At 41.3% G+C, this 288358-nt stretch overlaps 1 protein-coding gene across 1 annotated transcript; it reads right to left on the bottom strand.

Annotated features, from left to right (window-relative positions):
• Window positions 1–28157: 28157 nt before the first annotated feature.
• On the bottom strand, window positions 28158–225236 carry ctnnbl1 (catenin, beta like 1). The gene is made up of 16 exons (XM_078555389.1): window positions 225094–225236; window positions 206768–206944; window positions 184348–184454; window positions 182216–182355; window positions 181544–181641; window positions 162150–162243; window positions 147089–147180; window positions 143996–144068; window positions 137466–137524; window positions 120957–121105; window positions 115177–115358; window positions 90901–90998; window positions 80255–80335; window positions 77547–77684; window positions 71023–71095; window positions 28158–28863 (listed from the first exon to the last, which is right to left on the bottom strand). Exons 1-16 carry the CDS (start codon window positions 225121–225123, stop codon window positions 28775–28777), a joined length of 1680 nt encoding a protein of 559 aa, XP_078411515.1. The 5' UTR covers window positions 225124–225236; the 3' UTR covers window positions 28158–28774.
• Between the last annotated feature and the right edge of the window lie 63122 nt (window positions 225237–288358).

Raw genomic sequence — 288358 nt, forward strand, 5'->3', positions numbered from 1 at the left:
TCTGGTAGAGCCCTGCAATACAGTCCACAGAGGGTGTCGCGCATCATCATCATCTGCTGTGCCCTTTACAACCTGGCATTCCAACAGGGAGACAATCTGGCTGAGGAGGAGGTGGAGGAGCTGCACGTCTCCTCTGATGAGGAGGACACTGATGGGGATGAGGGTGAGGAGGTCCTCGAAGATGACGATGACTTTGGTGAGGCTCTCGCACTGGCTAGACAAGGCAGGCACACTCGGGAAGCCCTCATTGCTGTTTGATTTGTGGAGGATGACGATGACATGCAGTGAGGTGACCCCATAGATCCTCATATTGCATCTATGAACGTTTGACTTCAGTCTGGCTTATGGCAGCGCACATAGCCTCTGTAAGGATGCTCCTGTCATGGAGATGCAATGGAGGCCCTAATAGTCGCTCAATTGCAGGAGGATGATGACGACATGCAGTGAGGACACTTCATAGGTCTTCACATATCCTCTGAGAATATCTGACTCCTGTCTGGCCGAGGGCAGCTCGCTTGCGCTCTGTGATCAGGGCCATATCATAGTGACACAGCCATTAAACTTTAAAAGCATCTGATCCTTGGTTCACCTTCAGTACCTGACCCCTTCAGGAGCACAGTGTCACTGGTAACAGATGCTGAAGAGATGGGGCCAGCCCCACCTCAAAGGTGCTGAGAGGACACAGAGAGAGTGACGGAACTCTGTGACGCCTGCCCACAACATTCTGGCAGCAATGACAAGCACCATTGAGGTGCAGGCATTAGTAATGTTTCCAGGGAGTGTGAGGCTGGACCATCGCTTTGGTCTGAAGGTTGCACAGAGCACAGGGAAGAGGCCCTGGACTGAGACACCTGCCTTTATCTTGTACAGAAAGGTTTCACATCTGAATGACATGAACACTGCTCATCAGAACAAGGAGCCATAGGCAGGGAGACATTCTTGGCTATTGACAATAGTAAACATTATGTACAAGTGATTAACACCCATACCCAGGCTGTGCAACTATATCTTATTAACTTTACTAACCCTGCCGTTATGTCTTGGTGCTCCCTGGACATCCACAGCGGAGGTGGAGGTAGCCTGCTGACTGCTACGCCCTATGATGTCCTTGGCAAGCGTCCTCTGGAGGGCTCCAGCTGCTTTTGGGGTCCTCCTGTGTGACACTGGCACCCTCCTCGTCCTGTGGAGCTGGAGCTGCTGAGGTCACAGGAAGAGGGGATTTGGATGGGCCAAAGACTCCCAGCGTCACCTGGATATATGGCCCCGGAATGTGCACCTGCTGATCCTCCTCCCTATGGGTACCCGAGGGCCCCAGGCCGAATCCTTGAGGAAAACGGGAAGCTGGAGTGAGATCCAGCTGCCCAGCACCCCTCTTGCGTACACACTGTTGGAGGCCAGCTGTGGCATCAGCGATGGAGTTGAGCCCGCACAGCAGTGCAGGAGTGAGGTCCTGGGCCAAGGTCTCCATGGCTGCCGCCACCCCACCAGTGTTGACCTCAGTGCGTTGGCATGCCAGTGCCATCACCTCAGCCTAAAGGTGGATGGACTCCTCCATCGAGCCTTGCAATCTGAGGAGTGCAGCAGACATCCCTTCCTAATGATCCCGAATTTGCCTTTGCAGCTCCAGCAACTGTGACATAACTGAGTCAAGAAGCTCATCATCTGACTCGGACTCAGCAAATTTCTGGCCTCCAACAGCCCTCTGTGTCGGACACCTGGGAAGTCCCTGCCACCACCTGCTGTGGATCAGACAGTGTGATGTCCTCACCAGAATGTGATCCTGAGGCTACTCTAAAGCTAGGTCCCACCAAGGTGTGTGTCTCTGCGCTGGTGGAGGGTGTGGGTGAGTGCTGTGACAGGGCTTCAAGGAGGGTGCCTCCAGGTTCCTCTTCCGAGGTGTCTTCAGGACTTGATTGGAGGCCCTGGGTTATGGACTCCATTGGCTGTTTCCCAGATGTGTCTGCGGAAGCAAGGGGAGATAATTAATGCATGGCAGTGGCCTGTGAAACAGGACACATCACTCACAGCATGGTTGTCTGATGGATGTTGCACTTCAGGCCCTCAGTTGGTAGAGCAGCGCCGACATCACCGCCAGCATTGGACCCATCCAGATCCTCACCGGCCAGCTGGATGGTTCTGTTTTCAAAGCCCGTGAGGACCTTGATTTCAGTCATTCCACCACCAGTCTGCAGCCTCTCCCTCTTGTTGTGTGCCAGCTTGTCCTGTATGAATAGAAATGGGGAGAGTGTAAGCAGGACGCCTACCTGGCCAGATGATAAGTCTGCCTGGCCTGTGTGGGTGGTGTGTGGTCCCATGGACGGGATGAGAACAATGATGGTGAGTGTGAGAGAGTGAATGGTGATGCCCCTTGAACTGGCAGTGAGTGAGGGCCCTGTGGGTGTGTGATGGGTTTGTGAGTGTGTGAGTTAAGAGTGATGAGAAGAGTGACTTACCCTGGTGGAACAGGAGAGATCGTTCATCCTCTTGGGCACTAAGTGGCTGTCCTCTTCTGAAGGGCGTTGATGCTGACCGCCACTGCCACCGCCTCCCAAACCTGGTTGGTCACGCTGCTGCCCATCCTGCTGCCAGAGTGGGGGTAGAGGACATCCCGGCCAGTCTCCACAGCATCCAAAAGGTGTTCCAGTGACGCGTCACTGAATCTGGGGGCTGCAGTCTTTTTGCCTTTCATGGATATTTTCCCTGCAGCAGTCGTGGGCTGGAAGCACTGAGATATGTGCACGCAGCTGGACTTTAAATATGGCGCCTGGTGTGAGGAGTCAGCGAGGTGATGGCAGGCAGGCGAATGAGAGCCTACCCGCCATGGAAACAGACGTTTTTCTTGGGAATTCGTAAATAATGTGGCGGGTTTGGGACGATATGGCGTGGAAACCCGCTACCGCTGCCAATGATAAAATGTCAGTTTACCTGCCTGCACCCGCACTTAGTGCAAATCTGGGACGAATCCGCCCCATTGACATTGGCGAGACCGGAAAATCCTGCCCAGGGGAGGGGCTGTAAAATTCCGCCATAGAATCATAGAATGAGGCTATTCAGCCCATCAAGCCTGTGCCAGGTAGTGTTCATCTCATTATTTTTGCTTATTTTTGTGGCTGATTTTGAAATCTCTGTGCACATATTTGCCACCTATTTGCTATTAACTTGCATAGGCTTTATGGGGGTGTAGTTCAAGAAATCAAGAAACAAGTAACAGCTTAGAAATCAGTCACGATCTCTATTGTCTGCAGCATTGAAAGTCATTACAATTTAATGTGTGAAACCTTGGTGATTTAAAACAATGTGACAAAAGATCTGATTTTTTTCCCCCCTGATGGTGTAAAGCTATGGGTTGAGTGGAACGAAAGTGGAAGTAGTACAATATTCTGTCTTTCAATGAAACATCTTCCAGAGATGAAAGACAAGTAAATGGAGAATCAAAACAGAAGAATACACATGTTTTGTAAATGCAAATAAATCGGCAAGTTCGACAAATCCTTCATTTATAAGGGAAAATGAATCTGATAAAAATGTACATTGGCTTTCATTGTAGCTGTAGTTTGTATTGTACTGGATGTTTGTATTTGCACATTGATTTTATTTTAAATGTACAAATTTCTGGGGCAGAATTTTTTGCTCGTTGGGCAGCTGTGCGCCCGACCTGAATGAGCATAAAATGACGTGCGATATTTCGGTCAGCGGGAGCGTGTGGCAGTCGGAGCTGCAGCTGCCATTAATTAACAGGCCAGTTAAGGCCCATAAAAACCCAATTGACACAGATTTAAAGTTGCCTGTGCGATTTTGCACTTGTCGCATGGGCAAAACAAGCAAACGGCCAGCCGACAATTTGTAAAACCTCATCCACAGGTGGGATAAAAAGGGTCAGCAACATTGTCAGTGTGAGTAGTGAGGAGTTTAGGAGATAGTTTGTTGCTAGTGGCTTATTGGTACTTGGAAGCTTCGTCTCTGTTCGGGGCTTCATTCTTAGCCTTTCCAGGCTCCATTTCAGAACCCATTGGTGTCTCCAAGGACCCCTGAGGATTCTGCCCATGTGGACCTTTCCAGGTATCAGACAGCCTTCTGTACACCTGGCCATGGGGATTGTGGTCTCCCCTGGAGGCACCTCCTCTGAGGAGGAAGAGAGGGACAGAAGGGAGAGGAGGCTAAGTGTCCCTAGGCAGCTTCCAGGGGAGTGGCCTGTGAGAGGAGAGGTGCTGACACAAGGGGCGCAGGGCCAGCAGGTAATCCCAAGGTGGAAGAGCTGCAGAAGACACCACCATCATGCTGCCAGGGTTTACAGATGGTGATGCAGCTGCCTCAATATGTCCAAGGTGCAATGCTGAAGAAGGCTCCGCCTCTCAAGGGCGAGCGTGACCTCCATCTGTCAGATGATTGGGCCTGAGATCAGTTCCAACTGTGTGGGTGGACACCCCAGTGGCTCTGAAGGTCACAGTGGCCCACAACTTCTTTGCCAGGGACTCTTTCCAGGGGTCAAGGGGGATCCATGTGGAGTGTCCCAATCAGCTGTCCACAGTTGCATCAAACTGGTGACTGATGCTCTGTTCAGGCGGGTATTGACTTTCCTTCATTTCCGTATGGACGGGGCCAGCCAGGTTGAGCAAGCCAGAGGCTTTGCAGCGATTGTTGGGTACCCCCATGCACAGGGTGCCATCGACATGTGGCCATCAAGGTGCCAGCGGATCAGCCGGGTGCCTTCATCAACAGGAAGGGCTTCCACTCCATGAACGTGCAGATAGTGTATGACCACAAAATGCATATTCTGCAAGCCTGTGCACAGCACCCAGGCAGCTCCCATGACGCGTTCATCCTCCGACACTCCCAGGTGCCGAGGCTCTTCAGTGCTCCAGCCCGACTGGATGGATGGCTGCTGGGTGACAAGGGCTAACCCTTAAAAAAGAGGCTTATGACACCTCTCCCCCACCCAAGAACAGAGGCAGAGCAGCGTTATAATAGGAGTCATGCCTCCACAAGAGCGGTGATAGAGATGACCCTAGGTCTTCTCAAGATGCGACTCCGATGCCTGGACCGTTCAGGGGGTGCACTGCAATACCCCCTCAGATCTTGTGTCACTGATCGTGGTTCCATGTTGCACTCTCCACAATCTGGCACTGCCAAGGGGGGACCCACTGGACCCACTGGAGGAAGAGGATCTTGATGCAGCTCCACAGGCCACAGAGGATGAGTCCAGTAGTGAGTCAGAAGAGGAGCACAGGGAGGAGAACGCTGAGGGTGTGGAGCCAGACCTCGGTACCTCCAGGGAGGCAAGGACACCAGGGGTGCCTTGATCCAATGCTCCTTCAGCTAGGCTGCCAAATAAGAACTACCACCTCATGCCAGGGCTGCCGCCACCATCTCAGATGTCTGAAATGACCCTTTCCTTTGCCCTCAAGATATACTCAGTGCCTGTGCAATAAAGTTTCAAGCCATCCACATCCAGCATTACATACTGGCATACCTGCATCAACGAAACAAATGAAGCATACTCAGGCCAATAACACAAAAGCAAATTTAATATAATGTTGGCACTCACAGATTATGAACATAACAATATCAGGTGTTAATGGTCACACCGTTAAAAAAATGACATAACAGAAGATCACCCGTGACCTGTCCCTCTTGTGCTTAAGGTGCTTTAAACTTAAGTTTACAGGTGCTACATTTAGGTGCTCCCCCATCGCTGGCCCTGGCATTGGAGACACCCTGCTCACTCTGGTGTCCTGCTGGCCTTGATGATCTTGGCGGTCGTCCTCTGGCCTGTGGAGCCTGTACTGGTCCTGCCTGGGAGGGAGCGACCAGTGCCATGGCTGGCATTTCCCCATTCATCGCAGCCTCATCAGATGCCATGGACACTGGCAGAGGAGCGGAGGAGCTGCTGCCATCATACAGAGTACCCTGAGAGGAGCCCACAGAGGCGACAAGCAGCTTGTGTGCCAATGTGAGGTCGCTGTGGACCTCCTGTGTTCACCATTGATGGGCGGCCACCTAGCTGGGATACTAAGTGCCTCATCCATCTCACACACGGACGCTGACCACCTGAGTTCATTGCTTGTGTGAGGATTTGCAGACCCAAGCACAACCCCAGGAACCCCTGGAACTGATTCTGTTCCTGGAGCAGCCTCTCCATGAGAGTCACCACTCTCAATGGAGGAGGCAGTGCGCTCGGCCATGAGGGTCGGCGCAGTGCTTATGGTCTGCACGGACTCCTCCATAGCGGAGACCATGGCACACATATCCTCATGAATCTCCGCCAGATCCTCCCGCACATCCCGCTAGACATCCAGCATCTGCCGCCTAATGGACAACTCCAGAGGCTTATCATCTGCCTTTAACTTAGTATCGTTCTGGCCTCCAGCAGTCCTCCGACTGCAGGCGCCATCGGCACTCTCTGCCTCCGCCTGCACTTCAAGTGAGTGCGAAGTGCCCTCACTACTGTGCACGAACATTCTAGCCAAGGATTAATGCTCACCAAGGTGCTGGTATCTGCGCTGGTGCCTGGTTCATTGAGTAGGTGTGTGACACAGGTGCTTCAGGAGCCTAGTGGTCCTCCGGTGTCAGGAGTAGCTCCTCGGGGTCCTGCAATTGGGTGCTTGGTGGCAAATCTAAGGGAGAACAAGGACATGTCATTAATTAAAGTCATCATACTGTTAATGTGCAAGCCAGGCACCCTGGTGAGGCCATGGAGATCTGCATCATGGTGCCATCATCTTTCAATGATCAATGGGGACTCCAGTTTGGAGGCTCCCATCAATGATGAGACTACACAAGATTGTTTGCACCATCCAAAACTCTCAGCTCATTGCACTGCACTCCTACCTTTGTCTGACACCCCAGCCTCTCCGCGGCCGGTTGACCGAGGTGCATGGTGCCTCTCGAGGTCCAAAGCCTCCTGCTCGTACCAGGAAAGGATGAGGAGGTGTGGGGGTCCTCTGCCGGTCCGTGGCCTCTCAATATTTTTATGGGATGTCTTCTCCTTAAAGGACAGAGGAGCATTGATTAGTCCACTCTCTACCTGCAGCACCATTGCAGCCTGGCCAACCCCACTTGAGGAACACCGTGTAGGGCACATCCGAGTCGTGGACCTCGAACCACGAGGCACTCAGTCCAAGTAGCCAGGGCTCACCCCCTTGGCCAGCTCCGGCAGCTTTGACAGTTGGCACTCAGTCTCTAACACCCCTCAGCTCCATGATGGGGACGCTCAGACCTTAACACTTAACACACTGATCCATGCCAACATGGTACTCACCCTTCCCGAGCACAGCAGGTCATTAAACTCTTGCAACACTGGACCCAGGTGCGCCGCACAACGCCATGGCTGCTGACCAGCGCTGCCACCTCCTCCCAAGCTCTTTTTGTAAGATGCGGTGGCTGCCTCCTTCCATCCCTGGAGACAAGGGTATCCTTCCTGGCAGCCACCTCCTCCAGGAGGACGGCAAGGCACCCATGTGAAAACCTGGGGGCTGAGTGCCCAAGCAACCTCACCTCCTGCCTGGCATCTGCATCTGCGTTTGAGGCCATTTCCTTGCAGCAACTCTGTGTCCAAAGCAGGCAGCCTCCCTGGGGTTGCCTGCGGTGTTTTTGAACTGGCCCCCAGGTCGCCATTGGACCCAGCGGCCGACAGGCCCCCATCCCCACCTGCCCCTTCTCAAACATTCAGCAGCCACCATTCACAATAGGCGGGCCTTGATTGGCCGGCCAGCGTGAAACCGCGGTTGCGGCCTGATCGCGGGGGGCGGACTGTTTCACAGCCAGGCCCGCCTGACTACCGGAAAATCCTGGCCCTGGATTATACTGCCAAGAGCAGAGCTCTAATAGGTACAATTAAACCATGTTTGTATCAGTGACTTACTCTGATTAAACAAAGGCCTCCCAGCTGCACTTTAAGGAAGTGTGCCATGGAATGATTTGTAAAAAGAAATGAGAAAGACAGCTACTTTATCCTACTTATCATACGAGTCAGACAACAAACTCATGATTGAATTTCGGTATATCTGGGCTGCCAGAGAAATGGTCTAACAGCCAATTTTTGCTGTAGATAAGAGATAAATAAATTATACAACAGCAGTTGGACACAATAGGATATATATACTGCAATCTGGCAGCTCATGTTGCTGGGAACCTGAAACATATTATTTAAATATCTGTGTGATTTTCATTTTGGAAAACCATACAGACTGGTATCATCCTTCCTTTCTCTCAGTGTTGATCCTCAAAATAAAAAGCACTGAGGAAGGATGCCAAGAAGTGCATTAGATCCTAACGCCTGACTCCAGTGATGGAATTTGGGAAGAGAGGAATACTGGCCTTATCTTCACCTTTCCTCATGCTAACTATTGGGTTGTCATATTTATGGACTGGCATATAAATCTGACTGCAGTACTAAAATCTAATTCTGATACTGGGCTAGCTCACACTACGCTAAAACTTATACCAATCAACTTGTTGAGAGCTCATCACTTCCTGAGGAGGATGCGGGGTGGCGAGGAGGCTGGGGTGATATGGAGCCAAGTGCTAGAATTCTCTATATATCACTATCCTAGAAGCCCATAACAAGTTTCCCACATTTTGACTTTTGATAGAATCATAAAAATATTTATCTATTGACTCAGGACAACTAAGGATGGGTAATAAATATGACCTTGTCAGCATCACCTACATCCAGAGCTAGAAATGAAAAGATGCTATTGTAATTTATTGCTGCATTCAGTAGTTGACTGGCAGATACTAAATACACTTGTATGATGCTGTTCCACTGTATAGATTTTGTTGAAAATAATCAAATAAATCCATAACTTTTCTTGATGAAAGTTTCCAGTTTACTCTAAGTGACATGCCTTGTTGGCAGTACGACAGAATTAGATTTCACAATGCTTATTTTCAAATCGTTCCCAACTGCTCCAGGGTTGATTGACTGAGCAGTTTTACTGACAGCCCTACCTTGGTGGAGTGGGTGATGGGAGAGTGGCTGCTTGAGGGTTTGGAAGAATACAATACTTTGGTTTTCACTGCGGTTTAAAACTTTGTGCTGAACTTTATAACTCAGAGCATTGTCGCTGTTACAGAGGATGTGAAAATATATAACTTACCAGTTCAATTGCTGTTAAAATTTAAAGTGGTTAAAAACCTACATTGTAAGGCCTGGTTTAAACAGGAGTATTGAAGATAAATTAATCAACTGGAGAATTATTTTCTTCAGTTGTTTGTATCATGTCACAGATAAATACTGTAACTGCTGATGTAACTAAGATCCAAATCTTTGCTGGGTCAAATTTTCATGTCCTAAATTAGTGTTTTTCCACTTGTCAGACTGGAATGCTTTTGATAAAATACATTAAAAAAATCCCTAATCTATTTAAATGATTGTTAAACTTAATAAAAAAATATCAACTCAGATCAAAAATACGCACTGACATTGCTCCTGCTGGTCTTAAACCAACTGGCTTTTGTAGGCAGCCAAAACCCCTTTATATTCATTGGCTGGAACTTGAATTGCCCTGTTTGGGAGAGAATTCCATGATCAAGGCAGGGTCAAAACTGCCTGCCAAAAGTTAGAATTTTAAATATTTGGAGAACTGAGTTGACAGAAACTCTGCTTTCTGGAAATTTGTCCATTGCAAACAAAATGTTGACACCACACTGGATTTACACTCCATCAAGTTTCACACTAGAGCAACGTACAATTACATCCTCCTAAGGAATCTCAGTATGCTTCCTTACAGAATTTAGATAGACTCTGACTCTGGATTTACGCAGCTAAGTTTAGCATCAGTACAAATCTAAGTCATTTCACACTGACAGTAAGCAGAGTACATACAACCAAATTTCTCTCATATACTGGAATTTTTCGCAAGGTGTTTTTCACCTTGTAAAATAATCACAATATTATGGAAGAATGAAACCATTTACAACACGTCAGTCATTAGCATCCATCAGGTCAGTGGAAATCTCAATGTTACAACTTAACATAATTTTTAAAAGTGTATAATATTTTCTATTTTGATTCCAGTTTCTGCTCAGTTGATCACTCTCTCCCCTCTGAATGTGAAGGCTAGAGGTTCAAACCAAGTTCAGGATATAATGCTGCAATATAGGTCAACCTTCCAGCGTAGTACTGAGGGACTGCTGTATGTTTGATGTGCCTTTATCCAGATGAGATGTTAACTGAAACCCTGTTTAGATGTTCCTCTGGCCCAAGTCGGCATTGAATGTCCCATTTCATCTTTTAAAGAAGAGGTCTCCTGGGTTTCTGATTCACGGTTCTCCCTCAGCCTAAGACACATTCACTGGTCATTCACCTCAAAACAGTTTGTGGGATTTTGCTCAAATTGAATGCCATATGCTATGTAACAAAAGTAACTGCATTTCAAAATCATTCACTGCCACGCACCATGAGAGAATGTGATAGAGAACAATATAGATATACCTACTTTTATTCTGCCCCGTAGTTGTTTTCAGTGACGTTTATATTCATATTACAGCATCGCTACTGAAGCCTGAGTTGCTGTTGACAGATGTTCTGAAATATAAAGCAGCATTGACCAACAGTATCAAGCACTATGAAGTCTTTTAGCAATAAAAGCCTTGCCACATAAATCAGCAGCTATTCTCAGGAAAAAACCATCGCCTTGAAATCTGAAGATTTTTTTTATTTGTTCACAGGATGTTAGCGTCATTGGAAAAGGCCAATATTTATTGTCCATCTCTAATAGAAGCTGGTGGTGAGCCATATTTTTGAACCACTGCAGTCTATCTGGTGCAGATATACCCACAGTGCTGTTAGGGAGGGAGTTCCAGGATTTTGACCCAGTAACAGTGAAGAAATGGCGATATATTTCCAAGTCAGGAGGATGAGTGACTTGGAGGGTGACTTGAAGGTGGTGGTGTTCCCAAGCATCTGCTGCCCTTGTCCTTCTAGGTGGTAAAGGTCACGGGTTTGGAAGATGCTGTTGAAGAAGCCTTGGTGAGTTGCTCCAGTGCATCGTGTAGACGATACATGCTGCTACCACTGTGCATCAGTGGTGGCAGGAATTAACGTTTAAGGTGGTGGATGGGTACCAGTCAAGTGGGATGCTTTGTCCTGGATGGTATCAAGCTTTTTGAGTGTCGTTGGAGCTGCGCTCATCCAGGCAAGTGGGGAGTATTCCATCATACTCCTGACTTGTGAATTGTAGATGGTGGATAGGCTTTGGTGAATCAGCTGGTAAGTTACTCACCACAGAATTCCTAGCCTCCAACCTGCTCTTGTAGCCACAGTATTTATATGGCTGGTCCAGTTAAATTTCCCATCAATGGTAACCCCCAAGATGTTGATAGTGGGGGATTGATTCAGCAATGGTAATGCCTTTGAATGTCAAGGAGAGATGGTTAGATTTTCTCTTGTTGGAGGTGGTCATTGTCTGGTCCTTGTGCAGCACAAATGTTACTTGCCACTTATCAGTCCAAGCCTGAACATTGTCCTGGTCTTGTTGCATGTGGGCACGAACTTCTTCAGTGCCTAAGGAATTAAGAATAGTACTGAACATTGTGCAATCAGGTGCGGCCAGACTCTTTCTATTCCTCCTACCTTTACTATTATTTCCCCTTCACTCCTATGCATCTTTACCTCTTTGCTTTCCAGTGATTCGCTCCACATTTCACCACCCCCTCATTCAAATCACCTCCCCTACCTCTTCATCTTGGGACTGCTCACGATGCCCTGCATTTTCCCCTTTTTGCCTTCTTATTACACACAGCCATTCATTTCTTACACCCTATTGACTCCTTTTAAGGGTGGAAGAGTGGGGACTGGGCAGTAAAAAGTTGTCCTCCTTGCAGACTTTACCCCACTGCTTATGTATCTAATTCCCCTATTGCTCCCTGTGCCATTCACCCACTGTGCTTTGCTGTCCTGTGTCCTCTATCCCCCTCATTGTCCCTCACCATATGTAGTCTCCATCTACTCCTCATAGAAACCCTCATTTCTGACTTGAATATTGTGAAACCAACAGGGAAAAGGCAGAGGTCAAAGTTAGGAGGGAAGGGAAAATGTGTAGAGGGGGCAGTAGAAGGAGAGGAAAGGAGGAGGGGCAAGTAGAGGATGAAAAATGTAGGAGCAAGGGAATGGGGGAAAGAGGGAAGAAAAAGAGGAGGAGAGAAGGAAAAAGGAGGAAAAAGGGAAAAAGGATCAAAGAGATGGGAAAGGGAAGGTGGGGAGAGAGGAAGTAAGGTAGAAGGATGGAGAAGGAGATGGAAGGGAGATGAACGGGGGTAGGGATTAAAGCTGGACAGAAAATTATTGCAAGGTCAGGAAGAGTCGACCTCCATTTGCCAGGGAGAAGCAATGTGATGGAAATGGAAATGGGGGTGGGGGTAGTAGAGGTGGAGGAAGAGGAGGAGTGGTAACCCTTTGCATCATCAGACATTATAATTACTCCAGTAAGGGTGTGGGGAGAAACTTTGTTTTCCGTCAGCCTCCAGTTTCCTTTCCTTTCTGCCCACACAATGGGTCCAGAATTCCTTTAATGGGAATGGGGGGAGGTTGAGAGATTGTTCTAGAGGCAACATTTTCTGAATGGGGGTGGGATGAGCAAGGGTTTGAACCCTAAAAGAGATATTTGTTTTGGGAGTCTATTTCACTGTAGACTATAATTCAGTTACACATTTAAAATGAGTTTGTGAGGTGAGGAGCTAATGGTCAGGCAGATTATGTGTTACATGCTAAAATTGTTAGAACTTCCCTTTTCAGTTTTTACTACCTAACAACTTTGTTTTAAGGAATGTTGGAGTCACTGATTCAATGGTCAAATCAAAATTTGGGTTCTGGGTGGATAGGTTTGCAGTCAGGGTTGGGTTGCTGGCAATTTGAGAATTAAAAAAGAATGGTATAAATTTACTAAACTTTAACTAGCCTAATAACTCACCTTTATAAGATGGCTGCAGGGGAAACCAGGGCCAGAATTTTTCGCTGGTTAGGTATGCGTTCATCCAACCCGAACGAGCGTAAAATGACGTGCGATGACATCGGGCGATATGCTCGTGCGATATTTCAGTCGGCGGGCCCGCGCATGAGTCAGCAGCCCACCCACCGACAATTAACAGGCCTATCAAGGCCATTAAAGATCTAATTAAATTACATTTTTCACTGCCCGTCCAACCTTACGGTTGGTGGGCAGGCGGAAAGACCAAGCGGCCTTTGGATTTTTTAGGAAATCTCATCCATGGGCGGGATGAGCTTTCCAACAGCAAATGAAAATTAAATACAAATTTTAACACTTCATTCATAACATGTCCCTGCTCATGTGACAGAGTCATATGAGGGAGCGTGTTTTTTAACATTTTAAAATTCTTTATTTTTAATTTTCATAAATCTTCATCCGAGCTTTTCCTTTGCGCACCAGCGCACATGCACGAACTTGCGCACTCGCCCTCCTCCCCACCCCACACACACAGGCAGCACTGAGTGCTGCAGAACATGTTTCACACTGGGAGGGCCTTAATTGACCACCAGTGTGAAATCGCTGTCGCGGCCCAATCGCGGGTGGCAGTCGGCTTCCCAACCGCTCCCACTTGCCCCGCCAACCCCGCCCGACAAGGGCAAAATCCTGGCCGAGGAATAGCAGTGCAGAGCCTGGTCACAGAGCCACCCAGTGCCCACAGCATCTAACTGCAGCATCACAGGCTGTCACATAGGTGGGAAGGTAGATTTTAACACTTGTGGACACCGCATGGAGATACTGTTAACATTGTTTGAAAGGAAACATGATGGGCCATGTGATATTTAGTGTTAGAATCATATTTCTCAAGACTGGATTTTTCTTTTACAAAGTGGAAGGACAGTGCGTTATCTGTACATTTGGATGCTAACCTAGGATTTAAAAAAAAATAAGGGCAGGCCTCTTCCAAGAAATCACCTGACCTTTATGGTATTTGAGGAAGATCTAGTTGTTTGTTTTGAACAGCAATCACTTTAATTGATGGGGAGAAACTGAAAAGCCAAAGGTTGATAATTTGCTAGAAACCACATGGGAAAGAAAAAAAAAACTTAAGTTGTGAACCTGCTGGTTTTGAAGGCAGTCTTGTTGGGGAACAAGCTGAGGAAGAAAGGCTACCCTAACTAACTCTCTCTACCTTGCCTACAATTGTGCGTGGCTATCAACCTGTAGCCAGAGAACCTTCACCTGAGTGGAACTGGTCTGCATTTGGACCTGCAAAGCTGAAACCAGTTGGTGAGGATTTTTCCAGAGTCCACCAGGACCAGCAGCTCACCTTTACATGAGGGAACTCCAGGTCAACATTGTCAAGGCCTTGTGAACTTAATCCTTTATTTTATAACGTTCATCATCTAAAGCCCATATCTGCAGAGAATCTATCTGTTTGTCCTGTGTATGTCTGTGTGTGTGTGTTGGGGGAATTCCTTAGGAAGGAACAGATAGTTATACTTCCCAATTACAATTGTGTGTTAACCAGTTCTTGCAACTTGTTAAAAGAAATTTCGTTTTGTAATAAACAATCATTTTGAGTTTATTGAAAGGAGCCTGGTTGAAGATTATTTTATCCTGGGCACTTATAGGGGAAATAGATGATTGGCTATTTTGGTGAGAAAAATAAACTTTTAAATTAATGGTACAGCCTGCCGTGTAGTGGGACTAGATCATACGTGTACTCCTCCCATCCTGGTTGTAACATTAGCACCATGATGGATAGGTGGAGCTAGTTTCTCTCTGAGGTACATTGAGACAATGGCAAAAACCAATACAAGTTGCAATTTCCTGGGTGACAGGCAAACTGAACACATCATCTGGCTATAGGAATAACAACATGACTTTTCCCAGAACTGGAGAAGGCCCATCATAAGGAACTCCAAGGTTGCAATGTGAACGTTTACGCTAGTGTATGGTGTAAGCCTGAGCCTGTGCATGTGGATTTGTTCAGTTGTTGCCAGTAATGCTTCAAATTCCATCCCGTAAACAGGTCAGATTCGAAAGCACTGGGCACCGACAATATAAAATGGCATTAGTTACAGAAATATAAATGCCAGTCAGATTTTTAAAAATTATTGTTCTATAAAAACAGGGTTTTGTTGGTAATTGAAAGTTACTTGTTTATTTATGCAGAACCTAAGTGTTTCACAGCTTAAAGACAACTGCACACTCACTCTTGGTTTGATATCTGAGGGAAAGGTGGCAGAAAGAATTTCAGAACAGTAATGTATTGGGAGAGATCGAACTCATGGCAATTTAGGTACATATGTTGGATGAGGAATAACAGTGCCAAATAATAATAATGGATTACTTAAGAGCTTAAAAATCAATTGGCTGATGTGTCTCAGTAAATTCAAGAATTCAACTGTTTTAGGTGTAAAGGTGAACATTTACTGAAACTACAGTAAGACAGTCAGGCCAAATTGCCTTTATTTTGCTTAGCTTCTGTTTCTCCGAATCTTTACCCACCCTCTCAGAAGAAACCTTTGTGCAAAGCTAGGTACAAGCATGCAGAGCTTTCTCTGAACAGTTAGAAATGTAAATGTTTAGAGAGTAGATAAGGTAGATAATCCCGTCAGCATTTAAATTGAGGGCAGCTAGACTTGCAACATACCCAGATAGCACTATGCATCTTTTGAACCTGTTGTGGGGTCACACTAGATTTAAAGCCCATGTGGTGTCAAACCAAAGCCGTGTGAGGGTACTATAGCCAAGGTCTCTTGCTACACAGGGCCCTCGAGTCAGGTCAGATCAGGTCCTGATTCTGGATTTACACTGCCAGGTTAGAGGTGTCAAAGAGAAGAATCACTTTACACTAACTCTACACTTAGAGTGTGAATGCATCCTAATAAGTTTAAATCCATAAGAAGATACAAGCTGAAAGAAAACGTACACAAATTCATGGAAAAAAATGATTAATAGTGCCTTAATGCTGTACAAAGTAATTTGCAAGCAGATGATCTTTGAGCGTGCAGTGGTTTCACAAACCAGAGTTAGATTTGAGTCCTTGAGTATTTTATTGATATGTTATCTGTGAGGGTAACTGCAACCAAACAACTGTACGACAGGGAGGAGGGCGGAGTGGTGTGCTGATTATAGTGGCCATAATATCCTCACATCATGAGCCATAGATATCCTTCGGTGAAGCCATACTGAGAAACTGGAGTTACACTGTAGCCTGCAATTTGGAGTTTGGGTTTGAAACCCCTACACTATGAAATGAACTGCTTCCAGGGTTTAATGATGAATACTTGTAGTGATATAGCAGGTGTGAAAAACAATGAGTTATAGGAAATAAATCATTCAAAAGCATATTCTGTGGTTTACTGCCTGAAAATGCAATGTTTCCCAATTTATTATCAGTATTTTATTATCTAATATTATATAACTATCAGTCTTGATGAAGAATATGGCATTTTTGTAGCAATGATTTTTGAACCCCGATTGCTTCCATCTATCATTAGGTGCAGTTCTGTGTGGTAGCAAATATTAGATTCAAAGGCTGCAAAAACGCTCTTAAAAATATGTTGAACTAGGCACATCTTTCACCCCTCCATTGTGTTCTAAACATTTGCAATGTAGCTGCACAACTAATATATTGGGAGCCTGGGGCTAGTGTGAATTTCTGTCTCCTTACAGGAGGCAGGTGAAAGGCATCTGTATTCCAGAATCAAACCCACATTAGTTGAGTGCACTAAACAGAATGAGACATTGACTGTAATTGAGGACTGCTCCATCCAGTTATAGATTTAGTCCTGATTTTGAAAGAATGAGACCCAGACTTCAATAGGTCATTTTTAAGTAAGGCAGAAAAGAGTGAAGTCCTTAATTTCCTGTGAATATTTTCAATGAGTTTTGTGAAATTTGCAGCGGTAACACCTTAAAAAACAAAACTATAAAGATATTTCACTTGAATGCCACATTGCCATGGTAACTTTCAAAATCTGTATGTAGGCTGATATTCTGGAAGTGTTGAATAGAGCAGGAAGGAAACATAATGATTCCAAGTAAAATTTCTATACTCAAGCTACTCTACACAAAATCAGAAACAGGAGACTGGTTAGTTTTTATATTACCATTGATTCTCAGCATTCATAAGATTGTAAAACTAAGCATTCATAAATATAGTAAGGAAACGGAGTAGGCAGTATAGATGTGAGCAGGAAGGTTATGGAAATATGGCTAGCTGATGAGGGATTAAAAATTAACTGAGCAGTCAGTGATGTCCAAGAGATGATGTATTAACAGAGCTAACAAAATGATATATGACCTGGGTATAAAAGGGGATGTTTAATCTTTAGAATGGACACTTTAAAATCAGGTTACAGCAAAATAAGGGCTTTTAACTAAGAAATACTGTAAGACACTAATCTGAAACTATTACTACAGGAAATGGAGTAAAATTATATAAGATACATAGGACAGGGAATCTATCTTATTTGACATATATCTGTTCTAGAAATACATATTTCTTACTGTTCCTACTTAATGGAGAAAACATATAAAACTCTTCCTTTAGAATCCCATATGTGGCCTGTTTTTTGTATAGTTTCCAGAGATATTTAAATACCTTCAGAATGAAAACAATGCTACATGTAAAGCAGCTCTCAACAGCTCTTTTCTAGAGAGCTGTTCCTACTCTAAATGTGCACTGCAATTCCTTGGGGGGTGCATATTTCTTTGCCCGAGTTGGCACATTGTGACTAATGTGAGCTCCAATCTGGAGGATGAGCAAGTGGAGAACTAAAAAGGCAAAGCTTTACTGAAATGCAGAGAATGGAAAACCAATAATAAGCCGTCTTTCTTTCCAAAGCTAATTTACTAAATCCAAACTGCAGCCAGTTCAGTTAAGAAAATGGTTGCTGATTGGCGTCTAAGAAGTGAGTATAAAAAAATCTCCATTCATTCTATTTAACTCATCCATGCAGAGGCTGCTTGGGGAAGTCTTTTATCTTTTTCCTGCCTTGATTCCCAGCCTGTATCTGTCTACCCTCTGCGGATTCAAGGTTCTGTCCGATTGTTTTAGAAACTTCAACTGGGTCTGCACTCACAACAGTAGGTGGCAGTCTGCCCCATAATTTAACATGAAGAGCAATGTAGTTAAAAATCACCTTATACCTTCGGTGCAATTATGTCCACTGATATTTTTTCTCAGGTCATTGTAGGGAGTTTCCACAAATCCACCCCAGTGATGACCTGTATGATTTTAAAACCTTGTATCATGTTTCACATTGCATGACTACCTCACATCACTTTTTCTATTGAGAGATTATTTAAATCAATTCAAGAGTTAAATCTTTTGTTCTCATTCATTGTGACCACTATGCATGGGTGCAAGAGGCAACTTAATGTCAGAAGAGGAGAAATTGGACCATATGTTAAGGAGACGAGGTAAGATGAGTTTCGAACCACTGAGAGAGGAGATGGGCAAACAAAGAAGGAAGGTCTGACCTGTTCCTTAAAATTTTACTTGAAGTTTGCTTTCCAGCTATCTTCCATCTCATTGATATGCAATATGTTGGTGCCATGTCTAATGTTCTTAATGAAACCCTTTCCACTACTTCTTTTCATCCAAACAGTGGTCAAAGCTGCAAACAATGCAGAGTATGTAATCTCAGCTGTCTTTTGTTGAGGACGATTACAGCTTTGTACTAATGTAATCTAACAATCTAATGGTTGCTGAACAGCACCTTCAGTTACATGGTGGCATTTGATTTCTCGGTTAACGTGATATCTTTGCTCTGCTCACAGCTATCCTTACTCCAGAGTTCAATAGTTTATAACTTGTACATTGCTGAAATAAAGCAACAAAGCTAAGAAAATGCTTAGAAATATACATTTATAGAAAATAATTTTTTCAGATGTGCATTATGAAACAAACTAGTAATTATTCATAGATTCCTTAAATATCTTGTGCTGCCCTTGCAAGTGTAAGTCTACAATGTGTTTATTGTGATCAGGAGATAATTTTTTTGATTCTACGATAAGATTGGAACTTGGACTTCATTTAGAAAGCAGTTGATAATTGGGATATGGCACTTGCCAGGATACTGACCCCCCCTCACCCTACCTCCACACACCATGGGCTGATGAGGTTTAATTACAATCTGTCAAGTGGTTCATTCATTGCCCGAATAAATATCAGACACGGACATGGAAGTGGAAAAAGGCATTTGGTAGGAAAGCAAAATGTCTGGACATGGGGTGAATATGAATTTTCAATTTTTAGCAGATAAGGAAATGAACTTAAATAAATAAGTTTTTAAAAATGGTTCAGTTTTCAGCTGGATCATTGATAGGGAAAAGTGCAGGTGGATATTTCTTGTGAGAGTTGCAGAGATACACCCTCCATTTTAATTGAGGGAGCAGCACCAGCACGGTCTTCCGTACTGAGAAGGAATAAATAGTTTTGTTTGTAGCGAGAGGCAAATATTAGTAAATGCAGGATGTCAGGAGGGAAAGAACTGCTTGGTGGCTGAGTAATTAGAGCAACACTTCACAGATTCCTGTGGTAAAGAATTTGAGTCCTAAAATGTATGCCATTAAACCTGGCATTTTTAACTTGTCAGGCTGTAAGTTGCTAGTGGATAGTTTCAGGAGAAGGAGGAAGGGGGAAGGCAAACAGGTCAATGTTAAAAGACATCAAAGTGCCTTTTTTCCTGTTGTAATCAGTTATGATAGGTTTCATGAAATACATGGTACAATTCCACTTTAATTTAAAAAGTCCCTCATAATCAGGCACTGATAACTCGAATATTTTATGTGCACATTTCTCTTGTTCAAATCTCAACCAAATACCCAAATTATCATGCCATAAAGTATAATTGCTCATAGAGAATGCTGCAAACTGAATGCAAAGTAACCTTTCTTATGTAAAGTAGGGGAATGAGGCAATAATGTGGTCCACTGATCCCTTTCCTTCTAACAGACAGGCTACAATCTGATATATAATGTACTCAATTTAGTCTATTTGAGAAATTAATAACAACCAAATTAAAAAATCTCTTAAATTTCTGCTCAACTTCACAAATAATGAAACAAAAATCTCAAGCAGTTAATGGCCCACTTGTATCGTTGTTAGTCAGCTTTGACCAGTTGCATCTCAAATTTGAGAGTTCCCTAGTTCCGACAGTATAGAAGCGGTCATGTTACACAGAGCATTTAATAATTATTTTCTTTACTTAAGAGGTGTTTAGTTCCAGAATTATTCTCCTCACTTCTTTCTGAGCCCTCTTTAATCCTAATTTTTTCAAAGGTAGCGTGCCAAAAATTGCACAAAAAGCACCAAATTTTGCTGCAGTAGGGCATTTAATGGCATTGGCCGTACATTAGATTTGTCATTGCACATTTAAGCTTTAAAAATATTTGTATGGTACACTGTTGAAAGTGCAAGCTGATAACATCACACTGAGAGAAACAGGGTGAACAGGTCAATCATCTGAAGGATTGTGAAATACTAACACAAGGACTGAAAAGGAAGTGCAAGTCCAAATGGGTGAATTCAATGTCAAATCAGGTAAAGAAAGTGAAATAAACAGTGAAAGAAGATTGGATTAAAAGACAGAGTGAAGAGAAAATTTTTTAAAGAGTTTTGATTTAAAATTTTACATTTCTAAAATCTCTAACAACTAAAAATTTGAAGAAATTAGACTCCATTCTTGTAATAGTTAATTTTCAGTGCCAGAGTGGTTGAATGGCAGTGATTAGCACTTATCAAACCTTTAAAAGGGTACTTAGACTTGACTTAACTCACTGTGGTGGGTTTAGTTTGTATCTAGCATGTAAGTACAACAATTTCATGCCATTCAATGTTTTTCAGTGGTGAAAGAGACAACAAGATGCCACATACACACAAAGATGAGATACAGATGAAGAAGAAAACAATACAAATTAATTTCAGTCTCTTTTGTAGCAGACCTGTAGTTTCTAAGTCGAATTGATGCTTCGGTTGGAGTGGGGGTCTTGAAAAGCAGAGGAACCTCAGTAAGCTGCAATGTTTCTTATAGCTGAATTCTCAGGAAGCTAGTTCTCAGGTGAACTTGAAGTCAGAACAAGTTGGGGGAGATTCCTTCTTCCTCTTTCAAGCTATAGCTGTTTTACATTGGCTGCATTTCTTGCAGCTGGTCCAATGATGTTTCTCATTTGAACAGCTCTGCTGTTATTTTTTAAAAGTGCAGGTAACAAATATGTCTTCCTTAAACCATGTGACCAATTATGATTTCAAAGTCCTTCTTCCAAAAAAGGGTAGCGAGTTGTTTGTCTTCACATCCTGTGTGCGCCTTTCACACATTGAGAGCTATTGAGACGGCTAAGGTCATCTTAATTGATTGACCTGTTCAATTCAAATTACTCTTGGAATGCCTTTCACGAATAGGACAATGTATTTCGATGGCTATATTGGCCAGCAGAACGAGTTGGCTGATAATGTTTACAGTTCATCCTTAACATAACGACTTCTGAATTTCACAAGCGTTTCACAAATGTTCACATTTTAGTGAGGTATTTACTTGAGTTTCTGTTCTGTTTGAAGTCAATAATGCCAGTCACATGACATGTTGTCAGCCATCTTAAAAACTGTTGTGTCCATTAAAAAAAAATATAGTTTAAAATTTATAATATCTTTATGCCTGTATTGGGCGTGAAATAGTGTGCACTCACCCACAAGACCACCCTGCTGGCCAGATCCCATCAAATATAATCAGATGGTTTCATTATTATCTTAATTTGACATTTCAAAAACAAAAATCATTTGGTTATTTTGTACATGTAAACCTGAAAAAATGTTTGAGGAAAATGTCTCATCTAGGGTGCAAAATACCGCATGAGACAAAATTATATCTTTTAATTACTCATTTCCAAATCTCTTCATTGGTCAATTGTACATTCTGAAATGTTATTACAGTAGCCCTACAGGGTTTGTTCATTTTTAATGACCATAAGAATGAGATTGGTTTCATGCATGCACCCTGCTTGATTCAGGAAATGCTGTCAAGATATGACAGTGGTCGTCCAAGCAGCAAGGCAGCAATGTGAAGTACAGAAAGCCTATCTGAACTTTTATTGTAAAGCACTATACCCTGTCGGATGACTTTAAGTTTAGTACAAATTTACCATGACCAGTGTTCTGATGTTTCAGACAGTAGTACCTGCCATGGGCTTGTGCAGCTCACTGAGTTTCTATTACAATACAGACTATAACCAATCACCACATGAAGATCAGGCCATAGCCTGCAATCAGACCTGTCTCCATCTATGGGGGAAATATAACTCAAAGTCAAGTAGCTAGAATTCAAAATTAAACCACTTCTCTCTGAACAAGAACATCTTTGAGCAGCCTCAGTTTTGTCTTTGATGAATAGTTTCATTACTTTGAATTGCCAATAATTTGGATCGAAATAACAGTCTGAGAGCAGCGATGACTACTGCAATAGTATGTGTTTTTGTGGTTGTTGTGTAGAAAAAAAGAGATTAATTCTCTATGTAATTTGTGTTATAACCCAATGCCAGGCAAGTGCAAACACAAAATATATAAAAATTTTCATATGCTCTATGTAAAAATGGAAACTGAAACAGCACGTTTTGTTTTAATCTTTTATGGGATATGGGCATTGTTGGCTAAACCAGCATTTATTGTCCATTCTTAATCGCCCTTAAGAAGCTAGGGGTGAGCCGCCTTCTCGAACTACAGTCCATGTGGTGTAGGTACACCTACAGAGCTGTTAGGAAACAGTTCCAGGATTTTGAACCAGAGAGTGTAAGAACAGTATATTTCCAAGTCAGGATAGTGTGTAACTTGGAGGGGAACTTGCAGGTGGTGGTTACCATATGCCTACTGCCTTTGTGCTTCTGGGTGGTAGAGGTTGCAGGTATGTTGTTGAAGAAGCCTTAGCGGTTGCTGCAATGCATCTTCTAGATGGTACTCACTGCTGCCACTGTGTGCTGGTGGTGACAGAGGGTTTAATGTTTAAGTGATGGATGGGATACCAGTTAAGTGGGCTGCTTTGTCTTGGATTGTGTTGAACTTCTTGAATTTTGTTGGAGCTGGACTCATCCAGGCAACTAGGTAGTACTACATCACATCTCTGACTTTACCTTGTAGATGGTGGACAGACTTTGGGGCATTAGGAGGTGATTTACTCACCCAGAATTCCCAGTCTCTGACCTGGTCTCGTAGCCACAGTATTTATATGGCTGGTGCAGTTCAGCTTCTGGTCAATGGTAAGCTCCAGGATGTTGACAGTGGGGATTCAGTGATGGTCATACCATTGAACATCAAGGGGGTTGGTTAGATTCATTGCCTGACATTTGTGTGGTGTGAATGCACTTACCACTTATCGGCTGAATGTTGCAGCATGCAGCATGGACTGAGGAGTTGCGAATGCAGCTAAGCAGCAATTTTACATTAATTAATTTGCATTAATCAGTGAACATCCCCACTCTTGACTTTATGATAATGATGGAGGGAAGCAGCTGAAGATGGTTGAACTTAGGACATTACCCTGAGAAACTCCTGCAATGATGCCCTGGGCTGAGATGATTGACTTTAAACAACCACAACCATCTTCCTTTGTGCTAGGTATGACTCCAACTAGTGGAGATTCTTCTTGATTCCCATTGACTTCAGATTTACTGGGACTTCTTAATGCCACACTCTGTCAAATGTTGCTACTGATGACTGACAGCACCTCATAAATGCTCAGTTTTAAGCTGTTAGCTCTGCTCTAAATCTATCCCATTCAGTATGGTGATAGTGCCACACAATACGATGGACGGTCTCTCCAACGATGGTGCAGTGGTTACTCCTACTAATATAAGACCATAAGACGTGGGAGCAGAAGTAGGCCATTTGGCCCATCAAGTCTGCTCTGCCATTCAATGAGTTCATGGCTGATCTGATAATCCTCAACTCCACTTTCCTGCCTTTTCCCCATAACCCTTACTAATTAAAGATGTCAATCTCAACCTTGAATATATTTAATGACCCAGCTTCTACAGCCCTCTGCAGTAAAGAATTCCACAGGTTAAATATCCGCTGAGGGCAAAATTTCCTCCCCATCTCTGTTTTAAGTGGGCAACCTCTTACTCTGAGATTATGCCCTCTGGTCCTAGACTCTCCCACAAGGGGAAACAACCTCTCAACATCTACCCTGTCAAGCCCCCTAAGAATCTTATATGTTTCAATAAGGTCGCCTCTCATTCTTCTAAACTCCAATGAGTACAGGTCCAACCTACTCAACCTGTATTCATAGGAAAATCCCTCCATACCCAGGATCAATCTAGTGAACCTTCTCTGGACTGCCTCCAATGCCAGTATATCTTTCCTTAGATAAGGGGACAAAAACTGTTCACAGTATTCTAGGTGTGGTCTAACTAGTGCTTTGAGTTTTAGCAAGACTTCCCTATTTTGATACTCCATTCCCTTTGAAATAAAGGTCAACATTACATTTGCCTTCCCCAACATGCTGGCTTTTTGGGATTCATGCGCAAGGACCCCCAAATCCCTCTGTGCTGCAGCTTTCTTCAGTCTTTCTCCATTTAAATAATATTCAGCTTCTCTATTCTTCCTGAAGTGCATAACCTCACATTTTCCCAAATTATATTCCATCTGCCAAGTTTTTGCCCACTCGCTTAACCTGTCTATATCCCTCTGTAAACTCTGTCATTTTCACCACTTGCTTTCAAGGACAGATGCATCTGCGACAGGGACAGGTAAATCAGCAAGAATTAAGTAAGTTATTCTCTTGTGTTGGTTCTCTCAGCAGTTGACACAGGCAAAATCTGAGAGGTATGCCCTTCAGGACTCAGCCAGGTGGGTCAGTAGTGCTGCTATTGAGACACAGTTGGCAATGGACATTGAAATCCCCATCATTGTCCACAGCTGTCCAAAGATCAAGAAGAACATGGGATTTAAAAAAGGAAACTGTGCTTTTCCCTAACAATAGCATCACAGGAAGGTATCTTTGATGTAGTGCTCTTGTTTTTGATCTCTCCTCCCCCTATCATTTACTTGCTCACTTGAAAAAAGAGACTGTCACAATTGCAGCACTGATGAACATCAATTGTCAACTTCCCCACATGTCCAGCAAGATGTTCAAAGTATGAGTGAAGTCATTTTGATGTAGTCATTATTGAAAATAGTCTTGGATGCCTTAAAGATGGCATATTTACTCAAAGTAGACTGTCAAGATGACTCAGGGCTTTAAAAAGTCTTGCAACAATTTGCAGCACAGGCCACACAGACAGAAAAACAGACTGTATGTCATTGGCTCTAGGTATTACAAATATTAAAATTGTAATGTTCCATTAAGGTCAAAATTAAGATACAGGTAGTAGTTTTGATAAATGAATCAGCAAATATACTATTTTATATGGGACTATGACTAGTGTGACAAGAAAAATGTAACAGGGAAGTAAATGTGACAATGCAAAATGTTTAACATTTGTATTGATGGTCTCAACTCTTCTGAAAATATGTAGCAGCAAGGAGACCAAAACAATTAAAAAAAAACATGTTCCCCAAGAGCTCATGGGTGTTGGGGTTGCTATATAAGCATGGAACGAGAATTGGCCAACTAACAGGAAACAGAGAATCAGGATAGTAACTGGTAGAGAGCCACAGGGATCTGTGCTAGACCTCAATTAGTTATGATTTCTATTAATGACTTGGAAGAAGGGATCAACTGCATTGTAGCCAAATTTACAGAAATGGATAGCAAATTAAGTTGTAAGGAACATACAAAGAGTCTGCAGAGCGATATAGATAGGTCAAGTGAATGGGCAAAAAAATTGACAGGGGCAGTATAATGTGGAAAAATAAGAGGTTGAGTTAAGGACACAATCAATTAGCCATGATCTTATTGAATGGTGGAAAAGACTTGAGGGGCCTGTTCCTATTTCTTATGATTTTTTGATTAAACATACAAATAAACGCCTCCAAGTGCACAATGTTGGAGATGCAGCCAAAGGGCAAGTTTAGAGAGTGTGTTATATCTAAATTTTGAATGGAATATGCAAGATTGATCAACAATGGGTCCATAAGTGAAGGAATTGTAATATGAATCAAGTGGTGTTAGATATTTTCCCCCTTTGTCTATACTCTCAGATGTGATTTACCTTTGATGTCCAGGGTTCCTAAAATGCTAAATTAGCTTAAATTTGGACAACCTTGTATGACCTAGACCAAACTGTATTAGCAGTTAGCAAGCTGAAACCAAACACAACCAGAGTGCAGTAAAACGCTAAGAGCAGCATTACTTGCCTGGTATCCTAAATGAAGTTAAGAAATGTGTGAACTAATGTTTTTAAAAATCAACTATAATACAGTGAATAAGATTGAACATGGAGAAATATACCAAGTACCTGGTTTTTAAATGTATCACAATATCTCCATCTTGGCTAGATATTTGGTTAGCGGTAGTAGTATATTGCTTATATTCAATATGCAAGATTGCACTGTGCTGTTGCCAGATTAACTTTTCATGTTGAATGTAATATGGACAAATTCAGCAATCAACTATTTCTCTGAAACGGGAACATAAAACATAAACCTCTTCTTTTCTGTAGGGCTGGCTGCTGTAGGACTACCTTCCTTTGCAATGCTCATCCTCTCCTCTGGAAGTGCCCTTAGGGAGTCACTGTGGTCATTATCCACCTTCTTCAATGGGCTTCTCATCCTAATCAACCTCGCACATATTTTATTTCTCTGCATATTACAGAGTTACATTATTTTAACTAAAAGCTCTGACACACTTTCCAAGTTTTATGTGCGTTCAATTAACCATGAAATTTCTGGGTTTTTTTTGCAGAGCTGTCTTCCTTTTTGACCTTCAGACCTTACAAGACCGCCTCCACTTTCTTGGAATCAATTTCTGCTTTTCTTTATTTCAAAGAGATGGGTGGGGAAGAGTTTTATACCTTTAATTCGAATTAAAATTTTAGTGGTAAATTAAGATGATTAATATTATCACATGGATCCTTTCCAAGATGTCATTCAACTAGACTGGTACATATCAGGAGTTGAACATCAGATGTCAATTAGTTTAATGGAGACCTGATGTTACACTTATTTTTTTCTAATGCTACTTCATGGCAAACACTGAGGTTATGGCCACAAGATTCCTCCTGCTCATTTGTCATTCCATCATAGGATGCAGTACAACTTTGCTAGTTCTTAGTTGCTTGATTCCTAACACTGACACCTTGTCCAGATTCAAGCTCCATCTCAGCAATACTAGGATGTGTAGGTACTTTGCTTTATATATCTATTTGCTGCTTCAACATGGCCAGCATCCCACAACTCAATTTGACAAGGTTATAATTCAAATTTTCCCCAAAACACTGAACAATTTTTCTTTGTAAACTATCTGAACACATTAAAAAACAGAAACCGATGACTGGAGTTTCAAATATTTTTATTTGTAGAAATGCAGGTCCACAAGATTTTGTTTCAAAGTAACTTCAACTGATAATCGTAACTGCAATGAAATGTATTTCTGAATTTATTGCAATTAAAACTCTGTTCCCTCTGAAGATCCATTAAGGTTAACACCTACTCAAACTTACCGCAAGTGATGCATAAAACAGATCAAGGATGGGGGTTTAGTCTGCAGTCAATGTAGAAACCTGCAATAGTTCAGCAAGGAATAGACAGCCCCATCCAATGTAAAACTGAATAATTATGTTTCTTGTTGCAGGCAAGTTTCTCCTGCTTTATCTCCAGCATGTTCAACAGCTGAGGAGCAATGTCAGCTTTCAACCTTTTTTGTTGGTGCCCAGTGATGTTTGTAATGTTAGCAATTCAGTGACTGAACTTTATAGATCACCACAAAAGTCACTGGTGGCAGAGATAGAGAGAAAAGCTGTGAATGACGGAAATTCAAAATAAAAGTGGAAAATGTAGAATTACCACTGGGGTTATTCAGCATCTGGAAAGAGAGAAAAAAAGGTGAATGGTTTGGATGAAGATCCTTCACCATAAAGTTTCTCCTTTCAACTGGTGACAGATCCGTTACATTGTTCCAGGAAATAAAACCAGAAACAAACTGGAAAAATGTAAGATTTCAGGGAAACATTCATGTCAAACCTAAGGTTAGAAAGTATACACACTTCAAAGTTTCTTATGGGGCTGGGGGCAGGGGGGGAGTGGGTGGGGAAAGCAGAAGAAAAATGCAGTCATAAAAAGTACATTTGGTACAAAATACAAAGCAACATTTATATTCACACATTAATATGTACTTCACTGAAGCACAAAGTGGAACTGCAGCTTTCAGAATATGGTTCACCTTTACAAATGTTAGAAGTGTGCAATTTGCAACAAGTAGATTTATATCAGGGCAAATACATTTTTCTTCAGATACAATGCAAGTCAGACACTTCTTTTCAAATAGTACACTGGTTTGTATGCAAAATACCAATTACTTTGTTTCTATAGATTACATTTGTCTTGTTATGCATTATGCAACATTGTGTAAAGCTTGGAGAAAATAAGTTCGGTTCTGACAGACAAATCATTAAAACAGATCATGGCTCATTTTTTTTTTAATTGTAAAGATCTCTGCTGCAGGAGTGGCAATTTTTAGTCAATTGAATGTTATGGTGCTCCATCTGCATTGCAGTTCTTGCTATTAGGGAGGCACATTCCTCAAGTATGTTGCACAATAGGTTAAAATCAACTCCACTGTTAAGTGTTCCCAGCCCACTAAAAATCAGAGAAAAATGTGTCGGATCACATCAAACTGTAAGCTTGCCATTGTATTTCTCAAAACTTCTCTAATATTAACAGACCCTAATAACATTCTGCTTTCTTAGAAATTTTCAAGCAGGGCCAAGATTCTTTTCTGTTCACTTTCTTTAAATTCGTCATTCTTCCCATCACCAATATTTTCAGCGTACTCTGTAAAACAAGATTTCACAGAATAAAGGGGATAGAGACAATCATATTTCAGGTCAAATACCTTAATCATTTCATGACAAACACACTTTCTCTGCAAATCATAGACATTTTAACACGAGGAATACTCAATCTTTAGTCTAACATGCAAAATCACAGTGCTGTAATGAAGAAATGTATTCAGTGCACTATTCAAATAGAGACATATTTTCCTGGATGATTAACTTGCTGATACTAAATTCCTCTGTCTTCTTGAATTCAAGTGTTAAACTCTTGAAAGAAAATAACCAAGTTAATGTGTGTTTAAAAAAGCAGACTCAAGGATTTCCTACAAGCCATTAAATGGTTCTGATAAAACGTTATCGAGCAAAGATATTTACTCGGTTTTTTTCTTCACAGATAGTATCTGACCTGAGTATTTCCAGTATTGTCCATTTTATTTCAGATTTCCAGCATTTGTAGTATTTTGATTTTGTGGCAAACCATTACGTGTTTGTCCAGTTTTGGCACCATGATGTTTCTAATGCTCCCACTTCAGTTTTTTTAAATAATGTTGTTGCTGCATATAGTGCTTCAGGTTTGAATTTTTCCGACACTGCTTAAATGTTAAATGCTCTGGCTATCTTTCCTACCAATATTAAATCTTTTGAAAGCACTGCTAAAACAGGAAGCAACAAATCAGACCTTTGACATAAATGGGCTTTTCAGAATGAAAGCAGCATTTTTACTTTAAACCAAAAGTCTTAATTTTTTTGAACTTCTCTTACGCTGAAAAAAAAAGTCAATTCTTTAAATGTAATTTTATGGTTTTACTTTAACAAATAAAAAAAACTTTACAAATATAATTAGACAAAAATTAAAAGATCCCGTCTTATATTAAAGTCACCCGTGTCAATCTCTTGCTAGAGTAACCAGCACTATAGTTTTAAACATGTGATCTATAGTAAACCTGTACAATTTCTTGTGCTCTGTTGCAATCCAGCCTCCAGCCAGATTATCTTGTGAGATAGATTATCCTGTATCAATGTGTCCATTACCTTTATCTCCCAGTTAATTCAACATGTAGAACTGCTCTACATGCTTTTCAGTCTAGTCTGTGCTTTCTGAACACTTCAAACTCCCTGTATGCTGTCTTTATTTCCATTTCTAGGTTAACCAGCTTTCTGAGATCCATACTCTATCAGTACGTTTCTTTCTATAGACAGCCTTCCATCTCGTGAGACGATAGTTTGTGCCTTGGTGGTTAACTCTGAAACATCATCTGGTGTGGCTCAGGAGCTCAACTCTAGCATGGTCGTCTCTGCCGCATTTGCTACAGATGAAGATAGTGGGCTGAGAAGGTGCACGATTCATTGGCCCATTTTCTCTGCGCCCTCTTCTTTGCCAGCTGTGCTTTCCAGTTCTTCCTGCTTCTTCCTATGCCCTTCCAGTCAGCTTCCAGAGGTCACGGCTGTTGGCGACTATCTTCCAGATGTCTGTGTCAATGTCTGCCATCTTCCTTTGTTGTTTGCAGGTGCCCTTGTAATGGAGCTATGGACTTCCAGGAGGCCATCACTGTGACCATACAGAATATCTTTGAGTATGTGGCTATCATCCATCCGATGAACCTGGCAGAGCCGGTGCAGATGTCGGTGGCTTAGTAATGACTGTGTGCTGCTGGAATGTGCACACTCTAGGATCTCTGAGGTGGTGACCTTGTCCTGCCAAGAGATGTCTGGGGCAGTGAAGGTGGAAACTGTTCAGCTTTATCTCCTGCCTAGCATATGTTGTCCGATTCAACAATGCTTTAGGGGAAAAAACTTTCAAACTTCAATCAAGAACAGAAGGACTGTCCACAGTGCTTGAGATGTCCTTAAGTCCAATATCATCAATGCTTGCAAAGAGACACTTGAATTTTCTGTCAGGAAACATCAGGATTGGTTTGATGGAAATGATCAGGATATTAATTAACTGATTGATCGCAAGTGCAAGACTTTCTGAACCTGGCAGAATAACCCAAACTCAAAGCAAAAGAAAATGGCTTCTCAACAAATAAAGGCCGAGGTACAAAGGTGTGTATATGACATGATGAACAAATGGTAGGCAGATAAGGCAAAGGAAAATCAACATCTCGCTGACTTCATCACTGCCACAAACACTATTTATGGCCAAAGTACCCAATGACCAGCTCCTTTGAGGCCTAAGGATGGGGGAGATCTGATCAAGGAATGGGAAGGGAAGCTGTCAATGACTATTGGAGGGAGCATTTTGAAGAGTTTTTCAATCACGAATCAATTGTTGATGATTTCAGCTCCGTCCCACAACACCCAGTTAGAGAGAAGCTCGTAACCCCTCTAACATCTATGAAGATGAAGAAAGCCATCATACAAATGAAGAACAACAAAGCAGCAGGTGATGGAATCTGCGCTGAAATCTTTAAGCACGGAGGAGAGGGAAAAACATTACAGCTCCGTGCCCTTATCCTACGGATCTGGAATGAAGAGCAAGTCCCAAATGATTTCAAGGACAAGATGATTGTGATAATCTTCAAGAAAGGGGACAAATCCAACTGTGGAAATTACAGAGGCATCTCCCTGCCTTCCAATGCAGGAAAGATCATTGCAAGAACCCGTCTGAACTGACTTCTTACACTTGCTGAAGAGTTACTCCCTGAATCTCAATGTGAGTTCCAGCCATCAAGAGGTATGGCCGACATGATTTTTACAGCTCACCAAGAAAAATGTCACAAACAACATCAACCTCTCTATGTAACTTTCTTTGACTTGACAAAGGCCTTTGACTCTAAATTGTGAGGCGCTCTGGAAGATTTTGCTTAAATATGATGTCCTCCAAAATTCGTTACCACCCTTTGCCTGCTTCATGATGATATGCGAGCGGTAATCCTTAACAACGGATCCATTACAGCCCCTTTGAGGTTAAGACAGGAGTCAAACAAGCTTGTGTTCTCACTCCAACTCTTTTCTTGATCTTCCTTGCTGCCAAGCTCCATCTGACTAGACACAAGCTGCCTGGAATGAAGCCTATTTATCGAATGGATGGTAAACCATTTAATCTGAGATGACTCCAATCAAAAACTAAGACCGCCCTGACCTGTCATTGAGCTCCAATATGCTGATGATGCTGTAGTAAGTGCTGTGTTGGAAACGGATCTCCAGAGAATCGTCAATGTACTTACTGAGGCATACAAGAAGATGGGACTTACACTCAACATTCAGAAGACCAAAGCTCCAAATGCTCATACCCCAGCCCCACTGATTAGGATTCATGATAAGTGCCTAGAATATATGTAGAACAGTTCCAGTACCTTGAAAGTCATCTTCCAAGATAACTCTTGTCAGAAGGCTAACATTGATGGAGAAATCCACCATAGCTTGAATTATGCTGCTGTAGCCTTTGGCCACTTGAGGAAGCAAACGTTTGAAGATCGCAACATCAAAACTAAAACAAAGCTCATGGTCTACCATGAGGTTGTGATCCCTACGTTACTGTACGGAGCTAAAACATGGATAACTTACAGGAGGCACCTTAAGACACTGGAGTCATACCATCAACTCTGCCTGTAGAAGATCACACATTAAATGTGGGGACAGACACACCAACATCAGTGTCCTCTCACAAGCAGGCACCACAAGCACCAAGGCTATGATCGTCCGCTATCAGCTTTGTTGGATTGGTCACAAAGTTTGGATGTCAGATATCAGGCTCCCGAAGCAGCTCTTCTTCTCCCAGCTCATCAGGGCAGACGTACCAGAGGAGGACAGAAGAAGCACTTCAAGGGTGTGCTGAAAGCCAACATGAAGAAATGCACCATTGACATCAACTCCTAGAAGACCACCAACCTGGATCGAAGCAGATGGCAGCAGAATCTGTGGGAAGAATCCCAGCATTTTGAGACCCAACGATGACAAAATGAAGGGGAAAATGAAAGCAGCAAAATGAATATGCCATTGCTAGAACTAATAATACAGGACCAGACATGCTGCTTGACAACAAATGCCTTATGTGCCATAAAGTCTGTAGATCCCGAATCAGCCATCTTCAGACTCATGGAAGGCAATCATCCTCGCTAGTGAGGGCTAGCCAATACTGTAGAGGAGTGCACCAAGGACATAGGTTTAGCAAACTCACAGTTTGGTGTTCTTGGTCAGGTTGCTGTTGTCATACTCTCTTATTCAGTTTTGACATGACATAGCTGCAGCTTTTGCAATGCAAGCATTGATTTTTAGTATCAAGTTATAAGATGGCTGGCGATTGTGGAGCCTAGGAACATGAAGCTATCAATAAAGAGTATCACATTGTGAATGCTAATTGATAGCAGTATGACAACATCCTGGATCATGACATTCATTTTCCTAATGCTGATGGCCAAACCAAACTCTTTACAAGCATGGAAGAGTCTGTCTATTTGCTGCTGAAGGTATTCCTCGGTGTGTAATGCTAGTGTGGCATCATCTGCGTAGAGCAACTTTGAGGACTTGGCACACTTTTGTCTTGGATCTCAGTTGGATAAGCCTGAATGGCATTCCGTCAGTTCTGGTAGATATCCTCTGCAGATAAACTGAAGGCAAATGACAGCAGCAAAGAGAAGAAAGTGCCAGAGAGTGTTGGCGACAGAATGCAACTGTTTGTCCTCACTGCAGATTATAAAAGGTTCCAATGTTGCCCTGTCATAGCTGACCTTAACAATTCACATCGCCATGGAAGAGATCACACTGAGCAGCTCTGATTGGCAACCACTTCTTTAGCAGCTTAAATTGGCTGCTTTTGCTCACATGGTTAAATGCCTTGGTGAGATTGATGAAGGCACTGTATAGTGGTCTCGTTTGTTCATGGCATTTCTCTTGCAGTTTCTGGACTGAGGAGATCATGTCGACTTTGGATCTTTCAGTTCTGAAATTGCATGGAGAATTGGGATAGATGTTTTCAGCCAAATTTCTGCAGTCAAATGCTTCTAGTATTTAACTACATGCATATTGATAGGTTAATCTTACCAGTTACAAAAAAATATATAGTCGCCTTTTTGGTAGCGCAAAACAATCCAGTAATATATTGTTGGAGCATTAGTGAGGACACCATAGGCCCCTAACACGTCGTCACCCTCCACTCTGTGACTTCTGTATCGAATGCAGATGTAATGTACAAACTGAGGGACAGGAATGGTGGGGAGAAATTCCAACATGTGCTCATTCTTCAATCCACTACATTATAAATAAAGAAGCTGTCACAAGGATGTTTGTGAATCAAACTCACAATTTATTAATTCAGCTTTTTGTTGGCAGATGAAATAATGATAAAGGCTAAAAACACTGAACTTAGCTCAACATTTATTCAAAATGCACTGTACGCAATCCATGGGATAGTTTGTGGCTTAACTAGCCACATATATAACGATGCAAACCCATCACAAAGTAGCAGATATTCTTATAAAACATCAACTATCTTATATTCTGCCTAATGAAGCTCTAACTTTTCAACTTATTGCCTTATAATCAACTGCACTGACTAAATACAATGACTAAGTTAGGAAAATAAGGCAATCTACAAAAATAAAGAAAAATGGATATTGAGATAGAGGAAAAAACATTTGTAAGAATGAGCAAAGGCTAATGATCTTTATCTTCATGACAAAGAAATCCATCAGCTCCTCATACATGTTGTCAAAGGTTAGGTTGAATGGGGCAGGGAAAATGGTGCAAGGCAAAACAGGTAGTGCAGGAATGGAGTCAGAAGTCATGTTTATTCCCCAGGATAAACCGAGAGCAGAGGACAAGCTTAGTAGAGGGGGATCCCCAGTACAACTTAATCTGGTCGAGTCAGATCTGGTGAAGCCAGTTATATAGCAGATCTACTCAAGAAATTCGCAAAAAGAATCAGTGACTATGGGAGACACTTTTGCAAATGTCAGTATATTCTTAGGATGTCAAGAAGATATAATAATTCTCATAATGTTACTGGAATTTATTGTAAAATAGAATAATAGTGGGATGTGTGTAGGTGTGTGGGTGTCTGTAGTGGGGGGGGGGGTGTGCACACGAGCGCGCGCAAAAGACTTAACTGGATTAAAGGCAGCTGCTCTGAAGGCGTTAATGTAAATTATGTAAACATGGGGAAGTTTAGAAACATAGGTATCAAGGGAACATTTACATTTTGAAATAAACCAAGCTAGATTATTTTCAAAGGAGGGGTGAAATGTGTCACCTGGGCAGGTGAAGTTTAGGAACAGTGTGTTTATTTTTCCCAAAGATTACTGGTAAAACTTAGTGCTATGAGAGGGTTTTATTATCAGGGAGATAAAGTCCAAAGACATAGTGAAACAATGGGTATTTACATTCAAAGAGGAAGATATGTATAAAGAAGACTGTTTGTAAAGGACGCGTTTTTTTTTTAAGATCTTACAAGTGTGTGAAAAGCCTTCAGCGTCTATACCTCAAGCTGCTGTCTTCAAAAGGACTGAAGTTAAGAAAACTCACTTGGAATTCAACTTGTTTCTTTGCCTGGGTCTTTAAAATCTGCGTGTCTTACTGTTGCCTTAACGAAAGTGTAACTGGGAGTTAGATTGATTAGGGGATTTAGAAGTTATCATAGTAGTAATTTGTAGATCTATGTACGTATTTAAAATCATTTCTCTTATTAACAAAAGTTAATCTAGTTTTATAAAAACCTATAAGGCTTGGTGGTCTTATTACTACTGACAAGGCACACATCTCGAAATTTATACAAATTGAATATTAGTTGAGACAGTTATTTCAAGTTTCCCTCTGGGATTTGAACAGCTCAGCATTTACCATCGGCTGTGTCATAAAACAGGAGTCCTGTATGCCAACGCAGCTCCTCAAAGGAAAGCAGGAATATTGTTGCAGCAAGCAACTATTTATTAGTATACGGCAGTAGTATGTCAAGCACCACAGAAATCTTGGAACAGATGGATAGAAATCTAATGATCTTGCAGACACAATATCCCCACCCAATAAGATCTGGGTTCCTGAATGAGAAATATAACAACCTTTTATATATCACATTTAACTTAGCAAAACACCAAGGTGCTTCACAAGAGCGCTATCATAGTGAAACTGAGTCAAAGAGATATTAAGATGTGATGAAAGCTTGGTCAAAGAGGTTGGAGGGAATTCTAGAGCATAGGGCCCATGCAGCTTAAGGCACAACCACCAATGGTGTAGTGATGGAAATCCGCAATGCTTAAGAGGCCAAAATTGGAAAGGCAGAGACCTTGGAAAGTTGTAGATATGAAGGAGGCTACATAGATAGGGAAAAACAAAGGAAAGAATGGGATCAAATTATAAAAAAGGATATGGGCACTTGAGAAGGTGCAGAAAGGATTTACTAGGGTGATACCAGAGCTGAGAGGTTACACCCGTCAGGAACTATTGAACAGGCTGGGGTTCTTGTCTCCAGAAAAGAGACTGAACTGTGACCTGATCGAGGTCGTCAAGATTATGAAAGAACTTGATAAGGTAGATAATAAGATAGCCAGCTACTAATAAATCAATAAGGAACTCGAACTGCTTCACCAAGAGAGTGCTTAGAATGTAGCACTCGCTACCACATGGAGTAATTGAGGTGAATACCATAGGTGTATTCAAGAGGCAACTAAATAAGCACATGTGGGAGAAAGGAATAGAACAATAAGTTGATTGGGGTTAGATGAAGAGTAGTGAAAGGAGGTTTGTATGGAGCACGGGCCTGCAAATGAATGACCTGTTTCTGTGCTGTAAATGCTTTGTAACAAATTCATATTCAAACTGAAAAAAAGGAAGAAAGAGGAATATGATAGCGTTCGTGGAAGAAATGGTGAAAGAAACCCGTGTGTGTAATTATCATCTAACCTGCTTAATAACTATTTCATTTGAATGACTCTACACTGCTCACATATAATAAGTAGATAAGTCATATACAGTTATATGCTCAGGCAATTTGTGACAACTAAATCTGTTTCGAAACTGTCACTTGTCAGGGTAGTCTATAGTATTCATAGCTGATATATATGCAGAGCTGAGAATGTTTACTCTAACAAATTGCTCCAGGTTTCATATTAAACACTTTAAAATTAAGTCAACTTCCACACAACGAATAATGCTTGGACGAACACGCTATTAAGACTCCCAACAGGAGTTTACTGTAGATGGGATGATCTTAAAAAACTGAAATGTTTCAGTTCACTCAGCAGCACATGAGCGTGGTCCATGATACAGCACACTTTGATCTTTACCCTGGTTTTTATTTAGCAACAAATGAAAAATGAATGAGTGAATGCCATTAATTTCTCTGCTTGTCTTTGTTAGTGTAAATTGAATTAAATAATTTGCGTATCAATTAACTTTGCTTTTGTTAAATTTTCTTCCTTTCCGCCTAGGCACTTTGGCTGTCGTTGCCACAGATCCATGAGTAATGGTAGCCTTATAGCATCAAGTGGCTATTAATCATGTGTGAACCATGTTAGAAAAAAGAGATAATTTAAGTAAGTTATATTGGTATTAGGTGTTAAGAATAAGTTTTTAGCTTTAAAGTTTAAGTTTGATTCGTATTTCTGTGTCTGTGTGTTAGGACAGGTCAAATGGACTTTAGTTTCACTTTGCTTGCATTTCTAATGAGGTTTTTTTTTACGGCTGTTGCAGCTAAGTTAAACAAACAAGGGTAGAAGAATTGAACTGTTGCCTAGCAACAGGGCACAAGAGAAGCAGGTCCCTCCCACAGACACACACACAAGAGAAACAGCAGTTTTGATTTGGAAGTCGTGGAGTTCAGTTGGTTTTTTTGGAAGTTGATGCCAGGTGAGACTGGAGCAAAGGGGATAGATAGCCAGTCCCAAGCTAAGGAAAAACCCAAAAATCCAGGTGAGTGGAAGAAGGGAAAGTCCAAAGAAGATCTTCTAGTCAAAGGAAGGACAGGAGCCTGGAAAAGCTCCTGTTAAGTGAAGCAAAGAGTGAGGGGCAGATTGGAAAGGGTCCAAGCCTCAGACAAAAGCTGCAGAAAGCAGATTTAAAGTGAGAATGGTTTGCAAGAGGCAAGAAAGCCTAAAGAGTTGGCTGAAGGTCTGTAACTCTCTGCAATGGGCATGTGAAACAGTGGTGTACTGTTGGCAGCTGAGTTGGTGAGGGAGAGTGCATGGAAGACAGCTTGAATGTATGTGGTGACCTGGGAAAGAGGAACATTGGAAGGAGAGTTTAAAACCCGGGAGGTGAACCCTTGCGGACGGCATCTGAGAGAAAGCGTTGGTTTGGGGGAAGATTCCAAGGCGAGTTCTTGGAGAGTGGAGATTGGAAACCTTTGTGTGAAGCAGTTCAGTGAGACAGGTTGGCTCATGATGTGACAAGTGTCCTGGGGCAGGGTTGGTGGGTTTGAGGAGAGATCCAAAACATCTGGTTGAAGTGGTATCTATCACTTGGCTTCAAAGTGTGGTGTGTCTGACCAGAGTGCCTATTGGTTTACATGGACTCTGTACTTATTGTGGACATTTGAGTTTAAGATAGCTTTTGTAACTTGTGTTATCCTTACAAATCTGTATATATCTGTAAAGGTATAGGTGTGGGAAAAAGAGTATTATAATATGGTTCATCTTTTCTTGTTGAATAAATGTTTTATTCTTTTGTTAAAAGTTCATCAGCTGACTCCTGTGACTCTGTTCAGTAGCTATTCTCCACGTATTTAAACAAACAAATAAAAGTTAGGCTCTAACAAGCTGGGTTCCACTCTGGGATCAGGCTTGTCCAGGGGTAACCTCAACAGGGATTGTAACAACCATGATGGTGGCTCAGTGGGGCATCACGGGTGAGTTGGATCTTGTCCTCGGTTACTGCCCACACACACACACACACACAAAGAATAAAAGACATAGAAGCAGCAGTAGACCATATGCCCACTCGAGCCTGCTCCACCATTCAACATGATCATGATTAATCTTGGTTTCAACTCTGCTTTCCCGCCCGCTCCCCATATCCCTAAATTCCCAAAAATGTGTCTATTCCAGCCTTAAATATTTTCAACAAAGCAGCATCCACAACCCTTTGAGGTACAGAATTGAAAAAAGTTTACAACCCTCTCAGTGAAAAAAGTTTTCCTCATTGCAGTTGTAAATGATCAACCCCTTTTCCTGAGACAGTGCCAGCAGAAATAAACCAGTCAATAAGACGACTAAAGTCCCTTACAATTATTACAGTGCCATTGTTACACACTTCAATAATTTCTTGTTTAAAGCTCTGTCCAACGGTATAACTACTGTTAGGGAACCTATAAAATACTCCAACCAGACATTTTCTGGTTCTTGCTATTCCTAACCTCCACCCATATGGATTCTACTTCATGATCTTCCGAGTCAAGATCCTTCCTCACTAATATCCTTATGTCATCCTTTGTTATCAGGGTTAGCCCTCTTCCACTGCCACTTTCAAAATATTGTGTACCCTGGAATATTTATTTCCCAACCCTGGTCACCATGTAACCAAGTCCCTGTAATGGTGATTAGATCTAAACCATCAAAAAAAATTGCCTGCCCAACATCAGTGATGGCTCTAACTTCTTGCTATTTCTGCTGCTCTAGGAGACTGAACATTGCTGCAGGTGGTGAGCAGGATTTCCCAGCCATGTCAGAATTCCTACCCACAGCATCTAGTAATGTTCAATCACTAAGAATCAGCAGCAGGTTAAGAGTTACACACCAAGAAGGTAAGTGAGAAGAGCGAAAGCATGAAACTAGAGAGGGGGAACTGGGGACATGGGGAGAAGCATGTCAATGTAAGTTTGGGGGAGGGAGTGGTGAGGGGGGAATGGGGGGGGTGAGAAGAGGAAGAAAAGTAGCAGAGTAAACTGGGGATGAAATAGTATATTTAAATGGGAGAAGGGGGAGATTACTGCCAACATGAACTGGTGAGTGGGAGTGGAAATGAAAAAATACCAACTTTAACCAGAGGGGGAACAAAAAAAGTGCCACCTTGAAGGGAGGGTTTAGAGCTGGAGTCCCTGCGTGAATTGGGCTGAAATGAGAAGTATGCAATCTTGAACTGGGGACAAGTGGAAGAATTCTAGTTTAATCAAAGGAAAGGGGAAGATGGAAGATAAAAGAAAGCAAGAGCTTAGGAGTCATACAGTTCTTTTCAGGACTTCCGAAACTGCTTTACAAACAACAAATTACTTATGAAGTGTAGTCACTGTTATAATTTAGAAAAGTGAAACTTAAATAAGGGACAGGGCAATCTCAGCCTGCATTGGAGGGTAGAGGAATATCAGATTAAACTTTGGAGAGCAGGAGAAAAATGTTTTAGTCTGTTTCACCACAAGGGTGGAAGCAAAGATGAGGGGACGGGGGTGGCTGGTCGGGCTTACCCAGGTCTGCTGCAGTCACCTCCCAAGCTATTAGTTGTGGAAAGGCACAGCACAGGCTTTAGAATCAGCTGCTTTCCCATGTACTGGGCAGGCAGGATCAAAATGGTGGCTGTGATTTCACTGCATGTCCCTGAAAGACAAAGCACAATGTCCTTTGGAACTGCTTCCAAGTTCAATTTGACAAAAATATAAGCAAGGCCAGGTCTTTTTTTTTAAACAATCCAGTGAGAAATTCAACCTGTGCCAAAGCTGTTGACTCATTGGATAAAGTAAAGGATCCAGAAACAGATTGAAACAAGCAGTAAATCCAAATCAAACAATAGGACGGCAATATTTGTGGAAGAGAATGTATGAAACATATCCATTTGCATCAGAACTACAACTAATGGGAAAGTCAAAGCTCTGGGAGCTTTAAATAAAAACTGAGTACAATTTAACTTATAAAATCCATGATTGGTGTTATAGTGTAAAGTAGTTTAATGCAATTAAACCCAGCAAAATATTTGAGGTACAAATACCAATAAATGGCCATTTCAGTGTTTTTTTTTTAAAGTGAGAGGATGTCTTAACTTCAGGATGAGGATGCTATGACCTCACTTTAGCCAGCACCTTCCAAACCCATGACCACTACCATCTAGAGGAACAGGAGCAGCAGACACCTGGGAACACCACAACCTAGAAGCTCCCTTCAAGCCACTCACCATCCTGACTTGGAACTATATCGCTGTCCCTTCATTGTCACTGAGTCAAAATCCTGGAACTCCTGCCCTAACAGCACTGTGGGTGTACCTACATCATATGGATTGTAGCAGTTCAAGGCAGCAGCTCACCACCACCATCTCAAGGGCAATTAGGGATGGACAATAAATGCTGGCCTAGCCAGCAACACCCACATCCCATGAATGAATTAAAAAAAACACTTTAATCTTGACAACTTAATACTGTTATTAAATATTGGGTAAATGATGAACAAAATCTATCAAAACCATAACCCTTTAACATTTAAACAGCAGGAAAAAATTAAGTTGCATAAGAACTACATGAGGATACCATGGTCCTGATATTTACTTGGGACGATGAAGAGCACAGTTGAGGTTGGGAGTGGACAGGTGTTGGTGATAGACAGGATTTCCTGACAGGAGGCTAAGCATAGATTTCCCATAAGTCTTTCAGAAATTAACTGTATAACATCTTTTAAATTCTCTCATTAGGTTTCTCAACCAAAGGTTAGACAGACTTAGGGGCTGGATACCTGGTGGGCAGACAAGCAACCAGAGGCAGATGACAGGTAATCATAAGATCACAGAAGACAGGATGGAGATGGACATCAGGGGTCCGATTGCTGGCTATATAAAAAGAGATCAGATTGTTGGACCTCCAGGAAACCCTCCTCAGACAGGATCAAAAATAATGCTGTAAATGCATTTACCTCATGGATTTGGTCCTTCTTGCCTCCTTACCTGATGGAATTCCCAAGTGTTGGGAAACATGGCCTCCATACAATAAAAATAAAAATGCATTAACAGGACCTGAAGGAGGATTGGCTGCCCTCATTTGCCTCAGTTCAGAATTTAATTTTTCTGCCTCCCACAAACCCCCATTCCACATGTCCTTGGGCGAATAAAAGTGTTCCTCATATGTCCAATTTGGTGGTTCACATTTTGCCTTACATCAGCCAGGATGGCTAAAATTTGGGTTAAGATATTGGTGCCTGTTAAGGTCCACAATGTTACAGAAAGCCAAGCAAACAATACTGACAGAAGTCCTACAAGCAGCCATAAATTTTGGCTATCCATTTCAATCCTTTTAAGTCTTAAATCTTTGTGTGGCACTCACACTTCTCAGAAACATGTAATATATATGCAGCAGCAAAAAGTATTGCTACTGAACAGTTCATTGTCATTCGAGGTAATCATGAATGGTAGGACATGATGTGTATAACAGTGCTACATCTCATTTGCGTTGTATGCAAAGGGTTGTGCTTTATTATCTCGCTAAGTTGGTTTCACAAAAATAATAACCAGATGTTGCAATGTTTTGTAGTCTTTAAACTTGTATTAGATAGAGGTAAGGGCATATGACAATATCCTATAATACCTCCACATAAGGGGAATGGGGAATTCTGACAAATATATTCAACAGTGCTTGCTTAGTTTCCTTTACCAGATTTCCCTAGTCAGTCAGCTACTATTTTTCACAGGGGAAATTTACAAATTTTAACTTTTTTTCAGCTTTAGTGCAGAGCAAATTCTGAATGCTTGATCAGTGACAGGGTGGCTGAAAGATTGACAGGAAAGCAGCACAGAACTGAAACTATGGATTAAGATTCGGTTCAGCAACCTTTCAACATGATTAACTCCAAAAGAAACCAATTTAAAGCTGGGAAGTTGCCTTTATTTTGCTGATTAAGATTGTTTTGAACAGTGGATAAAACAGGTAGACAGGCAGCTTTAAATAAGACACTGTCTCAAGTGTATGAAATGTTTTTGAATTCACTTTTAAGGCACAAATGAACTCATGGGAAAAAAATTAGACAAGTGAAATCAACAAATCTACCACATTCTTCTTGAAACTTGCATGAACATAAACTATTTACTTCTCAGGTCTGGCAGCCTTCATCTGAATGAGCCCAAAAATTCATTAAAAACAAACAAGGTAGAGGGAATCCAAGGAGATCAAACTGACTTCATTAATAATAGGAATTCTCTTAAAATGGCTGAAAGACTGACAGTGTTTCACTGGTGACTTGAGTTACTGCTGTTCCTACAAAAGTATGAAAGATCCATAAAGCCCAGAATACTGAAGGTATAAATAAGTTATGATGGTTTTTACACGAGAGAGAACACCAAAAAACTCCATAATCACCAACAGAGTATTCACTTGACTCTGTAGGTACATTTACATACTTACACAATATTGAGCATTTAAAGAAAAACATACTGCATTGGTACTCATTTTTAATATTTCACAACTGCAAATGATCCAATCATGTAAGGAGTTAAACTGGCAATTTTAATTTGTACATTTGAGTGTTACATTGGGGGCAAAAAGAGCTCATTGGTAAAGTCAATAGAAAAGTGTTGGAATAAATATCACTGTGGGTCAAACAAATAACCACAACATAAGTCCAATTTAGAAAAATACTGGATCGGTTTTAGGAACTTGTACAGGGAAGAAGATACAATGCTACTGTGTTAGCATATGATGGATTACAGAAACAGGGCAAGTTTAAAATACTGAATGCATGATTAAGATTGAGTCATTAAACCAATCATAATACATAAAGCAAAGGTCTCAGTATTTGATGGTATTTTAAAAATAGATAAAATATTTACATATTATCTATTTTTAAAATCACCATAATATATATACATATATTATATGGTATGGTGTTAATCTATAAGATTTACAGAAATAAAATCAGATATCACTGCAATTCAAGTCACTGGTGCAGCAGAACTTCAGTACAGACCATGTGATTCAATTACTGAAACTGGCCATCCATCACTGCCCACGTGTTGCCCAGTGCTGCCAGGAAGAAACAGAATAAAGTCACTTCCCACACCTGCATATACCTGTAGAGAACAGCAGCTGGAATAATTTCAAGGGCATATATTTTGAAGCATCCGCAGCCCTTGATTTATGACTGTCTCACATCATAGATTATTTTTTTATACTTGATTTTCAAAGTATCAGATACTATTAGGGATGTTAATTTAAAGGGAAGACCTATAAACAGCACTTTGGAAGACACAGGAAAAGTGAAAAAATCTAAACCAGCAATTGATCAGATGGCCAGATAAGTTTATTGATAATTCAACATAATGTAGAATTTTTCTGAGTGATGGAAGAGGAGTCAGTGACTCAAAACAGTAAATTAGCTCACATTGTATCCTATAAATTACTGTTTGCAATATTAAGCAATTTAACTTAAACTGTGTTGACTCTTCTGTCAAAATGGTGAAGGACAGTCATACAGCATATTGAGCTTCGGTATTCTAAAGTTGCTAACCAGTAAGGCTCTGCAACTGAAACAAGAGGTAAGGGAGCCAAGACTGCAATTCAACTGAAAACATGGTACTGGAGCACAGCAAATTTAATAGTCTGCAATAATCCTGTATTCATGGGTTACAAAAGACAAAATAAACTATATTTCAGACCAGTATCATTGTTATAAGGTTTAAGCAAAATTCCTCCTAATATAATTCATAACACAATTCATAAATTTGGAAAAAAGAACAGGATTTTTATTGTCCACTTAAAATACAATGGAATACCTTGGTGCCGTTTTGTGTTTTTTTTTTAACAGGTTCATATGCTTTGGCATGCCTCACTAAAAGTATGTGGTAATTTCTCATGTCTAAATTATTTAAGTGCTGCATCAAGTGACATCACATGAACTAGAACTTTGCTCAAGGGGATCAAATGTGTCCAACAAATGTTTGAAAATGAACTGGAATTATTCCTACCACTGCTATCGTTGTGAATATGTCATCCTCTCCAGCTCAAAAGTAGCTGATAAGCGGACAGAAGCATTAGCTCTCAACTGCAATTTAAAAGGACATGTGGGATGTAAAAAGAGAAACCAAGTGGTGCACACACTCCAAGGAGTTCTGCTTCTAAATTTTAATTCAACATCAAAATGAGCTGGGATGTGGGTAGACTGAAGAAGAAAGGAAACATTTTAAAAACTGAACAGTATCAAGTATGCCTGCTCATGATGCCTACTCATCAGTAAAGTGATGGAAGGGGTCATCAACAGTGCTACCAAGCAGCACTTGCTTATCAATAACCTGCTCACAGGTTCTGCCACAGCCACTCAGCTCCTGACCTCATTAGCAGCCTTGGTTCAAGCATGGACAAAAGAGCTGAAACTCCAGAGGCATGGTGAGATTGACTGCCCCTGACATCAAGTATTTGACCAAGTGTGGCCTAGCAAAACTGGAGTCAATGGGAATCAGGTGGAAAACATTCCGCTGGTTGAAGTCATACCTAGCACAAAGGAAGATGGTTGTAGTTGTTGGAGGTCAATCATCTCAGTTCCAGGACATCACTGCAGGAGTTCATCAGTGTAGTGTCCTGGGCTCACCGTCTTCAGCTGCTCCATCATAAGGTCAGGAGTGGGGGTGTTCGATGGGGATGTTCGCTGATGATTGCACAATGTTTAGCGCCATTTGCGACTCCTCAGATATTGAAGCAGTCCATGTCCAAATGCAGCAAGACCTGGACAATATCCAGGCTTGGGCTGACAAGTGGCTAGTAACATTCATGCCACATAAATGCTAGGCAATAATCATCTCCAATTAGAGAGAACCTAATCATTGACATTCAATTGCATTACCATTGCTGAATCCCCATTATCAACATCCTAAGGGTTACAATTGACCAGAAACTGAAGTGGACTAGCCATATAAATGCTGTGGCTACAAGAGCAGATCAGAGGCTAGGAATCTTGTGGCGAGTAGCTTGCCTCCCGCCTCCCCAAAGCTTGTCCGCCACAAGGCACAAGTCAGGAGTGTGATGGAATACTCTCCACTTGCCTGGATGAGCGCAGCTCCAATGACACTCAAGAAGCTTGACACCATCCAGGACAAAGCAGCCCACTTGATTGGTACCACATGCAGAAACATTCCTCCCTCCACCACCGATGCATAGTGGCAGCAGTGTACATCATCTACAAGATGCACTGCAGGAAGTCACCAAGCCTCCACAGACAGCACCTTCCAAACGCACGACCACTACCATCTTGAAGGACAAGGGCAGCAGATACCACCACCTGGAAGTTCCCCCCCAAGCCACTCACCATCCTGACTTGGAAATGTATTGCCGTTCCTTCACTGTCGCTGGGTCAAAATTCCGGAACCCCCCTTCCTAACAGCACTATGGATGCACCTACACCACAGGGACTGCAGTGGTTCAAGAAGGCCGCTCACCAGCGCCTTCTCAAAGGCAATTAGGGATGGGCAATAAATGCTGGCCTAGACAGCGACGCCCACATCCCATGAATGAATTTTAAAGAACTGAACAGCTACACTCTGCGAGTCAGCCTCTTCTTTTTATGGAAATCTTTATTTCTGAAACTACAGTATGTGGCAAGGGCTTTCGTTGATTTAACTCAATTACGATTAGTTTCCTCCATGTTGTTTGTGCAGCTTTAACCATTTAAGATTTCTTTGAAGGCAGGCCTTTGATGATGCTGTGCATGAAAACCTTACAGTAAAGTTCCATTATATGCAAAAGGCTATGTTTGTCAGCCCAGCAAAATTTAAAAGAAAGAATTTATAAGAAATAAGAGGAGTAGCCTGCTCCATCACATGTAGGCCAGACTAGGTAAGGACAGCAGATTTCCTTCCCTAAAGGACATTAGACCATGGCTGACCTTCTGTCTCAGCTCCACTTTTCTGCCCATTCCCCATATCTTTTAATTCTGAGAAAACAAAAATCTGTCTACCCTAGCCTTAAATACACTCAATGCTGGAGCATCCACAATCCACTCAGGTAGGCAATTCCAAAGATTCACAATCCTCCGAGTGAAGACATTTCTCCTCATCTCAGTCCTAATGATTGAACTCTGTGTTCTAGATTCCCCAACCAGGGGAAACAACTTCTTAGCGTCTACCCTATCAAGCCCTTTCAGAACTTTCTATATTTCAATGAGATATAATGAGACCTCTCATTCTTTTAAACTCCAAGGCCCAATTTACTCAGCCTCCCATTATAGGCAACCCTCTCATGCTGAAGAATCCAGGAAATTTTGGAAAAATCATAACCAGCTGCTATCTGTTTTAGAAACTTAGGAAGTAGGCCATCAAGCCCTGGGGGTTTGTTTGCTTTTAGTCCCTTAAGTTTCTCCAATACTTTTTCTCTGCTGATATCTCAAGACCCTCACTCTTTCAGCCTCTTAGTTACTCTCTACTTCTAGTAAATATTTTGTATCTTCTACTGTGAAGACAAACACAAAATATTTGTTTAACATCTTTGCCATTTCCTTGTTCCCAGCTACTTTCCTTTCTATATACATGTAAAAGTTATTAAAAATATATTTTTAGATTCCTGGCTAGTTTTTTTTATTCAATCATGGGATGTGGGTGTCACTGGCTAGGCTAGCATTTATTGCCCATCCCTAATTGCCCTTGTTCAGAGGGCATTTAAGAGTCAACCACATTGCTGTCACATGTAGGGCAGACCAGGTAAGGACCGCAGGTTTCCTTCCCTAAGGGACATTTGTGAACCAGATGGGTTTTTATAACAATAGACAATGGTTTCATGGTAATCATTAGGCTTCTAATTCCAGGTTTAAAATAAAATAAAATTCAAATTCCACCATCTGCAGCGGTGGGGCTCGAAATGGCAGACGGGTCACCAGAGCATTAACCTGGGTCTCTGGATTACTAGTCCAGCAACAATACCACTATGCCATCGCCTCCCCTCTGAGTTTACTCGTATTCTATTATTTCCCTGTTTTAAGTTAGCTTTTTGGTTGCACTGAGTTGGTTTCTAAAACCCTCAGGCTTACTACTATGCTTTGCAACATTATAAGTTTCTTCTTTTAGTCTAATATTATCCTTAACCTCCCTAGATAGTGACAGAGGGATTTTCTAGCTCAGTTATTAGTTTGATAATGTAATATATTTTTGTTGAACGCTTTGCATCATTTCTTTAAATGTTTTCCACTATTTATTTACTGGCCATACATTTTACCAATTTATCCAATCAACCTGAGCCATCTCTCCCCTTTCACCTATCTAATTGAAAATATTTAAATTTAAGATTCATTTTTGGGATAGAATATGTCACTTTCAAGCTTAACCGAGGGTCCTTTATTATATTATTAATTAAACTGCCTCATTGCACAATATTAGATCTAAAATAGCTTTACTGTGTATTGTTCCAGGAAACTAACATGAAAGCATTCAACAAACTCATCTCCAGACTACCTTTGTCAATTTGATATATTCGGTGTATAAGATGATTAAAGCCCGCTACAATTATTACATTACCTTTGTTACAAGCTCTAATTATTTCCTAATTAATGCTCTGTCCAACCTGTTATGGAGCCTGTAAATTACACCCACCAGCCTTTTCTGACCCTGTCATTCCTGACCTCCATCCACACTGATTCAACTTTCTGAATAGAAAGGATCTTTTGAGCCAAGATTCTTTCTCATGTCATCCTTAATTATCAGCTTTACTTCTCCTCCTTTACCATTCTGCCTGTCTTCAGAAATGTTGTGTACTCTGGAATATTTACTTCCCAAATTTGTTCACCTTGTAACCATGCCTCTGTGTTAGGATAAAGGGATAGTTTAACTTACATTTGTATTTGTGGGCGTTAGGAATGAGTTTTAGCTTTGAAGTTTAAGTTTGATTTGTATTTCTGTATCTCTGGGTTAAGAAAGGTCAAATTGAGTTTTAGTTTCTCTTCAAAAGGCTGCTTGCATTTCTAATGAGAAGTTTACGACCCCTATAAAGTAAAAGTAAACACACAAAAGTAGAAAGAATAGTGCTGTTGCCTAGCAACAGGGGGGCCAGATAGGCAGGTTCCTCCCACAGACAGAACTAAAGAAACAGCAGTTCTAAGTTCAGTTGAAGCCAGGACCCCAAAGAAACTGAACACTGGGAGAGGGAACTACAGATTTCCCAAAAGAACAAAAAAGGTCCCAAGCAAAGAAAAACCCAAAAAATCCAGGAGAGTGGAAAAAGGGAAAGTCCAAAGGAGACCTTGCAGTCAAAGGAAGGACAGGAACCTGGGACAAGGTCCTGTTAAGTGAAGTTAAGGGTGAGGGGCAGAAAGAAAGGCTCCAAGCTTCAGATTTAAAGTGAGAACAGCTTGCAAGAAGCAAGGACATTCAAAGAGACAACAGAAGGGTAGTTTTTTTGCTACGAGCATGTGAAGCAGTGGTGTACTGTTAAGGCTAAGTTGATGAGAGTGAGTGCATGGAAGTCAGCTTGAATGCATGTGGTGACCCAGGGAAGAGGACCATCAGAAGAAGAGCTCGAAACCCTGGAGGTGAATTCTTGTGGAAAGTGTCTGTGAGTAAGCGTCAATTTGGGAGAAGATTCCGAAGTGAGGTCTTGGAGAGTGGAGATTGGAAAACCTCGTGTGAAGGTCTGAATTCAGTGAAACTGGTTGGTTCACGGTGTGACAAGCGTCTGGGGGGAGTTGAGGAGAGATCCATAGCATCTGGTTGCGGTGGCGTGTGTCACTTGGGTCCGAGTGTAGTTTATCTGACCACAGGGTGCCATAGAATGGGTACTTACTGTGTACATTAAAGTATAAGGTAGCTTTTGTGACTTGTGTTATCCTTACAAATTTATATATATATTATATATACCTGTAAAGTTATGTTTGTGGGTGAAGGGGTATTGTAATATCGTTAATCTTTTCTTGTTGAATAAATATTTTATTCTTTTGTTAGAAGTTCATCAGCTGTCTCCTGTAACACTGTTCAGTAGATACTCTCCACATATCTAAACAAATAAATAAAAGCTAGGATCTATCAAGCTGGGTCCCACCCTGGGATCAGGTTTGTCCAGGGGTAATCTCAGCTGGGGATCATAATGCTCTGTAAAGATCATTAGATCTAAAGTGTTTGTCTCCATTTATGCTGTGTTCATCTATCTTACTATTAATGCTTTGTGCATTCAGATTAAGAGCCTTTAATTATTTTCAATACTATTCTTTACATGGATCTTTTTCGCTGATGCATTATTTCCACCAACCTCTGTCTCACTCTGCTTGCCTTTACCCAAATCACAATACTCTATTACTTTGACTTCCCTCTTTACATTGCCCTTCATCTGACTCCTCCTCACTCATCTTTTAGTTTAAAGCACTATCCACAATCAGGCTTGTACAATAAGCCCTTCTATCAAGGTTAAACACCTTGCTGGTCCTCTGATTGGCAACAGCTCGAGGGTGGTCCGCCATTCTTAATAGGCCCCAGCAGTGGACACTTGTTTGGCTGCCACTGCAAAATGTAGCCCAGGTCCCACTGCCTACTGTGGTGAGGTTGCCCTTCACCTCCCTCCCTCACCCCAGCTTTTGGCCCCGGTCCACAAAATTCAAGTGATAGTCACTGCTGTAATGTAAGTAAACACAACAGCAAATTTGCGTACAAGGTCCCACAAATGACAGATAAATGCATAATAATTTGTTTTAAGTGGTGTAGTCTGAAGGGTAAAATTCGGCCAGGACACTGGGAGAATTCCCATGTACTTTGAATATTACCAAAGTAACACTTTCCTGTCAGGTTATTTCAATCACACTTATACTTCCCATTTTCCTATAATTATCCAGTTGTCTCAATTATTCTCTCAGGACTCACTCCAGCTCTGATCTCCAAGCTGCTGATGTGTTCTTCTGAACCACAGGTGATGCTGTTCTCAATAGCTCTACCTACCTATAGGCTTGTGAAGATCAGGTTGCTGGCCCAACTCGAATAACTTTTGCTTCTACTTGCCTCAAAAATCAGTGTTATCTCTTTGCTGATGTATCCTTGCTCCAAGACAAATCAGGCTGCCACATTCCGAACTGTGATCAGGCAAATAGTTCTAAGTTCTTTAAAGATCCTACTACATTTTTACTAAGAAAGTAAAAATACATGAGCACTTTAGAGTAAGATAAAGAACCTGCATGTATTTAGCACCTTTCACCAACTTTGGCTGCAGCACTTTTGGACATCCTATGAAGTGCTTTTGAAGTACAGGCCAGAATTTTCCAGGGTCAATGGTGATGGGCTGGGAAGCCAGAAGGCTGGCAAGATGGCATGGGAAGGTTCTGGTCCACTATGACATTTTGCCAGCGGTGGAAGAAGTGGCAGATTGACTGCCTGCCTTGCGTCCATTAACAGCCACTTCCCACCTCCATGGGCATTTTGCCTGCATCGTGAGGATTTGCTCCTGCATGGAGAGACCACCAGATAAACCCTGGCAGCCTCCCAGTGGGCTTCATGGGGCAGGTGACACAACCCCCACCTCCACCCCACTTACCTGTCTTTGAGGATGCATGGCCAAAGATGCACACTCATCCTTCAGCTACAGCCCCAGCAATGACCACGGCTAGCAGTTGCATTGTTAAAACTGTTGAGCTGCCAGTCCTCTGATTGGCCACTGCTCAATGGTGGTCCTCCATCCTTAATAGGCCCTGGCAGTGGACACTTGTTTGGTTGCCACTGCAAAATGTAGCCTGGGTCCTGCTGCCCAGTGGGTGAGGCTGCCCTTCGCCTCCTACCTCACCCCAGCTTTTGGCCCCAGTCCACAAAATTCAAGTCATAGTCATTGCTGTGATGTAAGCCAACACAACAGCAAACTTGTATACAACAAGGTCCCACAAATGACAGAGATAGATGCATAATAATCTGTTTTAAGTGATGCAGGCTGAAGGATAAAATTTGGCCAGGATACTGGGAGAACTCCCATGTGCTTTGAATATTACCAAAGGATCTTTTATGTCCACCTTAAGAGGCTTTTGGGCTTTGTTTTAACATTTCACCTGAATATTTCGACAGTGCAGCACTCACTCAGTACTGCACTGAAGTGCCAGTTAGATTATGCACTCAAATCTCTGGGTTGTAGTTAGACTCAGAGTGCATTGTACCAAGATCAACACCAAGAATTTCAAGCTAGTTCCCAGGTCATAGCCAAGAAATTGACAAGTGAGCTTTTCTGGTAATGTGAACACAATGCCACAAAGCATTCTTGGCCCCAATTTGGGCACGGGTCCTTAATTGTTTAAAAAACATATATGTACTCATATAGTCAGCAAATACAATACAAGCACTCCAGGGATCAAAACTGAGCTTAAAGCTCAGTGCTAGGGAACTATTGCATGAAAGAAATATTATAACCTCCATTGACTTGGAACCCTTTCCCCAAAAACTGCCAAAATCCACACTATCCACTCAATGCTTCCGAACGTCCAAATCCCTTGGACCACCAGTCAATGACTCCAGATGACAGCACCCTGTACATTGCTCCCCAATATCATTGTTTGCTTCTATTTTTCCCCCAGATTTCATGACATCCTCTCATATTTCCAGACAAGTGTCCACTGGCATCCCTCTAAGGTTTCCAGACTTCAAACGCACTGCTCCCAAACCCAAGATTATCCAAGACTCTGCTTCTCCTCACCCACTGGCTCCCAGATCTGGAGCACATGATTAACACTACCAAACCACATGGCACTCCCCTCACTCCTCAATGCTGTTATACATCTCCTAGCAGGGCCTCTTTCTGCACATACTAGGCTGTAAAAATGGCAACATATAAAATAAAGTCCATAACAAAAGAAACAAGCTAGGCCACCTATTTTACAATTTAAACAATAAGAACGTAATCACATTAAAACACAAGAGCTCTGTTCTAATTCCCACAATATTGAGCAATAAAACCACAACTTGATTTATTCAGCCACCCTAATTAAATATCATGCTATATGACATAGAACAGCATATCCTTTGACTCACTGTGAGCAATACCACAGGAGATTAGCCAGCCTATATAAATTACATCCAATCTATTTCAAAGTTTTAATTCAAAACCAGGTTTTTTCTGCAAGTCAACAGTTCCTTGTTGAAGGAACTGCCTGACAGACATTTTACAAGTACCACTGTCACTATATCTGTACATATTTCAGGTATCGCAGTAGATTCAATGCAAATCTCGCATAATCAAATCAGCCAACCAGTCACAGAATCTCACAATGCTCAGAATGAGATGCCGTTATTCATTATTGGCTCAGATGCATCTCAAACGAGGTGTGAAATCTCTCTGGCTTTTGCAGCACTGTGACCACTTTGCTTTGTAAATCTTGCTGAGTTGTGTCCAGGATGAATTGCACTTCTTGCATACCATTATCAAAGACACTCAAATTAAAGCTGCTTTGCAGGTACTGATGTTTTTACAGCATGATATTCAACCAGAATACCCAAATTTTGCTGTCGAATGCACCTTGCTTTGAGCTCAGTGACAACAGAGCCCACTTAAGTGATTACTTCTAATGATATGAGAGATTATACAAGAGGACCCCACTATACTGAAGAGCCAAAAATCACTTTGTAAAGTTCCAGTGAAGTTCTCATGAGCAATTTTAAAATTAGGCCTCACACTAGGCTGGAGTTGCAATTTGTCTGACCTCAAATGACAGAATACAATCTCACTTCAGAGTTACACAAACATGCCACTTTTCAGAAACACAGAACTGGCAGTGTAACTGCAGCAATAGCTATAGTATAAGGGGGTTAATAGCCATTATGCTAATTGTTAGAATGCATCATGAGTGATGTCAGATGATGTAAGATCACATGTAACTGGAACCTGAGGGAAAAAGGTTCTAATGGAGTCCTGCTAAAGTTTGTCTCAGTAAATAGTGTAAACAGTCTATAAATGTTCAGCTCTCTTCTATCCAAGGCACCCTGAGCCTGGTCGTGACATTAATACACGGTGACAGCGGTCTGCAAACCAATTTTTTAAGGAACCCCGTCGATGCTGAGAAAGGCAGGAAAGTGGAAAAGCAGTCAACTCGGCAGAGCACACTTGAGAAACGCCCACAGCAGTAATCGGAGCAACTAATCGCTACCAGAGTCCAACGACAGCCGAAAATTGGTGCACAGATATATAGAAAAAGCCTTACTCCTTCCCGAGCCCCTGGACCACATAGAGGGCATTAACCAGGCCATGCACCAGGTCAAATGACATCACCACTTTCACCACTACCTTATGCCTCTTGATACACAGAGAAATAGATAAGGATCAGGTCAGTGTGGCAACAGGCAGCACAGCTGAAGACATTTTAATATGACAGTGGGTCGGTGAAGAACCCATGGATGTGAAGTCCTTACTGACTTCGACTCCTACTTTAGTTTGAAACGAGATACTGGTACAGACCGGGAAAAGTTCAACAGAGCCACCCAACACTGTGCATCAAGTATTGATTCCTTTCAAAATGATTGCTATCCGCTGTCAGCTCACAGAGGATATGACAGGGCACCCAGGACGCTCACCTACGAGCAGAGTGGGAAGGGACAGGGTATGGTCATAGCCACTGTTAGATGTTTCTTTTGTGGTGGGAACGATCACAGTGCCACCACACCTGTCCAGTCATTAATGCAGAGTGCCACTCCTGCCACCGGAGGGGGCATTTCCATACAGTCAGTTGTGACAAAGCTTTCAGCTCCAGGTCAAAAATTTTAACATGCACAACTCCCATCAGCTTCTAAAATACTAAAAAATTATGGATATCAACCACTTTTTTTTAAAAGCAGAGGTCACAGAGTCCAAAGGACATTTTTTTGACCATGGGAACAATGGTTAATGGCTACAAGACAACTTTTTAATTGGATACAGGAGTGGGAATGTCTATTCTCTCTAATAACACATCCTGGCTGAAACCTGGGTTCCTCTAGCTGTCCGCCACCTGACTCCATGGCCCAGAGGGCATTCTGCTGAAGATACAATGCCAGATGACTGCCACTCTGTTATAAAGGATGAAAAATTACTGAAGGCCTTTACATCATCCACAATCAGGAGTCCTCCCTACTGAGGTGCACAACTTGCACTTACCTTATTTGCAAGATAGATGAGCTGGTCAATCAAGATAGACCTGATAAGTTCAAGAGAAAATTCCCTAAACTGTTCACTGGATGGGGAAGCTACAATAACATACCACATCACCTTGAAACCAACTGAAGCTGATGTGCTTATTTACTCCACAGAAGGTTCCACACCCTCTCTTACAAAAAGGTCAGGAGGATAAATGTTATGCTATACCAGGAGGTGATATCACCTGTCACCCAGCCCATTCCTTGGTGCTCCAACATGGTGCCTGTACTGTACCTAATGGTTCTTTGTGAATTTGTGTCAACCATACGCAATTGAATAAGGCGGTAGAAAGAGAAATTCGTCCCATGGCATCCGTTGCTGAGAGCTTGGTGAAGGTCATAGGGAGCTGAGTCTTAATGAAATTAGATGCCGATCGCGGCTTTTGACAGCTCCCACTAGACGAAAATTCCAAACACTTAACTACATTTATCACTCCCTTTGGAAGATACTGGTTTAATTGCAACAATTGGAAGAAATTTGTACAGCTCAGAAAGCTGATACTGAATGCGTGCAAATTCAGGAGTACTGCATCACTGCTTGGCTTGCAAACATTCTCACTAATTGCATTTTAAAGCAATACTTCGAACAACGCTGTCATTGTAGCTCTATGGATGACCTGCTAGTCCATAATGACTGCAGTGTTATTCCCAGGGTCCTCAGGCTGGACATTCTCCCAACATTTACACCAGGGACACCTAGAAATTACCAAATGTTGGGTATGAGCCTGGTGGCCTAGTTTATCGAAGCCATTGAAGGCATGGGCCGGGGTTTTTGGGGCACGTCATGGCAGGACCCGTCGCGGGAGATTTGGCGGCCCAGCCAAAAGTGCACTGACTTTCAGCGGGACTGGACCATCCTGGCATCGGGCAGCGATATAAAATCCCACCCATGGTCTCCAATTGTGCAATGTGTGTTATTCATAGGCAAGACTACAAGGAACCCTTGATGGCCTCATCTTTCCTACCTCGCCCTTGGAAGCACTTCGGGATGGATCTATTCATCTTCAAAGGTAAAACCTTTCTTACTGTCGTTGATTACTAGTCCCAATGGGTCATGTGACTACATGGCCCCACCTTAACAGTGGTTTTCATTATACTGAAGAGATTCTCACGACACATGGGATCCTGGTTATGGTCATTTTGGATAATGGCCCGACTGCTTCAAACACTTCACTGAATCGAATGGTTTTGTACACATCACCAGCTCACCTACCCACAGGCCAATGCTGAAGCCGAACGGTCAAGGGCCTGTTACAGCAGAACGACGACATCGACCCGGCCTTGCTTAGTTACTGGTCCACACCCTTATACAATGGTCCGGCTCCTCTGGAGCTCCTGATAGGTAGGAGGTCATGCATTTGGCTCCCGAGTCTCTCACATAAACTATCTCTATTTCCTAACAAAGCGTAAGTAAGTTATGTTTATATTTGTGGGTGTTAGGAATGAGTTTTAGCCTTAATGTTTAAGTTTGATTTGTATTTCTGCATGTGTGTGTTAAGAAAAGGTCATGTTGAGTTTTAGTTTCACTTTAAAAGGTGCCTGCACTTCTGATCAGAGTTTACGGCTGTAAGAGAAGTTAAGTAAACACAAGAGTAGAAAAACTGGGCTGTTGCCTAGCAACAGGGGCCCAGAGAGGTAGGTCCCTCCCACAGACATACACAGAAGAAAATAGAAACAGCAGTTTTTGAGTTCAGTTTTGAAGACTGCTGCCAGGCAGAAGCAGCCTAGAAGGTTCAGATAGCCAGTTCCAAGCTAAATTTGGTTTAAAGTAGCTGCCAGGGAGAGACTGGGGCAAAGGGAACAGAAAGCTAGTCCCAAGCTAACGAAGAAAGTCGGTTTGGGGGGAGATTCCGAGGCAGGTTCTCGGAGAGTGGAAGTTGGAAACCCTCGTGTGAAAGACTGAGTTCAGGGAGACCAGTTAGCTCACTGTGTGACAAGCATCTGGGAGGTGGGGGAGTTGAGGAGATCCATTGCATCTGGTTGGGTGGCATCTGTCACTTGGTTTCAGAGTGTGGTGTGTCTGACCACAGGTTGCCTATTGGTTTACATGGACTGTGTACTTACTATGAACATGGAGTATAAGATAGCTTTTGTAACTTGTGTTATCCTTACAAATCTGTAAAAATCTGTAAAAGTACAGTTGTGGGCGAAGGAGTATTGTAATATATCTGTTCTTGTTTAATAAATGTTTTATGATTTTGTTAAAAGTTCATTAGCTGACAAATGTGACTGTTCAATAGCCCCTCTTCACGTCTCTAAACAAACAAATAAAAGTTGGGATCTACCAAGCTAGGTTCCACCCTAGGGTCAGGCTTGTCCAGGGGTAACCTCAGCTGGGGATCATAAAGTGGGGTCTCGTCCAAGGTTTTGAAACACAGACAGCGGGTTATTGGACGCGGAATAATAATTGGTCCAGGATTATCATTATAAAGTGGGATTGGAAATCCTTGAACTTTGGTGGGATCTGTGAATCCTTAAAACATGGAGGTAAAGAGGTATGGGACATAGGAATTGGGGTTGATGTGAGGTATATTACACAGGTTGGAATTCGAAATGGCTTTGGAGGTTGCGAAGGCATTTTTACAGATGGAAAATGTAACCCTGACTGGTTTACAGAAGCTAACCAAGAGTAAGCTAATGGAATTGGTGGATAAACTGAAGTTAGAATTACCTGAAGGGGCAAGGAAAGCAGACATAGTTGAGTTAATAGCGTGGCATTTGAAATTGGAAAGGATGCCTGAAACTAGTAAGTCACAGCTGGAGGTAGTGAGACTTCAGTTACAAATGAAGAAGTTTGAACTTGAACAAGCAAAGGAACTGAAAAAGCTTAAACTAGAGGTGAAAGAAAAGGAAAAAGAGGAAAAAGAAAAGGAAAGAGGAGGAGGGTTTAGGAAGTTGGAACTGGAATTTCCATAAGGGAGAAGGAACGAGAACCGAGATACCAGCTTAGATGGCTGCAAGTTAAAATCTCAGATGCTGAGGAAAGTTCTGATGATGAAAAAACCTTAAACCCAAAACCTAGTGGGGAGAGGTTTAAGTTTGTGCAAGCTCTTCCAAAGTTTGAGGAAAGGGATGTAGAGGCATTCTTTATTTCCTTTGAGAAGGTGGCTAAGGAAATGAAGTGGCCGAAAGAAATCTGGACATTACTTTTACAGATTAGGTTGGTAGGTAGAGCTCGAGGTTAATGCATCGCTGTCAGAAGAGGTATCGATGGATTATGATGCAGTAAAAAAGGCTATTCTGAGTTAGTCCCTGAGGCATACAGGCAGAAACTTCAAAATATAAGGAAACAGCCTGGGCAGATCTATTTTGAGTTTGAGAGGGTAAAGCAAAGTAATTTTGACCTTTGGATAAAGGCAATAAAGGCAGAGATGACATATGAAGCTCTGAGGGAAATAATCCTCTTGAAGAAATTAAAGATTCACTTCCTCCAGTAGTTAGAACCCATGTTGAAGATCAGATGGGTAAAGGAGCTAGACAGGCAGCGGAGATAGAAGACAATTATGAACTGGTCCATAAATCTAAACAATTTTTTCCGCCATCCCCATAAACCCAAGAAGGATAGAAGATGGAGAGGTGAAAGGAAGGTTAGTAGCCAGGGAAGAGAAGGGACAGTTGGGAATTCTCAGGAAATTTCTCCTCAGACCAAAATGGGAGGTACTGAGGGTGGAAGTGACATTTGAAAGTCAAGTGCTTCCATTGAAACAAGGTGTGGCATGTTAGGGCAGATTGCTGGAGATTAAATGGTCGACCTATTGCAGTAGTAGGAACAGCTAAAGAATCCTCAGGAAAGGTAGCATCAGAAAAGGAAATGGTTGTTAAAACTGTAGCAGTAGTACAGGTGAAACATGTTCCTTCAGAACATATGAGAAGGGAGGATATGGTTCAGGATAGTCCAGGGAATTCTTCTTTGATTACTCATGAAGGAAGTCAGACTATTAGAGGTTCTGGATGTTTTGTTTCGAAGGGAGAAGTGTTCCCTTACTCCTCCAACAAAATAAGTAAATAGATTACAATTTTAAGAGATACAGGGGCAGATCAATCATTGATGGTGGCTGATGATACAATCTGTGTTCCAGGTAGTTTCATGAAAGAAAAAGTATTGATAAGAGGTATTAATGGAATTTATGAACCTGTTTCTTTGTGTAAAATTAACTTACAAAGTCACTTTGTAAATGGAATTGTTACGGTGGGAATTATTCCTAAATCACCTATTGAAGGGGTGGACTTTATTCTCAATAATGATTTGGCTAGTGGAGACAGTAAAGTGGCGATGATTGTATTGCAGCAGGAGGTTGATCAACCAACTTCAGAAAACTACTGTGGCCAAAAATGAAACACTTATTGCCGATAACAAGCAATTGAAGGAAAACCTGATTAACACAAAAAACCAATTTTCACGTACGAAAGAGGAGTTTGCTAATGAAAGGAAATTGGTGAAAACAATTAAGAAGCGGTCACAGAAAGCAGAACACTTGACTGAGGACTTAATGTCTGAATGATAAACTTGTAGAAGCAAATTTTCCAAAGGTCTATCTTCAGTTAAAACTTATGTGTCAAGCTGAAGATTGGAAATAAGAGGAAAAAGAAACATAAGGGTTGAGTTATGATAATACTATGATGTACAAATCCTGCTAATCTTATTGCATTGACTGACTTTGTTTTGCTTAAATCTTTGTAATTGTACAATATAACAGGTAGTTGTGATGAAATGGAAAATTTATTTTGTATAGTATGTAATAAGCTATTATTGGATGTTTTTGGTGTTAAGTTTGTGAGAGACAGATGTCAGGTCATTGTAAAGAAACCTTCACTGTTGTGAACTTTTCTTTGCTCCAAAGGAGTGTGTCAGAAAAGAGAGGTAGTTTAAATAAGTTATATCTGTATTTATGTGTGTTAGGAATGTGTTTTAGCTTTAAAGTTTAAGTTTGATTTGTATTTATGTATCTGTGTATTAAGAAAAGGTCAGGTTCTAGTTTCACTTTAAAAGGTGCCTGCATTTCCAATGAAAGTTTATGACTGAAAGAGAAGTTAAGCAAACACAAGTGCAGAAAACCTGGGCTGTTACCTAGCAATAGGGGACCAGAGAGGCAGGTCCCTCCCACCAAACACACACACAAGAAACGAGAAACAGCAATTTTTGAGTTCAGTTTTGAAGATAGCTGCTGGGCAGAAGCAGCCTAGAAGGCTCAGATAGCCAGTTCCAAACTAAAGTTGGCTGAAAGTAGCTACCAGGGAGAGAATGGAGCAAAGGGGACAGATAACCAATCCCAAGTTAAAGAAGAAAGTCCCCAAGAGTCCAGGGGAGTGGAACAGGAGAAAGTCCCAAGCAGACCTTCTCGTCAAAGGAAGGACAGGAACCTGGAAAAGGTCCTGATAAGTGACATTAAGTGTGAGAAGGCTCCAACCTTCAAGCTTAAAGAGACGAAAGCTATCAGAAGCCGAGTTCAAGCAATATAAAGGCTTGTGAGAAGTCAGAAGGTCCAAAGAGACAAGTGAAGGTCTGTAACTCTATGCAATGGGCATGTGATACAGTGGTGTACTGTTGACGGCTGAGTCGGTGAGAGAGAGCTCATGGAAGACAGCTTGAATGCACGTGGTGACCTGGAGAAGGGGAACATCGGAAGGAGAGTCTGAAACCCTGGAGGTAAACCCTTGTGGAAGGCATCTGAGAGAAAGCGTCGGTTTGAGGGAAGATGCCAAGGTGAGATCTTGGAGAGTGGAGATCGGAAACCCTCATGTGAAAGACGGAGTTTGGTGAGACCAGTTGGCTCACGGTGTGACAAGCATCTGGGCGGGGCAGGTGAGGAGAGATCCTTAGCATCTGGTTGAGGTGGCATCTATCACTTGGTTTCAGAGTGTGGTGTGTCTGACCACAGGTTGCCTATTGGTTTACAAGGACTGTATCTACTGTGAGCATTAGAGTATAAGATAGTTTTTTAAACTTGTGTTATCCTTACAAATCTGTATATATCAGTAAAGGTATAGTTGTGGGTGAAGGAGTATTGTAATATAGTTTATCTTTTCTTGTTTAATAAATGTTTTATGCTTTTGTTTGAAGTTCATTAGCTGATTCCGGTGACTCTGTTCAGTAGCTACTCTCCACGTATCTAAACAAACAAATAAAAGTTAGGACAAAAACAGAATTACCTGGAAAAACTCAGCAGGTCTGGCAGCATCGGTGGAGAAGAAAAGAGTTGACGTTTCGTGTCCTCATGACCCTTCGGCAGAACTGAAGTATAGTTAGGAGAGAGGTGAAATATAAGCTGGTCTAAGGTGGGGGGCGGGGGGAGAGAGAAGTTGAGGGTGGGGTGGTTGTGGGGACAAGCAAACAGTGATAGGAGCAGCTAATCAAAAGATGTCACAGACAAAGGGATCAAAGAGGTGTTGAAGGTGGTGATATTATCTAAGAAAAGTGCTAATTAAGAATGGATGGCAGGATACTCAAGGTACAGCTCTAGTGGGGGTGGGGTGGAAAGACTAACAAGGTATTAGTTGTAGATTTAAAAATAATGGAAATAGGTGGGAAAAGAAGAATCTATATAAATTATTGAAAAAAAAAAGGGAGGGGGAAGAAACGGGGTGGGGATGGGGAGTTTAAGATCTAAAGTTGTTGAATTCAATATTCAGCCCGGAAGGTTATAAAGTGCCTAGTCGGAAGATGAGGTGCTGTTCCTCCAGTTTGCGTTGGGCTTCACTGGAACAATGCAGCAAGCCAAGGACAGACATGTGGGCAAGAGAGCAGGGTGGAGTGTTAAAATGGCAAGCGACAGAGAGGTTTGGGTCTTTCTTGCGGACAGACCGCAGGTGTTCTGCAAAGCGGTCGCCCAGTTTGCGTTTGGTCTCTCCAATGTAGAGGAGACCGCATTGGAAGCAACGAATGCAGTAGACTAAGTTAGGGGAAATGCAAGTGAAATGCTGCTTCACTTGAAAGGAGTGTTTGGGCCCTTGGACGGTGAGGAGAGAGGAAGTGAAGGGGCAGGTGTTGCATCTTCTGCGTGGGCATGGGGAGGTGCCATAGGTGGGGGTTGAGGAATAGGGGGTGATGGAGGAATGGACCAGGGTGTCCCGGAGGGAACGATCCCTACGGAATGCCACCAGGGGGGGTGAAGGGAAGATGTGTTTGGTGGTGGCATCATGCTGGAGTTGGCGGAAATGGCGGAGGATGATCCTTTGAATGCGGAGGCTGGTGGGGTGATAAGTGAGGACAAGGGGGACCCTATCATGTTTCTGGGAGGGAGGAGAAGGCGTGAGGGCGGATGCGCGGGATATGGGCCGGACACGGTTGAGGGCCCTGTCAATGACCGTGGGTGGAAAACCTCGGTTAAGGAAGAAGGAGGACATGTCAGAGGAGCTGTTTTTGAAGGTAGCGTCATCAGAACAGATGCGACGGAGGCGAAGGAACTGAGAGAATGGGATGGAGTCCTTGCAGGAAGCGGAGTGTGAGGAGCTGTAGTCGAGGTAGCTGTGGGAGTCGGTAGGCTTGTAATGGATATTGGTTGACAGTCTATCATCAGAAATTGAGACAGAGAGATCAAGGAAGGGAAGAGAAGTATCAGAGATGGACCATGTGAAAATGATGGAGGGGTGGAGATTGGAAGCAAAATTAATAAATTTTTCCAGGTCCCGACGAGAGCATGAAGCAGCACCGAAGTAATCATCGATGTACCGGAGAAAGAGTTGTGGGAGGGGGCCGGAGTAGGACTGGAATAAGGAATGTTCCACATACCCCATAAAGAGACAGGCATAGCTGGGGCCCATGCGGGTACCCATAGCCACACCTTTTATTTGGAGGAAGTGAAAGGAGTTGAAGGAGAAATTGTTCAGTGTGAGAACAAGTTCAGCCAGACGGATGTGAGTAATGGTGGATGGGGATTGTTCGGGCCTCTGTTCAAGGAAGAAGCTAAGGGCCCTCAGATCATCCTGGTGGGGGATGGAGGTGTAGAGGGATTAGACATCCATGGTGAAGAGGAAGCGGTTGGGGCCAGGGAACTGGAAATTGTTGATGTGACGTAAGGTGTCAGAGGAATCACGGATGTAGGTGGGAAGGGACTGGACAAGGGGAGAGAGAAGGGAGTCAAGATAACGAGAAATGAGTTCCGTGGGGCAGGAACAGGCTGACACGATCGGTCTGCCAGGACAGTTCTGTTTGTGGATTTTGGGTAGGAGGTAGAAGCGGGCCGTCCAAGGTTGGGCGACTATCAGGTTGGAAGCTGTGGGAGGAAGATCTCCAGAGGAGATGAGGTCAGTGACAGTCCTGGAAACAATGGCTTAAAAGTTAGGGTCTATCAAGCTGGATTCCACCCTGGGATCAGGCTTGTCCAGTGGTAACCTCAGCTGGGGATCATAACATCTTCGACCAGGTATCACAGAGATGTTTTGGATAAGGTCTGGCAGAAGGAGGATTGCTATTCTGCAAATCAGGCTGTTGCCTTCAACCGCTGCCAAATGGTGCAAGAACTGCCAGCACTCTGCCCTGGGGAGTCTGTCTATATCTGGAACCAGAACCAACCTGGCCGAGTTTTGAGAACCTGGGTTCATTACTGTTCTTACTTAGTCAATACTGGCCATGGCAGTCTCAGGTCGGCATTGCTGTCTACCAGCAAGTGGTCTTTGCAGGCCTGGACTGACTGCACAGACGAAAGGGAAGATGCCCCGACTACCTCAGTGGACTGTTCACATCCTCCTCCGTAGGGTGCCCGTGTTCTTAGCCCTCCTCCAAAAGAAACGAGGACACTGTCAGGCTGATTAGTTAAGGCGTCCCTCTGACTCGGAGGATCTGACAGTGACTTTTCGGTGATGGTAGTTTTGGGGGGGGTGGGTGTAGGGTGAAAATGTAATTAATTTATGGGTAAATTGAAAGACTTGGGGGCTGGGTTAATAGCTATTATGCTAAATGTTAGAATGCATCACCAGTAATGTCAGATCACATGTAACAGAACCCGAGGGGGGAAGTGTAATGGGCTCCTAAAGCCAATAAATGGTCACTAGTTTGCAACAACATAGTTTCCACCTCTCTTCTATCCAAAGCACCTTGAGCCCACCCTGATATTAATACATTAGCCAGGTGAAAAAAATGCAATAGTCGTAATCTGTACCCCTTCCTCCCTTCAGAACATGTCCTTTGTTTCCATTCAGAAACTCACCACCGTGATGGGGCTAAGATCAGGTCGTATTTGGATGGGGGAAATAGAACCTCTCTTATTACTGCGGTGTCAGGCACTGGTTTGACAATATACCACTGCCATGAGACCAAAGAATGACACACAAATGCAACTCAATAGTTTCTTGCAAATAAACTGCAAAACCCAAACTGAAATTATTTGCAGTTCGTATTTTATATTTGTTACTTTGGAGAAGAACTTACAAAATTTGCATTTTATAGTCAGGAAAGATAAACATACTCAATCATGAAAACTACTTGCAATTTAGTTACTGCACACTTCTGTGCGCATGGATAATTTTCTCAAACATAAGAGATGCACTGAATTTACTGGAAAAATATATAACCACTCAGGTGTCTATAATGCTGTATTAGCTTATGCCCAAAAACATGAACTGGTATATTTGCATAATTCAATATTAGAATACCTAGTGTACAAATATACACATAGTTTAGAAATTAAAGCGCCTCAGAACTCGCAGTTTAATTATTTTAGAACAGTCTTGTGTTGATCTCCTATACACTGCAAAAAATGGATAATGGTAATTAGTAGTCATTCTTTTTTTCTTTGCTCCACTCCATAATTTGCTTCTCTTTGCTCACATCTTCTCATAGAAACACTGACCCTTCAAAGATCATGTTTGTAGGATCACAGGAGCCCTCCAGAACCTTGGCCAATGGCTATTTTTCTCATATGGTCAGTTGTTGGCAAGTTATTTTGACTGATGCACACTATGGCCAAAGCTGATTCTGGTTCTTCTCCGGCCTTCCTACACACTCTCTCATGGAGAAATCAGTTCTATTGTACAGAAACAGCCTTTTGATCTAAGGTAAAAGCAAAATGCTGCAAATGCTGGAAATCTGAAACAAAAACAGAAAATGCTGGAAAGACTCGGCAGGCCTGACAGCATCTGTGAAGTGAGAAAAACAAAATTAATGTTTTGAGTCCGTATGACCCTTCTTCAGAGCTCCAGCATTTTCTGTTTTTGTTTCAACCTTTTGATCTGTCTGGATGTTTCCCATTTAAGGATTTTCCTGGTATTTCAAAGTTGGATTTGTTTTTCTGAAAGTCTGTGTGAAACTGTGTGGCATCTCAAAGAATATTATGGACACTTGCTGAACTGCCACCTGCCAATATTGACTGTATGTGTTGAAATGTATTAAATTTGATTTCTAAAAGTACGATATTGCAGATCATTTTGTTTTATAGGGTGCACTGAAATAGTTTTTGCCTGGCTAATTTTATTACAAACAATTAAAGGTAAATGCATTTTCAGAGTGTGCTTGCATAATTAAAGTTTATTTTTATAGAGAGAATTTTCAATTAACTAAAACTTGAACAATAGATCGCTAAATTTAATTAAATTCTTGTAAGTTGAGCAGTGCAGTGTTAAGTTTGACCAATTAAAGGAAATGCACAAAAAAAACTTAGGGTGATTTTAGATGAAGGTTTGTCCTAAAAAGAACATTAAAGCCTTAACCTGATTTACGTCCTTATTTTTCCAATCGTGCCTGAGGCAGGAAAAAAAATAATTTGGGTCTCTATTTCCCTAACAACCCTTAGGCAACTGCTAAATCACAAATGCTCCCAGGTTCATATAACTATCTGTTCCTCTCAGACTTTTCTTCATTAGTACATTGAAAGGAAATTAAAACCTGTGTTAGTGGTAACCAGTGGCTATATTTTTTTTTACTGCTTAGTATGGTGCAAAGAAAAACCCAAGATTTAGATACAGCAACTTTTAAAAAGCCAATATGTCTGTTCAAAGACAGGACCTAATTGAAGCAGGCTTCATGGAAGCACACCAGTCTTTGTTCATATTATATACGAACATAGGAATTAGGAGCAGTAGGCCATTGGGCCCCTCGAGCCTGCTTTGCCATTTGATAAGATCATGGCTGATGATAGTGGCCTCAACTCCACTTTCCTGTCTGCTCCCAGTACCCTTTGAGTCCCTTTTCAATCAAGAATCTATCTAACTCAGCCTTAAAAAATATTCAATGACCCTGCATCCATTATTACCTGGGGAAGGGAATTCCACAGACTGATAACCCTCAAGGGAAAAACATTCTCATCTGAGTCTTAAATAGGAAACCCCTTATTTTTAAACCGTGTTCCCTAGTTCTTGTCTCTCTCATAAGGGGAAAACATTGGATGGAATTTTACGGCTCCTCCTGCTGGCGGGATCTTTCAGTCCCTCTGGTATCAATGGAGTTTTGAATGGCTTGCCATATTTTCCAGCCCTGCCCCTGCCATGATGGGGCCGTAGAATTCTGCCCATCCTCTCAGCACCCACCCTGTTAAGACCCCTCAAGAACTTATATGTTTCAATAAGATCATCTCTAATTTATCTAAACTCCAATGGATACAAGGCCAACCTGCCCAGCCTTTCCTCATGAGACAATCCCTTCACCCAGGAATTGGTCAAGTGAACCTTCTCTAAATGTTGAAGTAAAGAATTAAGACAGAAATTTTTTTTAAAAATTGCTAGCACAAAATGGTATCTTATCTTAACTGGGATATGTTCTTCTCATGGAAGTAACTGGAAGTGGCCATCAAAGATACAAACAAAATTGTAATATTGAAACAGGAAGAAAATTGGGACCATTTTCACATACATTTCAGAACTATAAGCATTTCTGGTCTGTTCACATATACTCCATGCTGTTTTAAGTAGTTTTCTCAATTTTCATTGCTACTTTCATCAATATTCCAGATCTGGAGTTCATTTTTTCAGTTCCTTCATTGCAATGTTGTTTCTTCCTTTCTCTATGCCTTCTCATTCAGTTGACATGGTGAGTCAGCTGGATGATGCACTTGTTACAACTGTCAGCAATTTTCTCAGTAAGACAGCAAGACGGCCGGCCACCTTTGTTGGCAAGAGACTGAGCCAGTTAGAGACATCTCTTCATGCTGAGAGGGAGAACTTAATTACCGAGACACACTTTAGTTATCAATTCAGCTAAGAAACAGCAAAAGCCTGCCAATGAAGTCTGCCAAGATCAATGACAGCCAAATTTAGCTGCAATGGAACTGACAACCTTCTGAGGAATGTCAATGACAATTATCCTTTTGCTTTATCATATTTTCTTATATTCTACAGGCTAATTGCCAATGTATATCATCCACAAATGAGAGCCTGCAGTAGTATTGGGTGTAATTTTCTCCTTTTCAGGACTTGAGCACAAATCTAGGCTGATACTTCACTGCATGATTGAGAGAGTGCTATATTGTCCGAAGTGCTACTTTTCAGAAAAAATGTTAAAACAAGGGATGCCCCGTCAGATGGAAATAAAAGACTCCATTGCACAATTTGACGAAAAGCAGGGAGTTTTCCAGCTGTATCAACACATTTATCCTTCACCCACCAGCACGAAAAACAAATGAACTAATCATTTAGCTTATTACTGAAGCTGAGAATCTAATATTAACTGTATTTGCCTACATAACCACAGTGACTACCCTTCAAAAAGTAACTCATTGTCAGTGAAGCATTTCCCTTTCCCTTCAACAGTGCCCATGGTCCATTACCATTGAATTGCAGGAGGGTTATTTCATAAAGGATGGAATTCTCTTCCTTGTGGTATTCCTTCGATTGGATTGGACTGGCAGAACTCAGTGACGTGCTCAGTTTACATTAGGCAAAGGGAAATAATGTTCAGAGATTTCTGAACTGGTAGTTTATAATCTGCAGCATTATGTGGATGATCTCACACCAGTGGCACTTTGAGACAGCTGTATAAACTAGCAATAAGAAACTTTTCTCCTCTTTCTGTGACTTTGCCTCAAAATGAACATGGGACCAGTTAATTTTTGTGCATGGATTAAAGTTATAGGTCCAAACATAAGCAAAGCAACAAAATATCACCTTGAAATTCAAAAACTCTTTTTAAGAGTGCAATTGGGGAGAGTGTGGCATAGTGACAATGTCACTGGACTAGTAAGGCAAAGGCTCTGGCTAATGCTCTGGGGACATGGGTTCAAAGCCCACCACGGCAGCTGGTGGAATTTAAATTCAATGAATACATCTGGAATTGAAAGCTAGTCTCAAAAATGGTGACCATGACAACTATAATCGATTGTTGTAAAAATCTATCTGGCTCACTAATGTCTTTAAAGGAAGGAAATCTGCCATCCTTACCTGGTCTGGCCTACATGTGATGCCAGGCCACAGCAACATGGTTGACTTTTAACTGCCCTGTGAAATAATTTAGCAAGCCAATCAGGGAAATTAGGGATGGGCAATAAATGTTGACATTGCCAGCGACGTCCACATCCCATGAAAGAATTTTTAAAAATTCTACTGTTTTGATGGCAGATTATATAGATTTCAGAAGCTTTATAAAACTTTGATATTCACTGCTCTTCCATGAACCCACGGAGAAATCTTTAAAAGCTAGCGCACAGAACAAAAATCTTTTGTAAAAAATTTAGCATACAGCCTAAGCTGGCCTTTAAAAAGCCACTATTAAGCAAACATTTTCTGAGCTGACATTCAGAAATCCTTGGCTTCCTATAAATATGGTGCACTGATGTGCACTTGCTCCTTGGAGAGCAGAGCTTCTACTAAAAATGAACCACTTTTGTACTCTAAGAGCTGAATTGGGTCTGCTTTACAGCTGATTTCAACACATTTGTCATGGGAGTGCGTTTCACACAAAGCTGGGAGACGTAATAAAATAAACACAAACTTATTAGGCTGTGAATGTGCAGTTAATGAACCCACAATCTATTATTCTTCAGCTACATCTCAAGCATTATGAACTCCCTCTGGGTCCAACGACTGTCACAGTCACAGGCAAATTAGCCCAAATGTGTGTAATATAAAGCCACAAGTATCTATTTGCATGCAATAATAGTACAAATATTCCAGTAAATAAGTTTACAGAATAGTATACTGTCCCACTGTGGGTTGTTTATGCATGAGTTTTGCTGTGTTTGACAAACCAAAAGTGGCCTTCTCTGAAAGACAATGTTGTGTAAGGGGAAGAAGTCATTTCTGCTTTAATAATCCAATATTAAGGACTTCTTAGAATCGCTTAAGTGAGGGATAAATAATATAGAACATGCATTTATTGAAAAATTAACTACTGTCCCTCCATGTCATTGCGGCAACTGAATTCTGCAATATTCTGAAGGGAAAGGGTACAATTCAGTTCCATTAAACAGGTTTTTTTTTCCAGGAACACCTTTCAGAAACAGAAATATTGCATTCTGTTTCATCTGTGCAGCTCAGCTAAGAGGTTATAGTACAGTGACCATGGTTGGTTGGGAACAGTTTCTAAGAGAAAAATAAAATCATTTTTAAAAATCTAATACACACTGAGGAGACATCACATATATTGTTGTAATTAAAGGTGATTTATATTCTAGTCAACTCAATTTGCTCAATGTCAGATTATGCCAAAATAGAAATTCCACCCATTTTACTTACAAACTAGATGCGCCACTTGCCAATATCAAAATGCAATAATAGGTTTCTGATTACATGGTACCATAACACAAATGAATACCAATACACTGCAGTCCTCGACTAAGCAATCTATATCAATCAATATTCACAAGTTTGCATAGGTTATATGGATTCCACGACAGAAAAGGAAATATATTGCTACTGTTGCTAAATTATTAGACTGCTCATCCTATATCCAGTACTGGATGAGCAGACATTTCCTCCAATTAAGGATCAGGAAGACTGAAGCCATTGTTTTTCGGTCCCTTTTCCAAACTCCATTCTGTAACTACCAACTTCATCCATCTGCCTGGCAACAGTTTGAAATTGAGCCAATCTGTTCACAAATTTCGTGTCACATTTGAACTCAAGATGAGCTTTTGACCTCATAACAATGCCATCACTAAGGCCACCTATTTCCACCTCCAGCCAATCAACTGCTGCTGAAACCTTCATCTAAGCCTTCCTGACCTCTAGATTTGACTATTCTCTATTGACTCTCACAGCTGGTCTCTCACATTCTAGCTTCTGTAAACTAGAAGTCATCCTGCTATCTGCTATCTCAGTATTAAATCACAGCAAGTCCTGTTCACTTATCACCCCTGTGCTCACTGACTTACATTAGTTCTGGGTCAAGCAACGTCTAGGTTTTAAAATTCTCATCTTTGTTTTCAAATCCCTCCGTGGTCTCATCCCTCCCCATCTCTAATCTCCTCTAGTCATCTGACTGTAAAATCCTGCAAATGAAAACTTCACAGAAGATGGGGTCAGCTGAATTTAGATTGAAGACTGAGTGTGCATGCCTTAAACTGCCTGGATTGTTATGCAACTGTATTCACAGAACAAACTGATCTCTTGAAAAACAGTGATAAGCAAAGTTGGTATGGTTCTCATCTACACCGCACTTACAATTAACTCATTCTTGAAAGTACCATTTTCCACACGCATCCACAAGTACAATTAATTAGAAAAGATGTTTCTCTCAAATGGAAAAAAATATTTTAGTTCCTAGAGTTAATTAATATGTTCTGCTTGTTTAATATTAGTGCAGGCAACAAGGCCGCATTCTGGGATTTCATAGTTTAGACAGCATAAGTGAAATACGTTTGCACCACTGTAGAGTCCTACAGAATTAATATAAGGTTGCAAAGAACATCAGAATCAGAACATCTAGATAAAGAGAGATATAAATCAACAACAATGCACACTGACACATGGCTTGCAATGTATGCTGCCATTGAATAATTTGCAATCAACAGTTGTCAACTAACCTGGCATCTGCGCTGCTATTCAAACAATATTGGAACCTTAAGGTTTCAAAGTGAACTGACAAAGCTAATGCAGACAACTCAGGTGAAACATTCAAACATAAGGAGTTAATTAAGTTAGGAACAATGAAAGTCAAGTTGAACATTTTGACCCAACGGATAATAATAAATACGTGAACATTATCAGAGAATGCTACCGAAATAGATAGCATAGGTGAGTTCAGGGGACAATGGATGCATTATTTGTTGAAAAACAGGTAATTGAGTTCAGAGTTGACAAAAAAGAAGGAATGTATTTACAATTAATGGACTTTTCTGTTCTCAAGACATTCTATTCATACCTCTCATGATATGTCTAACCACCTTGGTTGAACCACCTCGCATATTCAGGATCTGGTGCACACGTTGTCGTATCTGAAAATAAATACAAATATAGTCTCAACGCAACATCCCATCAAACCAAAACCGGAATTTACTTCATGTTTGAAGCACTTTTCTCTCAGTTTTCTTCATACTTGCTTACTGAAGAATTGTCATACAGACATGAGCACCCAAGTAAATAATGAAACTTTAAAGAGATGGAGAAGAGGAATGGCAGGTGGAGTGTGGTGGAGGGGGTAATGAAAGAAAACAAGGGCAGGAGAGTCTGGGGGTAAGGGGAGAAGACAGAGTGTTTGGGGTGGCGGGGGGGAGGTGTGGAGAGCACAGGATATGGGTGGGGAGGGGAAAGAGAGGGTACAACTTCAAGCGCTGTTTGAATAAAACCAAAGACTACATCTTGAAAAAGATACTAGTTTAAAAGATTGAGATACTTGCTGGCAAGCTAGTTATGGCATGTACGGACAAGTACTTTTCATGGTCTCTAGTAGTAATGTAGGGCACTGCTAATAACTATGAAGTTTTTTTCCACTTAAAGGTAGCATCTTCATGCTGGTGTACTAATCTTTCTCCATGGCTTAAACCCGCAGGCAGATAATATGCAATATCATAAAAGATCTTATTCATGAGCAACTGCACAAACTATTCATCCAGTGTTTTGCTGCTTTTTTTCCTGCCTGCATTAGTTCCTTCTGACTATTATGGAAGTGAAATAAATTAAAGAAACAATGCATTGTTATATTCACATTCTCTTCCATAGGCTGATATGATGTGGGCTTGGGATTGTAAACTCAAAAATCTAATTATGATGGCCCATGTGCCTTTCAGAAGAAAAAGACCTATATTTTTGTGGGGTGATGGCCCCCTTTAAGAATTAGGATCTGTTTTCTGGTTTAAAAAAAAGCTGGTTCCAGTAAATGATCATGTGGTCAGGTTGCCTGGGAGATAAACAATAGGAAAAAAAAGGGCCAACAAGTTATTTATGGGGTGAGTAGGTTCTTAGGGGCTTAGTTTGAATTTAGAACAAGCTGGAGTGAAGGAAAGATCGGTGTCAGCAGAATTCAGTTGAAATTCTGGGTGTTGGCTCAAAAAGTTAAAACTCTTGTTAGCTGGACTTAACTCACTCCCAACAATGAGTTGAATGTCTGGTATTGCCAAGCTGAGGAGAAAGAGGGATGGAGAGTTTCAGATACAAGTTAAAGAATATTAGAAGCAGGAGAATTCTGACTCAAGGTAGCTATGCTTAAGACGCCAGAGATGCCTATTTTGAATGGGGAATTTGCAACCACAGGATAGCTGGAGATCATCTGAAGAAACAATCTTGCCAGAAGTAAATAGCCCAAGAAATCCTAGCCTATACATGAATTGTTGACAGTAGCCACACTAAGTGGTTAATCTCCCAAGTTTTAATAAGTGTCTGACTTTTCGAGTTTTGAGATGTAAGTCTAATGCGTATAATAAGAAATTGGAGTTAAGACATTTGATTGTAGTATAAGTAATTGCGTTCATTGTATTTTTATTATCTTTAATATAACTGACTATTTTAAGATAGAGTGTGGTTACCATAGTTCACGTTCTTTGATCTTTGTGGAGTAAAATTACTTTGTTTTAAACCATGAACTTGTGGCTTCATTCTTTTAGTAAATACCTGGGTTTTCAGATTCTTAAAAAAAAATACTGGTTTCTATTGAGATCATAACATAACAACCATAATCTTGCTTGGACTTAGCATTAAGTCATTGACAGACACACACACACAACGCTAGCTTTCGTCTTGCTTTGACCTGTTCCTCTTCCTGTTGCCCCACTATCTATAACAGAGAACAAGAAAGTAGTAATTATTTTCCATTCAATAACTCTACTGCCTCAGGCGCCAATCTACTTGCATCTATTCCTCTAATTACCTCTCCTGCCACTGCTCCAAGACACCCTCTTGAATCGGTCCTTGGCCTCCATGTACTCTACTCTAGGCATCCTCCACTGCATCCACATCAGCTCTTGCCACTGAATCTTCAAAAGGAGTAATCCACACTACCTTAGCCTTCTGCCTCAGCTCAAAGGACACCACAGCCCTCAAGTATTGCAATACCTACAAACTTGCGATTCTACTTGAGAATAAAGTCCTCCAATTTCCCCAATCTTCTCTCCTGTGCCTCCTTCCCACAAACATCTGGGGATGGACTACTACCAACCTATTCTATATCACTCTTTAAAATGTCTGTTCTCTTGTAAATAAGGCAACCTCATCCCATTCTCACAATCTCATCCCAAATTAATGCATGAACATCCTGTTCCTTATCAAACTTTGGCTCACAGAGGCCACTCTACCCAGGTGTACATTCCACCATACGTCTAAACACCTGTTGAAAGAAAAATCTACCCCCTCTTTTTCCAACAGCATCTCAAAGTCACAAGTTCCTGTCCTCTGGCACTATATCCACCTTCAAGCAACTGCTGCACTCAACTACTCAATAATTGTTCCCTCTGGTTTGAGGCACTCATTTCTTCCAATTTCTTTGCTGTCTGGCATTTCCACCATTCTCCAAGTACAATTGTAATATCTATCAAGCTGTCAAGAAAATATAATGTCCATAATATTATTGGAAATTATTTTAAAATGGAGTTTAGTGATGTGTGTGTCTGTGTGTGTTTGTTTTAATTGGATTAAAGCCAGCTGGTCTAGAGGCTTTGATGTATAGAAGAGAAGTAGGTTTGAAATGGTAATTAGATAAACTTAGGGAAATAGAAAGTGAGGTGTAAATGGGGTCAATGTGCATTTTTAAATAGACCATTCAAAAGAACGGGTGAAATATTACACCTAACCAGGTGAATCTCAGAAACAATATGTTTATTTTTTTTAAAAGCTTACTAGTAAAAGTGGGTATTATGAAAAGGTTTTATTGTTATAAGATTTAAAGTTAAAAAAACATAGTGACAATGAGAATTTGCATTCAAAGTGGAAAATATGTGTAAAGGTAGAGAAGGCTATTGGTAAAAGGAGGAGGGATTCTAAGATCTAAAGCCTCCATGCTGTAAGCCTTACGTCTGTCTGCAAGGACCTAGAGCTGAAAGAAACTCATTTTGAGTGTGACTGTCCAGGGTGTGCTTTGCCAGGGGTCTGTTTAAATCTATGTGCTTTACTGTTGCCTTACCAGGGGTCTGACGAAGAGTCAGGTTAATTAGGAGATTTTTGTAATTATTATAATATGTATGTGTTTACAATCTCTTATATTAATAAATGCTTAATTTATAAAACTTCTTGAGACTCAGTGGACTTATTACTACTGAATTCAAAGCCTACATCTCAAAGCATACAAACTGCAAAAATGGGGTTATGACAGTTGTTTCAAGTTTCCCTCTGGGATTTGAACAACTCAGCCTTTACCACTGGCTGTGTCATAATAATGGCAGACAGCCACAAGTTGGAATGCATCTGTAAAATGACTGGTCAGATTAAACCAGATCTAGCATTGAACAATCATCTAAATACTGGAATTTCACCATATTGTAAACCTCCTACTATCTAGGATTATCCTGAATGGTAAGGGAAACTCCAACCTCCTCACTGATGAAAAACTTCATATAGTCTCCTTCTTCTGCTCTCTTAATTGTCACCCAACATTAATTGAGGAGTTGATAGATTTATTTGCCTCAAAAATTGGGACAATCTGCTCAGCTGCCTTCTCCCATATCATGGACTATCCCCAGCACAATCCCTTCATACTTTTTCTGATCCTTACCACTCAAAAGCTTCTCACCTGTCACAGCAGAGCTCAGTGTATCTACCCTCTCTACAACCAGCACTGGAGAGTGCTCCATCTTGGTTCCATTCTATTTGTCTTCACAAAGGTCTGGCAAACGGGGTACACTGTGGGAAAACATGAGGTTGTCCATTCTGGCAGGACAAGTAAAGAGGCATATTATCTAAATAGTGAGAGAATGCAGAGCTCTGAGGTGCAGAGGGATCTGTGTGTCCTAGTGCATGAATCGCAAAACATTAGTATACAGGTGCAACAAATAATTAGCAAAGCTAACAGAATGTTATTGTTTATTGCAAGGGGAATTGAATACAAGAGTAGGGAGGTTATGCTTCAGTTATACAGAGCATTGGTGAGACCACATCTGGAGTACTGTGTACAGTACTGGTCTCCTTATTTAAGGAAAGATATAAATGCATTGGAGGCAGTTCAGAGGAGGTTTACTTGATTAATACCTGGAATGGGTGGGCTGTGTTATGAGGGAAGGCTGGACAGGCTAGACTTGTATCCGCTGGCAGTTTAGCAGAGTAAGAAGAAACTTGATTGAAACATACAAGGTCCTGAGGGGACTTGACAGGGTGAATGTGGAAAGGATGGTTCCTCTTGTGGGTGAATCTAGAACTCGGGGTCACTATTTCAATATAAGGAGTTGCCCATTAAGGGCAGAGATAAGGAAAAATGTTTTTTCTCAGAGGGTTGAGATACTTTGGAATTCTCCTCCTCAAAAGGTGGTTTAGACCGAGTCCTTGAATATCTTGTCGGCAGAGGTAGATAGATTCTTTTTGTTTCAGAATTCCAGCATCCGCAGTATTTTGCTTATATTGTAAATAGATTCTTATTAGGGGTAGGCAGGAATGTGGAGTTGAAGTTAAAATCAGATCAGCCATAATCTTATTGAATGGTGGAGCAGTCTTGAGGGGTTGAGAGGCCTACTCCTGCTCCTAATTCGTATGTATGTTCGTAAAACCTCTCTTTCAATACTACTTCCTCCAACTTCAGAATATTCATGTTGGGTGTATCACAAGGCGTCATCCTCCACAGCCCCACCTCCACTGCTTTTCCTTCTCTACATGTTGACAATTATTTGTAAGCATTAGACATCTTTGACATTGATACTGATGACACCCAGTTGTAACTCCCTGCTACTACCTTTACTTCTTGGCCACTACTGTGCTGTTTGACTGATTGGCTGACATCAACTGAATTAGTAAGAATTTCATTCAACTCAACAATGCAAAACTAAAGTCATCTCAGTCCATCTCCCAACAAACTCTGCATCTTACCCATGGATCCATCCCTCTTTCCAACCATCCGAAGGTTGGGTATTTAACACAATGTACGAGCAGCTGATTAAATGAATGAATGGTGACATTAGCATGCGCAATTCTCATTCACTTAGCGATTGTGTCTTGCCCTTATTTAATATAATTGACATACTCTGGCTCCAGAGTTTGAAGCAACTGGATTAATGGAGGACCTTTCCTTTAGTCTAGTTTTTTCCAACTCTGAAACCAGAATATTTGTGGTTGTGCATTTTGACAGATGCTGACAGGAGAAAAATGGAAACTGGGGAGACAAATGCACTTGAAATGGGGTGAGTGCCCGAGAAGTTGTAAAACTTTATAAATCTCACTTATTATCGGAGGAGTGAATGAATGACCACATTTATCCTTTATAAGGCTCAGTCTTCAAACAGACAAACTCATTATAATATGCAAACCATGAGCATTAGCCACAAAGCAAGCTATTTTAGGATATTAATTTCACAGTCTGAAGAACAATTTCAATTCTGGACAAACTAAATATTGTTGTTTTGTGCCTAGTAGGTATCTACAAAGTTCACCTGACAGCATTTTCATTTTCAGTCAACATAGCTCACTTCAGCCGGCGCTACCACTGGGCGATCTAGGACTTGCCGAGGACGGCATGATTTGGGGTGCGGCAAAAAAAGCTGCCAGTTTTTAAGTAAAAAAGATCAGAACTGAAACAAATCAGTCCCATAATTCTCATCAACAACCAAGGGGAAAGAAACTCCAATTCCCATCACCATGACACATTGCCACACAGTGACATCACATCCAGCGCAGCACTGCTCAAATTAAACCAAAAAAAGTCAGGAGGACTCTGATTGGCTGGGATTTTGGTGGGCTGCGATGGGATTCGTGGGGGTTGAATTTCATTGCTGGATCAGGTGAACGTAACAAGTGTTAGTCCGACTGCAATGGGTGCAAGTGGGGGTTCCGATCGGGTCAGTGATTAGTTTTTAAGATTTACTGCAAATGTTTTTGCATTATTTCTACTAATGACTGTGACTGGAAGTTAAACAGCAGATATTGAACTCACAGCCCACTTGTTGTTTGGGTATTCACACAGTTGGGTGTTTTGAGTTCCCAATGTGGAGATGGTGAATGCCCACGTTAACCTGCTCCCTAAGCCCACCCCTGGGCTTCTGTGACTTGCTTCCCCTTAGAATCCCCTCGCGCCTTGTTGCTGGCTTTTCATTATGCCAGTTCTGCCTATGTCTCTTGGAACATGGGGAGGGCGTCAGGCTGAAGGTTCAACTAGGGCAGCAAATACCCCTTGCCATCCTGCTCAGTTGTGAAACATTGATCACAATTGATTATTACTATCAGTCTGACAGAAAATATTTAAAAATAAAGAATGCATACATCACACAGGTGGATGTATTTGAACAAGAAGAATTCATAATGAGTGGATTCTTAAATCACCTGAGGGATACTAGCATTGCAGCTCTCCACCATAATGTAGCAAACCAGCTGAAGGACAAAGAGGCCGGCATCCAAGCGCCTCAGATAAAATTCATCTTCCATATCATCATCAATTATTTCCCCTTGACGGACCATATCCTAAAAGGAACATACATCGCAAGTTTTTAGGATAAATACTGTTAAACATTTTCAATTGCATCAAATATAAATGCGTCATTCACCGCTTAAGATGGTGATAAACCAGGAAGGCAAAAGTCAAAATAAATGATTTATGGCATGTAGACTATTTCAAGGTTCAAGTAAAAAAGCATCAGTTCTCAATACAAACTGTATTCAACAATACACGGTGTGCTGCAAAAAACAGAATGAGTTCCGAGCACTTTCACAGTCTGCAATTTGTGAAATGGAAGGTGCCCTCTTTCGATTTAAAAAAATATTATCTGTAATCCAGTATATATAGTTAAATTGCATGACCTTAGCTTGGTTCCACAGTAATAATTAATGCACTTCAAAAGTAATTATTGGTTGTGAAACACTCTGGGATTTTGACAGAATACCATAATACCCTAATTAAATGTAATAACTTCTTTACGTTTGACAATTTTACAGCTAATAAGGCATTCAAGAAATTAGACAAATTGCACACTTTTTAAGTGAATAGTGAATTAAGTTACTCCAAATTGTTCATTTTAACAGATATACATGCATTTATTAATCTCCATGTATTTATCATATGCTTTGATTAAAAATTGACATGGTAGAAGCACCTTAAAATTAACTTGCGGAAAAAGTTGCCAAAACGTCTAAAATTTAAGTTTTTCTCCATGAGCACCTAAATGAAGTAGAGTGTGTGATGATGTCATGCTGCACTTGCATATTCTTCCCTGTAAGAAAACTGGTTAATTATTATGATCAGTAGATTCCTTTCCACTTAATAAAAAGGTCTGTGGTGCTGCATCTAGTATAGAACTGAATCATAAGGTCGTAAACTTGGTGGGCAATTTCAAATGGATTAAAAGCAATTAAATAGTTCACCAATTTAACAGAAAATATTTAAAATTGAATAATAGAACCCTTCTTGTTTTCAATGTAATTTTTGAATCACATCCATCATGTTCTAAGTGAAATTACTGACGGTCGACATGGAACCCACAGGAACTTATGTTGAAATGTGTGTTTCAAACCGTCCTGAGAGAGATCAACAAGGTGGTGGAACCATTCGAAAAAGACATTACCTTTAAGAAGAAGTACTACCCTCATGACTGAAATTTGCTCAAGACTTTTAATTGATGCTGTACTTCTAATACAATATATTTAGTGAGTTGAAGTTTATATTTAGTGAGCTGAAGTTTATAATCTTATCTTTAGGTGACAGGGTTATCAGTGGAACTGTCTTGTAAGAAATTCCATGAAAGCAATCTGCAGATTCTCACATCCAAAAAAGCTCTGGGCACATTTGACAACATCATGTGGTCCATTACTGAACCACACAGACCAGAAAGATTCCAAGCTTCGAACGTTGACCAATTAGCTGTTTGCAGCTGAGCTTTGACAGTACAGTTTAGGATTTTAGACCACTAATAAACTCTAACCTTGTAACTTGCTCCACGATATCAATTATTTGATCTTGATTGTATTTTAATTTTGTCTAATGGAAGTAGTTCAGAACAGTTTATATTTATGACAGATCTAATTTGCAACTTACTCCAAGCCTCACATTGGGAATTTCCTGGCCAATTTCAAGAAACTAATGCTAAAGTAGAATTGCAGTCCTCTCTTTTAAAAAACTAAAATATTTATTACGCCACAGAAGATGACAAAGGACGGGACAGGTGACTGTGAAAGCACAGTTGGGAGGGGTGTTCTCTCTCTCACACAATATTTTCCTCCCCAAATTAAACACCCATTTGCACCTAATACCAGTTATCTTCAGTTTATTAATTTTGCTCCCCTTGCAGATCTTCTCCCTTGGGTCTTCAGTTACACTCTGAGTTGCTCTTCTAATGTGGTTTTATGGTGTTGAGGAGCTTTATTCACTAGTTTGTAAGTTAAAATCCACACCAGCCTGAGTTTTAAACCAGAGATATCTTGAAAGTTTACTGCCAGCTAGATTCTTGGTATTCTTTAACAGCACTTATGTTCCCTAGTTTGGTGCCTACAGATTAGCAATCAGGTTTGTTCAAATTATTGTGCTCCATTTTTGCAAAGGGAGGCCAGTGCAGTTCTGTACCTCAGCAATTTGTTGGTTGGACAGTCCAAAAGGCACATGTTTGACAGAGTACTAGGTGTGTTCTCCAGAGGCTTTCCTTCTCCTGTAGACTTTCCTTTGCGACTTACTTCATTTGATTCCATGCTCACCTTCATTAAGAAGACAAGAACTGCAGCTCCTGTCACACACAATGAATATTCAATTCTCTCTTCAGTAATGTAAAAGTCAGGATTGAATGGGTATCCCTGAATATTAGTTATGAATAAAATAATTTTGTACAATTCCTTCCCACAGTTCTATACATTCAATTATGAAAAAAATTCAATATTAAGTGAAATGCCATCTTCAATCCCCAAATCTCCCCCTAAAGTGAAAATCTCATTTCATAAGGTTGTGTGTTCACAGAATCAAATTCAATCAGCAAGCCACTATGCCAGATGTTAACATGAGAGTTTGCAAGAGACAAAGCAAGACTGTCGGCTGACTAAATGATGCATACATGTTTTTCTCCTTCAATCTTCTTGTCAGCCACCTGCACAGCTTCCAGGTACTTAAAGTGCAGCTCCATCAGTCGGTCGACCTGTAAGAAACACAAATAGCCATCAATTGAGGACCACATAAAGCCTGCAATTTGCATGAAGCCAATCAACTAGCTTCTTCTGAGCACTCACGGCTAAACGAAGCCTATATTATAGAAAACAATCACATCTTAAGGCTTGGAATTTATTGCAGCAGTGTAGTCAGTGGTAGTATCACTCACTAGCAGGAATACTATATAGCAGTGTTCAAATCACAGGTCAGTTTTAGCTTTACATACTAAACAGCGCAACATAATGCAATAACAGCAAGTGGTGTAATAAAGTTAATCCGGAACCTAGCACAGCCCTACAAACCATATACAATCACCTAGGAAGCTTTGTAGTCATGGCATCAGTTACTAACAAATCACTAAATTTATCAAAACCAGGACTGTAGTTGATCAGTGAGGTATTCTCGATGGTTTTACTAATCAGCGGCCTTTTAGTGAATGGTTGGGAGAAGGGAAGAGAATACAGGGGCACTGGGGGGTTTCTTGACTATGGAGTCAATGAACTTCTTGCAGCATGACAGTCGGTTTCATCTTTATGACTGATTCAATACCAGTGTGCATATATTTGAAATAACACATGAATATTCAATTGATGATATGAATTCACGTTTGTCATATAAATCACATTTGTTTCTGTGACTCCCCATAGAGTATTGCACTGCACAGAGATGATGCAAAACCTACACATAAATTTAGAAATGAAAGGTTCTCTGGCAAGAACATGCCCAAGCTATTACACACTTTTGAAAAAAAAACTAGCAGCATAAAAATGACAGTCATTACTAGAATTAAATACTTTTTAAAAACATTAGACAGGAATGTTACATTAGTAGTGGGACTGGGCATTGAATCAATTAAGTATAAATATTTTCTATAACACCCTAATGTAAATTTTATTATACCTGTGCAACTACATTTTCAACAATGCACTGTTATATCAGCATAAATAATATTTTCAATATATTTCAAAATATAGTGCAATTGCCTTGCATATGAACCTAACAAAGGCAGTTAAAGGCTTTTTCCCTTTGGTTTCTACACAATTCACAATTTGCTCAATTTATCTTTCATTTCTTTTTGTAATATGCTGCATGAATCTTCTTTTTTAAAGAAACAAATCTTTCAAGGATGAAAAGCAGCAGGATGATGAGGGAGAGACCCATTTCAATGTAGGAGTCTTCTTCAATAAGCAGTATTTATAAATATAGGAAAAAGGCATAAACAGAGAAGTCATAAAAGCATTGCAGTTGAAATAAATATCCCTCAATGGCAGTCAAAGGTGCAAACACCTTCCTTGTTTTCACTTAGTGTCTACAGATATTGCCACTTGGGATATAACTGCAATAAATTCATAAATAACATAGCAAGGGTATGCTGATTGGAATGGTCAAAATGGATGCCCTTATCTAACATTAATTACACGGATTAAAACTGAGATAGTCAACCATTAGATACAAATTGAAATTAAATCCAATTTTTAAATGGAAGCAATGAGGTAAAATACAGGTGTTGAAAGTTTTCTTGCAATTCATCAAAATCAAAACTTCCTTGTTTATGAGAAAACTTTTTTTTTGTTAAAGTACGCAAGAGGGGCCTGGGGAATAAAATCACGCATTTAACTTCTTTAATAAGCAGTAGACATCTATTTTCCACAAATACACATTTTTCAACATCTGAAAGGTGGATGAGGTCAATTCCCACCCTACTGAGTACTGTATCTGTGGAGATGAGCCAAGTGTTCCTTTTACTTTTTAATTAAACATCCCCCCCCTCCACCACTAACATTGATCCTTATTCATCCAACACTGAAGGTACCTTAAAATACCCTTTTCCATTTGATTTCATTAAGGTGACCTATTTTTAAGACAGCAAGGATTTGTCAATCTCAACCAAAATAGCCAACGTGCTGTACTGCTTTGAATAGCACAAGTTGTTCATACTCCATTACCTGTTGACAGATTATAACCTAGTTTTAAGTACAAGTAGAAATAGCACTGTAGAAAAACAAACTTTTTGTAACAAACTCACTTACAAACCACATAGGAGAACATTTTTCATGCAGCAGAAGCAGTATATTGTTGGGATGGCACTATATATTGAAAATGTAGTTGCCTAGACTGAGTACGTGTTTTGCTATAAAATGTCACTATCATAAGATTCTAGCGTTTCATTGAATCATTGTCCTGCCAAGTCATTGATACATTTAGTGGCATTTATCCATCACATGAGCAGTAGCCCTAGCCTCATGTCGCCGACCTACGTCCATACCTCTACTTCCTTTTTCTTTCAATACTAATCTAAGTTTCTTAATGATGGTATGGTCACCACATCAATCACAACCCTCCCTAACAAGGTTTCTCCTGCTCTATCCCAAATCTGTGTCCCCCTCATTCTAGACTACCTAATCACTGGAAATAGTCTGCTTTTAACTACTTTATCCTACCCTTTCCTAATTTTACATACCTCCATCAAATTATCCGGTAATCTGCTCTGTTCTAACAAAGACAGCCCAAATATTTCAAGTTGTTCTTCATATTCAGGTTCAAATTCTGGAAAGGTCCCATCAGATTGGAAAATAGCAAGTATAACTCCTCTATTCAAGAAAGGAGGGAGACAGGAAGCAGGAAACTACAGGCCAGTTAACCTCACTTCTGTCATAGGAAAAATGCTCAAATCTATTATTAAAGAGGTTACAGTAGGGCACTTAGAAAATCTTAATGCAATCAAGCAGAGTCAACATGCTTTTGGAAATTTACTAGAGACCTTTGAGGAAGTAACAAGCAGTGTGAACCTGTGGATGTGCTGTACTTGGATTTCCAAAGCCATTTGACAAGGTGCCACATCAAAGGTTACTACATAAAATGAGAGCTCATGGTGTAGGGGGTAACATATTAGCATGGATAAAGGATTGGTTAACTACCAGGAAACAGAGTAGGGATAAATGGGTCATTTTCGGATTGGCAGGATGTGACCAGTGGAGTGCCACAGGGTCTCAACTATTTACAATCTATATCAATGACTTGGAAGAAAGACCAAAGGTATGGTTGCTAATTTGCTGATGACACAAAGATAGGTAGGGAAAAGTAGGTTGTGAAGAGAACATAAGGAATCTGCAATGGGATATAGATAGGGTAAGTGAGTGGGTAAAAATTTGGCAGATGGCACGTAATGTGGGAAAATGCAAACTTGTCCACTTTGGCAAGGAGAATAGAAAACCAGTATACTATTTAAATGGAGAGACACTGCAGAGCTCTGTGGTACAAAGGGATCTGGATCCTGGCACATGAATCACAAAAAGTTAGTATGCAGGTACAACAATTGATTAGGAAGGCAATGGAATGTTGTCATGTTTGGCAAAGGGGAATTAAATATAAAAGTAGGGAAGTTGTGCTACAGTTGTGTACAGGGCATTGGTGAGATCAGATCTGAGTACTGTATACAGTTTATGGTTTCCTTACTTAAGAAAGGATATACTTACATTAGATGCAAATGCAGAGAAGGCTCACTCAAATGATTAACGGGATGAAGGGGTTGCCTTATGAGGAAAGGTTGGGTAGGTTGGGTCTGTATCCATTGGAGTTTAGAAGAACGAGAGATGATCTTATTAAAACATACAAGATCCTGAGGGGACTTAACAGGGTGAATGCTGAAAGGATATTTCCCTTTACAGGAGGGACAAGAACTAGGAGACATAAACTAGGGCCTCCCATTTAAGTTGGAGATGAGGGGAAATTTTTCTCTGAGGGTCATTAGTCTGTGGAATTCTCTTACCCAGAGAGCAGTGGAGGCAGGGTCATTGAATATTTTTGAGGCTGACTTAGATAAATTCTTGACTGACAAAAGAGTCAAAGGCTCCAGGGACTAGACAGGGTAGTACAGGCCACAATCATATCAGCCATGCTTATCAAATGGTGGTGCAGGCTCGAGGGGCTGAATGGTCTACCCCTGCTCCTAATTCGTACATTTATCAGCATATCGCAAACCAAACATCATAATGAATCTGTGCTGTACCCACTCTAGTGCTTCAATATCCTTCCTATAGTGTGAAGCCCAAGATCGTGCACAGTACTCAAACTGTTTTATACAGAAAAACTGTAACAGGTCAGCTTTTGCACTCTATGATTCTTACAATGAAAGCCAATGGGTGGAATTTGCCCAAATTGCGGTAGCGGATGGGTAAAACGATGTTTTACCTGCTGGTCGCAATGGCAGGTTTTCACACCGCATCATCCCGAACCCGCCTCATTATTTATGGACTCCTGGGAAATACGCCGTTTCCATGACGGGTGGGCACTCATTTGCCTGCCTGCTGTCACCCTGCCACTTCATCACGCCGGGCGCCATATTTAAAGTCCACAAGCACACATCTCAGTGCTTCCAGTTCACCACTGTTGCACGTAAGACATGGCCCGGAAACTGAAGAAGACTGCAACCCTCCCCGGTTCAATGACAGGTCTCTCGAGCGACCATTGGATGTCGTGGAGGCCCGCCGAGATGTCCTCTACCCCCGCTCTGGTTGCGGATGGGCAGCAATGTGGCCAATCTGGCTTGGAAGGCGGTGGCTGTGATGGTCAGCACCAACGCCCTTTAGAAGAGGACAGCCATTCAGTGCCACAAGAGAATGAATGATCTCCTCCGTTCCACCAGGGTAAGACAGTCTTTTCATCATTCTTAACACACACTCAAACCCAGCATACATCCACAGGGCCCTCATTCACTGTCAGTTCAAGGGACATCGCCACTCACTCTCTTGCACTCACCGTCATTGTCCTCATCGCATCCATGGGACCGCTCAACACCCACAAGGGCCAGGCATACTTGTCATCTGGCCTGGCAGGCATCCTGCTTACACTTTCTCCATTTCTATCCATGCAGGACAAACTGGCAAACAAAAAGGCAGAGAGGTCGCAGACCAGTAGTGGATTGCCCAAAATCAAGGTCCTCGTGGACTTTGAAAACAGAGCCGTGTAGCTCCGATGAGGATCTGGACTGGTTCTAGTGCTGACTGCTCTACCAAATAAGGATCCAGCAGTGCAACATCCATCAGACAACCATGCCATGAGTGATGTGTCCTCTTTCACAGGCCACTGCCATGCAATAATTATCTCTCCTTTCTTTCGCAGGCATATCTGCCAAATAGCTGGCGAAGTCCATGACCCAGGGCCTCCAATCAAGCCATGAAGAAACCTCTGAAAAGGAATCTGGAGATACTGTCCCTGAAGTCCCATCGCAGCGCTCACCCAAGGCCTCCACCAGCGCAGAGAGACACACCTCAGTGGGACTTAGTTTTAGAGTAGGTCTCGGGATCACAATCTGGTGAGCACATTGCACTGTCTGATCCACAGCAGGTGGCGACAGGGATTTCTTAGGCATCCGGCAACTTGGAGGACGGCTGGAGGCCAGAACGTTGCTTAGTCCGAGTCAGATGATGAGCCTCTAGACTCGGTCATGTCACAGTTGCTGGAGCTGCAAAGGTAAGCTCGGGAACATCAGGAAGAGATGTCCGCTGCACTCCTTAGATTGCAAGGCACGATGGAGGAGTCTGTCTGCCTTCAGCCTGAGGCGATAGCACTGGTATGCCAACGCATCGATGTCAATGCTGGTAGGATGGCGGCCACCATGGAGACCTTGATCCAGGACTTTGCTCCTGCACTGCTGCTCGGGCTCAACTCCATCGCTGATGCTACAGGTGGCCTCCAACAATGTGTATGGGAGAGGGCTGCCTGACAGCTCGATCTCACTCCAGCTACCCCTGCTCCTCAAGGAGTCAGCCTGAAGCCCCCGAGGACCCATAGGGAGGAGGATCCGCTGGTGCGCACTCCGGGCCCATCCGCCCAGGTGACTCCGGGAGTATCCAGCCCATCCAACTCCCATCTTCCTGTGACCTCAGCAGCTCCAACTCCACAGGTTGAGGAGGGTGCCACTGCCACACAGCACGACACGGAAAGTAGGCCGGGGCCCTCCAAGTCTTGGCCCTCCAGAGGACGCCTGCCAAAGTCATCACAGGCAGACTTCGCAGTCAGCAGGCTGCCTCTATCTCCACTGTGGATGTCCAGGGAGCACCGGGTTAGGACGGTTAAGAATTAGTTGCACAGCCTGGGCAAGGGTGTTAATCACTTATACATACTGTTCACTGTTGTCACTAAACTCCCAAGAATGTCTCCCTGCCTATGGCTCCTTGTTTTGATGAGCAGTGTTCTTGTCACTCAGATGTGAAGCCTTTCTGCACAAGGTAAAGGCAGGTGTCTCAGTCCAGGGCCTCTTCCCTCTGCTCCATGCAGCCTTCAGACCAAACTGATGGTCCAGCCTCACACTCCCTGGAGACATTACAGATGCCTGCACCCAGCGGTTCTTGTCATTGCTGTCAGAATGTAATCGGCCAATGCCACAGAGTTCTTTCATTCTCTCAGCGTGCTCTCAGCACCTTTATGGAAGAGCTGGCCCTCAATTCTTCAGCATCTGTGACTACTGATGCCGTGCTCTAGCTCCTGAAGGGCTCAGGTGCTGAAGGTAGATAAAGCATCAGATGCTTCTAAACATAAGAACATTAGAAATAGGAGGAGTAGGCCATTCGGCCCCTCAAGCCTGCCCCGCCATTCAATAAGATCATGACTAATTTGCCCCAGGCCTCAACACCTCTTTCGCTCCAGCTCCTCCTAGCCCTCAACTCCCTAACATTTTAAAAATCTATCTACCTCCTCTTCAAATACTGTGATCTAGCCTCCACAACTCTGAGGCAAAGAATTCCAGACATTCAATACCCTCAAAGAAATTCCTTCGCAACTCAGTTTTAAATGAGTGCCCCTTATTCTGTAACTACATCCCCTAGTTCGAGATGCCCCCACTAGTGGAAACATCATTTCAACATCTACACCCTGTCAAATCCCCTCAGAATCTTGTACTTTTCAATAAGATCACCCCCCATTCTTCTAAATTCTAATGAAGGCCTAACCTGTTTAGCCTAAAGTTGCATTGCCACCTCTCTATGATGCGGCCCTGATCACAGAGCGCAAGTGAGCTGCCCTTGGCCAGGCAGGAGATAGACATTCTCAGAGGCTGTGTGAAAATTTATGGAGTGTCCTCACTGTATGTCGTCATCATCCTCCTACAATCGAGCGACTATTAGGGCCTCCACTGCTTCTCCGTGCCAGGAGCATTCTCACAGAGAGTGTTTGTGCTGCCATAAGCCAGGCTGGAGTCAAAAGTGCTCAAGTCCAATGTGAGGAACTATGGGGCTACCTCACTGCATGTTGTCATCATCCTCCACAAATCTGGCAGCTATGAGGGTCTCCCGAGTGCACCTGCCTTGTCTAGCCAGTGCAAGGGCCTCATCCCCGTCGGCGCCCTCCTCATTTGAGGAAATATGCAGCTCCTCCATTCACCTCCTCAGCAACCTTATCTCCCCGTTGGAGCGCCAGGTTGTAAAGGGCGCAGCAGACGATGGCGATGCGTGATACCCTCTGCGGACTGTATTGCAGGGCTCCACCAGATCGGTCCAGGCACCGGAACTTCATCTTCAGCATCCTGATGGTCGGCTCTACCAAGGTGCAAGCTGCAGTATGAGCCTCATTATACTGTCGCTCTGCTGCAGTCTGCGACCACTGCATGGGTGTCATCAGGCACGGTCTTCTGCAGGTAGCCCTTGTCCCCGAGGAGCCATCCTTGCAGCTTTTGTGGACCCTGGAAGACTCCAGGGATCTGTGACCGACTGAGGATGTAGGCGTCGTGCACACTCCCTGGAAAGCGTGTGCACACCTGTAGGTTGCATTTCTGGTGGTTGCACACTATCTGGACATTCAGTGATTGGGAGCTCTTGCGGTTGATATAGACCACCGTGTGTTGCGACGGAGATCTGAGCACCACATCAGTAATCAGCAATAAATCACACCCTGCACCTGTGGGAAACCCGAGATCTGGGAAAATCCATGGCTCTTGCGTCCTGGCTGTCCTGGTCCTGAGCAAAATGCACAAAGTTGTGTGCCCTCGAGAAGATGGCATCCATGACCTCATGAATGCATTGTGGGTGGAGGCTTGAGATATCCCACAAAGGTCACGTGTGGAGCCCTGAAATGAGTCACTGGCATAGAAATTGAGCACTGTGGTCACTTTCACAGCCACTGGCGCTCAATTTCAATGCCAGTCCCCATGGCACCAAATCCTGCAGTAACTGGCAGATAGATGTGAGCAACCAGTTTCCTAGACATTTGCAGTCTTTGGTGACACTGGTTCTCGGTCATCTGCAGTGTGAAAAGCAGTACCTATAGACCCTGGCCTGCGATGGCTCGCTGTGGCTCTTAAACGGCTTCTTCCTGAGGCTGATGCCGCTGTCTCTGCACAGCTAGGAGCCTCAGTCGCTCTCTCCTCCGCCTTCTTCGCGCTCTGTAGGCCATCAGGAATACAGCTATTTCACCATGCTCCTTGAAGGTAATAATCTCGGTTATTGCTAAGCCATGTGCAAATTGGCATAGAAGCAGACAGATTAGGACAATTGACACATAGCAAAAGGGTTTGTGTGGGAAAGAGGAGTTCCTTTTCATGGGACACACTGGAGTTCTGGGTCAGGAAGGAGCAGTACCGAGGGGCCAGGCTTCATGCGAATGGGGATGAGGCCTGTGCCCTCGTGGAAAGGGCAATATGAAGCTGGCAAAGGCTTTAAAGTAGCAAAGCTAATAACAAATAACAAGAATCTAAAAAAAAGATAATTAAACAAATTGAAAGAAAATCTTATTTAAAATGAATTAAAACATCTGTACAGCAATGCACACAGTGTACTAATAAAACATGTGAAATGGAGGTGTTGGGAGGAACTAGACACAGTGGGGATCATTGAGACATAGCTACAGAGAAATCAGGAATCTGAATTAAGCACTGTAGGGTATAACATTTTTAGTAAAGAGAGTGAAAAGGGGGAGGTGGAGTAGCTGTACTTATTCGGAATAACATATTGGCAGTAGAAAAAAAGGATACAGCTATCACGAAAACAAAAGTAGAATCCATATGGATAAGAGATTGAAGACACAAGATCAATCACACTAATAGGTGGAGTCTACAGGTCAGGAAGGGAAATGGAGGAAGAAATATGCAGACAAATCAGCGAATTCAGAAAAAAAGGGGGATTTCAGCTACCCTGATATTAATTGGGCAGAAGAGGCAGGGAATGGCAGAATGGGATGGAGTTCATACAATATGCACAGGTCTCTTTTCTAACCCAATATGCAAGATGTCCAACAACGATTTCACTTTTGGATCTAGCGATGGAGAATGAACCAAAGCTGATAAGAGAAGTAAAAGTAGGGAACATTTAGGCAATAGTGACCATAATATAACGTGCTTTAAGATGATTAATAGAGAAAGTTATAAAGCTGATTTTAAGCGTCTGAGAATAGAACTTAGGAAAATAAAATGGGCAACAATATTGGCAAATAATGATGTAGAACAACAATGGGAAACATGTAAAACGGTGTTCGGAGTGCAGGGAAATCATATTACACGAAAAGGAAACAAATTAAGCACACCAGTGGGACTCCATGGATAAATAAAGACAATATTCTTAACCCTCAGTTGTTTCTTTAAGTACGCAGACTGCAGAGGAGCGTAAACTAAGGGAGAATATAAAGAGATTAGGAGGGAAATCAGAAAAACAAATTAGGAAGGCAAAGAGGAACTCTGCAGCTAAATTATCAGGAAACATTAAACAAAATAGTAAAATGTTTTACAGGCACATCAATAAAAAGGGTCAATGAAAACAGGACCATTAAGAGAAAAGCAGGAAACTACCACAGCTAATGACAGAAAGATGGCAAAAATATTAAATATTTATTTCACTTTGGTATTTACTAGTGAGACAGAACCACTAGACATGACATTGAATGATAAGATAAGATGAGTAATTAGATAAGTCCATACAAACTAAAAAAGGGATGTATTGAATAAACTTTAGCACTAGAAGGGTCAATTCTGCCCAGTGGATAATATATAAGCTTTTAAAAAAATTCTTTCATGGGATATGGGCATCGCCAGCAAGGTCAGCATTTGTTGCGCATTCTTAATTGCCCTTGTACTGAGTGGCTTGCTATGCCAGTTCAGAGGGCAAGTTAAGAGTCAACCACATTGCTATGGATCTGGAGTCACATGTAGGCCACATGGCCGTTTTCTTCCCCTAAAGGACATTAGTGAACCAGATGGATTTTTATGACAATTGTTGATAATTTCTTGGCGCCCAAAGAGACTAGCTTTCAATTACAGATTTTATTTGAAGTATATTAGCTTGTACAGTTCCCCCTTCATGCCTTGCAGCACAGACAGTAACTGGACACAATTACCCTCTTCAGACACTTGAGTCTGTGGATGTTTGTGGGCATGAACATAATAGCAATTCAATGTAGTTCAGTGTGGCCTCAAAGCAAATATAACCAAGATTGCAGTCTATAACTTACAATTAACAGGGACAAGAAAAAATTGCACAATTTCAAGCCTAACTATTAGATACAGGCAGACTCATTGTAAATTCTATCCAGCTATTACTAACGAGGAAGTAACAGAAAAGACAGGATTACCTTTTCACAATCATTTTCAGTGAATTTGTTAAGTAGCCGAGTTCGCTGCTGGCCCTTCAAATTTCGCAGCATGGAAGACAGAATTGAACAAACGTGCTCTACAGAAAACAAATGCAGCTAGTTACTCTTTAGTATTATAAAATTGGAAAACTACTTATACTTAGGCATATAAACAATTGGAAAATTCCAAATACAACTGAGGAATGTACTTTATTGAAACACAACTGATGGCACTTCCTCTGTTGCTTTTGGTAGATTACAAGTGTTGTAAATAAAACAAATTAGGAATATGCCCCATGTAGCAAATCTGAATAAAGGTGTTTAGAAACAACTCTCAAGTTTCCCTCTACATCAGCTGGTTAGGTCAGATGTTTAGAGCATGTTGTTAATAATATATAACTTGCGGGATTATGCCCTGTCCTGGCAAGTGTGGCAGTTCACCCTGGAAGCCAGTGCATGCTTTATGATTGTGCAAGGATTAAGTGACACAGCTTTAAGATTTTCAGCAAGAGATACAGTGTGGATTGTATAAGTAGCAACTGATAACGACCCGGAACTCACTGCCTTCAAGGATGTTGGTAATGCAGACGATTAATGATTTCCAAGGGAGGGGAAGGGTACTTAGAGGTTTACGGAGATAGGGTAGGGGAATGGGACTGACAGGATTGCTCTACAGAGAGCCGGCATGGACTCGATGGGCCAAATAGTCTCATTTTGTACCGTTATGGCCATACAATGCCATTGTTTATTACCAATGGTTCGTGATGTCAATCACAATGGTCCTTGAAATGATTGTGTGTATTTATTTTTGGTTTTCTTTTACTGGGAAATGCTTGAAGCGGTTCATTCATTTTTGCTTTAAAAATATGTAAAATCACATCCTCACACAGACAAGTTTGTTTTAGATAGTGAAGATCTCTGGGATGGATCAAACTATTTACAAAGATTTTGCAAAATGTTTGTTCCAACAAGAGCTTAGCAAGTTTCACACAACCGTATGCATTTACTTTCCATATCCATTGCTTCAGCATTGGTTTCTTGCTTGAGGGTGACAATCTAGTTAAATAGAACGTGGGATTTCCCTTCAAATTGCCTGGATGATGAGCAGTAATTTCCTGGTGACACATTTTGTGGTGTTCGCTAATGCTTCCCATTGAGAATGGCACTGGGAAGAACAACGAAATGGGTGGAAATATTCAAGCCATCCCATAGGATTTAAGACAGAAAACCTCAAGAAACTAGCTTCAATTTGCCTGAACTTTATTAACGATGATTAATTATGTATGAAAAAAAGACTAGCATCAGACTTCAGGATATTTCAAAGTTGTTTTGCAGCCAATTAAATACTTTTCAGTCACTACTGTAATTCAGCCAATATGGAAGCCAATTTGCACATAGCAAGCATCCACAAACAGCAATCTGATGTGATTAGATAAGTTGTTTGAATGTTGTTGGTTGAGGAATAAATATTGGCCATGGAGAAAAGGAAGAACTTGGCTGCTCTTTTTCAAATTGTGGCATGGGATCGTTTACGTTCACTTGAGAGGGCAACAGAGTCTGTTTTAACTATGATCCACACCAAAAATCTCTCATTCCTGGTAATAGGCGATAACTGCCAATAAATGTTATTCTTTAACACACTGGGCTACTTCATAAATTCACTACGAAAATTACAAATTCAGAGGTCACCAATTTTTTTTTAGATGAATGTCTGTATTTTAGCTTTAAATATTTAAATAATTCCATTAAAATGCATGATGCTCACACATTTTATTTTAAATGGATTACCTCAAATACACATCGTTAATATAATACTTCTTGGCAAGGAACAAATTGAACCTGAACCATTATCCTGGATTTTGTCTTTTTTAAAAATTGACAGTCATGTTAATAACAGTCAACTCAAAGCCATAATGCAGCAATTGTTCCATTAATAATTAAAATAAATTAAAATTTGATGCTTCATGCACCTAGTGAACCCCCTCATTGTTAAAATGTCCAGGACTGTGTGGCAGCCTTTTATCCAGAAGCAGTAACAGTAAGGAAAATTCATAATTACTTTAAAATGTTTGGGGAATCTGTAATTATTTTAAAAAAATGTATGTAAAGGGTTTTTAAGAGCCTGTATTGCTTGTAAGGAGATCAATGATAATTTTTGGATAAGAAATATCCGTTCACGTGATCTGGCAACCCTTGACCGGGAAACAGTATCAACAGGTAGGAAGATAAAATAAGGAGGCCATGTGACAGAGAGAGCTGAAGAGAGGCGGTGGTCAGCAAGTTGAGTCAGAGATCTGTATTTGGGTTGGGAAGCACGTTTAGTGACTGCTGCTATTTCTTTTACTTCTGAATGCTTGAACACCCAGAATTTGCCTATCCATACAAAGGTAAAAGGGGGTTCTGGTAGATCCATGCTACAACAACTGATGGGAGCTCAGAGTTGCAACAATGCCAGAAAGGAGTGCGCCATTGTGTTTTTCATTTCAACATTGTAGAAGATTGCATTGGGGGATCCCTGATTACACGGAAGCTGCTGTCTGCAAAGAATCAGCTAATCCTCGAAGGAAATGGACTGCAATTCTGCTAGAGGAATACCCGAGCTGGGAAGAACTTTGTGGCTGAAACTGGCGCCACACAAGTGGAGTGGACTGCCTGGAAAATCCGTGTGGTCTATCTTTGCTGCATCAGCTATTCCATGGGTAGGATTTTCGGGTCGTCAGGCAGGTGGGCCCGGGAGCAGCTGAGAAGCAGTCCGCCACCCGCGATCGGCCTCCGACTGCGATTTCACGCTGGCTGGCCAATTAACGGCCAGCCAGCATGAAAGGTGCGCAGAGAAGCTCAGCGCTGCCGGGTTGGAGGTGGGTGGAGTTTGAGCACAAAAGTCTGCACATGCACAGGGGAGCACGCGCTGAAAGCTCCATGAAGGCAGGGAGCTGCCTCAGGGAGTTGAAGAATTTTAAAATCAAAAGGAAAGATTTTTAAAATCTGAAAAAAAGTCCCGACACAGGACTCACTCACAACACATAAATAGAATAAAAATTCTGCCCAAAAATTTATTTTTATTTTTTATTTAATTGTGGAAACCTCATCCCGTCTGTGGTTGAGGTTTCCTCAAAAATCCAAAGGCCACCTGGCTGATTCACCCACCCGCCAACTGTAAGGTTGGGCAGGCAGCAAAAAAATAGCTTTTAATTAATGGCCTTAATAGGCCTTTTAATTGTTGGCGGGCACGCTGCCGACTCTCACACGTGCCTGCTGACAGAAATATCGCGCGATGATATTGGGATGCTTGCCCGACATCATTGCGCACTATTTCACACCCAATCGGGTTAGCATGTGCCCACCCACAGGACGTAAAATCCTGCCCCATGTGTAATTTATAGTTCGGACCGACCATGATTTTCCCATTAATTTATGTTTGTTTACATTGATTCTGATTCGCATTAAAGTGAAAATTACAAAAATTGAAATCTTGTTCAATTTGGGGTCATTCGCTAAATTTGGTTCTTTTGGTTTAGGATCCCCATGGGAATCATAACAACCGATCATTCGGAGCTTTTGAAAAACTTGCAGGTTTTCCATTCAGCAACAAAATAGTGTATATTCTCAGTACTGGTAATGCATCAGCATTACACAAACAGGCAGTACCCTTATTGGTACTTGAATTACAAATGTTTTGCGTGCTTTAAATAGTTAAACATGGTATAAATGCACTGAGAAAAATTGTGTACACATTCAGAAACTTACTAAGAGAAGTACTAAAGGAATAGTTTTCAAGTAAGCATTCTATGAGAAATGAGGCCAGCAGAAGATCTTTGAAGCACACCAAGATAATGGGCCAGGTCTTCTGGTCAGCAGTGAGTGTACCCGGCTGACTGTGATTTAACATACCTTTTTGTGCCGCAGTTTTAGTGACTTCCTGTCCTGGCTAAAGGATGCAGTCATCCGCAGAGAGAGCTACAAGGAGTAGTGGCAAAGCACAGAAGACCCAAGGGCATGCCCCCTTTGACATCAGCAGTGGAAGGAATACCCTTGCAGTGTTGTGGTGATAGTTTTTAAGTTCTTAAACTTTTTAAGAAACTATTTTTAACATTTCAAAAACTCTGAATTGCCTTTGAGTTACTTTTAATTTAATGTAACTGAACAGGGAACAGTCTTGAAATGAATTAAAGTACTCAAAATGAAATAAATGGTAAAGTACATTTTACAGTATTGTAAGTGTAGCCTTATGAAATAAGTAACAATTTCTAATCTTTTAAACTTTAAGTTGCTATTATATGTTTGTTTTTAATTGTGTGTGTTTTGAAGTAGTTTCAAGTGGATTAAATTATTTATACAGTGATTTATGGGCTCCTGGATTCATTCCAGTGTTTATACTACTGAACGTAACTCTGATGGGTAGGGGTTTGTGATTGCAGGGTGGGGATTTTGCGGGGGGCTGTTATTTCTCTGCAAGTTTGCTTTAAGTACATTTTGTATAAGAAATAGGCCTTCCCAATTCCACTGTAAAACACTTCCCACCCTGGTCCCATGCATTCTGGTGTAAATTTCTGGGCATGTAGCCCAATTCCATGCAATGTCAGAAGCATCCATGGGTCTGTCTACCCATTGGAAGTTTGAAGTACTGCACATTTGTGTACTTCGGGACTTCCTCTGGGTCACAATGCTCAACAGCAGAGAGCCTCTCAACATTCACCACTATTCCGATTAGAAATTCCAGGCTATCAATGTCTAGAACTGCAGGCACTGTTACTTATTTTATCATGAAGACAAGAAGTTATAATGCATTTAAACTGCTTGATGGCAAAACTATTTTATTTTTCTTAAATATTTGAATAATTGTTCATGCTACTTTAAATCTACTGTACTCAATAAATTGCAAAACCAACTCATGCACTTTACACTAACACAAATTTGTAGAAACAATCAAGATATTACCTCAATCAAAGTCATAATATGCAATCAATATTAAAAATAGAGGTATTAATTCTGGTGAGCTGGATTATGTCCCATTGGTGGTCATCAACTCACCTCTAATAGTAAGCTTTCATTAAGTGATAAAATTGGATGTGCAATTTGGTCACTTTCATCCATTTTAACTCTGTTAGTGCATGCTGAATGATTGAAAGTAGATACTGGTTTGGTTATAACTTTTGTATCCAATAACAGCTTGCATTTATGTTGCATCTTTAATATAGAAAAATCTCCCAAAGCACCTCACAGAAGCATAACCAAAGAAAAACTTCCAGAAAGAAAAAGAGATATTAAGAGGAGTCACAAAAAGTTGTGAAAAAAAATAGATTTTAAGGAACATCAGAGAAGGAGAGAGGTGAAAATTTCTGACCGGGGGTGGGGTGGGGGGGGGGGAGTTGGCAATGCCAAATTGGAGCCTTGACAGATAAAAGCACTGTTGCCAATTATCGGATGAAGGAAGTGGGGAATTCACAAGATGCTACAGCTTAAAGAGTAGTGAGTTCTCAAAGAGTTGTCAGGCTGAAGAAAGTTACGGAAATACAGACGGGTGATGCTGTGAAGGGATCTTGACAAGAGGATGAGAGTATTAAGTCCGAGTTGTTAGGGGCCTGTAGATCAGCAAGTAGAATGGTAAAGCATGAACCTTAGCAGGGTGGGATATGAGTAGCAAAATTCCAAATGAGCTGAAGCTTATGGAGTATGAAAGATGGGGAGCTGGTCAGGAGGGCATTGGAATAGTTGATCTGGAGATGACAAAATCATAAATGAAGATTGTGGCAGTAGATGGACTAAGGCAGATGGAGATGGGCATTACTATGGAGGAGGAAGTTAGGGGAAATGATACAGGGTTGCAAGCTCAGTTTGAGGTCAAAAAGCAAGTCAAGGTCACAAACAGTCAGGCTCAACCTGAGATAGTAGCTAGAGATGGCGATGAAATCAGTGGCAAGGGTACAGTTTGTGGTGACAGCCCCATTCAATGGGATTGGTCTTCCTAACAGCTGTACAATAAAGGAGAGGAAAAGTATAGGAGAAAGATGGTGTGGTCAGCCATGTCAGAAACTGCAGTCAAAAAGGATAAGGACAGATTATGCTTAGCAATTACAGAGGATGTAATTTATGTTTAATTACGGTCATTTCAGTGCTATGACAGAAGCAGATACATGTTTATAGAATTCAAACATGGAGCTGCAGGAAAGATGGGCACAGATTTGGGAGGTGACAACATGTTCAGGGCATTTAGGTGTTCCTTTGAAAGGACGAAGTGGTGATGACTGCTTCTGAAGGAGGATGGTGGGGAAGGGTGGGTGGTGTGGAGAAATAGTAACTAAGGAAAGAGCACCATTTACAATATCAACTACCATAGAGACCAGTGACAGAATTCAGACAATTATCAATTTAGTGGCAAAGGGATTGAGAGAGCATGAAGTGGTCTATTTTATAGCTGTTTGCTTTTCTTAATGTTTGGGATCCACCTCAGTATTATTTATCTAATGGATCATCTCCACTCAACATTGTCCACCAGCAGCATTAAACCATCCCTCAAACATACTTATTAATATCACTAAAGCAATTCATTTATTGGGATACAGCTTTGATAAGCATATGAGGACAACTGCAGCATTTATGTTCTAAAATTCTCACCAAGTCCTGTTCGCACATCACTCTTATTGCTTGCTGACCTACACTGAATCTAGGTCTTGATTAAAAGAAGTCTCACCCTTGTTTTCAAATCCCCCCACAGCTTCACCTCTGTGATCACCTTTAGCACCATAACCCTCCGAGATACCTGCACTCCTCTAATTCTGGCCCACTTGACCATCCTCGACTTTAATCACTCTACCAGTTGCAGCCACTTCCTTCAGTTGCCTAGGCCCTAAGCTCTGGAATATCCTCCTTTCCACCTCACCTTTCTCTTTTAAGGCACTCCTTAAAACTTTCCTCTTTGACCAAGCTTTTGGGCATCTGAGCTAATATCTCCTTGCATGGCAGGGTGTCATATTATGTTTTTATAATTCTCCTGTTATGTTAAAGAAGCTATATAAATCCAAGTTGCTGTTGAAACTGGAAGTTATACAATACAGGTAAGGTAGCTTTGAATCTGGTCAAATGTGCACTTATAGTTTTTTCCACAGCTCTTTTTAAAATTGTGGGAAAAAATAGATAAGCACTTGGACTGGTTTTGTTGAGCATGATGCATCACTCTTTTCTGTCAGTTGGAATGTTTACATGTGCAGGTTCTTTCACTGTTCTGAACTTAAGTTCAAGCAAATCTTGCAGCTGTTCCTTGAGAGGCTGATCAATATTCCTTAATCTTCCCACGTCCTCAAATAAGCCAACGTATCTTCACAAGCTAGTTGAAAACTGGAACTGCTCCTTTAAGTCAGTTATTAATACATCATATTAAAGCTATAATCTGAAGTTTGTAGGATGTTTTGTAATGGATGAGGTCATTTTTATGCTTACAGTTGATAAAGCAGATAATATTACTGGGGTGCGAGATCATTGAAATTGTTGGCATTTTGAATAGCATAATATAATAGGTTATTTTGACTCTTTTTTTCTTCTGTTCTAAAGCAGATTATGAAAGAGGTAGCTATGGAGATAGTAGATGCATTGGTGATCATCTTCCAAAATTCTATCGATTCTGGAACGGTCCCCTGAAGCTTGGAAGGTAGAAAATGTCACCCCACTATTTAAGGAGGGAGAGAGAGAGAAAAGAGGGAACTACAGACCTGTTAGCTGTACATCAGCAGTAAGGAAAATGCTGGAATATGTTATAAAGGATGTGCTAAATGGACACTTAGTTAATAATGATCTGATTGGACATGGTCAACAGGGATTTATGAATGGGAAATCATGTTTAACAAACCTGTTGGAGTTTTTGAGGATGTTACTAACAAAATAGATAAAGGGGAGTCAGTGGGCACAAGTGTACTTTGATAAGGCTTTCGATAAAATCCCCCACAGGAGGTTGGTTAGCAAAATTAAAGCATATGGGATAGGAGGTAATATACTGGCATGGATTAAGGATGGCTAACAGGCAGTAAACAGAGTAAGAATAAATGGGTCATTTTTGCATTGGCAGACTGTGACAAGTGGGGTACCACAAGGATCAGTACTTGGACCCAGCTGTTCGCAATATCAGTGATTTGGATGTGGGGACCAAATATACTAGGGAACACAATTTCAAAATAGGTCTGCGATGAGAATTTTTTTTTACTCAGAGGATTGTGAATCTTTGGAATTCTCTACCCCAGAGGGCTGTGGAAGCTCATTGAGTATGTTTAAAGCAGAGATTGACAAACTTCTAAATACCAATGACATAAAGGGATACAGGGATCGTATGAGGAAAAAGGCACTGAAGTGGATGATCAGCCATGATGTTGAATGAAAGAGCAGGCTCAAAGGGCTGAATGGCCTTCTCCAGCTCCTATGTTCCTATCTGCTTCAATTATGCTAACTTCATTCTGGTTTATGGGATGTTTGGCACATTTCACCACATAAACCAACACACTTTGTCAACAATCTATAACATTATAAAACAGGTACTTTTATATTGTGTTACACAAATTTCCAACTTGAGCCTTATGGAGTGAGTGAGAAGGATGCAAAGGCTCCCATGGAAGGAAAAGAAAAAAATTCTCCCAATTTCCTGTCACTACGAAACATGGAGCATATATTGTGGGTGGAACAGAATTTATTCAGAAAATCTCGGATGATGATATACAAGCAGGTTTCTATAAGTTTGTCCCTGACATAGTATCAAAACTGATTCCTCTCAAGAACTAAGGAAAACATTTCCCAAAAGCACACAGGGTTCTGTTGGCCGAGATTTTCCGGTCCTGCCCAGGCAGGAATCATCGCGGGTGGGACAGAAAATTTGAGGAACCAGCCAAAGGTCCGTTGACTTCGGGCAGAAATTTCAGCCCTGCGTTGGGTGGGACCAGAAAATCCTGGCCAATATTTCTGAAATTACAGAAATATTTATAACTGGCCATGAATTCCTGGTGGAGCATGATTACCATTATGTTCTCTCTAAAGTAGGACGCTGGATATGCCAAGGGTACACATCGTTGCTAAGTTTCTAAAACTCAATTTCAAAAGCCTAGTTTTTCCAAATCACATGCTATATTCCAGGATCCCAGTCATCCTTTCATCCCTTGACGCATTACCATGCTTCCAACCACAATGTCCCTTCTCCCACTAATAACACTGCAAATAAAACCATACAATATTTGAGCACAGAAATTCAGTTTGAAACCTGAATATGTTGGTTTTTAGACCAAAATCTCTACACTTTTCCTTCCAACCGTCAACAAAAATATCCTTTCATTTTTAAATAACCTCATAAATGCAAGGATATTTCAATATTCACCAAGGTACAAAAATACAAAAAGAAACTGGAAGTGGAATTTTCCGTGCTATTTTACTTCATATAAATGTAAATTATATGAACTGCCACAAAAAATATTCAACACCAGTTCCTACTTGCAAATGGCATTTCCCCAAGAAAGGGGGAATGACAAAGTTTTTGTGCCACACATTGCTTTGAACCAATGAAAGCTCATCAGGTCAAAAAGAGTACCAAAAAATTAATTGTAAAAATGTGTTTTATTAGCCAATCTAGAGAACATTGATATTGTTATGCAGAACCTGTTTCAAAAATTAGGGTTTCCTTTTCAATCCCAAACGTTATTCAAGCTTCCTTTAATATAGCTGCTGGTAAGTGTTGAATTCATTTATAATATTCATTCAAAATAATAATGAAACTTTTCTGATGAAGGGTCATGGACCTGAAATGTCAACTCTGTTTCTCTCCACAGATGCTACCTGGCCTAAGTATTTCCAGTAATATTTTTATTGCACATTGTTAATATGATTTACCTGCACAATGTGCACTCAGTGTAGACAGATTAATGAATCAGATGAGCTTTCTAGACAACATGCTTGCCAGATTGCTTTGAGTAGCAGCAAATGTTTTCTGTTCTAGGAGTATCTATTCAGACTCCCTAGTAGGAATCTGAAGATCTTGTTTGCTGAGGTGCAGAGTTGTGGCCAAAATGACCACCTTCTACTTTCAGGGTATCACTCCTTCAATGGATAAATTCCTACAAACTAGCTTTTCTTAAATATAGCAGCAAATGAAAACTTCTTTGAAGTTTTTTTTTCCTTCAGATGCATATATTTTGAACAACAGCCAAAGTCACTATATGATTTATGGGTGAAATACATTCTTCATAACCTCCACTGTGATTCCCATCAGAGTCAGTATCAATCCTGTTAGTGCAAAATCACCTGAGAAAAGTACACTGCACATGTACCAGATGTATCTGTTATATAGGGTACATCACTTAACTGCTCATAATGACAGTAATAATGGCTCATTACTAAACTTGAAGAAAACTAGTGTTTGTAGATAATAGAGGATTAAAATGGATAGTAGTTTAACTTTCTTCAAAAATGTTGGTCTTAGATCACTGGTCCTCAAATATTTTGGGATGGAAAAACAAATAAAGCACATGGTCTCCATCAACATGCAAGGAGGATATGAAATATTTGTATAACTAGCAGGGTCCAATCAGAATATTTGGAAGGGTGGAGAAAAGAGCTGTGATTGTTGCCTGAAGCAAACATCAATGAAGTTCTAGATAGTGTTCTCTAACTGGGATCAAATGATGAAAGGTAGAGGAGTTCTGGAATCAGAATTGACAATGACTTTGGTGGAGATTGTTCAGGCCTCTGTTCAAGGATGAAGTGGAGAGCCCTCAGATCATCCTGGTGGGGGCTGGAGGTATAGAGGGATTGGATGTCCATGGTGCAGAGGAAGCAGTTAGAGCCAGGGAACTGAAAACTGTTGATATGACGTAGGGCATCAGAAAAATCATGGATGTAGGTGGGAAAAGACTGGACAAGGGGAGAGAGAACAGAGTCAAGGTAGGAAGAAATAGGTTCTGTGGGGCAGGAAAGAGCGGGGTGGGGGGGGTCATACGGACTTGAAACGTTAACTCTGTTTCTCTCTCCACAGATGCTGCTAGACCTGCTGAGTTTTTCCAGCATTTTCTGTTTTTGTTTCAGATTTCCAGTGTCCACAGTATTTTGCCTTTATCTGACAATAATGTTGAACTGGCCTCCTCTTTCAGGTTTAGATTTAGGTTTAGCACATTCTAGTGTTGCTTACGTTGATAGCTAGATGGTTTATTGTTCCACTAGTATCTAAAATTAATTATGGCTGTAATTAGGAAAGTACCATTGTAACAAAGTATTTGTGCATTATAGCAGGTAATTGCATTAAGAATTGATTGCTGTATATGATTCAATAAAAAATCTGGCTTTGAACAAGTGTAAAAAAATCAATGCTGCCATAGTAATCCGTCAGTAAGCGTTGCTGGTGGTTTCTTGCCAATGCAGTTTATAGGCTGATTTTTTTTTTTAAGGTTTATTACAGCCAAATTGAATTTCTTGTTTTCTATTTCCAATCACTGAGCACTGTAGTTGAATTATTCCAGATTAGACTTGGTGATACAGAAGAGCATCAATCAAAGGACAAAATGAGGATCAAGCAATTTTTTTTCTGGGCTTGCTATAGTCTGGTGATGTTTTAAAATTGAAAATTCATGAATTGCTGTTACAGGCAGTGTTGAGTTGAGGAACAGTTATAGTCCATGCTTTTTTGGGAAAATATTAGATTGCTTTCCAAGCTCATTAAAAATTACAAATAAAGAAATATTCTAATGTTTGGTTGCAGTATGGAATTACGAAAGAAATCTGCAAAATATATAGACAATTTCTAAGTCCAGCACTTGTCTTAGTTTGGTCTTGGCAGAAAATAGCAACTTTGGTTTCGATCTCACTCCCACCATATACTCTGAAAACAGTCCTTGAGCAAATCACTGCTTGAAATTGTGGTCCCATGACCAAAATTAGCCAGTATATTCCTCTTATACCACGATATGACAACATCAATTGTTTGATAATCGGTGCTTAGCTTTTGCAAATATTTTTCATTGCTGAACATAATATTGCATTTGCCAGTATTACTTGTTTCTAGTTGTTTGGACAGCAAGAAGAGTTAACGTACTTTTACTTCAATGTCTGTACCTCCACCAAACTAGATCTTCAAATCCAGTTAATATTTAGAAATGCAGTTTGCAGTAGAGCAACTACTTACTCAGCTGGGTAGAATTAACTGTTTGTGACTGCTCAGTCTCATTCGGCAATATTTAATTTTTGAGACCTTTATATATATTCATGGGAGCATGTTTAGTCAGGTCCCAGGTGTGAAGGCACAATTATGTTCTTGTTTGACTAGTTCAATGTCTCCCTACTCTGAACAATGTGATGCAAGGTAAAAGTATGCATGGCACATAGAACTATGTTCAGCAACAATTTTCACCACTCCTTTGGACTGTTGCATAATGTATCAATATACTCAGCATGATCGCATTTTTTTAAAAAAAGGGATATTCTTCATACCTCAAATCACGACATAAAGTCAATTTGGCATATAAGATGACTGCATTTTGTCAGTGCCAAAAATCATGCTTTTGCATATACTCCGTGCCTGAACTGACCTCCTCCTTTTCAACTATGAAATGCTATACTATTAGTCATCGGCCTCAATTTTTCACCCCAGAGATGCATGTTTTACTTCCCTTATGATGTAAGTCAGCGAATGGGATCAAGCAGGCGATGTGGGCTGTCTTGCAAAGATGAAGAGTAGGAGTTTAAGGCATGCCCACAGAGAACAGACCACACATGGCATGGCGAGTAACCAACAGAAATGGATTCTCCAGCAAAACGAATAATGTTCAAAGCTGATTTCATGCTAAAAGATCTAACATGCTAACTCGTCAAATAATTGTGCACAGTGAGGCATTTCGGTTCCAGTGAAAAACTGGTGTGAGAATGGAAGGAGGGCAAATCCACCCTAAAGAAGATGCCCAAGATTAAATGCACCATCAGAACAGGGACAAGCCAATGGCCTGATCTTGAGAAGCATGAATGGGCCCTCAAATATCATCAGAATGGTTACATTGTCACCAGAAATGCAATGCATACAAGTGAGCCAAATCAAACTCTGAGCCAGCAAAGATTTCAGGCCAACATCTAATTGGTATAGCCACTTTAATGGAATGAAAGAGTCTTGTGTTACGGCAGATAACCAAGATTGCTCAGAGATTACCAAAAAAGCTTCCCTGTCAAAATTACTAGTTTCCAGTGATTCATCATCAGGCAGCAACAAAAACACGAGTATCCATTAAGTCACATTAGCAAGATGGATGAAACATGCATGAATTTCGATATGCTCGGCAGCCAAACTGTGGAGTGGAAAGGTTCAAAAACACAGTTCTGGTGAAAATGACAGGAGGTGAGAAGATAAGTTTCACAGTGGTTAAAACCTTTTGGGCCTTGTTTCCAGGGAGCAGACTCGGAGGGAGGAGCACCAGAGCGGTGACCTCGGGGCACAGAGTAACTGGAGCCAAAACTGAAAAAGTGACCTCACAGGAAAGCTTTGACCTGATTGGTTGGTAGGAAATCTGCAAATTTGAGAAAAAAAACACTGCAAAGCTAAGTAATAAATGAATTAACTAAGTAGAGATGGCTGGGCAGGTGATGTGCTGTAGCTGCATGATGTAGAAGCTGGCAGATCCCATTGCGAGCCGCAGTGACCACATCTGCAGCAAGTGTTGGTTGCTGGAGGAACTCTGGCTCAGAATTGATGAGCTGGAGTCCGAGCTTCGGATGCTGCAGTACATCCGGGAAGGGGAGAGTTACTTGGACGCTTTGTTTCAGGAGGCAGTCACACCCGGTAGATTAGGTACCTCAAATTCAGTCAGTGGTCAGGGTCAGCAGGGTGTGACTGCAAGTGAGGCAGGTAGAGGAATCCCCGAGGCAAGCTTGATTTATACTCATCGCTCCGGTGCTCCTCCCTCCGAGTCTGCTCCCTGGAGACAAGGCCCAAAAGGTTTTAACCACTGTAAAACTTATCTTCTCACCTCCTGTCATTTTCACCAGAACTGTGTTTTTGAACCTTTGCACTCCACAGTTTGGCTGCCGAGCATATCGAAACTCATGCACGTTTCATTCGTGTTGCTAATGTGACTTAATGGGTACTCGCGTTTTGTTGCTGCCTGATGATGAATCACTGGAAACTAGCAATTTTGAACAGAGGAGCCTCAGCTCTTGACCTTGTCCAACAGGTACGAGGTACTTGCTCCCTGTGTGGTGGAGGAACAGGGCTGTAGGGAGGGTGAGCCAGCTGACCAAGGCACCGTGGCACAGGAGGCCATTCGAGAGGGGGGAGCAAAAAGACAAGTGGTAGTTGTAGGGGATTCTATAATTAGGGGAATTGATAGCATCCTTTGTAAGCAGGATTGAGAGTCCCGCATGGTATGTTGCCTGCCCGGTGCCAGGGTGAGGGACATCTGTGACCGGCTTGAAAGGAGATTGGAGAGGGAGGGGGAGGATCCAGTTGTTGTGGTCCACGTCAGGACAAATAACATAGGTAAGACTAGGAAAGAGGACCTGTTTGGGGATTATCAGGAACTAGGAACTAAATTAAAGAACAGGTCCTCAAGGGTTATAATCTCCGGATTACCACCTGAGCCACGTGCAAATTGGCATAGGGACGCGAGAATAAGGGAAGTAATCACGTGGCTAAAGGAGTGGTCCGGGAAAGAGTGGTTCCATTTCGTGGGGCACTGGCATCAGTATTGGAACAGGAGGGATCAGTACCGTTGGGACGGTCTCCACCTGAACTGATCTGGGACCAATGTTCTAGCAAAAAGGGTAAATAGGGTGGTCAACAGGACTTTAAACTAGAAAGTGGGGGGGAAGGGAAGGGTAAAACTTCAAGAAGTATGACTAATGGGAAACAAAGCAGCAGGTTAGCATGTGGTGGGGGGGGGGGGGGGTGGATTCAACTTCATGGAAAACTATGAAAAAACTGAAAAGAAAGGAGAGCCCAGGAGAGGCTATTAAAGTCTCCAGAACACAAAATAGGACAGAGTGTTTGGAAAGGGCTAGGAATCTAACTTCAAGCACATCAGATAAAGGGACGACAATGAGAAGGGGGACAGGAAATACAGGTCTGAAGGTGTTGTATCTGAATGTCCGCAGTATACGAAATAAGGTAAATGAGCTTGTGGCGCAGATTGAAATCAGCAGGTATGATGTGGTGGGCATCACAGAGACATGGCTGCAAGGGGATCAGGACTGGGAGCTAAATATCCAGCTAAACATCCTATCGAAAAGATGGGCAGGTTGGCAGAGGGGGTGGGGTTGCTTTGTTAGTAAGAAATGAAATTAAATCGATAGCAAGAAATGACGTAGGGTCAGATGATGTAGAATCTGTGTGGGTAGAGTTGAGGAACCGCAAAGGTAAAAAAACCATAATGGGAGTTATGTACAAGCCTCCAAACAGTAGTCAGGATGTGGGGCACAAGATACACCAGGAGATAGAAAAGGCGTGTAAGAAAGGCAAGGTTACAGTGATCATGGGGGATTTCAATATGCAGGTAGACTGGGAAAATCAGGTTGGTAGTGGATCCCAAGAAAAGGAATTTGTGGAATGTCTACAAGATGGCTTTTTGGAGCAGCTTGTGGTGGAGCCCACTAGGGAACAGGCAATTCTAGATTTAGTGATGTGTAATGAGGCAGATTTGATAAGGGAGCTTAAGGTGAAGAAACACTTAGGAGGAAGTGACCATAATATGATAGAATTTACCCTGCAATTTGAGAGGAAAAAGCTGGAAGGAGATGTAACGGTATTACAGTTGAATAAAGGCAACTACAGAGGCATGAGGGAGGAGCTGGCCAGAATTGACTGGGAGATGAGCCTAGCAGGAAAGACAGTGGAACAGCAATGGCAGGAGTTTCTGGGAGTAATTTGGGAGACACAGCAAAAATTCATCCCTAGGAAGAAGAAGCATACTAAAGGGAGGACAAGGCAACCATGGCTGACAAGGGTAGTCAGGGACAGCATAAAAGCTAAAGAGAAAGCATACAATGCGGCGAAGAGCAGTGGGAAGCCAGGGGATTGGGAAGCCTACAAAGACCAACACAGGACAACTAAAAAAAAAGGGAGAAGATAAAATGAGGGTAAACTAGCCAGTAATATAAAAGAAGATTGCAAGAGTTTATTAGATATATAAAGGGTAAGAGAGAGGCAAAAGCAGACATTGGGTCGCTGGAAAATGACGCTGGAGAAGTAGTAGTGGGGAACAAAGAAATAGCAGAGGAACTGAATAGGTACTTTGCATCAGTCTTCACAGTGGAAGACACGAGTAACATCCCCAAAGTTCAAGAGAGTCGGGGGGCAGAGGTGAGTATGGTGGCCATTACCAAGGAGAAGGTGCTAGGAAAACTGAAAGGTCTGAAGGTGGATAAATCACCTGGACCAGATGGATTACACCCCAGAGTTCTGAAGGAGATGGCTGAAGAGGTAGTGGAGGCGTTAGTGGTGATCTTTCAGGAATCACTGGAGTCAGGGAGGGTCCCAGAGGACTGGAAAATCACTAACGTAACCACCCTGTTTAAGAAGGGAGTGAGGCAAAAGACGGAAAATTACAGGCTGATTAGCCTGATCTTGGTCGTTGGTAACATTTGAGAGTCCATTATTAAGGATGAGATTTCAGAATTCTTGGAAGTGCATGGTAAAATAGAGCAAAGTCAGCATGGTTTCATCAAGGGGAGGTCATGCCTGACAAATCTGTTAGAATTCTTTGAGGAGATAACGAGCAGGTTAGACAAAGGAGAGCCAATGGATGTTATCTACTTGGACTTCCAGAAGGCCTTTGACAAGGCTGCTCAGTAAGATAGGAGCCCATGGTGTTAGAGGCAAGGTACTAGCATGGATAGAAGATTGGATGTCTGGCAAGAGGCAGAAAGTGGGGATAAGGGGGTCCTTCTCAGGATGGCGGTCAGTGACTAGTTGAGTTCCGCAGGGGTCAGTGTTGGGACCACAACTTTTCACTTTATACATTAATGATCTAGATGAAGGAACTGAGGGCACCCTGGCTAAGTTTGCAGATGATACAAAGATAGGTGGAGGGACGGGTAGTATTGAGGAGGCGGGGAGGCTGCAGAAGGATTTGGACAGGTTAGGAGAATGGGCAAAGAAGTGGCAGATGGAATACAACGTGGGGAAGCGTAAGGTCATGCACTTTGGTAGGAAAAAGAGGCATAGCCTATTTTCTAAATGGGGAGAGAATTCAGAAATCTGGAGTGCAAAGGGTCTTGGGAGTCCTAGTCCAGAATTCTCTTAAGGTCAACTTGCAGGTTGAGTTAGTAGTTAGGAAGGCAAATGCAATGTTGGCATTTATTTCGAGAGGACTAGAATATAAAAGCAGGGATGTGCTGCTGAGGCTTTATAAGGCTCTGGTCAGACCACATTTAGAATATTGTGAGCAATTTTGGGCCCTGTATCTCAGGAAGGATGTGCTGGCCCTGGAGAGGGTCCAGAGGAGGTTCATGAGAATGATCCCAGGAATGAAAGGCTTAACATATGAGGAACGTTTGAGGACTCTGGGTCTATACTCGATGGAGTTTAGAAGGATGAGGGGGGATCTGATTGAAACTTACAGAATACTGAAAGGCCTGGATAGAGTGGACGTGAGGAAGATGTTTCCGCTAGTAGGAGAGACTAGGACCCGAGGGCACAGCCTCAGAGTAAAGGGAAGACCTTTTAGAACAGAGATGAGAAGAAACTTCTTTAGCCAGAGAGTGGTGAATCTATGGAATTCATTGCCACAGAAGGCTGTGGAGGCCAGGTCATTGAGTGTATTTAAGATCGAGATAGATAGGTTCTTGACTGGTAAGGGAATCAAAGGTTACGGGGAGAATGGGGTTGAGAAACTTATCAGCCATGATTGAATGGTGGAGCAGACTCGATGGGCCGAATGGCCTAATTTCTGTTCCTATGTCTTATGGTCTTCACAGAGTGAAAATATGCATGCTGGCCCGCTTTTTGTTTTGTGCAGTTTTATTGTCAAATCATGGGGTGCTATTAGTGCACTAAGTATCATCAGATAGTTTTTAAAAAATGCCACATATCCAATTCAATGGGTAGAGATGGTGATGGTGATGATTTGTTGTGGAGGGCTGATTCTGAAAGCGAAAGTGCCACATCTCATCCAGAATGGGATCCTTACGACGATGCCATAGTCAAATTGACTCAATGAATTCCATGAACGCTTTGCATCAAATGCCAGAGACAGTGAATTTGAACGTTTTTTAAAATGCTTTGATTGTGGTTAAAGGTATTTTTGAACAATTAATTCATCCAATAAACTGTGCCACATTAATTTAACATGAATTACCAGTGTTGTTTTTTTTTAACATTTCAAAATGGCAACCACTCACATCTACTCCAGCAGTTCACATTCAGCATATAAGCCAACACTTGTTTTTGCAAGGATTTTTAGAGGCTTCAAAGGTCGACCTGTACACTTTAATCTACGGTAATTATTTTCGATAAGTCAAATATGCGCCATTGTCATGTTTAATCTTGACTCAAGTATAAATTGCACTGTGACTGCTTTAAATATAGGTACAATCAATATCAATAGGAAGTCTGCCATTTTAAAGAAAAAGTACCAGAGAAAATTCAGTAAATAGTGGTGTCTGGTTTATTATTTGCTGTAGGGTGATCAGAAAAGAACATCTTTGGCTTTAATGGTTGGTTTGAGGCTTCGAATAAAAAAAAGAGATACTAGCATTCGTGTACAGCTTGACAAGATATTCTACAGAAACAACACCTTTTCAGATGGGATACGTTTCATCTGAACCAGTTGGGTACAAAGAATTGTCCCTTACTGTAAAAGTAGAAGATACTTAATCTAATTACAACTCAAATTAATATAATTATTGAATACGGTAGTACAGTGGTAATGCTAGTGGACTGTGATCTGATTGTTAATTTATTATTGAGATAGATGTCAGTTGGTAGCTATGGTAGAAGGGCATGCCACTAATATAGTTCAATCTGTACAAGAATGCACTGATCAGCAGTGTTTAAATATAACTTGACTTTTAAATAAGCTTGGAAATGTGCTGAAAGACAATAGCCGTTTATGCCCACTGTTAACCTGGAAGGCTCATAAACAAAATTAAATTGCCAAGCAGTCAGAAATTGTGCTGCCACTTTTGACTTCACAGCATGATAGGAGAAGAGATGAAATATTTAATTGGGGGACATGATCCCTGTTGCTCTCAGGGAGCAGTGCATCTCCTAAAATAAATAATGATTACAAAAAAGATGAGAGAAGCCAAAAAAAATGTGGAATTTAGCCCCAAAGTGCAAATGGGCAGGATATTCTTTTATTTCTAAAATTAATACTTAGGTGAAGTGAGTATGTGGAGTTTAATTCTTGGGAGTTTGATGCTAGTAGGAATTGAAGCTAATGCAACCTACACTTTTTAAAGGAGACACAAAAAGGATGGTAATACAGTGGACTTTCATGTTGTATGCAGAGGGTAAACAGAACCGTGGTAGAGGATTTAATTTGACATATCAAGAGAATGGGGAAAGTCTAGGCTTGAAACTAGAGGGGAAAAAAAGCAGGATTAATAAAGTATTTGGAACACATGCAAAGGCTCAGCTAAAATAAGAGAACATCACAGCACACAACCTATGCTGACATTTCAGTGCAATACTGAGGAAGCTGTAAAAGTTGAGAACAACTAAGCGATTTTGTGAAGAATAAAAGAGGGGTCAGATAGGGGTGTGTTTTCTCCCCAGATTTATTCAATTTGTATAGTGAAAATATTCTTAGAGAGATTGAAGACCTTCCTGTACTATTAGTTGGCAGTTACAACTTTAATAATATATAATACGTTGATGATACCTTTCTTATTGCCAACTTTGAAGAAAAACTAGAAAAGATTTTGGATAGAGTACTGAGTGCAAGTGAGAAGAAAGGGCTGAACAGAAGTTGTCAGAAAACAAAATGTTTGGTAGTGTCCAAAAAGAGAATCATACCGGAACATAAGACCACAGTGAAAAACGAAAAGATCACACAGGTAGACAAATGTCATTACCCAGGGGTATGTTAACATCAAACGGAAAGTGCAAATAAGAAATAAGCTGAAGGAATGGAATGGAATGGCCATAGATGCATTTCAAAAAATGAAAAAGATTATGATCAACTGTAAAGGAAAGATCTTTTTTTTTCCCAATATTACTGTGGGATATTTTAAAGTAGGCTTGTGGAGGCTATGTTGATTGCGTGTGTGTACATGTGTGTCTAGTTTAATTAAATTGCAGTTAGACTGCAAGGTTTGAATCATCAAAAGGAGTTACGTATAAAATAGACATTTGAAATGGAGATGGGTAAGCCAGAATGAAGTCTCAGCAGATACAGTGTGAATGAAATTTGCATTTTTAGATTAGTTGAGAGGTTGTTTGATTTGCAAAAGGACGTGATAAGATGTTTACAACTGGCAAGATAAATAAGGCAAGGTTATTAAGTTATTTTTCCCGAAAGTGCTGGCCATAATAACAATATGAAAGATTTTTATATTCTGGGAAAAGTAACTTCCAAAGCAAGGCTGAAACAATGGGATTTACAGATCAAAAAGGGAGAAAATATATTTAAAGAACGATGGAAAGCTGAATGAGGAGTGGCCATGTGAGATCTTGAGAGGTGCACTGTGTGAAACAGACTTGTGGAAAAAGCCTGTAGCCAGCCTGGAGAAGTTTGCTGTTCCAGAAAGCAAGGTTTGTTAAAAGCTTTGGAATTCTATTGTCTAGTGAGAAGGAGAAAGAAGCTGTGAAATACCTCCCTTACAGAAACAGTGGGTGCTTGTGGTAATATTGCTGGATGTTTTATAGATTAAAGATCTATTTGGACTGTTGCCTGAAAGGGATATGTATGTAGTTAGGAGTCTAGTTAAGTAGAAACCCTGTGAGAACTGTTCTAAAACTAAATGTAACTGTGTAACTGTAATTTTGTGTGTTTAGGTTTTCTTTTATTTTGTTAATAAATGTTTTAATTTACTCTTTAAAATCTCTAAAGGTAGTAGTGGAGTCATTACTTCTGACTTCAGTGCACACACCTTCTCATAATAAAGACAAATTGTGAAATTGTTGTGATAGCGTGGCCAAGTTTCCTTTTGGGATTTGGTCAGCCTGACAAATACCAACTGCCACATCATAACACAACTCAAAATTAGCCCCAAAAACAAAGCTGAGAATCCTGGAATGCTACACACCAATTTGGACACATGGAAGTGAGTGTTAGACCATCAGTGAAGCAAAGCAGAGAATAATTGAAGCTGCAGAGTTGTAGTTTTTGAGGCAAATAATGAAGATATCTTGACAAGTCACACCAGCAATTAAGAGGTCTTATTAAAATCTGAGACCAAAAGAACTCTGCTGACCAAGATCAGAAAGAGACAGTTGGAATTTCTTGGGCATGTAATAAGAAATCATGATTTAGAAAATCTGATGCTACTGGAAAAGATCAATAGTAAAAAGAGATTGAGGTAGACAAAGAGCACTTCTAAAGAGCCTCGCAAACTGGATGAGTGTACCAACAATGAAGATGATCCATGCCTCCAGAGTAAGATTAACATGAGGTCCATGGTCACCAATGCCCACTTAGGGCATGGTACATGAAGAGAGAGAAATTGAGGGAGCACTGCACACTTGGAAGTACTATCTTTTGGATAAGATATTAAACTAAAATTCTACCTGCACAGATGAGATTGCACTATTCGAAGAGAGGATGAGAGTTTCTCTTGGTGTCCTGACTGTTAAACTTCTAACAGCCATTTGGTAAAGGACACTATCAGAAGTCAATCTTGACTCAGTTTAAATTCATGCACAAAGTGAAACGTTACAAGTATATAACTCCTCACCCAACTCACCACCCGTGTCTACAAGTGTCTCTTCATATGTTCTCAAATAATGAATGGCCTCCACCTGTTTATCCTTACCCTTAATTTATGCAATTAACACTGACCAATATTTATCCTTCAACCAATACTAAAACGGATAATCTAGTCAGTTTTCTCTTTCTTTTTATGTAGCCTCTGTTATTAAATTGTCATGTTCACCTATATAACAGTAACTGTAATTGAAAAGTAATTCATTGGCTGTGTATTGCTTGGGATATAGAGGTTGTGAAAGGCATTAATGTGGACATGTGCTTTCTCCTATGGGGAGTGAACAGATGGTAAAATTAGTTTTGAATTGCTCTAGCAAAAACCTAGCATATACCCAAACGGAAAACGGGGGAGGTGTTGGCATAGTGGTATTGTCACTGGAGTAGTAATCGAGAGACCCAGGGTAATGCTCTGAGGACCCGGGTTTGAATCCCGCCACAGCAGATGGTGGAATTTGAATTCAAATAAAAATCTGGAATTAATTAAGTCATTGTCGATTGTTGTAAAAACTCATCTGGTTCACTAATGTCCTTTAGGGAAGGAAATCTGCTGTCCTTACCTAGCCTACATGTGACTCCAGACCCACAGCAATGTGGTTGACTCTTAAATGCTCTCTGAACTAGGTGGCAACTAAGGATCAGTAATAAATGTTGGCCTGGCCAGTGAATGAATATATTAACAAAAATATAGGGCTAAATAGCTTCCTTCTGCATGGTCAGCTTCTATACTGCTCATAGCCCCTTACATTCCTATTTTCATCTTCAATGTTCACTTTTGATAAGTGCAAGCATCATTATATTTAAAACTGTAGAAAAATTCAAGAAATCTGAATGGCAGTCAAACTTCAATCCATGTGACTGCTGCGTATGCAGCATGAACTAGTCTTTGATCAGAATTGATGTAACTGTAGAGTTAACCTGTTTTTTCTCACATTTCCAACTAAAGGGGGAAGCAGGATTTAAGACAGAAAAGAAGGATAGTCTGATAAATTCAATGTCGGGATTGTGGGGGGGGAGAAATGAGGAGTGAGATATTTCTTGTCCATCATTTACAACAGAATACGGAGTTGTGTAGCAAAAACGTAATGTTACAAACTCACAACATCATTGGGCAACTCAAGTTTACTGGATTTATTTGTTAAATAGTTTTAAGTGATGGGCTTTTTAAAGATGGCTAATTAAACCATAATGGGATGTATACTTGAGCATTCTGCTCATAAGTTTTTCTGATTAGAGCTGTGCATATTCTTTAAAACCAAAAAAGGATTATTTGAAAACATCTTTCTTTACCCTGCGGGAAAAGTCTGATCGATTTTCAGCTCTGTTTAACAAACTCTAATTAGATTTGTCTCAACTTCTCAAGCCAGATCTTTAAGAATACAGATTTATCTGCTGCTTGCATGACAGCAAGAGAGCCTGAGGAGCATACACCAGAACTTTACACTGCACAGATTCTCACTCCCATTTTAATAAGTAGAAGCACACCAGGACATTAAATGCATGTGCTTAATTTAAAATAATAAACCTGAAAGCTAACTCAAAGTTAGGCTGAAGCAAAACTCTCTTATTTTCAGTTTCAAAAATTCTTCATGAATATCCCAAGCTATGACTTGAAGAAGTCAGTTTTTGTGGTGCGAGAAACGGAAAGAAGAGTGAAAGGCAAGGGTATTTTTTAATGCAATTAATCTGTGACAATTCTGAATGGTGCTTGTTTTGAAAGGAAGTTAGACCTGTGTAACAGTAATTGTCAGTAACTGACTATTCTGGGATTATCCTCGTCTCTCATTTTATTTTGCGTTTGGATATATGCGGCTCCAATGCTACTCAGGAAACTTAACATCATCCAGGACAAAGCAGCCCACTTGATCAGCACCCCAACAACCACTTTAAACATTCACTCCCTCGCCACCAGCTCACTATACAGCAGTGTGCACCACTTACACGATACACTGCAGCAACACACAAAACCTCCTTTTAGAAAAATAAAAACAAAAAAATGAAGGAAATACTCAGGCCAGGTAGCATTTGTGGAGAGAAACCGAATCAACGTTTCAGGTCAATGACCTTTCATCAGCTCTTTTCACAGTACCTTCCAAAGCCATGGCCTCTACCCCCTAGAAGAAAAAGGGCAGCAGATGCAGTGGAACACCACCACCTGCAATTTCCCCTCCAAATCACACACCATTCCAACTTGGAACTATAGCGCCATTCCCTCACTGTCGCTGAGTCAAAATCCTGGTACTCCCTCCCTAACAGCACTGTGGTTGTACCTACACCAGCTGGAATGTAGTAGTACAAGAAGCTCACCACCATCTTCTCAACTAGGGTTGGCAGAAAATGCTGGCCCACATCCTGTGAAAGAACAAAATCAACTCGAGCTTTTGGAAGGTTAAGGTATTATGACCTCACAGCTCACCTTCATGTTCCTTTTCTGTCATTCCAGCTTTCTTCATTTTCTTTGGCGTTTTCATGAAAAGAGGGAATATTGTCCTTAGTCCAAGGATGTCAACAAACTTGTGACAGTTATCAGACCCTTCAGGACCAATCACAGCATGATCCAACACCTTTAGAGCACTGGCTCGTGACATTTTCTTTTCTCTGTAAAAACAAATTACACAGAACTGATTAAAACAATTGAGCACTCATTACATGCAATCCTTTAAGTATTTCTTTAACACATTAAAGCTTGCTAAAAATCTTAGTTAAGACTTGAGGAATACAAGGATAATTTCTTTACTAACTATATATGTTCTTTGAAAATAACTCCAAGAATGAAATATCATTGTGTAAAATTACCACTGCAGTCCCTGAGTAAATACAAAACATTTCTGGATTAAATCTGAATTGGAAGAACCACCTCAGCATTTCAAGTACCGGTTCTAAAACTAAAAGGCAAAATTTACTATGAGGAATCTTATCAGCGAGAGTGAATCCCAAAAGTGCAGCTGGTAAACTGGTCATTGGGTGCAAAAAAAAAAGTGTCTCATCAGTGGCAGGCTTCATTGTATTACTGATGAGACATGGATCACCCATGTACAGCATAATACAATGATATAGGAAAGTAATTAGCGAGGAACGCAGTAAGCATAAGATATGGGTATTTGAACATTTTGGGATATGAACAGGCTTAACATTTGCATCCTTCACCAAACAGCAAAACCCTCTACATCAAGCATCACGATTTTCTTTTTGAGAGACTATGCTCTAATTCAAGCCCTTTTTGAACAAAATACCTCCTGACACAAAGGCAGCAGTCCTGCTTTCAAGCCTCCATAATTGACATTCAACAGTAGATGAGTTCTCCCTCTAACTTTTTCACTGATAAAGCACCAAAGTTCAACTCAAGTTCTTCTCCATACAGTGAACATACTAACAGCACGGATGGTATTGAATGCTAGTACATCATGCTTTCATAGAGGTCCATATGCCCTCTAAAAGATCCAATAGCTCTATTTCAAAGAAAAGCTGAGGAAGTCTTCTAGTGCCCTGGCCAATATTTATCCCTGAACCAACATCTCCAAAAACAGATTACCTGGTCATTATTTCTTTGCTGGTTTTAGGACCCTGCTATGAGCAAATTTTCTGCCACACTTCACTGCATTTAAACAGTGACCACACTTCAAAATTGCTTCATTAGTTGTAATGCGCTTCAGGGCATTCCGAGGTCGTGCTAAATTATATACAAATACAAGTTCTTTCTTTCTGCAAATAGGAACTACAGTAAAATCGTGATGAGTCAAATTTCGATGACACAAAATTCCAGTTATGTCAAAGTCATCAACCATTCCCACCAGCAGAATAGCAAATCCCATAGGACAATGCCCGTGATAAGCCGAAATTCTGCACCGGTAGCTCCAGATTAGCAGAACTTGTCCAAGCTTGTCAGAGTACACCACACATGAGCACAAAACCATGGAGGTATCCCTATGAAAGAGCATGCAAAGCCTGTAAGTATGGCCAAACCAGTGATGAATGTCCGCCTGCTTGCCTGCCTGTTCCTCCTAGCCGATGCCACAAAGGCCGTGGAGATGCACCAAGATCAGACTGCAGCATGAAAACACGTTTGACTGCACTGGCAACATGGTGGACAGTAAATCGCACTTCCAAAGACGGCATGCTAAGCAGCTAACTCCCGACATTTTTCAATGGAAAGCTCCGGCTTTTCATGAGGTTAGGCCACTATTGGGTGTGAACAAATTGAATAAAGGCCTTTTCACACATTTACTGCTTTACTGTTTTCAATTGGCATTTGAATCTTTTTTTTGACATAGACTACGTTTGTAGGCATATCAGGTTACACAGAGTGGGAATTCCTGTGGGAATGGGACCTCCACGGCTATCGTGAAGCTCTGCTCAACACAAATTTGTGGCCGGATCCCCTGGAGTTTGACTGATCGGGATTTTACTCTATTGATGTTTACAATTTACAAATATGGCTAGCTTTTTTAAAACAATCCCCAGAAATCAGAAATAAGCACTTTTACATCAGATTAAGGGATTCGTTTGACAGAGTGACTCCTATGTGCCACTCTCCTGTTTTTGCATTGGATGTTTTAACTGTGTGAGACTCTGCTGCAAATAGAGGCACGAAGTGCAACACGCCGAACTCTCTCTCTATGTTTACTCAGACAGACAGCCTGACCCCAAACACAGATTTGCAGACCCACATTATCAAGTACACACATTGCCCTTGGTTCCCTGAACATCAGCTCATTTAAATGGCAAGAAGATATATATGTCTGTCTTCTTCCAGAATAAAAATGCCTTTTGGCGAGTTGACACCAAAGGTAAATAAAATGAAGCCAGACTTTCAAATATTTCTCACCAAAGTTAGAGTAGAATGACTGAATAGAATGAAACTGAGTGAGAATAGACTGAGGAGACTAATCTTGAGCTGATGCATTTAAAAAAATTGCCTTCAGGTGTGTGAGAGGAAAAATAAATATATTAGATATGTACTGGGATTGTGGTCTTCAACAGCACATTACTGAATAATTGATAGCAAAAACTGCCATGTGAACTTTAAGATTAAATACAAGGAGCATGCTCAGTCTCAGACATTAGTCTTTAATTTTTCCTAGAAATGTCCAAAGATATTTATGAAATTCTGCACAAGTAACTGAACTGAACAAGCCATGTAAATACTGTGGCTACAAGAGCAGGTCAGAGGCTAGGAATCTTGCAGCGAGTAACTCACTTCCTGACTCCACAAAACCTGTCCACCATCTACAAGGCACAAGTCAGGAGTGAGATGGAATGTTCTCCACTTGCCTGGATAAGTGCAGCTCCAACAACACTCAAGAAGCTCGACACCATCCAGGACAAAACTAGCCCGCTTGATTGGCACCACATCCACAAACATTCATTCCTTCCACCACTGACGCAAGGTGGCAGCAGTGTGTACTATCTACAAGATGCACTGCAGCAACTCACCAGACTCCTCAGACAGCACCTTCCAAACCCATGACCACTACCATCTAGAAAGACAAGGGCAGCAGACACATGGGAACACCACCACATGGAAGCTCCCTTCTTGCCTTAGCAATATATCGTTGTTCTTTCACTGTCACTGGGTCAAAATCTTGGAGCTCCCTCCCTAACAGCACTGTGGATATAACTACGCCACATGGACTGCAGCGATTCAAGGAGGTAACTCACCGCCATCTTCTCAAGGGCAATTAGGGATGGGCAATAAATGGTGGCCTAACCAGCAACACCCACATCCTATGAACGAATTTTTAAAAATGCAAAGTTTTGCAATAGAAGGTAGCAGAGGCATCTATAGATTAAGAGATAGGGCCCAACTTTAGATTTGGAACACAAAAACTTGAGACAAACCTATACTTTAATTAAAATGGTTCCCAAGCCTCCACACCAACAAAATGTCTGTACATAGATCTGCCTCTGGAAAAAAAATTGGTTTTCCATCACACAAAGGAGCAGCAAGAAGAAATAGATGGAAGATTGTGAAATTTTAGTTTCATTCGTAAGGCACAGGTAAATAGGAAATTATTGATGTAGTTCTAATCTTAGGATGTACATTCTGAAAGAATCGGAAGTTAAGGAGTAATCAAGTGTATTTAAAATCTACAGGAGTATTTTTTAACGTTCGGATACCACTGTTCAAGTGAAGCAAGTGTGCAAAGGCTCAATCTTATTTCTAACGAGCATGAATACAAATCACAAAATGTAATGCAATATAATTTTGCAAAATTGGTAGCAAGACTATGGCAAAAACCTCTATGAGAAATGGAAACATCACACCCGGACATTAAGAGATGGTTTTTGAAGGGTGTAGTGTCATGGATCTTCACCCTGCATTTAATCTGTGCTACCCCAATCTTGGATTATTTGTTATCATCTCTGGGTGAGGAAGGTAGCAATCTTCACTAAGAATATCTTGCTCCTTTGACTTGCAAAGATTAATCCCCCAAGTTTTTAAGAAACCTTTTTAAATAAATTACTCTTAATTGCGAGGTCAGTTAATGCTCTACATACTATTAAAAAATCAAGAGACAAATGTAATCTGCATAAAAGGAACTTGCATTTGTATAGGGCCTTTCAGAACCTCAAGATGTTCTAAATGAGGTTATTTATGAAGTGTAGTCACTGTTTTAATGGAGGGAATGCAGCAAAATTGCACACAGCAAGCTCCAAAAAGCAGTAATGTAATAATAGCCACATAATCTGTTTTTGAGATGTTTGGTCAAGGGATAAATATCGGCTTTTACAAGGGGGATAACTCCGTTGTTCTCCTTCCAGGCCATGGGATCTTTACATCCACCTGAGGGCAGGCGGGGCCTCAGTTTAACATCTCACCTGTAATGATGACATCCCAAACAGTGCAGTACTCCCTCAGTGCTGCACTGAAGTATTAAACCTAGATTTTTGTGCTCAACTCCTGGAATGGAACTTGAAACACTTATCAAAGTAGACCATAGTGAAAATCATTCAATATCTGTTCTAATCACAAAAAATGCACTATAACTGAGTGCTTTTTCAGCCTTCCTAATTTTATTAAAACAAAATGGTATAGAACCTATTCATTTGTTAAATTATGAGTCATGAAAACAGCAACAATGTATGTGACTTCATAATCTTTACAAATAAAGGCTGTACAGGTAATCCATGTTTACACAAAAATCTCATTAAAACACTGTCGGATCAGTAAATGATGTTACAAATCTGTAATTTATTAAAATCCTCGAGTTGCTAGCACTCTAATGTCTCCTGTATACTAAAATCAATGGTTAATAATGCATTAACAGTGATGACTAATGCCAGTTAATTTGTTTGCTGCGGAATTGTCTTTGCAACACCCAGCCCATTACATCAAACACAACCAAATGGCATTCCATTTCCACTAAGTATCTTTGAACATGAGAGATTCATCAGCATATGTAAATGGTTGAGTACTTAATTTCTTGTACTAGATTATTTTCAGTTGAACATAATTGACATTTGTTCTGAATTTTACAAGTTGTAGTTATTAAATAAAGATTAGGTTCAGGAATCAATGAAAAACAGAAAATTGATGTTTTTGCTGTTGCAAAATTGTAAAATTATTTATTTTATTATCTTCAAACTACCTTCAAGTTGTTTCCAGTTCTGTGGGCCCACTTCTCAATGATAGTAAATTCATTAATTCAGTCAGCCTTTATTCTTTTGGAAATCAATGCATTGATTACATGATTTTAGAAATATTTCTTTTAATTTCAAACAAAATCCCCCATTTCAGCAGTTTATTAAATTGTCACTAACTTCCAGGGAAATGAAGAAGCCATGTCAAATAAGTCAAAGTTGTGGCAATCCAAATTTGTCCTATTTTCAACAATGCACAGGCTGAGATATTAATTGAATTCCTCAAACAATCAATTAATTACAATTCTAAATGTCGAAACGCACATGCCTAATTCTCTTTCACCTGAAGCAGCAACTAACTGAACCCAAACAAAAATGAGCTGTGATGGACAGATATTTCATTCAATTCCATATTTTGCTTCTTACAGCATTCTAGCATTACTTAGCAATGCTGTCTGAATGAAACTGAGCATAAGCTGTTCCAAGATCGACCAGCATCTATTTTATGGTTTTAGCTGAACCACGGATCAAACCTCAGCAAGTATAAAGATGCTGAAAGATCAATTCTGTAAACCCATTTTGCTTTCAGAGAGACATATGAAAAAGTGTCTTTACCTGAGCATAAGGTTCATGAGTTGCAGTCCCTCCCCCTTCAGAAATCGATCCCTATTTGAGCTCAACATCAGGCATGAGCAAAGACTATCAAACAGGTTCTCCATCATTTCAAGCTCCTCATTTGTACCGGGGTTATGACGTTTGAACAACTAAAAACAAATGATTTGAGAGAAAACATATTCACCATATCAGAATTAGGCCAACATTAAAAGACAACAGGCAAGATTTTAAATAATGTCACAGATGTTTCTTAATTGAAAAATTGGAAGTTTGGAAACCGCAGTTGTACATTAAATAAAGAAAAAGCTTGTATTTATATAGCCGCTTTCATATCTTCAGAAAGTTCCAAAGCACTTTACAGCCAGTTAATTGCTTCTAAATTGCACTCATTTTGTAACCAATTTGTAAATAGTAAGGTCCCACAAAATAGCTAAACAAAAAGACTAATTACAGTGAGCGGCCATTAGGCTCTGGAATAACACTCTGTTCTTCAAGTAGTGCCATAGGATCTTTTACATCTATCTGAGTTGGAAGGCAGAGCCTCATCCGAAAGACCGACATTGCAGTGCTCCTTCAGTACTGTAATGGTATAGACCATGTGTTGAAGTCCTGCAATGGAGTTCCACTTATGATTTTCTGACTCAAACTAGAGAGTTCTACCACTGAGAAAATGTTAAAACTACAAATGTGTTGCATGTTACAGAAATAGTACAGCAAGGAAAAATGTATTCTGAGGTTATATTTAAGCCAAACAAACCTGAAAGACAGAAATCTCAGATTTGCTGCCTACAGTTCATCAAATTTTCAAGTGGAACTTGGTCAGATATGTGTCCCGACATCACCGCGCGTCATTCAGAGCTCCTGTTCAGCAGGCGCGCACCGGAGGCGGCTGCGCGCCTGCCAAACTGTCAAAGGCCTGTTAAGGCATCAATAAACTAAATTGAGCTAATTCTCAATGCTGTCCATCCAACCTTAAGTTTGGCGGACAGACGAAGAGCCCAAGCGGCCTTCGTGTTTTTCATGAAACCTCATCCACGGATGGGATGAGATTTCATGAAGGTTTTATTAAATTAATAAATATTTTATACACATTTCATAAACATGTCCCAGCTCATGTGACACTGTCACATGAGGGGACATGTCTAAATAATTTCAATCTTTATTTTAAACTTTCAATTTGAACTTAATCTCTCTGAGGCAGCTCCATGCCTCAGGGAGATTTCTGCGCAGGCCCCGACTCTCCCTCATCCCCCCGCCTGCAAAGGTAGCACTACCTTAATTGGCCCGTCCACGTAAAATGGCGACGTGCAGCCGATCGCAGGCGGCAATCGGCTCCGCGCCCGCCCCCAACTAGCCCACCCGACAGGCAGAAGATTCTGCCCCAGGTGTAGTACATTTAACATCCTTGTTCTAATCTATAATTTCAGCATGGCCTTTTCCTATCTATTTCTGCAAGCTCATCTAGCCCTACAGTTTCTCCTAAGTGCTGTGCTCCTTTATCTATTCTCCCTCCCCTTGCCCCATCATGGTGGGGAAGAGGAGAGAGCGATACAGCCTTCAGTCACTGCTCAGCAATCATTCCTAATCATGATCTATAAAGCGCATTGGGGCGATTAGCTGTTAAAGGCATAATATAAATTGCTCTGATGGATACAACTTTACTTGCGTGAGTAGCTTATCCCTCAACCAACTACTATTTGCTAAGAAAAGCTTGAAAGTTTGGCACTGTATTAACATAAAAGATCCTAAAAAAAATACCCCACATCATTCTACAATGAATCTATTGAGGCAATTGCAATAGTGGAATAATGTAATTAATACCAAATATTTCAGCTTTTAAGAAAGGAAAATTGATCAATTAAGGCAGCACCTTCATTTTCCATTCATTCTGGTTTACCAGACAATGGGGTATTGAAGTATTCCAACACTGCAATATTCTTACGAAAGCAAAAAACTGTGGATGCTGGAAATCTGAAATAAAAATAGAAAACGCTGGACAGAGTCAGCAGGCCTGACAGCATGTGTGGAGATAGAATCAGAATTAATACTTCAGGTTGATTTCCTTCATCAAAACTGCAAAAAGTTAGAGACGTAGCTCTAGGTGAATATTTCTAACATTGCCTGGAAATGTTAACTCCATTTCTCTCACCACAGATGCTGCCAGACCGGCTGACTGTTTCCAGCATTTTGTGTTTATTTTACTGCAACCTTCTTGCTGCTCACTTTAATCAATAGAATGCCTGCTGGTCAAACACCTAAAGTACAGAGATGTTGACGAGACAAAGAATGGAAAACAGAAGCTTGGATCATGAAGTCAATCAAATTGATCAGTAAAATTATTAATAGGGAATTGCTGTTAATTACCCTATGATCTTCTGAATAAGGGTGGATTGGTAAGGCTGACACACTGTCTCAGAATCGTAACATGTAGCTTTGTCCTGATACTACATTGAGAGCTATCAGTCATCAGGATGGAGTCCAATAAATGTTTAGTCCCCACTGTTCCTTGAAATTGATAACATCTCATCATCTCCTCCTTGCATCTTCAATTTTGCATTTTAACTAGAATGAAATATCCACTGCTAACACTCACAGTGAGAGATGTCGGAGTACTTGGTTTTAAGTGGTCGCAGTCAAGGCCCAATGATCTATACCAACTATGACTTTTACAAAAAATGCATCCAAATATGCATTCGTTTCTTGTTTATTAAACCAAGTGAAGGCTGGAAATGTGGCTAAATTACAGTAAACATGAACTTCAAGTTTATTATATAGTCACTTAGAAATTCAAGGGAATATCACCAAGTGAAGTGTTCAGTTTAAGCTTCTTTGCTACAACAAAATGAATGTGTTCTGTGTTGCCTACTACGCACTTGAAAAATCATTATTTAATTTCCCTATTGATTAAATGTATTGCAATTTCTTTAGGTATTTGCAGAATGGTACAGTAAGAAAGTCATCATGCTTCTTAAATAGCTGAAACAAATGCTTATTTTCCAAATTCCCTTACATGCCATACATTCAATGTTATTTAATTTAGCAGTAGTGGACATAAGAAAAACTGTCTATTACATATGTACATATGTAATTATAATGACAGACACTGAAGCAACACCACTAATAGCTCAAGGGGTTAAAGAGTGCGATTAACATCATAGAAATTGATGCATCTTTAATCTAAATGACAGGTTGCTTTTGGATTCAAATAGAAACAGCTAAGCTCTCAACATTACCTTCTCCATCTTCTAATTTTTAAGCACTGTGAAAATAAACAATTAACTGAAAATGAACAAAAGTACCAATAAGCCTCAAAACTTCCAAGTGAAAATTTTACATTCCTGGAGAATCACTTTTTTTAAATCTTATATTTATATACACACGCACACATAGAACATATTAACTTTGCTAGGTTACAACAAGCTGTCGTCATGTATAAGGGAAGTTGATGTCTCAAAGTCAATGTAACTGTGATTCATGCAATGTACTTTAATCTTTCCATTCAGAGTCATTTTTACATATCCAGCAAGGTAACAGAAAACTAAAAGCGGTTCAGTTCTTATTTTCTTTCCGCAAAGATAACAGTGGGGTGGTTGGAGGCACGGAGTGGGCAGGGGTGTTGTACAGTAAAATGCAAATTCTAAACACAATGTTTGGCCTTGAATGTCTTCAATGCAGAACACAAACTTGTATACTTTGATTTATCTTCTGGGTATGGGCTACCACATTTTAACAAAGGCTATTCTTTTCATTAAATATCTGTAAAGAGAGTCACTTCAGTTTTCCATTTTTAAATCCAAGTGTATTCTTCTAAATTAAGTCACCTAAATAAAAGTGGCTATGTCAACTGAAGTTCTTTTCCCAAAAGACTCCAGGCAATAAGCAATTCATTAGTTTGTCTCAGTAATCAGAAAATATCTCAACATTGTGATTGAAAGTTTTTGATCCCTTCTATGAACTGAGGGAGTTAGAAGGCAGGAACAAAAGCACAGGCAGTCAGGTTTTGAAAACAGAAAGCCGCAAGGGCTTTTGTCAAGACTAGGTTATAAATGTTGAAAGACAGTTAGAAGTCATTTTGGCTGAAACAAATAAGATGACCCACTGATATGGGGAAGCACAGTATGTTCTTTAGTTTGTATTATCATGAAAATATGTTGTGCAAATTGAATCAAGCGACTCTAAATCAAAACCGCAGTTGTGATGTTCACCTTAACGTGAAATAAAACAGTTTATCAACTCGTATCAAGCATTGCCTCAAGAAGTGTGTGGCCTGTTCATCTGCAGTGAGATTGAAGACCAGGTGTGAAATATAAGGTTGAAGTCACAGGGGCACTGTTACAATGCAAAAGTAAATATAGGCAATTAATGCCCATAAACCCAGACTGCTCAGGGTACAAGGACTATGGAACACTGATTTAGGTTTTGGGAAATAGATACAGAGGGAGTATGAGGAAGAACTTTTTTAACACAGTGAGTGATAATGAATGTAACTCGCTGTCTACAAGGGTGGTGGGAGCAGAGATGATCAACGACTTCAAAAGGAGTTTGGTGAGTAGACACTTAAGGGAAATGAAATTGCAAGGCTACGCAGATAGAGCAGGGGCATGAGATTGACTGATTTGCTCTCCAGAGGGTAGACATGGACTCGACAGGCCGAATGCCTCCTTCTGTACCATTATGACTCTATGACTACATGGTTGATGCCATTTAACTCAGGAATGTATCTACAGTAAACTGCATTTGTAACACAAGGCCTACCGTCAGCTGTTGCTGAGAATAAGGCTAAGAAATGTTCTCTAGCTTAAGACTACTGTCAAACAATTATGCATCCTGATGGAATAATCAACCCTTCATTATTTTCATGGGAGGGTTCAAACATCACTTTCAATTAAAGTTGCCTGTTATTCAAGTATAGTAATGCACCAGACATGTTGTATTTGGTTTTTTCTTTTAAATACCAAAACAATTTAACTGAGGAAAACAGGTTGAAATATAGGAATTTTCTGCCAAAATGATAAGAAACTTTCAAGTTATGAACCTTCAATGCATTTAGTTTCAGAGTTGTTTGCGAGTTAGTTGAATATATTATGAATAAGCTATTGGGGGGAAATACAAAAAGGCAGGCTCATTTCAAGTTCTGCAGTGTTGCAGATACTAACCCAAAATGACAATATTGATTATGTTCATTTAAGGTTTATTCTTGTAAATAGTTGCTTAACTTTCTCAATAGAGTTTAATATTGCCATGAAACATGGTTTGTAATTACATTATGTTTCTCAAGATATAGCCCTATGTGCTTTGGAGTTCCTATAACAATCTGCTGATACTTATTTGTAGGAATTTGCACTTAAAATTGGCTCCTCTAGGATGCATAAAAAATCAGGCCTGCCATCATGGCATGGTAGTTCAGGGAACAGCACTCAATTACTATCTTTGATACCCTCTTTGAGAACCACTGGAGGACAACACAAACCTGTTCAGCTCCCCCATGGCCCTCTCAAATGCTGATCTGTAGGACGCATATTGCATCTCTCCTCTATTTTGGTCTGTGGAATATGAAAAGGTACCATCAGCCACTGCAATCCCTCTGTCTTTGCCTCACCGCAAACATTCCGAATGTGATGAAAACCCTAGCCCTATGTCAGTTATTTGTCAGGTGCAGGACCTAAGCGATAGACGATCATAAACAATCAAAGTGATGTGGGTGTATTGTACTTACATCCAAAATTCCACAATCTTTAAGACCCCATATTTGCTTTGCGACCTGATTGTATGTGACTTTGCATGTGACTCTGGGTGTAAATTCCAGGCCAGGATCTGAAAGAAATTTGCAGGCTAAAAAGCTGCAAAATAAATTTTAAAGAAATTCTTAGGATATTAAAGGAAGTAACTACAGAGATAATGGATGCATTGGTTGTAATCTTCAAGAATCCTTAGATTCTGGAAAAGTCCCAGAGGATTGGAGAACAGCCAATGTAACACCCTTTTTCAAAAAGGGAGGGAGACAAAAAACAGATAACTATAGGCCAGTTAGCTTAACATCTGTCACTGGGAAAATGTTGAAATCTGTTATGAAGGGCCTACTAGCAGAGCATTTAGAAATACATAATCTAATCAAGCAGAGTCAGCATGGCTTCATGAAGGTGAAATCATGCCTAACAAATTTATTAGAATTCTTTGAAGAGGTAACAAACAGGATAGATAAAGGGGAACCAGCAGATGTAATATATTTGGATTTCCAAAAGGCGTTCGATAAGGTACTGCACATAAAGCTGTTTAATAAGATAAGAACCCATGGTGTTGGGGGACGTGTATTAGCATGGATAGAGGATTGGCTAACTAATAGAAAACAGAGTTGGGATAAGGGGTGCATTTTCAGGATGGCAAACTGTAACTAGTGGAGTGCCACAGGGATCAGTGCTGGGGCCTCAGTTATTTACAATATATAAATGACTTAGATGAGGGAAGTGAATGTACTATCACCAAGTTTGCGGTGGGAAAAATAGGTGGGAAGGCAAGTGGTGAGGATGACACAAGGAGTCTAGAGGGATATAGACAAGTGAGTGGGCAAAGACTTGGCAGATGGAACATAATGTGGGAAAATGTGAGGTTATGTACTTTGGTAGGAAGAATAGAGGTGCTGAATATTAGAGTCAGAGAGGTCTACAGCACAGGAAATGGCCCTTCGGCCCATCGAGTCTGCACCGCTCAAACAAGTTCCTAACTATTCTAATCCCATTTTCCAGCACTAGGCCCATAGCCTTGTATGCCATGGCATCGCAAGTGCACATCCAAATACTTCTTAAATGTTATGAGGGTTTCTGCCTCTACCACTCTTTCAGGTAGCGAGTTCCAGATTCCCACCACCCTCCCCTCTGGGTCAAAAAAATTCTTCCTCACATCCCCTCTAAACCTCCTGCACCTTACCTTAAATCTATGCCTCCTGGTTATTGATCCCTCCGCCAAGGGGAAAAGTTCCTTCCTGTCTACCCTATGCCCCTCATAATTTTATATACCTCAAATCATGTTCCCCCTCAATCTCCTCTGCTCCAGGGAAAATAACCCCAATCTCTCCTCATAATAAACTCTCGAGCCCAGGCAACATCCTGGTAAATCTCCTCTGCACTCGCCAGTGCAATAACATCCTTCCTATAATGCGGATTCCAGAACTGCACGCAATACTCTAGCTGTGGCCTAATCAGCGTTTTATACAGTTCCAGCATAACCTGCCTGCTCTTGTATTCTATGCCTCAGCTAATAAAGGCAAGTATCCCATATGCCTTCTTAACCGTCTTATTTACCTGTCCCGCTAACTTAAGGGACCTATTTAAATGGAGAAAAATTACAGAAGGCTGCAGCACAGAGGGCTTTGGGAGTCCTTGTGCATGAATCCCAAAACCCTAACGTACAAATTCAACAGGCAATAGGGAAGGCAAATGCTTTATAAAGTGCCTTTATTTCAAAAGGAAATGGAGTATAAAATTAGGGAAGTCTTGCCAAAACTGTACAAGGCACTAGTTAGACCACACCTCGAATACTGTGAACCACACCTCGAATACTGTGAACAGTTTTGGTCCCCTTATCTAAGGAAAGATATACTGGCATTGGAGGCAGTCCAGAGAAGGTGGCATTGGCAGCAGTCCACAGAAGGTTCACTAGGTTGATCCGGAAGGCTCTTATGAGAAGAGACTGAGTAGGTTGGGCCTGTACTCATTGGAGTTTAGAAGAATGAGACACCACCTTATTGAAACATAACATTCTTAGAGGGCTTGACAGGATAGACGCTGAGAGGTTGTTTCTCCTTGTGGGAGAGTCTAGGACAAGAGGGCATAATCTCAGAGTAAGGGGGTGCCCATTTAAAACAGAGATGAGGAGGAATTTCTTTTCAAAGAGGGTAGTCAATCTGCAGAATTCTTTTCCGCAGAGGGCTGGGTCATTAAGTATATTCAAGGCTGAGATAGACAGATTTTTAATCAGTAAGGAAATCAAGACTTATGGGGAAAAGGCAAGAAAGTGGAGTTGAGGATTATCAGATCAGCCATGTCATTGAATGGCAGAGCAAACTCGATGAGCCGAATGGCCTACTTCTGCTCCTACGTCTTATGGTCTTACTAGAAGTCAAAAACTAGGGCAGGCTCCAAACTTCTGTCAGTAAACTAATAACAGTAAATAAACCTTTCTGGTACAGGAAGAAAGAATCTGCTAACAACAAGGGAAAATAATTAAGGCTTACTCCAGCATGAGGCCACTTTTAAAGCAAAATAGATGATCACCTAGCCATGCTGGATGTGAATTTCTTAGAAGGATAGTGCCCAAGGTAATGTTAAATCATGAGGTAACGATTTGGTTTTGGATGTGGAAGTGGAGCCATGTGGTGAAATGTTCGACACTTGTCGCTTTGCTTTTATCTAGCAGCACAAATTTATCTATTTCAATTCCAAGGTTTAATTACTTAAAAATGCACTTCCATCTCGACCAAGGGCCGAAGTGAGGTAAGTTACTATCAATCATTCCAAGCAGAGAAAATACAAAAAATGATAGAAAGAACAGACTAGAATATCACGCTGATCATCAGATTGGATCTTGATAACATAAAGACGCTAAGTCTACCAGTCATTAGAGTTTGTTCAATGTGCAGATTGTGCGAATAGTACAGAATAATGAAAAGTTTGGAGTGCTTTAAAGTCAGAAATCCAGAGTGTTTTGACACCAACGTAGGTAAGATTGCAGCCTTGCTTCCTTTAAATGTTGGCTGTAGAAGCCAGTGCTCATCAAAGCAGCCAGAATAATTGGTTACCGATGCACACTGATCTTCACATTGGATAACAGTATCAATCGTACATTGTGGTAATTTACAGATAGCTAATATAAATTGAAAAAAAATGCTCAGTTTTGCCCAGACAACCGTGATCTGTTGCACCAATTACAGCACCATATTTTTTTTTAAAGCCCTGAGATTTTCAAATATTTGTTAAACAACAGGCTCCTCAGGCAGGTAAAATTAAGTTACCACAGAATCCAGAGTACTTGTCACACCCAATTTTACAGTTGCCATTTCAATAAAGTACTATGGCTATATTTTTATACTTAGGAGCATAAAAAGCTTGTGCAAGAGACATGATTTTCATATAACTCTTCGCCGAATTTACAGCTTGCATCTCAGTGCCAGGACAAGTCCCCATCTTCCCATTATCTGCAATTCATGTTTAATTCTCCCCTAAAGAATAATTTTTGGCTGATCTTGCAGAGTGCTTCATCACATTCATGTCTGCAGACTGAACTGGATGCAAATTAAACTAGAATGCATTGTTCCAGGATAACCAGAATCAGCACTGCATCATTTCAGTCTTATTATCAGGCAAACCCTTCTAATTAATAAAGTAATACTTGTGGGCTGCTGCCCAAAATAGCAAGAGAACCCTCATCCTGAAGAAGACCCTACACAAACACCAATCATCATGCAGCATAAGTGAATTATTTTCAAAATTAGTGAAGAGCATCTGCTTACAATTAATCAATGAAAAACCAATTGCTGCTCCAATAAAATGAAAACCAAGGTCATACTGGAGGCTTTTCAGCCAAACAACACTGAAAAATAAAATTGGGTTTGAATGGATTTTGCATTATAATTTAAACTAACTATATAGCTGACAGCTGTCTCTAAACCATTTCCAAACACAAGGTTAGGTGACTTGCTCCCAAGACTTCACCTAAGCTGCTCACAGTTTTATTCTGCAATGGTTTCATTCTCGCAGTTTTCTGTTCATGTTTTTGACTTTTTTGCCCCTATACAGAGGATACTTAAATAATTGCAAATATCATGGTCAACTCCAGATGCATGCATCTCCAGGGTAAAATATGAAACATGTTCACACTTAAATCTTAGAAGCTGGTAAGGCAAGTTGAAATAAAAACAGAAAATGCAGGAAAAGCTCAGCAGGTCTGGCAGCATCTTTGAAAAGAGAAACAGAGTTAATGTTTCCAGACTGTATGACTCTTCTTCAGAGCCATACGGACTCGAAACGTTAACTCTGTTTCTCTCTCCACAGATACTGCCAGGCCTGCTGAGCTTTTCCAGCATTTTGTGTTTTTATTTCACATTTCCAGCATCTATAGTATTTTGCTTTTATTTTAAGACAAGTTGAAAGGTTGCTAAAAATGCATCTGAGATTCATTTTAAATTAGTGGTATAGAGCACAAAAACAAGGAAATTATGCTAAACGTTTATAAAACTTAAGGGAGGATGTTGATATTTGGCACTACGGCTCATATTTTCTATATGTGCAGAAATGGAATCTTTTAATCATGAGATTCACAACTTTAGACATGTAGAAGATCTGAAATACCCGGTGGATTTTTTGAGTTATTAAATGAAGTAAATAAGATGATCGATGTGGGTAGTGCAATTGATGCTGTGTATATAGACTTTTAAATGGCTTTTGATCAAGTACCACATAATAGACTTGTAGGCAAAATTAAAGCCCATGGGATTAAACGGACAGTGACTGAAAGGGTACAAAATTGGCCAAGGGTCAAAAAGCAGAGAAGTAGTAAACAATTATTTTTCAGACTTGAGGGAAATATACAGTTTTGTTCCTGGAAGTTGGTATTCGGACCTTTGCTCTATTTGATATATACGATTGACCTAGATAAAGCATATAGGGAAACTCTTTTCGAGTTACCAACAGTCACAGATTGCAACTCTTCCGAGTACAATCACAGTTCTTGGTTTCCGGGAGTGGGACATGAACCCACAACCCTCTGATTCAAAGGCGAGGGTGCTATGAACTGAGCCACAGCTGTTGCCTGATGAATAGTGTTTAGGTAATTTGCATTTAGTTTGTTTTAGTAAAAGTCTTGAAACTTGAAATATTGCTGTATGATCCTTTCAGTCAGTCAAAGGCCTTTGTAAAAAGTTCAGTCTCTACAGGGATCATAACAATACAAAACTTAATGTACTAAACAATGAAATATATTTCACGCTGACATAGACTGGTGAAATAGACAGACATGTGGTGGATGAAATTTAATGCAGAGATGTGTATATTAATCAATATGATAGGAAGAATGAAGAGGAATATGAACTAGATGGTGCAATTGTAGATCAAGTGATGGAACAGAGATGCTTAGGGGTTCCCTCATGACACCACCACTGTGTGTCCTCCTCCTATGCCAACTACATAAAGTGCCCTGAGCAGCAGGAAAAGATCATCACCCAGAAATGGCAGCACGTTAGATAAAGTTACTCATTGTCCAGTTGCCTCTAGAGTCAACTGGCAGTTTGCGTCCCTCAACAGTCAAGCCCCTGTTCAACAGTGCAAACACCACCCATCAAGTTCGCTGGAAGACAATTGCCATCCCATACATTCTTGAGGCTGCAACTACAGCAGAGCAAGTGACAACCTCAGTCATGGTAGACTGGATGCAGCACTTCATTGGTTTCTTTGTCAGCAGCCAGAATAGCTCCAGGACAACCTCAGTCATGGTAGAGTGGATGCAGCACTTCATTGGTTTCTTTGTCAGCAGCCAGAATAACTCCAGGAGAGTGGTGGCAGCTGCGGGGGTAGCAATTACCTTTGCATAATGCCAACTTAAACCCTGAATTCTCAAACAGAATGAAGCTGTGTATGTCTCAATGGCTACAAGAGGAGCCCATGGTAAAACAAAATCATTATGGCTGATGAAGAATGTAGAAACAAGTTTGAGCATTCTATGCATTTAAGGTATTTAACTCAGAGGAGAACAGAGAAATGTACCACAAGCAATTAAGTAAGACAAAAATAGCCATAAAATTGGCCAAGGGTTCTTTGGAAAATATGATGCACAATTGTATCAGTAATAGCGAAAGCTTTTGCTAAGCTATGTCAGAGGCCATATGGCATCATATTGGCAACTAAAAGGTAGTATATGGCACTCAGCTTATGGCAGAGCTGCTAAATGACTATTTCGCATCAGTCTGTACTCCTGTGGATGATGCTTTTGTTCCAGCTGAGGGGTGCTCAGTATTGAATAGCATTATGAATATTAAAAGATAGTATCATCTTGGATAGATTAGGATCTCTCACAACAAATATTGGTTCCAGGTAATATGCATGCAAGGGTGAATAAAAAAGTTGGACAGGTCCTCTGTGATCTACTCTTCAAGGGTAATAGCCTCAGTTTCTCCAATCTGTCCACATAGCTGAAGCTCCTCATCCCTGGAACCTTTCTCATGAACCTTTTCTGCACCCTCTCTGAGGCCTTCACATCCTTCCTAAGGTGTGGTGCCCAGAGCAGACACAATAGTCCAGTGAAGCTGAACCAGCTCTTTGTATTAGCTCATCATAACATCCTTACTTTTGAACGCACTGCCTCAAACCAAGGATCCCATTTTATTAACTGCTTTCCCAACCAGCCCAGCCACCTTCAACAATTTGTGAACATATACCTTTAGGTCCCTCTGTTCCTGCATCCCCTTTAGAAGTGTAACCATTATTTTCTAATGCTACCTCATTCTTTCCACCAAAATGAATCACTTCACACTTTTCTGCATTAAATTTCATCTGCCACTTGTCCACCTATTCCTTAGAAAACTACAAGCCAATTAGCTTAACATCTGTCAAAGGGAAAATGTTAGAAGCTATTATTAAAAATGTTATAGCAGGGCACTTAAAAAAGTTTAAGGCAATTAGGCAGAGTCAGCATGGTTTGTTAAAGGGAAATCATGTTTAACCAATTTATGGGAATTCTTTGAAGGAGTCACATGTGCTGTGGATAAAGGGGAACCGGTGGATGGACTGTATTTGGATTTCCAGAAGGCATTTGATAAGGTGCCACATCAAAGGTTATTGCAGAAAATAAAAGCTCATAGTGTAGGGGGTAATATATTGGCACGAACAGAAGATTGGCTGGCTAACAGGAAACAGAGGGTAGCCATAAGTGGAGAATTTTTCTGGTTGGCAGGATGTAACAAGTGGTGTGCCACAGGGATCAGTGCTGGGGCCTCAGCTTTTTACAATTTATATAAATGACTTGGATGAAGGGACAGAGGGTATGGTGGCTAAGTTTGCTGACGACACAATGATAGGTAGGACAGTAAGTTGTGTGGAGGATGTAAGGAGTGACATAGGTAAGCTAAGTGAGTGGGCAAAGACCTGGCAATCAGAGTATAATGTGAGCAAATGTGAAATTGTCCATTCTGGCAGGAAGAATAAAAAAAGCATATTATCTAAATGGAGAGAGATTTCAGAGCTCTGTGATGCAGAGGGATCTGGGTGTCCTAGTGCATGAATCACAAAAGGCTAGTATGCAGATACAGCAAGTAATTAGGAAAGCTAACAGAATGTTATCATTTTTTGCAAGGGGATTGAATACAAAAGTAGGAAGGTTATGCTTCAGTTGTACAGGACACTGGTGAGACCACATCTGGAGTACTGTACACAATATTGGTCTCCTTATTTGAAGAAAGATGTAAATGCGTTAGCAGTTCAGAGGAGGTTTACTAAGATAATACCAGGAACTAGGGGCCACAGTTTAAAAATAAGAGGTCACTCATTTAAGACAGATATGGGGAGAAATTCTCTCTCTCAGGTTTGAGTGCCTTTGGAACTGTCCCTCAAAAGGCAGTGGAAGCGGGGTGTTTGAATGTTTTTAAAGCAGAGCTAGATAGATTCTTGATTAACCAGAGGGTGAAAGGTTATCGGGGGTAGGTGGAAGGTTACAATCAGATCAGCCATGATTTTATTGTTTGGTGGAGCAGGCTTGAAGGATCGAGTGGCCTACTCCTGCTCTTAGTTCGTATGTTCCAACCTATTTCCTTTTTAAGTTCTACACTATTCTCCTCACAGTTCATAATGCTTCCGAGTTTTGTATTGTCCACAAATTCTGAAATTGTGTCCAGTATACCCAAGCCTAGGTTATTAATATAAGTCAAGAAAAACAGGGGTCCTAACTCTGGCCCATGGGGGACCCCATTCTATACTTTCCTCCAGTACAGTTTTGTACAAATCATGTGTAACAAAAGATTTGAAGGTTGTAACACTATCATTAATGATAGAGATTTTACAAGATTGCAAACAAACCACTTATGAAGTTAGATGGGATAGCTTTCTTTTTTAGCAACTGATCCAATTTAACTATCACTGCCAGAATTCTGTGTTTGAAAATTGTTATGGCGAATAATTGTTCAGCAGTTTGCTATCGCACCCACATTAGTAAAAGCAAGGCTAACTGTATGGAAATCTGTTTAATACTTCATTGACAACATTTAAAAAGTTTCTGTTCAATTAAATATTATCTTCATATTACTAAATAAATTTTGTTGGCTTATTTCATTCCTTCCAAACAAATGATAAAACTTTCATTTTTTATTTTGAAATGCACACAATTCTCCAGAGGACGATGCAGCAAGAACAAAGAGCTTAATAAATATCCATTCTATATATGCCTGCATTGATCTTAGGTGGGACTCCTGGTGTCCCAGCAAAATTAGAATTTGTAGCACATTATAAATCATTGAATAAAGGCTAGTTCAAACTTCCTGGTATTCAGAATGAGAAATTCACAGAAATCATTCCTGAGTGTGTTTTATGACAGATAACAGATTCCTTTTTGAAAAGTGTAGCCGGCATTCAATACTTAAAAATTGAGCCACAGACTTTTATTCTTATCTGTGTTTAACAGCAGACTATTAGCACACAAACAGAACCAATGACCATTGTGTCACTTGAGGGAACACAGCAAATGTAATGTCAAACTCAAACTTTTGTTCAAAATCAATTTTGATTTGGAATTTCAGACAAATATGAGAAAGAGCAACCAAAAAGAAGGATGCTACCAAAAAAGGTAAATCCCACATTTAAGCAGAAACAACTTCAGGACCTTTAATGCTGTAATATGCTGTGCACTCTATTGGGCTGTAACTTATCGCAGCTGTTACATGTCACAGAATATCGAGCCTCTGAGCTGCTTGTGTAGCCAATGTTTGTGTAGCTGGTCAAGTTTCTGATCAATGGTAACCATATCCTCGCGCCCCCCCCCAAACAAGGTGTGGATGGGGATTCATGATAGTGCCATTGAATGTTAAGTGAGGTGGTTAGATTCTTTCTTGTTGGAGATGGCCATTGCCTGGTGCAAATGGTGGTTACAAATTATTAGTTCAAGTCTGGGTGCTGTCCAGGTCTTGCTGCATGCAGATATGGACAACTTTATGGTATGAGGAGTTGCAAATGAAACTAACACTGCCAGCATCAACGAACATCCCGACCTCTGACCTTATGATGGAGGGAAGGATGAAGCACCTGATGATGGTTAGGCCTAGCACCTTTGTTGGGGTGGGATTCTGCAGCATGACATAGAACATTATTCTCTTTTAATGGTATATCCAGCCTGTATTTCATTGTTTTACTAAATATTCTTTACTCTCACCTATTCGTCATGCTACAGATCATATAGCACACAACTGTTTATTTCAAAAAACAGTTAACAGAGCATCTGGGCAAGGCAATGGTCCCTTTTTGCCAATCTAGAATTTTTAATTTAATAGTCAAAAGAAACTTTAAACTTTCATTTCTAATATTGGGAAGCAAAATGCTTGGAAGTTTCATTTTTGTGCCATTCCTGCAGCACTCAGCCACAATCATTTGCAATTTAACAACTTGGTAATGAGGGGAACAAATGTCTGAAATAGATCTGTGAAATAATGTAAAATTCAGTTAACATTAATGTCATATTTTTCAGGATTGCAGCTTTGATTAAGCCTAAGTCAGGTAGATCAGACAATGCTTTCTTGCAGCTGGAATTGATGGTGGCCGAAGCATCAAAACTTCAGAATGTGGAATGTTCACCACAAGTTGTTTAGTTTCCTTAAAAGTAACAGTCTTAATACATTTCAATCCTGATATAAAATCAATTGCAGCCTACTTGTGGCACATTTATTATATAAAAATATAAGTCAGCTTGGCTTAGTTGACAGCACACCCACCTCTGAGACAGAAAGCTGTGGGTGCAAGCCCACTTTACTACTTAGGCACATAAGCTAGGCAGCCTGCTCACTGCAGTACTGAAGTAATATATTACTGAAAATGTGGTTCTGGCAAACATAAAATCCTATTACATGATTAGAAGTTCTACACGCATCCTCCCTCAACCAATACCACCATCATTGGTCATTCTTCTGAATGCTGTTTGTGGAAATCAGATGTGCACAAAATGGCTCCCAAATGTGCCTACATAACAAGTGACCTCATTAAAAAAAAGTTATTTATTAGATGTGCAGCACTCTGGGACATCGTAAGTGATATGAAGCAGCATTATATACAGGTTTCTCCTTTATTGTTTTTATAATTCATCCATGTCTACTTATTAAAAAAATGTATTCTAGCGTTCACTTCTATACGAAAAATGCAGTTTGAATTACTGAGAATTTAGGTATAATTTACATCTGATTGATAAAGGGGAGAAGAGCACTGTAGCATTACAATGAGTTAAGAATACCAATCTAGTCAGGAGCTAGAGGCAATAACAGATACTCACTGACAGCTGCTGCAGCAACACATCGATCCCTTCCTGGTCACCAAGTAATTCCCTATTGACTGAAAACAGTGGAACCACTTGTCAGATATTACAGCGTCAAACATGGATACACTGTGCATAATCAATACTGCACAATATTTTATAAAACCAACAAGAGAGTCAATGCATCAAGAAGGTTGCAAACACTCCACCAGAATAATACTTAGCCACAATATTTAAATATTATCTAATCACTAGAATTGCTTGTAAATAGAAGTTTATTTTTTAAATAATCAAGGTGCTTGCTGTGCAAGATATTCAATAATGAGTACAATAGACATTAAACCCAAGGCAGCCCTCAAGTGTTCACAGAAATACTAAACAAGCCCCAATTAAGTGATGACAATTCTTTTGTGTTTACTTTCTGCCTTCATAATTTTATGGGAGAAGGTTTTGTCAAAAAGATATAATGTTATTGAAAATTATTTTAAAATAGAGTTCTAGTGGGGTCTGTGTCTGTGTGTGTGTCTTAATTGGATTAAAGCCAGCTAGTCTGGGTGCTTTGATGTATAGTAGTTTTGATAAACATAAGGAGGGTAGAAGGTAAAGTGTAAATTTGCATTTGTTAAAAGAAGCTATTCAAGACTGCACGTGAAATCTTACAACTAGCAAGAAGACGCCAAGCAATGTTCTTTTTTCAGCTTACTAATAAAATTGGTGGGATGAAAGAATGTTATTGTTAGAAGAGGAGAAGTTAAAAGCCTAGTGATACAATGGAAAATTTACATTTAAAGAGGAAGATATGTATAAAGAAGAAAGGAAATTGTGTGTAAAATAGAAGCATTTTAAGATCCAACAAGTGTGAGAAGCCTCTAGCCTTTAAGACTCAAGTCTGTCTACAAGGGCCCAGAGCTGAAAGCGACTGTTCAGGGTGTGCTTTGCCGGAGGTCTGTTACATCTGTGAGTTTTACTGTTGCCTTAACCAGGGGTGTAACTGAGTCAGATTAATTAGGGGGTTTTGTAGTTATTAAAGTAGTAATTTTGTAGACATATGTATGTGTTTACAATCTTTGTATTAATTTTTGTTTAATTTAGTTTTATAAAAACATCTTGAGATTCAGTGGTCTTATTACTATTGAATTCAAAGCCTGCATCTCGAAACATGCAAATTGCAAAAATGGGTTATGACAGTTATTTCAAGTTTCCCTCTGGGATTTGAGCAACTCAGCCTTCATAATTTATTTTATTCATCAAGGTTTGTTAAGGCACCACAGAGTGGCAATAAATAATACAACAGACAATATTCCAGGTTCAATTTCCACCAGCCAAGCAACTTGCTGAAATTTAAAGAAATGGACTTGCTATCTCTCTCAAAGCTGAAACAGTCTCTCAAATTTAAAACACTTATTGCTTAATCATGACTAAATAACAATAGATAACTAATTGAATAGCTCTTTCAATGAGCCAACCACAACTGGTTGAATGGCCTCCTTCTGCAACATAAGGTTCTATAACCTCCTCTCTATACTATAGAAAGGAAATGAGTAAAGGTGGCTTGATTAAAGAAGTCAGCCAATGGTCTCTGGTCTCATTTATCAAGGAAACTAAATTCCCTGTTACAGTAAGTCAGAACATTCAATGGTTAAATGTAACATCATTTTGTTTAGTTCAATTACCTGACAAGTAACATGCCAAAAAACATTTAGACAACCATACTTGCTTCTCTAATACACCAAAATATCATCAAAACGTTATTTACTTATTGGCGATATAATATTGTGAAAAATCAAGTGGGATTTTATTGTACAACACTGTTGAATTCGCTCAGTCAAGTTACCAAAGGAGTAGAGAGATGGATAGTAAGAGTTTTTTTGATACTTAAAAAAGAGTTAACAAAGTAAGCATTGATCCTGTAGAAAGTGAGTCTGGGGAATAAATAATGGAAAATAAGGAGGTGGCAGGTGAATTGAACAGGTATTTTGCATTCGCTTGCACTATAGAGGATAGGGGTAACATCCCAGAAATCAGGAAGCGGAAGGGAGGGAGCTCAGGAAAATTACAATCGCCAGTGAAGTGGTATTGAGCAAATTGTTGGAGCTGCGGACTGACAAATTCCCAGGTCCTGATGGACTTCATTCAATTGTCTTGAAAGAAGTGGCTAGTGAGATTGCTGATGCATTGGTTTTTTTTAATTTTTCAAAACTCCCTAGATTCCAGAAAGGTTCCATTAGATTGGAAAATAACAAATTGTAACTCCTTTATTCAAAAAGGGAGGGAGACAGAAAGCAGGAACTACAGGTCAATTAGTTTAACATCTGTCATAGGGAAAATGTTTGAAGCTATTATTAAAGATGTTGTAACAGGGCACTTAGAAAAGTTTAAGGCAGGGTCAACATGGTTTTGTGAAAGGGAAATCATGTTAAACCAATTTATTGGAGTTCTTTGAAGGAGTCACATGTGCTGTGGATAAGGGGAACCGGTGGATGGACTGTGCTTGGATTTCCAGCAGGCAATTGATAAGGTGCCACATCAAAGGTTATTGCGGAAAATAAAAGCTCATGGTGTTGGGGGTAATATATTGGCATGAACAGAAGATTGGATAGCTAACAAGAAACAGAGGGTAGCCATAAATGGGTCTTTTTCTGGTTGGCAGGATGTAACAAGTGGTGTGTCACAGGGATCAGTGCTGGAGCCTCAACTTTTTACAATTTATATAAATGATTTGGATGAAGGAATAGATGGTATGGTTGCTAAATTTGCTGACAACACAGAGATAGGTAGGAAAGTAAGTTGTGAGGAGGATGTAACGAAGCTACAAAGTGACATTGATAGGTTAAGTGAGTGGGCAAAGACCTGGCAAATGGAGTATAATGTGGGCAAATGGGAAATTGTCCATTTTAGCAGGAAGAATAAAAAAGCGTATTATCTAAATGATGAGAGATTGCAGAGCTATGAGATTCAAAGGTATGAGGGTGTCCTAGTGCATGAATCACAAAAAGTTAGTATGCAGATATAGCAAGTAATTAGGAAAGCTAACAATGTTATCATTTATTGTGAGGGGAATTCAATTCAAAGGTAGGGAGGTTATGCTTCAGTTATACAGAGCACTGGTGCGACCACATCTGGAGTACTGTGCACAGTACTGGTCTCCTTATTTAAGGAAAGATGTAAATGCATTTGCAGTTCAGAGAAGATCTACTAGGCTAACACCAGGAATAGGTGGGTTGTCTTAGGAGGAAAGGTTGGACAGGTACAAGCCTTTGTATCCACTGGAGTTTAGAAGAGTATGAAGTGACTTGATCAAAATCTTTAAGATCCTGAGGGATCTTGACAGAGTGGATGTGGAGAGAATGTTTCCTTTTGTGGGAGAATCTCGAACTAGAGGCCACTGTCTAAAAATAAGGGGTCGCTCATTTAAGACAGAGATGAGGAGGAATTTTTTCTTTCAGAGCGTCGTGAGTCTTTGGAACACTCTGCCTCAAAAGGCAGTGGAAGCAGGGTCATTGAATATTTTTAAGGCAGAGCTAGATAAATTCTTCATTAACAAGAGGGTGAAAGGTTATTGGGAGTAGGCTGGAGGTGACAATCAGATCAGTCATAATCTTATTGACTGGCAGATTAGGCTTGAAAGGCTGAATGGGCTACTCCTGTTCCTAGTTTGTATGTTCGTATGAAAGAAGGGAGAACCGGTGGATGGGCCAATTCATGTTCTGATGCTTCTGCCTCAAGAGGGTCACTGATCTGACAGAAGCTTTAACATAAAGTGTGGCTGGAAAACAAGTAGTTTCTAAATTTAAAAATGTGGTCCAGTATCTTTTTTCTTGATCCCAATTTCCATAACTGAGGCTATTCTTCTCTGTAGTCTAATAGCATTGAATGACATTGATTAGTTGATAATTAAGAGCCCAAAGATCAAATCTGCCTCTAAGAGCATTTCACCAATTTCCCCCTCAATTTAACTGTTCAATTCTTAACATATAATTTTTAAGAAGCTTCTAATATAATGTATCTATATTATATAATATATAATATAATATATAACCCAATATCCAATCATCCAACAGACAAAAACGTTGCCCAACAGACAGAGACAATGCTATCTAAGCAACTGTAGCAAATGATGGATAAATCACTTCAAAGTTAGTAATTTAGTCAATAATTCCTCTTCTTTTCAGGTAAAATATTAACCAACCATATGAAAAATTATAGGTCAGTTATGTGCCAGTTATTGCAACTGGGAAAAAATATTACACAACTAAGAATTTGAATTTGTAAAGGACTAGCTTAATGTATACTGACATCAGATTATTAAACTGATGTCAATCCATTGAGGGTGGGGGGAATCCAACTGAAAATCAGTTTAAATAAGAAATGCATATGTTCAGAATATCCATGTAATTCTAAATATTATATTACAAAATTAGGCTTAATCTTAGTCTTAATATTTGGCTTTGGCATTAACCTAGGATCAACAATTTGTGTAGAAGTCTTGGATTTAGTTCCTCCGTCACAAGTGGGACAATGGGCAGCAAGATTCCATCACTAACCCCAGTCCATCACAAATCCTTTTGCTCTGGCCCAGGTGATTTCCTGCTCTTGAAGGTCCTCCTTAAATGCCAAGTCTTCTTTTGCCTGCCCCATCGTTTTCTTCATCTGGTGGTGCCCATTCTACTGCCGCTCTGGAAGTATGTCCAGGAGGTAAAATACATGTCCCGTTTGCCTCAGTTATCTGTCTGTCATGTGTGGACATTGATCTCTACATCGCCTTCCCTGGAGATGTTGCTCCCTAGGCAGGGGAAATAGTCGGTCCTTGATGTTCTGTTGCCCAACGGTGATGGAAGGGCCTTGTTGCCATCCAGTCATCATTGTCTTTGTTTTCTCGCAGCTGATGCGTAGGTCAACCTAGGCACTGCTACTGTCAAGGCTGGTGGTCATGTCTTGGAGCTTGTGCAACTCTTTGGCCAGCAAGGCGATATCATCTGCAAAATCCAGGTCTGTCAACTGACATCCTGTGGCAACACCACCAAATTCTCCACCCACCACTACCTTCCTCATAATGAGAACAATAACCAAGAAGAAAAGGAATGGGGAGAGTATGCAGCCTAGCCATACCCCTGTGATGATGATGTTGAAGAAGTCCATGATGCCCAGCTAGTGTTCATGCAGCGGTTGGAGTCATGGCATAAGGCTTTGAAGACGTTAATATACCATTCTGGGATGCTGTACTGTCTTGCGATGTACCAGAGCAACTGCCAACGGACACTATCAAAAACTATTTTGAAATCAATGAAGTTGATGTGGTTTCTGATACTTTAGGCTCTGCCCTATGACGTTCCTGACTGTAAAGATCTGCTCGCAACATGATCTGCCACCCCGGAAACCTGCTTGTTCTTCATGAAGGGTACTGCTTACTTCTACTTTCAATCTGTTGTGTAGAACAGTGGTCATGAATTGAGCGCTGCACGCAATATCCTATTCTGTTTTTATGATTTCACTGAAGGGTGACGGCAGGGTTCAAGATTGTGAGACAACTCTCATCTTGCTTACCTGTTGGGTCCTAGCTAATGCGTCATTAGTGAAAAGGAGGCTGATCTCTGATCAAAGTCCTTTCTGTATCTACAGCCTCTCATTTCAAGACCTATCCACTCCTTCGCATGGTGAAACCTGTTAAACCTCTATCTCATAATGGAGGGAAAAGTGTTGGAAGGGCAAAAGAAAGTTCACTGTGGCATCAAAGATGAGACCTTTTTTTTGGTGCTGTCAACAGATATGGCACAACGGTAATGCAGTGCACAGTGCGGCAAAAGACAAAAGCAGAGAACATCCTGTACCGGCCATCCAATGCAGCTACCAACCTACTGAGATGTCTTGGATTCTCCTTGCCTCTGGGATCATGCAAAAGCAGACAAGTCCTATGGCAATGGGAAGGGAGGAAAGTGACAAATGCAGTCACACTGGAAGTCATAGTCATGAACCTGCACATCGTGGTCCTTAGATGATGGTAGGTCGCTAGATATATCTGGAAGTAGCATCAGCGTTTGGCAGCACTATGCGATGACCCAGCTGCCCTATTTAAGGATGCACAGCTGACTAGTTTTTATCCGAGGGGCCGAAAGGTAGTGACAATTTGAAACTTTGTTATCTGCAAGACAGCTCTATAATTATTAAGGCATAAAACAATGAGAAACAGAACAATATCAGTCTGCCATCAAGCAGAAGAAATCGCCCTTTAACAATACTCCTAGGTGGTTCTGATGGATATCCTGAAGCACAGATCCATAAAAAAAAGTCAGCCTGAATTGACACTAGGGCTCCTACAATACACATTATTTAAAAGTAACCTAAAGCTAGATGATGTCCCAACTTATCAAGTAACGTTAAATGAAAGCTAGTGTTTGTGAAGAACTGACAGCAGAATAGCAAATAGGTGAACAGATGTACAGATAACGCTACCAGATGGACAGAACCATTATGGGGTTCGGATGAGGAAATTATTTACCATCTGTTCATTTACACTATTTTCACATTTCAATTCCCAAAAATAAACTTACCATCATTATTCTGGAGCAAAATGGCAAGAATTTCACTACAGTAAAGCTTGTTGGCATCAAAAGGTATCTTGGCCTGTTTTGAAATAGAATCCAACTGATTATAATGTCAGCACACTGCAAGATATATTATATTTAACTGAGAAATCTACCATTAGAAATAGCATGTTCTTTATTATGTATATAGACATTTTGGTTGTCAGATGCCAATTTCAACCCAACTAATTGGAGGGCGATAGTTGTTTTTTTTTGGAAAGCATCAAATACCCAAACATTTCTTCAGGCTAATGTTCTAGAATCAGTGCAGCAGCAAGCTCCAAATCAAATTGCATGAAATTAAGAACATCGCAGTTCTAGTTGGGATCAGTTCTAGTTGGAGAGCAGTGGGAAATTCAAGAGCTCAGCAGCATCTGCCGTATTTTGCTTGTCTAGTAGTAATCAGAACCTGACAATATTCACTGCTCCTTGGGATACGTTTCATACCACCTACAGATCAACTTGTGTCAATTTTTGTTTCAACAGAAATAGGAATCCATATTAAATCATATTATTATCAAATCATATTATTATCCTTTAGCAGAAATCTGCACAATGTCTGATAGTGCGTGTGGGGTTGGGAATAGCTTTAGGATCTATCTGTAGGGATTTATCAAAACATAACAGAAAAATTCCATCCGTAAGAAAAATAGAATTTACATTAGTAGACAATGTATATTTATTTTATACCAAATAAGACTGAATATGAAATGGCCACTTCAAAGGGTTTGCTCATTTTTACTTTTAGAAGGTAGTGCCTACTGGATAAGTTGTTCCATCCAAATCCTTTTCTCTCCTAATGCTTAAATAGATGGCCATAAAAATAGCTACAACTTACCAATTTATTTAATAATTCAAAGTGCTTTTATACTGGCTATAACAGTGTAATGATAATTTTTAACTTCTTTTGCCTAGTTTAAGTTATGAGTTATCTATCATTTCCTGATAGCTACAGGACCAACTCCTGTCTTTGGAACTGTGGCACAAGTTGACATGCTTTCAGAATTGCTCTCCCTCCTTCCAAGGAAATGTTCATTGGTGTGACTAGAGAAAAGAACCCAAAATGTATCATTCAAAAGCACCAATGCATTTGATTGAAATCTGTGTTAAAACTTTTGACCCATATTAAATAACCTTACAAACCAAAGACCAAGGAAACAAATAAAGCTCAACATCAAAACAACTTCCATTCTGCAGTTTAAAATAAAACAAACTAGAAGCAGCACAATTAGGAGAATAAACTGTTAAATTTTGCAAGAAGGGTGTAATGTGGACATCAACATGAAACTTCTACTGATACTAATGCAATTAAGTACAGCGCACAAAGCTATAATTTATCTGCAAGCTAACTGTAGTTGAGATAAAGTTGCAATTTCTTTCTGTTGCAACTTTATTGTGGAGGAAAGGAGAAAATAAAATTTTAAACAGCTTGAAAATTTCATGTTGTGATATATTTGTGCAAATACCCAGCACAATTGTACCAAATTCCTTTGGCTATGATTGTAACTGAACTGCTAATTTCTCTATTCGATTATCCTGCACAGTACAAATTCTTGGTTGAACTTTAGAACAATGATAAGCTTACTTATGCTTTACTCAGCATGTTCTTCGTCACAACTATATTTCATACCCGCCATATCTACCAAGGCTAGTGTGGATTAAAGGTATTTTTCAATTAGACTTTTTAAATTGGAGAGTAAAAAACAATTTTATAAGGACCATTTTATAACACAAGACAACAAGAATTAGGAACACCCACCCTCAAGCCTGCTCCGCCATTCGATAGGATCATGGCTGATCTGATTGTGGCCTCAACTCCACTTGCCTGTTTGCGCCCCCATAGCTATTGGTTCCCTTGTTGATCAAAAATTTAACTCAGCCTTGAATGCATTCAATGACCCAGCCTCCACTGCTCTCTGGGAAAAGAATTCCACAGATGAATGACCCTCCCAAGTCAGCAAGCACAGGGGTGATAGAGGAAGGGGACTTGGTGCAAGTTAAGGCATGGGAGCAGCGTTTTGGATGGCGTCAAGGATGTGGGAGATCAGTCAGCAGTGCATTGAAATAATTGAGTCAGAAGGTAACAAAAGCATGATGGTATCAGCAGCAGATGAGCTGAGAGGGGATGAAGTTGAGCTATGTTAGAGAGTCGGAAATAGGCGATCTTAGTGGTGGCACGAAGAGGAGGTCAGAAGCTCATCTCAGGGTCAAATGTGACACCAAGATTCTGAACAGACTTGTTTAATGTCTGACTGAGCTAGGGCACAGAGTTAGGAATGGGGACCAAAAACAAAGGCTTATGTCTTCCTGATATTTAATTGGAGGAAGTTCTTGCTCATCCAGTACTGGATGCTGGATAAGTAGTCTGACAGTTTAGCGACAGTGGAGTAACCGAGCAAGGTGGTGGTGAGCTGTTGTCGGTGTACATGTGAAAACTAACACTGTGCTTTTGGATGATGTCACTGAAGAGCAGCTTATGAATAAGAAATAGGAGGGGGCCAAGGATAGATCCTTCAGGGGCACCAGAGATATAACCAAGCAAGAAGAGGAAAGGAAGCTATTGCAAGTGCTTCCCTGGCTATAATTAGATAGATAAGAATAGGATCAGCTGAGAGCATCCCATCCACCTGGACGACTGTGGAGAGGTGCTGGAGGAGGATGGTTAGTCACATGTGTCAAATGATGCAGACAGGTTGAAAGGGAGTAGAAGGGAAAGTTTACCTTTGTCACAGTCTCATTAGATGTCATTTCTGACTTTGATATGTGCTGTATTGGTACCATGGAAATCTGATTGGTGGGATTCAAACATGAAGTTATGGAAAAGAGGAGAACAGATTTGGGAGGTGACAACATATTCAAGGATTTTGAAGAGGAAAGGGAAATTGGCAATGGGAAGATAGTTTGCAAGGACAGTGGGGTCAAGGGTTTTTTTTTTGAGGAGAGGGTGATGATGGCAGATTTAAAAGAGAGGGGAACAGCACCTGAAGAGAGAGATCACTGTTAACAATATCCGTTAACATGGGGACCAGGAAGGGAAGTTTGGTTCTAATCAAGTATTACCTTTATTCGCTTCAACATCCACTGTAGAAGACCTTGCTGAGCTGCTTCAGTGCACATTTCAGGGCGAAATTCAGCTAAGTTCTCTATAATAGCTGCGTGAAAAAGAGAAGGCATACTGAATACACAATTCAGAAGCAAATTATAAAGTGACAATAAACGTTTTGCTGGCCTACTGCATGTAGCTGAGCTCTTGGGGAAGCATGTGCCTGCTTCTTTCAAGCAGAACATTTATATGAGGCTTCCCTCCACTCTCTCCTTTACATATTAATTTGAAGTTAGCCATTTCAGTCAATTTTATTTTTTATACACGTATATTTTAAAACATTATTTTACAAAGTTGAATAATCGTTTTGCACTTTCTCATAGCAAATCCAGAAACCTTTCAAAGGTGTAGACAGCTGTGTGACAATTTCTTCTCAAACCCAAGGTTTTGCTTGAAGCTGAAAAAAGTGTACATCACAGCTCAAAATTGCAAGGAGAGATTGCCCAGGCTTCCTGAAGTCTCAATTAATCAAAATTCCTCTGACAGAGGTGAATTTTCAAGCTTCTCATCCAGTAGAAACATAGCAGTAACCTTCCAAAACAGTAGGCAATGACCTACCACCCCATTGCTAACACCATATGAGGATGAAGCAAGTTTCCCTAGGCCTTCTACTGATTAAACAGAGTGGCCCCCTAATTTCTCTTCGAGGTCCAGGGGAAGTCCACTCTCTGGTGTCTCTCACATAAGGACACATAGTTGTCAACTGAAGTGAGTCAGTGAAAGACAGAAAGAAGAATTAGTGCATCAGATACTTTAATAATTAATAGAAATGTGGAATCTGCAAGCAAGGATTTAATTTGAGAGGTAGTGGTTAGCTGCAGTTTGCTTCGAACAATTGATATCAATGATGATTTCTTCAGTTAAGAGACAATTCACTCTAACTATGCAAATACTTTGTCACCTGGCTCTAGGTTACCAAAAGCAACACTATGTGGCCAGGCCAAATTGACTAAGTTATTGCAAAAAAAGACAACAAAAATCTTATCTTGGGTGAAGATATTATGCTGCCGTAGTCTCCAAATACAATGATGTGTACTTGAACAATGACATGTACTTGAACCAATGAAATGCTAATTCTGGATTTAAACCCTTTGACAAATATAATTCTGTCCTTGGCTAGAACATAAATCTAGAGCATATATACAACCTGCCCAACTCTCACATCCGCGGTGGCAGAACCGAACTTTGTCAATAAAGGGAATTAGCAAAGGTATATGTAGCCAGTTATGGATGGAATGCCAAAACCAATGATAATTTATTTTACTGGCGAGGGAGGAAAGATGGGAAAAAGAGCAAAGTAGCAATAAGGCAGATTTATACACATGACCCCAATCATGTTGCACCTGGATTTTACATGCTCTACACATGACTGATGAAATTCAAAAAAATCTACACAAATTTTTGGCTCCAAAGGGGCAGATTTATACTGCAGTAAAAAAAAAAAATGAATTGGAAGTTTCTTGTCGAGGATCAACTGTCAAGTTTCCCTGCAATTGATAAGAGTAGCAGTAACAGCAAATTTCCCTAAAGCTCAAAATTGGGTATACAGAAGGGAAACCTCAGTCATGTCCATATGAACAGCTATCACAGGACAAAGATCAAGGTTCACATCCATTAAATACAATAGAATCCAAAATTCTACAAACCTGAATCTTGTGACTAAAGTGGTGTCAGGAAGGTATAATAATTGTCATAATGTTATTGGGATTTATTGTAAAGTATAGTAATAGTGGGGGCTGTGTCTATGTGTTCGTGTGTGGGACTTAATTGAATTAAAGGCAGCTGGTCTGAAGGCTTTGATGTGCCAGAAGATAAGCTAGGTTTGAAATGTTAAGTAGGTAAACATAGGTGTAAAGGGAACCTTTGCATTTTTAAATAAACCAGACTACGTTGATTTCAAAGGAAGGGGTGAAATGTTTCACTCAGCCAGGAGGTGTTAAGAAATAGTGTGTTTACTTTTCTCAAAGATTACTAGTAAAATTAGTATGATGAGGGATTTTTATTATTAGAAAGGTAAAGTCCAAAGACATAGTGAAACAATGGGAATTTGCATCCAAAGGGGAAATGGTTATGTGCAAGGAAAGGCATTTTTAAATTTAACAAGTGTGAAAAGCCTTCAGCATCTACACTCAAGCCGCTATCTACAAAGAACAGAAGTTAAGAAAACTCACTCTGAATTGGATTGTTCAGGGTACCGTGAGCTATGAAGAAGAATCATACGGACTCGAAATGTTAACTCTGTCTTTCTCTCCACAGATGCTTTCAGACCTGCTGAGTTTTTCCAGCATTTTTTGTTTCTTTGCCTGGGTCTTTTAAAATCTATATACCTTAGTAAAAGTGTAACTGGGAGTTAGATTAACTAGGGGATTTAGGAGTTATGTTAGCAATTTGTAGACCTACGTGTGTACTTTAAATCATTTTTTCCAATAATAAAGGTTTAATTTAGTTTTGTAGGAAGCCTATAAGACTCGGTGGTCTTATTACTACTGAATTCAAGGCACGCATCTCGAAATTTATACAAATTGCAAAACAGTTGTGGTAGTTGAGCAGCTCAGCATTTACCATCGGCTGTGCCACAACAGTGGACTTGAATTGGTAGCTTTCTTCTCAACCCCAAACTAAACATTACTGAGTTTTACCAATCACATAGATTGGCAAAGTAAGAGGTGTTGTACTCTGTTTAGGATTGAGCTCTGTAATGCAATTTTGGAACCATAAATGTTTAGACCACAGAAGGGGACTATTCAACTTGTGTTTGTGCTGACTCTATGTTTAGAGAAATCTCAAACAAATCCCATTGCTGTGTACCTTCCTCTGTTTAAAATGTTTATCAATATTTTCCTTAAAAAGTTGCAATGGGCTCTGCCACAACTACTTACTGTGGCAAAAAATCCATGTTGAATTGCTGAGTGGTAAAACATTTCTCCAAACCTTCAGCTTCACTGACTCCCTAATCAAAGGAAGTAGTCTTGTTCAAACAGCCTATCACCACCTGTCATGTTTTTAAGGACATCTATTAATTATCCTGTTGGCCTTTTTGCTCATGTGGAAGAAGTCCCAATATCTCAAGTCTTTCCTTATGGCTATATTTTCTCATCCCTGGTGAATCTAAAGACAGATATAAACACTGGTTCGGCCTCAACTGGATTACTGCGTTCAGTTCTGAAGGTATTAGAGAGAGTGCAGAAAAGATTCACAAGAATCTGGTTCCAGGAATGAAGAAATTCACTTAACGTAGATAGATTGGAGAAGTTGGGATTGTTTTCCTTGGAGGAGAGAAGAAGGTTTGATAGAGGTAATCAAAATCATGTGGGATCTGAACAGAGTAGATAGGAAGAAACTGTTCCCACTGGTAGAACAATCGAGAACAAGAGAGCACAGTTTTAAGGTAAATTAGCAAAAGAAGCAATGGAGACATAAGGAGAAAATGCGTAATGCAGCGAGTGGTTAAGATCTGAAATGCATTGCTTGAGTGTGTGGTGAAAGCAGGTTCAATCATGGCACTTAAGAGGGAATTTGATTACTATCTGAAAAGGTAGAATGTGCAAGGAATGGGGAGAATTCAGGGAAATGGCACTAGGTGAACTGGAGAGTTGGCATAGACACGGCAGCCAAATGGCCTCCTTCTCTACTATAACAATTCTAGGATTCTGTGACAGCAAGCATATAGAATGTCCTTTCTGTAATGGGGTATCCAAAAATGTGCACTGTCTGGTTAAAATTTACAATCCTCACTTTCCTCTTGGACACATGGTGCATCCATAACTTCCCACATTCCACATGGTGCACATTCCACTTGGCCAAGCTGCCCTGCCATACCTTAACTTTTACAAACTATTATGAGTAGAATGACTCACCGGTTACTCACCAATCAGCTTCTTCCCCTGCACCAAAGTTAAAACCAAATACTGGAGGCTGAAAAAGGTAGATCTAGGTGCTGCTAACTGCTTCTGGGTTCTCTTTTCACCTGCTCTTCTACGTGCTGCCGACTGTGTCCTCCTCCTCCTTACACCCACTCTTCCAGGTGGTAGTTACTGCCTCTGGGTCCTCTTTCCGCCCACTCTGACTGCTATTCACATCTTCAAGAAATGTTTGGTTCTCAACCTCCTCTAATAAGCCTACACTCTTATTTCCACCATCTGTAAAAACTGCTGCAGTATTTAATATTTCTGCCATACTAATAAGCTAGCACAATTAAATTGTTCCCTTTATCCCTGAGCAGTTTTATCCCTCTCTACAACTTTACTTTCAGCATACTTTTAAAAGCCCTTAGCATTCTCTTTTATATTATCTGTAACCTTTTTCTCAAACACACAAATTGTTAATTGTTCATCTTGATAGCAAAAACCACCACCCCCACACACCATAATAACAAGCTTTGAAAAACTCAAGATTCAACCATCACAAACAATCAGGCCAAACCATTTGGATCAACCTGATGTATTATAAAACAGTGTGTCATATAGAATCCACGCTTCATTCCCTGTGCTAAATGTGTACACAGATGGGTTTGCATCTGTGCAGACTGACAGGACAGACTGGCACATAAGAAATTATTTTAATTAGGCAATTTTTAGGCTATTGATTTTTCATTAATGTGCTATACACTTATGACAGGAATCTGGCAAAATGTAAAGAATGATCCAGTCCTGCCAGCTGTGTAAAGAAAGAAATTAATTTTAGCACTGAACTACGGGGATCAAATTTAAACACTGGTGACTAGCAGAATTCCATCAAATATGAATGTCTCAAGCAGTTATACGTTTTTAAAGCAATCTCAATTGGAGACATGTATTCTATACTTTCTTCTCAACTCTGTCCCCAAAAATAAATCAATTAGGATATTTTTGTTTTCCAAACTTTTAAAAATCCTGGTATCTTAAACAGATTATGAAAGTTAAAACAGTATTAATCTACTGCAACTTTTCATCTACAAGATTACTACAGATTGTGCAACCTGATATCAATCAAGCTGAGTGAAGCAGAACTGTAAAGAAATTCGTTCTTAGTTTTTTCTGTAGAAAATTGGCAATATTCTTCTCTCAAAATAAGAGATTTGTGATTCCTGCCTACCATTTATTTGCTGAGCGCTGACATATGTATTTAGTAAATAATGAACATGAATAAGCTCTTTAAATCACATTATTCTGCAAGTAACTGAACACAATTCACCAGGAAGCCATACAATATTCATCAATGTTCTCTATATTAAGCTATAAATGATAAAAAAAACAATAAGTATAATAATCTAATGACAGTACAGCGGACTCCCATGAAAAATAGTCTTACAATTCTTAAATAGTATAAAAACAATAAGACATTTACCATGCAAAATAAACCTCACTAACATTATGCAGAATGAAAAAAATAAGATACACTATCCATTTATATATTATATATAATTCACTGCACTTCACAATGTACTGATACTTCATACACTCCCCCTTGGGTTCCTGAACATCAGTTTGGCTGTCTGAAAAAGTCAATGAACAGAGAAAATACATGCGAGGACAAATCAACTTGCACCATTCTCAAATGCCTCCTAGTGTTTGTCACAACTATCTGTAGTTGGCATAGTGAAAGGTATTTTAAACGTTCACAGTGTCACACAGTGCAGCACACAATTGCTGCTATTTTAATACTTAAAGCGTATCTTCCCCTTAAATCTTACAATCTGCTCACTGGATTCACAAAGCTCCCAAATGCATTCTAATTTTTTGTTTTCATCTTTTTCTCAGTCATTGTTGTCTTTAAAATAAAGGTTTAAGCAAGTGAATAAAAATCAAAAACATTACGTATTTTGCAGTACCATGGTTAAACTTATCCATTCAATTGTCCTTTAATGACTTGATTAAATTATTTACTTGAAAGCTTCAACCTCTTCCAAAAGTCTGGACTTTTACGTGATGTTTTTCCCAGAGCTCTGACTCAGAGCAGTTGTGCAGTCTAAGCATGTGCAGTGTACCTAATTTCCTAGAATGCATCAGTACTATCCAGTCAATTGTATTGATGGAATATTTTTGTTTACTTCAATTAACTTTCAAAAAGAGTGGAAGGATGAGGGACACTAAGGGTTGAGGACCTCTAACCCCTCAACACCCACTCTTGCAGGCAGCGAGGAGGAGAGTGGATAGATATTTTGGGATGAGATGAGTTACCATGGAGCAAGGGCGAGGGAGTGATTTATTCAAAGGAGGGGATGGGGGCAGTCAAAACAGTGAGGGAGTAGTAGAAAGAAGCATGGAAAGTGGAAGGTTTGGAGGGGGTGGGCATGTCCCATGTGGTGTTTAAAATGGTTTCTGCCCAAAGTCTTTGTTTCACCAAAGATGACCTCAGAGGTCAGGTGCACTGTGGCTTGCCATAGTCATAAGGGGCAGCAGCGCACAAAGGCATTTCTCCAAACATCTCCCTTTTCAGAAGAAAAAAAAACACATTGCATGTACTATCATTTGCAGTTGCATATTACCTACATGCACAGTCTATAAAGAAAGTCATCACGCGTAGACAGAGAGCTGTTCAGTCTAGTCTGTCTCTACACACACATTCCATACAATCAAATGGTACATGTGCGGGTTGTTGTTGGTTGTTCGTTTGTTGTCTGCTGGCTCCTGGAGTGACGTTGCCTCTAAAGGGAATGTCATTGTAGCAACTGCTGCACCTCTGATCCGTTCCATATGTTGGGGAGCAGTTGGTCTCTGGAACTGATGGTCATTTCATTTCTTGTTCAATTGGCAAAATCAAATTTTCCTCTTCACCCGTTTGCTGCGAAGGAGCAGCTTCTCCAGTTGCACGTATGCACTTGCAGTTGCAACAATATGTCTGGCCTTCACTTTCACTGTGCATGATCAAGGTTCCAAGATGCCAAAAGGGATGACTTTTGTTGAATGCGATGAATATTTGCACTCTGACTGGCTCTCCCAACTCTCAACTCTGACAATGACTTGGCAGCTTTTTCAAAGTGAAATGTGGCTGTTGTTTCACTTTGATTTTCTGACTCACTTGTGCTACTACTTCTGGCTTCTATTGTTTTTTTTAAGCTATTGGAAGAGTAGTATGGGTGTGATATTAGTCGCTGAACTGGACAACTGTCCATGCCTTCAGTGGTTGTGTTTCTCCACTCTAAGGTTGTCTTGTACACATCTATACAAGATGTGCTCAAATTTTTGATGATCCCTTTGGCGATTTTCACTGCTGTCTCAGCCTTTCCATTTGACTGTGGAGATGATGTGTATTGCTGAATTTCATGAAGTGCCTTAATTCTTGACTCATGAACTGAGGGCCATTGTCACTCATCACAATGTCAGGAATTTCATAACAACTTAAGTGTGCTTTCAGGCATTCTACAATCTCACTGGTAGTCATTGACGTTAGCTTGTTTAACTCCCCCTAGTCTGAATAGTAGTTGGTGACGAAACACAGTTCCGGAGTGAAAAGGTCTACCTCAAGCCATGAGCAGCTCTTTAGCTTGCTTAGCTTGATGCTCATTACAAGCACTGCACTGGCTAATGTGGTCCTCAGACAACTCAATTCTTTGATGGCTTGCATGAATGTGCTTCAGCATATATTTTCTCATCTCTTTAGGAATGACGACTCTAGCTCCTTTGTACAAGATGCTATCTTAGACAATCACTTCATCCCAGTATGCACAATAGTCTCTCATATAACAGATGTGTCCTTGATTGTTTCAGGACATCCTTTCATCACTGCTTCCTGCAGCACTTGGAACTCATTGCGTAGTTTGTGATGTGAGCACGACGTTTGTCTGTCAGATTCCATGTCTCTGCTGGGTTGATGACTTCCACAGCATGTTGTGCTGTTGCTTCTTGTTGAACCTGGAAGATTTCACACTCTGCACTAGAGCCATCAACCTCCTTCAAAAGGGTGATGTACATCCGCTTCCCTTGCTGTATTGCACTTCCAAGTGATAATTTCTCTGCCAACAAAGTAACGTATTTTGCAGGCGCTTCAGAACAAATAGAAGCGGTTTGAGAAAGATCCTTTGAAGTGGATCTTTCTCAGAAAAACTCAGGTCTGGCAGCAACTGTGGAGAGAGAAACAATTAACATTTCATGTCCATATGACTCTTCTTCCTAACTCTGTTTCTCTCTCCACAGATGCTGCCAGGCTTGCTGAGTTTTTCCAACATTTTCTGTTTTTATTTCAGGTTTCCAGCATCCACAGTATTTTGCTTGTGGTCAGCCTCTACCATCAATTCCTCTCCGCTAAACAGATGCCCATTAAAATACTCACAGACAGAGGCAATAGCCAGGCACTCTCTTAATCTATGCGTAGCGTCACTCAGTTTGAGTTAATGCTTTGGATGAGAATGCAACTATATGTCCTTGCATGAGGGTTGCTCCAAGTCCTGTTTCAGTGGCATCACACTGCAGAGTGACTTCATCATTGACATCATAGTACCTCAGCACAGGCATTGTTGTCACTAGCCGTTTGATGTGGAGTGAAAGCTGCTTATGTGCCCACTGAATATCCTTTGCAGTGCGCTTGTGAAGAGATTCACGTTCTGATGACAAATTGGGCAAGAACTTCGCTAAATAGTTCACAAACCCAACAAATCATTGCACCACCTTCAAATCTGTTGGTTCCTTCATCTCTGCTACAGCATGCACCTTATCAGGAGCAGGGCAAAGTCCTTTTACTGTCAGTACATGATCTGTGTGGTTGATTTCAGTCATCTTTAGTTGAAGGTTTTCCTTGCTTATCTTCAAGTTCATCTGGCAAGCTCTCTTTAGAAGTCTCATTAGATTCTGATCATGGTCAGCAATGGCTTCTTCCATCATATCTCCATATCCATAAGCTAGCAGATCATCCAAGATGGCTTCCATTCTTGGAAGATCATTGATTATCTCATGCTGTCTGCGTTGATATTGTTCTGGAGCAGTAGAAATGCCAAACGGCAAGCTCAACCATCTGTACCTCCCAGATGGCATCCAGAACATAGTCAAAAACTGCTGTTTTCATCCCACATCACTTGCCAGGATCCATCCTTCACATCTATGGTGATAAAGCCCATTACCTTGGCAAGTTGCTGCAAACTATCTTCAATGGTTGGCATGGGGTAGCAGGATCTCTTCAAAGCTTTAGTGAGGTCCTTCAGATCGTTGCGCACACTCTGCTATCCAGGTTTTTCACTGCTATGCTGCTAATCCAGTCTGTAGGAGTTGTCACTTTCTTGATTATTCCCCATCCTTTCAAATTCCTCTATCTTACCTTTCAGGTTGGCCGAGGGCAGCTGGAACTCCCCTCGGAAGATGCTGAGTTGAGCTCACATTCTCATCTATTTCAAGATGATATTCACCAGGTAGACATCCAAGACCTTGAAAGCATCTTTGAAATTTGTCAGGATCTGTTCAGCAATCAATGGCTTGGTGCCATGCGAAACACTGCAAATCACTTTGGTACATGGAGTTACCAGCCCAAGCTTTTGACTTGTTTCAGCTGAGATGAGGGGATTTTGCTTAGCTTGTCCTCTTGGGTGAGCAGGAAATGATGGCTTCATTTTCAGGTCACTATCTTGAACAACTTCACACAGGTCTGTGAAGCTCATGATGTTGCATTGGTGTCTATCTGGCCATTCACATTAACTTGATGTGCTCCTTCTGCAGTCATCAATCCAATAGTCACAAATCAATTTTTTCCTCGAAACTTGATAGTGCTAACCTGTACTAGGATGTAAAATGACTCATCAGAATCATCATCCGACATCGCTCCAGCAACCATCTTTACATGCTTGCTTTTCTTCTTTCCAGCAAAACACTTGATTGCAAAGTGATTCAGCGTCATGCAGTTGGAGCACTGCTTTCCCCATGATGGACATGCTTCCTTTTGTTTTGTGTGGTGTCCTCTACAATATTTACATCCAGTACTCCAGCCTTGATCTTTTTTCTGGTCTTTTTATAAATAGTTCTTCCTTTTCTTCATCATTTTGTGCTTGGAAGGCCTGGACTGCCCCTCAGTGTAGTGCACAGCCTCGTCAGCTCGCCCATTAATACTCTTCAATTGATGATTAACAACCTCAGAGCTTCTGCATATGTCAATAACTTTCTTGAATGTAAGTTTCTCTTCTGTCAGCAGATGCGCTCTCACGACAGGATCTCTTGTTCCTAAGACAATCCTATCTCTGATGAGATCATCCTTTAGTTGCCCAAACTCCCAAGATTCAGCTTGACGTCTCAATACAGTCACTTACTGATCAATATTCTTCCTCCCTTCCTTAGCTCTGGTGTTGAACAGTGTTCATAAATAACATTAGCAGAGGATTCAAAGTGGATCTTCAAGACCTTCAAAATTTCACAAGACTGGTTTTTCTGCTCCTCAGTGAGGTCTAGGGTGCAATACAGCTTTTAGCAGTCCTTCCCCAGCATGTATAAAAGAGTTGCTATTCTTACTTATTCAGGTTTCTTGTTTAGCTCCGTGGCAACTTCATAGTTCTGCCACTGAGACTGGAAGAATTTCCAATTCATTTTCAAACCTCCCTTCATCTCTATACGAGCAGGTTCGGGAATATTAAAAGCCACACTGACGACATCCTGTACAAAGTTACAAAGTGAAGTTTTAATTACTCTGCTATTTCTTACAGCTCTCTTCCAGCTATCAAAATTCATTCAAATTCAGCTACACACACCTGACACCATGTTCCAGTGGTTTGTAAAAATGGTGTCTGCCAAAATCCTGTTTTACCCCAAATGACTTGAAGTCACATGACTATGGAAAGCCACAGTATACAAGAGGCAGCAGTGCACAAAGGCATTTCTCCAAACAGGGCACAGCTGGAAGAGGGCCACATTTTCCCTACATTCCAAATATAGCCTGCAGCTGATGGTAGTTCTTTTCCCCATTATGCTATGCTATACCGCCCAGCATGAGAGAAATGGTTGAGAACAGAGGAAGTAGTAAAAGGACGTCAAAGTGAATAAAACGATAAAGAAAAATGAGAAGCAGGAATATGAAGGCTTGAGGGACAGGCAAGAGAGTGACAATATTCTCTAACTTAACTGCAAACAAAGCACAAAAGATCAGCTAATGATAAATAATATACAGGTTCAAAAACTCTTTTAGAAAGCATTTTGTAATATTTCATTTCAAATAGACCGGTTGCATCGTTCAGCCTGAAATGCTTTCATTACAAATGCTGCAAGTCAGGGTAGGTTTCTCAACACTTCACTGAAATGAGGCCAAAGAAGGTGAAGCATTTTGATGCAGAGTATTGAGAGTGAAATAAATTAAAAAAGTAATAGAAGTGTGCAAACAGCCGAACTGGTGTCACAGACAATTAGCGTCCCCAGATAGTATCCCCATTAGTATTCCCACTGGTGGGTTCATTTTATAATACAACTAGGCCTTCCATCCTAAAAGATTAACTGGGCTTGACAACCACATTGCTTTGCTTCTTTCCTGATATAAGGCAAGGCAACATAAAACAAGTAAACATACTGGGTAGCACATTTCCGATTGAAAGTAATAGGATTTAGAAAAACCAATTAAATCCACAGACTGACTAGTTCCTCCTGATTGGTTTGTGCTTTCACTGGCAGTGATTTTGCTCAGGCTTCTTGAGCACCAACTGAATGGAGCAGTCATGGTCAAAAATCTTATAAAATTATCAGCTGCAGAGGGTCCACGATTTCCAATCATTACTTGGTCAGTGCTGAGCTTGTGAATTATTGGCTTGAGAACTGAAAAATCATTAATGTAATGAAGGATTTTAAAGTTGCAGCATTGCCAGAATTAGGAACTAAATTACACCATGGTCAGACCATCTGTTAAGTATTTTTACAACTTTCATGTAGCACCTTCAACAAAGTAAAATGTCCCAAGGGTTTCATAGAAGCGTTATAAAACAAAGCTTGACACGGTGCTACCTATGGAGGTATTAGGGTAGAAGACCCTGTTAAAGGAGGAATAAGAGGTAGAGAGTCAGAGTAGGTTAGGGAGGGAATTCCAGAGTTAAAGTTAAGCCTTAATTTGCCTTACCTACAAAAAGGAGAAGATTATTGGAACTTATATATTTTTAAAAAACTGATTAATTCTACAATACTGAAATTGCAATCAATGTAAGATAGTGTGTACCTTCAGGGCAAAGCATAGAAATGTCCTTCTGTGATCCTCCCAAATTAGAATTGCACTAGTAGCAATGTGGCACTGCTGGCTGCTGCAGTGTCACAGGCTGAGCATGAACCATCAGGTTACAGTATGATGGATCAGATTGTTGGAAAAATATTGTTATTTTTGGTTCCCATGATAAAGCTCTATTTCACCCCTGCTACTCCCTTATCATAGGCATCTTAATTTCCTCTGCTTAGCGTCTCTTCTGCTTCTTCCCCGAACTAGCCTAATTCAACTCTCTCAAAATTAAATCTGCCCAGAGTTCTCTAGTTCACCTTTTCAAAGCAGTTGTACGAGTACCCTAAGCATGATAGCTCCAGGTCATGCTCCTGCCACTCACCCTTGCCTTTCACTCTGTTCCCTAGCATTCAGCTACTGTCTCATTAGTTATGTGTGAGCCAGCGAAGTAATGTAAAAATGAAAATCCCCAACTGCTTCTATTGCAGGCTTGCTATTAAGACATCATGATAATAGATTTTCCCAGTGGGTGTCTGCTACCAAATCAACTCAATTTCTTCCCAGCATCAACCTTCCTAGTTTTTAAATTTCTCCCAATCCCAGCCTCAAACCCTTACCAGAAACCTGAGCCCTCCACTCACTCATGCCTGACACCTCACCAGTTTCTCTAACACACATGTTAATGTGGCTATATATTGTGATAACAGAAATCTGGAGTGCATATGCAGTCTATTAGGGAGCATTAGACATTAAAGGGTGCTGATTGCTTGCACATCATCTACCTTGATTTAAAACTTCAGCCTGGCTAGACCACAACATGGCTACACAAGCCACTTCTCAGCCTCACATGGAGCCCAGCGCCCCCCTCTTCCTCTTCGTCTTCCTCTCACTCACACATTTTGTTATTCTTTAACGGGATGCGGACGTCACAGCTAGGCCAGCATTATTGCCCATCCCTAACTGCCCTCGAGAAGGTGGTGGTGAGCCACCTTGTTGAACCACTGCAGTCTGTGTAGTGTAGGTACACCCGTGGCGCTGTCAGAAAGGAAATTTCAGGATTTTGAGCCAGCAGTAGTGAAGAAACGGTGATATAGTTGCATGACAGGATGGTGTGGGGCTTAGAGGGGAACTTGCAGGTGGTGGTGTTCCCATTCATCTGCTGCCCTTGTCCATCTTGGTGATAGAGGTTGGGGTTGGGAAGGTGCTTTCAAAGGAATCTTGATGAGTATCTGAGGAGCCATGAATGGTGCTAAACATTGTGCAATCCGCAGCAAACATCCCCACCTCTGACCTTATGATGAAGGGAAGGTCACAAATGAAGCAGCTGAAGATGATTGGGCCTAGGCCACTACTCCTGCAGTGGTGTCCTACGCTGAGATGACTGACCTCCAATAACCACAACCATCTTCCTCTGTGCTACAGCAGAGAGTTTTCTCTCTGGTTCCCACTGACTCCAGTCACTCTAACCTCACCTCTGGAGTTCAGCTCTTTTGTCCATGATTGAATCAAGGCTGTAATAAGGTTAGGAGCTGAGTAGCCCTGGCAGAACCCAAACTGAGCATCAGTGAACAGGTTATTTCTGAGTAAGTGCCACTTGATACCACTAACGATAATCCCTTCCATCATTTTGCTGATGATCATGGTAGACTGATGGGTCAGTAATTGGCCAGGTTGGATTTATCCTAATTTTTGTGTATAGGACGTACCTGGACAATGTTCTACATTGTCAGATAGATGCTAGTGTTGTAGCTGTACTGGAACAGCATTGCTAGGGGCACGGCTAGTTCTAGAGCACAAATATTCAGTACTATTGCAGGAATGCTGTCACGGCTCATAGCTTTTGCAGTATTCAGTGCCATCAGCTGTATCTTGATATCACATGGAGTGAATTGAATCGGCAGAGGACTTGCATCTGTGATGCTAGGAACCTCAGGGGGAAGCCAAGATGGATCATCCACTTGGCATTTCTGGCTGAAGATGGTTGCAAATATTTCAGCCATCTCTTATATCTAACATATCGTAGCTGTCTTTAGGATGGCCTGTACCCAACTACTGCCAGTATCAAACTCATGTTAGCTGTCATGATAATGCACAAGCTTAAAAAATTGAGCAAATTAACAAAGCAATGTATGACATTGGGTGACTGCACAGAAAAGAGCGTGAAACAGACTTAGAGAGAGAAAACGTGGGAAGATAGAGATTACAAAGTGTTTGAGAACCATAGAGTCACACACAGGCAAGAAATAGATGATAAGAACTAAGAGAGTGGGAAAGAAGCAGAGAGACCATTACCAGAGAAAGGTCCCATCTGTATTGTGCTTCCATAAACACCAAAAAAAATTATTAGCAATGCTTAATAAGCCAGCCTGCTAAACATTTCATACAAATAAACTGAATTTCTTTCCTATTTATGACAGTTTTTTTTTAAAGGGTTTCAGCTAGAGATGATTCATATGCATGTTTGTGAGCGGTTAGAAAAAAAAATGTTGAGTAAAGCACAAAATGCAACTTTTTGCTCTTTCACATTTACATATTATTGTCAATGACCCACAACATAGGATGCAACGTAAAAGGAAATGTTTTAGAAATGATGGTCAGTAGCCATATAGTTGAGAAAGCATTTTAATATAATTTTCTAAATATTGGCTGCACTTTAAACACTCAAAAGATAAAAGGCATGGCCATTTTTCACATGAAATTACATGCTTCAGATTTGCTGGATACTTCAACTGTAGAACTGGAGTGCAGTTTTTCCGAGAATTATATTCTACTTGCTTGCTAGATGTGCTTTCCTTTTGATTTAAATAAGGTAAAGCACACAATTATAATCTAACTTCAGGAACATCACAAATAAGGCCCAACACATTGCCTCTTAGTCATGTATCACGTTACAAGAGGCTTTGCAGAGGAAAATATATTTCAGGCAAAACAACTTACCTAGTGTGTTGTGAACACCATCTGCTTCTTCTTTCACTGTCTCATCTAATCGTTCCAGGTTTTGAACTAGCAGTGCTACCACTTGTCCTTCCAACTAAATTAAGGCAAAAACAGATAACATTACAACAAACCACTTCAGGATAAATTTTTAATATTGAATGAATGACACATCACAAATCACACACATTTTTGCTGATAGACATGATTTACTTGCAAAAAGAATCAAAGGCCAGGCCAATATAGACATTTTCTGGTTGACCAGCATTCTACTGACTTGTGAATAGTTTGTCAGATCACACAGAAATGGGAGCAATGGAACAATTTATACCTGTGTGCTGGTTACAAAGAACCCATAGACAGCGGACACAGCAGCAGCCATTGTTGCTTCTCCTGTGGGGAAGGGCCAAAGTACAGGCACTCTACCATCAATCTGTCCTGCAGAGACAATCCTCTTTCTCTCAGTTCACCAGAATCAAGTTTTTCTCATTAAATTACTACAATAAAGCACAAAATAAGGTCCAAGCTCCTTTGGAGTGTGATGTTTCAAACTGTTAAGTGAAGTCACAGATAAAACAAAGTCATATTTTCCAGTCCAACCAGCCTGTGTCAAAAGTAAAACTTAAGAATTGAAAAAGCAAAGCTTCCCTTACCTCCCATGCTGGGTGCCAGGCAGGCACATGATCCACTACATTCACTGACTCCCCCTTACCTATCCTATTAAATATATCCTCAAAAAACTCAAAAGAAAAAGATTTGTCAAATACAATTTCCCTTTCATAAATCAGTGCTGACTCTGTAGTCATATTATGATTTTCTAATTGCACTGTTGCCACATCCCAAATAATAGATTCCAGCATTTAGACTGCTACTCATGTTAGGCTAATTGGCCTATTGTTCCCTCTTTTCCTTCTTCCTCCATTTTTAAATAGCAGGATTATGTTCCTAGAATCTAAGGAATGCAGGAAGATCAAAACCAATGCATCTATTGCTGCTGCAGCTTCCTCTTAAAACCCTAGGATGCAGGTCATCAGGTCCAGGAGATTTGTCACCACTTATTCCAATTCATTTTTCCATTGCTATTTCTTTAAAAAAAATCCATCTAAGTTAAGTTCCTCATTCACACCAGGCCTCCAGTTCCCCATTATTTCTGGAATGGGTTTTTTCTTCCACCTCTAGGGGTTCAGCCACGTCTTTTTGTCCATAGGTTGAAAAGACTGTTTGCTTCATTCAGCCTTGATCTCATAACAAGCAACCAAACATAAGACTATCACATTTAGTGTGTCAGCAGTACAGTCCATCTTGATGTGATCCACGCGAATGAAGTAAACTCCATTAACCTGCATAATTTGTATAAAGGTAATAATCAGTTTTTCACTGAGGAACATGGGTTATTTCTTTGAAATATAGTTAATTTCAAGTTTATCTGATTAATTCTTTGTGAACTGCTAGCAAACTTCTAGCATTGTTGTAGCAAACGAGATATTGCTTGGGTTGCTAAAGTTGAATTCTTATGAAACACAATGGCCTGGATTATACTTTCAGTTTTGAAGGGAGAGAATTCCTCTGCATGAGCTCCTCAGCGTAGTGTCTTTGGCCCAGCCATCTTCAGCTGCTTCATCAATGACCTTCCCGCCATCATGAGGTCAGAAGTGCAGATGCTCGCTGATGATTGCACAATGATCAGCACCATTTGCGACTCCTCGGATACTAAAGCAGTCCATGTCCATATGCAGCAAGATTTGGACAACATTCAGGGTGGGGCTAATAAGTTGCAAGTAATATTTGTGCCACACAAATGCCAGGCAATTACCATCTCCCACAAGGAAGAATCGAACCATCTTCCCTTGACATTCAATGGCATTACCATCCGATTCCCCCACTATCAATATCCTGGGGGTTACCATTGACCAGAAACTGAACTGAACCTGCCATATAAATACCATGGCTACAAGAGCAGGTCAGAGAATGGAAATTCAGCAATGGGTAACTCACCTCTTGAATCCAAAGCCTGTTTACCATCTACAAGGCTTAAGTCAGGAGTGTGATGGAATACTCTCCAGTTGCTTGGATAAGTGCAGCTCCAACAGCATTCAAGAAACTTGACACCATCCAGGACAAAGCAGCCCACTTGACTGGCACCTCATCTACCACTTGAAACATTTACTCACTCCACCACTGACGCACAATGCATTGCAGCAACTCATCAAGGCTCCTTCGAGAGCACCTTCCAAACTTGCAAACTCTACCACATAGAAGGGCAGTAGATGCATGGGAACACCACCATCAGAAATTCCCCTCCAAGCCACACACCATCGTAATTTGGAACTATAGCAGTATTCCTTCACTGTCGCTAGGTCAAAATCCTGGAACTCTTTTCCTATAACAGCACTGTTGATGTACCTACACCACATGGACTGCAGTGGTTCAAGGTGGCAGCTCATCACCACCTTCTCAAAGGCAACTATGGATGGGCAATAAATGTTGGCCCTGCCAGCAATGCCCACATCTGTGAAAGAATTTTTAAAAAGCTTACCACTGACCGTGTAAAATGCTGTCCAGGAACACTTAGCAGGCTCTAGAGCATGGACTTTCTCTATTACAACCTGACTTTGAATTTGGTATCGATAGTAGATCTGTGGCATCCAGCACAGTGCACACATCAGTCAGTCAGACTGAAGAATTCTTAGAGACAGCAAAACAGGAAGTAAAAATCAATTTAAATCAATTACAGAAAGCGAAATAAAGATTGGGCATACACATGGGATTAAGAGAGGAGCTGAAATATTGAACAAACTTAAAATAAAAATTATTTTTATAGTTGTAAAACTCATGCTTTAAATGCACTTCTGGGGAAATGAAACTGCATACTTGCAAAATCAGTTTCTTTTCAGGGCCAAAGAGATCCCCCAGTAATAATTGTGACTTAGTACGCCATTAAAAGCTTGATTACTACTGATCGAACAAGGCTCAACATATTTACACAGCGACTACTGTGTATAAAAAGTTGAGATCACATCAAATCACTGATTATGTTGATTACGTCTGCAAAGACTGCAACGCCACTCTGTGGGTGGGGGTGTGTATCATTTATTGCAACTTCCAGATTTCCATGTTTAACTACGTAATGTGGATACCAGTTTATTAGAAACACTAATTCCAGGACAACATTTCCTTGCTTTTAGATTCAGCAATTGTTCTAAAAAAAACCAGAATCTTAAAATCAGGTCAATGACTTTCTCTGCCCTATAACCTCCACACCACCACTTCCATAACCAAATTAACATCTAACTTCATTTAACATCATCTTTATTTATATTTTCACAGTCCACAGCTCAGTAGCCATCTCTATGTACTTATCCTTATAAACTCAATACCATTCTGAATCAAACCTTCAATCAATTTTCTTTCCCCACAAAGAGGGTCTTAATCAAGGAAATATTAACTATTTATTTAAAAATCTATACCACATATTCACAATTTCAAAGGGAATCCTCAGGCATCATCTTAGGTTTGCTGATTGCAAGCAGGTGAAGGGAAAGGCCCATACTTTGCACTAGGTAGTTGCTTCATTTTGCAGCTCATGCATTGTAATCTTGAAATAAACACTATTATAATAAATAGCATCAGATAGTTCCAAGTTTAAACCTAACTCCAAGATTATTATATAGGCTAGCACTTATATGCTCTGGCCCAATAAGATTTTGATGCTCAGCAAACCTGTGGCAATCAGGTCACCATATTTGCCACACGATACAAATTATATGCAATATTAATAGAACAAATGTTCAATCTTTTGAAAATAGTTTAAAACTTCAAACCTGTCAGCAATCAATAACAATACACTCACTGCCAGAGCCAGGACAGCTTCAAAAAGAGTTTTGCAATCTAACTGTTCCAAAAAACAAGTTTGCTACATGCACTCTCAAAAGGTGGTGACAATCTGTTAATTGAAGTGTTCTTTTTGCGACAGTATGTTCCAATTTGTTTAAAAAATAGATTTCTTCAAGAGTAAACTGTCTCTATTTTATCAGAATTGATGTATTAGGAGGCTGGGGGAGAGAAAAGAATCAACACATCTCTATGTATAGAAATCTGCAATGACTCTTGCCTTGTTTATGCTGTCACCTGTCATTTAAAACAGTGTCTGGGCATTTAATAGACCTTTGGCTCAGGGTCAATCTCCTGTAATCTCTCCATTTGCATCAATAGCACCCAATTCTTTTCAATCACTAGTTTCAACAGATCTATTAAGATGAAGGCTGAACACATGTTGATGTTGGTGTACCGCTTTGGCTTGCCAAAATTGCACATTTCAACCTTCATTGGCAGCCATGAAGCGCTGTCCATTGCTCACACACGTCAACTGCAAAAACCACCAACTACCAGCTAAACAAAACTGCCCCTTTACCTCCTCCCTCTTCACTGTCCAAGGGCCCAAACATTCCTTTCAGGTGAAGCAACGCTTCACTTGCACCTCCTTCAATTTGGTCTACTGCATTCGCTGCTCCCAATGCGGTCTCCTCTACATTGGAGAGAACAAACACAGACTTGGTGACCGCTTTGCGGAACACCTTTGGTCTGTCTGCCAGTGTGACCCAGACCTTCCTGTCGCTTGCCATTTCAGTACACCATCCTGCTCTCATGCCCACATGTCTGTCCTTGGCCTGCTGCAATGTTCTAGTGAAGCCCAATGCAAACTGGAGGAACAGCACCTCATCTTCCGATTAGACACTTTACAGCCTTCCGGACTTAACATCGAGTTCAACCACTTCAGACCATGAACAATCTCCTCCATCCTCACCCCTTTTTTTAATCCCCTTTTTTCAATATTCATTTTTATTTCATGTTCATTTTTATTCATAGTTTATCCTCACCTTTTATCCTATTTTCATTCTTTTTTCCCACCACCCCTCCCCTCACTAGGGCCATCTGTCTCTTGTTCATGTTGTTCTTTCCCTTGTCCTGTTATTACCACATTCCGCTTTCTGACCTTAATGCCACCGTCAGCACCTCCTTTAGCCAGTACCGCTACCATTAACACCCCTTTGTCCTTTTGTTCATGACATCTTTGTCAATCTCTTTGCCTATCGCTGGCCTTCTATCCAGCTTCACCTGCTCCACCACCCTTAAACAGTATAAATTTCATCACATTTTTACGTCTCTTTGGCTCTGAAGAAAAGTCATAAGGACTTGAAACGTTAACTCTGTCTTTCTCTCCACAGATGCTGTTAGACTTGAAGTTTTTCCAGCATTTTCTGTTTTTGCAAGTATTATCACTGTTTTCTCAGTAATCAATTTGTCCTTAGCAAGTTTCCACAAACAATGAGCTAACTGATCAGTTAATCATGAACATTAAACATTTTCCAGGAATTCCAGCTGTAACACTCTTGGATTACTATTCTTGCCATGTAGTTAGGTGCCTGGAGCATGAACCATGTCACAAGAAAGCTCTGGGCTTATGCGCGGAACTGGATGAGAATTTTTCCAGTTTAGTTTTAATCTCAGCAACCACCAAGAACAGTCTGCCTCCAGCTGCTTCCTTATTCCAAAAAAATGCATACTAATCAACCCTGTCATTGAACCACGTGGTACACTATTGTAGTACTAGTCACATCTTATACTATAGAGGATGGTTACTAATATTGCAACCCTAATGGATATTTCACCATCAGTTTATTAGCTTGACAGTTAAACTGAGGTCATTAAACTGGGTGCTAGCATGTTCCAATTTACCTTGACAACCATTAGGAACAGCTTCAAGATAGAAGAGCTTTAGTTGAATTCATCATTAACAGGACCTTATTAAGTGTCTGAAAAAATGCCAAGAGATGCAGAATAGATTCTAAGCTACAATGTGGTAGACTTCCTCTGTAGACTCATGCAAGAGCCAACTAAATTCAGTACCATGAAAAAAGTGGGACTGGTTTTCTGGAAGAATTACCTTTTTAAAAAAATTATCTAAACGTCATCCTGTGATCAGAAATCATTCACAGTAAAGTCTTATTTCTCAAGTGCCTGCCCACCAGACATTTTACAAGCAAGAGTTCATGTATGTATCATTTTTACCGTCAGCCTAGGATATCTGTAATATACCCAAAATCTCAGAAGGATGCATTAACTCTGGATTATTTAGTACAGCTCAATGACAAGTTGCATTTAAAAAAACCACCTTTCATATGGCAAAACTTTATAAAGTAATCAATTACTCCATCCATTATCCTTCTTCTATCTCTAGTATTCCAGTAACCATGGTCAGAAGATAAGCAGCACCATTGTTTCCCACCATCTCCAGAAAGCAGACTTCAATTGCTTAGGATGCCAGTGCCCTCAGGCACATTGACGAATTTTTAATTATTGTGTTTGCAACAGTTCTGTTTCTATTGTTCTTTTGATTTCCTCTGGGATTGGTTCTTCAGTCTGCAGAAATAGTTCTCAGCCTCCGAGGTTGTCCTTACTGTCCAGTTGTTGCTTTTTGCAATCTCCTCTAGTCTGGCAAACCTCCAAGAACAGTGTTCCTCATACTCTGGTTTCTTTGTGCATTCCCCCACTCCTGTCACCCCTACCAATTGAACCTATACATTAAGCAGTCCAGGCCCCATTCTCCAGAATTACCTCAGTAAATCTCTATTCTTCAAAGTCCTCCCTAAAACTCACCTCTTTGACCAAGGCCAACATTCCAATATCTCCTCTTTGACCTGGCATCCATTTTTGTCAGATTACACTTCTGCCTTTAGCTGCTTTTCTGCACCGAATGTGTTACCTAAATGCAAGTTAATTTTAAACGGCAAGACAGTAGAACCAGAGAGGACTCCCTCAATCTTTTAAAAGATATACATGCATTTTGTGGTTGAGATCTCAACCTCCAGTTCCTTCATATTCCTCTTGGTTTTAATGATAAGCATGCACAAAAGAAAAATTACATTCATGGGGAAACTGGTGACAATGTAACTTTTCCTATCTACAAAAAGCTAAATGCAATCTGATTAAAGTTATCTTTTTATTTATTCATTCACTAGATGTGTCACTGGCTAAGCCAGCATTTCTTGCCCACCCCTAATTGCCTTTGAGAAGGTACAGTTCAAAATCTTTTATAAAGCATAAAGACAAGTAACATTTTGAGGTACAGTTTTGGTGGGAAGTAAAATCACAAAGTAGACAGTGACTTCGTACAGTTCAAACATGGCTGTATGTCGTCACAACTGTGTGCAAATCAAACAAATTCAGTTTCCTAAGTACCAAGATAACATTATAGGTACAAAAATATCACCAAGATGTTGTCTCCAAGCTGATGGCATAACCAAAATGGGCAAGTATGTGGTTGTCCCATTGCAGTGCTTGGAAACCTCCAGAAAACAAACATTTTTCCTTGAAAGTTTGACAAAACAAAAGTTTAGTGCCAGCACTAGACCAGTTCAGAAAGTAACATGTTAGGCTAGAGCTTACACTTCTGCAGGGGTTATTGCATGTAGAAAAGGACCAGAGTAAGAACGTACTAAAATTCCACATCTTTAGCATTCCAGGCTTATAATGTATTCAAGTTTTTATATAACACGCACAGATACAGTTACACCTTTGAGTGCTTTTATTCTATGTATGTATTTCACTGTTGTGTCCCTTTATACTGTCAGAAGTAATTTCTTGTTCCTCATAGCTTCAAAAATAACTGAACAAATAAATTTATAGTAGGTATTATATTATGTTAGCACTTAATATTAAGAAACATTGTATGTGATTCACAAACTTTAAACTGAATATTTTGCAATTAAGTTTTATGGATAACAGCTCTTTCTTCTCGCTAAACACAGACGTATCGGGCAAGCTGCTTTTGATTACAAGCTTCTATTCCAACAATCCCTCCAGAGACTTCAGGTCAAACTCAATCATTATCTAAAAGTTCCGAACTAATAAAAAAAACTATTGAAACAATTACAGAGGTGGCAGAATTGGCATAACTATTTCCTAAATACAAAAGTACTTGCCAACCATGCATTTGAATTAATCCCACAGCATCTTTGATGAAATGTGAAATGTGTGGCTTGGTTCCTCTCCCATGCAGACTTAAGGGAAATGGCCCTTAAAACATCTCAGAGTGCAGCTGTCTCCTTAACATAGCTGAATTAAGCAAGCCAATACTGATTTAAAACTAGACAAGGACATGTCGTTTTCGTCATGTATTCATTTTCACAGAAATACATTTGAATAAGTGAACCAGATACTTTAGCACTTGAAAACGATGAAATAGCACTACCCTGCTGTAAACAACTTTGAAGTAACGTTTTGAAATTCTCAAGAACATATGGCTGGACTGAAGGTCTTCTTTCTCCCCCCAATTACTTTTTGTTTTGTCATCCTAACAGGCACCCAGTAAAGGTCATACTTGTGTTTTGTCTTGCCTCTATTCAATGGTTTTGGGATACTGGTAGGGATACTGACGCAATCCATGTCCAAATGCAGCAAGACCTGGACAATATCCAGGTTTGGGCTGACAAGTAGCAAGTAACATTCGCACCACACAAGCGCCAGGCAATGACCATCTCCAACAAGAGAGAATCTAACCATCGCCCCTTGATGTTCAATGGCATTATCATCGCTGAATCCCCTACTATTGACATCCTGCGGGTTACCATTGACCAGAAACTGAACTGGGCTAGCTATAGAAATACTGCAGCTACAAGAGCAGGTCAGAGGCTAGGAATCCTGCAGCAAGTAACTCACCTCCTGACTCTCCAAAGCCTGTCCATCATCTACAAGATACAAGTCAGGGGTGTGATGGAATACACTGCCCTTGCCTGGATGAGTGCAGCTCCAACAACGCTCCAGATGCTTGACACCATCCTGGACAAAGCAGCCCGCTTGGTTGGCACCCCATCCACAAACATTCACTCCCTCCACCACCGATGAACAGTCGCAGCAGTATGTACCACCTACAAGATGTGCTGTAGAAACTCACACCAAGGCTCCTTAGGCAGCACCCTCCAAACCCACGACTGCTACCATCTAGAAGGGCAAGGGCTGCAGAAACATGGGAACACCACTACCTGGAAGTTCCCCTCTAAGCCACTCACCATCCTGACCTGGAATTATATCGCTGTTCCTTCACTGTCGCTGGTTCAAAACCCTGGAACTCTGTCCCTAACAGCATTGTGGGTCCACCTACACCACATGGACTGGAACAGTTGAAGAAGGCAGCTCACCACCACCTTCGCAAGGGCAACTAGGGATGGGCAATAAATGCTGGCCCAGCCAACGGTGCCCACATTCTGTAAATGAATAAAAAAAATAAGGAACCGTAAAAAAGCTGTACTGAGAATCAGTAACTTAGAGGAGGGGGAAAGAGTACTAATCATATTTTATTTAAATAAAACTAACATCCACAGTTGTTCATAAAGGAAGTAGCACATCTTGAAAAGACAAACTCTGGTAGCATTTGAGATCACCTTGAGTTAGAAAGTGCAATAAGCATACTTCATGTTTTCCAACACCATGTCGTAATGGAAACAGCTAATATATTTACCTTAAGGGGTTGTTTCCAATACCACTAGCCTTTTAGTTTGGCTGGCCTATTGCTTGCTACTTTCGTTAATTATACATAACTTCATCAGTTTCAGGCCTGAATGACTTCCCTCTTTTTTAATCTGCCTAGTTGTCAACATAAGGTGTGACCCATGTGCCATTGGGAAAGAGGTACTGCAAGTGAAAAAGGATATTTCAATTTGCTCAACTGGCTTCCCACCTCAACCATGGAGGTTTCCAACCTCACTGCTAACCCACCCCTGGGAAAGTTTGAAGGAGACAGAAACACATCAGGTTACCGTCCCAACAATATTTTCTGCAGCTTTCCCAATTCACTCGTTCTAAACCCATCTTCCCTGGCCTGAGAAAATTCCACCCAATATTCCACCCAAGGACTAACCAGTGTTTTACAAAGGCTTTTGTATTCAATTCCTTTATTAACAAAGCAAAGCATCCCATATGCTTTAAAAACCTATTCAACTTTTTCTACTACCTTCAAAGGTCTGTTTTCATACACATATCCTAGCATAACTGACAAAAAAAAAATCACCAGCAAGAAAAGCGAAATACCGTCTAACAAAACAAATGCTGTAGACCAAGCTAAGAGAGATGAAAAACCTATGGTGGGAGAACAAGGCTTAAGGAGCTTCAGGAAGCTGCCGATAAGCATGACCTGAAGGCTCTCCATGAAGGTCTCTGATCTGTCTACGGTCGCAAAGCCAAAAGTACAACACCCGTCCTCTCAGCAAATGGCAATCAGCTCCTAACATACAGGCAATAGATTCTCTCTCATTGGGCAGAGCACTTCACCTGAATGAAAAGTCCAGTGTGAGACAATGTCATTGAATCATTTCCATGACATCAGATTCTTGATGAGCTCACCCTCGATCCATCTTAAGTCTACATCACCAAGGCCATAAAAAACTGTGCGCCAAGTCTGCAAAGTATTGGCATTCCACTTGAAGCATTCAAGTATGCAGGAGCTCACATAATTAGGAAATTTACTAGTCTCTACTGCTTAATCTGGAACCAGGCAGTGTGCCCCAAGGTTACAAAGATGCCTCCATAATTCGCCTGTACAAACAAAAGGGGAGAAAGTCCATCTGTGACAATCAATCATTGTGGTATTTCACTTCTCTCCACAGCAGGAAAAATTCTTGCAAGGATTATTCTCAACAGGATTTCCACTTATTTTACAGATCCTGTGTACCCATGTTGTGGTTTTTGTGCTGGATGAGGAACAGTCGACATGATCATTCCGGTTCATCAAATTCAACAAAAGTGCCGCAAACAGAACAAGGACCTCTACATGATGTTCACTGACCTGACCAAAGCCTTCAACATAGTAAACTGTGAAGGCCTGTGGAAGGCGCAGTACAAATATAGCTGCCTTAAAAAGATGACCAGGGTCATCCTATGATGGCCAGAATGGTGTCTTATCAGATGCCTTTCCTGTCACCATTGGCACAAAGCAAGGCTGCCATCTACCTTTTCAGACATGCTCTTGTATGCACTGAAAGATTTTGACATAGGAGTACATATTCAGTTCAGGATAATTAACAATATTTTCAATCTGCAAAGGCTGAGAGATTGCACAAAGATCACAAAACAGCTCAGTGAACTCTTGCTTGCTGATGATTGCGACCGCATAGCAGGCACTCTGGAGCACATCTAGCTGCTTGTTGACCCACTTAGCCCAAGCCTCAGAACTCTTAAGACAGATCTTGTACCAACCTGCCCTTGACCACAAACTCCAAGACCACAGTCACAATCAACAAAACACCCCTTAACTCCTTTCAGAAGTTCTGCTATCTTGGGAGTATCCTCTCCAACAACACCATGTTGGATGATGAAATCACAAAAGCAAGCTGAGCATTCAACAGACTCACGCACAGGCTTTGGAGAAAACATGGAGCTTGTCTCAAAATAAAGAACAAAATCTACCAGGCAGTGGTTCTCACATCACTTCTCTATAGCTGTGAGACATTGACAACTTTCCGGTATGGCACAAAGCAACTAGATGCATTCCATTTTTGCTCCTTAAGATCTATCTGCAACACCAAGTGGAAGGACAAAATTCCTAACACCCCAATTTTCGCAAGGTCCCACATACCTGACATGAAGAGCATGCTCATCAAAGCTCAGATTCACTGGGTCGGCCTTGTGGTTCACATGGAGGATTCCCACATACCAAGTGCAGCAGTCTACAGCCAGCTGAGCATAGGAACTGGCACCATAGGGTACCCCAAATTTAGACACAAAGATATTTTGAAAGCCAATCTCAGAGCCTGCAGGTTGCACCCCACAACTCTGGTCAGATCTAAATGGAGAAGTCCCTTTCATCAAGCAATATCAACATTTGAGAAGAGAGTCAGGTCCATACCAGAAAAGTGAGAACCCTGCAAAGCCAGTGCCTTCATCCATCCCAACAACAGTGACTTCATACCCAAGATTTGTACCCAAGATTTGCAATGGGTTATGTAAGTCAAGATTTGGTTTATCATCATATGAGCTGACACCATGAAGTTGAACAATTTGTCACCTTGCTGGACACTCATTGGTCAAAGAAACAGGAAAATCCATTAAAAACTTGTCCTGCCGAAGGTCTGTGTACATACACCCCTAGGGTCCCTCTGTGCCAGCACCATCTTTAAAATTGTTCATTTAGTTCATATTGCCTCTCCTCATTCTTGTTCTAAAAGGTATCACTTCATACTTCTCTGCGTTAAATTTCATCTGCACTGTGGTTGTCCATTTCACCAGTCTACCTACATCCTCCTGAAATCTGTTGCTACCTTCATCATTGTTTACTTTATTTCTTCATGATTTGCAAACTTTGAAATTATGGCTGTTTATCCAAGGCCAAGTCTTAATATACAATATAACAAAGAGCAGTGGTCCTAATAATGACGCCGGGGAACACCACTGTATACCTCCTTCCGGTCTGATAAACAACTGCTCACCACTACTGTTTGCTACCCCTCATCCAATTTAGGATCCATGCTGTCAATGTCCCTTTAATTCCATGGGCATTAATTTTTCTAACAAGCCTATTATGTGGTTCTCCTTCAAACGTCTTTTGAAAGTTCGCATTCACATCAATTGCACTACCCTCTTCAAGCTTCTCCATTACTTCATCAAAGAACTTGATCAAGTTAGTCAAACATAATTTGTCTTTAACAAATCTGTGCTGACTTCCATTCCTTAGCCCATACTTTTCCAAATGCCGACTAAGTTTGTCCCGCGCTCTCAAAGTTTTCCCACCACCAGCATTAGGTTGACTGGCTTGTAGTTTCCGGGTTTATTCCCCTCTTTTTTTGTAATCCGATCAGAATTGTTCTGATGTAAGGTCACAAGTTTGAAATGTTAACTGTTTCTCTTCCCAGAACCACCAGGCCTGCTGAGTATTTCCAGCATTTTCTGTTTTTATTTCAGATTTCCAGCATCTACAATATTTTGCTTTTGTACCATCACTATGCTGGCTGACTTGCCAGGTTTATCCCTACAGCCTTTTTTGAAAAGTGGTGTAACATTTACGATCTTCTGGAATCACCCCTACATCCAAGCAGGATTGGAAGATTGTAACCAGAGCCTCTGAATTTCCATAAAAGCAAAAAACTGCGGATGCTGGAAATCCAAAACAAAAACAAAAGTACCTGGAAAAACTCAGCAGGTCTGGCAGCATCTGCGGAGAGGAACACAGTTAACGTTTCGAGTCCGAATGACCCTTCAACAGAACTGTTCTGTTGAAGGGTCATTCGGACTTGAAACGTTAACTGTGTTCCTCTCCGCAGATGCTGCCAGACCTGCTGAGTTTTTCCAGGCATTTTTGCTTTTCCTCTGAATTTCCATCCTTACTTCCCACAATAAACTAAGATACATCCAATCTGGACTGGCTAACTTTTCTACTTTAAGAATTGCCAATCTTTTAAGTACCTCCAGTTTATATATTATCTCATCCAGGATTAGTACTGCCTTCTCTTTTCCTGTTAAATTTGCAGCATTCTCTAGTGAAGACAGAAGCAAACTGCTTATTTCGTACCTTAGCCATGCCCTCTGCCTCCACAAGAGGATTCCCTTTTTTTTGGGCATTAATGAAGCTCACCCTGCACTGACTAAATTTCACTACAAGTGTTTCTAAAAGACTTTTCGGTTCCCTTTTATGTTATACGCTAATCTATTCTCATACAATCTCTTTGCCTTTCTTATTCCTCTTTACTTTATATTCAGCTTGCTTCTCCACTATATTTAAACCATAATATTTTAAGCCTCTTTTTCTGTACAATTCAGGGGAGCTCTGGCTTTGAATTCTCTCCCCTTTCTCACAAGAAATACCTATACTTGAACCAGCTCTTTAATGGCATTCCATTGCTCAATTTCTGGTTACAATCTACTTGGACCAGAACCCTTTACAACTCACTGAAATTAACCTTCCACCAACTAAAACAAAAATAGAATACAGTGGATGCTGGAAATCTGAAATGGAAGCAGAAAATGCTGGAAATGCTCAGGTCTGGTAACATCTTTGCAGAGACAGACAGAGTTAACATTTCATGATCTTTCATCAGAGCTGGAAAAAGTTAGAGTTGTAACAGATATTAAGCAAGTACAGATGCAGGGAAAGTGGAGAGGGAAAGAATGAAAGTGAAGGTCTGTCTGTCATAAGGTGGTATACAGGATGGTTAAATTACAAAAGGGATGATGATGATGCAAGGCAAAAGATGATAATTTTACCTCGCACTATCATCTCTTTTGTCATTTAATCACTCATGCATCCCTTATGATAGACCTTCCCCTTTAGTTTTTTGCCCACCCCCACTACCTTCCCCACTTACCGTGCCTCAGTTCTTGCTTAATATCCATCACATCTCTAACTTTTTCCAGTTCTAATGAAAAGTCATCCAACCTGAAACATTCTCTCTCCACAGAAGCTGCCACACCTGCTGAGTATTTCCAGCATTTTCTGTTTTTATTCCTCCAATTAAGTAATGTTATGTTTTATTAACAAAATGATCACTAGTAGTTCACCGTTAGGAGAAACATTGCTTTAATGAGTTTATCCATTTTCTCTATTCAGAAAACTTATTTAAATCCATAATTCATTTTGCTCCCCCCTTCCTAATAAATCTAAATAATTAATTGTCAACCATCTGCAAATTGCCATTTGCCTTTATAAAGAATTCAGGTTCTGTGCTGTTGCACTGAGCAAACGCATGATTATGCAGCACAGAATTTGCTGACAGACCAATAAAACAGTTCAGAATGAAGACATTATCTGAATCCCATAATGGGGTTTTCTGTTACTTCACACATCAATAATGGAGTTTACTCTGATTTTGTATTTCTCTAACTGGGCACGTCCATCACACTCAATTTGCTATTTCCTGCATTCTAAGTTAACTTTATACTTAATCTGATGGAACAAATTAATCATTAATTTTAAAAATATACTAGTGTACAATGTTAAAATTATATCAATAGTTTATTACGAAAGCTCAAAGGATTCTGAATTCTGTTTGCAATCATTTTGCAAATACCATTACACCTACGAAATCCTGGTTCACATAACTCAATATTTAGAACATCACATTCTTCTATCAGGTTTTACAACATTATATCTGACTCACATGGCACCACACAATTAGCTCTAGTCAATGGAATTGCTCTAGTCAATGGAATTACTCCAGTCCAAATAAAAAAGTAGTACTTCATCCAAAATTCCAGTATCTATCTCAACCTAGCTACTTTATAAAATTATTTTTATTTTAAAAATGGACAAGGCTTTACCCTGACTAGCCATGACTTGTACCAGAGGAATTTCTAACCATCAGAAACCAGCAGGGACCTCGTTATCTTCAGAGAGGTACTAATGCCCTCTGTGACAGTTGACAAACAAATTCTAAAGAAATGCACCAACTCCCTTTGCATTTCTAAGGCAGAGCTCCAGCCAACAGAGACGGTATGTCTGCAAGGGACAAAAGGGACCCTGACTCCTTTATTAAACACCTCAAGATTCCAGGGAGGAAGTGCAAGGTATGTCACATGACCTCCCCCAAGCTACTAGAATCTGTAATTTGCCATGTGGAACTAAACCCAGGCAGTCTATCATTTTACCATCCAACAGGTAGCAGCAAAAGAGCTCTGTCCAGATGAAGTGCCTGGTCGACATCTACAGTGTGAACTACTGGAATTACTGTATCTGTGCTTTCAAGACTAATTCTATGTACCTACGCCCATCTTGGAAGTCCTCATCTCTGGAAAGTTGGATCACCCTGTAACAGTTTCAGCCTGTTAACCTCTGAAGGAATACGCCACTGGACCATAACTCTTATTTTTATCTTGCTCTTTCCCTGTACCCCTTTCTTTCCCTTATCTCTCTTTTATTCTAAAGGGACAAAAGTTGAAAAACCCCTTTCTTATTTTACCTTATCGCAAGTTTGCTATGGGGTTATTAATAGAGGATTGGATCACTCCTCTTGTTTGTGGAAAGCAGGCCACCACTTATAAAGGGCGAAATCAAAATCAAAAACACCTTTCTGTTTACAGACAGGTAGAGAGGGGAGAAATCAGGGCTGTTTAAATTAATCCCCCTTTGGCCCACAACAACAGTGTGCAATATGCTAGAACCAACTTGGCTTTATGCAAGAACCAACTTTACTATGAGGTGTGTGAGGCCCTAAGGGCTAGCACATTAATGATTTTTAACACCCAGTAGGGATGGCCACAAGTTTAAGACCTGCTTCCAAGTAAGCTGCACTAAGTTCCAAAACTCAGCCAAATCCATGCAAGAAGCAAATTTAAATATCAAAATTACTAAAGTAGTTTTAATGACTGAAAAGATAACTCTTGAAGCAAATTATTTGAAATGAAATATTTTAACAATTTAAAATATGAAGTTTGAGATTTTATTCTTGGAGGTTAAGAAATTCAATAATATGTGAAATGTAATGCTCTAATTATAAACATCAGTGTTCATATTGAAAATTTTCTACTGCATTCCTGTTACAGGATATTGGCTATGCCCTGTGTCACAAAGAATGACAACTCCTTTTAAGCTAATGAGAGATTTGAAACAACAAACACACTGGGAAAAAAAACTACCATTCTTTCATTACCTTCTGCGCCATATCCAACCTTTGGACAGACTATGGACTCCAAAGTACTTTTGGATTCTGAGCATTTGTAACTTGAACTTCAAGCCCTGCATTCTGGAATTTCCTGCTAAGTTGCCCCACCTCTCCATTTTCACGGTTGATGTAGTGAAACAGTTAGTTAAATGCTGGATCGGTATTTTCTCCAACCAGTCCTTCTGACTTCACTTGTGAGGCCACCAAACACTACCAGGTCCCAAATCCCATTTCAGAGCTCCCCTGGTAAATGATATTTGGCAGGTAATTCACTGACTGTAACATATGCTCCATTCCATTTTGAAGAAATCCAGACTTCAAAACAACAATCTTCTAATCATTACTGATTGATGTTGCTTATCAGAAAGCTTACAAATATGAATGAATGACATATACCACCTCCCTCCTAGTTCCCACATAATTTGCTTTTCCCTCCCTTCATGTTCTTCTGGTTCCCACAACTGCCCTTCACCCCAACACCTCCCAGCCCTGCCTTGCCTTTAAGTTAGAATGAGTCCCAAAGTACCCCCCACCCACCCCAACAAACAATGCCAGGTTTCCAGCCCCTCCCAAATGCTCCCATATTCTAATTGAGTGTAACCAGGCACCAAAAACAGACCCCCCTCTCCTCTTCCCCCTTTGCTGCTTATCGTTTCATGGTCCTGTAACCTAAACCTCTCCTAACGTGTCAAATGCAGGTCTTGACCACAAAACCGAGTCGGACATTCCTGAGACAGTGCTGTCCCTCAGAATGGATTATAATTCGGAGGTCCCGTTTACCTGCTCAGGTTGATGTTGATGAGCTCATGACACTTATTGAAAAATAAGAAGTTCCCTTGATGTTCTAAACAACATCCCTCAACTAAAACCACCAAACAAAATAGAATAATTTTTACCAATGTTAGGAGGGCCTTACTGTGAGCAAAATTACAGAAACACAAACACGCACACCCGTTCATGAGGAAAATATGCCAGAAAATGTTTCATTTTTTATTACTAACTAAACACTTCCTCCCTCACCCACAACAAACCACAATGATCAGTGCTTTAAGAGATCCACCAGAAAGTATAAAAAATTATTTTGCATCTTCAAATATTATTGCAATTGCTAATCTCACATATAAGTGATCCAGATTCTGAAGATCCACCCTAGTGTAAATTCACCAGTGTCACAGCTAAATAAATAGGAGAAACAAGATTCAATCAGAGGATCAGACATAAAACAGCTCACTTACTGGACTTCTCTGAAGAAAATTGGGAAACTGCATGCTAAGGACTCTGGGAAGCTTCACCTTGTTGACTTATCAGTGTAGAGGAATGCCAAAAAATGGCACCAACCAAAACTCTCCCACATCTGTATGCAACTCCATGAGGTAAAACAGAACTCATTTCAAAATTGCTGGATGAATTTAAGATACTCAGATCGAGTTCTGGTTACTAGCAGTAAGTTTAAAGTGTGATCTTGCTGTTACTAAGAAAATGAACTATAATCTTCACATATTTCTACATTTCTCGTTAGAGAAAGGATTTAGTGTAGAAAATCTATTGTTCTTTACTTATATAGTTTGGCTGAATAAGAAAATGAGCTCTCAACATTTTTGGAACATTCTCAGGCTGGTATTGAACTACATTCAAATTAGATCAAAAAGTTCCAAAGTTAATCTTATATTTATGGTTGTTTATACAAATAATTCAAATAATAGATTATCTCTGTCTATAAACATGTATGCATGGTACAGTATTGAGTCAGTATTGGTATTATTCTTTCTGTTGACTTTAGAGATAAGAACTGCATTTGTTGCAATTTATTAATAAAATCGCAAGTGAAAATCTGAAAGTTAGGTTGATGGTGTCTATTTAGTAAAGGAGAAAGGATAAGTGATCAAACACTGCACAAAAACTATTGTTTCACTTAATATAATAATTGTTATATAGTCACCTTCAATTTTTAAATATTCACTTCAGGACTTGATGCTGCATTTAAGTAACTGATAAATACAGTCATGTCACCAATACAAAGATTGACTTTAGATGTCAGGTGGGCTCTTTCAGAATCTTTAACATTATGGACTTTCAAAATGCAATTGCACACTTTGATCTAGTTTTATAATGTGGGAATCAGCTATAAATTTGTACTTATTTTGAGTGCAAGCTGACTCCTAAGTATTGACTCTCACCTTGGTTGCAAAAAATCATAAATCACAGCAGACATTAAAAAATGTCTAAAATTACTTACACAGTGCAAATATCCTGTAATTTTCTACAGAGAAGGAGAAGTAACAATTGTGGCTGACAATTCAGTACTACAAGGGTAAGGAGTAAACTTACCACAACCATAAATATAAACTCCGGGAAATCACATTTAATGCAGCTCATGCTGATCGAGACTGTATGGATAAATAGTGTCTGTTCTTTCTTGCATGTGTCTGCCTTGAAAAATCATACTCCTAACCATTTCATATTAAAGCCAAAATGTTCTGATGTGAGCTTTGTAAGCTAGGTGAAAATTAATCCTCTCAAATCATCCTACAGTTCATAACAGAGGCACAGATGTAATTTTAACAGTAATGGAGATCACAATACCACAGGGAACTATGGAATAGTTTCAAAATTTTGTAATGCTATTACATGGAGCTCCAAGAAGCTAAAATACTTAGTAAGAGAAAAAAAAATCAGAACAGCAGCCAAAATCTTGTGCAATCATTAGACTACAGTTAAGTCATCCCCAAGGAGCAAAGAAAGCACTGCACTCACTAAAGCATCTATAAGGACCTCTGCTCCTTCTTCACTCTCATGCAGGGTGTCTATATCCGTCAGCTCCTGCAGCAGGTCCACCACCGCAATGGATACATGTAGCAGTTCGTTAAAGATCATATAACACATATTTTAAAAATCTGCATGCAAACAATACTTTTGAATGGAGATAACTTTTTTAATAGCATATAATCTGCTTAAATACAGAAGAAAATGTTTAACCTATAGCCCTCATTAGTCTGATAATAAAAACCCTTGAACTATGATAGGAGTTTCAGAGTTAAAATTGGGCATGATTAATGGGTGTGGACCAAAACAAAAACTCCTGAGGCAGGTCACTATAATTTGGACCAACAAAAAGAATACAAGTGTTTTTTTTATTTGTAAAAGGGCCACAAAACTTGCCCATATCATTGATGTGCTTGCGACACACCTCTAATATCTCAAAAATAGATCCATTACAGGATACACTCAAATATACTGATGCTCAGATGGAATGGCTATGTGCAACTGATGCCTTGAATGTTATGTTAAAAACGAACTCAATTAAGCAGGTGTTGCATCATTATGATAAAACACTCCGCATTCTATGTAAAGATTTTGGATGACTGCTGCATATCATTAGGTTGTGAAGAGACTTTACTTAACAGCTTCCCAACATCAAAAGGATATCAGTGTTTTCATGACCAAGTAGGCCAATCAGGGACTGCACAGCATTGAGCTCCACAAGCAAGTGATACAGATCAGGCATGGTCGCAATCACATGCATTTCCTGTACAATATCGTTTAAATCCAACTCTGACTCCATGAATCTGCAAGTCAAGCAGAACAGAATTAAAATGTTTGGGTAACGTTACGGAATGAATAGCAGGCTGAATTTATTTTATTGAAATGTAATTTTGCAAAAATAAACTATTGATATGCTATTTATTCCCATTATAAAGTTCAAAGGTAAAGATAGATATGGGTTACATGAGACTTGTTTTTTGATAGAAATTTGCTTATATGCAAAACAAATGCACAAGACATATTAAAAAATATGCAGTTCATAAGGAACTATAGGCAGTGATATTCGTAAGGTTCACATTATCTATATAAATTGCTCAATAAATTGCTCAATTTCTAAGATCATCGCACCCTTTTATTAGTATTTCTACCTTGCATTTAATTTAAAGCAACACTTGCAAACTTCATTTCACCAAATATACAGGAGAGACAGCAATACAAAATGTTGATATCCATTGTAATACTATTGTACAAAATATGAAACAAAAAAATATTTGTGGAAAATTAACAAGTTGGAATAACAATTCTATTTGGATTTTGTGCAGAGTACATTTTTCATTGCAATATCAAAAATTGAAGGAATTCCACAGCTTAGGGTCTAGATGGGTGAAGCCACAGCCCACCAATGATGGAACTAAAGAGGGTGGCGGGTGCACAAGAGGACAAAGTTGCAGGAATACAGAGTTCTTTACAAAGATACAGATTTCAATTTTCTTCCCTGTTTGGTGAATTTCCCAGCTCATTGCCTTCTGGGGGTCCTTTTCCATTGAGGAAAGATGTCCCAATTTTGGGATCTGCCTCCTGTTGCATGTGAAGTATCAAAAACAAGGAGGCCACCAGTGAGCAAGTAGAGAGAGATCATCAAAAAAATCATAGTTCTAGAAGTTTATAGCCTCAGGCACTCTCTCCTGGAACTCCCAGGGCCTTTGATGTTTCTCTTTCAGATATTTATCCCCTTCCCTTTCATATTAAAGAAAAGTCTCTCTCCAAGATAGCCAAATGTGGTGAAGGATCCCACATTTTTACAGCCTTCAGTTTAAAAACCGTGTTCAGTCTTTGGTTTTTCCACTTTACTAGCTGCTCCTTTCTCTGTGCCGCTCCCATTCCATGCTCCTGGACCTGCAGAGAATGAGGTTCCCCCACTCCTCTCCTAAACCATTCAAGCCCCAATCTCCCAACTCCTAGTCCATGTTCCTCGTCCATTGGTTCTGCCACTTTACTACCTGCTCATCTCTCAATGCTGCTCCCACTGCATCTTTTTGTTGCTGCTCCTGGCTCTGCAGATAATGATGGTGCGCTCCCCCCACCACAACTGCCTACTCTTTCCCTGAGCGCCTACTCCTTTTTCCTTTGTAATTTGTAAGTGTCCTTGCTTTCAAGATTCAACTTGTATCTATTATGACGTAAGGTACTTGCAAGTGTCTCTATTTTTGGGTGTGTCTGTACTTGTCTTAATGTATGTAGTTGCTTGTAAAAATCTTAAATATAACAAAAGATCTGCAATGCACTGCTGCTCATTGACAGCTAGAACTCAGAATGAGAACCACCAAATGGTACAGATAAGGGCAGCTCTCGTTTATACCAGTGGTGACTCAAAATAAAGAGATCGATGAGTTGGCAGTTCCCCTCCCTCACTCTTTAAAAGAAACCTGCCAGCAATCCAATTATGTTGTTACTATTAAATGAAAAATGGAATTAGCTGCCTTGGTTAATTCTACTCCCCATTATCACCAACAGGAAAATCTCACACAATGTATTTCTTTTGCTAGTGCTCCATCAAAGACTAATAAGGCAATTAAAACCGTTGTATCACATGGGTGATATACAACACAAGCCATGAATAATCACGAACAGTAATGATCAATACTGACAACCAAGAAATTATTTACAAGTACTGTACTTCTCCTGAAATAGCAAGGTGCAAGGAATAAATTTTGAATACTGTCTTAAAATATATATATTTTTAAAACAACAAGCGCAAGTTGTGAGGGTTGATAAACATAGACGGAAGTGCTCACTTCTCTGGATTCTCTGGGAATTTGATGCGCAGTTCCTGGTTTTTATAGGCCCTCTTTTCAAATGTTAGGATCATCTTCTTCACTGAGCTTTCATCCAAAGGTTCTGCCTGAAACAAAGGAAACAATTTTACTCATTAAAGTTTCATACATGTTTCTTCTTTGCATCCTTTACATAAATCAGATTCATCACAATCAAGCTGATTCTTTCAGTATTCTTACACTCCTAAACTTCACAAAAATACTATAAACAGGTACATGTATTACAGTTCTCTTACTCAACACTGAAAAAGAATATACACAAAATACTTGCATCATCCTTGCTATTCAATGCGTAAGAAGCTTCCAGTCTTAGCTGGGGGCCAAGGAACGTATTTTTTGCTTCTCCTTTTCTTATTAACTGAGGCCAAGTAGGGAGGCTTATTCCAACAGATCAAACATTCCAAAAACATACACAAGGCTAACTCAACTCCATTTTCTTAAACTTCCTAAGCCACTGTCTAAATGACTGGTACTGCCAGAGGTACCGGTGATTGTTTTTATTCATTCTGACCACATGCACTAAATGATGGGTCAGGTGTTCCAGTTTCCAGGTCGTCGAAGATCAGACCTGCCCCACAAGATGCACCAAGGGACACCTTGGAAATTTGCAAGATCTGGCTCAGTGGGAACTGCCCGGGAAGTTTGACCTTTTGATAGGCAATTTCCATGCGAAAACGTCTCCGATTCCAAGTTAGAGTCAAAGACTTCAGACAGTTTTGACATCCTTACCCAAAGGAAATGTTAGGCAGAAAAATCCTAGTCTAACTCCTGGGTAACTATACAACTGACACCCCCAACTCTGACTAGCCCCCACCACCTGACTCCCTCCTCTAACCCAACTTGACTGGCCCCCACCACCTGACTACTCCCTGACTCAACTTGACTAGCCCCATCACCTGACTCCCCCCGCCGGCCCAACCAGCCTCCACCACCTGATTTCCCCGCTCGACCCAATCTGACCAGCCTCCCCAGGTGCCATCTGACTCCTTTAGCTCGCCCACCCAACCCCCATAAACACTGACCTCACCCATCCTACAATACCCATTCATTAGTGCATTGAAAAGCTGTTTAAATGTCCCAAAGCTTTTCAATGCATTAGTGAACACTCACCAGATTACAGCAGCTGGTGCTATAAAAAAGGGGTGTGGCCTGTGTGCGGATTGTCCCCTCGCTGATATCTCCAAGGTTTCCTGTGCTGACTCAGTTCTGCAGGGTCCTCCATTGGAAGAACGGCCACACAACTTGATGGAAGGTAAGTGGGTACTTTTTAAATCTGATCAGAATTGGAAATAGGGATTCTGACCCTGATCAGAAGATTTGGGCCAATAGGCCTGTTAGTTTCCCATAATGCAGTTATGGCGAAAGCTCAACACTGCTGAGTTGACACCAGCTACATAAACTTTTGAGATAGCTCTGCGCACTCATCTACTATGCGCAAGGTTGTTTGTCTCCCTTTTTGTTTAGCAGCCTAAAAAGCCTGGGAGGGTTTGAACTTGGTCAGTCTGAACTTTGTCAGTCTGGTGGTGAATTGAAAAGCAGAACTCAGGAGATAAAAGAGGCCTTCTAAAATGCTGTCACCTAATACTGTTTTGATAGTTTAGACAGAATTATGATAGCAAATTGTGAATCAAAGTCTCCTGGGATGGTAGACAAATAAGTCAAATTTTAGAGTTATCAACACAGTTAAAAGATTTTCTGTGGTGTGGGGGCAGAGGTGAAAGGGGACAAGTTTATACTCAAGGAAAGATGCCCATGTTGAAAACTAGATTCAAAGGGTGAGAATGAAGTTGCAATTAGCAACCATAGATTTTCCAATTAGCGATATCATTGTTATGCAAATTGCATGCAGGCAAGATCATAAGCAGTATTCTAAATTGATTTCCAGAGGAAAAAATAAAACAAACAATGACAAAGTTCAGAAATATAAACTTTTAATTAAATTCTATATGCTGAGTACATATTAACCCATATTGATTTTAAATGTAAAGAAATTTTAACTAACAATCATGCTAAAAAGGTGTTTTATGACAACGCCATCAAGTCTAAAGCATTACTGCTTAGCACTAGTGTCCATGTTTCATATGAAGCTACCCATTTAATAAATAAAAAACATTGGTTCCAGTTACAAATTCGCCAAAGACACTTTCACGGTCCATTTGGTCCAGTCATTCCCCAGTCTGAAAGTTTTTATGAAAAACGTACATCAACCCTTATGATTTGGACCGGTTTCTTGTGTCTTCCACAAGTGAACAGCTTCAATTACTCTGAAGGCAGACCAAGTTTACACTAAATGGACAGAGCAACATTCATCAACGGATTCATCTGGTTCAATTGGTATGAATTATCAGTGTTACAGTACAAAAAGCGTGTCACGCTTTCCCACATCAGTGGGTCGTCTTGTGCGACTTAAACAAAAGATCACCTATCCTCCAGGGTTCTAAAACTCTGCCTGAGTGAAGACCTTCACTCTATTAAACGAAGACTGCTTTCACAGCCTACTTCATTCTCCAAAATCTTGTCACTCTCTTTAAAATGAATCCACCATCCCAATTTGGCAATGACTCCTGTTGAGTTGAAATTAACGGAATTATTGCAGTTGCATTCAGATTGTCAAAATGTCAAATTGTGTTTGTTTCCAGGATGTTGGTTCAAGCACTGCATTGAATTGAAAGTTAAGTTGAGCTCAATAATAGCATTCTCAACATAGATTACACCAAGGACTCACAAGATGTGGGTTCTGAATTTTGGTCTCAGGATTTCCTGCAGAAACTGGCACGGCGCTCAACCACCTCTGTGATGCACATTCGTCGCATGCAGAGCTCCTCACAATGTCTGTTTCATTGCAGGCAGTGGGGGGAGATATCCCAGTGGCCCCAGGCAGTCAGGGGCATGGTCAGGTCTGTACAGGTCACACTCAAAAAAAAATCACCTCGAACTCAAACAACTTTTCAAAGCTGTTCCAGGTTGCAAAGTAAAATGCGTTTATAAGATGCATACCTCTTCTCATTCGTAAGTGGCCCAACATAACCACCTCTCTGCTGTAGGAATTATTCAGGGTAAACTCCTATGCGCTACTATTTTTAGCTACTTCAGTGACCTTATCTCCAACATAAGGTCATAAGTAGAGATGTTCACTGATGATTGTAGTGTGCAGCCCTACTCGCAATTCCTCAGTTAATGAAGCAATCCTTGCCATACCCAACACGGTCTGAACAACATCCAGGTTGAAATGATAAGTGGCAGGTAGACTTCTTGTCACACAAGTGCCAGACAAGGACCATTACCCAAAAGTGAAAGTCTAACTACCTCTGCAACCTCCCCCCCCACTGCCCCCAACCCCTCTTCTCAGACAGATGTAAAAGATCCCACGGCACTACTTCAGGAAAAGCAGGAGAGTTATTGCTGGTGTTCTGGCGAATGCTTACCCTGCAACCAGCGACACAAAAACAGATTATCCGGTCATTTTCACATTGTTGTTGTGGGAGCTTGCTGTGCACAAATTGATGATGGTTTCCTACATGAACAACAGTGACTACACTTCATAAGTATTTCATTGACTATAAAACACTTTGGAAAGTCCCGAGGTCATAAAACGAGCTATAGAAAGTTTTTTTTCATTGGCCACATAAATGCCGCAACTGCAAGAGCAGGTCAGAGGCCGGGTATCCTATGGCAACTGGTTCATCTCCTGACTTCTAAAAGTCTCTCCACTGGTCAAAAGTGTGATGGGATACGCTCCCCTTGCCTGGAAGAGTGAAGTTACAACACTGAAGAATTTCAACATCACACAGGACAAAGTTCAGTTGATTGGCATCCCATGCATTAGCTTTTAGCAATTCCCCCCCATCATTGGCATACTGTACCTGTGTGCGTCTTTGGATGCAATAAGGCTTTGACAGCGCCTCTCAAACCTGTAACTGCCATCACCTGGGAGAAGAGTAGCAGATGCACAATAACACCAACACTACCAAAAGTACCCCTCCATGCAACACATCAGCCTGACTTGAACACATTCCCGTTGTTACTTTTGCTGTGTCCAAAATCTAAAAGCTTCCACCTATCAGCATAGTTGGAGGATATTCAGCAGATTGCAGCCCACCAATTTCTCAAGGACAACCAGACAGGGCAAAAATGCTGGCCTTGCCAGCAACACCCACATCCTCAGAATAAACAAATTAATAAAAGACATGTTTCCCATTCGAAGGGTAATGGAAATCTGAAAGTGTCTCAGAAGGTTGTGGATGCTGAATCAATTTAAAGTTTCAAGACAGATCATAAGGTCACAAGAAAGAGTAGGCCATTCAGCCCATCAAGCCTGCTCTGCCATTCAATAAGATCATAAGTGATCTGTTTATGGCCTTAACTTCACTTACCTGCCTAACCCACATAATCCTGGACTCCCTTGTAGATCAAAAAATCTGTCTAGCTTAGCCTTGAATATATTCAATGATCCAGCCTCCACAGCTCTCTGGGGAAGAGAAGTCCAAAGATCAACAGCCAGAGAAGAAATTCCTCCTCATCTCAGTCTCAACTGGGAGACCTCTTATTTTGAAACTGTGGTGGAGTTCTAGGCTCCACGACGAGCAGAAATGTCCTCTAAGCATCTACACTGTCAAACCACCTCAGAATTTTATGTTTCAATAAAAGCTCCTCTCATTCTTCTAAACTTCAATAAGTATAGGCCCAAACTTTCCTCAAGACAAACTCAGCATCCCAGGATTCAGCTTAGCGAACCATTTCTGAACTGCTTCCAATGCAAATTTGTCCCTCCTTAAGTAAAGAGACCAAAACTGTACACAATACTATAGGTGTAGTCTCACCAATGGCCTGTACAATTGTAGCAAGACTTTCCTGCTTTTATACTCCATTTCCCTTGCAATAAAGGCCAAAATTCAATTTGCCTTCCTAATTTTGCTGTACTGCATGCTAACATTTCGTGAATCACATACAAAGACAAAGATCCCTCTGTACTGCACTATGTTGCAGTCTCTCCCAATTTAAATAATATTCTAATTTGCTGTACTTCCTGCCAGAGTGGATATGAGGTTATATTTTCTCCCATTATATGCCATCTGTCAAATGTTTGCCCATTCACTTCACTTATCTATGTCCCTTTGCACACTTTGTGTCATCCTCAAAAGTTGCTTTCATATCCATCTTTTCATTATCACAAATTTTCCACAATACATTCGGACTGTTCATCCAAGTCTTTAATATAGGCACTCCACACATTACAGTTTGGCAACCTGAAAATAAACCATTTATCCCAAATCTGTTTTCTGTATATTAGCCAATTTTCTATCCACACTAATATATCAACACCACAAGCTCTTATCTTGTGCAGTAATCTTTTGCGACACCTTATCGAATGCCTTTTGGAAATCCACATACATTACATCTAATGGTGCCTCTTTATCCACCCTGCTTGTTACATCCTCAAAGAATTTTAATAAATTTGTCAAACAGTATTTCCCTTTCACAAAAACCATGTTGCATCCTCAACAATGGATTCTAGCATTTTCCCCAATGACAGATGTTGAGTGTAACTAGCCTACAGTTTCCTGCTTTCTGTCTCCCTCTTTTCTTAAATAGGAAGTATTACATTTGTGGTTTTCCAATCCACTGGGACCTTTCCAGGATCTAAGGAATTTTGGAAGAATACAAACAATGCATCCACGATCCCTGCAGCCACTTCTTTCAAGGCCCTTGCAGGCCATCAGCTCCAGAAGATTTGTTAGTCCTTGGTCCCATTAGTTTTCTTCATAATTTTTTGCTAGTGGTCGTGATTGTTTTAAGTTTCTGCCTCCCTTCTTTTCTACTATTCTTGGGATACTTATGTCTTCTACAGAGAAGGCATTAACGTACAGTTCCATTTCACTTTAGCCAACAAAATACGTTTTCAAGTCTCTGCCATTTCATTTCCCATTAATTCCCCAGCATCACCCACTCAAGGGCCAATACTCACTTTAGCTCTCCTTACCTTTCTATATACATGAAAAAGCCTTAATTGTTTTTAATTTCTTGCTAGTTTTCTCTCACATTCCAATTTCTCCCTCTTTATTATAGTTCTTTTGCTGGTTTCTAAAATTTTCTCAATCTTCTGTATAGAACCTTGGTTAGGCCACACTTGGAATATTGCGTGCAATTCTGATTGCCACATTACCAGAAGGATATGGAGGTGTTAGAGAGGGTGCAGAGGAGGTTTACCAGGATGCTGCCTGGTCTGGAGGTTATTAGCTGTGAGGAGAGGTTGGAGAAACTTGGATTGTTCTCACTAGAGTGACAGAGATTGAGGGGCGACTTGATAGAAATTTACAAAATTATGAGTGGCATGGACAGAGTAGATAGTCAGAAGCTTTTTCCCAGGGTGGAAGAGTCAATTACTAGGGGACTCAGATTTAAGGTGAGAGGAGAAAACTATAGAGGAGGTGTGCGGGGCAAGTTTTTTTACGCAGAGGGTAGTGAGTGTCTGGAATTCGCTGCCAGAGGAGGTGGTGGAAGCAGGTGTGATAGTGGTGTTTAAGAGGCAGCTTGACAAATACATGAATAGGATGGGAATAGAGGGATATGGACCCCAGAAGTGCAAAATGTTTTAGTTGACGGGCAATATGATTGGCGCAGGCTTGGAGGGCCGAAGGGCCTGTTCCTGTGCTGTACTTTTCTTTGTTCTGGGCTACCACTAATCTTTGCAGCATTGTACATTTTTCTTTCAGTTTGACAACATCTTTAACTTCCTTAGTTAGTCACAGATGCCTTATTATTCTCGTAGCATCTTTCCTTTTCAATGAAATGTATCTTTGTTGAGAGTTATGAAATATACCCTTAACTGTCTGCCACTGCTTCCCTATCATTTTACCTTTTAATCTATTGTCCCATTTCACTTTAGCCAACTTTGACATACACCTTTGTAATTGCCTTTATTTAAGACTTTAGTACCATACCCAGATTTGTCACCTTCAAACTGAATGCGAAATTCTACCATGTACCGAACACTCTTACCTAGAGGATCCTTTGCTATGAGGTCATTAATTAAAGCTGTCTCATTGCACATTACCAGGTTATTACGGGCAGAGGTAAGATGTGGGATAATGTTTCCCTTTTCCATCTCTTGACCGAATGCAACAAGATATATTTTAAGGGAGTGTTTTAAGCCCTTGAGAACTGTGACTTTTAGGAACAGACACAAAACAGGCTTTCCTGCAAGTTGAAACAAAAGGGAAGGATAAATGTTTATTTTTCCACATCACCCGAAATATAATCGCAACAAACACCCACTCCTCATACACATAAGATTCTCACAAATGCACACACACCACACACATGAAAATATTTCTAAAGATGTAACATGCACTTAGAATAAAGGGTCAAAAAAAAAAAAAAGGTCAGTCTATTCTATCGTCAATCTTCAAGATGGGTGGTTGAAATGTTGCAGGCCTGATGGATTCTCTCTTGGTTCACTGAAGACAATGGGGATTGGAAGTTTCTGGCTTTTCCAGAGTTGTGGTCGACCTCCAGTAGCGAGGATATATTTCTGCCCCACTTCTCTGCCTGTGGATCAGTGATCCAGACAGGGTTTTCCTTTTCCTGGGCCTCCACCTGTGGTCTCTGTCCAAACTGTCTTCTGTGGGCTGTTCTCAGAATATAATTTCTTTCTCAAGCTTGTCATGTGACCACAGAATCAATATTCCCATCACCTACACAAATGATTTAATGGCATAAGCCATCGTTACACAATGGGGAATGAATGACATATCACAAAGTGCGGATGTAAGGTTGATTCCTTCACATCCATCTTTGTGGGATTTCAAACTTGCAGACATCAAGTTAAAACACCAAGTCAAACCATTCTACTTCAGTTTCTGTAAACATCCAGACAATATGAACTATTAACTCTACAAGTGATCTGTTGCATTCTGGTGTTTCTTTAATGAAAGGTCCTCCAAAAGTTCATTTGCATTTTAATAACTTTCCAGAGATATGACCAGGCATGAGTTAGTCCTCGTCAATACCGAAGCCACAAAAGTCATCTGACTCCCAGACTCTATTTCCTCAAAGTAAATTGTCCATATTCCATTCTCATTTAAAAAGTATAAATCATCTTCATTCACGGGAATATGATGCGAGCATGACAAAGTCTAAAAAAGGCTGTTCCCATGTATCACATAGGTGTTCACCAGCAGCCACATGCTATAGCTGCAACACATCACCTGCCCTGCCACTGTTATTATGTTTTATTAACTAATTTGGTTTCAAGTTTGGAAATATCACTCATCTGTAGTTATATTATCTCTTTAACTAGTTAAGCTGTAAATTTAGTACAATACTTATATCTCCCCAGTATCAGTTTAAATTACTGCAAAAGATTAGGACAGCATCTCCTCACTCACTTACCAAATTCCCAGAGTTAAATACTTAGTCTCAATGCACTCAGATTCCAGCCACCAACTTTGTGCGACTAACTTTCTGCTAAACCACCTGTATTTATTCTAGCTGAAATTCTAGTCAGCCACCGCTGACTAGGGAACCAGTTCAAATTAGCTACCCAATTAACTAACTGCAGCTGCCTCTAGCAGATCACTTGTTTATCACTGACTACGGCTAAAGGAAACTACAATTTAATGTTACAGTAGAGGTTAATGCTAAATGCAAACTTGGTTGGATTTTACAAAAAACTCGACCTTTAAAACTCCCTCACTTACCAAATTCCCTGGGTTAAGCACTTGGTCTCACTACACTCAGTCTCCAGCCGCATGTGATAGTTTTTTTGATACTTTGTCAAGTGACATAGAGCAATGGTAGGTAAATAAATTTGAGGTACAGATTGGCTATTATCCAATAAAATATTGGAATAGGCTCAAGGAGATGAATGGCATACACCTATTACTATGAAAACTAAGCTTTGGTGTATAATAAGGAAATAAAACTAAAAAGAGGTTAATCACAGTCAAATAGTAAAGAAGTTCGTAGGATGCCTGAGGAAAATAGCTGGGAAACCAGCAAGTTTAACCTTAAAATGCATATTAGTATGGAGTAAAAAAATTTGGGAACTAAAGTAGTGAATAAATAAAGAATTATAACCTAACAATAATTAAATGAAATATGCAGCAGCAGGGTTATGATTGGCAAAGTAGATAAGCCTGGGTATAAAACTTTCAGGAGAGGCAGAGAAAGGGGAAAAATGTTTTAAAAAAATTTTTAATGCACTACAGTGAAAGGTTTAAATAGATACATGGTCCAAGGTGGGAAGTATGAAGTAGGTTGCTGAATAGTAAAGAAATTGAGGATGAAGTTTGTGGACAAAATAGAGTGTTGTGTATTAATTACAGAATTATAATATGTACATTTTATATATTATAGAATTATACTATTTTATTGTTGCCAGGAGTTGGGTAGGGAAAATATATCTAGTGATAAAGCCATGGTCTTTTGCAATGTGTTCAGGGCACTTTCCTCAGCAGTACGTTGCTACTTCAACAAGGAAGGAATCCTTGCTACCGGGAGCAGGAAAATAATGTTGCAGCATTAATTTGCTTGTATTCTCCATGTTGCACAGTTGGACTGCTGGAAATCAGCATCCCAACGTGTTCTTCAGCGCTCACCTCTAAACAGAAGTATTGAGCAGAAAGAAACTTTAAACTGAGAACAAAACAAGAATGCTGGACAGTGCTAATTGCTTGTAATTAATTTTTTTTAAAGGGTCTGCAGATTTGAGACTGATTCCCAATAAGCTACTTTGTGCCAAGCAGTTCGTCTTTTCATTTTAGAAACAGTGTATGGAAGATTTATTCATAATAAATTAACAAAAAACATCTTATTTACTAAGATAAGTTTATACTATACACACACCTCTTATTACAGAAGATAATGTGACTATATCAACTAATAGAGGAGTTAATGAGAATGAGAACAGGAGCCCTGAAAACTTGAAATGATGACATTTGCGCTTTCAAGTGTTCAATCCCAATTGGACTATGGAGGGGACCTAATGCAAAGTAATATATAAGGGGGCAACTTTTTTTCTCCTTCATTGCCCCCATCTTTGATTTTGGGGCTTTTGGGGCTTTGAAGAACAAATCTGCCCACCATCCCTGTGTTTCTTGAACCCTGTAGCACAGCAAAATTAAAACAAGGTTGAGGTAGGGTCACTAAGAGCTGACATTAGCAAACTTTTAGAAACAGAGTAGTAAAGCTATTAAGAACATTACATGGGTATTGCCGAAAATAAGATGTCAAAGGTCAAGTTCTGTACTACCAAACAACTAAGCACATTCCTTTTCACAAGGAAAACACAATGGCATGTTAAATGTGGAAGTTTGTGGAGATCACTATTCAAAGAGAAACACAAAGTTACTCAAGTTTAAGGCATGCGTATCATTGTGCCCTTGCATTTGAGGATTCTGAAAGAAACCAGGGAAAAAATACGGAAGGCACTGACTATATTTTTCCAAAATTCTGTTATAAGTAACGTGGTGCCACAAGATAGAGGGCAGCAAATCAGATTCCCTCTTCAAAGAAAAGGAGACAGGAATATCAGAAAAAGACAAATCAGTTATACTTATTGTATTTGTTGGCAACTATTAGAAACTTAAATTAAACTATAAAAATTACTAAACATTTGGAGAAGCACATACCAATGAGAGCAAGCCAACAAAGATTTCTAAGAGACATGCAATGCTCAGCCAGCCTTACAGAAATAATTGAATAAGAAATGACAGGTATAGCAAATATACAAGCTATGGTTTATATGTATTTTCAAAACACTGCATTTGATAAGCAGTACCTATAGGGTCTCGAAACAAGGAAAATGGTATATGGAATTAATAGAAATGCAGCTCAGCGTGTTCTATATATGTCTTAGAATTGACTCAGTTGAGGAATAAATTTCCTGATGACATCAAACTAATAGTTATGGGCAATTTTGACAAAAATTGTGAGACAGCAGAAGAACATAGATAAGACTAGTAGGACAGATAAGTGGAATTTAGTGTAGAAAACATGCAAAGTAATATTTTACAAGCTTTACGTGTAAATACTAAGGTCCTTAAAAAGGTATCAGTGCAAGTCAAAAATGCCATAAAATGGCAAACAATTATTGTTTTAGTGATCTATGCCTCTACATACAAAACCAAAGAAATATTACTTAACTCATATAAACTTTATTTTGGCTGAAATGGAACTACTGTGTACAGATTTAGACAACCCACTACAGAAAGGCTTTAGAGGCAATGCAAAAGTGTAATGTAGATTTATTAGGATACTACCAGGAACTAGAAGCTATTGTTTTGAAGAGAAGCTAAGGCTTTCTTTCACTGGAGCTAACCGTAAGATTATAGTGCAAAAAAACTTTTCCACTATTGGCTTGATAGGACAATATCCTGTTAAAAAAAATCATAGAATGTGACATTAAGAAACCGCTCATTAAGATTCAGCAAACAGCTACCAGTAAACCAGCAAAGGAGGAGAACCATGACGGCTCAGAGTGCTTTCAGACACCAGGTTACTTGCTAAGTAACCCGAGCACACAAAACTAAAAAATTAATTTCTGGCATGTGTTTTATCTGTAATTCTTTGTTTCACAGTGAGCTTCACTTCTGCATTCATGGAGGCATTAAATTTGGCAACTGCACTGCTTTGCAACAATCTGACAGTTGACATGGCAATTTGAAAATCAAGACACTTTCAGAGATTTCTCTGTGTTTTCTATTTGCAAGATGTATGTTTTTTCTTATTATTAACCCAAACACAACTTTAAATCAGTAATAAGAAAACACCAGTGTTCCCAAAAGTATTAAGCTAGGAGCCAAGTTCTTGCAGGTTAAAAGTATTGTGTTCATGATTTCTCCCAGTTTTCTGCAGAAATGTTAAAGCATTTGAGCTTTTGCTAGTGGCATGCTCATGTTGAGCAGCTCTGAAGAAGAGTCATACGGACTCGAAACGTTAACTCTGTTTCTCTCTCCACAGATGCTGCCAGACCTGCTGAATTTTTCTAGCATTTTCTGTTTTTAATTTCAGTTTTCCAGCATCCACAGTATTTTGCTTTCATTCTACTGGAAACATGGCATAACTTGGCTTTGTTACAATCCTCATAGAGACCGATAACTTTTTCAAAGAGAGATGAATTTCCCAGTGGCCTACTCAAATGATTACACAAGATTGCATGGCTTAAGATGTTTACTGCAACAAACGAACAAAAATCAACATTGACTAAACATTACCTAGTAGGTAACTAATACACTAAACTGCAGAAGAGGTATCCTCTCTAAGTTCTTAATAACAGAAAACCCCATGGCACATTTATACATTATACCAGACTCTCTGTACACATGCAGTCTTAAAGTTTAAAGTCCAATTCCTCCCAGCATTAAGTTCCCTTCTCCCTGCTTCGCTAAGGTGAATCTTCTAGTGTCCTTTTAAACAAAGTCCTCTTCACTCAGCCCTTTGAGCATAATCAAATGGAGTCCCCATTGTAAAGTTCCCTCTTGTGATTCTGTGGTCTCTAACTTTTCATAATCCTGGTTTCCTCAAACATGGGCTCTGTCCTCACCAACCCTCCGCTTGGTGGTTAACCCAAAAGCTTTTTCTTCTGCCTGGCACAATAACACCTGTTGTGGGTCTACATTCCCCAAATCCTTTGGTCTCATTCACTCAGAGTCTATGAGCCTACAGCAGAAAGGTCAGCGGCCTCCCTCTTTTGTGTCCAGGTGTTAAAGCTCCCAGCCGACTTTGAATAAGTTTTGATCTGGGTCCCCTCTCCCCATGGCAACCAGGTCACAGGGACTTATTGCCAGGCAGAGTACAGTACAACTTCACACCACCTCCCATTCTAGGGCTTTTTGCTTTATCTTAAATTAAAAGACAGTTTAAAATATAACGGTCTTACAAAGTCCAATGGTCATAGCAGCTTCATGATGAGAAAGCAGAGGACAGCTTTCCTTCAATTTGTCATATGGCCCACAAGGCATAATGTTTCTTTTTAACAAAAGCCTTGAAAACCTCTATTAGATCACCCCTTAACCTCCTCTGTTCCAAGGGGAACAGTCCTTACTTTTCCAACTGCTCCTCATAACTTAAGTCCCTCATTTCTCATAACATCCTGATAAACCTCCTTTGTACCCTAAGATCTTTACATCTTTGATATGTGGTGCCCAAATTTGTCCGCCCATACCCAGGCTGAGACCTAACCAGTGAATACTTTTGAAGAATGATTTTTTTTTTTTAAAACTGATCTCGACAGTCTAAAGAAAAGATAGTTAAAAAGGCACCATGTCGAAGTACATAAAATATTAAGTGGCTAAGATATTAATAAAATAAGGAAAGGTAATAGGCCCATTGCTCAATATAAACCAGCAAAAAATTAATTTTGAACAGATGTTAAAAGGACTATTTGAATATTTTCTTTAAAGAAAAAAGTGATAAAGGTTTTGATTAATGTGAAGCCAGGTACTTAAGGTGTAGAATTTAAAGACACTTGAAACACAGTTGGACGTTAGGTTACAAAAGTTGGAATACTGAAAAGACAGGAATTACTGAGCCAAACAGCCTTCTTTTGTCTCTCATCTCTATTATGTTTCTTCTAGGACACCGAAAAGAAATTCGGTTGTGGAGTGGTGGAGAGATAAGAAATTATTGCATCATTACCTTGAAATATTTCCCTTTCCAAGAGGGTGATACAGTGACATTGGATAAGATGATGCTAATCTTCCTGTTCTCTTAAGTGCCACCTCGGTTTTATTGGGGATCATGTGACATTTTTACACAGGGGATGAAAGGTAGCCCTTCCAATGCAGCCACAATAGCTCAAAAAAAGAGAACACACAGCTATGTGAAACTAAACTGCATTAAGATTCTGCTGATTCTGAAAGACAAAAACCGACTGAGTCTTTCATCCCTTTGCAGCACCTCCTGGGCTCCCTATCAGAGTGCCCTAGCTAATGATGGGATCAGTGTCCTGGCGAATTGTATAACTAGGCCTATGGATAGGGCTTTAAACTAAGAGGGGGGAGTTCAGGTGAGGGAGCTTTAAAATCTAAAGAAAAAAGTCAAGACAATAGAACAGTGTAGTGATTTGGGTAAAGACAAGCAGAGTGGGACAGGAAGGAAGTGAGTCTAAAGATAATATGCATCAGTGAACAAGGTCCATACAAAGAAAAGTAGTAAAAAAATTAAAGGCTCTATGTTCAAATGCGCAAAGCATTTGATAGATGAACTAGTGTCACAAATAGAGATAAATGGTTTAGATCTAAGCGCTTATTAGAGACATGTTTACCAGCTGACCGAGGTTGGGAAACAACTATTCCAGAATACAGAACATTTCAAAAAGACAGGATGAGTCGCCTTGACAGTAAAGAGGGACATAAGGGCAGTTGTGAGAAAGTTCAGAAGATCAGGAAGTAGAATCAGTATTGGTGAAGATTAGGAGTAACAAGAGTCAGAAATGGTGGGAGTAGTCCATAGGTCCCCAAACAGTACTTATAATGTTGGACAAAGCATTAAGCAAGAAATAATTGGGAGTTTTTAAACAAAGACAATGTGATTGTGAGGGACTTTAATCTTCATATAGGCTGGACCAAATCAAATTGACAAAAGTGGCCTGGGAGAAGAGCTCGTAGATGCTCTTGTGACAGTTTCCTGAAACAATACATTATGGAACCAACTAGGGACAAAGCTATTCTAGCACTAGTGTTGTGTAATGAGGTAGATTTAATTAGTAATCTCATAGTAAAAAGATCCTGAGGAAAAAAAAAGTGATCATAATACAATTGAATTCCATATTAAGTTTGAAAGTGACAAACTCCAGTCTTAAACAAGAATCTTAAACTTAAAACTAAAACCAATTACATTGCTTTGAGGAGAGTGCTGGCTAGGGTTGATTGGGTAAATAGACTAAAAGGTTAATCCACTGGTCAAACTATTGTCTGGAGCTCACTGACCTTCAAGCAAATCTGCCAACGTTACCTGTGAAAGTACGGCGTTTCTACCAGAAATGCTTGGAACAGAAACTCCAAATGTCCATTTAACGACCCATTGAGTGGACCATGTCTCAAATTACTTTCAAGGCAGATAGGCTCAGTAAATCTCTCACTTAATGTCAGACCATAGCTGAAACTGAGATGCATCGATTTGATATTTGTCAGAGGCTCACCTGAAAAAGTTGGCCATGCGCTGAGGGTACAGTAGGCCAGCTACAAAGTAAATAAAGATCTTCCACAATACACTTTTTAAACCCTGAATTTTAGAAACATTCAGGCAATTCACTAAGCCACCATTTAATTTCTAATGATTGAAGTGGAACGAGCCAATTGGATCCTTTTTGATATCATTATTAATTTTACCAGCAGAGTTATGCATGGGTTTTAAGTACACAGAGCTTTGCCTTCCCCCTCAAAAATGATGCAAGGAAGAACCATAATCATGGTTCCCTTGTGTCACTGATAAAAAAATTATCGGGTTGTATGTGTCAGAACTATGGCATATCTTCGGTTCTGCACACCATGCTTTATTGCACAATGTTACATCTTTATGCTGTGCGCCCACTGGCTCTTTCCACAAAATATAGTTTTTTGAGTTTCAGAACAATTTTCCTTTAATTGCTCCCCAAGCAACTACTGAAATCAATATTGAATGACATGCATGTTCTGTTGGGAGTCTCCATCTGACATCAAAATATTTGACTTTCCATAGGGGAAAAATCCTTCAAATTGTAATTTGAGGATCAGATATGTTCCTCTAAATCTATTACCTCAAAAAACATAAAACATAATTTCATTCTGTCTTTAAAATTACATTCTCTCAGCATCATCAAAACGAGGAGTTAGCTCCTCAATATTGTACCAGAAGTCCCCAGCATCACAGATGCCAGTTTTCAGCCAATTCGATTCACTCCACATGATATCAAGGAACAGCTGAAGGCACTGATTCTGCAAAGGCTACGGGGCCTGACAATATTCCGGCAATAGTACTGAAGACTTGTGCTCCAGAACTTGCCGCACCCCTAGCCAAGCTGTTCCTGTACAGCTATAACACTGGCATCTACCTGGCTATGTGGAAAATTGCCCAGGTTATGTCCTGTACACAAAAAGCAGGACAAATCCAACCCAACCGATTACCGCCCCATCAGTCTACTCTTCATCATCAGTAATGGAAAGGGTCATACTATCAAGTGGCACTTGCTTAGCAATAACCTGCTCACTGATGCCCAGTTTGGGTTCCGCCAGGGTCACTCAGATCCTGACATCATTACGGCCTTGGTTCAAACATGGACAAAAGAGCTGAACTCCCGAGGTGAGGCGACAGTGACTGCCCTCGACATCAAGGCCAAATTTGAGCGAGTGTGGCATCAAGGAGCCCTAGCAAAACTGGAGTCAATGGGAATCAGGGGGAAAACTCTCCACTGGTTGGAGTCATACCTAGCACAAAGGAAAATGGTTGTGGTTGTTGGAGGTCAGTCATCTCAGCTCCAGGACATCACTGTAGGAGTTCCTCAGGGTAGCGTCCTCGGCCCAACCATCTTCAGCTGCTTCATTAATGACCTTCCTTCCATCATAAGGTCAGGAGTGAGGACGTTCGCTGATGATTGCACAATGTTCAGCACCATTCGCAATTCCTCAGATACTGAAGCATGTCCAAATGCAGCAAGACCTGCACAATATCCAGGCTTGGGCTGACCAGTGGCAAGTACATTAGCGCCAGACAAGTGCCAGGAAATGACCATCTACAACAAGAGAGAATCTTACCTTCACCCCTTGACGTTCAATGGCATTACCATCACTGAATTCCCCACTATCAACATCCTGGGGGTTACCATTGACCAGAAACTGAACTGGACTAGCCATATAAATACCGTGGCTACAACAGCAGGTCAGAGGCTAGGAATCATGTGGCGAGTAACTCACCTCCTGATTCTCCAAAGCCTGCCCGCCATTTAAAAGGCACAAATCAGGAGTATGATGCAACACTCCCCACTCGATTGGATGAGTGCAGCTTTTACAACACTCAAGAAGCTTGACACTGCCCAGGACAAAGCAGCCCACTTGATTGGCACCACATTCACAGACATTCACTCCCTCCACCATGGAAGCACATTGGCAGCAGCATGTACCATCTACAAAATGCACTGCAGGAATTCACCAAGGCTCCTTAGACAGCGCCTTCCAAACCCACGACCACTACCATCTAGAAGGGCAAGGGCAGCAGATGCATGGGAACACCACCACCTGGAAGTTCGCCTCCAAGTCACTCACCATCCTGACTTGGAAATATATCACCATTCCTTCACTGTCGCTGGGTTAAAATCCTGGAACTCCCTTCTTAACAGCCCTATGGGTGTACCTACACCACATGGACTACAGTGTTTTAAGAAGGCAGCTCACCACCACATTCTCAAGGGCATCAACGGATGGGCAATAAATGCTGGCCCAGCCAGCGAAGCCCAGAGCCCATAAATGAATTTTAAAAAAAGACCGAGAATTCTTTAAGAACCAGCTGGTGCAATATGGGGACTTTACGGTCAAAAAGCAAAATACTGTAAATGCTGGAAACCCAAAATAAAAACAGAAAATGCTGAAAATACTCAGCAGGCCAAGCAGCATCTGTGGAAAGGCAAGTAGAGTTAATGCTTCAGGATGATGACCTTTCTTCAGAACTTTAAGGTCATTTGGATGGATTGACCAACATACACAAAATGGCCTTCTTCATCTGAAAAAATCTTTGTGATCTCCTGCCCCATCTCATGTGCATCCAATGCCCATGCAAATACTCCTCAGCTAATCACTGAATACATTTGTTGAGCCCTCAAGGCAACTCATCTGAACCCCTGGAACATTTTAGGCTCCTATTTACTGTACTGAGTATACTACATAAATAGATAAGAGATTAGTTAGATAGTTTTGTAAGAGGCTTATTTAATCCAAATTTTGGTTCAAACAAGTTTAAAAACCAGAAACCTTTATTGAGAGATTCCACATATTCGTAAATATTGTTGAAATATAAAACTTGAAAGTCGAGCAAATGCATACGAACATATGAACAAGTAGCAGGAGTAGGCCAGCTTTAAACAAAAATGTAAATTCTGAATGACGTTACTGAAAGTTTTCCTTCTATGCACACGTACAATCATTCATTCTCTGCTCACTGAAATAGACAATCTAATTAACTTTATAGTCCACACCATAAAAAGGCATGATTAATGTATATTAATGCAATCAAACATCCAGTATAAACAGTGAATAAGATATGCTACATAAAAGTTTTCATTCGAAAATTAACAAAAGATGTACATTTTATATATATTTGCAAACATTCCATGGGGCAGTTTATGGTAAATTAGATACTGCACCATTTTACAAAGTCAAGAATATTCCACCATCTAATGCACAGTGAATGATTTTCCTACTAAAGTAGCAATTCTTTAAAGACCAAAATCTAATTGCTGGCAAGTTTACATTAGCAGGTAATCTTTGAATGATTTCAGCCAATCAGGCTGGAGATCATAACCATGACTTTGTTGGAAAGACAATTTGGAGCCTACAGACATTCTGGTTCTGGTATTGCAACGCTCCTGAAGCTGAAAGAGAGCTCAAGTATAGCTGGAGAAAAAAAGAGACATGGCTAAGCTTTTCATCTTGCACTCATCAGAACACTTGCAAGAAAATAAAAAAAGGGAGAAAACAACAATTTGTACCATATGTGAAGAGTGTGCCGATTGGTTGGCAAGCAACGTTGCCATGGAAAATGCACCACTGATGGTGACTGACAATTAACTGCCAAGCATAGTTTGAAATTTAAACCAGGCAGGTTGACCCTGATTGGTCAAGGTATTGCCCTAAGGAATGAGTCAGCGAATGGCTGCCACTTACTTTGTTTAGCTGAAGCACACACAAGTTATGTACATGTTATTTCTGTCTACGAAGAACAGGGCCCTGTGTATCAATATATGTAGCTTCCAGTACATGCAAATGCCCCGCATTGTGAGCCCGACTAACAATCTTAAATTGGCTGTCAGCATAATTCTGAGCACATTGAGGATTATTTATCAAATGTTGTCCAATCACGGAATCACATTTAATGTTGGACATAGTGTGTGGAGTTTTGTAAGCATGGGCTGGTTGGGTACAGGCTGTACCCTGCTTGTTGTGAACATTGGCTCTACATGCTGTTTGATATGATCCACCAGTCTTAGGGATGTATGGCCTACATACCTAGCATCACACTGGCACTGAAAGTCATAAACCACATTACTCATTTGTGAGATAGGCTTTTTAGTTTGACGGCAGTATTCTGTTAGTGGCGAATACCATTCATGTTACTTCTGAATAGTAGCAGCCAAACAGCTAGGTTCACCTGTTGCTCAAATTTTTGAGATACCTTGACCTTCCACGATAATCTGAGGTAGACTGGGCACTTTTCAGGGCCGTCACAACTATGCAGCAGCAACACGAGTGGTATAACAGGATCAAAACAACGTTCTGCCTATCACACAAATGAGTAGAGTAATGTGGTATATGAATTTCAGTGCCAGTGTAATGCTAGGTATGTGGGCTGTACATCCCAAAAACTGGCAGATCGTATCAAACAGCATGTCCCAGCTGCTGTTCGCAACGGGCAGCGTACTAACCATACCTAAACAGCCCGTGCTTACAAAACTCAAAACAGTGTCCAACATTAGATGTGATTCAGCAATTGGGCAACATTTGCTAAATAATCCTCAATGTGCTAAGGATTACGCTGACAACTGATTTAAGATGGTCAGTCAGGCTCACGGTGTGGTGCATTTGCGTGTAGTAAAAGCTACATATATTAATGCACAGGGCCCTGTTTTTTGCAGACAGAAAGAACATGTACACACATTGTGCCTGTTTCAGCTAAACAAAATAAGTGACAGCCATTCGCTGGCTCATTCCTCAGGGCAATGCCTTAACCAATTCAGGGTCAAGCTGCCTGGTTTAAATTTGAAACAATGGTTGGCAGTTAACTGTCAGTCATCATCAGTAGTGCATTTTCCATGGCAACGCCACTTGTCAACCAATCAGCACACTCTTCACTTACGGTATAAATTGTTGCTTTCCCCCTTAGTTTGGTATTCTTGAGGGTCCTGATGAGTGCAAGGTGAAAAGGTTAAACATGTCTTTTTTTTCAACAATAGAAAAGTAGCAAACAAATAGTGTGACAGGAGATGTGGCACACAAACACTCTTATTGAAGCAAATCTGAACAAAATAAGAATTTTGGTAGCCTGAATCATACAATCATGGAAAGGCACATTCAAGTCTTCCATGCTCCTTGGCTATAACCAAAGCCATCTCAACATTGTTACAGACAGTTTATTATACTTTAATCACTTGGAGACTAAAGCAGGCAGGCTCTTTCTACTGTCCGCCCCACTCTAAGGTCCATTGCAAGTTCTAAGTCAGCTATAAGGGGATAAAAAAGATTGATCGATTTTCTATTCACTTATTTTCCAAGAGATCTTGACGCAGTACATTGATGAAATAAAATAAATTAAGGAAGGCATTTACTTTTCTTAGTGGGACAGCAGAAAGTTCTGCAAATAATATATTTGAGCCAAGAATACGAGAGACTCTACAACAGGATCAATTACTGAAGATCTGCTCAAATGTTCTATAGCAGAAAAGCTTCAGAGAAGCAAGAATTTAGTTGAGAAATGTATTTGGTAAGATTGGCATCCTGGGGGATAGTGAGCAAGGAATGAGATAAGATGCGAGAAACTCAGCCTCAATTGGTAGCACTCTCACCTCAAAGTCAGAAGGTTATGGCTTCAAGCCCAACCCAGAGACTTGAGCACAAATATCTAGGTTGACACACCAAAAATGTACTGGGCGAGTGTTCCACATTTTTTTGGGGGTCATCTTTTGGATGAGAAGTTAGAGACCTGTCTGCTCTCTCGACAGGTCAAAGATCCCATGGCACTATTTTGAAGCAAAAGGGAATTATCTCCAGTATCCTGGCCAATATTTAAACTTTCAATCAATGTCACAAAAACAGATTACATAGTCAATATCACTGAGGTGCTTCCGGAAGTTTGCTGTGCACAAATTGGCTGCCACGTTTCCAACATTATAGCAGTAATTATACTTCAAAAAGTTTGTCATTAGCTGCAGAGCACTTTGGGACATCATGAAGTTGCAAAAGATGGTGTATAAATGCAATGGCTTCTTTTCCTACAGCAAACCACAGACAGTGGTTTAGGTTTGGCTTAAGTTAAAAGGCAAACTAATCAGAAAAGTAAGAGGTTGAAAGCAGATAAATTGAAACTAGACAGGCTAAGAGGTTGAAAGCAGATAAATTGAAACTAGACAGGCTAAGAACAGAAAAAAAGAAATCCAACTAAGGGACTTAGAACAGGTATGAAACAAAATAGCAAACTTGTAATAGAGACCACAGAACACTGGCTTCAATGTATATTCCTTACATCTCTTTATTAGCGACAACAGTGGTTCTCCAAGTGTAGTCTGTGGACTACTGGTGGGCTGTGAGGGTTCTCAAGATGGTCTTTGCACTAGTCAAAAATGCAAGTCACTGACCCACAATGTCACAGCTGAGGCCATAGGAGACAACAGGTCAGAACCCTTATCCTCACCACTCACATGACATGACATCACACAACTAGACCAGCACCCACATGCACAGCACAAGTCGTCAAAAGCGCAAGTGACAACCATATAGCTTTATAAAGATTTATGTTATTGTTGATTTTATTTGATTAATATAGGTGCAAGTATTAGTTTCTCAGAAGATGATTGTGGAACAAAGTTTCAAATAAACATGTTCTCCTGTAGTAATAATGTTTATCATATGAAAATGTCTATACTTTTGTTTCTGGCATGAACTAATAATTTATGATAATTATGAAAGATTAATGCACATATTTATTGCATTTAGAGCAAAAAAGCAATATAACTATAGTTTCCACAAGTTCCTATTAATTCTGATGAGTGTTTTTGTGGTGGCAAGTAAAAGCAGGAGGGGTAGGACTGATAAGACACTCCAGGGATGAAAAAATTTGAGAACCACAAAACTACAAGAGCATACCCCAGAAGGAAGCATACTAAATGCTAACAATTAAGGTGGTTAAGATATTTACATTAAAAGAAGAAATATCTCTCACATCACACACACAGGATTTTATTTGTATTACCAGCCTAGTAAACAGAAAACCTGGTGAAATTATTATTCCAGGTTACAAAAGACCAGAGTGTAAATTGCTGCCCCATATTTGCAAGTCACAGAAAAAAGATTAAAAACCAATCATTTGTACACCATATGCTACAGCAACAAAGGAGAATCATCAGAATTTGCAAGTTTACAAAATACAAATTATTGCTTCTGAGGGAAAAAGGATAAAAGAAAATTTTTAGATATGTTACCTCATCATTTTCCATTAACTCAAGGATTTTCTTCTTGCCTGCTTCTTCTTCATCTTCATTAACCATGATTCCACTCTCTTCATAGTAACTCCTTCTGGCTGAACCATACTTATGCGATACTTTTAAATCTTCTTCATCTTCATCCACACCACGAGGACGTTTTGCACCCCTGTCAGGCTTTAAAATATACACAATTACCAACAGACCTTTTACCCTGTGCCAAAGACAGCTATAGTTTTGCTATTATTTACAATCTTGAAGACTTGACCTTTTGAAAAATGTCACACAAGTTCAGTCTGCCCCATAACAGACAATACTGCAATTACAAGAAAAACACAAATGATAGTCCATGTATAAAAGTCCCATCCATTCAATTAGGCAATAACTCAGATTTGTCAGGAGCATACTTGTTAAGAGACACTATCCCTGATGATTAAAGTCCAAAGCTACAGGGCAGGAAGTTTAATCAAAGTACAAGGACCACTTATCAAAGATAAAGGTGCAATAACATTGATTGGTGTTGTATGTAGACCACCAACTAGTGGAAAGGATGTGAAGAAACAAATTTGCAAAGAAATTACAGAGAGGGGCAAGAGTTATCAAGTAATCAATATGAGGGACTTCAATTATCCAAATGTAGGCTACGATAGGAATAGTAGAAAAGGGAAGAGGTGCGAGAGTTCCTGGAATGTGTTCAAGATAATTTTCTACAGCAGTATGTTTCCAGTCCAACGAGAGGACATGCACTTTTGGACCTGGTTCTGGGGAATGAGTTGGCCCAAGTGGATCAAATATCAGCAGGAGAGCCTCTAGGGGACATTGACCATTGTATCATAAGGTTTAGGTTAATCATGGAAAAGGTCAGGGAACAATCCATGGCAGGGATAATCAATTGGGGGAAAGCCAACTTCGATGGGATGAGAACACATCTAAGTCGAGTGATTTGGACTCAAATGTTAGCAGAGAAGACGGTGGCTGAACTATGGACCACCTTCAAAGAAAAAGCATTGCAGGCAATGTTAAGGTATATTCCCTTGAAGGGGGAAGGTAGGACAAATAAATCCAGAGCGCCCTGGATGATGAGAGAGATAGAGGTAAAGATGAAAAGGGAGAAGTTTGCATAAGACAGATATCAGGTAGAAAATACAATGGAGTATCAGGCTGAATATAGAAGAACCAGAGGGGAAGTGAAGAAACTAATAAGAAAAGCAAGGAGAGCGCATGAAAAGAGGCTGGTAGCAAACATAAAAGGGAATCCCAAGGTCTTCTATAAGCACAAATAACAAAAGGGTGGTAAAAGAGTAGGGCCGATTAGAGACAAAATCGGGGATTTGCATGTGGAGGCTGAAGAAATAGCGTAGGTGTTGAACAAGTACTTTGCATCTGCTTTTACAAAGGAAGAACTTGCTACCCAGCCTGAGGAGAGGGGAGATAACTGATATACTAGAAGAACTTACAATCGAGGGGAAGGAGGTGTTGGAAAGGCCATCTTTACTTAAAATAGGTAAGGCACCAGGACCGGATGAGATGCATCCAAGGGTACTGAGGGAAGTGAGCGCGGAAATTGCAGAGGCACTCGTGATAATCTTCCAGTCTTCCTTAGATACAGGGGAGGTGCCAGGGGTCTGGAGGACTGCAAATATTACAGCTTTGTTCAAAAAGGGGTGCAAGGATAAAGCTGGCAACTACAGGCCAGTCAGTTTGACCTCAGTGGCAGGGAAACTTCAAGTAACTATAGTACGGGATAAAATCAATAATCACTTAGACAAGTGCAGGATAATTAAGGAAATCCAGCATGGATTCATCAAGGGAAAATCATGTTTAACTAACTTGGACTTTTGAAGAGGTAACAGAGAAGGTTGACAAAGAAAGCGCTGTTGATGTGGTGTATATGGATTTTCAAAAGGCATTTGACACAGTGCCACACAACAAACTTGTGAGCAAAATTCTTGGTCATGGAATAAAAGGAAAAGTAGGCACTTGGATAAAAAATTGGCTGAGTGACAGGAAACAGAGAGTAGTGATAAATGGTTGTTTTTCAGATTGGAGGAAGGTTTGTAATGGAGTTCCTCAGGGGTCAGTGTTGGAACCCTTGCTCTTCCAGGTATTTATTAATGACCTAGACTGTGGTGTGTAGGTCATGATTTCAAAATTTGCAGATGATACAGGAAGTTTGGAAGTGTTGTCAACTGTGATGGGGATAGTCTTCAAAAAGGACAGAGACATGTTGGTGGATTGGGCAGCCAAATGGCAGGTGAAGTTCGATGCAAAGAAGTGTGAGGTGATTTGTTTTGGCAGGAAAGATATGGTGAGACAGTATAAAATAAAGGGAGAGCCTCTAAAAGAGGTGCAGGAACAGAGGGACGTCAGTGTATATGTACCTAGGCCATTGAAGATGGCAGAGCACGTTGAGAGAGCAGTTAATAAAGCATATAGTATCTTAGGTTTTATTAATAGGGCCATTGAGTACAAGAGTAAGGAGGTCATGTTGAACTTGTACAAGGCACTAGTTAGGCCTCATCTGGAGTGCTGCATCCAGTTCCGGGTGCCATACTTGAGGAAGGATGTGAAGACATTGGAGAGAGTACAGAGGAGATTCACAAGAATGATTCCCGAGATGAAGAGCTGTAGCTATGAGGATGGATTGGAGAGGTTGGGACTGTTTTCCCTCGGAGAAAAGGCGGCTGGGAGGAGACTTGATAGAGGTATTCAAGATCCTGAGGGGGATGGACAAGATAAATAGTGAGAAACTGTTCCCACTCAAGAGAACTTCAAGAACTAGAGGGCACAGATTCAAAATAATTGGCAAAAGGAGTAAATGTGATGAGGAAAATTTTTTTTCACCCACAAGGTGGTTGAAGTCTGGAACAAACTTCCTGAAAGGGTGGTGGAGGCAGGTTTTATCCAGGTATTCAAAAGGGAATTGGATTGCTACCTGAAGAATGTGCAAGGTTATAGGGATAAGGCATGGGATGGGAACTAGGTGGAATGCTCTTTCAGAGAGCCAGTGCAGACTCGATGGGCCGAATGGCCTCCTCCTGCACTGTAAAGATACTGATATTTTAACAAAAAGAGGTCCTTCTTGAAGTTTCAGTCACCCATGCAGTTTTACCATCATATCAAGGTTTCTGGATTCATGAGCTACAATATAACAATATTGCTACTGTTCTACAATATGCAAGCCTCAATCATGTCTTCTCTTGATCAAACAACAGACTGAAAACGTACTACTTTTTTAATTAATTATTTCTTGCGATATGGGCACCAATGGCAAGTCAGCATTCATTGCTCATGTCTAGTTGCCCTGAGAGGGTGATGCCTGGCTACCTGCAGCAGTCCACATGGTAATTTTATTATCTAAGTTTTTTTATTTACTTATTTATTTTCCTTAGGTTGATACAAATGTGCAGTTTGCCAGCCCATTTTAGAGGGCACTTAAGAGTCAGTAAAAGGCAAACCTAGGCAAGGACTGCTTGCTTCCTTCCCTAAGGAACATTGATAACCAGCTGTGTTCTTGCAATAACTGAATAACTTCATGGTAATTTTTCTGATACCAGATTTTTACATGCCCATTTTTAAACTGAATTCAAATTGTCAAATTGCCTTGGAGCAACTTCAACTTGTACTCTCTAAATTATTAGTCCAAGCCTCTGGATTATCAGCTTCGTGACATAAGCACTATACAACTGAACCATCGAGTCTGCACTGACTCTCTGAACGAGCATTCCACCTAGTCCCCATGCCTTATCCGTGTAACCTTGCACATTCTCTCTTTTCAGGTAGCAATCTAATTCCCTTTTGCATACCTGGATAAAACCTGCCTCCACCACCCTTTCAGGAAGTTTGTTCCAGGCTTCAACCACCTTGTGGGTAAAAAAAATCAAGTTACCATCTTGGTCTGGCCTATATTTGACTCCAGACCTACATTAACTGCCCTCTGAAATGGCCTAGCAAGCCACTCAAATGCATTTAACAGCCAAGAAAAAATACAATAGAATCAGATGAACCACCAAATAATGACTAGGCATCGAATTCGGACTTAACAAAGGCACATCCATGAAGAATCCAACAAATGAGATCTAACTACCATCAAGCACCTACCATTAACACCCCGGGAGTCAGCATTGACTAGAAACTTAATTGGACCAGCCACAAACATTGTAGCCAGAAGAGCAAGTCAGAGACTGGATATTCCAAGCAGGTGACTCACCTCCCGATTCCCCAAATTCTTTCTAACATCTACAAGGATCCTGTTAGAATACTCTCCATTTGTCTTGATACTCATAGCTCGAAAAACATCAAGAAGCACCCAATCATCTAGGACAAAGCAGCCCACTTGACTGGCATCCAATCTTCCATTAACTTAAACATCCACTCCTTCCACAACCGGTGCAGTGGTTGCAACGTGTACCATCTAAAAGATGCAATGAGCAATTGTGGAGATGGCTTAGTGGTATTGTCTGGACTCGTAATCCAAAGACCCAGGGCAATGCTCTGGGGACTCGGGTTCAAATCCCGCCACTGCAGATGGTGGAATTTGAACTCAATAAAAAATTGGAGTTAAAAGTCTAATGATGACCATGAAACGGCCTAGCAAACCACTAAGAATGAAACTGGACAGACCACCCGACATCGGAAAAGTGCACCTAGGCGTGCTCCTCCATGTTGAACACCACTTGGAGGAAGCACTGTGGGTGGCAAGGGCACAGAATGTACTCTGGGTGGGGGACTTCACTGTCCATCACCAAGAGTGGCTCAGTAGCATCACTACTGACCGAGCTGGCCAATTCCTAAATGACATACGGTCTGCAGCAGCTAGTGATGGAACCAAAAGAGAGAAAAACATGCTTGACCTCACCAACCTGCCTGCCACAGATACATCTGACACCATGACAGTATCAGTGGGAGTGACCACCGCACAGTCGTGGAGACGAAGTCCTGCTTCTACGTTGAGGATACCTCCATCGCATTGTGTGGCACTATCACCATGCTAAATGGGATAGATTTCAAATCTAGCAACTCAAGTCTGGGCATCTATGAGGCAGCTTCAACAGCAGCAAAATTGCATTCAACAACAATCTGTAACCTCATGGCCCTGCATATCCCCCACTCTACCATTACCATCAAGCCAGGGGATCAACCCTGGTTCAAAGAAGAGTGCAGGAGCAGCACCAGGCATACCTAAAAATGAGGTGTCAACCTGGTGAAGCTATAACACAGGACTACTTGCAAACCAAACAGCATAAGCAGCAAGCGACAGACAGGGCTAAGCAATCCCACAACCAACAGATCAGATCTAAGCTCTGCAGTCCTGCCACACCCAGTTGTGAACAATGGAGGACAATTAACCCACTGGAGGAAGAGACACCACAAATATCCCCATCCTCAACAATGGGAGAGGCCAGCATACCAGTGCAAAAGATAAGGCTTGTATTAGCTACAATCTTCAGCCAGAGTGCCAAGTGGATGATCCACCTTGACCCCCTCCGGAGATCCCCAGCATCACAGATGCCAGTGTTCAGCCAATTCAATTCACTCCACATGATATCAAGGAACGGCTGAAGGCACTGGATACTACAAAGGCTATGGGGCCTGACAATATTCCAGCAATAGTACTAAAGACTTGTGCTCCAGAACTTGCCACGCCCACAGCCAAGCTGTTCCAATGCAGCTATAACACTGGCATCTACCAGGCTATGCGGAAAATTGCCCAGATATGTCCTGTACACAAAAAGGACAAATCCAACCTGGTCAATTACCGCCCCATCAGTCTACTCTCGATAATCAGTAAAGTAATGGAAGGGGTCATCAACAGTGCTATCAAGTGGCACTTGCTTAGCAATAACCTGCTCACTGATGCCCAGTTTGGGTTCCACCAGGGCCACTCAGCTCCTGACCTCATTACAGCCTTGGTTCAACATGGGCAAAAGAGCTGTACTCCAGAGGCAAGGTGCAAGTGACTCTTGACATCAAGGCTGCATTTGAACAAGTGTAGCATCAAGGAGCCCTAGCAAAACTGGAGTCAATGGGAATCATTGGGAAAACTCTCCGTTGGTTGGATTCATACCAAACACAAAGGAAGATGGCTGTGGTTGTTGGCGGTCAGTCATCTCAGTTCCAGGACATTACTGCAGGAGTTCCTCAGGGTTAGTGTCGTCAGACCAAACAACTTCAGCTGCTTCATCAATGACCTTCCTTCCATCATAAGGTCAGAAATGGGGATGTTCGCTGATGATTGCACAATGTTCAGCACCATTCGCGACTCCTCAGATACTGAAACAGTCCATGTCCAAATGCAGCAAGACCTGGACAATATCCAGGCTTGGGCTGACAAGTGGCAAGTAACATTCGTGCCACACAACTGTTAGGCAATGGCGAGTAACCCACCTCCTGACTCCCCAAAGCCTGTCCACCATCTACAAGGTACAAGTCAGGAGTGTAATGGAATACGCCCCACTTGCCTGAGTGCAGCTTCCTCAACAATCAAGGTGTCAGCTGTGGCTCAGTTCATAGCACCCTCGCCTTTGAATCAGAGGGTTGTGGGTTCATGTCCCACTCCCGGAAACCAAGAACTGTGATTGTACTCAAAAGAGTTGCAATCTGTGACTGTTGATAACTCGAAAGAGTTTCCTCAACAATCAAGAAGTTTGACACCATCCAGGACAAAACAGCCCGCTTGATTGGCACCACATCCAGAAATATTCACTCCCTTCACCACTGACGCACAGTAGCAACAATGTGTACCATCTACAAGAAGGACTGCAGGAATTCACCAAGGCTACTTAGACAGCACCTTCCAAACCCACGACCACTACCATCTAAGACAAGGGCAGCAGATACATGGGAACATCACCACTTGGAAGTTCCCCTCCAAGCTACTCACATCCTGACTTGGAAATATATCGCCATTCCTTCACTGTTGCTAGATGAAAATCCTGGAACTCCCTTCCTAACAGCATGGTGGGTGTACCTACACCACATGGACTGCAGGGGTTCGAGAAGGCAGCTCACCACCATCTTCTCAAGGGCAACTAGGGATGGGCAATAAATGCGAGCCCAGCCCGTGAATCAATAAAAAAAAAATGACCTAGTCTTCTTCACAGTACCTCCCAAAACAGGTGACCTCTATCACCAATAAGAATAAGGATAGTAGGGACACAGGCACACCACAACCTGCAAATTTCTGTCCAGCCTGAGTTGGAAATACATTTCTTCATCGTTGCTGGGTCGAAATCCTGAAACTCCTTCCCCAAGACTTTGAGAGCACCTTCACCACTTGGTCTACAGCGGTTCAAGAAATGACTCACCACCTTTTGAAGGGATGGCCAATAAATTCTGGCCTTGCCTGTGATGCCCACTTTCTTTAAACAATTAAAAAATAACCTCCTATATATTACAACTAATGAAAGATCAGTTACATTTAAAACTTCCTTTAAAACAATTTTTTCTTTGGTTCTTTTAAATCTCTCCTGCTAATCCCTAGGTGCCACAGTCCAGATTGTGAATTCACCCCGTGCAGAATTCTTCCTACAATGTATTTCACCGTAATATCAACAGTATTTACAGTTAATTCATACCATATCTTTCATTAGCTTGTCACATTAAACTGAATAGAACCGGAAAATTGACAGTAGAAAATAATACATTTCTAACCCTCTGTAATTACATCTTCAAAATATGCTTTACACTGATATTAACACTGGCTCAGTTAAGTATTTCAGATACAATTTTAGTTAAGTATTATGATGAATATTTTAAAGCACGAACTCAATTTTTATTCAGCAACTTTCCAAGCTCACTTTCATACCTAGGGTAGCATTAGATGCATCATTTTATTCAAATCATCCTTATCTGCAATGCTATATCAATATTCTGATATATAATCCATCTAGTTAAAGTGAAAAAAAATTCAGAATTAGATCAAAAATGCACTTTCCAATTTCAATAGCAGTGATGGATCGAAGATTGTTACATTCTGTGAAGCACAACTTTTGAAAGCCAATCATGCCACTATTTCAACTCAATGCTACATAATCAGCTACGCTCATCCACTAATATATTAGAATTTTAGATTTTACATGGACTCTTAATTTTGCTCCCCAAGAATCAAACATTTATGCAATTTGAATACAGTAATGTTTTGTCTGAACTGAAAAAAGCTAATTCCATTTGATAAAACTGTACTATTTACGCATACAAATTATGCATTATTCCAAATACCTTTCTTTTTAAGCATACAGGTAGCAGTAAGCTTTAGGATACATCAGGCACTATTTTCTCAAAAATTCACTTATCTTCTCTCAAAAACATCAACTCTTCACCGGGTACAAATCCATGTACGTTTTACATTCTCCAGTGCTCTGTCCAAGTGCATCTAATCACAGATGGCATGTGTTTGTTTTTATCTCTGTGTCAGCTGACTGCTTGGTCATAAGTAAAACACAGATAAAATTAATTGTCCTTACTGTTGCCTATATCTCCACTTCTGACAAAGAATCACTGGATATCAACAACCTTGGCCAATTTCCACCTGCCTGCAACATCTGTACTGAGGCAAACTTTAGCATCCCTACTACTGGCCCTAAATCAAATAATTTATCTCAGCACAAACATTCCATGTTTGTACAGCTCTAGTCAGTGGATAAACTTACAGATACACATCAAAGATCACACTTAGGCCAATATATTTACCAACTATGATACTTGTACAATGGTCTTAATTTATTGCCTCAATATTTTCCTATCATAACTGAAAATAGCGAAAAATCTGGAACAACTACTGTTGCATGGATACTTGAAAATGATTTACCCAGACATCATTCAAATTTGAAAATTGTACTTGCATTTTCACTTGTCCATGTGGATACAGCATAAACATTCTGCAAACCCACTGATTGAAAATCTAGTTTAAAAAATCAATGTTACAATAATAATCACCATCATACTCCATATTATCACCAGTAAAGGATGACAAAATGAGTTTTGTATGAAGTGAAACTCACACACACTTGTTTGAACTACAAAAATCTTCTTGCAAAACCACAGGTCTTCAAAAGGGTCAACTGTCTTCTCGTGAGAGAGGGAATTTCTTTTTAGTTCTACATGTGAAAAAAAAAGTTCGATTTTGATTATGGGCTAACAAAGTTGGATTCAGGGGAACTACTAAGTTAGAATAAGCGGATCATCAAACTAAGAATGGATGCATACTAGTGTTTGTGGTGTTAAATGATAATGTGGTTAAAATGGCCATGGTAGGATTCAAACCTGCATCATTTTGATATTCATGACAGTGCACACAATCAGATACTTTATCCTTTAAGAAGAGTTAGCATGCTTCTTACACTACCAAATTACAGACTCGATAGTAACTCGAGGATGTCTATTCAGGCTACTTCAGCAAAAGGTTGGAGCTTTTGCTATTCCATGATTACCACCTATAATGCAGCTATTTACAGAAAAAAATATTATACTCATATTTAATAAAACTATACCGCACAGGAACAGGAGCATATTATTGGAGGGAAAAATAAATGTAAATAACTAAGTCACTGCAGAGAAAGGGGAGGTTAAGGAGCTGCATATTCAGCACCACACCACTACTCACTGGCCCTGTCACAACAAGGTTGCACTTACAGATCATGCACATCACTGCCTGAACAATTGGTCACACTGTAAATGCTCTGATGATGCAGTTAGTATAAATTTAGCAGCAAAATGCTAGTTTCTCACTACATCTTATTCTCTATGACTGCAAAAATGGCAGGTCTGCCTGAACCTAGACTGGTTACACTTGTGTTTCAGCTTCAAAACACTGTCGGCTCAGTACTATCGTTAGGATTTCAGTAAAATGCAACAGCTTTATACCATACCCATGTTTAAAACAACCAGCACAATTTCATATTTTGTCTTTTTAAGCCAGCTGTATGTGGAAAGAGCATGATAATAACATGAGGTGAAAGAGTTGGTGGTCACCAACAGGTCATTGGTGGAAGGAAGGAGCAATCTGAAGTGATGAACTAAAAGCATGACAAGTCACTTGCACATTACTGTCAGTGGAGTTATAGTAAAGTATAATGGCGGGTGTGAAATATTGATAATATATCACTTGAGCAGTTAAAAATACCCAAAAGCTTTTTTCCTTCTAAACAGTGGTTATGGCTATTGACATAACACAAGTCTGGTGGGTAGTACTGGGAGAAATTTGATATGATGTATTAAAAAACAAAGAAACACTGTACACTACACAATTATTAAACGTATTGGCTTAAGCTGGGTTTCTCCTCTAATATATTGATAATATACCAAAGAGCAAAGCTGTGGGGTGTATTTCGCTTAAGTGTTATTATATTATTCCTTATCATGTCTGCGCCATTATATAAAATATGCCTAGTGACAACATTCTTGCATGTCTGATTAACTTAATTGCATGCTTTCTATTCACCATATAATTTACACAGCATCAAACACTTCAAAATGTTACAAACACACTTCTATCACTTGATTGAGAATTGCATTGTGCTCCAGGACTGTTTCAACAAAAATGTGCCTTTAAAATCACCTTGTAAAAAGACAGAAATATCTCATGGCACTTCACGAACATGCATAAGGAAAAGGCATACTAAGCCAACAAGAGAAGAATTAGGAGTGGGCAGCAGGAAGGTTAAAGAAATTAGTTTTGAGGAAGTTCTTTTAAAGCAGTGACGTTTACAAAGAGAGTTCAAAAGAATAAGACTAAGTTAGCTAAAGGCTCTGGTACCATTGACAGGAATGCACAAAAGATTGATGTCAGGAGTTGGAGGTTTGGAGAGAGGATATAGCACTGGATGGGACTGCAGCTATAGGATGGGGAAATGTTATGAATGGAAGGATTTAAAGACTAGGAACAAAGAGTTTGAATTTAATCTGGTGGAGAAACAAAAACAGTATAGATCAGTAAGGACAATGGCATTGGGAATGTTGCACCAAGTCCCACTTACATGTGGTGGAGTTTTGGACATAGGGAGTTTATGAAGGGGTGAGGATGGGAGCCCAGCCAAAAAAGCATTAGATTCAGCAGCAGAGGATCTGAGGTAAGCAGGTGATGATACAGAGATGGAAGTAATCACAAAATCAACAAAAGGAAGGTTAGAAAAATGTTGTCACAAAGAGGATCGGTAGAATGTGGAGTTTCACGAACTGACAATGGAGCAGAGTTCATTCATTCTTTCAAAAAAGGAATTTTACAGTAGGCTGCAAAAAGCATTGAACACAATGGCAAGCAATGAGAATTATACTATTTGATGCATGTGGAAAAAGGCATTGACACAAACGTGGAAGGGCAAAATCACCAGCTATGTTTTTTTTTCCCTGAATGTTTCAAAAATTTGGTGACTTATATCTTTCTTTTCTGCTTCATTTCCAAATCCTATTTCAAGCTGCTCTCTTTGTAACGCTCTAGTTTCTGGTTCATTTGTAATTATTTCTTCCACATTGCTGAGTCATCTGGGACATGGGTAAGCACAAATTAAAACACCTGCTGACAAAGCCCAATTTAAGCCTCTCTCCTCCCAGTAAAGGACATGCAAAGAATAACCACAGTATTTATCTACATATTAAAAAATTCTTGCATTTGCCATGTATTTCCTATTCTTACAATTTTTGAGTCATAGTTTTTATGTTAACAATTGCAACAGAAACCCCCATTGGTAGTCAGTATTTCAGAATGCAAAGAGTTTCCTCCAATACCTTAAACCAGAATCTGATTTATCTGGCACTCTGTGTCAGATCTCGATCTTGCGGATAGTGGTTTGGCACCAATTACCCAAGCCTGCACGTCATTTTGTTTCTTCACCCGATTATCAGGTGTGTTCATTTTTGCCTTGATCCACTAAAATAACCAAATCAAATACAGCACATTCCTCACTTAACAGACAGTGTGGTGGATCTTGAACAGAAACATATGCTCATTGAACATCATGAACCTTTAATTCAAGAATTTGCTTTCTTCAGTTATAGTACATCACATGGAAATGTACAATTAAGAAACAGCAATATAGTTCCAAGTCAGGATGATCTGCGGCTTGGAGAAGAACTTCCAGGTGGTGGTGTTCTCATGCATCCACTGCCCTCGTCCTTATTGGCGGTAGAGGTCACGAGTTTAGAAGATGCTGTCGAAGGTGCCCTGGTAAGTTGCTGCAGTGGATCTTGTATATGGTACACACTGCTGCCACTACGCATAAGTGGTGGAGGGAGTGAATGTTTAAGGTGGTGAATGTGGTGCCAATCAAGCAGGCTGCTTTTTCCTGGATGGTATCAAGCTTCTTGAGTATTATTGGAGCTGCACTCAATGAGGCAAGTGGAGAGTATTCCATCACACTCCTGACTTGTGCTTTGTAGATGGTGAAAAGGCTTTGGGGAGTCAGGAGCTGAGCTACTCACCACAGAATACCCAGCCTCTAACTTGCTCTTGTAGCCACAGTATTTATATGGCTGGTCCTGGTCAATGCTAGTCTACAGGATGCTGATAATGGGGGATTCAACAATGTAACGCCATTGAATGTCAAGAGATGGGTAGATTTTCTCTTATTGGAGATGGTCATTGTCTAGCATTTGTGTGGCACAAATGGTACTTGCCACTTATCAGCCCAAGCCTGAATATTATCCAGGTCTTGCTGCATTTGGATATGGACTGCTTTGGTATCTGAGTCGTCACGAATGGTGCTGAACATTGTGCAATCATTAGCGGACATCCCCACTTCCGACCTCATGATGGAGGGAAGGTCATTGATAAGGCAGCTGAAGATTGTTGGGCCTTGGACACTGCCCTGAGGAACTCTTGCAATGATGTCCTGAGACTGAGATGATTGACCTCCAACCATCTTTTTTGTGCTATGATTAACTGGTGGAGAGTTTCTCCTCCCCCACCCCTCCCCCGATTCCCATTAACTGCAGTTTTGCTGGGGCTTCTCGATGCCACATTCAGTCAAATACTGCCTTGATGTCAAGGGCAGTTACTCTCACCTCATTTCTGGAGCTCAGCTCTTTTGTCCATATTTGAACCAAGGCTGTAATGAGGTCAGGAGCTGAGTAGCCTTGGCAGAACCCAAACTGAGCAGTGAGCAGGTTCTTGACAGGCAAGTGCCGCTTGATCATACTGTCAATTACACTTTACATTACTTTGCTGATGATCGAGACTGATGTGGCGCTAATTGGCTGGGTTGAAATGGGTCCTTTTTATGGGCAATACATACTTGGGCAATTTTCCACATTGATAGGTAGATGCCAGTGTTGTAGCTGTACTGTAACAGCTTGGCTAGGGGCGCAACAGGTTCTGGAGCACAAATCGTCAGCACTACAGCTGGCATATTGTCAGGACCCATAGTTTTTGCAGCATTCAGTGGCTTCAGCCTTCTCTTGATAACACATGAAGTGAATCTATTTGGTTGAAGACTGGCCTCTGTGATACTGGGAACCTCATGGAAGCCAAAATGGATCATACAATTGATACTTCTGGCTGAAGATAATTGCAATTGTTTCAGCCTTTTCTTTTGCACTGATATGCTGGGCTCCCCCATCATTGAGGAGGGGATATATGTGGAGCCTTCTCATCCTCCAGTTAGTTGTTTTATTCTCCACCACCGTTCATGTGGCAGGACTGCAGAGTTTTGATCTGATCCATAGGTTATTGGATCATTTAGTTCGCTGGTATGCAATTCATCTGTCTTGTGACAAAGGCTACATGCATTCAGAAAAAGAGCCTTTAATTCCGTCTTTTTACCATTTTCCCCTGCTCTGACCTTAATTGCTGATGCACTCTTATGTTTGTATGCTCTGTTCCGCCAGTTCTCATTACCCATATCGATACCCTGCACTATTGTCTCATCCTTTCTCTTCAACTTTCCAAATCCCCCCTCACAAGAGCCACCTTGTTCCCCCTCCTCCCAATGTAGGTTATGCCCTCACTACAGCCCGAGTTATATAATTCGCCAGGACACTGGTCTCAGAGGACTGGAATACGATGATGGTTATAGATTCAATAGTAACTTTCAAATGGAAGCTGGATAAATTTTTGAAGCAGGAAATATTTTACAGATATAGGGAAGGGGCCAAGGAGTAGGACTAACTGGAATGCTCTTTTGAAGAGCCAGTGCAGACCCACTGGGCTTTATGGCCTTCTGTGCTGCACTACTCTATTGTCTAGTTATTTACTGTAATTATATCTAAACTTTCAAAGGAAAAACAAATGCCATGAATCTCTATTACAATACCTATGAAAGTTAACTTTACAAAATATTATTTCTTATTTTTCTCATCATAAATCAGGCCAGTGTAGTTGGCCCAATTTAACTCGAAGATTGCAAACTAATTTTCCGGACTAATTCAAGCACTGAAAATACCCCTGCCACTGACCCCCAAGGTTACTTGGATTTAATTAACTGAGGTTTCAATGTAAACCTTCCCATTCATCTGCTTAAATGCCTAGACAGACAGACATTCAAAACTTTCCACATCCATTGTTCTTTGTGTCAAAAGTGCAGTCACTTAAAATAACATCAAAAAAAAATTAAGCATTTATGGGAGGTGGGCTTCACTGGAAAGGCCAGCATTTAATGCCCATCCCTAATTGCCCTTGAGAAGATGGTGGTGAGCTGCCTCCTTGAACTGCTGCAGTCCATGTGGTATAGGTACACCCAAAATGCTATTATGAAGGGAGTTCCAGGGTTTTGACACAGCGACAGTGAAGGAACGGCGATATATTTCCAAAAGACAGTGGCTTAGAGGGGAACTTCCAGGTGGTGGTGTTCCAATGTGCCTGCTGCCCTTGTCCTTCTAGATAGTAGTAGTCGTGGGTTTAGAAGGCACTAAGGAGCCTCGGTGAGTTCCTGTAGTGCATTTTGTTCATAGTACACACTACTGCCACCGTAAGTTGCTGGTGGAGGGGGTGAATGTTTGTGGATGGTATGCCAATCAAGTGGGCTGCTTTATCCTGGATGGTGTCAAGCTTCTTGTGTTGTTGGAGCTGCACTCATCCAGACAAGTGGAGAATATTCCATCGCACTCCTGACTTGTGCCTTGTAGATGATGGACAGGCTTTGGGGAATCAGGAATTGTGTTACTTGCCACAGGATTCCTAGCCTCTGACCTGCTGTTGTAGACACAGTATTTACATGGCTATTCCAGTTCAGTTTCTGGTCAATGGTAACCCCCAGGATGTTGATAGTGGGGGCTTCAGCAATGTTAATGCCATTGAATGTCAAGGGGTGATGGCTAGATTCTCTTGTTGGAGATTGACTGGCACGAATGTTACTTGCCACTTGTCAGCTCAAACCTGAATATTGTACATGTCTTGCTGCATATTGGCACAGACTGCTTCAGTATGAGGAGTCACAAATGGTGCTGAACATTGTTCGCTGATGATTGCACATCACCACTACTGACCTTATGATGCATGGAAGGTCTGAGGACACTACTCTGAGCAACTCCTGCAGTGATGACCTGGAACTGAGATGATTGGCCTCCAACAACCACAACCATGTTCCTTTGGGCTAGGTATGACTCCAACCAGTGGAGGGTTTTCCCCGATTCCCATTTCGGTATGTCTGGTGCTGCCTCTGGCATGCCCTCCTGCACTCTTCATTGAACACCTGGCTTGGTGGTAATGGTCAAGTGGGGGATATGCCAGGCCTTGAGGTTACAGATTGTGTTCGAGTACAATTCTGCTGCTGTTGATGGCCCACAGTGCCTCATGGTTCCCCAGTCTTGAGTTGCTACATCTGTTCAAAGTCTATCCCATTTAGCCCAGTGGCAGTGCCACACAACATGATGGAGGGTATCCTCAATGTGAAGACAGGACTTCATCCCCACAAGGGCTGTGCTGTGGTCACTCCTAACAATACTGTCATGGACAGATGCATCTGCAGCAGGCATGTTGGTGAGGATGAGGTCAAGTATGTTTTTGCCCACACCAGCTGCCGCAGATCCACTCTAGCAGCCACGTCGGTCAGTGGTGGTGCTACTGAGCCATTCTTGGTGATGGACATTAAAGTCCCCCACATAGACTACGTCTGCACCCTTGCCACCCTCAGTGTTTCCTCCAAGTGGTGTTCAACATGGAGGAGTACTGATTCAACAGCTGATGGGGGACAGTACATGGTAGTCAGCAGGTTTTCTTGCCCATGTTTTATCAGATGCCATAAACTTCATGGGTTCCGGAGTTGATGTTGAGGACTCCTAGGGCAACTCCGTCCCAACTGTATACCACTGTGTCGTCACCTCTTCTGCTCTGTCCTGCCAGTGGGACAGGACATACCCAAGGATGGCAAGAGAGGTGTGAGGGACATTATCTGGAAGCTATGATTCCATGAATATGACTATGTCAGGCTGTTGCTTGACTAGACTGAGACAGCTCCTCTAATTTTGGCACAAGCCCCCTGATGTTAGTAAGGAGGACTTTGCAGGACTGACAGGCTGGAGTTTGTAATTGTCATTTCTGGTGCCTAGGTTGGTGCCGGGTGGTCCATCCTGTTTCATTCCTTATTGACTTTCTAGAGGTTTGATACAACTGAGTAGCTCGCTAGGCCATTTCAGAGGGCATTCAAGAGTCAACCACATTATTACAGATCAAAAGTGGACATCTAGCCACATAGTGAGCTATTAGGCCAGAAAACCAAAAACTTGGTCAGAGATAGGTTTTAAGGAGCAACCTAAAGGAGGAAAGAGAGGGTAGATAGTCAAAGATTTAGGGAAGTTCCAGAGACAAGGAAGCTGAAGATATGGTCGCCTATTTGGCAACAACCAAAATTGGGCATGCTCAAGAGGCCAGAATCAGCAGAGCACAGAGAACTATTAGACTCTAAATCCTAACCACTCATTGTGAAAAACCACTTCCCCTCATGTCACCTCTGATGCTTTTGCCACCTTCTCAAGGGCAATTAGGGATGGGCAACAAATGCTGGCCCGGTCAGCAACATACATCTTGTGAAAGATTTTTAAAAAGCCACCTTAAATCTGTGCCCTCTGGTTAGCAATCCTTTGACATTCTCTAATTATTTTTTTCTAAACCTTTCATGCTGCCAAACATCTTCCTCAAATCTTCTCTTAGCCTTCTCTTCTCTAAGGAGAAGATGACCAGCTTCACCACTCTGCCCACTAACTGTAGTCACTCATCGCTGGAACCATTGTTATGAATCACTTCCGTGCTCTCTCCAAAGCCTTTACATCCTTCCAGACGTGTGGTGCCCAGAATTGGACAAATGCTGTGCTGTCTTATTGCCTGCCCATCAGCAAGTCACAGTTGAGCCAGAACTACCCAAAACACTAAGTTTAAAGCCATCCCATTCAATTTTAGCATGATGCTACACACCCTATTTAATTCCATCCTCGCCTCAAAGTTGCATAAGATGAACCCAACAGTGTGCAAATTCAATATCCTCCTCAACCCTGAACTGAGTTTCAAACCCATACAGAGCTTAACAAGGTCACCTTTTCCTACATCCAAACCATCAGCCACCTAGATTCCTACCTCATCCTTCTTGAAATCCTCATCCATACCTTTACCATCTACGCTTAACATCTCAAATACCCTCCTCACAGGGTTCCATACTACACAAAAACTAACTTGCCCAAAACTAACTCACCCACACACCAGCCCATTCTAAGCCTTGTTCACGCATCACCCCTGTCCTCACCAATCCCAAGTCTAATGACTTCAAACTCCTCAATTTACAAATCCCTTCATGATCTTCCTCTACCCTACATCATGTCAGGGTTACTGTGCGTTCTCTCCTCCCTGCGTTCAACCAACAATGTCAAAGCTTTTGGTTACTACCAACTTGCTTTCCGAAATTCTCTTATTAATCTCCCACTTTGGCTCACCTCATCCCAACTTCAAAGGTCTCTGACCTTTCCCATCACCTTCCTTAACCTTTTCAATCCCCGTTTAGTCGTGAAAAGCACCTTGACACATGGCTGATTGCAAGTTGTTTCAGGAAACTTCATATTCTCAAATGAGATTAAAAGCACGTTCTGCAAGAGTCATCTTAAAGCACTTCAGTTCGAAGGCGAAAGTCCTAAAACTGTGACTGATGGATATAATGTTGTTGCTGTGGGAGCTGGCTTATGCAGAACGATCATCTCTGGAATAAACCGCAGGTATGACCCCGAATTAGCGCGCGGGAGAGGGAGTGTTTGGGCCTCCTCCTCCGCTGGCATTGCAGCCTTCACTCGAGCCCCAGGCTCTGCGGCCTAGCCTGCCCCACTCACAGGGAGCAAGGGTTGGGGGGAACCAGGCGGCCCGAACCGAACCGGTTGACACGGAAACTGAAGAGGAGGAGCCGCCGCTGCCTCACCTGGTAATTGAGTAACTCCCCCACGTCCATCTCGCCGCCGTTACCAAGAGAAGCAGAAACTCTCACGCCGATCGGACCCTGGCCACACTGCCGTAAAATAGGGAAAGCACCGACCACACTGCCGTATATGTGAAACTGGCGTAAATGAAGAACCTCCAACTGTCGCAGAGGCCCTAGGTGCATTGGGGATTCATCGCCCAGAAAAGGGCAAAGGATGAAATCATGGCATGGTTTCCTAGTACCTTCTTTGCTGAAGAAAATTCATTGATGTCTCCTTGAAAAGGCAACTTTAGGATTGATTTCAGTGACTTACTCAAACAAATAATAATCCATGATTGTGAAGTGATACACTTTGGAAGGAGTAATTTGACAAGGAAGTATTCAATGAACAGCATGACACTAGGAAGTTCTGAGGAACAAAGGGACCTTGGTGTGTGTGTCCATAGATCTCTGAAGGCGGAGGGGCATGTTAGTGGGGTGGTGAAAAGGGCATATGGGACGCTTGCCTTTATCAATCGAGGCATAGTTTACAAAAGTAGGGAGGTGATCTTGGAGTTGTATAGAACCTTGGTGAGGCCACAGCTGGAGTACTGTGCGCAGTTCTGGTCGCCACATTATAGGAAGGATGTGATTGCACTGGAGGGAGTGCAGAGGAGATTCACCAGGATGTTGCCTGGGATGAAACATTTTAAGTTATTAAGAGAGGTTGGATAGACTTGGGTTGTTTTCGTTGGAGCAGAGAAGACTGAGGGGCGACTTGATCGCAGTGTACAAGATTATGAGGGGCATGGACAGGGTGGATAGGGAGCAGCTGTTTCCCTGAGTTGAAGGGTCAGTCACAAGGGGACATAAGTTCAAGGTGGGGGGATGTGAGGAAAAACCTTTTCACCGAGAGGGTGGTGACAGTCTGGAATGCACTGCCTGGCAGGGTGGTGGAGGCAGGTTGCCTCACATCCTTTAAAAAGTACCTGGATAAGCACTTGGCATGTCATAACATTCTAGGCTATGGGCCAAGTACTGGTAAATGGGGTTAGGTAGGTAGTTCAGGTGTTTCTCACATGTCGGTGCATACTCGATGGGCTGAAGGGCCTCTTCTGCACTGTGTGATTCTGTGATAAAACAGGAAATGTTGGACTAGGTCCAGGCAACATCTGTGGAGAAAAACAGTTAACATTTCAGGCTGATGATCTTTTACCACCATTTTAAGGGGAGATGGTGGTGTACTGGTAATGTTGCTGGACTGGTGATCCAGCCTAATGCTCTGGGGATGTGGGTTCAAATCCCACTATGACGGCTAATAGAATTTGAATTCAGTTAATAAATTTGGAATATAAAGCTAGTCTCAGTAATATGGTGACTATGAAACTATCATGATTGTCGTAAAAACTCATTTGGTCACTAAAATCCTTTAGGGAGGGAAATCTGCAATCTTTACCTGGTCTGGCCTACATGTGATGCCAGACCCACAGAAATGTGGTTAATTCTTAACTGCCGTCTGAAATTACTCAGCAAGCCACTCAGTTCAAGGATGGGTTGGGATGATAAGGAATGGACAACAAATGCTGGCCTTGCCATGACACCCACATCCCATGAAATAATTTTAAAAATACTGGAAAAGCTAGAGATTTGACAGATTTTAAGCAACTGCAGAGGCAGGGAAGGAAAGAAAAATAGAAGGTTTCTGATAGGGTGAAAGGCAGGAGAGATTTAATGGCAAAAGGGATGATGGTAGAAGGCAAAAGGAGATGGTAGTAGGACAAGAAACAAAACAGTCTAGAGGCGACATAAATAGAAATAGCAGAAGTATTGCCGACAGCTTAGTTATGAGAAGCCCATGTTGAGTTTGAAAGGATGTAAAGTGACTAATGGAAAGATGGCTGTTTCTCGAGCTACATTGGAACAGTGCAGCAGGCCAACAGCAGTGGAGTCAGAATTGGTGTGGAAATGGAAGTGTTCAGCAAAGTGATCACCCAATCTGCATTTGGTTTTCCCAAAGTAGAGGAAACCATATCATGGACAGTGAACACAGCATACAAAATTGAAAGAAGTACAAGTACTGTTTCAGCTGGAAGAAGTGTTTTGGGCCTTGATCAAGAGAAAGAAAGAAATAAAAGGGCTGGTGTTGCATCTCCTACTCTTGTGTGGTAAAGTGCTGTTTGGACTGATGCAAGAGTGGACCAAAACAAGGGAACAATCCTTTCAGAACACAAAGGGGAGATGAGGGGAAGATGTGTTTGTAGATGGCATCACATTGGAGGTAGCAGAAATGGCAGAGGATGCTCATTAAATTGAGGCTGGTGGATTGGAGGTGAAGACAAAGCTAGAGTGGTTCATCATCACTCCCTTTTCCCCTACCAATGTTAGAATCTGTAACAATACACTTTTTATCTGCCTGGGCTGTTTATTGTCACTGGACTACTAATCCAGAGACCCAGGGTAATGCTCTGGGGACCCAGGTTTGAATAATGATCACGAAACCATTGCCGATTGTCGTATAAACCTATCTGGTTCACTAATGTCCTTTAGGGAAGGAAATCTGCTGTCTTTACTTGATCTGGCCTACATGTGACTCCAGCCACATGTGGCCCCAGTTCTGGTGAAAAGTCATTGACCTGAAATGTTAACTTTGCTTTGCTTTCCACAGATGCTGCCTAACCTCCTCAGCATTTTAGCTTTCCAGCATCTGCAATGACTTGGATGACAGGACCAAATGTTTTCTAACTAAATTTGCCAATGAAACCAAGATAGATAGGAAAGGAAAGTTGTCAAGAAGAGGTAAAAGAGTCTAAAAAGGGATTATAGATAGGGTAAGAGAGTGGCAGATGGTGTATAATGTGGGAAAATGTGAACTTGTGCACTTAGGCAGGATGAATAGAAAAGCAGTATACTATTTAAATGGAGAAGGATTGCAGAACTCAGTGGTACAGAGTGTGTCCTGGTACATATATCACAAAAAATCAGTTTGCTGGTCCAGCAAGTGACTAGTAAGGCAAGTGGAATGTTGCAGTTTATTGCAAGGGGAATGGAATATAAAAACAAGGAACTTTCACCGCAGCTGTACAGGACCTTGGTGAGACCACCCCAGGAGTGCTGTATAAAGTTTTGGTCTCCTTATTTGAAAAAGGATATAATTGCATTCAAAGCAGTTGAGAGAATGTTCATTGGATTCATTCCTGGGATGAAGGGTTTATGTTATGAAAAAAGGTTGAACAGTTTGGGCCTTTTACACATTGGAGTTTAGAAGAATGAGAGGTGATCTTATTGAATTATATAAGACCGTGAGTGGACTTGATAGAGTGGATACCAGGAAGATGATTCCTGGTGTCAGGATGACTAGAACTAGGGGATACAGTTTAACAACAAGAGGTTTCTCTTTAAGGATGGAGATGAGGAATTTTTTTTTTCTCTGAAGGCCAATAGTTTTTGGAATTCTCTTCTCTAGAAAGTTGTAGGGGCTGGATCATTGAATTTATTCAAGGCTGAGTTACATAGATTTTTGATAGACAAGGAGTCAAAGGTTATTGGGGGGCAGACAGGAAAGTGGCAGTGAGACCACAATCAGATCAGCCATGATCTTATCAAATGGCGGAGCAGGCTCAAAGGGCCGAATGACATACTTCTGATCCTATGTTCCTATGCCCTCTCCAAACGGTCCCTTAACACCCGATAACCAGTCGTCAATACATCGTTGTTCAACACATTGAGTAATCTGAGGGCCCTTCTGTTAGGGGGATAGATACAGAAATTTCTCTTGCTACTATTCGCTCTACATAGTACTGCATTATGACAAATCCTTCCCTGATACTGGCGTTGTCGATACCATAGGACTCCATTACGACCTCTGTCATCTGTCTTGGGTTCTCTGAGATGATCCTCAGTGCAATATTCATGCAACATTTTTTAGAGCAGGGCCCCAGAGATCTGACCGCACAGATTTGGGAGCCAGAGACTTGACTTCAACAGAGCTTCTGATCCCATGATTACACTTTTACTTTTGACTCCTCTGGCATTCTGATGAAGGACTGCTTTCATACAAAGAGGCTACAAGGAAGATTAAGGGAGATGAGGGGACTTACCTTGGCAATTGTATTGAGGTTGTGAAACTGTTTCCTCCTGTACAGAGGAGTTCCAGGGTTCAACAGCTACCACCTTCTACAAAGTGCGCACCATATTCTTGTCAGATCACCTGATTTTGAATTGTCCTCCTGTGAATCCATTACAACATGCTCCATGGTGTGCTGCTCATATCTATCAACTGGCAGCTATCCTCATTCCTAGGTTGCCTGCTTCCTCCAGTTCTGTTATTGCCCTTTAAGCAGTAGTCAGTTGTATAACCTGCTGCTGAACCAAGTTTTGGCTCCCTTCCAAAATACTTTACAGCTCTGGTTCTGAGGCAGGGAAGCAACAGGAAACAGTGGGGGAAAGGATGACAGTGAGGCATAAACAGATAAGCATGAAGGAAATGGAAGGCATTTACATAGAATTTACGGCAAAAAAGGCCATTCAGCCCAACCAGTCTGTGCCTGTATTTATGCTCCACTTGAGCTGCTTCACATCCTTCCTCATCTAAATCTTTCATTATAACTCTCTATTCCATTCTCCCGCCTGTGTGTCTAGCTTCCCTTTAAATGCATTTATACTATTCTCTTCAAACTGAGATTGTGAGTTCCACATTCTCACCACTCTGAATACAGAAGTTTCCTCTGAATTCCCTATTGGATTTATTGGTGACTATCTTATATTGATGGCCTCTCGTTATGCTCTTCCCCACAAGACGAAACATTCTCTCTGTATCCACTCAATTAAAACCTTTCATAATTTTATATAACTCTATTAATTCACCTCTCAGCCTTTCTTTTTCAAGAGAGAAGAGATCTAGCCTTCATTCATTCATTCTCGATATGTATACCCATGCATTCCTGATATTATTCTTATAAATCTTCTCTGAAACTTCTCCAGTATCTCCATGTCCTTTTTATAATATGGCAAACAGAATTGCACACTAAGTGCACTAAGTGTGGTCTGACCAAGGTTTGATACAGGTTTAGCATAACTTCGTTATTGTTCAATTCTAATCCTCTAGAAATGAAGCCTGGTGCTTGGTTTTTTTTATGGTTTTGCCAACCTGTGGCACAATTTTTAATGATTGGTGTATTGTTTTTTATGTTCATTCATGGAATGTGGGCTGTGCTGGCTTGGCCAGCATTTATTGCCCATCCCTAGCTGCCCTTGAGAAGGTGGTGGTGAGCTGCCTTCTTAAACCGCGACAGTCCATGTGGTGTAGGTACACCCACAGTGCTGTTAGGAAGGGAGTTCCGGGATTTTGACCCAGTGACAGTGAAGGAACGGTGATATATTTTCAATTCAGGATGGTGAGTGACTTGGAGGGGAACTTCTAGGTGGTGGTGTTCCCATCTATCTGCTGGCCTTTTCCTTCTAGATGTTAGTGGTCGTGGGTTTGGAAAGCGCAGTCGAAGGAACCTTGGTGAGTTATTGCAGTGCGTCTTTTAGATGGTACACACTGTTGCTACTGTGTGTCAGTGGTAGAGGGAGTGAATGTCTGTGGATGTGGTGCCAATCAAGCGGGTTGCTTTGTCCTGGATGTCAAGCTTGTTGAGCGTTGTGGGAGCTGCACTCATCCAGGTAAGTGGGTAGTACTCCATCACGCTCCTGACTTGTGCCTTGTAGATGGTGGACAGGCTTTGGGGAGTCAGGAGGTGAGTTATTCGTCACACGATTCCTAGCCTGTAACCTGCTCTTGTAGTCACAGTATTTATATGGCTAGTCCAGTTCAGTTTCTGGTCAATGGTAACCCCCAGGATGTTGATAGTTGGGGGAATTCAGTGATGGTAATGCTATTGAACATCAAGGGGCGATGGTCGGATTCTCTCTTGTTGGAGATGGTCATTGCCTGGCACTTGTGTGGTGCGAATGTTATTTCCCAATTGTCAGCCCAAACCTGGATATTGTCCAGGTCTTGCTGCATTCGGACATGGACTGCTTCAGTATTTGAGTCGTCGCGAATGGTGCTGAGTATTGTGCCATCATCAGCGAACATCCCCACTTCTGACCTTATGATGGAAGGAAGGTCATCGATGAAGCAGTTGAAGATGGTTGGGCCAAGGATACTACCCTGAGGAACTCCTGCAGTGATGTCCTGGAACTGAGATGACTGACCTCCAACAACCACAACCATTTTCGTTTGTGATAGGTATGAATCCAACCAGCAGAGAGTTCCCCCCCACCCCCAATTCCCATTGTCTCCAGTTTTGCTAGGGCTCCTTGATGCCACACTCAGTCAAATGCTGCATGGACTTCAAGGGCAGTCATTCTCACCTCATCTCAGGAGTTCAGCTCTTTGGTCCATGTTTGAACCAAGGCTGTAATGAGGTCAGGAGCTGAGTGGCCCTGGCGGAACCCAAACTGGGTGTCAGTGAGCAGGTTATTGCTAAGCAAGTGCCGCTTGATAGCACAGTTGATGACCCCTTCCATTATTTTACTGATGGAGAGTAGACTGATGGGGCTGTAATTGGCTGGGTTGGATTTGTTCTGCTTTGTGTGTGCAGGACATACCTGGGCAATTTTCCACAATGTTGGGTAGTTGACAGTGTTGTAACTATACTGGAACAGCTTGACTAGGGGCACGGCAAGTTCTGGAGCACATGTCTTCAGTACTATTGCTGGAATATTGTCAGGGCCCCTAGCCTTTGCAGTAACCAGTGCCTACAGCCGTTTCTTGATATCACATGGAGTGAATCGAATTGGCTGAAGACTGGCATCTGTGATGCTGGGGATCTCCGGAGGAGGCTGAGATGAATCATCCACTTGGCACTTCTGGCTGAAAATTGTAACAAATGCTTCAGCCTTATCTTTTGCACTGATGTGCTGGGCTCCTCCATCATTGAGGATGGGGATATTTGTGGAGCCTCCTCCTCCAGTGAGTTGTTTCATTGTCCACCACCATTCACAACTGGATATGGCAGAACTGCAGAGCTTAGATCTGATCCGTTGGTTGTGGGATCACTTAGCCCTATCTATTACTTGCTGCTTATGCTGTTTGGCATGCAAGTAGTCCTGTCTTATAGCTTCACCAGGTTGACACCTCATTTTTACATGTGCCTGGCATTGCTCCTGGCATGCCCTCCTGCACTCGTCATTGAACCAGGGTTGATCCCCTGGCTTGATGGGAATGGTAGAGTGGGGGATATGCCGGGCCATGAGGTTACAGATTGTGTTCGAATGCAATTCTGCTGCTGCTGATGGCACACAGTGCGGTGGTCACTCCTACCATTACTGTCATGGACAGATGCGCCTGTGGCAGGCAGGTTGTGAGGATGAGGCCATGTATGTTTTTCCCTCTTGTTGGTTCCTTCACCACCTGCTGCAGACCCAGTCTAGCAGCTATGTCCTTTACGATTCGGCCAGCTCAATTAGTAGTGGTGCTACCGAGCCACTCTTGATGATGTACATTGAAGTCCCCCACCTAGAGTACATTCTGCACCCTTGTCACTCTCAGTGCTTCCTCCAAGTGCTGTTCAGCATGGAGGAGTATTGATTCATCAGCTCAGGGAGGACTTCTTGCTCATGTTTGATCTGATGCCATGAGACTTCATGGGGTCTGGAGCCGATGTTGAGGACTCCCAGGGTAACTCCCTCCCGACTGTATCCCACTGTGCCGCCACCTCTGCTGGGCCTGTCCTGCCGGTGGGACAGGACATACCCAAGGATGGTGATTCCATGAGGATGACTGTGTCAGGCTGTTGCTTGACTAGCCTGTGAGACAGCTCTCCCAATTTTGGTACTAGCCCCCAGATGTTAGTATGGAAGACTTTGCAGGGTCGACAGGGCTGAGATTGCCGTTGTAGTTTCCAGTGCCTAGATCGATGCTGGGTGATCCGTCCGGTTTCATTCCTTTTTTGTGATGATTTGTTATAACTGAGTGGCATTTAAGAGTCAACCACAGGAGTCACGTGTAGGCCAGACCAGGTAAGGATGACAGATTTCCTTCCCTAAAGGGCATTAGTGAACCAGATAGGTTTTTTTTACAATAATCTGGTTCCATGGTCATCATTAGACTTATAATTGAATTCAAGTTCCACCACCTGCCATGGTGGGATTCAAACCCGGGTCCCCAGAGCATCACCCTGGGTCTCTGGGTTACTAGTCCAGCGACAATACCACATCACCTCCCCCATTTGTACTCAGATACTTGTTCTTCTAACCCACCTAAACTTGCACCTTCCAAATAATAAATGACCTCCCTAATCTTTCTACCAAAATGTACTCCTCACATATCTCTGTTGAACTTAATTTTACCAATTATTTGTCCATTCTGCAAGTTTACTCATGTCCTCCCGTGATTGGTGGCAGATTCCTCAGTATTAACTGCCCTCTCCAATTTGGTGTCATCTGCAAAATTAGAAATTGTGTTCTTGACTCCAAAGTCCAAATCATTAATTTAAATTGTGAATAGCAGTGGTTCAAGCACTGATCCTTGTTGAACAACACTTCCCACCTCCTGCCACTCTAAATAGCTATGCTTTACTCCCACACTCTCCTTTTTGTTTTGAAGCCAGCTAGCAATCCATTCTGTCACTTGTCCCCTGACTCCACATTTTATTATGGGGCATTATCGTTGTCTACCCTGTTATCTCCCCAAAAGAAATCAATTAAGCTGGTCAAACAAGATGTTCCCTTTGAAATCTATACTGACTATATAATAATATATTTCTCATCACTCAATGTTCCTCCATTTTCTCCTTTGGTAGGGATTCCATTATTTTTCCTACAACTGTTGCTAAGCTGACTGGTCTATAATTCCCTGGACACGCTCTGCCCCCCTTTTAAAATCCAGGAATTACATGAGCTATCCATCAGTCCTCTGGTACTACACCTTTCCCAACAAATTATTAAATGTATGTAGTAATGCCTCGGCTAACTTTTCCCTAGATTCTTTTAAAATGCTTGGATGCAACCAGACCAGGTGCTTTATCCTTTGAGTTTTATTACTTTATTCAATACATCCCCTGTTTTTTTTGTAAATGCACATAAAATTACAGAATCACAGAATTGTTGCAGTGCAGAAGGAGACCATTTGGCCCATCATGTCTGCACCAGCTCTCCAACTGAGCATTATGACTTAGTGCCATTCTCCTGCCTTTCCCCTTACCCTTGCACATTATTTGAATAGAAACAATCATCTAATGCCCTCTTGAATGCCTTGATTGAACCTGCCTCCACCACACTTCCAAGCAGTGCATTCCAGACTCGAACCACAGAGTGAAAAAGTTGCTTCTTTTGCAAATCACTATAAATCTCTCATTTACTCTCGTGCACTCTTGTTCTCAATCCTTTTACAAACAGGAACAGTTTCTCGCTATCTACTCTGCCCAGACCCTCATAATTTTGAAAGCCTCTATCAAATCTCCTCTTAGCCTTCTCCTCTCCAATCTATCTTCATAACTGAAGTTTCTCATCCCTGGAACCATTCTTGTAAATCTCTTCTGCACTTTCTCCAATGCGTTCACATCCTTCCTAAAGTACGACACCCAGAACTGTACACAATACTCCAGATGACGTCTAACAGATGAGTGTCTTATACAAGCTCTTGTACTCTATGTCCCTATTAATAAAGCCTAGGATACTGTATGCTTTATTAACTGCTCTCTCCACCTGTCCTGCCACCTTCAATGATCTATGGACATATACACCCAGGTCCCTCTGCTCCTGCAGCCTCTTAAGAATTGTACCCTTTATTTTATATTGTCTCTCCATGTTCTTCCTACCAAAATGCATCACCTCACACTTCTCTGCATTGAAATTCATCTGCCACCTATCTGTCGACTCCACCAACCTGTCTATGTCCTTTTGAAGTTCTACACTGTCCTCACAGTTTACTGCCTCCAAGATTTGTATCATCTGCAAACTTTTAAATTATCCCTTGCACATCAAGATCTAGATCATTAATATATACCAGGAAAAGCAAGGGTTCCAATACCAACCCCTGGGGAACTAGACTACAAGCCTTCCTGTAGCCCGAAAATTATTCATTGGCCATTATCCTCTGTTTTCTATTACTCAGCCAATTTTGTACCCATGTTGCTACTGCCCCTTTTGTTCCATGAGCTATAACTTTTCTCACAAGTCTGTTATGTAGCACTGTATCGAATGCCTTTTGAAAGTCCATGCACACCACATCAACAGCATTACTGTCATCTACCCTCTTACCTCTTCAACAAACTCCAGCAAGTTAGTTAAACACAATTTCCCCTTTAGAAATCTATGCTGGCTCATCCTAATCAACCCACATTTTTCCATGTGACTACTAATTCTCTCCCAAATAATTGTTTCTAGAAGCTTCCCCACCAATCAGGTTAATCTGACTGGTCTGTAATTGCTGGGCTTATCCTTACAATCCCTGGCAAATATCCAAGCAAAATAATTATTTAATATTTCTGCCATCTCTCTATCATTACCTGTGATATTTTCCAGTCTATCCCTTAATGGTCCTATTCCCATCATAGCCTTCCATTTTTATTGATCTCCCTGTAAAATATTTTACTGTTTTATTTTATGCTGCTTGACAATTTAATTTCATACTTTCTCTTTGCCTTCCTAATTGTTTTTTTGACTTCCCTCCTAATCACTTTGTATTTTATTTTATCACACACTCCCCTACTGTCCATCTACTTTATGTATGCCTCTTCCTAACCTTCAATTGTTCCCTTATGTCTTTATTCATCCAGAGTCCCATTAATTTTAGTTTGTTCTTTCCTTTTAGTGGGTTGTATTTTTGCTGCACCCTGTTGAACACCATTTTAAATGTTACCTATTGTTGTTTTACAGGGTTGTTTGCCAACATAGTTCCCCATTTAAGTTTCCTAAGTAATTTTCTATTCTCAGCCTCAAAACCAGCTGTTTTCCAATCTATTAACCTGATTTTCATAATACATGTGCCCTCTATCATCCTAAAGTGTAGATATACCTGGATGTTCAATTACTTTTATTTCTGTTATCTGCTGTGGTTCGAGATGCAAATCTTTCTTTGTTGGGCGTTTTACATATTGAGTTAGAAAGGAGTCCTGTACATATTGTCAGAAGTCCATTATCTTATCCCCTTTATCTATCTCATCTGCAAAATTAATATCAGGGTAGTTGAAATCCCCCAAGATTATTATTCTTGTGTTTCATTTTACTCAATTTGCCAATTTGTCTGCATATTTCTTCCTCCACCTCCCTTCCTGATCTGTAGACACTACCTATTAGTGAGATTGATACTTCATTATCTTTAATCTCTATCTATATGGATTGTACTTCTGTCTTGCTGATAGCTGTATCCCTTTTTTCTACTGCCAATATATTATCCCAAATAAGTACAGCTACTCCACCTCCCCCTTTTCACTCTCTATCTTCTCTAAATATGTTATACCCTGCATATGTTTAATTCTCAGTCTTGATTTTCTGTAGCCATGTCTAAGTTATTCCTGTTATGTCTGGTTCCTCCCTGACACATGATTGGCCCTTCAATTTTATGTGTACAATGTGTCTATTGCTGTGCAGACATGTTGGGCTGAATTTTCCGTTCGTCGGGCGGGCGGGCCTGACCCAATCACGGGCGGGCGCGGAGCCGATCGCCGCCAGCGATCGGGGCTACACCGCCATTTTATGTGGGCGGGTCAATTAAGGCACAAAAGAGCACACGTCTCCCTGAGTGCAGCCTCAGGGAGATCGCCTGGACGTTTAAAAATATTAAAAATAGAGAAAAGAAAAATCCCTTACATGTCCCCTCATGTGGCAATGTCACATGAGTTGGGACATGTTCATAATTTACATAACAACTTTATTACAATTTTAAAAACCCTACATGAAACCTCATCCCATCGCTGGATGAGGTTTCATGTTTTTTCTAGTTGCCGCCGGGGTTCCTGGCCGATCTGCCAACCTTAAGGTTGGATGAGCAGGTCCTTTAATTGTTTAATTGATCCTGTCAATGGCCTCAAGTGGCCATTGACAGGTCGGTGGGCCCGCAGCTGATTCTGCTGCGCCCCCGCCTTCCTGAAAATTTAAATGGGGCTGGGTGACGTCGGGGGTTCCACCTGATGTCATCCCGCGTCATTTTACACGTCGGCGAGCGGGCCCCGCCCCCCGCTCGCCAACAGTAAAATTCTGCCCATTAATTCATTTCTCTAGGACTTCCTCTCACTTTATGTTGAACCTATTCTAGACTCCTATTCTGGAACCATTATTATTCCCCTGCCATCAATGTCCTCCATTACCTTTAATTTTTGCTCTTCTGCCTTATTTGCTTACAGTTAGGCTACCTATGTTTTTTGTAGATCTCTCCCCCCACTTCTAGTTTAAATCTATTGCCAACCCACTCTTTATCCTTGGAACTCATCCCATTGGTACAGCTCCTTCTAGTCCCAGAACTGGTGCCAGTGCCCCATGAAAAGGAATCCCTCTTTTGCACACCAGCCCTTTAGCCACATGTTATTTCTCCTGATGTGTTTACTCCTATCCCAATGTGCATGTGACTCAGGCAATAATATGGAAACTATTACCTTTGAGGTCCTACTTTTAAATTTAGACCTCAAGGGCAGAATTTTATGGCCCCGGCGTGGCAGGGCTGGGTTGTAAAATGCGGCAAACCATTCAAAAGTCCATTGACTTTGGCAGGACCAGAAAATCCTGCCAGTGGGAGGGGCCATAAAATTATACCCTAACTCTTGATACTCTTTCATCACACCTCCTCTCTGTTCCAACCTATGTCATTTGTTCCAACATGGACCACGACAACCGGATTTATCCCCCCCCCCCTTTCCAAATTCCCCTACAGCCACCATGCGATATCCTTTACTCTGAAACTAGATAGGCAACACATCCTTCAGTATTCTCATTCTTGTCTGCAGAGGATACTATCTATTCCCTAATTATAATGTCCCCTATTACTACCACATTTCTATTCTGCCATTTCTCCACCTCCAGATAGCCATAGTGCCTTGGTCTGCATTGTGGCTATTCTCCATGCAGCCTTTCTCCTTGTTCTCACAGGTGGCAAGTACTGCATACCTGTTGGATAGGACCTGTCTGTGGGATCTCCATTTCAACCTCTCCTAAATCCCCACTACCTGGCTCCCTATCAGTCACACCCTTCCTTTTGTGAACCTGTGTTTTCCTCTGGGATGTGACTATGTGCTGGATAAAACTGTCCAGAAATTCCTCCCTCTCCCATATATGTCGGAGTTTCTCCAACTCAAGCTCAATGACTGTGAGCTGGAGAAATTTGAGGTGGATATACCTCATGTAAACATGTTTGTCTGGGACAGTTTTGGCATCCATAAACTCCCACATTCCTCAATTCTGCTCTGCCATAATTTAGACTGGCCTTATTTAGTTAATTTATAACAATCTTTATTCAATGATTATCTGTTGTTCTATCAACTAGTGTAGTTAGCTAAGCTATACATTTAATACAGTACTTACACTTTTCCAGTCCTGGTTTAAACTACTGCCCCAACTAGAGAAAAAAAACAATAAAACTCACCAACAAATCACCTACCTGCTTATCTAATTAATGCCTCAGGACTTCAGCTCTTGGGTTTCCTGCTTCCTCTCTTGGACCAAACCTATTTTTTTTCATATAAGGCCAGAACAGCACCTCTTCCCTCACTGTACCAAATTCCCCAATTCAAGTAAGTACTCTGTCAAAGTGGTACTCTTGTCAAGCTGAACTTTGTGCTGCTTACTTTGTGTGTGAGCAAAAGCACCCTGTATTTATACTAGCCAACTTATTAACTAACTGCGTGGCTGCCACTAACAGGCAGCTGCACAGTTAAGGACTAAGATTGAAGAAACCCTACAAGTTAGGGTTAAAGGTAAGTTAAATGCTGAATGCAAAGCATGACTAGATTTTAGAAAGAGATCAACCTTTACAATGCCCTCGCTCACCAAATTCACGTTGTTAAGTAAGTAAGCCTAAGCTGTATTCCATCGAGCTGGACTTGTTTATAAGCAAAAACCCATAGTATTTCAATATATAGCGGGATTGAAAACCTGGAACTAAAAAGTAACAAATAGGGACTGATGTTATGGATCACACACAGTTACAAACATCAAGTTAGAACACAAGGCTTAAAAAAGTATCTTCAAAGGACAGCAAAAGATGGGGGCACAGACAGAAAGATTGAGAGAGTGAAGGAGTAATTAGTAAGGGGATGGATTTAACTCAAATAAATGGCTTTATAAACAACACAGGGTAGAAGAAATATGGCAACTGAGGACATCCTGTGAACACACGTCACATACTATCCTCACTTGGAATTAGATCACTGCTTCTTCACTGTCACTAGGTCATTTCCGAGAGCTCCCTTCTTAACACAGTGTGTAGCTACACCACAGGAACTGCAAAAAGACAGCTCGTCACTACCTTTTCAAGAGCAAGTAGTGATGGGCAATAAATGCTGGCCTTTCCAGCAATACTCACATCCCACAAAAGAACAAAAAATATATTGGGAAAAATTCTAATGGGAAGCAGAGGTGGCCTGGGAGTTGGTGACAGCTAAGCAAAAGGTACAGAGTGAAGGAGCAGGCAATGTGAAATCAGAACCATAATATAAAAACCTATCTGAGAGTAAAGAGGAATTAATAGTTCAACTAAAGTGAAGGTATACCGACCAGTTGTCCTTCCCACTCTTTTGTATGCTTCGGAGAGGTGCACAGTTTACTCCAGACACACAAACAAGCTACACCACTTTCACATGAGTTTGTGACCTGGGGCTGACTGCACCATCCCCCTGCCCCTTTCCCCCCACCACGCACCCCACCCCCAACTTCCTCCTCCACCCCCGCTAGAAGCAAAATTGACACAGAGCCAACTCATTCCACGCCACCCACCCCACAGCCATAATGCACTGCAGGCGGGTTAAATAGCCTGCCAGTGGGACTTCCGCCCCTCACTGGGGAGGAAGTCCCACCCTTGAGAGCTGCCAGCCACTCTGAGTGGCCAACAGTCCTGGTTGTGGCAAGAGCGCATTAGTGGGCACTGCCGGGACAGCAACCAATTCCAAGAAGAAGGCCCAATGGATCCCAGAGCCAGGAAAGATCGGGGTATTGGGCGGGGAGGGTTTGTGCAGCTTGAAAAGCCGGGGCAGAGGGATGGGTTTGGTTGGTTTTAGAGAGTAGGTGAGTAGGAAGAAAGGGGGAGGGTACTATCAGAGGAGGACTTCCCCCTGATGTGCAAAGGGCAACCCCCCGAAGATACCACCCCCACTTCCTCCTGACACTTTTAAAAAACTTTTTTAAAAATGGCCTTCCCACTCCCACCCAACTGCCCACGCCAATTGCATTATGCCATGGGCAGCATATCATTGGGGTCTATTGGCTTTTTAACAAGCTCAATTGAACCTTGATTATTTATTTAAATATGGTCGGAGTGCTGCTGATTTCACTTACCATGTTTTGGGGATGATCTTGGGTTTGGGCAGGAAGGTGATAGGGTGAGCCCCTGCCCTGTTTTACATGCCCTCACCCCCCACAGCAAACACGCCTGGCAGGGGCACCTAAAATTTGGCCCCTTCCTGTAGAGAGTGATCAGATGGCAAGCCAAGGTTCCCAATACTGAGATTCTTTCCCTGCCTGACATGTGTACCATCCACTGTGCTGAAAATAGCTTGGATAAGATGGGCAGGACATGTTGCCAGACTGCCTGATGTGTGTTTGCCAAAAAGCTCTTCTACAACAAGCTAATTGAAGAAAAATGTTCATGTGGGGGCAGAAAAAGCATTAAGGAGACCCTGAAGGTCTCATTGAAGAGCTTGAACATCGCTCCTGAGACATGGAGAACCTCGCACAGGATCACTCCATATTGTGCAGTCTCAACAGCAAAAATTTCACCTCCTTTGAACAGAGCAGTTGCACTAGTCGCCAGGAAAGACGAGCTTTGCATGTCCAGAGCTTCAAACATCACTCTGTACCAACAATGCACATATGTCCAATATACAACAGATCTTCTTGTGCTCAAATTGAACTATTCAGATATCTTTGAACATATTATACCTGAAACTTGTCAATGATATCAGTAGAATTCATTGAGTTATCTTCGGCTACAAAGGATGAACTTATATCTACTGTTGTCAGGGTGGAGGGGAGGGGGGTATAAACTACTCCCAGCAGCGTTTTCTGACTCTCATTGTTCCTAATATCCACCACATTAATTCTACCTCCTGATCCTCTGAATTAAGATCCTTTCTTACTACCACCCTTGCCATTCCTTATTATCAAGGCTCTTCTCCTTTTTCAATTTTGTCTGTCTTTTCAAAATGTTAAGCTCTCTGGGATATTTATTTCACAACCTTGGTTGCCTTACAATCATGTCTCTGTAATTGTGATTAGATCAAATTAATTTATCGCTCTTTGTGTCACTAGTTCATCTATCTTTTTAATGTTAGGAAATAGAGATAGTTTAAGTATGTTATATTGGTATTTGTGTTTTAGGAATGTGTTTTAGCTTTAATGTTTAAGGTTGATTTGTATTTCTTTATCTGTATGTTAAGAAAAGGTCAAATTGAATTTAGTTTCACTTTAAAAAGGTGCCTGCATTTCTAATGAGAGCTTTACCACTGTGACAGCTAAGGTAAACAAACAAGAGTAGAGGAACTCGGCTGATGCCTAGCAACAGGGGTCCAGAGGTGCAGGTCCCTTCCACAGGCACACAAGAAAACTAAAGAAACAACAGTTTTGAGTTCACTTCGAAGCCAGGACTCCAGAGAGACTGGACACTGAGAGAGGGAACTGTAGAGTGAGAACAGATTTCCCAAAAGAACCAAAAGGTCCTAAGGCCAAAGGAGTGAGACAGAAACAGGGGAAAGTCCCAAGCAGACCTTCTAGTCAAAGGGAAGGACAGGTACCTGGAAAAGGTCCTGTTAAGTGAAGTTAAGAGTGAGGAGCAGAGAGCAAGGCCCCAAGCTTCAGATTTAAAGAGACAAAAGCTGCAGAAAGCAGATTTAGAGCAAGAACGGCTTGCAAGAGGCAAGAAGGTCCAAAGAGATGGCTGTAGGTCTGTAACACTGCCATGGGCACGTGAAGCTGTGGTGTACTGTTGACAGCTGAGTCAGTGAGTGAGAGTGCATGGAAGACAACTTGAATACATGTGGTGACTCAGGGAAGAGGAACATCAGAAGGAGAGTTTGAAACCCTGGAGCTGAACCCTTGTGGAAGTCATCTGAGAGAAAGCGTCAGTTTGGGAGAGGATTCTGAAATGAGTTCTTGAAGAGTGGAGATTGGAAACCCTCGTGTGAAAGGCAGAGTTCAGTGAGACCGGGTGGCTCATAGTGGGACAAGGGTCTGGGGAAGAGTTGATGAGAGATCCACAGCATCTGATTGAGGTGGCATCCGTACCTTGGTTTCAGAGTGCGGTATGTCTACTGGTTGACATGGACTGTGTACTTACTATGAACATTAGATTATAAGGTAGCTTTTGTCGCTTGTGCTATCCTTACAAATCTGTGTATATCTGTAAAAAGGTATAGTTGTGGGTAAAGGAGTATTGTAAAATAGGTAATCTTTTCTTGTTTAATATATGTTTTACGCTTTTGTTAAATGTTAATTATCTGACTCCAGTGATTCTGTTCAGTAGTCCCTCTCCACGTATCTAAACAAACAAAAATAAAAGTTAGGATCTGTTAAGCTAGGTTCCACCCTGGGAGCAGGCTTGTTCAGTGGTAACCTCAGCTGGGGATCATAACACTATGAATGCTTTGCGCTTCAGATAAATAGCCTTTAACTTTTTTTTATCAATATTTTTTGCATGGAGCTTATTTGCTGATGCACTATTGTCTTTAAATTCTCTGCCCTTTCCTGTCTCACTCTGCTTGTCTTTACCCAAATCATTACATTTCCTGATTGCCTTGAGTTATTTTTCTTCAGATTTCTAAATTTTCCTTTACAGCATCATGGCTGCCAGATTATCTGTGGATGCGGATGCTGGAGATCAAAAATCAAAACAGAAGGTGCTGAAAAAACTCAGCAGGTCTGGCAGCATCTGTGGAGAAAGAAACAGAGTTAGCATTTCGAGTCCAATATGACTCTTCACCGGAATTGAAGAGAGGTAGGGATGTGATGAGTTTTATGCTGTTGAAAAAGGGGGGAGGGGCAGGTGGAGCAAATGAGAAGGTCAGGGATAGGTTAAAGATGGGGGGAGATAAAATGACAACAATGTCATGGAACACAGGCAAAAGGAATGGTAATGGTAGTATTAAAGACACAAAGCTTGGTCAGGGTAGGTGTTAACAGCAGAATAATGTTGAGCGCTGTCTGTAAGTAAACTATCAGAATGTGTTAATGTTGTTTACCAAACATTTCCTTCCTTAGTGACTGTCTCTGGCTCCTACTTACCCTGTGTGAATTCCAACTAAAGTTCCATCCTTCATGTTTCAAATCCACCCAGCATTACAGGTATCTCCAAGACATACAATGTTCCTTGGACTGCTGTTCCTGCTGCATCCTGAGGTCCATACTCAATGCCATGCACCTCCATATGTACACACTCAACCTCTTGAAGGGTTCTCAAAATTCCCACATTTTTCATATCATCAACAAGGATATGACTTTTGGACTTTTAAACTGCTGAGTTAAGTGTAAAACCCTGCAGACAGGAGGCTCGGCCCATGAAGGCCTGGGGCTGCACATGTCCAGGCTTATTGAGTGCAGTGTGGATTGTTTTGCCTGAAACCAGACGAGAGGAGACAGAATACGCATTCTTCCCTTTAATACAATCAACCCAGAGAAATACTTCACCTCACACGAAACTGAAGCCCATTAAAAATCTTGCATAAATAACCGCTACTAACTACTAAGGCAGGAAGGCACAATCAATTCAATTATGTTAACCCACACATACAATGGCTTTCAGTTCAAAACTAGTTACTAGGCAGGAAGACAAGGATAAACATTATGCGAGCCCATTAAAAACAACGAGACATCAATCACCTGGGGAAGCCCACCAAAATCAAACAAAGAACTAACCTTGATTTGGATTGAGATAAGAAATTCGAAAGACAGTATAACTGGCCCGGTCAGTTGTGAAGGAGAAAGGGAGAAACCAGCTAGCAGAAGGGTAAGCAATTTTGAAAGCTGACACAGGGCAATGAGCAGTTGGGAGTGGTTGAAACAGAGTTTAAGCATGAAGATCTGGAGGTTTGCAGGCCCGCAGGCAACATCACGGCGAGGGGCACGGGGTGGCAGGCTCAACCAAAGACAACAAGGCCGCAACTGCAGCCCTCCACGACGATCGACCACCCACAACCGTGCCCTCCACCCACAGACCAGGACCACGTGGGGACGGCAGGCCTCAGAGGACATAAAGAGCGTACCCCAAAACTGCAACCGGCTTACCTGGCTAAATTTCGAACTGTCAAGGAACCCTGGGTTGGTGAGCATGATCCCTGACCTCTCCTAGTTCAATTTAGTTAGGTTTTGGGGGTGGGACAAGAGTAAGGGGATTAGTAGCGTGATTTTTCCCTCGTTATGCCGTGTGTTCCCCATTCTTAACTAAGTGTACTTTATAAATCTGTATAATCTCAGTGTAATCCTAATGTTATAAATTCATTTGTGACTTCAATAAACTCAGTTTTTCTTGCACCAAAAACCAGTTGTCTGCTGCACTTTGTCACAACCCCCAAATAAGTCCAAGATCTAGAACCCAGGGAGTGGGAGCGATTCGGACCGCTCAGAAATCAGAGGTGAAACTGACACACACCACCACCCCCTACAATCTCTCTCCAGTAGCACCGACTGACCCTATCTCAAGCTGTCCTTACCCCCAGTTCCATTTCATTCTTTCTCTCATCTGGCATCTTAACAAGAAACTTTTTCTCTTTCTTTCAGGTGTGAAGAAATGCAAGCTCCAACAAAGTATTGGTACTGATGCCTCTCCGGATCCTTCCTCCCCTTTCCTTCCTTTTGACCCCATCCCTTCTTCTAATCCCAACTCTTGCCGTGTATTCACTGTACACTCTGATTTTTCCCTGTCAGATGAGCTCTGCTCAGCAAGGGACTCACTTTTATACCATTATGCCCCCACCTTAGTGAATTTTGAGCTCAGCATGATGTTGAACTCTTCTTCTGTTGCCTTCACCTCCGAACTCACTTCTTTTCTCAGGAGTCCTACCCTGTTAAACGGACCCTTTCACCTGCTTCTAGTATTCTCCCTTCACCTGGACCCCTCCCTCTGGCCTTTTACCCATTCTTGATCTTTTCATTGAGAACTGTCAGCATGACATAGGCTGTCTTAATTTCTATGCTCCCCTCACAACTCCAACCTGTCTCCTTCTGAACTTGCTGCACTCTGTTACCTCAGTTCCAACCGTGACTTGGTTTTCGAACCTGCTGACAAGGATGGTGCTGTTGTTGTCTGGCACACAGACCTCTACCTTATGGAAGCTGAGTGCCAATGCTTATACCTTTCTTCCTACCTTCCACTGTACCATGACCACACCACTGAACATGAAGCCATTGGTTCCAGGTCTGCCACTGACCTCCACTCCTGTGAAGATCTTCCCTCTACGGCCTCCAGCCTCATAGTCCTACAACTCTGTACAGCCCACTTCTACCCCCTTTGCAAAATCCACAAACAAGACTGTCCTGCTAGGCCCATTGTTTCAGCCTTTCCCTGTCCCACTGAACTTATTTCTTTCCAATTTGATTTTTTTTTTCTCCACTTGTCCAGTCTCTTCCCACCTACACGTGATTCTTCTGATGCCCCATGTCATTTCAATAATTTCCAGTTTCCTTGCCCTAACCGCCTTCTCTTCACCATGGAGGTCCAGTCCCTCTACACGTCCATCTCCCACCAGAGGCCCGAACAATCCCCATCCAGCACCACTCTCCTCCGCCTGGCTGGTCTAGTTCTCTCATTGATTAATTTCTCCTTTAACTTGTCTCACTTCCTCGAAATAAAAAGTGTAGCTATGGGTACCTGCATAGGCCTTAGTTATGCCTGTCTTTTTGTGGGCTATGTAGAACATTCCTTGTTCCAGTCCTAATCAGGCCCCCTCCCACAACTCTTGTTCTGGTACATTGACGACTGTGTCAGTGCCGCTTCATGCTCTTCCCTGGAGCTGTAAAAATTCATCAGTTTTGCTTTCAATTTCCACTCTTTTCTCACCTTCACATGGACCATCTCCAATACTTCCCTTCCTTGTCACTCTGTCGCTACTTCTATGGATAGTCTCTCACACACTTTTCCAGAACCGCTTCATCCAATTCAGTGTCACGGGGAGTTGGAGCCTACCCTGACATACAATGGGCACGGTACAACTAAGGTGGCACACCAGTCCATCACAGGGCACATGCTCACACACACTAGTGGACAATTTACCGTAGCCAATCCACCTAACCAGCATGCCTTCGGATGGTGGGAGGAAACCAGAGCACCCGGCAGAAACCCACCCAGACACGGGGAGAATTTACAAACTCTACATAAGACCATTAGACATAGGAGCAGAAATTAGGCCTTTCGGCCCATTGAGTCTGCTCCGCCATTCAATCATGGCTGATAAGTTTCTCAACCCCAATCTCCCGCGTTCTCCCCGTAACCTTTGATTCCCTTACCAATCAAGAACCTATCTATCTCGGTCTTAAATACACTCAATGACCTGGCCTCCACAGCCTTCTGTGGCAATGAATTCCATAGATTCACCACTCTCTGGCTAAAGAAGTTTCTCCTCATCTCTGTTCTAAAAGGTCTTCCCATTACTCTGAGGCTGTGCCCTCGGGTCCTAGTCTCTCCTACTAATGGAAACATCTTCCCCACGTCCACTCTATCCAGGCCTTTCAGTATTCTGTAAGTTTCAACCAGATCCCCCCTCATCCTTCTAAACTCCATCGAGTATAGACCCAGTGTCCTCAAACGTTCCTCATATGTTAAGCCTTTCATTCCTGGGATCATTCTCGTGAACCTCCTCTGGACCCTCTCCAGGGCCAGCACATCCTTCCTGAGATACGGGGCCCAAAATTGCTCACAATATTCTAAATGTGGTCTGACCTGAGCCTTATGAAGCCTCAGCAGTACATCCCTGCTTTTATATTCTAGTCCTCTCGAAATAAATGCCAACATTGCATTTGCCTTCCTAACTACCGCGTCAACCTGCAAGTTAACCTTAAGAGAATCCTGGACTAGGACCCCCAAGTCCCTTTGCACTCCAGATTTCTGAATTCTCTCCCCATTTAGAAAATAGTCTATGCCTCTATTCTTCCTACCAAAGTGCATGACCTCACACTTCCCCACATTGTATTCCATCTGCCACTTCTTCGCCCATTCTCCTAACCTGTCCAAATCCTTCTGCAGCCTCCCCACCTCTCAATACTACCTGTCCCTCCATCTATCTTTGTATCATCTGCAAACATATCCAGGATGCCCTCAGTTCCTTCATCTAGATCATTAATGTATAGTGAAAAGTTGTGGTCCCAACACTGACCCCTGCAGAACACCACTAGTCACCGGCCGCCATCCTGAGAAGGACCCCCTTATCCCCACTCTCTGCGTCCTGCCAGACAGCCAATCTTCTATCCATGCTAGTACTTTGCTTCTAACACCATGGGCTCTTATATTACTGAGCAGCCTCCTGTGCAGCACCTTATCAAAGGCCTTCTGGAAGTCCAAGTAGATAACATCCATTTGCTCTCCTTTATCTAACCTGCTCGTTATCTCCTTAAAGAATTCTAACAGATTTGTCAGGCATGACCTCCCCTTGATGAAACCATGCTGACTTTGCCCTATTTTACCATGCACTTCCAAGTATTCTGAAATCTCATCCTTAAAAATGGACTCTAAAATCTTACCAACGACCGAGGTCAGGCTAATCGGCCTGTAATTTCCCGTCTTTTGCCTCACTCCCTTCTTAAACAGGGGAGTTACATTAGTCCTCTGGGACCCTCCCTGACTCCAGTGATTCCTGAAAGATCACCACTAACGTCTCCACTATCTCTTCAGCTATCTCCTTCAGAACTCTGGGGTGTAATCCATCTGGTGCAGGTGACTTATCCACCTTCAGATCTTTCAGTTTTCCTAGCACCTTCTCCTTGGTAATGGCCACCATACTCACCTCTGCCCCCCGACTCTCTTGAACTTTGGGAATGTCTTCCACTGTGAAGACTGACGCAAAGTACCTATTCAGTTCCTCCGACATTTCTTTGTTCCCCACTACTACTTCTCCAGCGTCATTTTCCAGTGGCCTAATGTCCACTTTTGCCTCTCTCTTACCCTTTATATATCTAAAAAAACTCTTGCAATCTTCTTTTATATTACTGGCTAGTTTACCCTCATATTTAATCTTGTCCCTCCTTATTTCTTTTTTACTTGTCCTCTGTTGGTCTTTGTAGGTTTCCCAATCCCCTGGTTTCCCACTGCTCTTCGCCGCATTGTATGCTTTCTCTTTAGCTTTTATGCTGTCCCTGACTTCCCTTGTTAGCCATGGTTGCCTCGTCCTCCTTTTAGTATGCTTCTTCTTCCTAGGGATGAATTTTTGCTGTGTCTCCCAAATTACTCCCAGAAACTCCTGCCATTGCTGTTCCACTGTCTTTCCTGCTAGGCTCATCTCCCAGTCAATTCTGGCCAGCTCCTCCCTCATGCCTCTGTAGTTGCCTTTATTCAACTGTAATACCGTTACACCTGATTCCAGCTTTTTCCTCTCAAATTGCAGGGCAAATTCTATCATATTATGGTCACTTCCTCCTAAGGGTTCCTTCACCTTAAGCTCCCTTATCAAATCTGTCTCATTACACATCACTAAATCTAGAATTGCCTGTTCCCTAGTGGGCTCTACCACAAGCTGCTCCAAAAAGCCATCTTGTAGACATTCCACAAATTCCTTTTCTTGGGATCCACTACGAGCTTGATCTTCCCAGTCTACCTGCATATTGAAATCCCCCATGATAACTGTAACCTTGCCTTTCTTACACACCTTTTCTATCTCCTGGTGCATCTTGTTCCCCACATCCTGACTACTGTTCGGAGGCCTGTACATAACTCCCATTATGGTTTTTTTACCTTTGCGGTTCCTCAACTCTACCCACACAGATTCTACATCATCTGACCCTACATCATTTCTTGCTATCGATTTAAGTTCATTTCTTACTAACAAAGCAACCCCACCTCCTCTGCCAACCTGCCTCTCTTTTTGATAGGATGTATATCCTTGGATATTTAGCTCCCAGTCCTGATCCCCTTGCAGCCATGTCTCCGTAATGCCCACCACATCATACCTGCCAATTTCAATCTGCGCCACAAGCTCATTTACCTTATTTCGTATACTGTGTGCATTCAGATACAACACCTTCAGTCCTGTATTTCCTGTCCCCTTTCTCATTGTCGCCCCTTTATCTGATGTGCTTGAAGTTAGATTCCTAGCCCTTTCCAAACACTCTGTTCTATTTTATGTTCTGGAGACTTTAAAAGCCTCTCCTGGGCTCTCCTTTCTTTTCAGTTTTTTCATGATTTTCCATGAAGTTGAATCCACCGCCCACACCCTAACCTGCTGCTTTGTTTCCCATTAGTCATACTTCTTGGAGTTTTACCCTTCATTCCCCCCCCCACTTTCTAGTTTAAAGTCCTGTTGACCACCCTATTTACCCTTTTTGCTAGAACATTGGTCCCAGATCGGTTCAGGTGGAGACCGTCCCAACGGTACAGATCCCTCCCATTCCAATACTGATGCCAGTGCCCCACGAAATGGAACCCCTTTTTCCCGCACCACTCCTTTAGCCACGTGTTTACTTCCCTTATTCTCGCGTCCCTATGCCAATTTGCACGTAGCTCGGGTAGTAATCCAGAGATTATAGCCCTTGAGGACCTGTTCTTTAATTTAGTTCCTAGTTCCTGATAATTCCCAAACAGGTCCTCTTTCCTAGTCTTACCTATGTTATTTGTCCTGACGTGGACCACAACAACTGGATCCTCCCCCTCCCTCTCCAATCTCCTTTCAAGCTGGTCAGAGATGTCCCTCACCCTGGCACCGGGCAGGCAACATACCATGCGGGACTCTCGATCCTCCTTACAAAGGAAGCTATCAATACCCCTAATTATAGAATCCCCTACAACTACTACTTGTCTTTTTGCTCCCCCTTCTTGAATGGCCTCCTGTGCCATGGTGCCGTGGTCAGCTGGCTCATCCTCCCTACAGCCCTCTTCCTCATTCACACAGGGAGCAAGTACCTGGTACCTGTTGGACAAGGTCAAGAGCTGAGGGTCCTCTGTTCCTGAACACAGATTCCCTCTACCTGCCTCACTTTCAGTCACACCCTGCTGACCCTGACCACTGACCGGTCTTGAGGTCAGTCAAGGTAACTCTCCCCCTCCCGGATGTGCCGCAGTGTCTGGAGCTCGGACTCCAGCTCATCAATTCTGAGCCGGAGTTCCTCCAGCAACCAACACTTGCTGCAGATGTGGTCACTGCGGCTCGCAATGGGATCTGCCAGCTCCCACATCATACAGCTACAGCACATCACCTGCCCAGCCAACTCTACTTAGATAATTAATTTATTAATTAGCTTTGCAGTGTTTTTTTCAAATTTGGTGCAGATTTCCTACCAACCAATTAGGTCACAGCTTTCCTGTGACGTCCCTTTTTCAGTTTTGGCTTCAGTTACTCTGTGCCCCGAGGTCACCGCTCTGGTGCTCATCCCTCCAAGTCTGCTCCCTAGAGACAAGGCCGCGAAATCCCGAGGTAAGCTAGATTTAAACTCACCGCTCCGGTGCTCCTCCCTCCGAGTCTGCTCCCTGGAGACAAGGCTGCGAATCCCCGAGGTAAGCTAGATTTATACTCACCGCTCTGGTGCTCCTCCCTCCGAGTCTGCTCCCAGGATTTACTCACCAATCAGCTGCTTTTTCTTTAAAATCCACTTTCAGAAGAGTGTCCCTTGCAGGTCTGGTGCACTCCTGAAGGCACTGCCTCTTCCTCTCTCTCTTTTTTTTTAGGCTTGAGGAGGAGGGAGGGATGGAAACACTACAGCAATGTAATATTTGGGGCTATTCCTTTCTTTGACAGTGGGTCCTCCTCAATTCCCTCCTGAGTCGCGGTGTCTGCGATGACTTCTCCCAGAATGCGTCAGTCACTTCTCACCAGCACCCTCTGTTGGATGCCCTTCCTCCTGTTGAGTACAAGAGTCCTTCTCCTGGATTCCCTCCTGAGTCGCGGTGGCTGCGATGACTTCTCCTAGAATGCTTCAGTCACTTCTCACCAGCGCCCTCTGTTGGATGGACAGACACCCGAGGTCAGGATCGGACCCAGGCCCCTGGAGCTGTGAGGTAGCAGCACTAACCACTGCACCCCCGTGCCGCCCCCTGGGGATAGACTGCCAATATTCATTACAAGCTCACTGACTCCCACAGCTACCTTGACTATACTTCCTCACTCCTTGCTTCCTGCAAGTACTCCACTACATTCTCCCAGTTTCTCCATCTCCGTCGCATCTGTTCTGCTGATGTTACCTTCCACAACAGCGATTCTGGCATGTCTTCCTTTTTCTCAACCGAGGATTCCCCCCACCCCCCCCCCAACCCCCCAGCCTGCACTGTAGTTGATAGGGCCCTCAACCGTGTCCAACCCATTTCCCACACTTCTGCCCTCGCCCCTTCCCCCCGCTCCCAGAACCACGATAGGGTTCCCCTTGTTCTCACTTTCCACCCCACCAGCCTCAATATTCAAAGGATTATCCTCCACCATTTCTGTCAACTCCAGATAATACCATCACCAAACACATCTTCCATTCCCCTCCCCTGTCATCATTCTGAAGGGACCATTCCCTCTGCGATACACTGGTTCACTCCTCTATCACCACCAACACCTCATTTAATTTATTCTACTGTATTCGCTGCTCATAGTGCAGTCTCCTCTATATAGGGGAGACCAAATGGAGACTGGGTGACTGCTTTGCAGTTCACAAGCATGACTCCGACCTCCCTGCCGCTTGTCATTCCAATTCACCTTCTTGCTCTCATGCTCGCACTTCTATCCTTGGCCTGCTGCAATGTTCCAGTGAACAATGCAAGCTGAAGGAACAGCACCTCATCTTCTGATTAGGCACTTTACAGCCTTCTAGACTCAACATTGAGTCCAACAAATTCAGACCATGAACTCTGTCTTCCTTTTTGAATTTTTCCCCCAGTGTCAGTCTGTACCTTGTTCTTATGTTTTTGCTTTCAGATTGTTCTGACCTTTATTCTGCTATTAACATATTTTGGTATTTTGCTTTCAGACAGCACTCACATTTATCCTGCTATTATTACACAGCCTGACCAAGCTTTGTGTCTTTAATACTATCATTACCACTCCTTTTGCCTGTGTCCCATGACATCTTTGTCATTTTACCTCCCCTCTCTATAACCTGTCTCTTTTGTTCCACCTTCCTCTTTCCTCCCTTTTCAACAGCATAAAGCCCATCACATTCCTACCTCTCTCCAGTTTCAAAGAAAAGTCATATTGGTCTAGAAATGTTAATTCTGTTTCTCTTTCTACAGGTGCTGCCAGACCTGCTGCGTTTTTCTACTACTTTCTGTTTTCATATCATAAAAATTAATTGATTCACTGATGTCTTTCAGGGAAAGGAAGGGACCTGCCATCTATACCCTGCCTTGACTGTGTGGCCTAGCAAGTCACTCACTATACAGACAATCACTATTTGAAGAAGATCCACCTAGATATAGGTAATCACAGGATTGAATGAAGTTTTCCCACCACTGTCCACATGCTAAGAACCATATATAAAAACTTCCTGCTTTTCGTACTTATATCTTGAGTAACACCTGCTGGAACTTTGTTTGTTGGCCATTGCTATGTACACTTACCATTATGCTTACCTTTCGGTCCCCCAATCAAATGGTGCTTCCATTCTTATAAATTATGCTTCCCAAGACCATACCTCTAAGTTAGTTTATATTGTTCCCTAAAAGTAAGCTTTTAAAAAAATCTTTGGTTCTCCTTCCCGGAACAGCAAATCATTCCCACCACTTATCAGTCTCTCCCACTGCTCTCTTCAAGCTCTGCCCAATTCCTACCACCCTTCCCACACTTTGAGCATATTTTTCCCTATCAGATGCAGGTGCATGCAGAGTGGAAAAATCCTGCAAATTGATGTAGGGTTGGGAATCTAACATCATCCCACCCTCTTCCGGCTTTTCCTTGGGTAGCTTCCAAATCCTGCAGTAAATCCACATTGGCCCGGTGGGAAAGCAATTAGGGGCCTTTTGAACCATAGAATCCTTCATTCCCAACAATACACATTTTTCACACTGTATCTGCAACTCGCTGGGGGCACTGAGGTGAATGCACAGGAGCAAGGATTTGTTCAGTGAAGCTGACAAGCTGGGAAAGCTTTGATCAGTGCAACTGAAGAGCTTCTGCCATGGCCACTGAGAGATTACTGCTCAAAACATTTCTTCTCTCAGAAAGTGCTTTCACTTCTTGACAGGTGATTACCAACTTCTTGGAAGGCATCTCACCTGTCCCTCACTTCACTCACGCTCAGTTGCACTTTCCTGCTGCCAGCCTTCACCATGGCATGGGAATAGTTTATGCAGCCCTACCTTCAAGAGCAGGAGCCACAGGCACCGCCAACAGAACCAGCAGCAGCAGAAGCAACAGCAGCAACAGCACCAGCTGCCTTCCCCTCAGTCAAATGCCCCTCCACAGGGCAGTGGGGATGGGCACAGAGATCCAATTGAAAAGCAGGGAGCCCCTTAATCTAAGGTCTACAGAGTTCACCTGTTGTGACATGTCTGAGCATCAGTGCCTCAGAGGTTCAGGTCTCATGAGAGATTGCTGCTGACATCTGCAGCCTCCTGGAACAAGACACCCTTCTAAGTGGAACGGATGGATGCACATTGCCAATTGCCGGCAATGTGCCTGTCAGTGAAGGGCCTCTGCCCACACAGGGTCTTGGCCTCTTGTCAAGTTGTGTGTGCTCTCTTCTCTTCCAAGGAGAAAAAACATACAGATGACAGTGTTCATAGAGTCATAGAGGTCTACAGTACAGAAAAAGGCCTTTCGGCCCATCGAGTCTGCGCTGGTCAAACAAGTACCTAACTATTCTAATCCCATTTTCCAGCACTAGGCCCATAGCCTTGTATGCCATGGCTTCGCAAGTGCACATCCAAATACTTCTTAAATGTTATGAGGGTTTCTGCCTCTACCACCCTTTCAGGCAGTGAGTTCCAGATTCCCACCACCCTCTAGGTGAAAAAACTCTTCTACACATCCCCTCTAAACCTCCTGCCCCTTATCTTAAATCTATGCCCCCAGGTTATTGATCCCTCCACCAAGGGGAAAAGTTCCTTCCTGTCTAACCTATCTATGCCCCTCGTAATTTTATACACACCAATCATGTCCCCCCTCAATAACTCCAGTCTATCCAATCTCTCCTTATGACTAAAACTCTCTATTCCTGGTAAATCTCCTTTGCACTCTCTCTAGTGCAATCACATCCTTCATATAATGTGGATTCCAGAACTCCATGCAATACTCTAGCTGTGGCCTAACCAGAGTTTTATACAGTTCCAGCATAACCTCCCCTGCTCTTATATTCTATGCCTCAGCTAATAAAGGCAAGTATCCCATATGCCTTCTTAACCACCTTATCTACCTGTCCCACTACCTTAAGGGACCGGTGGACATGCACACCAAGGTCGCCCTGATCCTCGGTACTTCCCAGGGTCCTACCATCCATCGTGTATTCCCATGCCTTGTTTGTCCTGCCCAAGTGCATCACCTCACACTTATCCGGATTAAATTCCATTTGCCACTGATCAGCCCATCTGACTAGCCCGTCTATATCCCCCTGTAATCTTAGGCTACCCTCCTATTTACCACCCCACCAATTTTCGTGTCATCCACGAACTTACTGATCAACATTCAAGCCTAAATTGTTTATATATACCACAAACAGCAAGGGACCCAACACCGATCCCTGGGGAACCCCACTGGACACAGGCATCCCGTCACAAAAACACCCCTTGACATTCAGCCTCTGCTTCCTGCCACTCGGCCAATTCTGGATCCAATTTGCCAAAATGCCTTGGATCCTATGGGTTCTTACCTTCATTATCAGTCTCCTATGCGGGACCTTATCAAAAGCCTTGCTGAAGTCCAAGTAGACTACGTCAAATGCATTGCCCTCATCTACACACTTGGCCACCTCTTTGAAAAATTCAATCAAATTGGTCAGACATGACCTCCCCTTACAAAACCATGCTGACTGTCCTTGATTAATCCCCGCCTCTCCAAGTGTAGATTAATTCTGTCCCTCAGAATTGCTTTCAATAGTTTCTCCACCACTGAGGTTAGACTGACTGGCCTGAGTTCCCTGGTTTATCCCTTCCTCCCTTCTTGAATAATGGTACCACATTGGCTGTCCTCCAGTCCTCTGGCACCTCTCCTTTGGCCAGAGAGGTATCGAAAATTATTGCCAGCGCCCCTGCTATCTCTTCCCTTGCCTCACTCAACAGCCTGGGATACATTTCATCTGGGCCTGGAGATTTATCTACTTTTAAGCCTGCCAGACCACTTAGAACCTCCTCTCTTTCTATGCTAATTTCTTTTGTTATATCACAGTCCTTCTGCCTGATTTTCATACCCATGCCATCCCTCTCACTTGTGAACACCGACACAAAGTATTCATTTAGAATCCCACCTACGTCTTCCGGCTCCACACACAAATGACCACTATAGTCCTTAATGGGCCATACTCTTTCCCTAGTTATCCTCTTACTCTTAACGTACTTGTAAAATAACTTTGGATTGTCCTTTATTTTATCTGCCAATGTTTCTTCATGCTGCATTTTTGCTCTCCTAATTTCTTTTTTAAGTTCCCCCCTATACATTCTATACTCCTCTAGGGCTTCCACTGTTTTGAACCCTCTGTATCTGCCATAAGCCTCCCTTTTCCTTTTTATCCAATCCTGTATATCCCTTGACATTCAGAGTTCCCTGGATTTGCTGGTCCCTTCCTTTATCTCTAACGGAATATGTTGGCCCTGTACTCTCCCTATTTTCTCCTTGAATGAGTCCCACTGCTCTGATGCAGATTTACCTAAAAGTAGCTGCTCCCAGTCCACTCCAGCCAAATTATATCTGATCTTATTAAAATCGGCCTTCTCCCAATTTAGAACTCTGATTTTTGGCCCATCCTTGTCCTTTTCCAGAATGACCTTGAATCCAACGGAGTTATGATCATTATCTGCAAAATACTCCCCCACTGATACCTCTACCACTTGCCCGGCTTCATTCCCTAAAATTAAGTAGGCTTAAAAGGCTGTCCTGGATGCATTTTAAGAATTCCGCTCCCTCTAAACCTATCACACTATGACTAACCCAGTTAATGTTGGGGAAGTTGAAATCCCCCACTATTACTATGCTATTATTTTTACACTTCTCTGAAATTTGCCTACATATCTGCTCTCCTATTTCTCTCTGACTGGGGGCTTATAGTACACTCCCAGCAATGTGATTGTTCCTTTTTTGTTTTTCTGTCCTATCCATATGGCTTCATTTGAGGAGCCTTCTAAGATGTCATCCCTCCTTACTGCTGTAATTGATTCCTTGATCAATATTGCGATACCCCCTCCTCTTTTACCTCCTTCCCTGTCTTGCCTGAAGACCCTATATCCTGGAATATTGAGCTGCCTGGAATATCTTGGAATATTAATGCCTTGTGTAGACAATGTTTGTGAAAGAGTGCAGAGCTTGGCACCTGAAAGTGTTATGTCACTCACTTACCATGCTTTTGTGAGGTCCTAGATCCTCTTGGTGCACTGTCTTCAGGTTGGTGGGTCCACATGACCACATTCCTGCTGCTGACTTCCTCAGTTGCTTCAATCCACTCTTGCTTTGTTGTAGAAGTTATCTTCTTCCTCGTGTCCTTGGGAGAGCTCACCTCACAGTTGCTCCTCACATTCCACAGTAAGACCTCCAGGAATGAGAGATAAGGAGCAGAAACCTTCTCAGGTCTCCTCTGCATTCCTGTGTTTGATGCAGCCTTAGAATTCCAAGTGACGATGAGTCCTTGTAACACATGCCATGATTCCTTTAATTGAAAATTCTTCCTTGGACAGAAAAGATGCATCGTGCCACCTGACTTCATTAATTGTTTGGGGAACACACAGGCAGGAGGCTTATATTGTTCTGTGAAAGAACCTCTGCAAAGCCCACCCATTAGAAGTTTAGTTTTTCAACCCAAAAATAGACCCGCTGTTGTGGTGGGATTAAGTGGAGGCGATTCCATTCCTCCTGACCGCCATTTGCTGCTCCAGCCATGAATGCCCACCCCTGCTAGATACCAGGATGACCTGACCACTGTCACCTGGCAATGGCCACCTAAACCATCAATCCCACTCCTGAAAGGCATAAGTTTTGGTGGATCATGCATTCACCTAGCAAAAATAACAAAATGTACAATTTTCCTATCATTCTGGGCAAAATGCACTTTCAAGTGAACTTTCCCGAAGCCGACAGGCCATGGCTTCCTCTGTTAGAGGTAACGCAGGTTTATAATTCACTCTGGAGTCTCTTGCTCTCACACTGATACCCCAGAGAGAAAAAAAACAAAGACAGTCCTCTAAGTTCTCCCTCAACTCTATCAAAGATAGGCTTGCTGAGCACCAAGTCAAAGTTAATACTTAAACAAAATGCTTCTGTCCTCCTTTATGTGAGGGCTTGCTCTACTATGCCTTGTTCAGTCAAATCCCCTCACCAGGTACAATGAATAAAGCTCAGAATGGCAAGAAATACCAAAGAGCAGGCTTTGCTCATTATCTCAAAGCAAATGCAATATGCAAAAGTAAACAGTCTATGGTGACAATCTGGCACCACCACATGGGAACCATCCTAATCAACATTCTAAATGGTTTGCATAACTCTGCAAGTTAACGCTTTATAAGCTGGATCTAACCTTTATAGTAATATCACAACATGAATTAAAACAAAAATCCTTTCCTGGGATACACAGTCCCAAAATGAAGCAGAAGTCTCACAGCGTACCATCCGACTGGGGCACGCATAATATAGGTTCTGGTTCTTAGGGCTCTTCACCTTGGAAAATCCATGGTCAGCCTGGCAGATTTGCATCATAAGTCTACTAAAATTTTCTCAATGTTTTCAGAATGGCCTTGTAAGGACAATGGCTTTTTGCCTGTGTCTACAAGGCTTTTGATGCAGAGGGACAGGGCTCAGGATTGGGACTTCCTAAACCAAGAGCTTCCCATCTAGTTCCTCAGTTAGGCCTGGTAGTTAACCTAGGCATATTTGTCTGGCCTTAGTAGGCATATGTAATTGAAAAGGGATGGAGAATTTTTTTCTGCATTTTTGAGAGAAGATCCAGTGTGCAATGTGGAACTGTCTTAGCCAATGTAATAACATGGATGTTTGAGTAATAGACCAAGTCCCTAAGTCAGATTGCTGAGAACGCTGATCATTTTGCAGCCTCATATAAGGTGAGGATCAGAAGAACATTTGGGAAAACAGAAGTCTCATATTGCAATTTGATGAACTGGAGAGTTAGTTGACACCACAAAGACATTGGAGCCCAGCAGGTCACAGAGAGGTGATCTTCAGAATATTATCAGAAAGGTTATGTAAGCACAGCAAGGTGGAATACAATGCAAATACTGATGGTCTAAGAAGGAGTCCGAGGGGCAGTCAGGAAGACCAAATGCTCCTTTAAACCTATGAGGCTGTCGGACTCCAAGTTCATCGAATTTGGCACAGTCTGTATACGAATAACAAAAGACTTGCATTTAAGTATAACCCTTCCTTCCTTCCCTATTTCATTCTTGGAAAATTATGCGTGACTAACTTGGTTGAGCTCTTTGGTGAAGTAATAAAGAAGGTTGATGAGGGTAATGTTCTGAGAGTGGGTCCTTCTGTCTTGGATGCTAGGGGCAGAATTCTCCCATACCACTCGCAGCGGGTTTCATGGCGGACCGGAGCGGAGAATCCAGTGGCAGGCAAAAAGTCAAAAAACCGCCGGTGTAAAAACAGTTTGCAATTCTCCCGATGGCAGGTTTATGGTGGATCTGTTATCCTGCCGACTAGTGGCATGAACGCCATTTGCATTCCTTAACATGTCATGAGTGCTCATTAAAACGGCTGCTCACCGGAATCTTATCAGGCCTCCTAATCTTGCATCAGTGGGAAATCATGTCGGCCTCAAACCCATTTGAAGAGTGGTGGTGTGTACAAGTCGGACCTCAGTTTGCTGATAACTTTGAGGTGAATGGAACATACATAGTCTACCTGCCATAGTGTTGCACCAGTCTTTTTGCGATGAATGCCACACTACTGTGGCTGTAGGGTTGGTCTGCTCCTCCTTTTTGCCTACATTGTCCCAGAGAACACCACTGTGCTATGGTACTCATGCAGGCCTCCACTTTCAGAAACTAGCACTTCAACCAGGGGTAGGCGGTGAGGAGAGGGTTGGGTTGATGAACACGATGGGGGCAATGGGGAGGGAAGGCTGTGGAATGGCAGTGAGGGGGAAGGGTGAACACGAATGGGCCTTTCTAGGGTCGCCCTCTAATCTGTTGTTGATGCAGGAGTGAACAGGAGTTTTCTTAGAAAGAAAGGAGGAAGACCTCCTTGAGATGAAAGCCACTGAAAGCCAATGGCTTCATTAGCACTGTTAAAGGGCTACTCAGTACTCAGTAGCTTCACATGACAGTTGCTGAATCTCAAGAGAACACATAGGAATGTAGAATTTGGGAATGCAGGCAATATTGAAGGAGGCAAAGGTGTATCATATATGGCATTCCATTAATGAAGGCCGGGCATGTGCTCACCAGATTTGACACTCATAACAGGCCAAAGGATATCCACTCATTGACCATGAACAACTGAGTGGTCATTAATATGCCACATCAGAGATTGGAGCACAGAGCTAGGTTGGGTCACTCATCTCAATTAAACTTTAGCATGCCATCTTGGTTACCTCGATGTGTGCTCAAGTCTCAGGGACAAGGCAGCATCAGCCACTGTGCAAGTAGGCAGGAAAAACTATGGGCCCTTACAGTTTCCAAACATGTCATCTTCTGAGCTTCACTTTCTTGGCTCTTGAATCATTAATGTCTTCAGTGTTTCCTTTCAGAGAGAAGGCAAAAGCAGATATGGATCCAGGGCTCAATGTTGCCTTTGTCAGGGTCCTAATGCAATGGAGGAAGTGAAGTAGGTAGAGGTGATGCAATGCGCAACTCCAGCAGGAGGGACATGGTCAAGCGGAGCCAGAACATGAACAGGAGGGTCAGGAAGAGAGACCCAGACATGGGGGCGACTCACCAGACCTAGGGTTTATCATAGAAGAGACTCCCATTTACATATGAGTGAGAGGCAATGCCGTGCATGTCTGCGCTTGTCCCAAGCTCTGGTACATCACACATGCCACATTCTTCGTGAAGACCTGACACCACGTGGCGTTGAAGGTATCCCCTGCCAGTCGATTTGAAGCTAAATATCTTGGCCTCTGTTTCTTTCCAAGGATCAACAGGGGACCTATGCGGCATCTCTCAGTTTGCAATGCATCGATGATTAAAGGAGGTCACAGGAGCCCTCTACAGGAAGGCCCATCATTATGTTAGGTTTACTCTGGACGAAGATAGCCAGGCTGCGAGATTCATTGGCTTCGCCGCCATCTAATGATGCAAACACTGCTGTGACTGAGATGTGGACATGCCTAGGGATCTTCTCCTCCCGTGCATGTCTTTTCTTCTGCCACTACCACTGAGGAGACACAAATGCCGCTAGAATATCAATGCTGATGAGCTGCCCTCACTGAATGGTATTCCTTGAGGAAGAAGGGTTAGAAATGCTTACATCACATGCTTCAAATAAAGATTTAAACACATCTCCCTGACATCACACAAGGGTGCGGAGACTAGTTCAACTGAGGTTGACATCACAGGAATGTTAATCTCACAGTGGGACACTATCACTGAGTGGGAAGAAGGCTAAGCCTTGAAACAAGAGGATTCTAAAGTACAAAATCACAGTTCCTTCAGTTGCCAAAAACACTCATACATAACCCATCAAATGTATTCACAAAAGTGCAATTTCTTTACATGTATAGCACACCTGTGACCCAAAAGTGACACCAATATTTCATACATTTCCTAACTCTACCGTTATGCCTGGGTGCAGGCCCGAAATCCGCAGCAGAGGTGGAGGCAGCCGGCTGACTGCTACGTCCTGATGTCTGTGATGACCTTGGCGGATGTCCTCTGGTGGCCTGAGGCTTGGAGGGCCCTGGCCTGATAAGGGTCACCTGCTCAGGAACAGAAACGCCCTTGGCGGCCTGAGAAGCTGGAGTGGATGGGGTCACCAGCAGAGGGGGCTGTGAGCAGCTGAACACCCTTGGAGTGTCCTGAGAGGAGGCCCCCGAGGTGTCCAGCTGATGCTCATCCTCCCTGTGGGTGTCCGGCCCCCTCCCTGACTCCTGCAGGGGATGGTGCACCTGGAGGGAGGTCAAGGTGCCTTGTCCCCATTTTACCTACATCTTGATGGTGCTCACCAGGGTGTGTGGCCATGGAGTGCAGGTCCAAGTGCAAATCCAGCAAGAGATACTGAACCAAGGTTGCCATGGTGGTCACCAGCCTTCTCATGTTGACCTCAAGGTGCTTGCATGTCGGAGCCACAACATCAGACAGAACATGGACAAACTCCTCCATTGTTCGCTCTTGTCTACTGAGTGACTGTCGAATCTCTGTCTGATGTTCCGCCACCTGTCATTGCATCTCCAGAATTGAGTTGGCAGCTGCTTCAAGAGGCTCACCATCTGACTTGGACTCAGTGGGTGGCTGGTCTCCAGCAGCCCTCTGAGTGCCGGAGACCTGGGCTGTCCCTGCCTCTGACTGCTGTGGTAATGCGTTAGTGAGGTGTTCTTCAGAAAGTGAGCCCTGGCCTAATCTACAGCTGTGCCCCACTGACGTGTGTATCTCTGAGCTGGTGGATGGTACGTGTGAGCATCGTTATGGTTCTTCTGGAGCTTGCTCTCTTGTCTGGGGGCTTGCACTGGTGCTCAGCTGGCTTGGGGACCTCTATCTGCTGGTGCCTAGAAAATAGCAAATAGATTTTCAGCTAATAAGCATGAGCTAGATAAGACTGCATGTGACTCACTGTGATTGTCGGGATTTGATGAGGTGATGGAGCTGTGATCTGTATTAGGTTGCTGGGAAAAGCCGATCTCCCCTTCCCAACACAAGCGATCCCTGTCCTCCCCAGCCAGCTCGGTTGCAGTCTCCTCAAACTCAGTGAGGGCAATGATGTCAGCCGTCCCTCCCCCAGTCTGCCATCTCTCGTGCCTGTTGTGCTCCAGCTTGGCCTGTATGAAGAAGAAAGAAAGGCATGTGATGAGAAGAGATGGAGCAGAGGTTGGGTGAAATGCATGTCCCCCATGTGTGTGGTGAGCCCTCCCGACAAGGGCCAGAGGGTTAAGTGTGAGCATCATGATAGATGGGATGGTGGTGATGTGAAAGTCTCGGTGAGAGAATGAGTGTTAATATGTATCCCCCGCTAATGGTTGTGTGAGATGCCTGAAGAGAGTAGCTGTTTGAGTGCATGATACTATGATGAGAGTTTGATATTGGAGGGAGTTAAAGGATAGCTTACCCTCTTCCTGCACTGGATGGCATTTCGGGCACAGTTGCCAGTCTAGCTGACCAGCTCCGTGATGGCCTCCCATGCTGGAGAGGTGAGGCTACGGCACTTCCTGCAGTCATCCCTGGGATTGAGCACTTGCCTGTGTGCCTGCAACCCTCTGATCAAAGCCTGGAGGGCCTGGTGGGTGAAGTCGGGTGCTGCCTTCTTCTTGAGGCTCTTGGCCTTCTTCTTTTGGCTGCAACAGATCTCTGGTGGGCTGGAGAAAGTGAGATTGTGTGTTGGACTGGCCTTTAAATATGGCACCCAGACCTTCGAAACCCCCAGCTGACAGCAGATGGATGAATCAGCTCCTGACCCGCCATGTGTTTTGGACCGATATGCCCCTGTGAATGATTAATGACCATCCCAGTGCGGAATCAGGCGTGAGATCCCGCCATTCTGGCCAGTGGGGTAGGTGCTGCAGAAACCCCCCGCCACTGCACTTAGTCTCAATAATGGAAAATTCCACTCCACGTGCGAGATTTGGTTCTTAGACAAACTGTAGACACACCTTGGTATCTGCTTAACATTTCTTTATTAGTACTATGGAGTAGGCACAGGCATGATTCCAACCTCTCTCTTGAGAGTCTAACACATGATTGACTAGTGTCAGTGGTACATCATCATCTACATCATACATTAACATTTCCCATCTGTTAACCATTTATACTGCACCTCCCCTCACCCAACTAAGCTATCCTAATTTTTAACAACAACATTGTGACTCCCTTTTTACAACTACAGATTCTACTCAACTCCAGCTCCTACTATTTCCCTCCCCAAGTCACAGTGTTGGGGGATTCAATCTTCCGCAGTATTCTTGACCCTTAGGGGAGACAGCTTGGAGACATGAGAGCTTTCTTTTGCATCTGGTAGGGCATTGTCACCTGCAGAACAGGACAACACTTTATCAGCATTGCTGTCAGCATAACTGGAAAGCTGAACATAGGTTTCAGAATGACTGAACTGCTGGGACAGCAAAGATTTTTCAATGAAATATAGATCCAAAACAGAAGACTGACGAGAATTGATCTTTGAAAGAAGCTCCAAGAAAATCATTGGGAAATCATCTCTTCTTCTTTTCCTGAGAGTCTTCCAAGAAATTGGGTATTTTTTCTTTCATCAAATCTTCAATGCCTTTTTAGTTTTTGATGGAGCAGTTGATCCAGCTGTGACAGTCCTGGACAAAGCTGCGACTGAAGTATAGGTGCCAATTAACTTTCACCCATAGAGGTACCAGCTCTCTAACAGTGTTATCCTCTATGGACTCTAACTTAAACTCAGACAAAGCATTCTCTGTGGAAGACCCTTGATGGACAACAGAGGATAAAGTAGGCAATATATCAATAGATTCAGTGGAACTAAGATCTGAATGCTGCTCATGCACTAAAAGCATAGCTGATTCTTTTAAAAAGACAACAGAGACTTCATAAGGTATATCTAACAATGGGAAAAATGAATCATTCCCTAAGACCTCTACCTCCAGGAGATCACTCAGTGCTGCAAGGGATTCTTCTTCATCACTCTCAGGAAGAGCCAATTCAGGTCTAGCAGGTCATCATGGCGATGGTCTCCGTCTGCTCCAGTGCCTTCTGTTTTCTCTACTTCTGGCTGTACTTCATGAAGAACTGAGAGAATCATAACTTCTATGTCTGCCCAGAATCTAGTGGGTGGTGTCTCTGTGAAAGAAGAGAACTTACTGCTGAGTGTATGAACTTTCTCAGCTTCTGAAAGATGAATTTCCACTGCTTCTAAATAAAAGGTTGAAGATTGTTGCATGAAAGGCAATGAATCATTCAAATGATGAGCATCATCTGTTTTTTATAAGATTCCTAGAAGTATGTCAACATCACTACTCAACAAGGATGTACATTGATTGTGAAGAACATAGAGAGAATCAACGATCTGTTGCCCCTTGTAACTAAGAGGAGCGATAATCCTACTGTTAACTGGAAGGACAATGCCTCCTGGAACATGTAACTTGATGTCGGATGGATGAAGGGTCAAGGACTGAACCGGTGGAGGTCATCTGCTAATATTAACAGCAGCTCCAGTATCAATTTTAAAAGAAGTATCGAAGCCTTGAATTTGTACCATAACTGGCCAGTAGTCTGGATTAAGATTATCAGTTCCCCTAGGAAGTCTGTAGGGTTGTCGTTTTTTGGACTTTTCATTTCTTGGAAGGAATGTGTTTCATAAATATTCTCTGGCCTGCGACTTCGATTAAAATTGCTGGATTTGCCGAAATGCTTGAAATGTCCAGTTTTGCCACATTGCAAGCATTCTGCATCCCCTGTTGGGAAATCTTGGCATCTATGCTGGGTTTTTGCACCACAATGCAAGCATCTCAAGATGGCTGCCAGCATGGAATTTCCCACTCTTATGGTTTGTTTGGCAACTTCCATATTGGTGGGGCTGCTGCTCGTGGGCCTGCCCAGTCTGCAGATTCATGTAAAACCTTGGTGTTGCCATGAATTATAACCTGGTTAAATGTTCTAAGCTCGACCTACCTCGCATACTGGACTGCTTGATCCAATGTAAGATCATCTTTGGTCTGCAGAAAGTCGAAGAGTTTCTCATTCCGAACACCCATGACTGTGTGATCACAGAGTAGCTTGTCCTTCAGTGCCCCTTATGCGCAAGAACTAGCTAGGCGATATATGTCAACTAGGAATAATTCAATTGATTCCCCAGGTCATTGCGAGTGCTGTTAAAACGTGATCATTCAATTACTAAATTTTGCTTTGAGCTAAAATAGGTGTCAAAGGCTTTAATAATGGAATCAAAATCCACGGTGGACTCCTGCACACCCTGCCTTAGGAGAACGTCATTTGCTACTGGACCTACTGCATAAAGAAACAAACTAGCTTGGAGATTTGGCTTTTTTCATGAAGACCTGTACCGGAGAAAATGGTGTTTCCATAACCCCTGCTGCTGGCCTCTCCATGGGCCTTCGAGGCAGTCAAAAGGGTGTGGAAAGGGTAGGAACTGCTCACTAGGTATGGTCATCATTACCTCTCTTCAGTATGCCTCCTCCTACCACTGAAATTTCTCGAGCTGCTTTCAAAGGTTTCTTCACTCTATAGTTCCTTCGATAACACCATTGGGCCTTTTACATCAATATGTTGATCACTGCCACCATGTTCTGAGATAGGATCCTTCTGCCTTGGACTCTAGATGTGAGACTTGTTCCTTAGGCAGACCGTAGACATACTCCTGGTGTCTGCTTAACATTTGTTTATTAGTACTGCATCTAAACAGGCTACAGAGTAGCCACATAGTTCTTAGGCCTGATTCCAACCTCTCTCTTGAGAGTCTAATACATGACTAACTAGTGTCAGTGATACACTATCATCTACATCATACATTAGCATATCCCATCTGTTAACCTTTATACTACAGGTAGTGCGGTTGCATTATGAATATGGATTTTCAAAAGCGTTTGGTAAAGTACCATATAATAGACTTGTTAGCGAAAAGCTCATGGGGTTAAAGAGGGAGTGGCAGCCTAGATACAAAATTGGATATGGACGGAATGCAGAGAGTAATGGAGAACTGTTCCTTTCCAGACTGTGGGGAAGTACACAGTGGTATCCTCTTTTTGATATATATTAGAGCATATGGGATTGGGGATATTATACTGGCATGGACTGAGGATTGGTTAACGGACAGAAAACAGCGAGTAGGAATAAATGAGTCATTCTCCTAGCCAAAATACCTAGCCAAAATACCTTGAGAACATTACACAATGTACAATATTTCAAACTGCCACCCACTACTGAGATAGTTATTGCGAGAAAGTTTTCAGCAGAGGAAACAGGCTGAAAGCTGGGCTCTCTCTCTTTTGGAATAAGTGTATTACCTGGTTCAGAAGCCAACACTACAAGAAATCTATCAGCAAACCAAAATCTCATAATAATTGCAACATCTTCTACATCTGTGTCCACAAAGCCAGCTAATCCAAATCAGCTGCGATGTTTAAAAATCTATGCCTCAAAGACAATCAAAGAACATTTAACTGTGTATTCTTTAACTTTTTTTATTGTTTCCCCTGGTTGATGAGCCTAGAACCAGGGGTCACAGTCTCAGAATAAGGGGCAGGCCATTTAAGACTGAGATAAGGAGGAATTTCTTCACTCAGAGGGTAGTGAATCTTTGGAATTCTCTCCCCCAGAGATCTGTGGAAGCTTAGTCATTGAGTATGTTCAAGACAAAGATCTATAGATTTCTAAATGACTAATGACATTCAGGGATGTGGGGATAGCACGGGAAAGTGGTGTTAAGTTACATGATCAGCCATGATCTAGTTGAATGGCAGAGCAGGCTCGAGATACTAAATGGCCTACTGCTTCTCCTCTGTCTCCATGTTCCAATATTAATGACTAGGCTTCGGTAGACAGGCATCATTTCAAAGTCTGCAGCTGACACAAACCTCATTAAAACTAGGAAACAGTAAGGAAGTTAGTGGCAGATTTTAAGAGGACATAGACTGGTGAAATGGACAGGGGCCTGGCAGATGAAATTGAATGAAGAGAAGTGTGAATTGATGGATTTTGGAAGGAAGAATGAGGAAAGGAATATAACCCGAAAGGTACAATTTTAAGGGGGATGCAGGAGCAGACGGACCTGTGACTTCAGGTATAGTAAACTCTAACGATGGCAGGACAAATTGAGGAGGCTGTTAAAACATGAAATGGGATCCTTGGCTTTATAAATAAAGACATGGAATACAAAAATCAGGAAGTCATGGTGAATTTTTAAAATCATTAGTTAGGTTGGATTATTGTTCCCAATTCTGGACAGCACACATTTGGAGAGATGATTAACTAGAAAAGTACCAAGGATGAGGGACTTCAGTTATGCAGAGAGACTAGAGAAGCTGGGTTTGTTTTTAGAGCAGAGAAGGTTCTCAAAAAGCTGGGTTTGTTCTCCTTAAAGCAGAGAAGGTTAAGAGACGATGCTGAGAAATTATTTTAGGCAGAGAGTAATTATGACGTGAAATGCGCTTCCTGAAAGGATGGTGAAAGAAGATTCAATGGTACTTTGCAAAAGGGAATTGGATAAATAATTGAACAAAAGAAAATTGCATGGGACTGAAGTTGATTGAATAGCTCTTTCAAAGAATTGGCCCAGGCATGTTGGGCTGAATGGCCTCCTTCTGTTCTATAAGATTCTTTATTTCTATGAAGCTCCCTAGGTGTCCTGGTCAATAGTTATCCTTCAATCAATAAATCTAAAACTCCTGATCATCTACCTAATTGCTGCATCTGGGATCTTACAGTTCATAAATTGGGTGCATGCATTTTCCTGCATTATGCGAATGATTACATTTTATAAGTCCTTCATTGACTATAATTTGCTTTAGAATGCCCTGAGGTCATGAAAGGAGTAAGCATCCTTAGTTCCTGGGGAACATATCTGTCAGGGTAGCCTCACCAAAGGTGACAGCAGTATGCACCAATCTCCAATACTGGCATCAGAAAGGGAATATTTCTTTTGTGTGATAGATGTAACAAAATCCCATGCAAGGAAGGAATAGGAAAATAAGAAAAATGCACGAAGCAAAAGACGGATGAGGAAGAGAAAGAGGGTGGAAAGAAGAGACAAAAAAAGAATTGATTGCAGCAGGAATTTATTTAATCACCCAAATGATTATTCCTTGCATGACAGCTCAATTCTATCATAAAGAATACATGAGAGTTTGGCCTCAACTCAGTTGTAATGGAAAGCATGCAGCTGTGACCCTAAACATGTAATTCAGTGATGTGATGTTTGGCATGTCAGATTGTGAATCAGACTGAAATAAGGGAATATGTTAAAGAGAAATTCTGAGAACGCCACAATTTTTACTTAAACCATAAAATTCTTCCAGTATCTAACAGGATCACTGATTAATTTTTATCACTCCATCTATACAGTAAAAACACGTTTCAAATTGGTTGGTGAGAGTGCCATTGATTGCTGTGGAGAGAGGTCGTTAGGAGCTTTTGTTGCCCTCTCATGATAATACACTGCTTGCTGCTGGATGAAATTATTTGAAATATGGAGAATTTAGTCTGTTTTTATTTTCTGTCTGTCAAGAAGAGTACAGAATTATGGTGTATAGAAAATTTATCTGTTTAATTGCTATTCTAAGTGAATGTAAAAGGCAAGTCTGATAGATGCCTGAAAAGCCCTCTAATGCAATGCTGATATTGATATTTTTCCTGTGGATTTTAATAAGCAGGCAGCAAAGTGACATTGTCAGTTAATGACCAGAGGCTATTAACCATCCTTTCAAAGAAACAAATGACTGTTCTAAATAAGTGGGAAACATTCACTATGTTTTTGCAGAGTGATTACTTGCCAGGCATATCAGTCGTCTTGCCCATGTGCTCTGTAAAGGGAAAACTGCAGAAAACTAACTTAATTAGGTCATTCATGTGCCTAGACCCCATAAAGCCGATTCTGAGCAGGGAGCTTCTTGCTGCTTGCCCCTGGTTGGTGTTTGAGTTGGGCATGATGGTACCTGTGGAGAGGGTCACCCGACATGCAACACTGCTCAGCAGAAGCCCAGCAAAGAGAAAGAGAGAGAGACCACTTTCTATTCTCTGACTCGACGGGCCTGTAGCCAATCATGTCTGTTCCACAATGGGACTTCTTTCCCATGTACACACACTGGGGCTTGTGTAGGGCACCTGTCTGGGTAAAACCCTTTCTGTTGCCTGGATAGTGGGAGGAATTGCCTCTCACCCTTGTGGAAGTGCTGGCAGCTGGTCAGGCTGTCATGGCGGTTGATGGAAAACCTTGCCACCTCTGCCACACCAGAAGGGCTATTTGCCTCCCTGGCTGTGTCCATGCTGCAGAAGGTTGTTAAATTTTAATTAACGTTTCTGCCTTAAAGTAGCCTTAACCTTCGTCTCTTCATTCTGAACTAATGAATCACTTCCAGTAGGAAAAAAGGCATTAACTTCAAAGAAATAACTAACTCACGAATTAAAATATAGAATCTTTTCTTTTACAAGGCAAGGACAACTCCAATTATAATTGCAGAACAGTAGATAAGAAGACCTTCAGAAAGCTAGCTATAGCTAACTGTGTTCTACCATATCAATGTTCTTATATGATTTGTACCTTCCTCAGCCGTACTGTGAAATCACAGTAGCACTCTAAACTCTATATGCTGCCTGCCTGACACTAGATTAAATTACGCATTGCAGTGACATTGACAGGGATTTTACAGAGCTCTGTTGGAAGGTGGGTGAGGTGTAAAATTGGGTGGGAAGGTGGGGATGTGTGTCCGTCACCATCCCGCTAACGCAAGCATTTTACCAGTGGCAGGGAAAGTGGCAGATGGCCTTCTTGCCCTTAGGCCAATTGAGGTCCTTAAGTAGCCAATTAAGAACCATTTAAGTACCTCTTCTGTCTCCATTGGAGTTTTTACCAGTGGCAGATAGGCACCTTGCCACATGGGGAGACTGCCAGCCTCTCTCTGGACTCAAGATTTGTTCCACATGATTGGGCACCCTGTGGCCAATGGAAGGCCCCCAACAGCAAGGACCGCCCTCTAGGTAGTGCCACCCCTGCCCTTACGAACAGCTCTCTACCTCCTCACCAGGACCTAACTAAATGGTCCTGGCAAGCTCAACACCACTTACCTGAGTTCCACATCAAAGCTGGTGCTGCCTGGTAGCAGTCCCAGCAGTGGCCACTGCAGCAGGTGGCACTGCTGGGTCTGAAGAGCTGACAGCCCTCTGATTTCCTAACAGTTTTTATGGGCAAGATCTCTTCCTTAAAGGGACAAGAGTCCCGACTGTGGGAAGTTAATTGGCTGCTGCATGTAAAATTGGGTCCGGTTTCGAATAAGCAACTGAGGAGTGTTTGTCCCTGATTTTTTGGCTGGTGGACAGGGCAGCAAGGAGCTGCCTGCTCAGAATCGGCTTTATGGGGTCTAGGCACATGAATGACCTAATTAAGTGAGTTTCCTACAGTTTTCCCCTTACAGAGAACATGTGGACAGGGCCACTGCCGCTCTGTAAAATCCCAGCCCTTCAATTACTTTACAGCAGACCAATCAAATTACCATTCCAGGCAAACTATTGGGTATGTCTTGTGCTCCAAGCTGACCAATCAGAAATCTGTTCCAACTCCCATATGCTACAAATAAACATTACCATGATATTGTCTTTAATCAATAAGATAAATTATTACAGGACCCTATGCGAAATAAGGAAAATTGCTGAAATATTGGAGTTTTCTTTTAAATTCAACACAAACTTTCTATTTGAACAGCTTGAAAACATAAACTGATGTCAATCACAATGTGTACCTGACCATATTAGTAACTCATCGGTTAAAAATTGTGGGACGTAATAGCCTAACTTTTAACCATTGCAGACATAAATAGAAATTTATATGTTATACTAAAGAAAAATAATTCCTGGAACACTTCTAGAATTCATGGCTGCAATGTTCTTTTAGGTCAGGCCATATTAATAATGCAATTGTTAAAATAAAAAGGCGATAGCTTGTTAAAATAAAGGAGTCAGTGATGAGAAACGAAAAAGTCCTCAAGTCGCTGTTAGCTTCAAACTCTCCCCAGTCAGGGACAACATAGCCGAAAGGAGCTGAAACACCATATTACTTTAAAAGAAGGGCTCTCACCTCTGGTGAAAATCAACAAGGCCAGCATTTTCACAGTAGCACTTTTAACAAAATTCTTTATCAAGTTTATAAACATGATTCTGCATCCTTACTATTTTTAGTTTCAATAAAGATTTGAAGATGGTGTTATAAGAACTTATGCTGCTATAGATGCAGGGAGTGATATTCAACTGTTAGCTGTCCATTTCACACCTGATAAATGTAGTATAAGGGTTAACGTGGGACTGAGTACAGTACCGCCCACACAGTGATGAGAAGACATAACTTACACCTAGCAGTCTGTATAGTGCTGGACAGAGCCATGTGTAGAAGCAAGCATGGAGACAGCTCCTAGCTTAGATCTTTACTGTACCTACGTATATAGTTTCTAGTAGTTAATAAATACTTACTGTTGAACTACCTAAGACTACGAATACCTTAATAAAATCTACCGAACTGGGCCTAACAGCTTACAACGATAAATAGGTGGCCATTAATTTAAAATCCAGGAAGGAACCTCAGCTACTCCAGCAATGCCCAAGGCCCACCTTGTGAAATTTTCAGGCAGCCCTGTAAATAGGTGCGCCTAGCCCCCATGAAACATGCAGGGATCTGATTAAATGTTCAAATCAGGAATTCTGTTCCAGTTGTAGGACCCTGATTACAATTACCAGGCACAAATGGCAGAGCACATGATTCAGACTCTCCACTCATTAGTAGCAGGTGGTAAGCAGTCTATCCAATGGTCTTGAAAAGGACCAGGTTATTCCTAAATTGGAAGGTCAATCACCCTCAAGCCATTCTCATACATATACGCATACATATACATTTTCATATTTAGGGCACGCAACAATATTAACATATAACTGCTAGTGAAACTCCTTCCTTCTATAGTTCATGATGGTGCTTAATGCTGGATTTAACAGAGAAGATTTTATTGATATCCAGGATAGATGATGCTGTACCGTCTAAATGGAGTGGCTTTTGGTTTCTAGTTCTATGTTTTGAGTCCTCCAAAGAATTGTTGAAAACTGCTTCTTTATACACAATATTTTCCCGATGTCAGATGTACAATTCACAATTAAGACTTCACAATGTATTTGTTCCTGGATCCTTTGAAAATAGTGTACTTACATAAATGTTTTTTGTTGTTTACTTCAAAGATATTTCTCTCAAGATTCCTAATTTAACTGTTCTTGGATCCTTTGAGTAGCAGTTTTATTAATTGCTACCTTCTATACAATAGTTAATGAATCCCTCTTCCTATGTTTACTATGCTAGCCAACTATATAATGACTGAATCACTTGTGCTCGATATCTTCCCAGTCACATGTTTCCTTCCATAGGTATTTCTTGTATTCAGACATCAAAAGCAAAAGACAATTCATGCTTTCTCCTCATAGCTTTCTTGTTGAAATCAGAATCCCTGTTGTTTCAAGATACAAAGAAACTTGACTGTTAGCCTTTCATACTCCAAGTCGTCCAACACACAACCCATCAGAATGCCTAACAAACACCAGATGTGATTGAGATCTGGAAAGACACTGGATGGGTAACTCTGACTTTTCATTCTCGGCAGGTAGTCCTCCCCACTGGGGCAACTCTCAGAAATGTTTCTATGTACTTTGTATGATTTTGTGGCCATTCAAAAATGAATAGTTAGAAAATTGTGTGTCATGCACCTGAATTTTTGAGCTGTGCCCACCAAGAACACAGAAACAGAAAATGGAGCTCAATACACACCTCCTGAAAGAAATACTGTATTAAGCCGGAGGCCTAACAAGATCAAACAAAACCAAAGAACTTGGAAATAATGATTTTAGTATTGCATGCCTCTTTTTTCAACAACTCAGAAATAGGAGATTCATTATTGCAGCTTTTCATTCAATAAACATGAGCAAAGTTTTGACCTTGTTAACCAAAATAAAAGTTGCCCTTTTTCTATTATAATCTCAATTTGTGTGAAAAATGACCTTAATGTTCTCAATTAAATTCTCTACTAGTTTGTATCTGAATGAAACCGGGTACTAAGGTGTTAATAAAAACTGGCCATGGAATAGAAGTAAAATAGAAGCTGATAGACCATTTTAAACTGTAGGTATGAGTCAGGCATGAGAGTTTTAAAAAATCTGATTAATTAACTCGTTGTGTAAATCTAACACTACGTTGACAGTCATACTGAAGATAACGACTCAAGCTCATTCTTTCAAAAATCCCAAAAAAAACCTGTACTCTTCAGCAGTAGTGAAATCATTCATCATATAAATGTACCTTATTCATGAGGTGATGATTATCATCCAAATATTGTACTCTATTTGATAAATTAACTTTTCAATCAGTGTAAAGATTGTACCTTGTCAATAACGCTGTCGCACTGAACTTGATTGCATTCTGGACACAGTCTAGAATCTGAATGAGGTGGTATGTTCATCATTCAAGTCTAAGGACAATATTATAACTGCCAAGGGGGAGTTTGTAGGGGGTGCAGGCTTGGGTGCAGGCAGGGAGCTAAATCTCTGTAAATGTCGGTGGGTTGGAAACTCAACATGATCCTCACTTCCTGGCTTCACTGGAGTGTGTTCACAGGTGAGCAAAAGACCCTCATGGAGTTGTGATTTAAAGTCAGTGATTTAAAAGCGCAAATGAGCAATTAACTGTGGCTTTAACACATAACTCTGGCTTTAACAGCGTTATGATACGGCAGGTGGTATTTGCCGGGCTGACCAATTCCCAAAGGGAAACTTGGTCAGGCTATCACAGCGATTTTGCGATTTGTATTTATTACAAGAAGGTATGTGTGCTGAAGTCAGAAGTAAAGATTCCACTACCACTTTTGGAGATTTAAATATTAAATTTTAAAAAAATTATTAAGAAAAGAAAAGAAAATTTAAACACACAACATTGCAGTTACACAGTTAAATTTAGTCTTATAATATTACCCAAAAGATTTCTACTTAGTTAGACCCTCAGATAAGCACACTTTTCCAGGCAGCAGTCCCTATAGATTCTTAATCTATAAAACATCCAGTCATATTACTGCAAGGCAGCCACTTAAACTATGGGGGAGGTATTTCAAAATCTTCTCTCTCCCTCTCACTCGAAAATGGAAATCCAAGGCTTGTAACAAAACCTTTCTTTCTGGAACAACCAGGCACTTCACTGGGGTGGCTGGAAGCTGCTTCCTTCACAGAACTGTGCTCGCACAGCACACTCGAAAAGATCACTGGCTACACACCTCATGCAGCTTTCAATCTTTCCTTCAATATATTTTCCCCTTTCATCTTTAAACCCATTGCTATTAACTTTCTTTTGAAAGTTACCTTTCCCAGAATCTAAAATTCTTTCATGTTGTCTTTATGGCCACCACTTTTGGGGAAAAATAAACTTAATAACTTTGCTTTATTTATTTATGATCTTTGTCAGTTGTAAAACTTCCTTTTCTCTCTTTTTGAAACTCAATAGCTAAAAAATCACTCCTCATTTATCTCCTAATGCAAATTCCTATTCATGCCGTATCTACTGGTATCTTAGCTTGCTTATCTCCACTTCAAAAATGCCTGTTTTACACCTAACCATTTAATGATTTAAACCTTGCAGTCTGATTTGCCTTCAGTCTAATTAAATTATTCACACACACACACACATCTCCAAGCTCCCACAAGCCTACTTGTATTCCACAGTAATATTGGAAAAAAAAGATTTTTTTTACAACAGCCAGTCCACGGGCTTCCAGAGCTGTGTGGAACTTACCAGGGTCAACAAGGCAAGAGCACCATGGAAACTCTTTGGTCAATTTAAACAGTGAAACTGCATAGCCATTGGCCTGCCTATGAGTAAGACTTATGCTCACAGCATTTATTCTGAGAGCCTGAACTTTTTGGAAATAATTGGACTTCACTCACCTTGAACATCCCTGCTCTCAGCCTTCACTGCAGCATGGGAACAAATTATGCAGCTATAACAAGATCACAGGCTCACAGGTTGAAACAAGAAGAACAGGAAGTTAAAAGGCAGGGAGAAGGTACAGTTTCTGATAACATTGCCCAGGAACAAAGAACAGAGTACAATGCAGCTGAGGTGTTTAGCTCAAGGCAGTTGGTAGAGTTGTGGAAAAAAGATACACAAATAAGACAGCTATATCAAAGAGTTTACTCAGAAACAGAGGCAGAATGTATTCCAGAATGCTATTACCTTAAGGGTAATGTTTTAATGAGAAAAGTTTCAGCAAATGAAAGCTGGAGAGAAGTGCATCAGATTGTTATACCATTTGGATATAGAAATGAGACTCTGATGATTTAGGAATTAGAAAGACACAGGCAAAATACAAAAACATTTTTACTGGCCTGGATTGTATAGGGATGTAGTCACATTCTGCAGAACATGTCACACATGTCAGGTAATAGGGAAACCACAAGCAGTGATTAAGCTAGCACCTTTAATTCCAATTCCAGCATTTGAAGACCTTTTACTGGGGCCATGATTGATTTTGTAGGGCCCCTCCCTAAGACTAAAAGTGGAAATCAGTACTTACTGACAATGATGGACATGTCTACAAGGTTTCCTGAAGTGATACCTTTAAGAAATATTACAACAAAGAAAATTGTGGAAGAGTTGGCAACATTTTTTACAAGCTATGGGGCTAAATTTTTAGTTCAGTGGGCAGGCGTGTGCCCAGCCCAACAGAATGTAAAATGACAGGCGATGACATCGAGTGAGCGTCCCAATGTCATTGCACACTTGCGCGATATTTCGGTTGGCGGGCACGCATTGAAGTCGGCAGCGCACCCGCTGACAATTAAAAAGCCTATTACGGCCATTCAAAGGGTAATTGGAAGAAATTTTTCGCTGCCCGTCCAAATTTACAGTTGGCGGGCAGGAAAAAGTTTTGGAAACCTCATCCATGGGTGGGATGAGGTTTCCAACAGCAAATAAAAATAAAATAAAAATTTTAAAATTTATTTAATTACATGTCCCCGCTCATGTGACAGGGTCACATGAGGGGACATGTTTTACAACATTTTTAACATCTTTATTTTTTATTTCAAAAACTGTTCATCTCTCTGAGGCAGCTCTGTGCCTCAGGGAGATTTCCAAGCGCATACCCGCGTGCATACATGAATTTTACGTTTGCCCTCCTCTCCCCCCACATAGGCAGCACTGAGCATTGCTGCTTGCATTTCATGCTGGGTGGGCCTTAAATGGCCTGCCAGTATGAAATCGCAGTGAGGCCCCGATTGCGGGCAGCAACCGTCTTCCCAATTGCCTTCACTGAGTCTGCCCGATGAGGGCAAAATTCTGACCATGGTTTACCAAAAGAAATATATTCAGGTCAGGGTTCAAATTTCATGTCACAACTGTTTAAGGAAGTAATGAACAGTTTGGAGTTAAAACAGTTTAAGTCAACAGCTTACCATCCTGAATCACAAGGGGCTTTGGAAAGATGGCATCAAACTTTAAAAACTATGATGAGGGTGTTTAGTCAGGGCTATCAGGATTGGGATGGGGAATTTCATTTTATGTTATTTGCTATTAGGGATGCTCTTAATGCATTGACTGTCTTTAGTCCTTTTGAACTATTTTATGGTCATGAGGTAAGAGGACCACTGAAAAATTGATGAATCAAAATTCAGAAACTACTCTCCTGGATTATGTATCAAACTCCAAAGAAAGATTGGACAGAGCATGTGACTTACGTAGGGAACATTTAAAGATATCACTGCAAATGAAGGCAGACAGGAAAGCTACAGCTTGTAGTTTTGTTGCTGGGAAAAAAAAGTGCCAGTTCTGTTACCAGTACTGGGTGATTCATTAAAGGCAAGGTTTAGTGGGCTTTACAGGGTTGAAAAGAAACTGACTGAAGAAAATTATTAAATGAATACTCCAGATAGAAGAAAGAAGCAGAGGGTGTGTCATGTAAATATGCTTAAAAAGTACTTTGAGAGGGAAGAGGACCAAAAGGAGTTATTAGTGGTAATAGATAAAGGGAAAGGTAGAAATGCGGGATTCTGAAATTGATTTTCCTCTAATTAAATTGAGTAATGAGGCGGTACTTGAAAAATTAAATGTAATGTTGAGTTACCTTCCAGAAAAGTGTCAAAGTGATTTGGAGAAGCTATTGCAGCCACACAAAGCTATTTGTGGAAATAAGCTGGGGTGAACCAATTTAGCTATACATGGTGTATGTGTAGAATTTCATCTTCAATAAGGCAACATCCTTATGGATTAAATCAGGCAAATCCGGCAAAACCTGGAAACTGAATTTATACTTCAAAATGACATCATTGAGTCTCATTGCAGTGTCATGAAGAGATATTAATGTATATAATGTTATTGGAAATTATTTTTTTTAAATAGAGGTTTAGACTGTGTCTGTGTTTGTGAGTGTGTGTGGTAATTGGATTAAAGCCAGTTAGTCTGGGTGCTTTGATGTATGGTAGTTCTGAGATGTTAAACAGTAAGGAAGATAAGGTAAAGAGTACATTTGCATTTTGTTGAATACAGCATTCAAGAGTGGGAGTGAAATCTTGCACCTAACTAGGAGACACGAAGCAATGTTTATATTACTAATAAAACTGGTACTATGAAAGGAGTTCAAAAGGCCTGGTGGTACAGTGAGAATTTACATTCAAAGGGGAAGGCTGGGTGTAACAGAAAGGAGTTTGTGTGCAGGTCAGGGGCATGTAAGATCTAAGCCTGTAAACCTACCACTGTGTCTGCAAAGAAACCAAATTGAAAGGAACCTCATTTTGAATTTGTAAGGTGAAAATGCTTTGCCTGGTATCTGTTTAAGTCTATTGGTTTTTGTTGCCTTAGTGGAAATTAATTTGGGAATTTGTTAAAAGTTATGATAGTAGTAATTTGTAGCCATATGTATGAGTTTAATTTGTTGTAAATGAATAAATGTCTCATTTAGTTTGATATAAAAACATCTCGAGAACTGGTGGAATTATTCCTGAATTTAGAGCTGCAACTCAAAAAATACCAATTGAAAATATAGGTTATGACAGCTGTTTAAAGATTCCTTCTGGGATTTTAAATAACTCAGCCTTTACAAATTGCTGTGTCATAACATGCAGTAAATGGAATTCGCCCATTGTACATGTACCAAAACTGAATGGAACACAAAGACTGTTTATGGACTATCGAAAGGTGAATGTGGTGACAAAAGCCTATTCATATCCTATACAATGGTTGGAAGAAAGTATTTGAGAAAGTAGGACAATCAAAATTTATAACAAAGATTGACTTGCTAAGAGGATATTAGCAAGTACCATTATCGGAGAGAGCAAAGGAAATATCAGCTTTTGTGACACCAGATGGACTATATCAGTTTAAAGTCATGTCATTTGGTATGAAAAATGCACCTGCAACATTCAAAGAATGACAAAGAAAATAATTGCAGGACCGAGCAATTGTGCTGTTTATATTGGCATCCTGATAGATTTCAATCAACTGTGGGAGGAGCTTTTACAACACCTGGAAGAATTATTTAATCAATTACCAGAAGGTAATTTGGTGATGAACTTGGCTAAAAGTGAATTTGCAAAAGCGCAAGTTACATATCTAGGCCATACCATTGGATATGGTAAGGTGGCTCCGAGAGATATGAAAGTCAAAGGTATTGTGGATTTCCCTGTGCCTATGACAAAATGAGAAGTTTTGAGATTTCTGGGCATGACTGGGTTTTCCCGGAAATTTGTACCAAATTTTAGCAATGCTGTTGCTCCATTGACTAAACTATTAAAAAAGAACACAAAGCTTCAATGGACACAGAAGTATGAGAAGGCACTTGACAGTTTGAAAACTGTGTTGACTATGGCACCAGTTTTGGCAGTATCCAATTATGCCAAGCAATTTAAGTTGGCCATTGACGTAACCATACCGCCCCAATGCCTATATCACTTGCATGAAGTGAGAAACTGATAGGGTATTTGTCACAGAAGTTGAATGTACCACAGAGAAGATATTCAACAATTGAAAAAGAGACTCTGGGTCTGGTATTAGCATTGCAGCATTTTGAGGTTTATGTGGCAAACAATTTGTCAGAAACAATTGTTTATACAGACCACAATCCTTTAAAGTCTCTGGACAAATTTCGAGACAAAAGTGCAAGTTAATTCAGCTGAAGTTTATTACTGCAACCATTTAATCTATAGATTATACATTTGGCTGGTCAAGAAAATCTGATTGCAGATGCATTGGCAAGAATTTGAAGCTGAAAAGGGAAAATTGGACATTTAAAAACCTGGACACTGGACTAGTATGTTTTCTGTTGATACCAAGGATTTGTATATATATTGCTATGTTAATGCATGCATCTGGTAATGTAATAGCGTGAGTATATAGATAAGTATAAGAAGTAATGTAAAATGGGTTAAGAAAATGAAGCCGTCTTTTTAAATTACGATGGTTCATTTTTCAGTAAGGAGGGCGGTGTCATGAAAATATAGTAATTACTATAATATTATGAAAATTTATTGTAAAGGTAGGTTATTAGTGGGGTTTGGATTAGTTTCTCTGTGTGTAGGTGTGTGTGTGTGGGTTTTAATTGAATTGCAGACAGCTAGTCTGGCTGCTTTGATGTATCAGAAGGGAAACTAGGTCTGAAATGCTAAATACATAAACATGGTTCAAGGTTTAGAGTGGGAGGTGTGAAGGACATTTGCATTTTTAGATAAGCCCAAGTAGTGAATTTCAAAGAGATGGTAAGGTGTTACACCTAGCCAACAGAGGCTAAGCCAAACAGTGTGTTTATTTTTTCCCATAGATTACTGGTAATATTAGTGCTATGAAAGATTTGTATTTTGGAAAAAGTAAAGTTGCAAAGACATATTAGGACAATGGAATTTACATTAAAAAGGGAGAAACCTGTATAAGGGAGATGAGGTGATGTGTAAGAAGAAGGCATTTTAAGATCCAACAAGTGTGAAAAGCCTCCAGCCTCGATGTACCAAGCTGCTGTCTCCAGGAACCGAATCTAACAGAATTCACTTTGAATATCACTGTCCAGGGTATTGTATGCTTTGCCTGGGTCTGTTGAAATCTATTTTTTTCCTGTTGCCTTAATGGGAGTATAACTGGGAGCTAGATTAATTAGGGGATTTAGGAGTTATCATAGTAGTAATTTGTAGACCTATGTATGTGTTTAAAATCGTTTATTTTATTAATGACTGTTTAATTTAGTTTTATAAAAAACCTCTAAGACTTAGTGGACTTATTACTACTGAATTCAAGGCATGCATTTTTAAATAAAAATATAAATTGCAAAACAGTTGTGGAAGCTGTTTCAAATTTCCCTCAGGGATTTGAGCAGCTCAGTATTTACCATCCGCTGTGCTATAACAAGAGGGGAATGGAACTGCAGAAGGTGCTGATTGGCATCTGAGGATGAGGAGGGAGCAGAGGAGGAAGAGGAGGAGCCAGGTATGGCCAGAGTCCTTCAACTGCTCACTTCATTGCCAGAGAATCCTGGACAGCCTCATACAATCAAACTGCAGCTCGTCTGAATACGTGAGGCCATGTTACAGAACAATGTTAAACTTTCTGGACCTCTAACAAATCATTCCCACAGTCAAAAATCAAATCATTACACTCATACCCTTTCCTCATCTTCCAACCTGGTCTTACTATTCTCCCGAAGGTTAATGTCCATTTGAAATTCAGAACGCAAGAAGTTAGAGGTCAGGAGAATTAAGAATTCAAATCAAGTTTCCAATTCATTTAAATAAACATATACATAATGACATGAACATTTTATGCATACCCCAGTGAATTCCCTTGTGCAACTAATAAGTCTCAACTGCTTTCTATTACTCCTACATGGTGCAACCCCTGTGGTTTCAGCAGAACAAGTGGGCAAGCTGCTTGTTCTTCTGCTCTGACATATGAGATACCCATGGTGGACTTCCTTTGAGTTTTGGAGTCCGTGAGGGTCCCACCAAAGACTGCCTCACCTGCACCTGTGAGTTGCAGGCAACATGTAAGGTACTGACTGAAATGGAGGTGGAGGGGGGTGGGGGGTGCAAGGGATGAGAAGTGGGAGCACCTTGAAAAGCGTCCTCGTTTCCATGTGCCCTTTCTCCACCTTCCCTCTCTGGTGCTGGCCCACCTGCAATTCCCTGCTTGCCAAGTGCAGGGGAGCACTTTGCTGGATTTCAGAGGCGATGAATGGCCAAAGTGAGGCTTTCCCCCATTCTGTAAAGTGACAGACTGAGTATGCAGACCACTGATCTGAGCCAGCATGCATTTGGTGGCCTGCAACATCTGAGTCTCCATGCAGGCGGCCATTCTTTCTATGGAAGTGGACATCAGCACAAATGCCTGACACACCATGGCACTCAGGGTAGAGATGAACTCCTCCAATCTCTCTCCAAGGGCACGCACTACCTCTGGAAATGCTGACCGAAGCACAGAATCTTCCCTTTGCTACTGAGAAAGTTCCCTTTTCGTGGATGACCCCTGAGGCTCAGCATCTTCATCTAGCTGAACAAAGCTTGGAGTATCCTCTGTCCTCCAACAGGAACTCCTCACTGCTGTGCCTGTCTCTAGCACCTGCTCCTGCTCACTTGTGATGTGCACCTCATCATGTGATCACCTAGCTATCTCTAACGCGGTACACACTGAGGTTTGTGCATTTGCACTGGTGGAAGGTACACATGAATTATCTGATGATGCATCCTCAGTGTGCTTACCGTCCTCTAAGAACTCCTGCTGCTGCTGCTTCCCTGTCACCCATGAAGGTTCTGTGGGAGATAAAAGACATGAATTACTGTTCACACGCGTAAAGGGTTAAAACTCAACATTGTGCATATGACATTTCAATTAGTGTTGACATTTATTCAATCGGCTTTCATTAGATATGTGAGAGACAACCCCTCTCCATTGCCTACACCCATGCGCCCTGTAAATTTTTAAAGCTTGTGTGTCTGCAGCAGTCATTGTGACTGCAGGTCCACCCTTGGTTCTCTGCCTCTCCCTGAAGTTGTCCACGCTTTTCTCCTGCAATGAGAGGAAGCAGAGAGTTATGAGTATTAGAGTGAACTGTGTGGAGATGATGGAACGACAGCACTTGAGGAGGACTGTAAGGTATGGATGCTAGATGTCCATAAGATGAGGGTGAGTGTGAATGCTGGATGCTCATATGGTGATGTGAAAGAAAGAGGAATGAGTGGAGCTGGGAAGCATATTGATCTCAGGAGTGTTGTACAGGAGAATGCTGGGGAAGTCAGAGTGTGGGAGTTTGCACCTGCAAGTGTTGTGCCACTCACCATTCCTGACCTTATTCAGCAATTAAACCTCCTCTGGCAGTGTATCCAGCTGCGAGGAATTACATACCTGCTGCTTACCACTTCTCATGCCTCCAGCCATGCCTGTTTAGTTTAGTTGTCTGGCCTCTTCCTACCTTTCTTAGGAAATAGGATTTCATTTCTGACCCTTATAGCCTCTAGTATCACCTCTTGAGAAGAGTCTGAGAACTTATTGGGGCGGGAAGGGGAAGGGGAGACAGCCTTCCCATGTCTTCCTACCATCATTCTTCCTCCTGCTGCCTTCACAAAGGATGCAGAGTTGATCAGCAGACACTTCTTTGGTGGAAAACATCATGTTTATTTACAAAGGTACTCAACAGCAACTACATGTGTGCTTTCACTTCAAACCCTACCTCCATACGACTGACCACTAACTACAGCCTACTGACTACTGAGGTGACCCGCGCTACTCTTCTATTGGTTACACAAGATCATGTGATCTTCCTTTATAACGTTCTTCTTAAAGGTATACTACGCATTTAGATAAAACCATAATTACCATCGAAATGGAGCACTTTTACATTTTCTGCACCTAATCACAACACCCCTTATCAGATTGAATGCAGCTTGATGCAAAGAAAATCTCCTTCTGCTCCAGTAGAGTGTCTCCATTCTGAGAACAAGCTCGACCGAATCAGTAAATTTTTCTAGCATGCATATCCTTTTATCTCTAGTGCAACTGGAAATTTAATGCTAATCTATGCTGAATTATAGACAATTTTCCTTGGTAAAAGCCAGACTGTACACTAATTGTTTTATCAAACAATCTTGCTAGATTAGAAACAGAGTTCTAGAAATGGATGTGCAGGTTTATAAATTCATTTTAAGATAAATCCACTTCATCGTGGTGTTTTAAATAGCTTCCACCATGATGTTACATTAAATATATGCTAGATATTAAAATTTTTATGCAAAGTTTGTTTTTCCTTCAGCATAAATATTAGCTTTCATGACTTCCTTGTTTATGTATTCGCCTACCCATGCTAAAATCATTGCTCACCAGATCACCCATTGCGTGAGCAATTGTTCACTTATCCGCATTTTCTTTCCCCTCTCTCATTACAGACACTTTATTCTAAATGAAATTTATTCCATTAGCGATGACAGAGCAGAAAAGTCAGCATGTAAACAGATGATGTCAAAGTCTCTGGAAGTGGATTCCTTTCATTAGTCTTGTCTTGGACATTGAGCAGCATGCGAGTCAGAGGAGTGTGTTCGCCTGCCCTCTGATGAAGTAGTGCCCACATGTATACAATGGAGATCTCCATGGGAAGGATTCTGGATGCCATGGAGACCCGAGTCCAGCAGAAAGCAGCTATGCGTGCGGATCTGCACTCCATCGCGGTAACCATGGGTGAGTTCTTGCAGTGAAAATGTGAAAAAGAAACAGGACACTTTGATATCCCTCCAGATGCTCCTTCCCCTCAAGGGATCAGGCCGGGGCCCTCAGGCACCCGAAAGGAGGAGGAGCAGAAGCTGGACACCCCTGGGTCATCCACTCAGGAATCTCAGAGGCTGTCCACTCCCTCTTAGTCCCCTTTGCCTGTGACCCTTCAACATCATCTTCTGTCAGCGCAGAAGGAGCAGCTGCCCACAGGAGGACATCCAAAGCAAGCTGGGGCCCCCAGGGCCTCGACTCTCCAGGGGACAGATGCCGAAGCCATCAGAGGCAACAGGGCCAACCATTACACAGGCTGTCTCCAACCCTGCTGCGGATGTCAGGGCAGCACCTGGAAGAAGTGGTAGGCCTAGAAAAGTCAATAAATTCTGATCACAAGTGGTTGGATGGGTGAACAAATTTGTCACTTTATAATCTGTAAACATTTTACTTTCATTGAATAACATATAATGTTGTCATAGGCTTCAGGAGTCCTCCCACTGCATCCAACCCTGCTCACCTCCCCCCCACCGCACTCTCCCATGCACACAAAGCCTTCATCTATCACATTCATCTTACTGTCTCAAGCATTTTCAACGCTGCCAGCTGGGGATGCTTTTTCAGTGTCCATCTGAATTGACCTGAAAATAAGGCATATATTAAACTTCCCATCCTAAACATGAATCTATTTTTCCCTTTTTGGATGCTGAATGACCAATTGCGTGTTTTCCTCAATTCCTTATTTTTATTTTCAGACTTATTTACCCAAATGTGGAGCTAAGATTTCCAGGAATGCTTCTCCTCTTTCTGCATTAAACATCATTGTCTTGAATCAGACTGGAGCCTTATTAATTTATGCAAATTGGTGTCCTATGACATGGAGACTTCTATCAGTAAAACCTCGGTAAAGCACGAGAAGGCCAAAAAGATACGTGTTAAAACTACGTCTTAAAATTACAGGCAAAGAGGAACAGTGTTCCTGCACAAGAATAACATGAGCCACTGATGCCATGATCACAGTTCCTCCCTGGACCTACCTTCATGATGGCTGGGCAACCTCCAATCTGCCTGTTATGGAGCAGCAACAGGATGCCCGGTTTATGCCTAAAGCTCATTGGTAACATAGGGCAGAATTTTGCCTTTGGTGGGCGTGCGGGCCCCACCGGCTCGGCGGCGGGCGGACAGCTGACCCACGCCACCGAAACGGGGCCCGCCGCCATTTTGAGTGGGCGAGCTAATTAAGGCCTGCCCAGCGGCCTGCCCGATAGCGCTTCCTGTGCAGGGGTGGAGGGGTTCCCCATCTGTCAAAGTGCGCTCTTTCGCGCATGCGCGTGAAAGAGCGCACTGTTCCCTGAGACAAAGTGCTGTCTTAGGGAGATTACTGACAGTGCAAAAAACTCTAAAAATAGAAACATTTAAAAATTATTAATATGTCCCCCTCATGTGACAATATCACACGAGATGGGACATGTTAATAAAAAGGACATAAACTTTATTACACTTTTTAAAAACGGACATGAAACCTCTACCCGCCAGTGGATGAGGTTTCATGCATTATCAGGAGCCCGCTGGGGCTCCTGGCCTGCCAGCCAGCCTTAAGGTTGGATGGGCAGGTCTTTAATTATCTTAATTATCCTGGCAATAGCCTCAGTTGGCCATTGACAGGTCGGCGGGCAGACAGCTGATTTCGCTGTCCGCCCGTCTTCCTAAAAATTTAAAGGGACCGGGATGATGTTGGGGATTCCTCCCGACGATATCCCGCGTCATTTTCCCGTCGGCGAGCGGGCCTCGCCCCCAAATCGCCGACGGGAAAATTCAGGCCATAGTAATGAGGCCCTGCCCTCAAATTGTGCCAGACCTCCCAATGGAAGAACTGCCTGGTCAGTTGGCACACTCTTTCACTCAGCACCATTATTAATATAGAATCATACAACAAAGAGGCCATTCAGCCCATCTTGCCTGTGCTAATAAGTTCCACTCCCCTGCTCTTTTCTCATAGCCCTATAAATCTTTCTTATTCAAGTACTGATATAAATGTCTTTTGAAATTTACCATTGAATTTGCTTCTAACACCCTCTCAGGCATTGTGTTCCATATCATTACAAGTTGCTGCATCAAAAAATTCTCCTCATAAACCTCTGGTTCTTTTGGCAATTATTTATCTGTGTCCTCTAATTACTGGCCTTCCTACCATTGCAATCAATTTCTCCCTGTTTACTGTATCAAAACTCCTTATAAAACTTGTGGTCAGCGTTAGCTGATTTTTTTTTAATGTTAACACATATGCAATCAATTCTCTCTTGGAAGTGGACTGTTCCTTTCTACAGCTTCTTAGCTTTCCCTTCTATCGCTATTTCACAATCCTGGCTGAACAATTCCCTTTTCTTGCACCACTGGCCAGAATTTATCAAAGCTATGCACCACAGCACTGACTCAAATCAATCTGAAGGATTTTCCTCAAGTCCATTTCTCACAGCACACTACCATTTCAAACCTCCAAATTGTTGTCACCTTTCTGACCTTATCAGTTTGTTTCAGGATTCTAATCCTGAAAAAAAACTCCAATGTGCTACTAAAGTCCAGATATATTTTTCTGTGCGTTTATTTGGCAACTACCATAGAAACATAGAAAAAAGGAACAGGAGTAGGTCATTCGGCTCTTCGAGCCTGCTCCACCATTCAATACGATCATGGCTGATCCTTTATCTCAACGCCATACTCCCGCACTCTCCCCACACCCCTTGACACCTTTAGAGTCCAGAAATCTATTTCCTTCTTAAATTTAAGAAGCAAATAGGTAGATTTCTGAACTCTAAAGGTGGTTGGGGGGGCGGGGGGGGGGCGGTGTCTAGAACAAGGGGTCACAGTCTCAGAATACGGGATAAACCATTTAGGACCAAGACCAGGAGAAATTTCTTCACTCAGAGGGTGGTAAACCTATGAAGTTCTCTGCCACAGAAGATTGTAGAGGCCAAGTCACTGAGCATATTTACAGAGAAATATAGAAACATAGAAAATAGGAGCAGGAGTAGGTCATTTGATCCTTTGAGCCTGTGTTGTCAGCAAACTTGGAAATATTACATTTGGTTCCCTCATCCAAATCATTGATTTATATTGTGAATAGCTGGGGCAAAACCACTGATCCCTGCATACCCCACTAGTCACTGCCTGCCATTCCATTTATTCCTACTCTCTGTTTCCTGTCTGCTAATCAATTCTCAATCCATTCTAATAAATTATCCCCAACCCTATGTGCTTTAATTTTACACACTAACCTCTTATGTAGGACATAATCAAAAGCTTTCTGAAAACCCAAATACACCACGTCCACTGGTTCTCCCTTAACTGTTCTGCTAGTTACATTCTCAAAAAACTCCAGTGGGTTTGTTAAACATGATTTGCCTTTCATAAATCCAAAACAAAAACAGAATTACCTGGAAAAACTCAGCAGGTCTGGCAGCATCGGCGGAGAAGAAAAGAGTTGACGTTTCGAGTCCTCATGACCCTTCAACAGAACTGAGTAATATTAGGAGAGGGGTGAAATATAAGTTGGTTTAAGGTGGGGGGGTGGGGGGAGAGAAGTTGGGGGGTGGTGGTTGTAGGTACAAGCAAGCAGTGATAGGAGCAGATTATCAAAAGATGTCACAGACAAAGGAACAAAGACGTGTTAAAGGTAGTGATATTATCTAAGAAAATGTGCTAATTAAGAATGGATGGCAGGACATTCAAGGTACAGCTCTAGTGGGGGTGGGGTGGAAAGACTATTTGCCATCCATTCTTAATTAGCACATTCGTTTAGATAATATCACCACCTTCAACACCTCTTTGTTCCTTTGTCTGTGACATCTTTTTATTATCTGCTCCTATCACTGCTTGCTTATCCCTACAACCACCACCCCCCCAACTTCTCTCCCCCCACCCCCCCACCTTAAACCAGCTTATATTTCACCCCTCTCCTAATATTACTCAGTTCTGTTGAAGGGTCGTGAGGACTCGAAACGTCAACTCTTTTCTTCTCCGCCGATGCTGCCAGACCTGCTGAGTTTTTCCAGGTAATTCTGTTTTTGTTTTGGATTGCCAGCATCTGCAATTTTTTGTTTTTATTTCATAAATCCATGTTGACTTTGTCTAATCTCATTGATATTTTCCAAGTGTCCTGTTATCACATCCTTTATAATAGACTCAAGCATTTTCCCTACTCCTGATGTTAGACTAACCAGTAATTCACTGTTTTCTCCTTCCCTCCTTTTTTAAATAGTGGGGTTACATTTGCAACCCTCCAATCTGCCGGG

The sequence above is a fragment of the Cetorhinus maximus genome, chromosome 13 (assembly GCF_964194155.1).
Source record: "Cetorhinus maximus chromosome 13, sCetMax3.hap1.1, whole genome shotgun sequence".
NCBI classification, from domain to species: domain Eukaryota; kingdom Metazoa; phylum Chordata; class Chondrichthyes; order Lamniformes; family Cetorhinidae; genus Cetorhinus; species Cetorhinus maximus.

Excerpts from the sequence above, each read along its gene's own strand:
- ctnnbl1 (XM_078555389.1), bottom strand. The coding sequence starts at position 225,123 with ATGGACGTGGGGGAGTTACTCAATTACCAG. Across the intron at positions 147,181-162,149 it reads TGGTGTTCACAACACACTAG|CTATTATAGAGAACTTAGCT; the intron begins GTAAGTTGTTTT and ends TTTTTCACGCAG. Across the intron at positions 144,069-147,088 it reads GGATGTTGAAGCGAATAAAG|GCCAAGATACCTTTTGATGC; the intron begins GTAATACTTGAT and ends ATTTCAAAACAG.